Raw genomic sequence first — 268,507 nt, forward strand, 5'->3', positions numbered from 1 at the left:
TGATATATTGAAATGATTCTTTCTCATTCATAAATATAAGTATGATTGGTCCTTAAAAACCTTATATATCTTTGCACAAGGGTTATTTTGTCTCTGTGTTTCGAAACTAATATATTTGCAGTAAAGTTTTTCTGGCAAACAGAGTCCAATAGCCATCAGCTATAGTTTCACACTACAGGGGTATTATTTGTTTTGTCCATCACTGGCAGTGGTTTGATGGGATTGGCACCTAACGAGCTTGAGATTCACGCGGGGGTAGGGCCAAACCTTCAAGAAAAATCCAATTCAGTCCATTTAGACAGTGTCATGTGGTAGTAACTCAGACACATACCATGGATGGACTGCTAAACTGAAAATCTGGCTGGGTTGTTTGGTAAATTGAAGATCATGAAACCCATATTGTACCCCTATTCCAGGTGTGAATGCATACAGAAAGACTGGTTCCCATGATTCTGCTACACTCCAGCCAATGACTCTTTTGATATTTCGAAAAATGATACTCAGAAAACAATTTACATTTTGACAATAATGAATTTTATATATCATATATATATATATATATATATATATATATATATATATATATATATATATATATATATATATATATATATATATATCCTATACTTCACTTTGACAGCTTAGCAACAGAGGGATCTTTGGGTTAGACAAGGATTCCAAGCTTCCAACTCCAAAGTCCTCAATTGTCTCTTCTTTTGCCTTTCCCCAGGTTACAATGTAAAACCCAATGGATATTACTATCGCTCCTATGATGCTGCAAAAAGAAGAAAAATAGGCAAAGTAAATAGATGGCAAAAACAAATAGGTAATCCAAGTAAATCAAATAAATGCTGAAAGGTTCTCCTTGTAGTTGATTCCAAGGGCATGAAGCCCAAACAGAGAATGAGGAAGAAGGGAGAAATTTAGCTACCTTCCAAGATATAAAGTATCGCCAAGGAACATAACCCCCATGGCGGTTGCAATGACAATGGACAATGGATTGAACATTGCAACATAGACAGGGCCCTTCAAGCGCACAACCCATGTGGGTACAACCATTCCAAAAGCAGACCCCCAGAATGCCTAAACAGAAAGAGAAGCAACATTTAGAATTTCCAGATAGCCAACACTATACCCTGATAAATTCTCCGTGATGGTAGTACAATAGTACTTACAGAGAAAACAATAGCAGCCAATGCTATATCAAGTTCAACTCTCCAAACACTCAAGTTTTTTTCTGCAATTAGGCATACTGGTGCAGATATGATGGTCAAGCATAGGTTGCTCAAGAAGACAACAACTAGCTCTTCTGGGTACACCTCCATCACTTGGGCCTGTAAGACACCAGCAAATGCAAATTCAGCTTAATTTTCTTAGTTTCCAGGTTCTCACCAAATTTTTATCCATTTCAAGTTCTAGCAATGGTTTTTATGGTACCGTCAGAGAAATATACCTGAACAATGTACCAGATTGAAACCAAAAGGTCTTCAGCAACAAGTAAAAGGCCACCAATGACCCATTTCATTTGCGGTGAGTTTAGAGGCTGATGAAATGAAATGAATTGCAACGGAGAAGAAGTTGAAGTGAGTTGAAGGCCCTTGTAAAGAACTACTATCAATGCACCTGATATTGATGCTATGGTCCCTGTGATTTTAGCCCAGCTACTCAAGCTTCTCAAAGCTAGCTTTTCCATCCTTTTCGGTGCACCCAATAAGACAAAACAGATACGGAAGTTGCAGATGGTGATCAAGAAGAAAAGGGTTGTATACTGGATTATCATAATCATATAGGAAATTGAATTCATTAATTATCTAAGATTGGATCATCACCATTCTAATGTCACAAAACCCCTGCTATATTTCCATCCTCCTAAGTTCTGCAGTAACTAAATATTGAATTCAATATTTTATACTGGATTATCATAATCATATAGACAAAACTCGACTTCAGAATTAAACTATCCTTTCCATTACATGAAATACCAAACAATGCCTCAGGTAAAACCTTGAAAAGCATGAAAAATTTATAATTCTTGCACCTAATCATAGAATAGACAGTGATGTCCATTTCTGCATTCTTCAATTGAGAAAAATATTTTTCCATCCCATATTTTACTTCAACTTGATTCTCCAAAAGCATGAAAATTTTACAATTCTTGCACCTAATCATGGAATAAACAATGCTGTCCATATCTGTATTCTTCAATTCAGAAGATCTATTTCCATCCCATATTTTACTTCAACTTAATTCTTTAAAAGCACGAAAATATTTACAATTCTTGCACCTAATCATAGAATAAACAATGATGTCCATTTCTGTATTCTTCAATTCAGAAAAATCTATTTCCTTCCCGTATTTTACTTCAACTTAATTCTTTATAATCATACATTCTAACAATCATTACAAGGTCTCTTCACTTGGCTCGCCAGCTAACAGCATACAAAAATTATTTAAATGAAATGCTAGTAACACAGGAGGATGGTTCGCTAATCATTATTATACCGCCCTACAAAATAAAATAAATACAGACACATTAACAAACAAACAAACAAACAAACATAGAGTATTCAATCTCTTATTTACTTTTGTAATGCATAGTATTCTGTATATTTTGCTCATTGTGACAACTAATAATTAAGCAATTCTGCTACTTCTATCTATTCTTCCTTTTTTTGGATTATTTTCTATGATATGGCCATGGATGAAGAGAAAGAGAACAATTGCAATTACATAAACACCCCAAAAAAGAAAAAGATGCAGGGACAAAAAGGGAAAGACAATGGAGGTTTGAAGAAGAAGAAGAAGAAAGGGAGAACCTGAAAAAAATGGCAAGCGTGAAAGTAAGAGCTGGTGTGAGGTTGCCGATAACTGAAGCAAGAGTTGGAGAACTGTAGTCTATACCCTTATATGCGACTATTTCAGCTAAAAACCTAAAACCCCAGAATACATTAAAAGAAAAGTGAGTACATAATTCACAGAAAAATCATAACATATATCCACAGGTTGTTAGTAGAAATTCTGTACCCAATGAATCCAAGGCTGCAGATTTTACAAAGGAGCGAGAACTTGAAAGGGGGAAGAAGCAATCTCTTTCTGCAAAAATTAAAAAAAAAACAAAAAAAGTAGACATAAGTTGTACTGTTAAAGATTGCATGATATGATGATGAAAACTGGGGGATAGAAAAGCAAACCTGTTGAAGATGAAGAGCAAAGGGAAGAGAATAAGAGTGGCAACAGCATAAGAGTAGACAATGAAGACATAGACACTCATCCCTCTAGATGTGGCTGATTTAAACAAGACATTCAAGACTACATTGGTGGCCTCCACTGTGACCATGCCCAGAAATGGCACCATGTCCCTCAGACAGTGCCCATCTGCCATCTCTCTTCCTCTGTAACATCAAAGGCTTTGCCTATGACTTCCACTGTGTGCGCCAAGATGGATTTAATAGACAAAAATTAGGCTGCAAATGGGGTTGGTGTTTTTGGCTTGGCAGTCATGGGGCACTTTGGTAAAGCAGAAATTAGATTCACCTTTTTGGGTTTTGTTGCATTTTCTGGACCTGACATGATAGGATATGCAGAAATAGATGAACCCTATTCAGCTGATTGCAGATGAATTGTGGGGTTTTGGTTCAGTAGGTTCTTACTGAATCAAACAGGTGAGACATTGCAAACTGAGAGCATTGCATTCTTGGAGATGTTGCTTCCAGCAGGTCTGAATTTGGAGGAACCAGTATTTTTGAAGGCTGAAATGCTGACTGTTCAAAAATGGCATGGGTGTTGGGCCCACCTGAAAATATCAAGACCCCCTGTGAGATGAGGCCAGGAACACTATATTTTATGATAAGGTAAGAGGTTTATTTTCTTTTTCCTTTTTTTTTTTTTAATTTTCTAATAAATTATCCACACAAATGTATATAATTAAACAGGTTGTATATAATCATGGGTTATAGTTAAATTTTTATAAAAATATAACAAAACTAATATAAATTATTAACCAGTCTAATTTATTATAACATTAATATAGATTATTAACTCTTTTATCATAAGAGTCAAGTTACAATAATGTATTAAGGTCATGTTACAATGATATAAACAAGGACAATTAAATAGGTTGGATATGATTTTATAAATAATAGCTAGGTTTTATAGGGGATTGGATCCGATCCTTCACAACATTGTACAATCACCAAAGTCTGGATCTATCTTGCAAAAACTTTTAAAACCTGTTTGATTCTCCAAAAATATTAAAAAAATATATTTTTGAAATTTATTTTTTTATATTTGATTTTACTAAAAAAAAATATATAAAAGAAAATCGAATATAATTAAAATTATTAAAAAGTTCATATATTTATATAAAAGAGTTAAATAAGTGAAAAAAGTTTAAAATAAGATATATATATATATATATATATATATATATATATATAATTTATTAATTTTAAATATATTTTTTATTTCCCTTTATTTTTTCTTTTATTGAATTTTTTTCTCTATCTTCTTTCCTCACATTTTCCTTAGAACTTTTCAGGATCCAAACATAACCTAATTACTTTTAATATAGAAATAAAAATTTAATTAATTATATTTCCATTTATTAGAGTGGGTTATGAAACACCCAAAACAGACCAAACCAAATTGACTTCAAGGTAGAAAACTTTTCAATCCTCGTTGACAATATGTGGTAGGTCAAGACAAGTTACCATTAGACTCAAGCACCTATAATTAACAAAACTTTAAGCTTAATACTTACAGGCTCACTGTTTAGTATGATATTTTACTTTTGGGTTATAAATCCCAAATATTATAAATTTATTTAATACATATTATTTGTGAAAAAAATAATAATTGATTTGTGAATGATAGATAATAGTGATTAACAATAATAATAATGGCAACGACAAATGTTGTTGTTATCATTTGATTTGAATAATTGTTATTTTGTAGGAATTGGAGCATTATTTTGAAAGGGACATCAATGATTTCTCTATTTATTTATTAATTTTTACAAAGGGAGGAAAGTTCCACCTCAAACTCCATTCGGGGGACATTAAAATCGCTAGCAATTAGGTCATCCAATTGCTCTAGTCCATTACCAATGGTGGATGGTCCCTGTATAACCAGAGTGGTTAGGCCGTTTCAAAAATTCTCCCTAGCTTCTTTACATACAAAAAAATGGGAGACATCAGAAAACAAACAGCCACTCTCTAAGCTTTCTATATCATTTTGTAAATATCACTACTCAGCGTGGAAGGAAGAAAACATGTATACAACTTCAGAAAACTAGATATTTTTCAACCCAACCTTCTCTTTTTTCTTAAGAAAGGCATAGCACGAAGAGCTTTTACAGTGTTTGTTCCAGTGTCGTCTCCCGTGTTCTCCGGCATAGACAGCCCAATTGTTGCATTTGGACAGTCCAGATTCAGTTCAGTATCAGGTTGACATGTTGGTTCAGATTGAAATCCCTCTGCAGTATTTTGCAGGCTTGAGACTGATTCAGCTGGATCAATACCGAGTTCAGATTCAGGATCAGGATTTTCAGAGATGGTGTCTGCTTTAGCTTGGTCGTATGAGCGAGCATTGTGGTCCTTATCTTTCTCATCTTCTTCCACACAAAATCCACCTCCCATTTTAAGGTAATCTTCAGAAAATTCATCCGCAAAAGTGGGATCATCATCTCTTGAATCTAACTGACCTATTTCATTTTCATCCATGCACATGACACCTTCTGTTTCTGGGTAGTCTCCACACAAGTCTTCTCCAGGTGAAGAATCTTCAGCTTTTTGTTGGTTCTTTCCACTGAAATCAGCAGCAGCATCTCCACATATAATCTGATCTCTAGACGGCTCATGCTCCATTGCCTCCTCATTGGTGCACTTTTGGTTGCCTTGGTCTAATGACTTGCCCTCATCATCAATTTCTACATCATCATTAGCATAATTCACAGCCTTCCGAGGACGTTTTGACTGGAAGATTATAACATGTAAAAATTAAAAATTAAAAAAGAAAAAAAATTGCTTCAGTCACCAACTTAGATTGGTTTGCGCAAGGCACCAATCTAGAATGTACAAACTGTGGACTCTTCACCTCTTTAAACCATAACCAGACAAAGCATGCCTGAAAACTAAACCAACCCAAGGGGATTTAGGTCACTGTTCTATTTCTACCAGAACAACAATATATGCCCGTGCTATAGATTGAGTTACAGGAAAGAGAAAAACTTACCCTTCGCACTTCATTTGACCCGTCCAACTTTTGAGCTGGAACTTCCTCCTCATTGCCACTGTTACAATCACTGGAGCTGGTTCCACTAATTTCAGAGCCAGGATTTTCTTGTATCCTACCTCTTCCTCTTCCCCTTCTGACTCCCCGGCCTTTCTTTCTTCCTTTACCTCTTCCATTCTTCCTTGATCCTGTATCGTTGCATTGCTTCTGTCCTGCCTGCACAGGAGGTTCTGCACTCTCTCCATCAGATGGAACAGGCTTACGGATCCTTCTTCTTCTTGACTGCTTTGGAGTTGTTTTTGCTGTAGCATTGCTCCCATTTCTAGCAGCAGTACTCCCTATTTCATTTATAGGAATTTCTTGTTTGTTGTCAAGTTTACTAAGACTCTCTTTGCTTCTCTTTCCATGTTTAGAACCTTCTTGCACAGCATCATCCAACAACTCTGAGGTTTGACTCCCGGTAATTCCTTTAACAGCCTTTTTTATTCTCTTACTACGAATTTTGGCAAATCTCTCATTGAAAGTGTAAAATGCTTCCAACCGCAATTGAGTCTTCATCAATCAAGCCAATGAAAACAACACAATTTATAAGAAGATATCAGCGTTCAGCTTCCTCTTTCACCAAAACAAGTAGAAGGGAACAAATGAAAAATAAACAATTTTTTGATAGGCACATAAGAGTATTAAAATTGCCACAAATGGAAAACAAAAAACAAAACCTCAAACATGAAAAAGGAGATGATGAAATAAAAAATAATCTACTAATGCTGATGAGTAAATAACTTCTGAGAAAAAAATAAAATATAGCATGATAAAAACATGTGTTCACCATGAACATATGAAAAACAAAGAGTTGCTCTGAGTCAATGCAGACCTCAAATACAAAAAAGAATTTGGAGTACTAAATCAAGTGTTCTTTTCTTCTCTTTCTCTGTAGGCAGAGAAAGTCAACAATATAGGTATTGATTAAGTTCTATGCACCAAATTATTCTTTAAATAGATGATGAACGAGTTGAAAATGCACACTTTAAATAGATGATGAACAAGCTGCAAAGGGTGCATCCCAACATGCATGTGTGGGTGTGTGCATCAGTGAGAGAAAGAGAGACTCCTGACCTCATGTTTGTTGTACTCTTTCAAAACAGGTAGTAGCAACTCATCAGCCTTCTGGTTACCCCAACCAAACTTTTCCCAACACAATCTGTATGCAAACAAAGCTTGTCAGGCACTCAAATATGAATTTCAACACAAAATATGCAAATAAGATCTCTCTATGAGTTCTATATGGACCTCAAGTTGGTTCAGCATAATAACATGGAAACACTGTTGCTAAAGGAGTCAGGATGAACCACTTGCTACAGCATATAACTTAGGTGGAAGCCAGCAATACAGTTCCAAGGCAGCAGACAGGTAGTACCAGAATAACTAGTGACAGATACATTCCCATATGACAAAAACTTTGCTGACAAGGAAATTGGTGGAATCTAGAACATGGTTTCATGGTGACAAGAAGTTAAAAGTGCATCAACAAGAACATAATCCTCTAGCATTTGGTCAGTGAAAACCAAACCTACATATTTGGAATGCTCCAAGAAATGGGAAAAATGTAATGACATGAAACACATATTCCCATGTTCTGCTAAGAAGGAAAATTAATATCCATATAAGTTATTCACCAATCACATAAATCCACTAAAAATTATATAAAATATTATGGCTCTACCCATATTAATTTGCACAGGTGAGATTAATAGGACAAGGACCCATCTCCAACACAAATGGCATTATTTTTATAATTAATTAATAGAATTGATTTAGAATCTTTAACCTTCTAATGGTTTCCTTAATGTCTCTGCATCTACAGACTCTGGTTATTAAAGCTATAAAGGTTGACATATTGGAAGGAAAACAAATCATCAAGGTTTAATCCAACACACCAATCTCTTTCAAAAATTGTTGAAATTTAAAGCCAACTCACTTGCGAAGAACAAAAAGATCTGGTTTTCCCCACGAGAAAGGCTCTGTTGACTGGTCCACTTGGGGAGAGGCATATGCAGAGATAACTGTTTCACTTGGAAAAGAAGAAGGAATGTGCCAGTTCTTGCTCACATTTCTCTAAATAAAACAAAAGAATTCATAATATTCAAAAGCAATGCATAAGCCACAAATGATTTCTTCAATAATACAGCAAAATTAATAAGGTAAAACCTAAGGCAGGTAATATAGTAATTACGTGCTTATCCATGAAGATCTGCTTTCCAGATTGAATGTCATCAACAGACTCATTGTGCTCGTTTTGGGAAACATTTTCATCAAATGCATCCATATTGTTTTTTGAGTGACTCTGGTCGCCACTTCCAACCTTGGATCCTCGTTTCCTCGAACTGGATCCAGTTTCAACATTAACCTTTCCTAGGATGTTTGGATCTGGTGATTCAACCCACTCCCGGAACTTATGAAGACCGTCCTCCTCAGGAAAAGAATTTAAAACTTCAATAGCATTAACAATGCCAATTCCACTACATCATTTGAACCAAAAAATAAAAATAAAAATTAGATATTTACTTAATAAACATGAACTCAACATCTGTGTATACATCCTGTGTATCTACTGATAAATACTGTCAAGTTTCTACCACTTGTTTATGATGATCATGATGCATAAATTTTCCAAAAGAACAGGATTAAAAGAATGACTTTGCATCAATGAGGAAACAGGAGTACTCATGGCAAGGCCCAAATGTAAAAGAACAGAACATGACTAACATTAGTTGCTGATATTTCAGAAAGCCGAACCGAACTTCCAACATGGCAATTTACCTAACACCCTCAGTATAATCACTCCCAAGAAGGAGTGCCATGCGAATTAATTTTTCTCTATTTAATCCAAGCTCGGTCTCAATGTCCTGAAAACCAAAAAAGGGGATGACGGTAAGTCGATTGCGAATGCTGAGCATGATAATCAGAAAAGAAACTTGAGTTTACTTGGGAACTTATTTTTATTGGAAATACTACGATATCCAAGGGGGATTTTACTATACCAATTAATTAGAAGGAATGCTAGTAGCTAAGTTTATAAGTAGTTACTGAAATGGAACTATAGCATGCTACAAATTACTTTAGCATCTTGCCATGTCAGGACTCTCTGAAAAGAAAAAACATGGGGAAAAAAAAGAAGATAAATTTGGAATGGAAAACAACTTGAAGTTGCTAAGAGTTGCTCAGCTTGAACTCCTAGGTACAAGACTGTACCCTTCTCCCTTTAATCTTGTTTTTCTTGCCTTGCCTTCTCTTAAACAATTTGTCTTACTCCTCTCCAAACCATTCCACTAATGTCTACATATCTTACCACCTTTCTTTGCAAGACAACTCAGATAAAGGTTTTGAAGTTCATACAACATTAATGTGGTATCGAATTTCCAATGTATATTACCATGCTTGAAACATATCTATTACCTAGGCTGCTACTAAATTTAAAAAAAAAAAAAAAAACTATGAGAAGAATCAGGAGGGTACTGTTCTATCCTCACCTTCATAAAATAGGTCTCAACATATTTGCGTTCGTCAAATATATTCTTGTAAACACTTCGTGCTCCAAACAAGAATACATCTGAATCATCTGTTACAACTCCATCAACAAGGTTTGCAAGTTCCATATAAGCACATTGAGCTTCAGCTTCCATAGGTGCAATAATATATGGTAAGCCAAACATTTGGAGAAGTTCCTGCAATCAAAAAAGAAAATCAGATGCATTAAATATAGATGGCTTTCTTTTAGAAGAATGAAATTTATCAATAGAAAAGAAGAAATACAGATCAACATTTGAACTCCTCTTTGAAGAAAGGAAAACCAAACCAAAGAGATAAATGACAACTTTCCCATGCCAAAACAAATAATCCACCCAATAACCCAACCCTAACACATGCCCACTCCCCACCACACCCCTGCAAACACCCAAAACCAAAAAAATAAAAATAAAACATGACCAGTAATAATATAAACACTGTAGTAGTAAACATGGTAATAATGACAAATGCTAATAATAGTAACAGTAATAACAGTATAATAACAAAAAATTAAAATTACAAAGAATCCTGTCTAACAAATAGTAAACAGAAATTGATTTTTCATGCAATGAAAATCATAGATTAAAAATTACAAGCTATTACTAGTCAGTCTGTTAGATGTGATAATGCATTCCTTAATTTAATAACCAAGTCTAAACACACACCTGGCACTCTGCAAACATCTCACTGCTGACACAATCAGCATTTCTTTCAAGCTTTCTCTGTTCATCTCCCAAATTTAAGCATTCCTGATCAAGAATCATCATTTCCTCCAAAACATCCTCAGTAACTCCAAACTGAACATTTTTTTTGTCCTCAGTTACGGAATTACCCATGTTCCGCTCTTTTTCCATGAAAAAATTAACATGATTATTTCCTTCAGCCAATTTTTGCTCAACAGCAGTTTTTCCTTTTATACAAGTTTCTCCTGGAGGAATGGCAGGGTCAGTTGTCTCATTTGAATGCCATCTTGGTGCAGCTTCAGAATCATACTTGCTTGAATCAGCAGGAGTAGCGTCAGGCATGTTACCCAACATTGCATCAGAAATATGTGAACCATCTCCCGAACAACTGTTAGCCAAAGTAGATGTATCAACACTCTTCTTTGAGGCATGAGAGAGCTGCTCCCTAATCATATAGACCTCATTTGTTTCTCTTCCCACATTTCCACTTTCACCAACATCTTTCTGGTATTCTTCACACAGTTCATTATTCAGTACTTCCATCTTATGAGGATTGTCTGCCAGCAATGATGTCAACTGTCTCCCTGATGCATCAATGCTCTGTGAGGTGTTCATTCCATCCACACTATCAAGTTTCTCAACTACATCCACAATTTTACAAAATGATCCATTTTGCTCTGGTAAATTTTCCAATGGAAAATCTTGTTCAGCCTTATCATTTTCTTGACGAAATGCATCATCTTTAACTTCATGAACCTTTTCATCATATTCCTTAATATCCGAATCTTTAAATGATTTACCAACAGCTTTCTCACCACCTAAATCTTCAAGACTTCTCCTTATTGCTTCCTGGAGATCAGTTTCTTCTTCCAACCTTCCTTTGGAAGCAGGATTTCCAAACTTAGATGGGCATGCTGACACATTTTTTGAAACATCACAAGGTCCTTCCTCCCATTCCACTTCACTATCATCACTAACTCTTTCTTCCATAACAGATGGTTTAATTTCCACTCCAACATTGTCAATACAGCTACCACCTTTCTCTTCAATGATTCCCTCCTCCCAGTCAGAATCTGAAGCAGAATCAGCTGGTCGTCTGTTTGAGAGAGCAGCATCAGAAGAAGAAATTATCACTGGATTTCCTGCTACCAAACTAGCAAATAATTCCTCATCACCATTTAAACAGTTGTGCTCACCATCATCTTCGAAGGATATCTCTATAGAAGCCCCATTGTCAGGGATAGACTGCTCATTTGTTTTGTTTAATGTAACAATTCCGTTATTATCCTCATTTGTTCTATCCTGCTCAATCTCTTTCATCAAATCCAAATTCCTTTGTAGATCTCGGGTCATACGAATTCCCATAGCTCTTACCCTACTAACTCGGACACGCCCCCGCTCATCCAGGTATGTCTCAACATCATCATTAAAAACACTTGCAGGTTCACCTGCAACCGATTCTGCGGCAGTATTGGACTTACTGGTAGATGCAACATTATTCGGGGAATCTGGAGGACACTCTGTTGGTATCTGATATTGCTTATCTCCATTTTTCTCTACTCCACCATTTGTAAGTGCTCTGGAAAATTTAAACATGTCATTGATATCATATTACTCTTCATCACAATGAAAGATGCCAACAGAACAGCATATTATTATAAAGGCAGACATAAGAAAAGCTGATGTCAAGCAATGCAACCATTACTTGCCACCCATAAGTAACAGACAAAATGTTGAAGATATGATAGTAACAGACAACATATTAAAGATAAGATTACTAACTCTTTATCACCAGTAAATGATGAGGAGAAAATATATTCTCTATTGGCTTCAGAGGCTATCCGTGAAGTCTGCACACCACCTACCCCCCTCCCAGCAGCAGATTTCTGCACTTCATCTATCTCCCGACGGAAAGCAACGGTTTTAAGATAAGCCTGTATTTGTAACTCTGAAAATTCTGCAGGGGCCTAGATATAGATGAAACAATGATCAACATCCCTGAGGAATTACAATTTTGTGAATATCCAAGGGATAAAATAGCAGTGATATAAAGGCATATTTAAGCAGAGTAAAGAAGAATTCATTCATATGGGAAGCAACAAGTGAGTACAGCAGCCTTTTTACAAATCTCAAGTCTGTAAATCTCCAAATACATTACAGAAAACTGGGGCAGTGGTGCTTTAGTGATTGACATTAAGGAGAAATGGGCAGGTGACATAATAGTTCCATTTTTTTTTCCCATTCTTAACTCTTGTAACATATTTTCCTCCCACTTTCAAAGTACAAATAATTGAGAATCCATCTCAAGAGGCATCATGTAGAAAGTGTTAAGGTGGAGGATGTTTTATTCAACTGAGCTCCCTATTCCCAAGGAGAAGCTCCATTTCTTTCTCCACAGAATCCAGCCTCTATTGGATTGTAAAAAATTGGCCAGATCAATGACCGACCTTAATAGAATTTCTATAAGCTATACCTTGGCCTCCTTGAGTCCAAGGAAGCAGGAACCTAAGTTAGTGGATGAGTTATGACCAAATGATCAGAGTGTGATTAACAGTTTAGTGATCTTCAGAGCCTTGAAGGATAAAGGATCATTCTCAGCCAATTTAGCTCAAACTGGGATGATCATTCGGTTGTCCGACAGACTACACCTCAATTTTGACTATCAAAATATAGATTGACCAGGTTGACAAAGCCAAAGGTACTACCACAATCTATACAGAAAATTTCCAAATTGCAAATGATCTCATCGATTTTTTTATTTTAGCATCCCAAATTCCACCACCTGAGCAGAAAATTTAAAATATGATAGGTGTATCTCATCACTCACTGGTACACTGATCCCATCATTCTTAGCCAACTTGGGTAGTCAAGCTTACTGATATGTCTCATTGCTCTCAGTGTACATACAAAAAATTCTTACAATATGCCAAGTCACAACCTTAATTGTGTGCTTTCAGTAATTATTCATTAACTTTCAGTTATCAGTTGCTGTAGTATTGAGCAAGGATTCACACATCTAAGCACCACTATGATAAGTTGAGCATAGCAGATCATATTTATTGGCTACAGTGCACATGCCAAGTTTGCAATCTCATGTTTGAATCACATCAAAGAATCACTCTAACATCCATATTAAGGTTTTCAAGAAACTACCTTTTTCACTTTTTGATATTTTTGTCTGTTTTCTGCCATCAATTTCTCTCTCATCTACAAAACAGAAATTCAGTGTCTTAAATAAGAATAAATGAGTACAAAGCAAAGGGAAAGGGTGCTGAACAAACAGAACTCACGAGAATCCATAATTATGTATATTTATGACTTGCCTGCACAAGAAGATCAAGCTGCATTGATGGAGGCAATGCAGCTAATACAGCTGGGTCGACTTTTCCATTCATAATTGGCTGCAAGATCAATTAAATTAAACTAACCAGAATATAATGAGTAAGAAATTGAAATCAATGAAATGTTGTTGATCCTAGAAAATAACAAGCAATCTTGAATGCATTGATAATCCTATTAGGTTTCTGTACCATCCAGACAGTACAAGAGGGAAATTATGACTATCTCATCAGCAAGATCATATAATTCAACCAAAGGTTTCTATTTTGCAGAAGTCATGAATTCAACGTCAACCCAAATAATGATGAGAACTTTCTTGACATATTTCATTCTGTTTTGCAAATACATCATAAAACTAAATATCAGATACATGCAAAGGATAGTACATTCCCATCCTAGATTCAAACATAATTTCGAAAAGCATACATGTTTTCAATGCACCAAAGAAAGCCTTGGAAAGTGTTCAACATTTTTAGGATTTCACTTGTGGGTCTATAATGCTGCAACAAGTTAACCAATATAATTCCCAAATTAAAATTTTTAAACGCATTCAGGATCAAAAATCGGCTAAAACCAGTCCAGAATCAAGACAACAGGCAAAGTCAATTCAACCTAGTAATCATGATAGTCAAGGTATGCAGGACATACACCAAATGTTGTGACAAATAAGATGAGGAATACTCACAAGCATCATCTCTTCATCTTCATCATCATCATCTTCTTCATTAGAAATCCCTGCATCTCCTACAAAATTCCCATCTTCCTCTGCCGCAAGGGATGCTGCCAACCTAAATCAACTCATCAAAACAGACTATAAAAGATTATCCAAATCCTGTACCAACAAATAATTCCCAGAAATTACAATTACCAACGGGAGCTTACATTTCATCTAGCTTTTCCTGATTGTAAGTCCCGGATACTGAACTATTTCCTTCAGAAACATCTCCAGCCGTTTCCGTTTGATATGATAAAACCTTTTTCCCCTTGTCATTGTTGTTCAGCCGCTGATTCTCCAAATCCTTAGCCAGTTCTTTCAACCTCATTGCCTTAAGCTATTGAAAGGAATCGATCACAAAAAGGTACTCAGTATAACTAAGATACAGCATCAGAAGTAATAAATTCATAAGAAACTGATGAAACTGACGTGATTGAGGAGCAATTTCTCGGCAGTTTTCCGAATCTTGGCCTGAGCATTTTCTCGCTGCCGGCGACGAGCGACAACGGTGCGGCGCTTGAGGGCAGGGGTGCCGCCGTCGAAAACGAAAACGGGCTTAGTGCGTAGGAAGAGGAGCTTGCATATGCGTCGGAAGAACCCTAACAGGTGACCGTTCCTCACCATCTCTCCTTTCTCGTCTCGCATTGCCTTCATGAACTGTATCATCCATATACTCGCATCTGCAGAACAATACGATTAAAATTCGTATCAGAAATTATGTGGGTTTTAGGGCAAGGGTTCAAGCCAGGGTTACGATGAACCTATGGCGAGTCGTTTTCCGGCAAGAGTCTCGACAGACACACGGCGACCGACAGGGGCCAAAAGTTCCCAGAGACCGTGCACTCCCATCTTGCTCCCTACGCTTCCTCTTCTGTTGTTGTCGTTGCCGCCTACGACCAAAATGATGAACTGCTCTCATTTTATAGTGATGTTTGGGTGAATGAATCGGCGTCGTTTCCTACCTGCCTAGCCTGCTGACTTTTGGAGGAAGGGGTATGGGCTCATTTTTCTGGGCCGGATCGGACCCAAAACGAAATTATGTGAAAGTACAGGGCCCCGATGGCAAATGCTAAAGCTATATATATGTAAATTGAAAAAGCAAAATTCAGATACTGTGTCGTCTCCTAGACCACAAAGCGGAAGCGGAGCTGAGTTTTGGGCGTTTGATGGAGAAAATGGGAACTGCTGATTCTGAATTGGATCAACTCTTTGAGCAGAAGAAGCGTGTCAAAAACCCTCTCGTTCCCATCGGTAATTTCAATCGCTTTTCTTTTTCCTACCATTTTTATCTGTTCATGTTGATCCTTTTTTTTTTTTATATGCAATTGTTAGGTCTGATTTAGATGATGCTTTGCTTTTTTGAATTATGTTGGGTTTCTGAAAATGCCCTTCTATCTGTTTGTTGTTTTGGAGAACTTGAATTTGGAAAAGGGTTGATGGTGTTCATTCCTGCTGAGAAAGATTGAAACTTTGGGATGAAATAACATGGAGTTGTATGCTTTATTCATGTTATGCTATGCAAGTACTTTAATTGTATTTCATACCTGCATCGAATTCATAACGTCATTGCGATCAAAGACAGTTACTGAAAGGAACCTACGTACTGGCATATATTCAACTCTTAGATCTTGTGATGTCTAGGGTTTTTGCATAGCTTCAATCACTTGTGTGGTATTGTGCCAAATGAGAATTTCAGGTGAATCTTATGATCAAATTCCTTTTAAGCCCCAATTTTTAGCCGTATGGGGATCAAGTGTGACTGAAAAGATTATGGGTTTAAAAAAACTGATGATTTTAAGAATGTGATGGGAGCTATGAATTGTGTACATGGTTACAAGTTGTTGGTTGGAATGTGACAGTGTTTGTTTGAGGGGAAATCAATTTGGGGTAAGATTTGAATTAGATTTACCTGAATTCTTTTTCATGGAGTTCTTTGAATTAAAGGGTCTAATACACACTTTGTGGGTCAGTATACTTAATGATATGGATTTGGGAGTTCTGGGAGCAGAGGTGGTGCTAGTCGCCGTAAAGAAAAGATAATGTAGGTTGGCTGGGAAGCGGCAGTGATGTGTTGGAAGTGAAGGTAGTATTGGTGGAATTAGCAGTGGTTGTGACCTTGGTTGCTGATTGTTTGGATGTGCAGATCATGATAGGGATAACGGTGTCGACCAAGCTTGTTGGCATTTGTAGGAATCGAAAATGACGAATATGGAAATCATGGGACAGCAGTTGCACTATAATGGTTACTGTGGTGGATGCAGTAGTAGTGCCAATGTCGATATAGATTGGTGGTGTGTCTCAGATACTGTTTCATATTCCTTCTGAACCACGAAAATATGAATAACAGCAGTCAGGGCATTCAAAGAAAGTAGTCAGGGTAGTCAATTCCTTTCCATTCACAGACATCCTTTGTTTCTAAACCTATGTGCCAGTTTAAACAAAACAATGCCTTGTAACCGTTTATCCCAATCTACGGTTTCTCTGTGAGATGACCTTTATGAAAAATAACAAAATGGTCCAAGGGGACTTGATCTTTGAAGCAAAATTTCTATATTTATTCTCCATGACCAACACTAACTTTGATGGGTTTTTCATGGTTCAGGGGCACTTTTAACTGCTGGAGTACTCACAGCTGGGTTGATCAGTTTCAAGAAAGGGAATTCCCATCTAGGTCAGAAACTAATGAGAGCTCGTGTTGTCGTTCAAGGTGCTACCGTGGCACTAATGCTCAGCACTGCCTATTACTACGGGGAGAAATAGTGGCTTGTGATTCTGGAGTTCAACCATGAAAACATCCTCTCTTGTTCCTTTTGTCATTTCCTTCTCTTTAACACGATTGTTCTCAGGAGAAGGATCACAGTTTTCTTGGTTTCTGTCAATGGGCTATTTTATCACCCCAATTCCAATATGATGCTAGGACTTCAATTTTTTTGTCGTTACTTGTGAGAAAAAGGTCGATAGCAACAGGGTGCTTCCTATTTGCAAATTGCAATTGTTGAGTCCTACATTATTATGTTATTTAAGATTTATCTTTTTTATTTGATTCTTTTATATAAAAATTAAATAATTAAAAAATGTATAAATTTTTAATTATATTTTATTTTTTTCATATTTTTTTATAATAAAATCAAATACAGAAAATTAATTTTTTAAATATTTTTCTTTCTTTTTTTTACTACTTTTCAAGAACCAAAAGTAATTACAACAAATAAATGAAATAATTTATGCTTTAGAGGGGAGTCCATGCATAGTACTTAATTTTACCTTAAGACAATCAAATCAGTCCATAATTCCAATTCTTCACCATTTTAAATGCTTCATAGTATGAAAATTAAACTAATTGGGTCACTTTCTACATGTTTTATGAATGGTTATGATTTGGAATGACCAATCTTTCAAACATAAACACCTATGGATTTTCCTAGAGATTTCAGTCAGATGATTGTGAAAAATGAACAATGGAGATAAAGGGATATATGCCAATTTCAGCAATTTCAGTTTTGATTCCATGGGTTTGCCACATGCTTGGACCTTTCTGAACTGAAGCTCCCTTTTTTTATTCCAAACCTGCAGGTGGATCGTAACAATATTCCTCAAGCCCCCTGATTCCCCAACCCATTCTGATAGTCCTCCAGAATCAGGCTTTGAAAGTTACAATGGTTAGATAACTAGGAAAGCCACAAGGGATACCGTGATGTTTTTTTTTTTTATAGTATAAATGCTTTGTCTTCTTACAATTAGCAGCCGAAGCCGAAGTGATGTAACCCTTTATAAAAGTCATGTACCGATCGGGTTCTCACCATACTTAGTTGGATCCTGGATGAAATTTAACCCTACTTGGTAGATGATCAGCTTCATGAATATTGAAAACACGTCATTGAGAAGGACATGACAATGCCCATTCAGCAGTTTCTACTTGCCGGCGCCAAATATTCAAATATAAGTTTGGAGGAGAATGGTTTGTTTGCTAACTCTATAGCGGCAATCAATGGCATAAGAGTACAGTTTTTCATTGGAAAATCAGCCAAATGGCATTACAACTAGTGAAGCAACCATTTTATAGTTGGGGTTTTCTCCTTGTTCCTTCCATTCTTTCCATAATCCCAGCAGCACAAAAGCATCTCATGCCTTCAACTCCCAACTTCCTTACAGAGAGCCACACTGAAAACCTCTGATCATCCAGTAATGGATCAAGTCCCCATCTGGGTTCTCTTCATTTCATTCCTTCTCCTATTCCACACTACTAGTTCCATTGAACCAGATGTTAGGCAGGCCCTCATCAATTTTCTTGGGAGCCTCTCTGGCAGCAATGGCCAAGCTGCTCAAGCTGCTGGTTGGAATTTAGACACTGATCCATGTTTGGATGGGTGGAACGGTGTAACTTGTGATAAAAAGAACCAATCTGTGCAGAAAATCTCTCTCGATGGGCTGAGCCTGGCTGGAATTCTTGATGTGGGTTCCCTCTGTACTAAGCAATCTCTTGCTGCGTCTCTTAATTATCTTAGTGTTGGCAACAACAGTATCAGCGGAGATGTCCAAAAAGAGATTGCAGACTGCAAACAACTGGCTCGCTTGAACATTAGTGGGAACCGATTCTCAGGAAAACTTCCAGATTCCCTCCCCATGTTGAATAATTTGAAAAAACTCGATATTTCAAACAATCACCTCTCTGGGGACCTGCCAGATTTGTCTCGGATTTCTGGTCTAACGACCTTCCTGGCTCAAAACAACCAGCTCACTGGGAAGGTTCCCAAACTGGACTTTTCCAACCTGGAGCAGTTCGATGTCTCCAACAACTTGTTCAGAGGTCCTATTCCAGATGTTGAGGACCGTTTCAATGAAAGCAGCTTCTTGGGCAATCCTGGATTATGTGGTGATCCACTGCCAAATAAATGTCCAAAGAAAGTCTCCAAGGAAGAGTTTCTCATGTACTCGGGCTACGCTTTGATAGTTTTGGTTTTGATCATGTTTGTGGTTTTCAGGCTTTGTAAACGGAGGACAAAAGAAGAGAAAGTCGATGCAACAAACAAGATTGTAGCAGTGGATGATAGTGGCAAGAAGCCTAGTGCTGAATCAAGTGGATACAAAACAGGCCTGAGCAGATCAGACTTTTCGGTTATTTCAGGTGATCAAAGTGCTTTGGTGTCGAGCACATCACTAGTAGTTCTTACTAGTCCAGTGGTAAATGGGTTGAAGTTTGAAGATTTACTCACTGCTCCTGCTGAGTTGCTTGGGAGAGGAAAGCATGGCAGCCTCTATAAGGTCATTTTCGACAAAGGGATGACTCTGGTTGTGAAAAGGATTAAGGACTGGGCAATTTCAAGTGATGAATTTAAGAAGAGAATGCAGAGAATAGACCAAGTGAAGCATCCAAACGTATTGCCTGCCCTTGCCTTCTACTGTTCCAAACTGGAGAAGCTCTTGATCTATGAATATCAGCAGAATGGCAGCCTCTACCAGCTTCTCAGTGGTAATTTCCGTTGCTCTTCTTTTGCAGCCTAAATCTATGGCATAGAGCTGAAAATTGCCCTTCATTGAATAATGATGATGAGTACATGTGAATTACAGGGGACCAACCATTGGGCTGGAGCAGCAGGCTCAATCTTGCAGCTACCATTGCAGAAGCATTAGCCTTCATGCATCAGGAGCTTCATTCAGATGGGATTGCCCATGGTAACCTGAAGTCCTCCAACATTTTACTAAACAGAAACATGGTCCCATGCATTAGCGAATACGGGCTAAGGGAGGCAGACAGTAAAGAACTGCCATCACTTTCCGCTACAAATAGCCGTAGAGCCATTGAGCAAACTGGTGCCACTTCATCCAACAGCACCTTCAATGCAGACATATATGCGTTTGGTGTGATTCTCCTGGAGCTACTAACTGGAAAACTAGTCCAGAACAGTGGATTCGACTTGGCTGGATGGGTTCACTCAGCGGTCCGAGAAGAATGGACAGTAGAGGTTTTTGACAAGAGGCTAATTTCCCATGGTGCAAGTGAAGCAAGGATGGTAGACCTGCTACAGGTAGCCATAAAATGTGTGAACCGTTCCCCTGAGACCAGGCCAACCATGAGCAAAGTTGCTTATATGATCAACGCAATAAAAGAGGAAGAGGAGAGATCCCTGGTTTTTGAGGTCTGAATCATTAGAAAGCAAATGCCCTCATTCATCAAAATCATAGAAAAAAAAATAAAATAAAATAGCTCAGACAGAGGAAAACTTTCATTTTTCCCTAATCTGCATTTCAGCTTTCCTTTCTACTTTAAGAATCTGAAATTGCTGTACTACAAAAATTCCAAGATTTCATTTCAATAATGGCAGCATTAAGTCTTATATGAGTCAAATATATAAATGATCAAGTGTTGGCTCTCCACTTGCTTTTCCTTTTACATGGGAAATTGATGTCTGTCAAGAATAATTGCCTTCTTCTCACTTCTCAGTTGGTTTCTTTGATAGGGCAATCTCATATCAAGAGTCAAGTCATTCAAGAGTCCAGAAGGTTGGTCACTCATTTGGCTCCAAGAGAGGCACTGGGTGTTGGCTCTCCACTTGCTTTTCCTTTTACATGGGAAATTGGTGTCTGTCAAGAATAATTGCCTTCTTCTCACTTCTCAGTTGGTTTCTTTGATAGGGCAATCTCATATCAAGAATCAAGTCATTCAAGAGTCCAGAAGGTTGGTCACTCATTTGGCTCCAAGAGAGACACAGGGTCAACTGGGTTGTCAGAGGTCTCTGACATTAAAACTAAAAAGTAAAAAAACTAAAGAAAAATTGATTTCTTTTTTATTTTACACATGCTAAAGCCAAAGCCATTTTTTTCATCGAGTTGTGCCACCAAACCTACCAAAATAATGGAAAATCATGATCAAATGGCAATGATGATCAAAATGAGATACAACCCCCTCCTCCTTTAAATGGTGGATAAGCATTGGATTACTCCACATTACCTAATGCCTATGTCACTTCCATCTCCATTATACTTTTTCTTTTTTCTCTCTAACAATTCAACTAACATGTGATTGTCATCCAAAAAACTTCACCTAATTGCCTTTGGCCACAAGATAAAGAGGCATTCACATGTTCCAATCTTGAAAGACACCCACAACTACAAGTAATATCTTAATCCAAATCACTCAAGAAATGTAAGCTATACCATCAATTTGAATGTAATAAATACTTGAAAGTGAATGCAAGATACAATTCAAGGAAAGATAAATGAAATGGATTTGGGAGATGTTTGTATGCATTTCTTGTATGGACTAGTTAAGGTTTGATGCATGAGCGGCGATCGATCGAGACCGTGTGATTGTTTGATTAAAGATGATCCATATGTGATGGGCTTGATAAGGGTGCCATGGACCTAATGTTTAACAAAGTGATGAGTATTTCAACCCTTGATTAAGGTGTGAACATGAGGCATCAGGGTCTTGGTGCTGCACCCTATTGCATGGGATCGTTACTCACCAAGCCCACAAGTGGGAAAGCCCAGGCCCACTTTTGAAGAGCCCACATTGGAAGCAGTACCTTGTCGCTTGTGGTTGACTATTTTACCCACTCGCTTTGATTGGCGCGTGGGCCCACTTCAGTTCTTTTTGGCTTCCTTTAGGAAACTGCTGTCACTGCCAGCCTTCTGGGTTCCAAGGTTTCTACCAGAGTAGAGAGAGAGTAGAGAGAGAGAGAGAGAGAGAAAGAAGGGTGGTCTAGAGAGAGAAAGTGAGTAGCCACATTTCACTTTCCTATTCACGTTTGAGATATAAGAGTGAAAATCACCTCAAAAAAGCCTGTGGCTTAGGGTTTTTCATGCTGCAAAGAGCATCCATTTGCAAGAGCTTTTAAGTCTATATTAATGGTGGACTCTTCAGAATCAAGGTAGGTGGTTCTCACCTTAACACTTGTCATGTCATATTCTCTTGTTATTGAACAATCAGTGAGTTGGGTTTCAGCTGGAAGCATAAAAAAATGGTACTTGTTGCACCATACAACCTACTGAACCACCCTTGTTTTCTGTCAAATCTGAGGGAAAAAGTTCAGGGAGTGGGGTTTTGTGCTTCTATATTTAGGGGAAGAAGAAACCGTTTGTGCTAGCTCTAGTGATGAGAAGATGAGTTGGGTTGATCTATGAGGGAAAAGGCATGGTTTTTGAGTGTTCCCAGATGGTCTGTTCAATGTCAGAAAGAGAGCATAGATGGTTTTTTGGGCATACCCATTTGAAGATGTCTTGGATTCAGCATCAAATCAAGCAGAAAGATGGATATCTGACCTACCCACCTCCTCTGACTCCATCATCTTCATCTCCATATACTGCTGCTTTTCACAAAGGATCAACAGCACCTTCATCTTCATCATCCTCTGGTACTAGAATAAGTCCAGCTGTTCTTTTCATTATAGTGATTGTAGCTGTTCTGTTCTTCATCTCTGGCCTTCTCCACTTGCTTGTTAGATTTCTCATAAGGCATCCTTCTTCTTCCACATCCTCACAATCTAATAGATACCCTGAAATTTCTGAATCTGATGCTCTTCAAAGGCAGCTGCAGCAACTCTTTCATCTTCACGACTCTGGTCTGGATCAAGCCTTTATAGACGCCCTCCCAGTGTTCTTGTACAAAGAGATAGTGGGTCTGAAAGAACCATTTGACTGTGCTGTTTGTCTTTGTGAATTTTCTGAGAAGGACAAGCTGAGATTGCTTCCTGTGTGCAGCCATGCATTCCATATCAATTGTATAGATACTTGGCTCCTATCAAATTCAACATGCCCTCTCTGTAGAGGGACCCTCTTTGCTCCTGGCTTCTCAATGGAAAACCCAATTTTTGATTTCGATGATTTGAGGGAAGAAGATGGTTTTCCTGGTCATGGAGAAAATGGGTTCGCCTCTGGTCCAAAGACAGTAGAAATTGAAGAAGTTGTTGGAGAAAAGGGGGTTTTTCCTGTGAGACTTGGTAAATTCAGAAAGGTGGCTGATGGGTCAGGGGAAACAGCAGGAGGAGAGACCAGCAGCAGTAATTTAGATGCAAGAAGATGCTACTCCATGGGTTCATTTCAATATGTTGTTGGTGATTCAATTTTGCGGGTGGCTCTGAACCATGAACAACAACATCCAGATGGGAAGATTGTGAAAGGGATAGAAAATAATGCAAATCCTTCAATTAATGAGGAAACAGAAGGGACAAGGAATAGTTTTGTGACTAAAGGTGACAGCTATTCTGTTTCCAAAATCTGGCTTTGGTCGAAGAAGGGTAAATTTCCAAGCTCCTCAGACAATACCCAGACCGGTATGCCTTCTCTTAATGTGGACCTGCCATGGATGGGGAGAAAACAAGAGATGTGAAAGGTATTTTCTGTTCTGCTTCCATGATTCATTGTTGATCCATTGATCAAAGCTTGTTTTAGTCTTACTGTTTGCCTTTTCTTCCTACAATTTTTGGGATGCTAATTCAAGAATATGATTGATCTCTCACGGTAATTTTACCATTGTACTTGTATCCTTGATTGAAACTCGAAAACCCAAACTCATCTTTTGATCTCTTTTTCCCGAAGTGATGAATTAGAAATGCCTTTTACTCCTATCTTGTAGAAGAAGATGTTCATATGAGTGTATATTGTTTACATTTTGCACATCCTGTCAATTGTACCCCTCCCCCAACAATTGTTGAACCATGTCTTGGTGGGAAAGATCTTAAGAGGGATTACATTATCCTAGGGGCGCTGGTATTGGAAATGTTGCCATTGAACATGTTTTCTATTCAAGGGCGATCGATCTTGTGGAGACCGATGGTAGAGTATCTGTCAATTATAGGATGCAATCTTTAGTCTTTTCTTGTTCTTCTGCAATAAAGTATCAAATACCAAAAAGAAAAAGTTTTTCTTTCCGCGATTCCAACTATTGTGCCATAAGACTATTTTAAAGCAGGGTTTAGTTGGCAGACAAGCACTTATGAACATTTTTTTTTCCTAAGCAGCGTCGTCTCCCCTTCCCGCCTATGTTGTTGTCTAATCATTGCATTTGCATTTAAACCTTGAAAAATTGGAGCATCGACTGTTAATTTGGAGCTTCGACTATGTTTAAACTTTAAACTCAGCTCTTATTCCTCCGGACAACTCCAAAAGTTCAAGTATGCCATGGCCCCATCCATGGGCGAACATTTTGTGACAATTCATTTCCATTTATTGGTCCAACATTCAAATGCATGAGATGTTCTTTCCCTCTCTCTTTTACCCTTTTTTCAGGGTTTGTCTGAACACGATCCAGATCAGAGGGGCCGATTTCTTTTGGCTTTGTTGTCTTTTGAGTCTTTAGTTCAATTTTTTTTTCTTTGTTTTTTCATAAACCTTTTGGGATAAATGCGAGCACGATCTTTTGGGCTTGGGCAGTGGTGGTGGGATCCATGAAAAGCACTGTGAACAGAATCTTTAGTTTTGGCGATGAGACCTTTGATTCATAACATGGGTGTAGCAGTGATGGCCATGGCGTGGGGTCTCTCATGCCTTCAAAACCTCTTGCTCTCTCTCTCTCTCTCTGATCTTCACCAGTCATCATCTTTGGCTGTATAATCAAGTGGGATTCCACCTCCTCATTGGATACCCAAAAAGAATTCCACCCTCGGCATCTGAGATCTTTCCCTCTTACTGTATTTCCCATGTTTGTTTTCCTGCTTTCCTCCATGGCTTTACTGCTTTATAGACGCTTATTTTTTACTTTGGAGGATGAGTGATCCATCCACTAAATGATATGGGCTCTGTAGACTCCAATACAGAAATGAACCCCACGCGGTTGCCAACCAGTTACAGATTTGGATTTGCATCAAACTACTGCCATGAAGTGGGCTCTACAGTCTGGCTACCAACTACTTCGATTAATGTGAAGTATCTCAAAAAGACAACTCAGGTACATTTGTCTCTTGTATGTCCATCAACGTAGAAGCGCGTGGGTCAAATCACAGTATAATAAATGGTAAGAGGCCCCGCTTCCACTCCCGATAAATGGTGGGGAATGGTGGGCTCAAGCTTCCTTTAAAGTGCAGTTTAGCCCAAGAAGAACAGGGTGTGTGGGGCACAGCATGTAGAGGAGAGAAAGGGCTAAAGAGATCATCATACATCTAGTACATGTTTATGCACATTCATGGCCTGATTCATATTCAGAATTAGCAAATCTTGTGGCAAAAAGACCCATGAATAACACATCCAGTGTGAGTTTCAGCGATCATTTGCCCGTGGACATATCAGCACTGAAACAAGAGGATTACTTGCACTCTTTTCTGCTTCAAACCCCATTTTGTCCATCCCTTTTAGGTTCCCCCTCTGCACTTCTTTTACTTCCATGGACAAAGGGATGATGCTTTGCCGCAAAGACAGGTCACAGCAATTGAGTGGTGATGGGAAGAGCGTGGCTCATGTGGTTACTAACAGCAACCAACACCACAGAAGTCAATCAAGAAGCCGTGAGAACTCAAACGCAGCAAGAAAACAAGGATAAGGACAGAGAAAATTGGGGGTGTGGGTGAGGATGAGATAGGCCACGAGGAGGAAAAAGGGGGCATGATGGGATGAGGGAAAGAAATGAGAGGTGCCAAATGGGAAGAAAAAAGGAGAAATAATGACACAAAAGACAGTGGGTCGACAATTGAACCCCTTCAGTGCTAAACCCCTTTTGGATTTCATCACTAAGAAGAAGTGGGTCGACAGTCATCCTCAGTTTCTACACCATTTCCATCCCCACGCCTCAAAACACCACTCAACATCAGCCAAATCTAAATTGGGTAGCATGCCATTTGCTTTTGCTTAAAAAAAAAGTACCATCAAAGCAAAGCAATTACAAAATAATAAGATTAGACTTATACAAACTACTAGGTTCATTGATCTCACTTTTGGAAGTGAACCCATTTTATAGAAGAATCCATCAGCAATTATTTATTTGTTTTCAGACTCAACATATAAATAAACAAATAAAGTATCCACTGGAGTGGGTTAGTGATTCAGCTCTGCAATTACGTGAGGCAGTGGTTGAAGTGCCATCGACTTTTGGAAAAGGTCTGAATTTGTTGGCGTGCAGTCTGAAGAACTTATTTGCACTATCTTATTGAAAAGAAATCCTTTTGCTCCCCCACCATTTAGACCCTGGACATCCTCATAGACGATCAAAACCTTCTATTTTTCTCCTTTTTTATTTTTATTTTTTTATCTGACTCTTTTGAGTTTTGACAATGGGAAATGGAATTATTAAATAATTTTTTATAAAATACTGGAAAAAAATACGACGCTGATTGGCCAGGCAATCAATACCGTCCAAAAAGTCAACCAACTGCTACACTTGACGATGCTCCGGGTCCACGCCGAAGTTCGCGCCAAGTGTCTACCGCTTGCGGTTCTTTCGTCTCTGTCATCGTGTGCCACTCACGTGAATGACGGCCCATCGTTGCCGAGATCCATCGACGACTTTACCGACGGCGGCAATGATGCGTACCGGTAGGAGAAATCAGGGTAGCCGTGGTCCTCATCCAAATGACCGTACTGTCTCGGTCCTTCGTCGAAGTTCATGGCGTAACTCAATGGATCGTAATTGAATTTCCCGGGCCGGCCTCCGCCACCGCCGCGGCTTTTCCCGAACTGCCGGATGAAGGTCTTCCATCTTGGACCAGCGTGGATCTCCGTCCACTCCCTGATCTGTTTCAGCGCGTTCAAGCCTCTTCTCCACCACCCATTTTCCTTCTCGGCCGGGCCTCCTACCCGCTCCCACCACACTGATCCATCCCTGGCAGACCGCTCGGAGCCTAAACACGGCATCCAGAAACAACAACCTCGCTTTGCGAATGCCATATCCGCCATTTCGGATTCGGTTTCAGTGTTTCCTGAAGCCATCTCCTTCTTCGAAATCAGGGTTTCGAAGAGAGAAGACGATCTCCAGAAACCCCCAATTCGCTGTCCTCTCCCCCGCCTGCCTCTCTTAATACGAAAACTGTTATTATTACCGTTACCTGAAATTGCCAGTTGCCAGGTGTTCATGACGGGGATACAATTTAAGCGGTAACAGCTAATCCAAGAATGGGAACGCAGCTGTACCAATAGGTGGAAGCCACGTCATAAAAAATACAGTCACATTGACGTGGAAAGCCTCGATTGGATTTGAAGCTATGAGCTTCTGAGGCTGTTTACAGTGGATACTTGCTCTTAGACGAAACTACTGTTTTAGTAGCGGTTGTCCACCTGTCGTTGCCGGTAGATCCGTGTCTCTGCCTTCTCTGCGGTTATTTAAACGGTTTTTAACGGTCGAGAAGTGGGAAGGCGCGCAGTGGATGGGATCCACTGCGCATCAGGTTCCGTGCAACTTTTTTGATGATTGGTTGTAATAGTGCCACGTCATGGTGGTTATCAATGAAATGACTGAATACTCCCTTATAGAGCCATGTTTTGCACCCTGATTGGTTCCAATCAAATGGTGCCAAAGTTTAGGCATTATAAGATCTAAGACACTAGCGAATCCAACACTTGTTTTGGCATACAAGCATTTTATTAAACTAATTCTTCCTTTTAAATAGACTAAAGATTTGGACAAATACATTATTTTAAGCCCAAAAATAATTCTTCAAAGGTTAATTATTTGATTAGAATTTTCATGTTTGATTCTCAAGAAAATGAATGAAAGAAACCCTTTTACTTATTTTCATTCATGTTCTATGTGATTTGATTGTTGATATAAAAATATAGATATATATTTTCTTATCAAGGAAAAAAAGGGTTGTTCGGTTATTTCAATTTGAAAAAGTTTTAGAATCCAAAGAAGTAAATAGTAGAATAAAATAAGACAATTTTTTAAATTCTATTTAAAAAAAAAAATTGAAGGCTCCTCTAGTCATGCTTTCTAAAATTTGTTTTTAAAAAACCGATAAAAACAATTTATTTATTTTCTAAAAATCGTTCTCTATTTCACTTTATTTTTATATATTATTTATCAAAGACAACAACCAAATAATATTAAAAAAATTAAAAAATAATCTTTTATTTTTAAAAATAAAAAACTATTTTCAAATCACACCATCAATCATGCTTCAACATTTTCCAAGTATAAATGTGTATAAAAATGTAAAATAAAATAAAATAAATCATAATAAATGTTAAAATAAATCTCTCTTCCAAGTTCCCAACTACCCTAAAATTAAAAATATGTGTTTATTCGTACAAATCCAAAGTGGAACATGTGCACCTCTTTGAACTCCAAGGCTGACTGATTCTAGCTGTCTTATTTCTTTAATATTTATAAAGAAATAAAAAAAATATTTTAAAAAATAATATATGCTAAATAACAACTTTTTAATATTATTCTAGTATATTTGTTTTATTTTATTCTTTTCACTTTCCTCTTCCCACGTCCAATTTTGAATGCCAATTTTTTTTTCTTTTCCAAATATGAAAAGAAATTAAATATGCTGTTCAAGTCAAGCTTGATTTCCTTTTGTTGAAAATTTTAATTCTTAAAATATTTTCTTTGAAATTTTGTTAGGCGAATTTGACTTTTTTTTTTTTTTGTCGATCTTTATCTAAGAGATGAGTCAGCAGATCAACGGTCCGACTTGACTGATCAGTCACTCACACATACACGCAAGAAACGTGGCCCCCATGTATTCAAAGGTCTACTGGCACATGTTTTCTTTTTTTCTTTTTTTTTTTTCCAACAATTTATATAATTAATTAATATTTTAAAAAACAAATACCCAATTTCATCTACCATACCTAATATTATTATTATTTAATCTTACTTAACACATAAGGAAATGCTTCGAGTAATTAAGCATACAAAAGATGAAATAACTGTGCTGTTTGACAAAACTTAATACGCTTAATAATTTAAATTAATTTTAAGTTAAATTCTTTTTAAATTATTAACTTAATTATTATTATAAATATTAAGATTGTTTGATAAAATTAACTTAAAAATTATTTTAAATCAAATTGATATATTTATCTTTATAAATTATAATTATGGCAAAGGAGATTGAGTAACAATCAAGATGGTAAAGTAATAAAAGAAATCATTGAGGTAATTAGGGTAAATGAAAATAAAAAAATAAAATAAAAATACAAACTTAAGAATAAATTAATTATTTTTACTTATTATTTAAAATTATTTTTTATTTTAAATCATACATTAAATTATTTTATAAAATATATTTAATTTACTTAATGTCTTAAATTAAGTTATTAAGCCAATTTAAGTTATTAAATTGATTTATCAAATATCCACTTACATATAAAATCTAAATAAATTAAATATTAAAATTCAATCCTCCATAAAAATTAATAATTTTTGTATGTATTTTTTTTAAGAAGGTTGCATTTAGTATTTTAGCCAACATGCCAAGATTTGGGACACAGAAAGCAGAGAAATTCAATGGAAAATGCCATTTAAGAATTCAAAAGACTTGTTGAACACTCAAATTCCGAGTCTCCAAACACCCATTCTTCAACTACCGTGAGTTTCCTCCCCAGCTTCCTAACTTAGAAACCACAGTACTAGTTTGAATGGAGCATTTCTCCTTCATTTGTAGTCAAACACGGCTACGACCTTTTCTTTCCCATAAATATACACAAACCTCATAGCCATCTCTATACAATCCAATCATCTTCCTCATTTTCTTCATTCATTCATGGCCAAGACCCTCCTCTCAGTTCTCTTCTTCATCACCTTCATCCTGCTCTCTTCCTACATACAAGCCCGCCCCATATATGACCACAGCGCCATGATGAAGTCAGTTCCTGGCCTAATGGAGAGGGCCAACCGGTATGTTGAAGTGCTTGGCCTCTGGGGGATCAAGAACTCTGGCCCCAGTCCTGGGGAGGGCCACTCTTTTGTTAATGGTGCACACAATTAATGGGACTCCAGCTTTGCTCTCGGTATGAGATCCATTTAGTTCATGTCAAAAGTCAGAGGAAACTATAGTTACTTGTAAAAAAAAGTATAGAAACCAATGAATGTAAACCATTCTTTTGTTCATCATTGTTCTGTTATTCACATCAACTACAGGGTAGTTCATAAATGAAGATCATAATTTATTGCAGATGTTGTGTCTATTGATACTTTAATTCTTTTCAAACACAGTTGGTTCTTTCAGTCTTTCTGAAATTTATAGAATGATTCTCAATGGTAGATGGAGTTATTTGTATGAATTTTCTCCCATTTGGATGTGAGAATATGAAGCTTATTTTCTATTTTTCCGGCCCCTGTTATGAGGTTCTTTCAATAAGAAAAACATGTTTCTGCAGATGCTTTAGGAATTCAAAGAGGAATCCCCACATGTTGGGATGCTATATGCCATGTGTTGGATCAATGGGGCCCTTGAGTTTCTGGAGTGAGCTCAATAATTTTCTTTCAATGTAAGATAAAAGTCATGCTGCTGCTCCCATAAATACAGAGGTACAATTGTATCTTTCTGTGTAAAATTAGGAATTCAGTTATTAGAATTGAACGAAAAAAATAACAGGTATGACTCAGTCAATTCTTTTCATTGTCATGCTTGTTTGATTCTCAATGGACTGATTCAGAAACCTCCTAGTGCTACAGTTTTATCTGGTCCCCATCAGAATACATGTGATCTTGATTAATTGTGGGGGAGCCGGTTGCCTGCCTTGGTGATTGTGCCACTCACAACAGCCGATTTAACTTCAGTATGCATTATGCAATGGTCCTCAGCTACCCAAGTTCTTTCCCTGATATGAACTTTTCAGAGGTAAAAGATGAGTTGATAAGGTATGTGAGCTGGGTGGTTCATTGGTAAGGTGGATGAGATCAACCTGCCAGACTAGCTTCTGCAGAAGAAGCCTCATGAATTTTCTGGGAATCGATGAATTATAATCCAAAGTTTAATAAGTTTGAATTGTCAAGACTAGTTCTTCCAAATTCTCGGGGCTATATTCCATCCTCCAATTACAAAACTAATGATTATACTGGAACTGCCACATTTCCAGCTTAATTAGAAGGAAAGTGACCAATCTTTGATTCTCTTGATTTCAAAGTCAAAAAGACGATACAGATTCTGCATGGTTTGTGTGTTGCTTTGTCATACATTCATTCACTGAAGGAAACTTGGGAGAACTAACATTCCTTCTTAAAGAAAAAAAAAAGGAAAATCACAGTGCAATCCTACTTTCATTTCAAAAATATCATCTTCCAGTTTCATATATATTCCTAGGACACAAGATCAGTAGGCATGGGAATAACCCATGTAATTGAGACGGGGTCGAATGTTATGGTGATTATAAACAGGATCTCCATAGTCAACAGCCTTTATCACCATAGCTTCACGTCGTCCATCCTGCTCCTGAACTGCTCCAAAAACAATCTCATTTTTTGTCTCACAGCTCTGCTCATAGTAAGTCTGGGGATTCGATGAGTAATGCTTTTGATGGTGCTGCTGGTATTGCTGCTTTTGCTGTATCTGCTTTTGTTGCAGTTGCTGATAATTCCCATCCCAACCATTGCTGTAGAAAGTCCGACTTTGCCTGAAATGGTGGGCCTTCTCCATTTCTGGAGTCATAAATGGATAAGTTTTCTTGGGTGTTGGGGCTCTGGACTCTATTGATGGTGGCTCGTCTTCATCTGGAATCACATAGCTCTCTTGCATGGGCCAGCCATTTGAGTGCACATTCGGTTGCCCGTACTGCTGCTGGATTTGCTGGTGGGGTGGCTTCTTTCTAGAACCTGAAAACAATCCCCCAAATATTTCAGCCAGAGTTGAACCTGTGTTGAGGAAAAGCCTCCCAAGTGAACCGAAGAACCCCTCATCTGCTTTCTCATACTCATCTTCAGCTGGGATTAAGGGGGCCCTGACTGATTTAAGAGGCCTCTGATATGATTCTGGAGGCATACCTTTCTTCATAGGAGTGCTTGAATCCTAGAAAGTATGAACGAGCAAGATGTTTATAAAACATATCAAACAAGTCAAATAAGTTTGAACTTACACTGGACTTATCATGAAAAGAATTGGCAAATGAACTTTGACAAATTTCCATTAGCAGGAATAGTCTGTGACCAGGCTTGATAGGGAAATCTCAGTTCAGATTTGGACCGACCATTAGGAACTTAACATGCATAACTTTGAGGTATTTCCAATGATTTGAGCATTTAAAGAGCAATTAATGATTGATTTTCAAGATTCAGTACATTCATGATAATTCAAGAAATCTGATCCTTAAATGAAGATCCAAAAACGAAGTGTAAAAAATGCTGGATCACTTACATATTGGGAAGAAAACATTGCTGCCACTCTACGTTGCAGCAATGCCAGCATATAACCAAAGAAACCAGCTGCAACAAGGACTGCTATCCCTGCAACAGCAATAAGAGAAAGCCGTCTCATAAATCTCCATAACCATGAAGAAGTGATGGCAATGACAAAGTTTGCCAATCTGAGTTTACCTAAATGAAAACTACCATTGTACTGGTAAGCACAATCTTCATAATGAAGTTGGATCTCCCGAATTGCCTGGTTTCCTCTGTCTATAACCAAAAGAGAGCAACTACTTCCAATGTAAACCACGTCAAAATCATTTGAGAACTTTGCATCTTCACTTGGACCATCGACATGGCCCCCTCCTCGCCCCCACTTTCCTCCTGCTATAGTTGTAACTCCTGCATAAAGTAAATCCTTGGGTTAAATACCAATCTGATGATTTAGCTCATCTATGGCACAAATAGACAGTGCCATATTAATATAGAGAGACAGGGCATGTGAAAAATAGGTAAACTGCTAAATTATGTTATGGAAGTCAACATTATTAGATTTGTAATCAACAATAACAGGTGATGTTTTAATTGAAAAATTAGTATCATGTATGATCGATTGAGAAGATAGTTGTGTTCATTAATTTGAGGGAATTCCTTAAACACCTGAAGTTTACCTGCATCACTGATCTTCCTGATAGCCATATTCATAGTGTCTGCAATGTAAATATTTCCTCTCTCATCCATTGTAAGCCCCTTTGGATGGTTCATCCTTGCTTCTCTTAGCTTCCCATCTACATGCCCAGAGTACCCATCAGGCGAGCCAGCAACCAGTTTGGGTCTGCTATCTGCAGTTCATCATCAACTTTAACATACAAAACAGGTAGAACTGTACCAAAACAACCAAGCTACTAAGGAGGTAGAACCATAAACAACAACATAATCTGACTCAACATTCTTTGCCTGAACCATATAAAACAGAAGCCATGGTAATTAAATGCAGGTGGTGATTAAAGAAAATCTACCCAAATTGTTCTACATAAAAAAAGGCCTTACCAAAAAATTTGAATGGACCCATAAATTTGAAAAAAAAGAAAATTAAAATGGGTGTGGCTTCTTGTAGAAGCTCAAAGAGATTCCCAAACATTAGAGTATACAATCATGAGTTTGCTCTGTAGAAAAGTGCATGAGAATCTTCATTTAGATAACAAAGATAAAGGACCATAGACTGATAGAGAAAAAAGGACAGAAGAACAAGTCTAGAGTGTCAATGAAGAAACTTCGTCACAAAAGTGAAAGATAGCAAATCACTAAAAGATGGAATTGGTTCTCCAGAAACAAAACTAAAAGGTCTAATGTACTTTCAAAAGTGGAGTCTTCTGCTAAACAAAAGCAAATTAAAACCTCATTTTTCATAAGTGAATGAAAACTAAAAGCTGGGATTGGGTGAGAGATCTTTCAAGAAATAACTAATAAGAAATCAGAAAAATAAGTATCCCCAAAGAATGAAGCCAAGTCCTTCCACAAGGCCAAAAACACAAAACAACAAATCTCGAGATGAAACTTTAACTGGGTATTAAGGCATGCCTACTAAAACCAAGTAATGACAACAACTTTATGGGAAGATGGAACTTAGATAATAGAACTCAACTAAACACATTTAATTAAGAGCAATTCCTAACCATTATAGAAAAAAGTAGCTTACATCGAGAGAGTGGGGATGAGATCTTGTAAATGTTACTGTTTTCAGAGTCCAAAACGAGAAGCTCTCCACTTGTGGATACCTCTAGAGAGTATGGTTCGATTCCCAGCTTACTACCATCAAACACTGTTTCCACAGTATATCCATCCTCAAAATTCATCTTGGAATGGCTAGAAATTGCTGAAAAATCAAATCCCATCAACCACAAAATTGCAGAGAGCAATGTCTAGCCTACAGGTATGAATAACGGCAAGAAGCAGAGGTACAGAGCTATATGTGAGATCAGTAAAGGATATGTACCTGTATTGGTGGTAGACTTCAGTGACCACAGCCACTTCACAAGAGTAGAGACCACATTGGACACAATTCCACTAACAATTTCTGCAAAAAGGAGAATATGAAAATGAAGGCAGAGTTGAAAGTTGAAGCAAAACCAAACATTTGAAGCAGAGAGGTGAGTAAATGCAAAAGAAACATAAGGGTTCTGGAGCTTATACTCACTTGCAACAGGTGGGGAGGCTGAGACTGACGAGAACCCACCAAAAACCACGAGAATGAGAAACAAACCAACCCAATTATTCGTCATTGTTGTTGTTTCAGCAGAAAACCAAAGAACATCGGTGCTCAAACATGAAGATTCAAGCTTGGAATCGTCAGAAACACTCTCAAGAAGAATACCCCACCAACAATGTTTGGCTTCTTTTTACATGTTAATCAGCACACCCCTTTTTGAGAGATATATAGAGAGGGAGAGAGGAAAACGATAGAGACAAAGCAAGCAACAGTGATTAAGGCTCAACAGTAAAGATAGAAATTAAATGTAATAAGGTAAAGTCAAAAGAGAGGGCCTCAGTAGAGAGGGTATCATATCCTCTGTTTTTCTCCCATTTTGGACCCAAAAAAAAAAAAAAAATCATATTTTTTATTTCTTATCTTTATGGAATGTTCTTGTAAGGAGACAACATATGCTCACGCAGCCAGATCATATGATAATAAAATATTAATATATTAAAGGGTAGCCATAACCTAAAACCTTCTTTATTTTCTTTGTATTTTCTCTCAGCTTGATGTTCCTTCCTTTTTAACCATATGAAATATCATTTATCTGCAGGTAAAATTACAAAATTATACTTCATAGGGCCAACAATGGATTCTGAATTAGAGGAATGCTCATTGGTAAAAAAATGAGTAGTACCCAAAGAGTATTTAGTATGATTGTTGAAGGCAAAACAAACCCATATGCTAGTACATCACCCAATGAGCTGCACTTTTGGACATGTCAGAGTTTCCCACATTGTGGCCTTGTGGGTTTATGGGTAGGAAGTGGTGCATAGAGCCAATTTCTTTGCAAGAATAAAGGTGAGTGGCTTCACTCATCCCTTTTGATGACTCTCTAATCTTTTACTTATTCTAATTCTGTTTTTGTTTCTCTTTGATGCTTTACTTGGTGTCTGTTTTAGTGCCTCTTTTTGTTTCTTTCCTTATCCATCATGTGCTCTTTGGCAGATATCTTGTGCCAAATGGAGTGAAAGTTGGTGTAATTCTCTCTTTCTTTGACGGATTTGGTCTCTTGATTTCTTTAAAGCATTAAGGTCTGCAGCATACATCATGAAGATCAGTAGCTCCCCCAATCTTGTCATCATTACCACCTTGCTTTTGCATTATTTTTATCACATAACCCTGTGCATTCATGATCTCTTAGGCCAATAACTTTGATCAAATAGTGTTTCTTGTGTTCATTTTAACAACATTTTGACAGATCACTACCAAAACCCACTTGGGAAAAAAATTAAGGAGAAAAAAAAAAAGGCCAGATTCATGAAAAATCAAATTTTGTCTCCAGCTTACCTCCAATGGTAGGGAAACTAGATTCTGTAGCCATTCTTTGCTGCAAGGTGATATAGAGACCATCTTTCTCAAATCAATTACTTTTTTTTGGGCACTGTGCCCCGCATGACATTTGTCCCTTTCCTTGTCATGGCTACACAATCATATGACACTGCCATTTCATTAACTTCTAAACAATCTTAAAGAAAGGAAAGGTGAGAAATGCTTCCAAGTAAATCTAGCCCACATTGAGCTGTTAAAGTTCAAAAGTTGCCGAGGCTCAAAACTGGGGTCTCTGTTGGGTGATGGTTGCTGCAATATGGCAAGTAGTTTCTTCCTCTCATTCCTTCTCTAAGAAAATTTTGTCCAAATTGGAACATCACAAAACTGGTTGAACTTGAACATTGGCACTGGATGACACCCTTCGATTAAATCACATGCATCTGCAGTCACTCATTTGCTCATTACTCACAATGGCTAAGCATTCAGAGAAAGCATTCTTCATTCTGGTAAACTTTTGTATAGGCCTAATAGCCATATTTTTAACAAAATTGGAAGTTCTCAATAAGTAAATCGCTATGATCAGACTGCTTGGGCATGACTATGACGGTGCAGGAGTTACAAGAGTTTCTTTCACTAGTCTTAATATTTTCCAAAGAAATCAAATCTTGGACCAACTGCTTGGAACCCTTATAAGATGGCATTTTGAAAAAAGCTTTTAAACTATCATATACAATGACTCAGAAAATCATTGAATACACTACTATACTCTATAATCAAAATCAAACATGGTAGATCATCCCCACCTCCAGAGTAGATGCATGAGGAATGCTTAGCGCGTAATTTGGGCCTCTAGAGTTCCTCCTCAAGAAATCATATCCGATATCAATTACAATTCTCTTTATCAAACTTGATCCCCTCTTCGCCCTCACATATGCATGCCCCATTATAAACGCCATCCCTGCCTCCCTGGCTTCCATCAGTTCATGCAGCTCCTCCCGTGCGGCTCTATCAATCTGTGGACTATCTGGCAAAACGAATCTCACTCTCTTCCTCGGCCTCTCTGGGGACCTTATTTCCCTCAGCTCTGAAGTGCCCACTGTATCAGACAAGTCTGATTCTTCACGCAGTTTTATACCATCTAATTGTGTTGAAGAAGTTCCAACAACAGTCATTCTTTCATTCTTTTCCAGGCCTTCAATTCCTGTGCCAAATTCTTCTTTTTGGACAAGTGGTGTATCATATTCAGGCCCTTCCGACCGGATGAATTCTGCAATACTACAAACAAGATCTTTTTCAAACTCCACATCATCCTTGTGAACATCACGATAACCATATCTTGCTATGCACCTATAGAGTCGGTATTCCTTTGGCCCAACTCTTCCCACAAGGAACCTCTCCTCAGGTTTCACATGAGGCACTGGAACAGATTTAATGCAAAGGAAGACCAAAACCTGATGGAAAGCTGGGAGGTTTGTGACAAAGTGGGAGAAAATAGCTGGGATCCCAGATACAAGCTCAGTGTGTATGAGACCAATGCCCCTCACCCGCACAATTCCTAGAGTAGGACCCAAGCCAAGCAGCCAGTTAATAGATACCTTACTTTGAACATCAAACTCATATTTCTTGAGTGTGCCATAGTGCCAAACATACATAACCATTAGGAAGATGAACGAGAGGGCAATGGGAACCCAAGCCCCTTCAAGGAACTTGATGAGAGAAGCTGAGAAGTAGAGTGCTTCAATGGAGCCAAAGAAGAATATAAAGCAAATGGCTAGGATGACACTTTTGTGCCAGCAGAGGACTATAACTAGGGACATTAGGCAGGTGGTTACCAGCATCACAGTTATAACTGCCAAACCTGTTCCAGAAGAAAAGGAGAAACTGTAAACCAGTTCACAGAAATGGCAAAGAAGTAACTTAAAAAATAAAAAATAACTTGGACTGTGGATACTACCTGATGCATTGCCCAAGCGTTTTGTGTCTCTAAAACCAACAGTGATGGCCAAACATAATAACATTAGCGTCCAATTGATTTCTGGAATGTAAATCTGGCCATGTATTTTAGATGACGTATGAACTATTTTGACCCTCGGGAAACAACCCAAAGCAGAACATTGTTTGATGATCGAGAACGTCCCTGTGATGATGGCTTGACTTCCTACTACTGCAGCAAGTATCGCTATTCCCAGAACAGGCCATCTTAGTTTCTCTAACACAAGAAAAACAGTACCAATAATTAGCTAAAACCTCAAACTTAATATCATGTTAAAAGTAGCTGTTCTCTATAAAGAAAGTAAAACCCCGTACCAGGCACAGATACATAGAACCCAATATGGTAGTCGCTTTCAATAGTATGATGCTTGGAAAGATAAGCAGCTTGTCCCATATATGCGAGGATCAAGGATGGATAAACCACAAACGTGAAAGCAATCTGCAGAGAATATAGCTTTAGATTAAAAAAGTTGCTTTAATTTTTCCTTTTTTTTTTTTCTCTAGTGGAGAAATCAAATCATTTTACACAGAAATACTAATTATGGTCGACATCAGTGCCCGACCTGATTTCTAAAAATCGGATGCAGTTAACATCCAAAATTGTGCAGTTTGAAACCATCACATGATGAATCTATCTAATCAAAATTTCATGGATCCTATTAGAGTGAAAACAATCAATTGTTGAACTGATAGATAACTTGAGAGGTGACCATGTTACAGATCATATTGGCAAATGCAGGAATCTAATGAGCATTGTGGGATGTGAATTGTCAACTCGAATTTTCCTTGATTTAAAAGAAACACAGGGTTTTATTTCAAAATATAGGAGTATTTTTTCGAAGAAAAAAGAAGGCCTTCAAACTTAGCTTATTAATCCTATTCTATGTATAAACTGACAGAGGCATAAAGTCCCCTTTAGTCATTGAACCAAATTACCAAGCCTATGTACCTGGATTGACAACTGGGAAAAGTGTCCAAGATCTGCAAACATAGCTTCTGAACCTGAAATGCCAAAACAATTTGAATTAGAAAGAAAAATGAGCCGATTGCTTAAATGGCAAGTGTACGGAATATGCACATCTCTTCCACCTGTTATGCATAAGAGAATTCCACCCAATGACATCCAACCTCCCCTTTGGGTCTTCTTCAAAAATTTGTACATGTAGTATGGGGAGAGAGCTTGATAAACACAGGGATTCCAGTGGAAGATGTTGTACAAACCGATTGCACTGATGCATAAAAGCCATGTTATCACAATTGGCGCAAACAGGAAGCCTACTCTGTGAGTCCCATAATGTTGGAGAGCAAACAGAAATACCAGTATTATACAAGCAACTGGAACTTGTACATCTGCATAGATTTCAAAAGAAAGGAAAATCAGTACTGTTTGAAAGGTAACTTATCCCATTTTAAAAGTGGATTTATGCAAACTTAATACAGAATTCATCAAATGATCATCTCTAACTTAACTTGTTAAAGGTGAAAATGTTAATTATTTAGGTTAAACCGGTAGGAAAAGAAAACCAAGTCTTGAGTTGATGGCATCTCCTCAAAACTAGGGTAAGTTAACAAGAATAAATTATGAGTATATGAAGCAGCACACCCACAGCCAGCCTGAACTTCCTGTCTATGTTTACCCCAAGTCATAGTTGAAAAATATCATCAAATGGCCTCTCAAAGGATATGTTTCCCATTAGTAGCAAAGGATGGCAATTAAACATGGACTGCAGATAGACCCCACAAGTGTAAAAAATAAAATAAAATTAACCAAATAAAAATAAAGCATGGAAATCATGACTAGCAAGTAAGTCATATATATGACAGAAACAAAGGAAAAAAGGAATGTGACTAGTGGAGCCTTAGAAAATGAAATATAATGAAAGATCTTCGGAAATTTCCAGTAGCAACCATAAAGGAGATCACTGGACCACCAAATTCGTGTTCACCAATTGATCAAACAATGATGATACAGGCTTCATTCAAGTAGTTCATTCACCACCACAATTTGGTCATAACAGGTCAAAGTGTGGCTGATGCCATAGTCATGATTGTTTTTATCCATAGGGAACTCCAATCATGGTTCTACCTCAATTGACTGCTCTAAAAATGCCTATGCTTCATCACTGCCACTATTCGGATAAGTATGCTGAGAAAACTAGAGTATTATATACATTTTTGCCTCACATCCATTTCCCTACCAAACTACTTTTTGCTTCAGTTTATTATGACTGAACCAACTTTATAAAAAAGCATAACTTTACCTATTTCATCTTATAATTTATGAACTTAAAGTTCTGTTCTTGACCTCCTGTTACATCCTTGATCTATTATAAATATATTGGTTGTCATCAATTTGGCCTTCCACACCATGGAGTCCATCTTTATTTTATTGGCTTGATAGTGATTTGACTTTGATTAAAGCAGGAAAGTTTTGTCTTAGTTATACTTTTAGGGACCCGCAATAATGCATGTTTCTATTACAATTTGGTAACCTCTCTTTGTCCGCTAACCGCAATATCGGTACAAAAAGCTTGTTTTAAATAAAATTCAGGTTCTGAATGGTTGATGATAAAGTCAAGATATCGATACCTAATTATGAACCACCTCGTTTCACAGCATGAATGAGATGAAGATGATCAAACAGTTTTCTAAGGGCACTTCAAACAAACCTAAGAGACGGGCCATAAAAGATAATCGTGTCACTTAGCACCCACATGTTTTGTGCCTTAGTGAACCTGATCTAGGCTTTCTTGATTACCTAACAACCTCAAACATCTGGTTTTCCAACCTACTTGTGATGAGATGGAGTTTAGGACTAGTAGTTTAGCAGCCTAAGAGGGCAACTACATTTGACACCTAGGTAATACATTAGTAACCTTTTCAATTAGAGGATCTACTTGACAGTCATCCACCTTCACCACAAGGAATTCTTATTCTTCAGACATTAAAATGATTGTTGGTGTGGAATAACATATTGGCGAATAATAGAATCAGAACTTACATAGGTGATGCTCTTTTGACATTGAAAGCTCCAAACCCGACACTGCCGAAAAAACTGCAGAAATTATCACAACAAAACAAAATAATCACATATTAGCATCCCAACCTTCCAACTTTAGACCTAAAACCACAAACACATAACATCCAATACCAGAAATTGAAGGTGTGAGGACTCCATCCCCGATAACCATACAAGTCCCAATCAAAGCCAGAACAAGCAATACCCTCTGCAACACTCTATACTTCTCCAATGTCGATTTCAGGCTTGAACCAGAATTTTTATCGAGCAATACAAAACCGTCCCTTGTGTATTCGGACAGTTCCTCATCAGCAAGCTGGCAATTGGGTATTGAGTTCACCCGGGCATGCCGGCAGAGCAATGAATACAAAGCAAAAGTCCCACCTTCACCATTATCATCTGCTCTGAGCACAATAAACACATATTTGAGGAGTGGTATCAATGTTAATGTCCAGAATACGAAAGACAACACCCCATAAATCTCCTCATTTGTCTCTGAATGATGAATATCCTCTGCAAAAGTGCTTTTGTACACATAGAGAGGAGAAGTGCTTAAATCTCCATAAACAACACCCAAGCTCTGATAAGCCAGGGTCAGCACTGTCCTCCATGATTCCCTCTGCAACAAAAAGAGAACAACAATATGAACCAAAAAAAACAACGGCGGAGATTTCAAAGAACCTCTTCACCACACTCGGACACACCCTTCTCACCTTGGTCCGACCGTTTCGGATTACTCGTTCCAGATCCATGATGAGCTCCCTCAAAACCACGAAAAACCCATATTCCAATCAGGTTGCGAGAGAAACAAAGATGAACCAGATGAATTCACACTCTCCCCACTTTCAAAAACTAAAAAAAAAAAAACAAAAAGGAGAAAAGCAACTAAATAAATTCTCAGAAAGGATAAGACACTGTTTTTATGAGAGTGGGGAGGGCAATTCAAGTACCACCAATGGAGACACACGAAGAACAAACACGAAACACCACAAACGGATACAGAGAATGGTATTTGAAACGAGGATGGTGGTTGGAATTGGAGCTGTAGATTAGAATAATATGGGTGTGCCTGGGGAGAGAAAAAGACACTGTTTCCTTGAATTCCTTTCAGAGAAGAAGAAAAAAAAAAAAAGAAGGAATATTTTTTAAATTTTCAGAGAAGGGGTTAACTCCAACAATTGGGTTGTCTGAAGAGAAAAAAATGTAGATTGGGAAGTGCTCTGTAAACCAGCAAGCACTACTCCTACTGATATTCTTTGACATCCAACACTGACCACTGAAAGCTACTTTTCTTGCTGATATGCCCCTTAATCAATATTCTAATATGCCTATTAAACTTCTACTGAAACAAACACCAAGTGAGACACTCAACTCAGCAACTCCAACCAGTTTTGACCCACTTCTCCGGAGCCCACCTGCTAGAAACAAGTCTGAATGATAAGCGAGGATAATAAATGAATAATCATAGAAGGAAATCAAAACAAGAAACCTCTTGTCAATTATTAATAAGCTTTAAGGGCTTGTTGGTTAGTCAAAAAATAAAATTTTTGTTAAAAAAATAAAATAAAATTTCAACTAACTGAACATTTGTTTGGTAGTAAGAGTGTAAGGCATTTATTATCTTAACCACTTGAAAATATCTTTTCAAATTGTAAAAATTTGTGATGGAGGATTTAAGCCTGTTCAAGGACCATCTCTGCGAGGAGACTGCTGATCACACAAGTGTCAGCCGCCACACCTCCTATTTTAAGCTTTTTGGAAAGGCCAAAGTCTCTTGTTTTATTACGAGTTTCTGGTCAAGAACAAGGCTCTTGCTCATCAGTTATCACCTACTGGCTTTCTTACTTATCAACGAAAATGAAGCAGTTGCTTTCTAAGAAGTATTTTTCTAAAACACGTGTTGCAGATGATAATGGAGTTTGACTCACCTAGCACCAAAAGTTTGGTATTCTTTTTTGTATGGCCATTTTCTCTTAGTTATTATAATTGAATGCCTTATTTATCAACTTCAAAGCAGAGAAAACCCACCGTTGGCAAGAGGGCATGGAGGAATTGGCCCACAGTGTTTGATTGTTGCCTTTGAATTTACTAGGGAAAAATGGGTTTGGAGCAATTGGACCGTAGATTCAGGCTGCCTTTGAATTTTCAGAAATGGGTTTGTATTCATTTGTCAAGTTCAAAATGTTCCCATGAGTCTTGTACCAGATAAAAAGCTTAAAGGTAAATGAAAATTGAGAGGGTTTGATTCTTATTCTAATACCTTTCTTCATGGGGAACTGATTTGAAATCAGAAGAATGTTGTGCCTTTTTCTTGTTCACTTGTTTTGGCCTAAATTCTGTCATTGTTTAATACAGTCAAGAAACTGTATGATTAGAAAATTAAGCCATACATGTAAATTTGTAATCACATTTTCTACCACACATGGTGTAGTTCATCTAGAATTTGTCTTCCTAATTAATTAAGATAAATGCTCCTATCAAGAGTCAATTCTATTAGGACAACAAAAAAAACATTTTTTTAAAACACGTAAAGTATTTTGACTTCATTTCGAAAACTTGTTTAAAGAGTACGTATGATTTATTCAGGAGAAAAAGTTTCTAATGCTATTTGCAATAGATTGTACTTAATTACGTAGACACGTTTTAAAATTGTGACGGCATTTGACCAATAACAAAAGGAGAGTTACGATATGATCCTTCAAATGCCGTCTACAATATGGTGGGGTCATCTGTACCCTTTAAACCACTTCCAGTTAAACCCAGGCAATGCCCACCAGAATGCGTGATGTCCTTAACCAGTCAGAAGATGAGCTGCACACGGAATATTTCAATTTTAAAACATGTTCCAAATTGCCTTCAATTATTCACATTTTCTTGGCACATGGGGGTCGCTAATTCTTATCTTTCAACACGATGCTTAATGTTAGAACCCACAAAAAATAAAAATAAAAATAAATGGAGAAATCCTAGGTGACATGGACCCATCACCCCATTTCTCCCGATCTTGGGCATCCTCGGTCCTATAATATGCGAGAACATACAAGGGACCCATGAAATCCTCTTGAAACTCCCTTGAAAAATCCCATAAGTCTCCGCACGTTATGGATGTTTTACCTGAAAAAAAATCACCTACACACCAAACCCATTACCACCTTGTTGGAGTTTTAAACTTTGAAGACCTATTTTTTCATTGTATCAAGTGTTTGAAAATTTAGCATAGAGGGTTGGGTTTTGAGTTAACACCACCGAGATTGGTCCCCTCCAAAATGATATTTATGAGAGATATAAAGAAAATATTGGTGATGGGATTAGAAAGAAGATTAGGAGAAAGTGAAGGATGAGGGGAGACATCACCATCATTCAAATGTGGAGAGGAGTAGAACAAGTGTCCAATAATCCATATACACCCAGAAAGCCCCAAGAAGCTTCGGTCAGTGCCACATTGCCTTTTTTGAGAGTGAGTGGGCTTCCACTTTCCACTACTGGTTTCATGTCCTTTCCTTTGTCCCAACTTCACTTTTCTTTTCTTGTTTCGTTTTGAAGCTTTTGGAATCTGCGGTCGAGAGAATATCTCTGGACTATGGTTTCTAGTTGGATATACTGTTTACATATTCCTCCACCACTGTGTAATAGGGAGGATGCCAGTCAAAATCTCTTGCCGTGATTTTCATTTCTTCTTCCCGTTACTCAAAGAAAAAAAAAAAGTTTCTAACATTATATAAATAAACTTAAATAATATTAGAACAGATCCCGAACCCATACACGAGCCAAGATTAGGTAGAATCGAATGAGATGCTTAGTAATTAATAATATCATTCAGATAAAAAGTTGGTCATTTCATTATGTGGGATCACCATAATATAATTAAAAAACCAGCTATAGGAAAGCCATGACAAATCATACAATATAGTTTGATACTGTTGGTGGCCCGAAGAAGATGGATAGAGCCCATAGAATCCGGGTTTATTCTGCTCCCACAGATGGGCCAGCTGCTGAATTATACATAAACAAACAGAATTAGTCACCCCAATCATATGTATATAAAAAAATATGGGGGCTGAAAGTCCATATGATTGATGAACACCACCCCACCACCCCTCAAGAGATCCGGTCTGCAGAAGACTTTTCCTATTAATTTCACATGATCAAAGATTCAGATTTGTCATGAGGGTCAGATTTGTCAAGATTCAGATTCGAGTTAGAATAATCTAAGTATGAGGGGCATGTGGGCAGCCGCAGGTGCCCAAGAATTAATTCGTGTTTGCAACTTCTAAGATTCACTCACAGAAGAGACAAATCCCTTGATATAGAAGCATTACAAATAGATGGCCGGCTAGTTAGGATGATGAATTGCAGTAGCGATATGAGACAAACTATAATCAAGAATTGAAGGATATGAAAATGGATGGTATTGCGTCAGTTGATTTCTAGACAATCCTTTTGTATGGGAACATTTTTCTTTTTTTTCATTTTTTGGTTGATGGGTTGTTGATTAGCTGCCATTTGTGGCAATTGGGGGGCGTTGGTTAATTAATTGAATACATAATTGGATGTGGTCTATGATAATCTAATTTTAAGATGTTGATCAATGGGTCTAATTCAACTTATATGTAAGTAATCTTTCATAAACAAATGTGGAAATATTAATAAAGTTTTGCCTACTTCCTATTTTAATTGTTGTCAAACATCTGATTTTGGACTTGTTTAGGGATGATGCTTGTGTCACTCATTTTTAAGTGATGCTCTATATTCATAAAAATTATTTTAAAAAAATTATTTACATCTGTATTTTATAAGAAAATTGCTTTTTAAGGGTTGGAATAATTTTTTGAATAAATTATTCCTGAAAAGACATTTGAGTTAATATGAAGTGATTATGATAGAAACATTTTTAATTTATAAGAAGAAGTTTTTTACTATAAATGTAATGGATTTCTTTTGAACACGTAAATACGATTTAACCTTGTGTGGGATTTTGTTTGATTGTGTAATGGATATTTGTTTAAGTGACCTTACAACATGTAAAACACAATGAAAATATGTTTTATATGAGAGGTGAATGTGATGACCCACATCGATTAGAAAAAAATAAAATAAATTTAACACTATATATGTAATGAGTTTTACTTAATTTAAAATCACGAGGATTCATCAAACCTAATACAAACAAACTATACGAGCGGAAACAAGTTAATACAATTCATTTGGGAGTGTTTTTAAAACAAGTACTAAAAAGAACAGACTAATATTTGATTATAAGCTTATCAAATTTGAGCATGTTATCATGGTATGCCAATAATGCACAGACTTAAAGAATTGACTATGGTACATAAGGTGCTAGCTCAGACTTATCTAAACCTAAAGCATACAAATATTGTAAATAACGTTATTAATGGATTGATGTGAGGGGTGACAATTCTTTTACTCAATCTCCAAACTTTTCTTGATAACTCTAAGGTCAAACTTTTGATTAAATGTAGTTTTATAAACAACAATTACTCTTTTTTTTTTTTTTTTTTTTTTTTTCAGTTTTTTGATTGGTCGTTTGAATTATTTCTCATTCTTTTCATGATAAAAGTTGTTCACCCTAAAATTGTGTATGCTCGTGCTAAGATCTTTTTTTTTATTCGAACTAAGATCCTCCTTGAATTGATGTATGAAAGAGAAATTATTCCCTTTTTATCTTTTTTTCATTATTTGTCGTTCTCGTTCTCTATCATGTGTTAATTTTAGACGTCAAACACAAAAGTCAAATAAATGTTAAATGATTCATATATTATATTTTTTTATGAGAAAATAAGATAAAATAAAAAAATCATACCAAATAAGGGATGCAACCTAATTATATAAAGAATATATAAATTTGTCAAATGCTGATAATATTTTATATATATATATATATATATATATAAAAGAATATTTAACTATGTTACCTCATGTTTTTTATAAACTCAATGGTACCTTCTACACCCATACAAATAGTAACTTCAAAAAAGAAAAAGAAAAAAAGATGTTTTATAATTGAAGTTGACCGTCTACCTATTCAAAAAGTCTTTAATTACCCTTTCAATAAATAGTATAAAACCAACTCAATGAAGTCAAACTCTAAATAAAATATCCTTACCTTAATTTTTATTTTTATTTTATTTTTTATGTAGAAACTATTAAAAAATGATGAAAATGTTTTAAAATTAATTTATACATATAAGAAATTTTAAATACTAAATTTCATGTTTTTTTATTAGTTTAAAATTCTCATATTGAAGTTTATCGTTATAATATAATTAATTTATGCAATCCTCAAAAATTAGATTAACACCTTTTTGCTTCAAAAGAAGCTCCCATCAAAGTTCACCATGACCTTTTGTGGTCAAATGTAGTATTTAGAGTTTGCCTCGCTTTGGTATCGCGGCTTGCAACACAATATTGCATTACCCTTAAATGTATAAACAACCATTGTACTTAATACAATTTGAGGAGAACCAACTTACATAGATGATTGGTTGTATTTTCATATGAAAATTATGTTTCACTTGGAGCACGTTTGATATTGATTATAGAAAACGTTTTTTTTTTTTTTTTTTTTTTAAGTAGTTGTCTAGCAAAATTTAAGAATTTTTTTTAAAATTCTGAAAAATTATTTATAATATTGAAAAATGATTTAAAGTGCTCTTCATTCTAAAAACACTTAGAAAAAAATACATTCACTAGAAACGTTTCGATTGAAAATACAATCAAGCAGACTCTTAATACCTTTACATTCATTACAATAACGTTACGTTAATTCTAAAAAAATTGTTGTTATATAAGTTATATTTCTTCCTTTCAATTCATTTAATCTAAATTTTTATCCAAATATCCAATATTCAACTTTAAACTTTACAATCTTATAACAAAACTAAGTGTGGGGTAAAATTTTTCCTTTCAAAATAAATATTTTTATAAACTCCCATTTTATTTGGGTTATTTTTATACAGAAATTTGCTTTAAAATTTGTGAATTTTTCAGTTTAGGAAATATATAAAAAATAAACTAAAATAAGTCATGGTGGGAAAATTAAACCCATTTATTTTATAATTTTGTTCACCATTTTCAGTTTTCTAGGCAACCAAACAAGAGGAAATTGAAGTTGCTCCTTTGCCCTTGACTGTTTGCGAGAAGAAACTGCAATGTTGAGCTCGTTATTGCTTGTTAGGGTTGTAGAGGCCTGTCTGCGTGTCTCCTAAACCCCTAGCCCTCACTCTTGATCAGAAACACATCTCATCTCATTCAGAGGAATGTAAGCCAAAAGATTGAATCTTTTTCATGCAATTTCATTTATTTTAACCAGTCATTATAACCCAAACCAAATTCTTCTTATCAAGGGTAAATGTGAAAAGTAATGTTTTTAAAATCGGATTATCGAAAAATTATCGATTCACAATTTAATGGTCAGATTAATGATTAAATTGTAAAATTGATGATGTCATAAATATATTTTATTATTTAATATATATATAAAAATTAAAATTTAATAATATTTATTTTTTATTTGTGATATTATCAAATATTAGTATTTAAATGTGAATATATTAGGGGAAAAAAGAAGAAAATTTACTTATTTAATTTTAACTAATTTTATAATTCTAGGAAATATTATATATATATATTTTTATATTATAAATCATTTTAGAAATGAATATAGAAATTTTCATTTGCCATGACAAACAACAAAAAGTTCGTAGTCAAGTGGTGCCATGTCCTTTGTCAAGCTTAAGCTGTAGTTAGTTTTTCTTTCACCCTGTCGCAGCCCACTGAGTGAATACATAGGCTGGCCTTTTGCCTAAAATGGAACATGGGCCTTTTGCTTGGATCTGAATGAATAAAAAAGGAAAGGGGCCATTGAACCTGTTCATGGAACATTTGATTTGTGGCCACCAAATGGTTTAAGTGAGGGACCAAACTGAAAAGGCCACAAGTTGGCGATTGGACCGGTCCAGCCCCGTCCAATGAGTTGAACAATGTGGCTCCGATGCAGAATAAAGAGCTTTGAAGGAGAAAAATCCATTATTAGAATCCATCCAAACCACCAAAAGATGTTCTGTTATGGTGTATTAATGACCTATTTGTCTCAATTTGAACTGTGTAGCACAACTTGGATGAACAAACTTACTAAATCAATCTACCTGATGTTGGGTCCATTAGTAAAGCTTGATCTCTACTAGGTTCTATTATTGGATTGATCATGCACTTATGACTTGGTTTTGAGCAGGATTTCATTTGCCAAAGTCACACAAAATACTCACATGATGCTTCCTTTTAATTCTTTTAAGGGCTGAAAGAGAGGCTGGTGGGAGGGTTGTTCACAGCCAGGATTGCTCTTTACACCCTTTCCCTTCAGCTTTCGGTCCTAGCTTCAGGGAATCTTTCACTGTATGGCCCCTGAAGCTTCTGTGAATATATTTCCCTTTTGAGTGATTTTCTCGTAAGGTGTGATCAGACAGGCAAGTCTAGGAAAAAGATTATATAATTCCAATTGCTGATATCATGAAGTTTCATTGACAGGGATCTGCCTCAGACCTGAAGCTGAAGCAGATGATGTTATAATACTAATCAGATCAGGCCAGGAAACAAGGTTCATGTTATGCCTGATGAATCTTTTGCCGCATGACTATCAAAAGACTTGGCTTTTCATATGGGTGACTGACAACTACAATGATGTTTGCTAAAATGGGGTGCTTTAGTTTTGCGTTTCTTGGGAATACTATGTTCTGCTTACTGAATCCTGGAGAACCATATTCCTATTTTACATTACAGTCTAATTGCCATTTCGTGCATCTCTGTCACAATCTTCTTAGCTCATTGACATTGGGATAAGTGGCTTGAGGGATGTCTTAATATTCTCTATCCATGCATTCTTGTTTGAGTTGAGTTGTGGTTCTTGTATGCTTGCTGTGATGAGAATTTAAATTGCATAGGATCATATGTTAACATTTAAGCATGCATTTAATAGCAAAAATTCAGTCCGTTACCTTGGTTCATGCTTTGAGAAGCCATCTCTGCTCCCTTTGATATCCAATAATCTACTTTCCGGGTGCGTGATGGTCCGAGAATGAGCGATCAATGAGCTCTTCCCTTGTCTCCCAAAATTCAGTCCAAAGTGGAGTGTGTGAGTGTGTTTGCCGGGAGTGCTCTCCAAAGAGAAGAAAGGATACTCTTCTAAAAAATGCAAACACATCTCTCTCTCTCTCTATATATATATATATATATATATTGCATATTACACATTTTAGTTGGATGACTTGACTTAATGGGCCAGTCAAGTGAATTAGGGTGAGCCCATAAAAAATCAAGCAACAATATGTGTCCAGTCCCATTATGGACCACAATGCAAAAATAAATTAATACTGATTTATGATATTATCAAATTGATTATGTAAGTCCACATATAAAAATTCCAACATGTTGTTCCTCACTGAGCATGCATATTTTTATGAAATTAGCATTCGTGTTTCCTTTCTTTTCACCATATTCCAGTCAGCTTCCTGTCCTTAAGATGTTCGAATCACATATAAAGAGTACATATTAAAAGTTTTGCCCACATGTGACATTGTCAAGTGTTCATCCTCTTGCAAGAAATCCCTGCTGCTTTGTTCAATTCGGAATGTCTTCTCTACATCTTCCCTCCTCTGTAAAACAGGTGCGAACTATGGAAGCTATTGGGACTCCTTGCGTGTGCACAAGATGCTCTCTTCATGAAGGTTTGGGAGCTCAACAACTTGTTTGTTTTCCATTTTATTATTAATTTTGTTCCTTTGTCTGGTTTGGGGAAGGCACCTTCTGATCCTTCTATTCACTGATAACAGCAAAATAGCTCCCTGTCAGTCTCGGGGTTTCTCCTGTAACTTGGTTTCTCTACATCTCTGCACCACACCTACTAGTCACACCTTCTAACTGACTGGCCTTCTTGCATATGCCAACCGCAATTGCCAAAAATCTTACATTGATGGTGTTCTTACACATGGGATCGTCAGCAAAAAGCCCAGTCTTACAGATCTTCTGTTGTCTGCTTTAAGAAAATGAAGCTGTTTAAAGTTCACATGTTCCCATCTGCTACATTCTACCAATCATTGTTGTTCAGAGAAACCAAAGAAAACAGGTCATATTTCTGTGTTTAGCTTTTCCTTCTATTTTTAGTTGGTTTAGGTTTTTGTTTATGAAAAGAAAATTGACAATTATATTCATAATATTGACTTGGCAGACTAATGTCTCATGCTTTGTTCTGTTTCGTGCTTAAAACAGGAAATCTTCTTCCAGAAAATTCTGATCGAAATGACTACAATTCTAACACGTTATGATTGTCATGATTCTAGTTTTGTGCCATGCTTCTTGCCGCATCATATTTGTTTCCTGGGATCATGCTTTGTTTGAATTCATGGTCCAGTAGGTAGGATCAAAGGATAGAAACGAATTGTTTCTTAAAGATTTCTCTTGTTGGGTCTCGTATATTTGGGTATAGACTGTATAGTCCATCTTCTCGACCTTCTCAACACAATCTTAATAGTGAACTCCGCATCAGTGATCGATACAGGAGGCAAACCCCATGAATCTTAAGGAAACGATTTTGCAGATCCATCAAAGGGTGAGTCTTAATGTGCCTTTGATCGCACCCATTTGACTGTGTTTACTTGGATTGGTTTTCCTTGCATGACATCAAGAGCTATCTTGATCACTGTCTTCTTTGGGCTGCTCTCCATAGCTTGGATAACAAAAATACATGAAGTGGAGTGCTCATGGACATCTAGCACCCCATTCAACATATGTTAGCAGAGGCAGCAGGCAACGCTGGCTTCTCTTGATGTTTGTCCCCTTTGTTTGGAGGCTTTTTGTAAAATTATCATGCTTCTGGGTGAGGAGGTGAAGGTCTGGAGGAGGGAGTAGAATTGGATCCGTCCATGCTTATTTGTGACTGTAAAAGGCGGTTTTTGGTGAAGAAGGTTGATGTGGAGCAAGGAAATGCAGCTGAAGCTTCTGAAAAATGCCAAATGCAACTAGCCAAGCCTCCAGATTAGTTCTGTGATCTCGGTAATAAGATACTCTCATGCAAGTAATTGCCCACAAAATATATTGAGAAACAAGATAACATGTCAAAAACTAGCCTACCAACAAGTGGAGTATTGAGACTACTCATTATATCCCAAATTGCAAATGGATTACTTCTCACATGAAAGGTGAAAGAAGAACCTTCTTGGGGTGAGTGTGCAGTTCAAGGCAGAGACCCAGTAGCATGCCACCACCCACCACTCATTTGCGGTGAGTTTGGGAAGAAAAAACTATTTTGGTTTGATACCCATTTCATTATAATTAAAGCATCCCCCAAGGCCCAGATGGAATAGGTCATGCTCTAACTTCTATATTCAGACACAAGCCTGCAAATCACATGCAGGGACTGTAGCTTAGGTGCCCACCATATCCATTTACTTATTTGAAAGTGTGAACTATAAATGACATTCAAAGTCGCCAAAGTTGTCCTACTTCATTATATTGACTTCCCTAGCCATCACCTTCCTCGAATCTGAGAACACCATCACTGAAGCCCGTCAAATCTTAATTGACGGGCTTGTTTTTTTTTAAGCCCGTCAAATCTGAGAACACCATTTACCTTTTTTTTTTTTTTAAGTTAATGTCATTGTTGAATCCTAGTTCTATGCACTTTGAAAATAATTTCTTGAATGTGATATTCTGCTTCCCTCAACAAGCAACATCAAATACACCCCACAAAGAGTCACGCACCCACAGACAATTATATATTGACATGATTAAAAGTAAAGGATGACCACCTATTTTCCAAATCTTCTGGTGTAAGTTCTTCAGCAAATTGATTTAAATTACGCTAACGTCTCTAATGTGGTAATGACATTCTACAATATGTGAACACTAGTGGGCAAGTCAGCTTTTGTGACTTTTCCACAAGACTTTTCAATCATGTTGACCATTTCCACTCTGTGAATAGGCTTTATTTTCCCTGAAAAACACTCTGCTTAAAGGGAGAACATAGAATAGAGGAAATCAACATAGAAGATGGAGAACAACCAAATTATGATGAAAGAGAAGCTGGGATTATTTGGGATACTCAAAGAAACCTTAACAATCCTTTACAAAAATCCTAGCTTCATCATCCTCACCTTCCTCACTTCTCTCCCATTGTTTTGCTCTTTACTAGCACATGAAATCATCTTCCAGCAAACCCTCATTGAAACGGCCAAATTTCTACCACAAGAAGATTCCTACAAAGAAAGATGTTCCGTTGGTGATAATGGTGTGTCATTTTGCTGGTATCAGGTGATTGATCCCCTAGATACAATCAAAGAAATAATAGAAAATGTCACTGTTAGGTATCTTTTATTGGGTCTCTCATATTTGGGGATTGTTCACCTTCTTGACCTCTTCAGCACAATTGTAATTGTCAATTCAGCATCAGTGATCTATGCAGGAGAGAAGCGCATGAATCTAAAGGAGAGGTGGCACAGATCCATCGAAGGAGTGAGTCTTAAAGGGCCTTTGATCACATCCATTTATGCTCTTCTAATGTCTTCCCTTTCTTTGCTTGGATTGGTTTCTTTGGTAACACAATTCTACATGATATCAGGAGCTATCCTGATCACAATCTTCTTTGGGTTGCTGCTCTCCATAGCTTGGTTGCCAAAACACATGGAGTGGAATGCTATATGGAACATGGGTGTTGTGATGTCAGTCTTGGAAGAGAAGCAAGGGGTTATAGCACTAGGGGTCTCAGCATATGTTAGCAGAGGTTGCAGGCGTCGTGGCCTTTTCTTGATGCTTATTTTCTTTGTTTGGAGGCTCGCTCTAAGACTATCATGCTTGTATGTGGGATGGTCTGAGGGAGGAAGTGGAATTGTAGTAACGGCTGTGCAAGTTAGCTTAGTTTGCTTTGGGAATGTGCTGAAGTGGGTGGCTTTCATGGTTTATTTCTATGACTGTAAAAAGCGGTTTTTGGAGAAGAAGGTTGATGTGGAGCAAGGAAGTACAGCTGAAGCTCTGAAATAAACTGAAAAAGGAGCTTCAAGGTAGAGTACTATGCCTGATTCCAGATTGGTTTTGTGGTCTTGGTAGTAAGATGCTTGTAACAAATTAATTTTTCCACAAGGCGCATATTTGCTGCAAAAACATTTTCTATCAAGTTAGTATGCTTTGAATTTATGGTTCAGAATGCCAACTCATGCAAATTCTTAAGTAGTTGTTGATTTAGAGGGTGGATTAGTGGATCCACAACTGCATTTACTGTAACAGATGGGAAATATGTAAAATGAGATCTAATACTGTTTGATGAGGTTGTATGATTTTGAAGGTCATGAATTCTCTTACAAAAGCGCACAGAAATCATGGAAAAATAAGTCTATAATCTGCTTCCTTGTAGAACCAAACAGATTACAATCTCTGTCTTGCATTCAAGTCTTCTATTATTTATAATTTTCCTCTAAAATTTGTATGCGTCTGCTGTGCTTAGATGTAAATATATCAAGAAACCAGAGAAAATGTTAAAACTAGCCTACCAAGAAGTGGGGTATTGAGACTGTTCATCATATCCTAAATGGCAAGATATTTTGATATGGACATAAGTACATGATTGGCTGTTATATGAAGGGTGACAGAACCTACTCCAGGGTGTGTGTGTGCATTTCAAGGCAGAGACCCAACCCATTGCATCCACCCACCAGACATCTTGGGTGAGAATCAGAAGAAAAATTATTTGATAGATGCTCCTTTTATTATAATCAAATCATACCCAGCAGCCACATGTTATAGGTCATAAACATGGGCCAGAAAATCACATGCAAAGGACCATATCTTGGACCCCCACCACATGCATCCATTTAATTATTTGAGAGTGTGGAATGATATTCAAAGCTGTCTAACCTGACTACATTGACTTCACGAGGCCCCTCCTTCCTTGTATCTCCCTTTGTTTAGCAGCATTCTTCTGCCCTGAATTAATTACCATCTAATTAGAAAACCTTGTTCAGAACAAAATTTTAGTACAAACCACTGCTCCTACAATGCTAGGGGCCAAGTCACTGATGAAAGAAATTCTCTAGTATATTCCTTCAACTGTGTGAATTAATAGGAGAAATGGCAAAAGCTTGAAAGCCAAGTAGGATACAGTTTATATTTCTGTGTCCTATGGGGTGATGGTGTTACTGTTTTGGTAACTAAACCAATCTCAGGGCATTGTGAACCAATCCAATAGCTTGGATTTCCAAGCAGTGGATCTAAAAGCGCATTCAGCGGCACAGATGTTAACTAAGCAGGATGAAAAAACCCCATACTGTCATATGAAAGGTGAAAGACCCTCCCTCGGGTGTGTGTGCAGTTCAAGGCAGAGACCCAGTAGCATGCCACCACCCACCACTCATTTGCAGTGAGTTTTCAGAAGTAAAAACCATTGGATACTCCATTTTATTATGATCAAAGCACCCCCCAGAGCCTCATGTTCTAACTTCTATATTCAACCTCAAATATAACAAATTGTGATTGAAGAAAATAGTTGGAGAAATGGCAAAAGCTTTAGGTTGATGCCTCAACAAGAAACGTCAGATACACCCCACAAAGACTATTGGCATGACTAAAGGTAGAGGATGACCACATATTTTCCAAGTCTTCTGGTCAAGTTCTTCTGCAAATCGATGTAGTCTATGCTAACTTCTCCAGCAAGGTAATGTTGTTTACGGTGTTGGTAACCAGTGACCCGAAAGTCGGTCTTATATTTCTGCCGGGCAATGCGCGCTGTGGCTTCGGTCAAATTGCAGCGTGGGGGGTTCGAACAGGCCCAAAGGTTAGGGTCTTAGTCTGGCCACCACTGGGGCAAGCGGGCTCTTGTTAATAAACATGCATATTAATATATTAAACTTCATTATTAGAAGAAAATTTTAATAAATAAATTAATTCTAATTATTTTAGTTTAAATTTTATTTAACTGATTACTAAAAACATAAAAATCATCATTATAATTTTCTTAACAAATTTTTTACATCATTTATATGATAATTAAATATAAAAAAATTAAATATTAAAAATATATATATATATATACATGTATTATCATTTATCTTGTTAATCATATTTTAAAAAATTACAGTCATTTCACTTTTAATTGTTTTATATTTATCCTTTTAATTTTATTTAATTTTGAATATTTTTATTTTAAACTATTAAAAATACACATTTATTCAAAAATCGCTAAAATATAAAAAATAATAATCATATTATAATATTTTATAAATTAAAATTAATTTGATAAGATAAATTATTGATATAATTTTAATTATTTAAATAAATTAATATCAATAGCAAAAAGTTATCACCACAAGTAATAAAATTTTAGAAATTAAATCTCAAATAAAATATTTTATATAAATCAATTTATTTATTTTTTATATTTAAAATGTACTAAAACATGTTTTAATAAAAGTATTTTAAAATTTTAAAATAAATGAACATGAATATATTAAAGGAATTTAAACTAATTTTTTTATAAAAAATTGATAAATATTATTTTTAATTATACTTATATCAATACTTATGTCAATTAGACTTACAAAATAACTCTAATCCGTATATTCTTCTTTATTTTATTATATTTTGAAAGTTTTTTAAACATTTTTATTTTTATGAATTTGAACAATTTTTGTTTGATCGGCATTTTCGTCAAAATATAGATTGATATTTTCGATACATCCGTAAAATTCAAGTACTGATATATCCATATTTATCGAATTTCAAACCTTATCGGTAACTAAAGCAATCTTACTATCTCATGGCATTGTGAACCAAACCAAGAGCTGGTAATTAAGTGTGATATCAGTTTCATCTACTAGATGTGAACACTGGAGGGAAGTCGGCTTCTGTGAGATTTGCTCTAGACTTTTTTTGAGCATGTTGGCGGTGGCATTTTCACAAGTATCTGTGAATGGGCTTTCTTTTACTGAACGAGACTATACTTAAAAGGGAAAATACGGAATAGAGGAAATCAACAAAAGAGATGGACAACAACCAAATCATCATGCAAGACAAGCTAGGATTGTTTGGGATACTCAAAGAATCCTTATTTCTTAACAATCCCTTACAAAAATCCCAGCTTCATCATTCTCACCTTTCTGATCACTTCTCTCCCTCTGTTTTGCTCCGTACTAGCACATGAAATCATCATTGAGCGAACCCCCATTGAAGCAGCCAAAATTCTACAATAGTCCACTAGATACAATCAAAGAAATGATTGAAAAGGTCCCTGCAAGGTATCTTTTACTGAGCCTCTCATAATTGGGGATTGTTCATCTTCTTGATCTCCTCAGTACAGTCATAATTGTCAATTCGGCATCAATGATCTATGCAGGAGGGAAGCGCATGAATCTAAAGGAGAGGTGGTACAGATCCATCAAAGGAGTGAGTCTTAAAGGGCCTTTGATCACATCCATTTATGCCCTTCTACTGTCTTCCCTTTCTTTGCTTGGATTGGTTTCCTTGGCAGCACACTTCTACATGCATGACATCAGGAGCTGTCCAGATCAGAGTCTTCTTTGGGTTGCTCTCCATAGCTTGGTCGGCAAAACACATGGAGTGGAATGCTATATTGTGATGTCAGTCTTGGAAGAGAAGCAACGGGTTATAGCATTAGGGGTCTCAGCATATGTTAGCAGAGGTTGCAGGCGTCGTGGCCTTTTCTTGATGCTCATGTTCTTTGTTTGGAGGCTTACACGGTATATTTTTAATTGCTTAATATCAGAAAGTTTATTTAAGTTTGAACAGACAAAAATATCTTTGTTGCGGGGAGCTAAGCCCTTTTATTTAGCGGTCATACCGACTTGGAGCACCGAAGCCCATGCGCTTTCCTAGGCTTCCCGCGAAATCCTCAACGGTCAAAAACCACCCCTTAACCACCGACCTTTGCTGAAACACCGCCTTCTTCCTTCTTCCTTCTCCTTCTCGTCTTATTCTTTTTCTTCAATGTTTCTCCTCTGATCCTCTGCTCTCTCTAAGCGGATTCCGAATCACCGGACTCCGCTATGGAAGATGAATACAGCAATTCTCACGCCGGCCTCCAAGTTCCGCCCCTTCCGGCGACGACCCTCCTACGCGCCCATCACCTCCGACCTCAACCCCTACCACATTCTCTGGCGCTACCAAATTCTCGAGCCCGACGGCGACATCGTCACTTATTGGAACCACGTCTTCCTCGTCACCTCTCTCATTGCCCTTTTCCTCGACCCTCTCTACTTCTTCCTCCCCTCCGTTGGCGGTCCTGCCTGCCTCACCAGTGACACCAGCCTCGGTATTGTTGTTACCTTCTTCCGTACTGTTTCTGATCTCTTTTACTTGCTGCATATGGTGATGAAGTTTCGGACTGCTTTCGTGGCTCCCAGTTCGAGAGGCCTTGGTCGCGGTGAGCTGGTTATGGATGCTCACACGATCGCTATGCGTTACTTGAAGTCTGATTTTATTATTGATTTAGCTGCCACTCTACCGCTTCCTCAGGCACGTTGGTAATTGTGTTTTCAATTGAATTGAATTTAATTGGTTTAGGGTTAGGTCTTTGGGTTAGGGTTCAGCTGACTACTTTGTTGATGGGGTTGAGTTAAACAATTCGGAAAGCAAGAGAGCTTGATGATTCCATTGATTTGTGTGCAAGAAATTGAAGTTGAAATCTGAAATTTTAGACAAAAAGCACAATAGGTCAAGTTATCCCTTAAAATTTCATAGGGAACCCTTGGAAATTTCATTTCTCTTTCCCTTGGATTTTCTGTTTAGCCATTCAATCCCGGGAACATGCTGCTCTTTCTAAAACCACATACCATCTTCACTAGGAATGCTATTGTGATTATTAATTTGATTTTCCTTCTAGGGTAACCACGGAAAAACTCTTATTTGCTACTTTGTTTCATCAATAAAAGTTGTTTTCCTTTCTGAAAGGGGGCTTCTGGTAGTTTTCTTTGGTCTTACATAGATAGGTAGCCATTGTTAGTTGACATTTTAAATTTAAGAGAGGCTGCTATCACTAGTCAGCTCTGAAGATGATTGTTCATTCACATGGTAAATACAGAGGTTAGAATCCTATGGCGCAATTAAAAGATGCCAAGAAAAAAGATGAGTGGAGAATGAGCTAGTGATGTGAGATTCAAAATGCAGAGTGAAATAATGTGGATAAGTGTATTGGATTTAGAATCTTTCTTAAAAGTTTTCTAGAAAAGGAAAAGTAATTCATTTTTGCAAGTCTTCCGGTATTTGGATTTTGGCAGCATGTCATGTAATTTTCCTTGCTGAAGGGGAACAGATGTTGGAACATTACCTTTTCTAAATATAAAAATTAATTAATTAAAAAAAAAAAAAACACTTGACACCTATACTTAATTAGGCTAAGATCTGGTTTTATTGTGTCTATGGTTCTCACAATTCTTACAGCACGTCTTTGGGAGTTCAGGTTTTTGTTTCCTTTTATTTTGCAGATTGTCATCTGGTTGGTAATACCTGCAACAAAAAAAGACAGAGCAGATCAGACCAACAACACTCTTGCTCTCATTGTACTCATTCAATATGTTCCTAGACTGTTCCTTATTTTCCCTTTGAATCGTCGGATCATAAAAACTACAGGAGTTGTTGCTAAGACTGCTTGGGCAGGAGCTGCTTACAATCTCCTTCTTTACATGCTAGCCAGTCATGTAAGGATCCAGTCTCCCAATAGACCCTTACTCCACTGTTTTGTTCCCTTTAACTGGGTAAAACTAATTGAAACATCACAACCTCAAAATACAATGCGGTTAAGTAATTGTGACACTTAATCTAGATGGTTCTACCCATTTTCTGTTGGTGCAGGTATTAGGAGCTTCTTGGTATCTATTGTCCATGGGCCGACAGCACGCCTGCTGGAAAGCAGAGTGTGCAAAAGAAAGTGCAGCAGGAATTTCATTTTGTCTCCCTAGTTTTCTGGACTGTAAAAGTTTGGAACTAGAAGAACGGCAGTATTGGATGAATGCTACTCGAGTAGTTGCTAATTGTGATGCTAGAGGGCATGATACAGAATTTAAGTTTGGAATGTTTGCAGATGCTTTTACTAATGATGTTGCTTCATCAAAATTTATTGAGAAATACTTGTATTGCCTCTGGTGGGGATTAAAAAATTTAAGGTATGAACTTGTACATTTTGGATGTTAGATGTTTTCTGTTTCAATATCAGCCTTAGCTGATAGACTTAGTACACGTAGAAGTGTGCAACTACTATATATTTTAATGTAAACTGTTGTTATGAGTGCTACATCGAAATATCTTTAATAGAATTTTTCGGCTAATTAGTTATGCAACATTTAATTGTTCTTCTCTTTGTTGGATGGTTTGCTTATCCATGAGGTTATTTCTATCATATACTACATTAGATTAGTTTTGCCTTCAGGAAATCACCCATTGTAATTTTAGTTGAGTTTTCAGGTTATTTTACTGTTCAATTGATTAAATTAATCTCACGTCGAACACATGTCATGGTTACCACATGTGACTGATTGCATTGGGTACCACTTTTTTGTCTTATCTTTTCATTCCATACTAATGTTTTTCAAGATAATTAATGATTTGATTAAAATGTTTAATTTTGTGTTCATACTAATATAGCCTTTAGTTTTGTTATGCAGTTCATATGGACAGACTTTGGAAACAAGCATTTATATTGGCGAGACAACATTTTGCATTGTTATATGCATTGGGGGTTTAGTTCTATTTTCACAGTTGATTGGAAACATGCAGGTACTATTTTCTGCCTCCTTTTCTAGCTTCTTCTTCTTCTTGTTTCCTGACTAAGAAAATGCAAGAAAATGGAAAAATGGAAAAATGGACCCACCACCTAATTCGTGAGTAAATTAGGAAAAAGGAAGGTGTAATGGATCTTGAGGTGACCATTCGTTGTAAACAACTGATCTTCACCTTGCAGATAAGTTACGAGGCTATCTTATGGGGTTGGAAAGGGTCCTCACCTAGTCAGATACTGTTATCTACTTTAGTCATTAGAGCTCTATCATCTCTTTATGTCTGTCCTGTTTTTTCCTTTTGCTGCATTCATGTTGAAATAGCAAAAATGAAATAACAAAGAATGGATCAACTTGATGGTGGATTGAAGGCATTGGAACATGAGAATTGCTCTTCCACATTCATTTATCCGTATCAATTTTTCTAGCAAATCAAGCCTTGCTCTTCCATATCCATTTCTCCATATCAATTTTTCCAGCAAATCAAGCCTTGAGCTTTCAAGTGAAAAAAGAATTAAACCTTAAAATGCTAGAGTTGTCAATGCCCAGGCAAGGGGGGTTTTAGGTACTGAAAAGAAAAATTGCATCAGTCCCATACAACGTGGAGAAGATTTGAGGATTTCTGATGGGTAAGGTTGGACTTGCAGGCACCATACCCTAATGCAGACTCTTTATGAATGTTAGTAGGCCCAAATACTTTTACTAATGAATTTGTTTTTTTCCCTTCCTCAAGACCTATTTGCAATCTATGACGGTAAGACTTGAAGAATGGAGGGTTAAGCGAAGAGATACAGAGGAGTGGATGAGGCACCGTCAATTGCCTCCAGCTTTGCAAGAACGGGTACATCGGTTTGTGCAGTACAAATGGCTTGCAACAAGAGGAGTTCATGAAGAATCAATTTTGCATTGGTTGCCCCTGGATCTCCGTCGTGAAATACAAAGGCACCTATGTCTTGGCCTTGTCCGCCGTGTATGTCTTCCTTGGTATTTTATTTGTGATTTATCCTTTCTAATCATGCATATAAGATGTTCTTTTGGGTCTATGATTTTTACAACCATTACCTCTGGATAGACCCCCTTCTAATATGGCAAAAGTTTCTTATTGCAAATATATTTTTAAACATTTTGATTCCATGCAAGCTACTTGCTTCTCCACCCTCAAATGTAACAGAGCACGTTGCTTGTCAGAAAACATCATTTTATGTAATATGGCAAATATGTTGTGTTCGTTGTTAGATTCATTACACAGCTAGAGCTTAATTACAAGCATCAGATTGTTCAAATTGATTATAAAAACTATTAGCTTTCTCTCTATGCAGAATTATTCTCTGGTCCATAATTGCCTAGTTTTGTTTTACAGGTGCCTTTCTTTGCACAAATGGATGACCAGCTTCTTGATGCCATTTGCGAACGCCTCACCTCATCCTTGAGTACTGAAGGCACCTATATCTTTCGAGAGGGTGATCCAGTAAATGAGATGCTGTTTATCATTAGAGGACAACTGGAGAGCTCCACAACCAATGGGGGAAAATCAGGATTCTTCAACTCCATCACCCTTAGACCTGGTGATTTCTGTGGCGAGGAATTACTGACATGGGCCTTAATGCCTAACCCGAGCATAAACTTGCCGTCTTCTACTCGAACTGTAAGGTCTCTTTGTGAAGTTGAAGCTTTTGCACTAACAGCTGAAGACCTCAAATTTGTTGCAAGTCAGTTCAGGCGACTTCACAACAAGAAACTCCAGCATGCCTTCAGGTACTATTCTCAACAATGGAGGACATGGGGTACTTGCTATTTACAAGATGCTTGGAGAAGATATAAAAAGAGAAAGCTGGCAAAGGAGTTGGCTAGACAAGAGAGCTACAACTATATGCTGATCCCTGATCAAGAGTATAATATTAGTGATGAGCCATCAGATGGAAATTTTGTGGTTGGAAGAGACGAGAACGCATTAACAGACAATCCAAACAATGTTCAACATCTTGGTGCCACGATTTTAGCTTCAAAATTTGCTGCAAATACGAGAAGAGGGGTTGCTCAGGAGGTTCGGGTGGTAGAGCCTGCTGCTCCTAGCTTGAAGATGCCCCGGCTGCTAAAGCCAGATGAACCTGATTTTTCTGTAGGCCATGAGGATGTTTAGTTAGTACAAGAACCAGTTGATCAGAAAAAGATTGAAGGAGCTAACAAGAGATCAGTTAGGATTTTCTTTACGACTTTTGTGTAAATTTTACCATAGACTAGTAATGTATGTCACACTCCCAATTCTCTTCTCCTTGTACCTTTCTTGTTTCTCCTCCTGATAATTGCAAAACTAATTCTTCCTTCACAGATTGTATACCATTCTCTGACAGATTTAAACTGTTGAATATGAGTACATTCATACTTACAAGGCTAACAAATTCCTCAAAACTTCTGCTTGATCATGGCTTCCTGGGTTCATGTTTGATGACTCTGAACATCTAACTATATTGAATGGAGACGTGAATCAGACAAAGTTTACAGTCGATAAAACATTATTGTTTCAGCCCAAACCTTGACATATCCTTAACCCCACATGAAATACAAGCTGTCTGTTCTGTATTGCGGGCTCCTGAATCTATGGAAAATGATCAAAATTTGAATCGTCATCACTTGTCAGGTACTGTATTCACAGAACCCAAATGCATACAGCTTGGATGACTACCAATTGATGAGAAAACAGCCTACTCTGCTTCCTTCATCTGCTGAAAGTTAGTTTCTGTGTGATGTAAAATTATGCTGTGATAAGCAAGCAATTGGTCTGATTCATCTTAACATTGGTGACATAAGAAATTTTCAACCTTTTTCTATGGCTGTGATGCCATGCTTCCTCTACTCTCTGTCATATGACCTTGTTTGGAAGAAATATCAAATAGTTGTGTGCAGTATCACCTCTATTAGTTACTGGCACTCACAGGCTAGTGGCTACAAGTTTGATGTAAGCAAGTGTTCAAAATGAAAAGGAAAAAATTGTTCCAAATTGTAAAAGAAATGAGCCAATAATTTTCCATTTTAAAATTTATTGAAAAAAGAAGAAGAATAAAAACAAAAGTTAAAAGATTGAAAGTGCACCCATATATCCTTAGCTTTTGTTGGAGTTTTTATTTTAGAAACCAAAACTCCTTTTCAGAAGTTTTCAAAAATAGTTTTTTATTATTCTTTGATGTTTTATAAAATAAAAATTTGTTTTAGAACATGAAAGGTTTTTGAATTTATTTTCTATATTTTTAAAATATTTTTTATATATATTGTTTCATTTTTAATCATTTTTCATATTTATTTAATTATTTTTTAAAACAATTCTTAAAAAATAAGTTAAAATTTAAAATACTATGTTTTCTATTTTTAATAATAGAAAACACTTTCCTTGTTTTTTATTATGAAATGTATTTTTCTATAAACCATTTTAAAAAATAATTGTGAAAAGAAAATATTTACCAAAAATCCTCGAAACCATCTAATATTTACGTCAATCAAACAAAAAGTTAGATCAAATGGATGGGATAAAAGAAAATAACAAGTCCAACCATCAAACCAACATGGTACTTTTTTTTTTTTTTTTCTAAATTTTGTAGAACATAAAAAATTATTTAATTAAGCTTTTTTTTTTTTTTAATGTGATAAATTCATCAAGCATGATTCCATGATATGATGGGGTGTTTATCTTTTGGCAAAAGGACTTGCATCATGGAACAAGTGGTTTCCTTTTTCCCAAAAAAGGACAAGATTTGCAGGGGTGTCTAACCTCTCCCTTTGAACATACGACAAATTCAAAACTTGTATCTCTCCCAAGGAGAGATGCTTCCAGTAAATATGAATCAATCAAATTAGAGAAGCCTCTTGAAAAAGTTCACCCACCTACTAACCTCAATGTGGGGTCACTTTCACATGGTCATCCCATCATGAAATCATGCATGTCATGTCATTTGGCCCACAATTAATCAAACAAACAAAACCCTAATTGCTACATGCATTTTGAAAATTCTCACTTGTTTTGATGTAAATTGTAATACAGGGTTATCAATAATAACTATATAAAATAAGCTTTGGGAGTCATTTCTTTTAAAATGCATTATTATCTTATATCACTTTTATGCATTCTTCTAAAAACACTTTCACATAGAATTAAAGTTTATTTAACGATAATTTTTAGAAATATTATAAATCACTCGTAGTATTAGAAAATCATTAATAATATTTTTCTAAAGAAACACTTAATCAATGATTTTTTTAAAAACACTTTCAATAAAAATATTTCGAATCAAAACACTGTTTAACATATTCTTAAAAATATTTGAAAATAAACAAAAAAAAAAAAGAGTATTTTTTGGTAATATGTCATATGCTTAAATAGTGACTTTTAAAGAGATGTCAATCGTACTAAAGAACTTCTAAATAGTAATAAGTGTTTTTAATTATTTCAAAATCACTTCTAATTGGACGAATAGAAAAAGTATGTTATATTTTGACACATTTTTTTACTACACTTCTTACCTTATTTGGTTGCACAAAAAAAGGAGGGTTGCTTCATGCAATTTAGGCAAGATTGCTAAGAGAATACAGTAAAATAAGCCTCCATTTTTCCACCTTTGGTTTCATGTCCAAACATAAGACACCATCCTTGGTGGAGTCACTCAGAAGTTATTGCAAGTTGCAACACTGTGGTGAACTTAGGACTTTCTTGGAAGACACGAAAATACTAAGATTTGTATGATTGACAACCTTCAGGAGCCAGTATTCACTAGCCATGGCTGCTCCCAGGATATTTTCTCTGCTCTCTGCTTCTTCCACTGCTGCTTCTTTACGTTCTTTTGGTACGCCCATGATGCTCTTTGTTTTTCTCAGTCCACATGCATATTTCTATGTTTCTGATCATGTAGTTCTTTTGCTCATCATGGTTGTATAACTTGAGTTTATGTAACTATTTAGCTGAAGCTCTGTTTCGAAGGAAAAATACCAAGTGTTTTGTTTTTGTTTAATCTTTTAAGGAGTTCTTGAAGCCACAGGCCTTATATGGAAAAGCTATGGGTTTTTTTTTCTTGATTTGGAGTTCTAATGGTTTCTGGACTTTAGGGTAGTGAATTTCTCTCCATGGCCTTTGCCTTGAGTGGAAAATTATTTGTCCTTTCTCTTCCCTACCTGCTACACTCCCTTCCCTTGAATTCTTCCATACTTCCATGTGGTTGATATAAGAATTTGGGTGGGGGAAGAGTGGGCCTTCGTGAATTTCAGTTTAGTGACTGGAAAACAAATTTTCAGGTCGGTATTCTAGATGGGGTAGAGGCAGTAGCCGGTTTAGCACAGCTGTTGCAACTGAGGAGGAACCGATAACTCCACCAGTTCAAATAGATTATACTCAGCTCCTCATCAATGGAAGATTCGTTGATGCGGCATCAGGTGGGTGTTTGATTCCTGGCTAGTGTGTTAGCCTTTTCGCTTGCTGTATATTTGACTATATACCGTTCAACTTCGATCACCTTAATAAGGCATTGCATTCTGTCACATTAGGGAAAACCTTTCCAACTTTTGATCCAAGAACAGGGGATGTGATTGCTCATGTTGCTGAAGGTGAGGCTGAAGATATAAACAGGGCAGTCTCTGCTGCTCGCAAAGCATTTGATGAGGGACCATGGCCAAAGATGACCCCTTATGTAAATACATGCCCTTCTTTATTTCCCTTTTTTTTCATTAGTTCAAATTCTAGAATTGTTGTTGTTTTCTGGGGATTTCCGATATGTAAATATCTTGCCTCACTCTTTGTTGCTAAATATGGCCAGGAAAGATCATGCATACTTTTCCGCTTTGCTGATTTGCTTGAAAAGCACTGTAGTGAAATTGCAGCCCTTGAATCATGGGATAATGGAAAGCCTTATGAACAAGCTGCAAATGTTGAAATACCAATGGTGATTCGCGTATTTCGATATTATGCTGGTAAGGGAAGTGAAAAAAATAGTTGATATGCACCTGTTGCTTGGCCTTCAAATACCTCACACTCTCTATATTCTTCAGGCTGGGCAGATAAGATTCATGGTCTCACAGTTCCTGCTGATGGGCTGCACCATGTCCAAACCCTACATGAACCCATTGGTGTTGCAGGGCAGATTATTCCTTGGAACTTTCCTCTATTATTGTACGGTTGGAAGGTTGGGCCCGCATTAGCATGTGGTAACACTATTGTATTAAAGACTGCAGAGCAGACACCATTATCTGCCCTCTATGCGTCCAAGCTATTATATGAGGTAGCCTCTCTTTCTCTCTCTCTCTCTCTCTCTCTATGAGGTAAAGCTCGCGAATTTCATTTGTCTTGTATTAAAGTCGACAATAATTCACCTCCTATCATATCTAACCAGGACAAGAAACATTTGAATAATTCCTCTCCCTGAGTTTTATTGTACTCCGTCCAAAAATAGGAGTATGTAGAGGCAACCTAGACATAGAAATCCTTAAAGAACCTGGTGTGATTTAAGCACACATTCCACTAATTCCTTATGTTTAAAGGGCCTTTGCAGTCTTGGACTCAAGATTTTAACACATACAAATAATATCTATCTTCTTGTACAGATTCCAAAATGAATTCAGGTGAATTCTACATGCTTAAAGAAGTGAATTACATGTGAACAAAGATGTAAACACCATGGGTTCCTTTAAATTGAGCAAGTATTCTTTTCCTTGGGATGATTTTCAATCTCAATTGTTTTAACTTTGACAGGCTGGACTCCCTCCTGGTGTTTTAAATGTGGTTTCCGGATTTGGTCCTACAGCTGGGGCTGCTCTTTCTAGTCATATGGATGTGGACAAGGTACCTTGCATGCTTCAGATTTTGTTTCTGAATCTGGGACAAAGATCTCTGGATTAATATAAAGGATTATAACATGGATCTCTTTGTCCCTCCAATATCTTTTCTTCGTCACTGATGATCACAAATCAGTGCTTTCAGAAGGGACTAACTGAAAATGATATCCAAGGAGATGGGCAATCTTCATTTTGAATATTGGAGGGATAGTGGAATGGCCTCAATGATGTTCCCAGGAGGCCTGCTCAGGGCTTTAATACCTGTTATGTATATTTTATTCCCCGGTTTGGTGGAGACCAAAGGAAAAATAAGTGAAAGGATTGCTGCAAATATGCAGTGAGGCCTATAAGCTCATTTCTTGTATATTCCACTAGAATATCTAGACACAGATAATTGGGGACAGGTTTCTGTGATCATTGTCTTGGGTCATCACTATTTGATGTCCTTCCATGTGTAGTTCAATGCAGGATTAGAAATTATATCCGATAAGCCTGAAATGCTAGGTTCAGCTTGCCACAATATAAATAGCAATATATGTAGGTCTGGAAGTAGTTTGTCATCGGTTTTGACCTAAAACCATTTATTCCCTTGCAGCTTGCTTTCACAGGGTCAACTGGCACTGGTAAGATTGTACTTGGAATGGCTGCAAAGAGCAATCTTAAGCCAGTGACTTTAGAACTTGGAGGAAAATCTCCCTTCATTGTGTGTGAGGATGCTGATGTTGATAAGGCTGTTGAGCTTTCACACACTGCTCTGTTCTATAATCAGGTTTTGTTCTATCAAATATGTTTCTGAGTAACAAGCTGAAATTGTTTTGACATTTTTTCTTGAACATGATTTTGATACTAAAGGACATGTGATGATTCTCATCTGCAGGGACAGTCTTGCTGTTCTGGGTCACGCACATTTGTACACGAAAGCATATATGATGAGTTTATAGAGAAAGCAAAGGCACGTGCTCTGAAACGTGTAGTTGGTGATCCTTTCAAGAAGGGGGTTGAACAAGGACCTCAGGTAATCCCAACCCTTTTTTTTTCCAAGGGCGGCTCAAACACAAGAAATGATTCAGTTAGAGGAGATTCATTTTTAAAATTTTTTCTAATTGGCTTATTGATTGGAAACATGCTACAAGTAAATCAAGGCTGAGAAAGTGATACCTTGTTTTGGTCCTTTTAAATATTTCAGATTGATTCTCAGCAATTCAACAAGATCCTTGGTTACATAAAATCTGGTATTGAAGCTGGTGCAACTCTTGAAGCTGGAGGTGAAAAATTCAGCTCCAAAGGCTACTATATTCAACCCACTGTCTTCTCAAATGTCCATGTATGAGTACTATAACTCTCTTAACATTAGTATTCAAGAAGGAAGAAATTTTAACATGATTTTAATCCTTATGCCAATCAGGATAATATGTTGATAGCAAAAGAAGAGATCTTTGGCCCAGTGCAGTCCATCTTGAAATTCAAGTGAGCTATGCATCTTCTTAATCATCTTGGTTTTGTTATTCTCAAAAGATTTTCCCTCCTTTTACCTGCTTTTATGCTTTTACCAATAACAGGGATCTTGATGAGGTGATCCGAAGGGCAAACGCTACTCACTATGGGCTGGCTGCTGGAATTTTCACTCAGAATCTAGACACTGCCAATACTTTGACTCGAGCTTTGAGAGTTGGGACAGTATGGATTAACTGCTTTTTTGTCTTTGATGCTGCAATTCCTTTTGGTGGGAGGAAGATGAGTGGGCATGGCAGAGAAAAGGGAATTTATGGCCTTAGTAACTACATGCAAGTTAAGGCTGTTGTTACGCCTTTGAAAAATCCGGCTTGGTTATAAGTTTCTAGCTGTAGTTTTCATGTACCATTTTCAATTATGAGCAGTAAACAGAACCTATCATTGAGTTTAAGAACAGAGATTACTAGTCTCCTAGTATTGGAATTAGCCCACCATCATGAAATAAGTTACTTGCCTTTCCATCCTTTGAGATGCAAGAAAAAGCCCCAAGTTTGAAGCAAAGAAAGGGTTGGAAAAGGGATATTTTAGTTTAGTCATTTATCGTTGACAATAACTTTTTGAAAGATCAAATCTAAAGTGATACAGGCTCCCATTTGCATCTCCAAAAAATCCAGAGGGAGGAAGGAAAAATGCTTGCTTAAAGATGGATTCTCTTCTGAAGCTATTTTCAGAATTTTTCTTTCCTTCCTCCTTTTCAAGGTCCAAAGGGATCATTATGACATCTAATATTGAAACTTGAGCAAAGCAAGTGGAAATTAGACATGTAAATTAGAGGCTATAAAGAAACCAACAAAATATATTCTTGGATCAAATCATTAAGATCTTGGGCTAATTTTCTTCAAAAGAACAAAGATATGGGACTCAGATGGATGTATGGAGAATGCCAGTATCTGGTGTGGTCACAGGATCCTAACTCTTCTGCCTTCTGCTTTCATCATAAAGAGAGGCATTCCTTGTTTCCTAGAAGAAATATAGAAGGTAGCATTGAACGGTGAGATTGTTCTAGGTAGAGATAGGTATATAGATATGTTCTTTTAGTCAAGTTGGGATGTGCAGATAGATGATTAAGTACACTGATAACAGGAATTTGAATAAAGAGTTTACCTAGATAATCTCAGGGAGTCAATTTTCCATGTCTGGAATTGGAAAGGAAAAGCTGTTTAGTAGTGTCAAATGATTCATGGCATTCAGGGAATGCCATTTTGAATGTCTAGTAATTCTCTACCAGAATGTTGTTCCATGGATATCACCATTCCATGGATTTATGATTCATTACACAACTACTGGATCATTAAATTCTAAATCAGCTTCTGATTATGAAACTAGGTACAAATATGCTTTGGTATTCTAATGTTCATGTACTGTCAAACAAGATATTATTGTAACAATGAATCTCGTCGAGAAATTTCTTTTCTCCAGATGATAGACGATTTGGTGTCAGTTGAGGTGTACAAGCCTTTGCCATAGTTGAGATGTCAAGGGCCTTTTCTAACCTCAGAACAACTTGTTCCATAGATGGCCGTTGTTGCTTAAGCGATGTGCATGAGAGAGCAAGCTTAAGTATGAGGTCAAAAGCTTCTGCTGAGTACTCCCCATCAAGTTTAGGATCTACAAATTCTGTTATGCTTCCATCTTTTGTAAGGATTTTGGCCTGGAAAGCAGAAATATAAAAGAATAAAATTGCAGTTCATAGGTCAAGAGAATTTAGAATAGGAATACAAATGCAGGAAGTGATTTTTTTTACCATTTTATCTAAAGACATTGGTTTCTTCAGATTCAGATTTATAACTTTCTTCCCTGAGAGGATTTGAAGAAGCACTATCCCAAAGCTGTATACATCACCAGATGGGTTGACATGGTGGTTGGATTGGTACTCAGGATCCATATAGCCAAAAGTTCCTCTGACTTCTGAGCTAACATGGGATTCACCTTGGTCAATAACCTTGGACAATCCAAAGTCAGACAGCTTGGCTTCAAAGTTTGCTCCAAGAAGAATGTTTGTTGGCTGCAGGAATTAAAAGCCATTTTCATCAGTGGACTGGAGTCTTTCCCTTTTTGTGTCATATATCATATTACTGCTAATTGGGAAACATAAGAATAGCGTCTAGAGAAAACTTAGTCAAGTATAAGGCACAAAATTGTTTTATAGTTTGGAGTTTTTTTGGATTCTGTAATAGTTTAGATCCATCCAACCTATAGTATTAGCAGAGATGTGAACAAAAAACTATCAACAGGCATTGCAAACTATACTAATGGGAAGGACCTTGATATCACGGTGAACGATGCATCCTGCTGGATATGTGTGGAGGAAAAGAAGACCTTGAGCACTGTCAATTGCAATCTCAAGCCTTTGAATCCAAGACAGGACTTTATCCTTCCCTGTCATGCATCAACTTATATTTACTGGCAATGAAGGTATCAAACAGAGAGAATAACTTCATAATAAGAAAAAGGGATACCAAAAAGCCACTCTGAGAGGTTTCCATTGGGACATAGTTCATAAACAAGGAAGCACTCATCTTCTACTTCACAATAACCCAGTAAGGCCACAAGATTTGGATGTTTGATGTGTGATAAGCTTGTGATCTCCCTGACAAAGGTCTCCATATGATTGTCATTGATGATGTGCTTGACTGCAACATGTTGATTGTTTTGTAGTATGCCTCTGTATACCTTTCCTGATATAACATCCAAACGAGATGTCAAAGTTGAAAACCATATGTTATGATCATGTTGGTCACACACTTGCAAACTTAAAAAACATGCATACACAGACACAAATCTATTGTGACTTTTATCATAATTTCATTCTTAGTACTTCTCAAAGACCCATTCTAGACAACATAGATACATTCCTTGATGTTGTTGTTTCAAATACCATGAAAGGATATTAGAAAAAGTGTCAAAGAAAATGGCGAAAAGCGGTATTACAGGAAAGTGGGCAACAAAAAGGAAGATGTTTCTCTTTAGTGTGGCTTGGTAGACCAAGTTCCATGTCTCTTTCACTTGGGTTCTCACCTGCTGTTCCTTCACCAATAATGTTCTTTTCATTTAGATTGTTTGTGGCAGAGTAGACCTCCTTGATTGAGATTTTCATACAACCAGGCCCCTCTGGTGCCACGGCTTTTAATGCTGTCAAATGAATAAACAGAATCAATATATACATATATCATAAGCTATTTGTATGGGAACTTTTGGTTTGTGATATTGAATATGAAATTATGTAATGCTGTACCTGCTCTCTTTGGTATAGCATATGATTTACACCATCTTCTTAACAAGAACCATATACCAATGGCTATTATCAAAGCCATCGCTATGAGACCTCCTATCAGAAACCATAAACCTGTACCCATGTAAAAATTCTCCATAGTTAATTGAAAGGAACAAACCATCTAAGATATGATGTGATGATATGATGGTGGATGCAGACTCACCTGTGCTAATTTTAAACTTTGTATGACTCCTTGATGTTTCATCCTGTCCAGAGGACCGCGTATTTGATTGAAAATGGAAATGACCTAGATTGTTATCAAGTAATAGTACATAGATGGTGTTAGAAGAAGTAAACTTGAACTTGATTAAGCTCAAGAAAGCCAGTACCCTATATACTTTCAAGCTACATACCTTTGTCAATGTCCTGCTCCCTGAGGCATGTGTAAATTTTTCCAAACCATGACTCATCTTCAGTTCTGCTGCTTATTAGTGATACCAGCACTGCAAACCTACAAACATCAGTTTCATCCTTCAAAGTGGAGTGCATTCCTCTTATGTCTTCCCAACTCGTCACACAAGAACTACATGATTGATCCCATTCTCCATCAGGACTCACAAATTTGCAATTTTCCTCCAAACTCCTAAATTCATCTCCCAACTTTTCAGTGACATCAAAGACAGAGAAGTCAGAACAGCCCCCAGTACCACTTGTTAGCTTCTCAATTCCACAACTGACAGCATCTGCCTCAAAACGTTTCATTGAAGTCAAGCAATTCCTCTGTTCAGTGGAATTCAAGTATACTTTCCCTGTTTCATTTGCATGCTTCCCCAGTGAATAGAGATATCCACCAAAAGCTGCTCCACAGCAGCCCTTGTTTAGAAAACTTCCCCAATCACCCTCTTCACAGCTTGAAGATGAGGATGACAAAGACTGAAAATCAAGTATGCAGTCACTTGCAGAAGGATGACAAACTGCAAAATTTACAGCACCGATCACAATAAAAATATATACAACAAAGAGCAATTTCAGACACTTAGTCCTCTGCCATTTATGAGTATGCAAGATGGATTCATCCATGATGTCAAACCCTTACTGAGTAGACACTAAAGAGGCCATAGAACAGGAGGTTTTGGTTCCTTAAGGAAGGTAGAACTTCTTAACAAGTTGCAACTTGCAATATGAACTGGGGTTATTTGTAGCAACTCTATGAAAAGCAAATGGTTGGAAGTAGCAGTGATATTTGATCTTTGCAGGTCCAAGATGTGGGGTTCTCTCCATTGTTTAATATCAATAGATTGGAAAAGGATCGGTGGCATCGTCCTAGAGATTTTACAATCTGCATATGCCACCTTACTTTCTGTTCTTAAAATATCATCGCCGGCCTCTGAAAGATCGAAAAAACAACAGAAAAAGTATGTTTTCTTACAAAAATAATGTAACTTTTAGCTTATTATATGCTTTCTACCTTGCACATAATTCTCTGAGGCATGATACAAACAGACCACTACCAGTTAAGACAGTCTCAGTACATCCTAGACAATGACAGCTCCAATCAGGGTGAATTTTTTTCCTGGAAAAGTAAATGATCCTATTTGACAGTGTAGACTGAATGAATTTTGTTTGGTGATCTTGTACATGGCCATGCTTTTTAGCTGTCACCAGTATACATCTCACAAATCACATTTGGGAATACAGTAGAAGTTAAGGGTTAAATCTGTTTGACAATGGCCTCACTGAACATTTGTCATATTGTATCATCTTTCTTTTGGTTTGTCTTTACTTGCCATTTAGCATATTTCACAAAGATCCTTGGTATCTTTCCAAATGAAGTTTCTATGTGTCCATATGTAGGCAAATAATAGTAGGATTAAAAAAACCTAAATCCGGATGCAATTTGGATGAGTTGGCTAGAAACAATTTGAATCGAGCCTGCTTTATGGAAAGGATTGGACAAACATATTTAATACTTGGGTTGGGCTCGAGTTTAGTTTTCTCAACTTGTACTCAATTCAAGTTGGGTAACTCAAATCCGATTTAATATTTTATATTATTATCTATAATAATATTCAAATTGCATGTTTTTAAATAGTTTTAATAAATAAAATGTTATTTTCTATTTTTTGTTTGTTATTACTTCGAAATGGTGTGTTATTTATTATTTGAATTTTGGTATAAATGTATAAAGGATAAAGTTAAAAAAATAAAAAAATAAAAAAAATCATTGCATACGGGTTTAACCAATTCAACTCAAATTTAGCTTATTCAACATGAACAACCTGCTAAATTAGAGTTACACCCCAAGTTAACCCGAACTTAAAAAAGTAAGGATATATTAAACTTAGATTGAATACCTTGAGTTAGAAGTTGAGTTGAGTGTTTATTAATTTAAATTGGGTTTGGGTTGGATGCAAACCTAACCCAACCAGTAAAGAGATTAAACCCAAATATAAAAAGAACAAATGAAATAAACAAGGGGGAAAGTGTGTCTTGATATGGATATTTGAAAAAAAAAAACTATTTAAATTTTATGTATTCTATCATTAAATGTTGTGCTTGAATAATAAAAGATAGTATATATTTGATTAAATGTTATAATAAAATGATTGAATGTAGTAAGTGTACAAAAATTAGTAAATGTATTAAATTTGGATTTCATAAATTTGGGTTTTTATTTTTTTGTTTATCTTTTAAATTTATGTACCAAAACACACTTTTCCCATAAATACGTTTCATTTGGAAATTAGTCTTGAAAAATGTTTTCTAATTTAGAAAATACATTTGATAAATTTTTAATAAAAACAATTTTTTAAGAATTTGTTTTGAAAACATATTGTTTTTTAAAAACAAATTTGAGTTGTCTTTGGTTATTTTTACTTTGTAAGATGGACAACATATTGAAAGCTTTGATTTTTAGAAAATAAGTTGAAAAAAAGGTTTTTTATATTCTCACAAACTAAATTTAACTAATCAAAAAAATTAACAAGTGTTTTTAAAAACTGTCTTTTGAAAAATGTTTTTAAAAAATGTTTTTTCTCGCACGTGGACACGCACTCTTTCAACCATCCGCGTGTTTGTCATCCATAGGGTCCACCGTATACCCGCGGGTGACTTTAGTCTTAAGCTTCCCGATGCCATATGATCGGGGGCCGGGGCCATCGAATATCAGTAGGTTTGCAAAACACGAAACCTGAAGCACACTTCTCTCTCTCTGAATCGTAAGCCTCTCCCTATATGTATGTGCTTTTGTGTTTTAGGGTTTGGGTTTTGTGAGAAATGGAGAATGCGATCTAGGGTTTTTGGGGTTTAAGTGAGTTTTTGATTTTGAGGCTGATAGGTTGTAATAGGGTGGTGATTGCAGGAGCTGTCAGATTGAAGAATGGAGAAGGAGCCCAAGGTAGCGAATGAAGATCCGAAGGTTGATTTGTTTGAGGATGATGACGAATTTGAGGAATTTGAGATCAATGAAGGTAATTTTGCTCATTGTTGTGTTTAATCTTGCAAATTTTGGCCTTTATTTTTTCATCAATGATTGATTTTCCTTGGTGTATTTTGTTCATTTTTCATTGTAAAGAAATGAAGGTGGTTTATGCTTTCAAAGAATACATGCATGAGGAACCCTCTTCACTGTGATTTGTATCTCTAAAATTACTTGTGTGTTCATTATTTGACAGTGAAAGAATCAGTTGTTGAGTGATTATAGAGTTTTGAGAGAGCTAGTTGATTTTTGTGGCTTCATTTGATTGAGGAATAAGATAATGATATCTTGTTAAATATTCTTTAATGGGGAGTCTAGTGGGTGAAGGAGTTTCTATGTAGGGCTTGAGCTTTAAGAGAGGAGAGGATTTTGAATTATGAGTACTGGTGGAATCCGATGGATCTATGTGCTATAGATTTAAACACTATTTTGTAGGCTATTTTCTTGAGCTGAGTGGATTGAGGTTGTAAATATATTAAAGAATTAAAGTTTGGCCTGATTTATGGAAGTCTTGTGAGTAATTCTCCTTTGATTCGTGCAAAGATTAAGAGTGTTTTTATGCATCAGAAACCCTTGAGATGTGACCATCACATGATATAAGATAGTGATCAGGACTGGATTTTATTGTTTTGCTTTATTCAGTGTTTGGTGAATTGGAGAACATTGATGCTACTTACTTTTACACATTGTGTAGGGTTTGACGTAAGACAATTTTTCTATTGAATTTGGACATGCAACATGATTATGCTATTTTGGTGGTCTACTAAAGATGACTTTAGTTTGGACATGCAACATGATTATGCTATTTTGGTGGTCTACTAAAGATGACTTTAGTTTGGTGTATTTCCATGGTTAATATTCAATAGGACCTGATAAATTGAACAATGGGACTCTTTTTGAAGTTTGTTGACAACAATTCCTATATTCACTTGCCTTTTGCATGGGAATTGTTTCACTTGGGCCCAAGTCATTCTTTAGGGTGGATGGTTTCTTCCATCTACTCCTTTGGTGGCAGTTTCCGTTATTTCAATGTGGGACATTGATGATGTTTTGCTTCTTTTAGAGAACCGCTTCGCAGAGAGTTCGGCTGTTTTGGATCAAAATGTATATTTTTTGAAGATCTATATTTTCTAGGCAATCTAGTAATTGTCAGAATCTAGTTTTGTTTTTTGGGTAAGCCTAGCTACATCTCTTAACATGTTATAAATCGTCAAGTAGGTAATTAAGGTTAGGGAAGAGTGGTAATTGTGAATGACTTTTACAATATAAATGTATCTTGAATCTAAGAGATGAATTGGAAGTTTCGGCTTCATAGGAAAGGAGACACATGCTGGAAGTCAGCTAGGCTTAGATTACCAGTTTGAAGATAAAACTTGAGGATAATAATCATAGAGGGAGAGAAATGTGCTGTGTTCTTTCATTGTATGATGAAAAGTGCTAGGATTAGTTGGCTTCTTTAGCAAAGTAGTTGAGGATGGAGGCATGAGGGAAAACATTAGTGATGCTGTTGTCAAGTTGATGGAATCTTATTTTTGGTATGTCAGCTAATGTGCCCGCAATGGATTGGAAAAACCTTGTGGAAGAGGAAATGATGTGGGCTAGTATTTATTAAATTGGATAAATTTTACTATCTAGACAGTTTTTCTTTGGATTTATACCAAAATAGGGTAAGCTGGGGCATTCTTTCTTGTTTGATGAGGATGATGAATCAATTCTAAACACAGTGGGAGTTTGTTAGTGCTATGGTACCTATCTGATTAGCTTGAGGTTAAGAGAAGGGGTGGCAATAGGATGTGGCAATTGTGTAAGCCATCCAATCCATCATCAGAACAGATATGGTGTCCTCTGTAAATCAGGATAGGGCTGGTGAAGGGGATTTAAACCTGTCTCAGTTCCCAGTTTGGATCATTATTGGGTTTTAGTGTTTTGCCTGTGCTTGGTCGATTTGAATGTGAAGTCGGCTTTCTAAACCAAATTGGAGCAAGACAGGTTCTTTGTATAAGCAGTAGTAACTCATTACATGCACACACATACATATAAATAACCCCAGGAGATGGGTTTGCCCTTTTATTACTTAAATAATAGGGAGGCTGAAACGTGGGACACTGTTCATTGCCAGAGGGCACTGCTTCATCAGGGTTGGAGGGGGGGGGACTAGGAGTAACACATTATGTTGCTGCTCACTTCTTTGCAAACAGTTGACGTGGGTTCAGTGGTTTGGGAAGCTGTGCCAAACAGCTTGTTCTTGTCATTGTTACTGGAAACAGTGTTGCATGAAAAATAATGTCCCCTTTCTTCTAGACAACTTGCCAGTTGCCACCACTACTTTGTCCTGTGTTAGAACATGAAAATAGAGGAGCACAACGACCCTACCTAATGACAAATCTAACACTGCGCACACTTAATGGTACTGGGTGATTGTTTCTACAACAAAGCAAAACACTGTACATGGAATTACCCAGTTGGCCCCAACCTTTTTTTTGTCAACCAACTCTGTAATGTGTCCAGGCACTGCCATCCATTCCCTAAAAGGTTGGGGAAAATTTTCCTTCTGCCAGACGGGTGGTGAGGGAAGTTATCAATCACACAACCCACCCAGAAATATTTGTAGGTAAGTATGTACATATTTAGGATTTGTTTGGTAATGTTTTCAAAAACAGTTTTGAAGAACAATTCTTAAAATAAGTTACTAATTGTTTTCAAGAATAAAATTTTGTTTGGAAACTTAAATATGGAAACAATTTTTGAAACTTAAACATGGAAAACAATGTTCTCAACTCATTCTTAATATGCACTTATAAAGTTTTTAAAGTATTTTTCATATTTTTAGTTGTTTCTTAGAATACTCTATAAAAAACACTTTTCGACTCAAACTTGTTCTAAAAAATAACTTGTTCTTAGAACAAATTCCCTAAAGCTATTTTTACTCAAAGATTCGTTAGACATATTTTTTAAGTTATAAAATTGTTTTTTGTTCTAAAAAACAAAAGACCCTATTTAAGAACAGTTCCCAAAGAGACCCTTAAGTTTTGTGTCTTAACTATCAAAGTCACTGTCAATAGGAGTATGAGAGAAAACTAAATGACTTGAATTCATCAGAATGATTTCCGAAAGTGCTGTCTTATATTGGATTTATTTTTTACCCTTTTTGTTTTAAGAATTTCTTTGGTCATGTTATTGCAATACCTATTGTCAAATTGGCACGAGCACATTTGACATAAACAAGAACGGTTTTGTGTTTACCTGATTCCAGTGTCAAATTAAATGAGGAAGACTCACGTATGCCTTCATCTTGATTTGGTTGCTTTTTGTTACTGACAACTGCAGAGTGGGACGACAAAGAAGAAGGAAAAGATACAACACAACAGTGGGAAGATGATTGGGATGATGATGATGTGAATGATGACTTTTCCCTTCAGTTGAGGAAGGAATTGGAGAATAATGCTGAGAAGAGTTAAGTTCTTATGTGTTCTGATGAAGTTTTCCTTCTTGCTATGGCAATTGATGAACAATATATGGGTAACAGTGTATCAATACCCTAGTATTTGCTCTTCATGCAGTGGGAACTATCTAACTACTTTCTCAGAAACCCTTAGTGATGGAGTTTAGTTGTTGGCATGCAACTTAAAGTTGGATGGATGTTTTTCCTTTCTCTACTTATATTTTCTGGATGAAGGAAGTTTTTGTTGTTTTCAAGTATTGCAAAGTCAAATTTTTTTAAGAGGAGTGGTTGCAAACCATGGTTTTACAATTTCATTTGGGATGGTTTTTATTTTTCTGTTCTTTGAATTGCTTGTATGATAAAAAAAAAAAATTTGGAGGATATTTAAAGTGTTTCCATAGGGATTTATTAGGAAACCTGCAGTTGCACTCATTCCATTCTTTTGACTTCTGTCCAACTCACGTATTTTGATGAGGCGCATTACGAGTACTGGTAGCTTTTGTGGTTAGTTATGAATATTTCTCGTCTGACCGAAGGCAATAGCAGTGAAGGAATTAAGTGTGCTGGCTGTCATAATCATGAAATTTACCTTCCAATTTTTTTGTATTGTACAGGGCTTTGAAGCCCTCTAAACCAGACCTTTTCAACCCTTGTGAGCAGCAGACAAGGCTTACCAACTCTTTACAAGGGAAAAAACCCAACCTTGTATTATAACTCGGAATCAATTGCAAGGAAATGGCTAAGACCTTTTGTGAGCAAGCCTTGTATTATAACTCGTAATCAACCTCCCTTCACTTTTATTGTGAAGTTCATACGGAGGCGGCCTAGTCAGGCAAATTTTATACGGGCATTTCATTTATAGTTATATTCTAGGAATTAGCCCGTCAATGCTTATCATCTATCTTGCGTATGTCACTTGTACCATCCCTCGACATCTCAACATCCCATTCTCTTATGTCACATTTCTAGATCTTGTTGCACCACTGCATGTTATAAGTTTTCATTATTAGGTCCTATTGGATTATTCCTTGTTGGATGTTATTAGTTTCATTATTACAAAGATTTGCTTTTGCTTTTGCTTTTACTCTTGTCATGTGTTATGCAAACGCATCGGTACATCATGTGTCTTATGTCAAATGCCTTGCAAGTTTGCAACATCATTCGAGATGTGTTGTAAACCCTTGCTTGAGTTTTCCATAATACCAAGGTGCCACATCTTTATGCCTCTAGGTATTAGCGCCAAGTGTCCTACCATGTCGAGTCTACATGTGTCATTCAAGACACCTATACATGTATTAGTGGCACATGCGTGTGTGTTATGCTTCCTCTTTGCATTGTATTCTAATGTTAGTCAACCTTATTGATTCCTTCCCTCCCAGGCATGCAAAGAAAGTTTTTGCTTTGTCTAAAGGGTTCATCGTTTCCCTCCATGTAAATATTGCCTACAATGATCTTAAATATGGAAAATTTATAAAAATATTCCACCACTTGAGCACCAATAGCACTCATTCTTTTGCATTGAGATGCTCCTTGCCCTTTAATCTCCCTGGCTTGTCACATTGCCTTCAAGATATCATGCTACAGGCACACATAAGCATAGGGTCCATGATGATGAGTTGATGACCTCCTTCAGCTAGCTGCTCTGATCTCTTTCCTCCCCCACACTCTCATCCTCATCAGGTCATTCCATATATCGATAGATTGATACTCTTCCTTACCATTTTCTCATATCATCATTTATTTGATGTCGATGAGATGTTCTTGTACGAGTTATTTTGCACCACTTAACAAAAAGCCAAAAGGTGATAAGTTTTAAAGTGGAGGGAAGTGGGGTGTCAGGGTAATCGACACAAGAATTGACGGAAGGACCATGCGGTTTAATCGTGTTTCATGTGTTCTCGAACTGTGTGATAAGTTCATCAACTTGTGCCTTCTGTTCTTAAGGTTGAATTCCTTTATGAAATTGCAAAAGTTATTAAGTCATGATTTATTGATCAAATAAAAAAATTAATGATGGTCGAATCATGACCTCACCATAAATATCATTATATTAGCATCATGTATATATATTTTAAATTTTAGTTGGATTTAAAAAAAACAAATTAATCTTTTTCTTTTTTCTTTTTTCTTTTTTCCATGTGTTTTTTTTTATTTTTTTTTATATAAATAATTGAAAATCAATATTATTTTCTATTTTAAATTATAAATAAAAAAACTATGTTCAAAAACTATTTTTAAAAAAATATGGTAATATGATTTTTATCTTTTTATTTTTTATTTTTGAAAAAAAACGTTTAATTAAAAAATAAAAACTATTTTTAAAAATAAAAATTGAAAACCTTGTTTAATGCTAATTTTTAATATGAAAATAATAAAAAGAATTAAATTTCATTTATTGATTATCCATTTTTATTTTTTTCATTAATTATTTTAATAAAAATATATATATAGTATGTTTAAATTTAAATAAAGGAATTGGTCAATTATGTGTTTTTTTTTTGTGTGTGACCATCTTTTACATGAAAAATAATTAAATAACTAAAGTATATTGTGGACCCCGCATTTCGTGCTCATACGTTTCCCACTCGATGGCGAGCTCGATTTTTATTTGAAAAATTGATTTTTATTGATTATTTGAAAATGACTTGGAGTCGCCACTTATTTTTGTTTTATTTTTAAAGGGTAAACAAAATAAGAAAGAAAAACCCTAAGTGTGACTCCTTATTTTGAAAAAGGCGGTCTACAAAAAATCGGATCGGGTTCGGGGGTCAGGTTACTTATCGGGAAGGTACGGTAAAGACCGTAGCACCCCTCTAAGTCCTTAAAGTCGGGTCTCTACTAATAAAATGAAGCTGACATGACAATCAATGAGAAAATCAATGAATACTCAAATCGATCATGCACATATGGGAATAAAAAAAATGCATATAGACTAACCAGAGTAAGATTGAGTGCGTACCTGGGCAACGAACCATCATGCACTATCAAGAGAGGGGTTAGTGTACGATTAAGAGTATAAACATAGCTCACATGTCACTAAATCAAGTACAAAAGTCATCACATGTCACAATTCATTCAAATTGATTTTTATTTTAAAGAAGATTCTTTGATGTAGGGCCCCCACCAAAGCCCGTTTTATTTTGCATGAATTAATTCCATAAATTCCATTATTCGGAATTACGGAATGTAATTCATGCTTATTTCAAAACATTTTTTTAAAATAGAGGAGGAGTGAAAATGGCTTGCCAGAAAGAAAGTGGCAATCAATTTTATTGAAAATGAGATTCTTGGGCGATCCTAAAAATTCTAAGGATGAAAGATGAGAAAATTGGGATTATTAGAAAAATCATAATTAGAGAAGGATATTTACAAAATGAGATTTAGAGAAATTATTTAAAAAAAAAAACGGAGGATGAGAAAAATGACAAGTGACTCAAGGTGGCCATGCAAAAATGCTTGAGTGGGGGTGTTGATTGGAGCATGAATTAGCACTGATGGTGGTGATCTTGACACTTGGACTATCATGCAGAGCTACCATTGCATGTGGTGATTGCCTGTTAGGTACTGAACCCATGACCTGATTGTCATCACTTCTTTGCTGACGTTGCACGGATTGGACATGAATCACTGGGTGGATAGTGTTCCGTGGCTCATTTCATGGCTTGATTTGTTCTCAGGTTCGAAGGCTACCCACACATTGGACTAATTGACCAGAGACCGGAAATGAACCCATAAAGGACCTTGAAAACTGAAGATCTCCTTCTGTGACTCCATTAACCGCATCAAACCCTTCCACACTGAGTGCCATGAAAGAGGTAGCTTGAGAACCAGTGTAAGCGGCTCTAGTGGGCATCAATCTGTATGCTAGACCAAACTTGGTAACTGATCCTGGGCAGGAAGGGCCTGAACAGCAATCGGATTCCTTGTTGCATGTCTTGGTATTGACGCCAATCTTCCATATTCATTGCTTGCAACCAAACTTCCCAATCTAAATTGCTGTAACTGCAAGTTACTAGGATCAAAATGTTGGTTTTGCAGTAAGGGGATTGGCACTTGTTTGCAGGCGAGTGAGTTCTTCCACTTCCAGGTGGCGGGCAAGGTTCAACCACATCTGGATGCAATATTCCTTGGACCAAGTGAATGGGTTTTCTTTGCGTTCCAAGCCTTTTCTAACACCTCAACAGAGGTCGTGCCCAGACTACTAGGTTCTCCTGTCAGAAAGCTTTGGGTTCAGCGCCATTGGGTTGACATCTGGGCATGGAAAATGGGTGCTTGCTCGCAATATTAAGGGTTGGATTGTTCCTTGGACTCCTCAAAGAAGCAAATCCAGCAGTTGGTGGAGTGACAGCAAGGGGGATTATTTGCTAGTCTGCTGCCCATTGTAGGGCTCAAGCTATCCTTTGCAGCTGGTGAGATACCATTCCTCTCTCGGGGTGGCGTCAGAACATGGAGCTTCCCTGAAGGACTTAGCACCAGGGTTTTAGGCATGGATGGTGTCATGGGAATTAATTGCCTAGATTTTTTTGATAGCCAACTCTTCAAGCCTTTGAGTTCCAACAGATAACTGGGGAGTTGCAGTAGCACGTGCCCGAGCAGGGCCCTGAACCAGTATTTCCACCATATTAAGGCCACTTGTGGTGCTTGGAGCCACGGGAACTGAACTTGCAGACACAGATTGCTGAACAGATGAGACACCTGTGGTATTGCTTCCTCAATGACAGTCACTTTCTGAGGAGAATTTGCATATGCATTTGCATTTGCGTTTTCTGCTTCCAGTTTACTTGATATTGGCTTGCTACTGGCTTATTCTTGTCCACAGTTTTGGAGCATTCACATGCAGGATAATCATAAACAAAAGTCAGCATGAGAGCTCTTGAAAGAAAAGACCCCATCATTTTGAATTCTTAAACACGCAGAAATGGAAACGACTTCAGGTGCCTCTCTTTGATCTACATGGTCATTAAGAGATGCAAATCCTGAAAAGATTGCAGTCTGCTTCAGCTCTGACACCAACTTCAGTAGTGAGTCAGCTGCTTGAACCATTCTAGCTGCACTCGTCTCCATCATGAAAGCCTCCTGTGAATTTCTGACTGGCGGTTCATTCACCCGAGCAATGTTAACCAAGAAAGCGAAGTGATCAACCACATTAACGATGCCAGTTGCAACTCTCTGCAACAAAGCTTTTCTGTTTCTGAGCCGCCACCGCTGCCGCTGCTGAACCCGAAAGGATTAGGGTCAAGTCACCCCATATAATGAGTCATGTTCTGACTTGTTCTTCCTGCAATCTCATCATCATGTAGGTTGTCCAGTGCCAACTTGTCCATCCCACCAGCTTATGTACTCTCTGCAACTGTAGTTTCACTAGAGCCCGGAACTGTAACAAAGGCAAACTCCCAGCCTGCAGCTGGGTTGTGTCCTCAATTTGGGAGCTCCTGAGTTTACTTTCTGATCATCAACATCTCTATTTTTCTTTAACTTAAATTTGCATGTTGGTAGGGCATCCATAGACTCTGGAGCAGCTCCTCTCCTTAGAAAAGTTAAACGAACGTGATGAACTGCCAGCTCTTGAATTGGAAGCTCCACTCCAAGGAAAATGATGCATATTTCTTGCCAAGCCAGGAATATATAGTACATGAGACTGGCTCTGGGGAGCAATCTGGGTTGCATTTGCATTGGCTGCTACAGCTACGTTTGGCCTCAAGTCCAAAGAAACACTAAATGTCAGAGGCCTAGATGATGGACTGGTGACGCCTGCTGCCCCAAACAGAGATGTCGAAGATGGACTGCCAGGGTTGTTAGGCTGATCATCGTTACAGTTTGGAATGGGCCTTATACATTTTCTGCTTTCATCTGAATACCCACTTCATAAGATGGATTATTATGGAAGTTAATCCCAATCCCAGCATCAAGACAGTTGAGAGCCTTTCCACAAAACAAATTCTATGAATCTTCGCGTCCTATGATTGCCTACGCCTCCTTGATGCTCCATATTTTGTAGTGCCCAACTCCACATAGATAGGCATTAGAAACAGGGGAAAAACAGTAAGAAAACAGAGTGCAAATGAAGGCATCGAAACAGGTTGACCATGGCCATGTCTCATATTTTAATCGACGAGCCCGGATGGGTGGAGAAGAAAAAGAAAGAAAAAAAAACAATAGATTCAAACAAAGAAAAGATTACCAATATCTCAAAAAAAAAAAAACAAAATGAAGAAGAGATTCACTGAATTTGAATGATAAAAGGGTAATGTAATTTTTACACTTTATTTGGATTTGAGCTTAAATCTGCATGATATAAGTATTTTGTTAATTTTGAAGCTCATCTTATCACAAAAGACAATTATCCCTATTTTCGTCCACTATGTTGGAATGGTTGAATGACAAAGTTGGTTGAAGTTTTCCAAAAGGTCCCCCCCCATTATCTATCTTCTTTTGTTTTCTTATACCGAGGCCAAAATCGAATTCTAATAATTGCACGCACAGTATTGTTTTGGTGCTATTGTTGTCATCCTCGTTATTTATTCCTTGTAAGATAAAAACATCGATTTTTATGTATATATTGATAATTAAGTTTTATAAATATATATATAAAAATATTGACAAAAAATATTAGTAGGATAAAAATTAATAAAAAAAAATCATAGATATTATAAAAATAAAAAAAAATTAGAAAAATAGTAATACATTTATATATATATAATATTTGAATTTAATAACACATAAATATTAAAATAATAATATGTTTAGTTTGAATATATGAAAGGAAAAAATGATAGAGATGATATTTAAATAAATATTTTTTATTTAAAAATATTGATAATTTTATTTTTAAATTTATATTTTGATTTTAATTAATTTATATAAAAAAATTATAATATATATATATATATATATATATATATATATATATATATATATATATATATATATTATATATATATATATATATATATATATATATAATTACATATGAATGTTATCCATAAGTGATAATTTGGTTCAATGGCAAAGGTCATTCATCACAGATTCAAGGTTTAATCTCTTTGAAAATATCCCAACATTTCAAAATTTACTTGTAATTTAAATCGTTTATATTTTAACATTTCAAACCTTACTTGTACCTTGGTATCATTCATTTATAACCTTATTTAACCACTTAAATCTTTTTTCTTTTTTCTTTTTTATAAATCTTCTTTTTATATATATATATATATATATACTATTATGATATCTTAACATTTTCCAAATATTTGTATTATGTTCAATACTTTAATTTAAATACTCGTAATGTAAGGATATTAATATCATAAAAGAAAATACAAGATATTTGATCATTTCCTTCTAAAAATATAATATAGAATTTTGAATATGGGATAAAAAAAAATTAAATAGCTTATTCATTACCTATATATGATCATATAAATATCAATATCAACATACAAGTTTTATTATCTTATATTTTTATATCATATTTATATTAATTTAAAATAAATCAATTGAATATATAATTATCAATGTTTCATATAAAATTATTAGAGAAATATTTTATTTCATTTTTTTTATATTTTAATATTTTCATAAAATTGAAGCATAGACATTTTATGAATTTATGAGATATTTATCTTGATATCAAATACCAGCATGCGCAATGAAACAAACCGGTCACAACCCTCACAAGAAGGAAGACCAAAACGGTGAAAACCAACGATGCCTGAACAAGTAGATGCGAGATATTCAAACGACGTCGTTTCCAACACTGGTTTTCTTGCACGTCTCACCGATAAGAAGGTTTAGCGTTTGCCACGACGACCCGCCCTCTTCCATGGCTGTCTTCGCCGCCTCTGCAACCTCCTTCACCTTCTTCCTCACTTGTTTTCCCATATCTCCTTCCATCAACTCTTTGACCATTTTCTCTAACCCTTCTTTCTTCACAAACCCTCTCACCGACCCATCTGTGGTTTCTACTCTCAGACCCACCTTCATCTCCTCCACCACATTCCTCGCGTTCAGGTGCTGCTCCGCCATCATCGGCCATGCCAGTATCGGAACTGCCGCGCATATGCTCTCCAGCACCGAGTTCCACCCGCAGTGACTCAGAAACCCTTGTACCGATCTGTGACTCAGAATCTGCCTCTGGTCGACCCACTCTTTCACTACGATTCCTCTGTCCTTCACTCTCTCTTCAAATCCATCTCCGATCTCGGACTCTTTTTGTCTCTTTACCCATATAAAGTTTGCCTTTGATTCTTCCAACCCGGTTGCTATCTCTTGGAGTTGTTCTGCTGAGATGTCTGCTTGGGACCCGAATGCCACATACAGAACTGGGTTTCCCTGGGCTAGCTTTAAGTCTAGCCACTCCACCCATGCGGGCTTTTCATGGGGTTGGAGTTCGACCCTGGGTGGCTCAACCAAGCACAGTGGTCCAATGCACCAGCCTTTTGGATCTTTGAACTTCCGATTCCAGTAATCCAAGAATACAGAATCAATCTCACAGAAGCTGTTGATGACCAGACCACTGCTTTCCGATGTTGATTTAGCCGTTTCCATCAAGAAGTCGGTTTGCGCACCACTTGTCTCTCCGAAAGATGGCTCGAAGTCGTTTTTGGTGAGCCTGATCCATGGAAATTCGGGCACGGAGAATGGCTCGTCATCTGATTCAGGTCCGATGAGGAGACCATTCACGGACACACATCTGGACAGAGTCATGGCGTAGCTGCTAAAACCATAGAACACCAACCGCGGAATACCGAATTTCGAAGCGGAATACTGAGTCCACCAAAGGAATCCATCCGATATCATGCAGGTGACTGGTTGGAGATTCTCCAGCTCACGTTCGAAGTGGGGTTGGAGAAGCTTTGTGGCTTGAGCAAATGGGAGAAAGAGGGACATTGACGGCAGCTTATCGGTGCTCTCCACGCCGGTGGGCACTCCTGCAACTTGTTCCGGGAAGGGAAGTTCAACGATGGAGGCTTCGGAGCCAGCGAGATACTGAGAGATGAAGGGACGGTTTGCTGGAGTGGTGAAGAAGGTGACAGGGATGCGGCGGTGGAGGAGGAGGGAAGCGAGGTGGAGCATGGGGATGGTGTGGCCTTTGGACATGAAGGGAAACAGTATCATATGAGGACGATAAGAAGTGGATGAAGAATAGTCCATGATGATGAGTTGATGACCTTCTTCTCCTTCTTCTTCAGCTAGCTGCTCTGATCTTTTCGTGCGAGTTATTTTGCACCACTTAACAAAAGGAGATAAAGTTTTGAAGAGGAGGGATGTGGGTGTCAGGGTAGGCGGTTTAGGAAAGAGACAATTGTGTTTTGCACCACACATTTTAGTAATTTTACCCCATAAAAGTTGTATAATTGATTAAAATAAATTTTACACGATATAAAATAAAATGTGAAGACAATGATATACCTTTTGAGTATTTTCTATGACAAATTTTTTAATTTTAAATTTTTCTTAATAATTATTCTGAAAATTTATTATTTTTAGAAAACTATTTTTTTTAAAAAAATATATTCTAAAAATATATCATTTTTAAAAAATAATTTTGACATATTTTTAGTTATTTTTTACATACATAATTTTAAATATATATATATATATATATATATATTTTCAAGATGTTTGATTTTTAAATAATAATATTAATAATTTATTTTTATTTTTTTGAAAGAGTGTATTTTTTTTCAATCATTAAATTAAATTAAATTTTATTGAGGTTTACAAAATTAATAAAATTTAAATTATTGTTTTTTTTACTTTGTTTCTTTTTTCATAGGTCATTTTTGGAAAGATAAAAAATTCATATCATTTTTCTCAAATTTCACACTTTCTCTAGGTCTTAGGCTTAAATTGTGAATTTATATGAATCAAAACTTAATTTTTGAACCCAACTAGATCCAAAACGAAATTGTCCGGAGGACGTTTTAACTTTTAAGTGGAGCCAGTGCGGTTTCAGGGCAAGTGACATAAAAAGGAGGGAATGGGTAGAGGAAGAAACAATAGAATATCTTTTGGACATAATCGTATTCATTTCCGTATATATACACTCTTCAGGCATCAATTATAGATTTGTCTTAGTTTAATCTTGAGTTGCTTCATTATAGATCGAACCTAATAAGAGTCATAGTTATGAAAATGAAGGAAAAGTAATATCAACGTGATATTTTTAAACTGATTCGTAGATAGTCTGAATCTTAGGTGGTTGTTTGAATTCTCAACTTGTCTAATGAGTTCATCAACTTATGCTTGTTCCTGAGAGTTGAATTTGTTTTTGAAATTAGAAAAGCTATTAAGTCACAATTTATTGATCAAATGATGGTCGAATTGTGATGTCGGTATATGTCACAATATTAACATCTTATTTCTTTTTATTTTAAATTTTAGTTGAAAAAAGAAAAACCTTTTTTTTTTTTTCGGGAAGTTTATGCCTGAGTCTTTTTTTTTTTTTTTACTAAGAATACAATTCATTTCTATTTTCTATCTAAGTAGAATAGCAAAGCAATAGGATTCAAAGGTGTCAAATGGACATCCGACCAACATGCCCACTTAAAAATCGTATTGGATTGAGTCAATCCAAGCAAACCAAATAAATATGGTCCGATATGACCCATAAGTCTGTAAGCCAATCGGTGTCATGCCTTATTGTGCCAATCGTGCCAATTAGGCAATGTAGGCAACCTATAGCCTATGGATCACTCACTTTATTAAAATTTTTAATTTAATTTTTTAAGTTATTTTTTCTTAATTTTTTATTATTAAATGAAATTTATTTTTATTATTTTAAACATTTTTAATAATTACACTTTTTATTTTTTATATTTATATTTATCCAATTTGTAATTATAAAATTTGTCGAAAGGTTAATTTTTTTGTTTAAAAAAAAATCATATTTGAATTTGGTTTTTTTTTTTTTTTTATCAAAATAACAATAAATTTAAAATAATAGAATATAAAAGGGAATGAAATATAAAAAATAATTCTTTTATTAAGGTGAAAAAAAAAAGTGAGAATTACATTTCACATGAAATAAATAGGAAAGGAAAAAGTAAAAAATGATATTTGAAAGAGCCAAATGGGTGGACATGATGAGTCGGCACGATGGATCGATACGATGGCATTATGGGCCCGACACAATGGCATAATGGGTTGTCTCCTTAGGCGTAACACGACCCACTCTTTTGGGCTGTTCCAACCCAACCCACTATTGTAATCGGGCAGTGCTAGCTCAACCTGACCTTTTGGCGTATCGGGCCACAGGTCAAAATGGGCGGCCTGACCCATTAAACACCTATAAGTAGGACACAAAAAAACAATGTGGGCTTTAGTTATAATAGAGTAGTGAAAAGCTATAGGGGATTTATAATGTGTTTAACAGTAATTTTAGAAAGTATTTCTAACATTTTTAATGTTTGAAAAATAAATATTTTCAAATATTAGAAAATCTAAAAACACTTCTAAAAATACCTGCCAAATGCACTCTTAGTTGCTTATGCCCTACTTCACATCACCTAGTAGGTGGCTACCACCATTGATTGTCAATACTTATGGTTTTCAAACTTTTTAATATCTTCGTAACCTTATAATATCCTATGGATAATAAATTTATTTATCTTATTGATTTTTTAATATTTTTTTAAATAAAAAATTTTAATTAAAAATAAATAAACTTTTAGTATGAAAAAGAAAAAAAAAAAAAAAAAGTATTCTAATGATACTGTAGACAACAAAACTTTTAATGAAATAAATTATCACTAAATTAGTCTTCCAAAAAATGTGGCTTCTCAAGGCTTTCCAATTCCACAAAATTTAGGATTGACAAGTGATAGTTCCAATACAAATTTGATACGTGACATACCTTAAAAAGGTGACACATGACAGAATTCAAAAGACTACCAAATTTAGTATTTCAAATAAAATTTTCAATTAAATTAAAAATAATAATAAACATTTTCTTGTTAACAGATTTTTAAAGGAAATAAATATTTCAATTGAAGTCAAAAGAGAATAAAAAATAAATAAATATTCTCTTGCTTGTAAATTTCCTTAATAAAGAAAATAAATTGTTAAAATCAATGAACTAAATTCATTTAATCAAACGATTAAATTTTGAGGAATTCTAAAATTTAATTCTTTAATATCACATATAAAGAAAAGTGACTTCCTTGAAAAGACTTTTTTGGGACAAGAGGAGAGAGAGAAAAAAAAAAAAAGTATTGTCATCTTTCAAAATTGTAATCAAAATGAAAAAATCAAATAGATATATATATTTATTTATTTATTTCTTTTATAAACGAAACATGAATATAACATAATATATTCAATTTGTTCGATATATATAAATCCTATCTTGTGGATCAAATTTAATGGATATAATATGATACAAGATAAGAGAAAAAAATTTCTTGTTAACAAATTTTTAAAGGAAACAAATATTTCAATTGAAGTAAAAAGAGAATAATAAATAAATAAATATTCTCTTGCTTGTAAATTTTCTTAATAAAGAAAATAAATTGTTAAAATCAATGAACCAAATTCATTTAATCAAATAATTAAATTTTAAGGAATTCTAAAATTTAATTCTTTAATTTCAGGTATAAAGAAGAGTGACTTCCTTGAGAAGACTTTTTTGGTACAAGATGAGAGAGAGAAAAAAAAGTATTGTCATCTTTCAAAATTGTGATCAAAGTGAAAAAAAATCAAATGGAGATATGTATATATATATATCCGGATCAAATTTAATGGATATAATATGGTATAAGATAAGAGAAAATAATAACATATTTTACATCGTAATTCGAGATGGTATATGATTGGCTATCTTATTATTTATCTTAACATATATATTTAATCAAATATGGATAAAAATAAATTCAAATAATATTTTATTCATTACCCATAATTCTATAACTCTAGTCTGATATCAATCTCAGTTATAGAATGATATCAATATCAACATGCATTTTATTGTTATATCATATTTATATTAATTTTTAAAAAGGTACAGAAATATTTTCTTTCAATTTTTTTTTGTATTTATAATAATTTATGAATTTATGATATATTTATCTTGATAACAAATACAAGAAAGAAACTGGTCACAAGGCTCGCACAAACACCAACTTCCAAAAGCGAGATGTTCAAACGACGACGTTTTCAGCACTGGTTTTGTTGCACGTTTCATCAATAAGCAGGTTTAGCGTTTGCCACGACGACCCACCCTCTTTCATGGCGGTCTTCGCAGTCTCTGCAACCTCCTTCACCTTCTCCCTCACTTGTTTTCCCATTTCTCCTTCCATCAACTCTTTCACCATTTTCTCTAATCCTTCTTTCTTCACAAACCCTCTCACCGACCCATCTGTGGTTTCTACTCTCAGACCCACCTTCATCTCCTCCACCACATTCCTCGCGTTCAGGTGCTGCTCCGCCATCATCGGCCATGCCAGTATCGGCACTGCCGCGCATATGCTCTCCAGCACCGAGTTCCACCCGCAGTGACTCAGAAACCCTTGTACCGATCTGTGACTCAGAATCTGCCTCTGGTCGACCCACTCTTTCACTACGATTCCTCTGTCCTTCACTCTCTCTTCAAATCCATCCCCGATCTCGGACTCTTTTTGTCTCTTTACCCATAAAAAGTTTGCCTTTGATTCTTCCAACCCGGTTGCTATCTCTTGGAGTTGTTCTGCTGAGATGTCTGCTTGGGACCCGAATGCCACGTACAGAACTGGGTTTCCCAGGGCTAGCTTTAAGTCTAGCCACTCCACCCATGCGGGCTTTTCATGGGGTTGGAGTTCGACCCTGGGTGGCTCAACCAAGCACAGTGGTCCAATGCACCAGCCTTTTGGATCTTTGAACTCCCGATTCCAGTAATCCAAGAATACAGAATCAATCTCATGGAAGCTGTTGATGACCAGACCATTGCTTTCCGATGTTGATTTGGTCATTTCCATCAAGAAGTCGGTTTGCGCACCACTTGTCTCTCGTAAATATGGCTCGAAGTCGTTTTTGGTGAGCCTGATCCATGGAAATTCGGGCACGGAGAATGGCTCGTCATCTGATTCAGGTCCGATGAGGAGACCATTCACGGACACAAATCTGGACAGAGTCATGGCGTAGCTGCTAAAACCATAGAACACCAACCGCGGAATACCGAATTTCGAAGCGGAATACTGAGTCCATCCAAGGAATCCATCCGATATCATGCAGGTGACTGGTTGGAGATTCTCCAGCTCACGTTCGAAGTGGGGTTGGAGAAGCTTTGTGGCTTGAGCAAATGGGAGAAAGAGGGACATTGACGGCAACTTATCGGTGCTCTCCACGCCGGCGGGTACTCCTGCAACTTGTTCCGGGAAGGGAAGTTCAACGATGGAGGCTTCGGAGCCAGCGAGATACTGAGAGATGAAGGGACGGTTAGCCGGCGTGGTGAAGATGGTGACAGCGACGCGACGGTGGAGAAGGAGGGAAGCGAGGTGGAGAATAGGGATGGTGTGGCCTTTGGACATGAAGGGAAACAATACCATATGAGGGCGTGAAGAAGAAGCAGAGTCCATGACCATCTCCCTTACCTTGTCCATCTTCTTGAGCTTGATTCTCACACCCTATCTACCCTCTCCTCGTTCGTATCACCACTTATTAATAGGGCGTTGCCGGTTGTCCTGCTGGTTTTAATTTGCACCATAAGCCGTCCACCACAATACACCTTGTCCCCACCACTTTCTGCCATGTATGAACTTCAGTTTTCAGAGATTTTCAATATTTGTATCTGTATATTGTTGAAGATCAATTGTCATTATTGCAAGATGTGGTACATGGAGCCTGGAGGAGAAGGAATTATGATATTTTGTCCCAAACCCGCATAAATTTTGTGAGAACTTATAGTAATTAAGACCAATATGTATATTCATAATCAGTATGAATGGAGAAAATTTCAAGGAGTCTTGTAAAATATTGGAGTACTATTCACCATGAAAATGATGGAATACACCGCTACATATGTACGTGGGGAGGAAGATTTCCTTTAGGAGTAGGTATTTTTGATAATTATGTAATTAATTTCCTACCTAATATAACAATTAGTACAAATATCATAAGAAATTTTGATTAAGATTTCCTTTAGGAGTAGGTATTTTTTATAATAATGTAATTAATTTCCTACCTAATATAATAATTAAAAGAGAGTTCTTTTTTTTTTGTTAGTATAATATTGAGACTAGGGATTTGAAGGCTTTAGGATTATAATCTCCTTTGGGGATTCTTCATTTTCACCCGTGAATATAGGCTTTATGCCAACCACCTCAATCATTGTATGTTTCATATGTTTTTTTGTTTCCATTTTCTTAGAGGTTATGTTTGAAATTTTTTTTTAAGAACAGTTTTTTGTTTCTAAGAACAAAAAAATTATATATATGAAAATGAATAGATATGTATCGTTTTGTTGTTAATTGTTCTTAAAACAAGTTTTTGAAAATTTTCCAAAAAAGTATACTTGTAAAGAATATCTTAAAAGTTGTTTTCTTTTGTTTTCAACATTCTTTTAAGGAAAAAAAATATGGAGAAAACACTAAGGTGACGTTTGTTTTTTTGGCTTAATTCTAAATAGAACTTATATTTAAATTAATACTAAATAGTGTTTAATAGTATTAAGTATTAAGTTGTTTATTTTTTTAATATTTTATTTCTATTAAGTATTAAACTGTTTGTTTTTTTATATACTAAAAACCAATATCTTAATATTTTAATATATTAAAAAAATATAATTTAACGTATTTCTAAAAAGTTCAAAATAATAAAATTGTTATAATAAATAATTTATCATTATCATTCTTACAAAATATAATTAATATATTTATTTTTTATATAATTAAAATAAAATATTTAAACTTAATAATCTGAAAAATAATAGATTGGGAAAACCTAAATCAAATTAAAGAAAAACCATAACAATTTAAGTACATATTTTCAAATATCCAAAACATCACATTTTATGCTATATCTAAACATTACAATTATGATAATAGTAAAAAGCTAAAAATGACAAGTTAATTAAATACTTGAAAAAGTTCATTTGCGATTTGGTCTTGGAAATGTTACATGAATTTTTTATCAAATGTTGCAAAAAAAACTACTTGTAGTTGAATATCACTTTAGAACAAAATGTTGAGATATTAGGAATGTTTTCCTTATATCATTATTTCCTTATATCATTTAGTGTTGAGATATTAGGAATGTTTAGATATTAGGAAAGTTGAGATATTATGAATATTGAGATATTAGGAATATTGAGATACTAGGAATATTAAGATATTAGGAATATTGAGATATTAGGAAAGTTGAGATATTAGGATATTAGTTGTTATTTCCTTGTATCATTCTTTCCCATTCTTAGAATGGTGATTACCCTTTATATATACTCTGTACATGAACGAATGAAAGTATGAATGAAAAAACTACAATTTATCAATTTGAAGATGGTATCAGAGCCATGGAACTGAAATCCTGGATATTTTGTCGCTATGGTAGTCCGACAGCGATCAACCATCTTAAGACAAGCCCTAATATTGATAAGTCAACCTTCAAATGCACTCACTGCAATAAGACTGGTCCCACCAGTCTGGATATCCCACAATTTCAAAGCAACGACTCTTGGTATGACCAGGAAAACAATAAGGAACCGAGGGTTTGAACCATGGACCTTTAGATCATGTTTAGGCTATCAACACTTTGTTATTAATTATAATAATCGTGATCAACGGAAGAAGGATTCCAAGAAAACCTCGACTGCAATTGTTGCCGAAATAAAAACAGAGGCTAATGTTGCTGAGAAAGCCTCTGCATTGGTAGCCGCTACTGATCATGGTGGTAAGTTTTTAAATACTTTTACACCTGTTATTAATAGTACATGGATAATTGATTCTGGTGCTACAGATCATATGACTTTTGATTCTAGACAGGTTTCACCCCTTAGACCTTCCTCACAAAAAATTGTTTCCACAGCCAATGGTAACACAACCCCAGTTATTGGGGAAGGATCCTTAACTCTTACTGATACTTTGAATTTGGATTCTGTTTTAGTTGTTCCATCTTTAGATTACAATCTTTTGTCAGTTTCTCAAATCACTACAGCCTTATCTTGTATTGTCATTTTTTGGCCTGAATTTTGTGTGATTAAGGACATCCAAACAAGACAGACGATTGGTTGTGGTATTAAACGGGGAAAACTCTATTACTTGGACTTGCAGTCAAAGGATTCAAATAAGTTGCAACAAGCCTTGATGGCAGATGGATCTGAGGGGGAGAAGAAAAAGTCTGAAATTTGATTGTGGCATCGACGTCTGGGACATGCTTCCTTTGGTTATTTAAAAAAATTGTTTCCTAGTTTGTTTGCAAAGAGTGATATTTCTGGTTTCCGTTGTGATATTTGTGAATTGGCTAAAAGTCATCGTGCTTCGTTTCCGTTAATTTTGAATAAAAGTCCGTTTCCTTTTATGGTTATACATTATGATGTTTGGGGCCCATCCAAAGTCCCAACTTTGAGTGGCTCACGTTGGTTTGTTACTTTTATTGATGATTGTACCAGAATGACATGGTTATGCTTGATGAAGACCAAAGATGAAGTGAACTTGTTGTTTCAAAAATTTCATAAAATGATTGAAACTCAATACAATGCAAAGGTTCGGGTTTTGCGTAGTGATAATGGTGGAGAATATCAAAGTTCTGATCTTCAAAAGTATTTGGAAGGACATGGCATCATTCATCAGACTACTTGTTCCAATACACCCCAGCAAAATGGAGTCGCTGAACGAAAAAATCGACACTTGTTAGAGGTTGTTCGTGTTTCCTTGATAGCAGCAAAAACACCAATATCTTATTGGGGAGAAACAATCACATCTGCCGCATACTTGATCAATCGGGTACCTTCTAGCTCAATTAACTTTCAAACACCTCTCCAAGCTCTTACTAATGCCGTAGTTGCCCCAACCGTCCCAAATCTACCTCCTCGTGTTTTTGGTTGCGTGGCATTTGTGCATCTACACAAGCACCAACGCACCAAGTTAACTTCCCATGCATTGCAATGTGTGTTTGTTGGATATGCATTGCACAAAAAGGGATATCGATGTTACCATCCTCCAACTCGACATATGTATATTACAATGGATGTGGTGTTTCATGAAGATTCAATGTATTTTTCATCCGAGTCTGAACTTCAGGGGGAGTACCATAAGGAAATTCAGACTCTCGATTATGATTATCATATTTCTGAGGAAGATGAATCTGGACAATCTGAACTAGTGAACCAGGAAGTGGGTGAGTTGGATATGAGTGGTCAACAATTTGGGTCCGAAGATGTCTTCATTGAAATACCAAACCAATCGTCGTCTGTTGAGGGTGTTCTTAATTTGGAGCCTGATCCATTCATGAAACGGTTACCACATCGTCATAATAGAGGTATTCTTAAACCCACATATGAACCTGAATTGTCTACTAAAGTCAAATATCCCATGAGCAACTATGTGTCTACCCATCGTTTGTCTGAATCAAATAAGTCATTTGTAAATCAATTATCTACTGTAGCTATTCCTAACAGTGTGCAGGAAGCCTTAGCTGATCCAAGGTGGAAAGCAGCCATGAATGAAGAGATGAAATCATTGCAGAAGAATGAAACATGGGAACTCGTAGAATGTCCACCAGGAAAGAAGCCAGTTGAGTGTCGTTGGATCTATACTGTGAAGTACAAGGCAGATGGTAGTATTGAACGATTTAAAGCAAGACTGGTAGCAAAAGGGTACACTCAAACTTATGGAATTGACTACACAGAGACATTTGCACCTGTAGCTAAGATCAACACAATTCGAGTATTACTGTCTTTAGCTGCAAACCTAGATTGGCCATTACAACAATTTGATGTGAAAAATGCCTTTTTGCATGGCGAGTTATCTGAAGAAGTATATATGGATCTTCCACCAGGACGCATGGTGTCAGAAAAGCAATGTCAGAAGGTGTGCAAATTGAAGAAGTCATTGTATGGGTTGAAGCAATCCCCGAGAGCATGGTTTGGAAGGTTCACAAAGTCAATGAGAGCTTTTGGTTATCGTCAAAGTAATTCAGATCACACTTTGTTCCTAAAAAAGCAACATGGTAAGATTACGGCACTCATCGTATATGTGGATGACATGGTAGTTACAGGAAATGATCCTGAAGAAAGAAAAGCTCTACAAAATTATCTATCTAGAGAATTCGAAATGAAAGATCTAGGTCCTCTGAAATACTTTCTTGGGATTGAAGTTTCTCGATCAAGTGAAGGAATGTTTCTGTCTCAAAGAAAGTATGCCTTAGATCTTTTACAGGAGACTGGAATGTCGGGATGTCAACCTATTAATACACCAATAGAAGAAGGTCTGAAATTGTGTGTTGAGCCTAATCAAGTATCAACCGATAAGGGAAGATACCAAAGACTTGTGGGGAGATTAATGTACTTAGCTCATACAAGACCAGATCTTGCTTATGCATTGAGTGTAGTGAGTCAATACATGCATAATCTTGGAGAACAACATATGAATGCAATCATGCGTATTTTGAGGTATTTGAAGAATGCTCCTGGGAAGGGAATTTTATTCGCAAAAAATGTTGATCATCAGAGTATAGAAGTATATACTGATGCTGATTGGGCTGGTGCAGTGGATGATAGGCGATCTACATCTGGTTACTTTACCTTTGTAGGTGGTAATCTTGTGACATGGAAAAGTAAGAAACAGAATGTCGTCGCTCGTTCAAGTGCAGAAGCGGAATTTAGAGGTATGGCTCTAGGACTTTGTGAGGCATTATGGCTAAGACTCCTCTTACAGGATTTAAGTTACCTATCTAGGCAACCAATCCGATTGTTTTGTGACAATAAAGCCGCATGTAATATTGCTCATAATCCAGTACAACATGATCGTACAAAGCATGTCGAGGTGGATAGATTCTTCATTAAGGAAAAGTTGGATGATAAGATTGTGGAATTGCCTAAGATTCGATCAGAAGATCAATTGGCCGATATCCTTACCAAAGCTGTCTCAAGTCAAGTGTTCTCAAAATTTTTAGACAAGTTGGGCATGTGTGACATCTATGCACCAACTTGAGGGGGAGTGTTGAGATATTAGGAATGCTTTCCTTATATCATTATTTCCTTATATCATTTAGTGTTGAGATATTAGGAATGTTTAGATATTAGGAAAGTTGAGATATTATGAATATTGAGATATTAGGAATATTGAGATACTAGGAATATTAAGATATTAGGAATATTGAGATATTAGGAAAGTTGAGATATTAGGATATTAGTTGTTATTTCCTTGTATCATTCTTTCCCATTCTTAGAATGGTGATTACCCTTTATATATACTCTGTACATGAACGAATGAAAGTATGAATGAAAAAACTACAATTTATCAATTTGAAGACAAAAAGTGTCTTGGACAAATTTTGGATAGAAAACAATTTATTAAGAATTTGTTTTATAAATACGTAATTATTTAAAAACAATTAAGGTGTTTTAAAACTTTATTCGAGAGTGTTATTATCAACAATTGAAATAATGAATAATATTGAAAAAATAATAATATTTTTTTTTAACTTTTACCTTCGTGAAGAATAATAACAATAAAAATTTTGTTTATTTGAAAATAATTAAAAACTGTTCTTAAAAATTGTTTTCAAAAACTACTATTTTTTAAAACAATCTCGAATTAAACACCTTTCTATCCTTAACTACTAAACTAGGAATCTCCGATGTCTCTTTATTTTTTTCCCTTTTTTGGAGCCGTAATTATTGTTTTTCATTTTCTTTAGATTGGATTGCCACGGTTACCGTCTTCAATCTCAAATTAATTTAATAACTTCAAATTATTTCATCTTAATGCATCTTAGATTCTTAAACCAAGGCCTTCAAAATTTGGAAGAAACATGACTAGGGCGAGCTATTTTCAGGATTATTTCCTATATGAGCCAAAGTTGGGACTAGCACGGATTTGTAGCCAAACAAGGACCTTAGGGTTTTACAAGGGTTTGACTCACAGAATGCGCCATTGCTACTGCTGGTGACCTCTTCTGCCAAAAATCATGAATTTCAGGTTTCAAAACCTCTCTCCTCATATCTTCCGTTGGCAATCGTATCTCCGTCACCAATCTCCTAAAATCCCAAACCTAAACTCTCTTAAAATCATATACATATTTTGTTCCAAACCCGCATATTTGAGATAAATCCCGAACAGCTACAGTGTCTTCCATTTTACTTCTGAGGGGATTTGAACCCCAAACCAAAAGGTTTGGGTATACTCCGCTTACCATCTGGGAAAACTTGCCCTTACTATACATTGTGCACTAAATTTATATATATTTAAACTCATTATATAAAGAAAATATTAAAAGAATATTTTAAAGAGTAAATTAATTATAATTATTTTATAATTAAATGCAAAATTTTCTTTTAATTGATTACCAAAAATATAAAAATTATATAATTTTCTTTATAATGTTTTTAATATCATTAATAATTAATTAAATATTAAAAAATTATATATATATCATAATTTATTTTATATTGTTTAATACAATTGAATTAAATGAATCATAATTTTAATATTAATATATATTTTAAAATTAGACATATTATAATCAAATATCATAATATTAGATGTAATTTAATAATAAATGTATACTTATAAAATTCATATTTTTATTGATGCTTACGATATTATTATTAAATATGATAAATCATGTTATACATATATCAAATTTTTTAATAAAATAACTTTAAAATGCCTATTATACTTCTAATTATATTATTATGAGGTTTTCCTTACATTTTCATGAGTTTTTAACAATTTTAAATCTACCGATATTTTTTTTCAAAATATCCATCGATATATCTTCGATATATCCATAAAATCGAAGTACCGATATATCCATGATTATCGATATTTTCATCATTGGTTTAGTATAATATTGGAGTACTATTCACCATGAAAATGATGGAATACACCGCTACATATGTAAGTGGGGAGGAAGATTTCCTTTAGGAGTAGGTATTTTTTATAATTATGTAATTAATTTCCTACCTAATATAATAATTAGTACAAATATCATAAGAAATTTTGATTAAGATTTCCTTTAGGAGTAGGTATTTTTTATAATAATGTAATTAATTTCCTACCTAATATAATAATTAATAAAAATATAAGAAAAAATTTTGATTAAAAGAGAGTTTTTTTTTTTTTTTTTTTGTTAGTATAATATTGAGAGTAGGGATTTGAAGGCTTTAGGATTATAATATCCTTTGTGGATTCTTCATTTTCACCCGTGAATATAGGCTTTATGCCAACCACCTCAATCGTTGTATGTTTCATATGTTTTTTTGTTTCCATTTTCTTAGGTTATGTTTGAGAATTTTTTTTAAGAACAGTTTTTTGTTTCTAAGAACAAAAAAATTATATATATGAAAATGAATAGATATGAAAATATCGTTTTGTTGTTAATTGTTCTTAAAACAAGTTTTTGAAAAATTTCCAAAAAAGTATACTTGTAAAGAATATCTTAAAAGTTGTTTTCTTTTGTTTTCAACATTCTTTTAAGGAAAAAAAATATGGAGAAAACACTACCTTGTCTTGTTCTCACTTAAAACTCCTTTAGTTAGAAAACTCATTGTTGATGACTCAAATGGGCTTCTTAATGCAAGTGTATTGTTTTTCCAAAACTGGTAAGATTTTAGTAGTCCTAATATTTGAGCTAGCATTATTCTTTCATTACACCATGATTTTTGTATGGTTTAAACTCCAATTCTTTTATATCTAGTTTATTTATATGAAGTCAAACTAATCTGACCTAGGTTAATCGCCTAAGAAGGAGATGAGGGGTTGAATCGAGTGAGGGTCAATTTTAACAATTTTTGCTTAAATAAATGGAGGTGACAATAATGAGCAACAAAGCAATTAAATCGAGGAAAATAAGTAAAGAGAAAGGAACAGAAAATGCAATTCAATTTGTAGTGGTTCAGTGCAATCTTGGCCAATGACCACTTTGCTCAAGCTCCAAACACAAGTCAAGGGATCTATTGGCTTGCAAGGCTTCAACTAAGTTTTAATCCCTTGTACTTGGATTCTCGATTTTGTGAGACCTTACAATTTTCCTTAAGAAACTCCTCACTCTTTAACACTCTCACATGGTTATAATTGAACCAAATTGATCATACAAAATTCCAATACAAACTTAAGCTCGAGATGATACAAATGAAAACTAGAATTGAGGATGGTACAATAAGGTATGCAAATTTGGCTCAAATGCACTCAAACAAGATATTGAAAGTCACTTTGAACAATGAATAGTTAAAACATAAGTCTTTCTCTTTCACAAATGCTCAAAGGAGGCCTTATATACAAGTTAAAAAGCTAAACTTGTAATCAAGAATAATTTACCTCAATTGATTGACCTCAATAGTCTATCAATATGCCCATCATTGGTGGTGCATAAAGAACAAGTTGTAGTTGGAAAAATATACTCTCAACCATTGACCTAGGTGGTCGAGGGTTGACTTGAGTGATTGACATGTCCCTAAAGTTTGTGAGATTTTAAGAATTTTCAAGTCTTAATTTTTAAGACTCGAGGAATAACCATATATATCCTTCGTTTCAATTTTGAAAAACATTTTTAAAAGTATTTTTGACCATTTTAAGCTTGAATTTTTCTTCAAAAGTATTTTTATCCTACATGAATACATTCAATTTTAACAACTTATGGATGAAAATTAAGCGCTTTAAAAATGAGTGACATGAATTTGAACCCTAGTGCATCAAAATAACCTTATAAAGATGTTTTTAAGGGTTTTCAATGTTACAATATTTTTTCACGATTTTTATTTGTTCTCGACTTGCTTAAATTTCTTAGAAATGAAAACTTTAGGCTAAAAAATGACATTACAATGTTTGCCTTTGTTTGGTTCTCAAGAAAATATGGAAAAATTGTTCCTCTTATGTATGGTAGAATAGCAGAGAGAGAAAAAAAAAGGATAAACGGAGAGATATTCGCTTTCTTGATTTTCCGGCGAACTTCTGTCCACCTTGCCGACCACAATATTGCTGGTGAGTCGAATATCCAATACCTACAGACCCTGCGTCCCCTCACATTCAAGAAGTGAACCCACCACTAATTTGTTTTAAAAATGATGACAAATTATTCAAAGATTCATGTATATAATTTTTAAAATTGACGAAAATTTTTATGTAAATTATTGAAGAAAACAAATTCTAAAAAAAAAGAAAGAAAAAAAAAACAATCCTACGAATTTTTTAAAATTATTTTCTGCTTTTAACATGAACAAACTATTTTTTGATTGCATCTCAAATGAGTTCTTAATTTTCAAACATAATTTTGTTTTTGTATTATGTTTTTGGAAACAACATGAAATGATTTTAAAATTATTCTCAAAAAACATTTTCTTATAGTTGTTTTCGAAAACATTCCTAAACTGATTTTATTTTTTGATTTTGTGTTGTAAAAAATTCATTCAAAAAATTTATTTTTTTTAATATTTGTTTTTAAAAAATAAATTGACAATTTCTTTTTCTATATTTCATATACCTTTTTTTTTATTAAGAAAAGTTTTTATTGAATATTAAATTTTAAGATGGAAAAGAAAAAGTTGATGGGCAATATCAATTTTTTTTTTCTTTTTTTGGTTCATCATTGTTTGATTAAGATTGCATAAATAAATAAATAAAAATTAAGTGAATTATAATTAATAATTATTTTATTTTTATATCTATTCATTTTTTTAAGTTATAAAAATAATTATAAATATGGAAATCTATCACAAGTCAAATGTTTTATTGGAAGTATTGGAAATGATGTCCTTTTCTCTCTGGATTGTTGTTTTATTTTATCTTTCATTTCTATGGAGTCTAGTCTACTTTCCCTATCATGAGGGCTTTCAACACTTTTCCCCTCTCACTTTCAAAATCTAATAATTTGTCCTTTAAATTTACTAAATAAAATCATTTTATATCATACATTTTTCTTTGCAATATGTAATTTTCAATGGTAGAAAATTTGGACTCTATTTGGAAATATTTAAAAAAATAACTCCCTTATATTTCATAAAATAATTAAAATTTATTCAAGAAAATGTTCTTAGTCTATTTTTTGTATTTTTAAATATTTATTAAAAACAATTTTTATCCATAATTATTTATTTTCAACTTTTATATATTTATACAATTATTTTTCAAAAAACTGAAAATAATTAAAAATAATCAAAATTATTTTTAGATTATTAAATTATCAATGTTTCTTGAGCTTAATATGCATATCATGTTCTGACATGCTTCATTGCATGGGCAGTAGCACGCAACACTTGTCTTGGCTTGGGCTGAGGCAGACATCACATGTCTCGGTACAGGTTGCGGCAAGGGCTATGCTGTGATAATGTAGAATGCTATGAAAGACTTAACCTTACCTTCACAGGACACCGACTGGTTTTCATATGAGAGGTCTAACAGTAATCTCTATACCAATTTTGAACATCTTTGTAGTGAGATAAAATCAAAGTGTTTTAGGTATAAACTGTCATGCAATACCTTCATATTTCATGGTTGTTTCAAACAACTTCATGGATAAGCTGTGGTTAATTAAGCTACAAGCGAGTAGATCATGAAACAACTGGGGAAGAAATTGGTGGAGAAAAGACCAAACAGGCAAATCTACCAAATAAGCAGAAGGATGGGATAACCTCTATTGTATGTAAGAAAAATCATATGAATCATATATACAAACTTGAGAATTAAGTAGGGCTTAAGCAATCTCATGCAGCTAGTTCTGCTGCAGGATTATTGGGTGAGTGATTGGAACTCAATTGAATTCCAGATACAGCTCCTGGGTTGTCTCTTGAATCAATCCCAGCATCACCCATATAGCTTCTTTCTGTTGTTTGGCTCTCTCTCAATTCATTTCCAGTGTCACTGAAATGGCTACTTTCTTCCCCTGAAACTAGGGACCCCTTCCTAAAATCAGCGCTTGTTCTGCAAATTGGGCATATGGGTGTTTTGAGAAGCCATGAATCCACACATTGGGCATGGAAGCTGTGGTTGCATAAGGGTAGCAATCTGCACTTATCTCCCATCTTGAAGTTATCCAAGCAAACAGCACAATCCACAGGGCTACTACTGCCCTTCTCTTTGGCTTGGAAATGAAAGCAAGGAAGCTTGTCTAGGTCATCAAGGGACATGCTTGTGCTTCTAGGATTCCCCCTCTCAACCATCCTACCGTTCCCAAACCCTCCTCTAAAGGCTCTCCCAACAATACAAACATGAATTATGACCAAAACCCCAATTCCCAGAAATAACAATATCAAAGATATGACAATTGCCATTACAATAATCTGTGTTGCAGCACCCACAACATCAGTACTCATTACAATCTTTCTCTATAGATCTCTTAATTCTCATCCCAAAAACCCCATCTTATACAGAGTTCATTCCACAGACACTTTCGAAACAAAAACCCAATTTATATCAGTGAATCTTTTCTCCAGATTCCTAGAAATCGTTTTCCCACCTGACTTCATAAAAAGCCAATATCATAGCCAGCTATAGAATTCTCACTCAAGCAACATACTTGAAGAAGAAAAATCAAAATCTTAAAGCTGAGAAATCAAAAAGATTGAGAAACTTACATTTGCTTTGCAGGTTCAGAGACATTTGGTGGAATGTTAATTGCTAGAGGGTGGGTGGTTATGTTTTATAATGGCCAAGAAATTCATGATAGCATAAGTAGATGACCAGTAAAGTAGGACTGACGTTGGGGTTAAATGGAATATTTAATGTTTAGTGGTGGGATAGGGTTAATCTATAAGATGGAGTGGGTGGGAAAAAAACTAAATCTTATAGGTAGAGACAAAAAATCAGATGAAGATTGATTGCTCAAACTTTTTCCCTTTATCTTCTTCCTCTTTTTCTTCTTTATCCCCCTTTCTCCCTTTGTAGGGGAAGGTAGAGAGTGGTTGGTTTAGTAGCTTCAGTGTCCTGTCTCTGACACATGAGGCAGAGACGGCAACTATGCGGTCTACTCTCTGCTGTTGGTTAAAAAAGCATCCCATGAATTCTACCTTTGTGTAGCTTACTTGAAAATCAAAAGTTGGCTGAGTCAATAATCAAATGACTGGTCATTATTTGATTTTTTTTTTACTCTGTACTGATCATTCATGGGGGATCAATATCAATTTAAGACACCTAATGACAAAGTATGGAAACCCAATTTGCAGAGTTCTGGGATGGCTGTGACCACAGACCCATGTGCTGTCCTGGATTTGAATAAAACATCAGGTCATGTGCCTTCCTTCTTGATATGACCCTCACTAGATTATCCTTTTCCCGGAATCTAATTATGGTAAATGGACTATAATTGGCAGTTTGTGTGGCTTAAACCTTAAACAAATGTTGTGCCTATGATGCTAGGATGATGATGACTCATGGTATTTGACCAAAACCTTAACCAATCCCACTCACAAGATAAGTCTCCATGACATTAACTTGTAGCAGGAGTCATGAGGATGGTGAATGTGGGCAGCCTTTGTGTTCTTGTGTGTGTGAGAAGGGCTCTGGTTAGATGAGAGTGCTGGTTTGGGTGGATGAGATGGTCTGTTCTTGTGGGAGTTACAGGGACATCTACCGGAATCCATGTTCATTTAATGTTATTCTAGTTCATGCCCAGGTGAGGATAAAGAAGACCCACAGGGCCACATCCACCATAGTCTCCAGTCATGGTCACTGGTCATGTGATTCATTTACAACATTTGTTAAGTAGGCTCAGCAGAGGAACGAATATTTCAGCCTAGAATCACTATATTAGAATAATTTTCAGCTGACTTACACATAAGACCAGCCTAAACAAGCTCCAAACATCTTGGCCACATGATCTAAAGTCATCAACAAATTTAGGAGCCAGTTATATGAGTTGTGACAAGGCAATCAATGCCCCATGCTAGATTCTTCTAACATGGTGACTTTCAGGAAAGGTATCCATCAGCCAACAGCCAACATTAAAGTCCCTAATCACTCCAAATTAGCTGGCAATACAGAAATAATATAGAGAGAAGAGGTAGATGAGATATTAATTTATGATTAAGATGTGCAAGCTGGAATTAAGCTTTCTGAATCCCACCCACAACTTCCCCACCATAATGTAGTGTGTATGAATCAAAGCTTATTTTAATAAAATTCTTTGCCTGATTGCATCCACAAGGTTAACCGTGGTGGGAGCACCCTATCATGAGTTTGTTTTTGTTCAATAGCTCAGTAAAACCAAGAGTTTCTGGTGGCAGATTTTCTGTCACAGTTACTATGAGATTCACTTGTGAACACAAGCAAGCTAAACAAAAAGTTCTGGCATCAGTCTCTCTTCTTGAAACAGGTTTTTGGATGGGAACGTCAAAACCAAAGTACACTAACAACATAGGAGAATTGCCTCCTAAAAAGAAGGGCAAAGTCTAAACAAAAACACGACAGCCCCATACTATCAATGAAGTCAAGAAAGGAGGACCTGGCTGCAAATAAAACTGGCTAAAGAATCACAACAGGAAAGAAGAGGAGCGAGTTGTTGTTCCATCTTGAACAGGGAATTCCATGTCTGAATTTGGTTTGTTTCCATTTGTGTTCACCAAGAACGTTTTATAATTCCATTAGATTCTAGGCATTCCATAGATTTGGTCCTGGTGTTTCTACCCTTTGCAAGGATAGAAACGGAGTAGGTAATAGCTCAAGTTTGGAGAAGAAAATGCAAATTGGAAATGAATGAAAGCTAACATCAGCACATCGATCATTTGCAAAATGGTTACTACCAGTAAACCATATGAGAAAAAATATTATATGATTTTCAGCTCAACTACATGCTTCAACCGCACTTCCAAGCATCTCATTGTTTCACATTATTTACAAGGAAAATGTAATGGCTCAATCCAATGCAAGATAAAAGGGTAAAAGGAGATGGTAGTCACTGAAGCTCATATATGTTGGTAAAAAAATAGACAAGTACACACTAAAGCTCATGCATGCCGTATATATCTCTTGTCAGGAACCCAATACAAGACCTTCCCGAGCAATATTGGTAACACGAAGTACAGCTTGTGCACTTAGAGGAGAGAGCTTTGATTGACAAAAGTGCTCCCAGGAACCCATCTCCTGTTGCTCAGAAACTGTATTTGGTGCATGCTCGTGAGACTTTTCATATACATTTTGCAGCTCCAGAAGGAGGGTCCGAGCAGCCTCCCTGGACTCAGGAAGCTGGTCGCTCAGCTGAGCCGCAGCTATTTGGATCAATTTGTCAATCCCATATGCTTTTACTCCTTCAACTCCCTGTTGATTGACACAAAATAAACACATGTAACAAAAGTATTATGAACATAAATTGATAATTACCACCAAGTGAAAATAAAAGATACAACTAATAAGTACAATTGACGGTTTACACTGCAATCTCATCCCAAAAGTTGTTCAATCTGCATAATAGTATTATAATCATAATACTGCAAGTAAAAGAAGAATCATCATTGTTGTTGGTGTTATCATTATAAAAAATATCCAAAAACCTTGGTAAACAACTAATATATTGAAATGATTTAAAACCACCCTAAAGTGTCAGTACCTAATGCTGAAAATGATGCATCCTGGGTTTTTTGGATGGAAATTTTTCTTGGGTTTTCCTTGCATAGCAGGATCAGTTTAATTCGTGGTTTATAAGTCACTATATACTAGTACTCATAATTATAAGTGACTATAATTTGAGTTGTTATCATCTTGGTAAAAGATACACGAACCCTGAAAAACCAGGCCCACTGTTAAGTGCTTGCATCCAATGCTGAAAATGTTTAACCCTTAGTTTTTTGGCTGAAATTTTTTTTCCTGGGTTTCTATTTCAGAGCAATTTTCTCATTAAGCTTGCAAAGATTAAGAAGGCAGATAAAAAACAGCAAATAACCTGACAGTTCATATGAAAAAAGGGGTCAATAGACTAAAACAAGATAGATCAAAAAATGTCTTTACTGGAAAAAGTTTCATGACTATCAAAGGGGTAATAATAACAGAGTAAATTGAAAGTATAAGCCTATTGATAAACAGCATAAGGATACTTTATATCAGCTGCCAAAAAATGGATATTCAAAATAAAACTTAAAATAAATAACAGAAATAATAATAAAGTTAATTGGATGTAAGCCAATCACTAAAAAGGGGATAAAATGACCATGCAAGGATAATTTAAACTAGTTGACCATTGAAGGGATGTTCAGGCCAAAACTTAATTTTTTTTTTTAAAAAAAAACCTTGGTATCCAAGATAAAATTCCCAAGTTCACCAAATTAAACAGACAAGTAGTATAAGGCAAGGTAATACCCATGAAGCATAAACACCTTCTGAAGGGACTATAGCAACATCAGAGCACATGCCAGAGATGACACAATTGGATACATGCTGGACGCGATATGGAATATTAAGAAATTTCTTTTAAACACAAACACATCCCATACATGCACCATGCAAGTCTCACTATCGTGGCAAAAATGGACAGGCCTCAGACACAATTAGACAAGCGTCATACATGCTAGTACATGTTGAACACGTCCCAGAGCTTCAAAAAATATTTCTTTTAAATTCAGACACGTCCTAGACATGCGATGGACAAGCCCAAACCTTCTCTCTATATAATCAGGCTAGGGTTTCAAATTCACAATTCACACACAGAGAAGAGAAGGAGAGAGAGATTCAGTCACCATGCCGACGCCCATCTTCACCATGGCGACCATCAATGTCACCAATTTGAAGGTAATCTTTTCTCAATTCTGTTGCCTTTTTAATTTCATATGCAAAATGGTAAAGCTAGGATTTTGGGATCTGGGTTGTTCTGTTTTCTTTTGTAAGAAATCCTAAAGTTCCAATTTTGGTGATTGATTACAAATCAATGATATAATCTTGTACTTTGATATGTTGTGTGATCTGTAGATAATTTTTGAGTTCTATTTTGGTAAATTAGGGTTTCACTGAGATTATGATATCTCAGGATTGTTTTGTATTTAATGCTTAACAGTGTTTCAATTGGGGATTTTGCTGTGAGTACAAGTATTACAAGTTTCTCAATATTTATGTGTTGTTATTTATTGTGCTCATTTGGATTATTTTGTATTGAATGTCACAGTAAAAAGAAAATCACTAATCATAGCAAAGGAGTATATCTAAAGTCTACTTCTTACCAGTCTTGGAACACTTCGACAAAAGCACATTGATGCCTTTGCTCGTATTCGAGGATTCTTGTTCTTGAGATAGGGTTGCAACTTTGGTAACAAAGTTATAGGGGAAATCCAAGTTGTCATTGCTATTAAAGCTCTCTCAGCTGCCTCACATACAAATCTTTTATCCTGCGAAGACTTGAGAAGGAGCTGTACAAGCTGAACCCGCAACATTTGATCACATTGGGAAAATAAAAAAAAGAAAAATCAGTTCAAATGTTAAGGCAAGATACCTTTGCAAAGAGAAAAAGAAAAAAAGAAAAACAGAGGCACACACGAACACTTATGCACAAAGAGGTTAACTAGAAGTCATGGTTCAATATAAAAGAAAAAAACAAAAAAAAAAGTTACCAGAGGGTCCAGTGAATCAATTATATGATCACTATAGGCACTGAAGATGTCTGCAGATGTCATAATTGCAGTTTTACAAACAGCGCTTCTTGGATTCTTCAGGGACTTCACAATAAGTGGGATCACATTCTCTCTGTACATAAAACATTGTGGCGATGAATGGGTCGTCAAATAGATAAAAACTATCAAACACTAAATTAGCCAAAAAAAAAACGAAGAAATTTGAAATCCCTCAGTTCTTTAAATCATATTTATCATATAAGAATTTAAGACTTACAGCATATTGAGCATTGCTTCCTTGTGAAACATGGATAATCTACGTACATTGTTGAGTGCTTCACACACCAAAACCCAGTCTTTAGACTCTAGTCCATCTAGGAGTGTCTAAGAAAGAAGTAAGAAATGCAAGCATCATACAAACAGTTGACCTAAAAATACTGGAGTATCTATGAAAATATCAACAGAAATAAAAGATCTAACATACTTCAGAAGTTTAGTGTAAGCATCATGAGAAAGTGTCATACCTTTAGACTCATATCCACATCATCCAAATCGTTCAAGTTCTCAGATTCAATATATTCTACTTCTGTATTTGCTATCTCTACCTCAGGTTTTATGGTTTCATCACCATTATTTGGTGTTGAAACCAAAGAGGAAGAGTTTTTCCTCTTCCATTCTTCAGAATTTTCATTAGAGTTCTCAACACAAGGCTTGGTAAGACTTCCTTTACTGGAGTTTTCATTCTTCCTTTCCAATCCAGGTAGCATATTGAGATCTCTGAGAGCTTTCCCCGACATCACTGTAGTGCAGTGTTTATAAGTCTGAAATAAAGACAAAGTAAGTGAGCAGACAGTTAAACCTATCAATCTGTAGGTAAAATGATACACAGGAGGGAAGCATGCCACATATGTTTTTGGAATGGCGAAGGAAGATCATAATTTGATTTTTTTTCTTGCCTTCTCATCACTAACTTATGTGACCTTCTTTTTCCTTTTGAGAGAAACGTTTATAGCTGACCCTGAACTAAGAGCAAGAAGTTAGAGCAGCAACTCAGAGCATGGATACCCAAACTTTATTATTGATCTCCATCCAAGCTGCTTACTCTGACAGACATGATAACTATACTAAAACACCATAACAATCAAGAGCCTATCCTTTTCTCACCATTAAAAATGATGTTATTCAGACTCTAACAAGGAATGAAAAGATTTCCTTTTCTTAACATTAAAAACGATGTTATTCAGATTTCAACAAAGAATGAGAGGAAAATTTCGTGCATTTGAAGTTTAGAAACTGGCACTGTATCTCTGATCTCTCTGTAAGTTTTCCACCCTTCTATCAACACTCTTTGAATTATCCTCCACATTAGTGCATATAACATGGTTTGTATCTCTGGTTCCCTCTTATTCTAACTCTTCAGTTTTCTAAGTAATTTCCAAACTCTCTTGTACATTGTCCAATGTATACATCTTCCTATGGCTAAATTTTAACTTCACCCAAGACTTTCTTTAGCTTCTCTTTCCTCGTCCGTACTCCCTTCTCAGATCTTATCATAAAACACCCTCTCTGCTAATGCTCCATTTCACCGCCAATGAAAAGTAACTAAATAAAATCCAAATCTCAGATTATTCTCACTTGGAACCTAAGAAACTAAGAGCCCCAATTCCTTGGAATTCAATACAACTATTCCACCTAGCCACAGCCATAGCAGGTCATCTTCCCAAAGCCAACACCCAAAACCTCACAACCCAAAGTCCTATTGCCTTCCCTTTTCCCCCATTTTCCCAGCAGCAGCAACCATTCCACTCCATTTCTCCTTCTTCCTAAAAACCTAATTCAAAACCCAACCCCAATTCCCTCCAAAGCCAACAACACTAAGCATTCCGCCTTCTCTTTCCACTGCCCCGAGCAATCACAATGAGCACCAACCAAACACTAATCTAAACCAAAATAAAAAAACAAATGACACCAAAAACACTTGACGAACTCAATAAAACAGAACACGGCAAAGATCTACAGCTCCAAACACACAACAAACACAGATGTAGAATGTGAAACTCACACAACAGCGAGATCTTGCCCCAAACTGCACTAGCAGATCACAATCCCACAATTTGAACTACAAACACCAATCCGATTAACACACTCTTTCCACAGATTCGAATTCAAATATAAAACTCAAACAGTAATCAGCTATTCAAACAAATTATATACAACATCGAGAGAAAGCATTAGAGAGATTACCGGAGAAGAGCGAAGAGCAAGTGATCGGCTGAAAACTCCCTCCTCTCTCTAGAGAGCGCAGAATCCAGGGAGAGAATGTTGAGAGAGAGAGAGAAAGAACGAGAGTGTGTGTATTGTATGTAACCGACTAGTCCAGCGGTCAATACGACGTCGCTTTGATGACCTGACCTTGGCCGGCAGGCACGGGATGTTCGCATGTGACCCCGCGGAGAGGTGTGCCTATGAAATAAATTCGAGAGCTTCGGTGGAAGAATACCCCTCGTAATGGACTTAATTTCGAAACCGCCACCAGCTGCCTTTTTCGGCCACTGTTCTTGGCTCTTGCGTTTGATTCTTTGAAACCTAGATTTTGAACCGACTGTTCAACTCTAGAAAGTGAGATTTTGAAATGATGCTTTATCATTTCATAGAGACTACTCAATTAATTTTAAAAAATCGTCAAAAACCAAAATTTCATAATTCTCGTTCGTTGGATGACTACCATTTGTTCATCCGATGGTCAACAATATTTGTCAATATTGCTCCTCAATTAAAATTAATTTAATTTAATTTTTCATAGCCCATCTTTCAGTATAGAGTTAGGGTCCCAGGCCCAGCCGACAGACTGAAGCCCAAGCCTGGCCCAAAAATGATGTAGATATAGGCATAGGCAATTGCATGGTGGGTTTAGAATGATCAAGTATCAAGTAGGGGTCAAAGAAGAGGCGATGGAAGTTTAAGTAGGTATATATCCTTTTCCATACACATTGAATTTCCTTTTGAGAAATAATCATAATGGGTCAACTTTTGGCATTTTTCCTAAACGAGGACCATAACATAGAGGCAATGGTGGTATAATATTAGGGTTAAATGATAGCCTTGTTGTAGTTAGACCTCACACATCATGATGCATGCTTCCAAGCAACACACACAATGGAAACACTTCATCATTGCATTTACCTGTCTTTGGTACGTTATGAATCCGTCCGTGATGCCTATTTAAATAAACCTCCATTTGGTTATAAATCCAACCCATATTTTTTTCCATTTCGGTGGATGGAAAATTTGTAACGTATTGCCATGCCTTACCACGATATGTAGGTGGATAGTGACCATTGGATGGTGAGGGGGGAGTCGGGGTTCGGAGGCGTGGCCATTAGGAAGTCGAGGGGCTTAGGGAGTTTGGGGTTTCGATTGGGTCCGGTTTCGTCACAATTCGGTTTTCGTTTCTTTTGTTTTTTTCTTTTTCCCTCTTTTGCATTTCTCTTTCTATTTTTTTGGTCGAGCGAGTCGGTTTGCTGGGAACCAGACTCAAAACCCCAGCGCCCTTTCGATCCACACATTTCAAGGTTTCTTTATCGGAGCCCTAAAAGATGCATCGGAGAACGGTAGAATTGGACTCCGAATCGCGGCGCGGATGATGGGACTCGGCGATTCGAGCGGCGAGCACCGAGATTCGAAGTCCGAGACCCGCTCCGTACTAGGTATCGATCTCAATGAGATCCCTTCCTCGTCCTTCGTCGAGGCCTCGCACGACGTGCCTGACGCGTACGCCGTCGTGCGGAGCTTCCACGGAGAGCTGTCACCGGCGGCTGGAGCTGCGGCGGGGCTGCCAGGGGAGGGGTGGGGGTCGGTGTGCGCTGTGTGTGGTGCGCCGGAGGTTGGAGCACAGGTTTTGGTCTGCGACGGGTGTGAGCGCGGCTTCCACCTCGTCTGCGTCGGAATGCCAGGCCGACAGGCGGGGATGCTGGAAGAATGGGTGTGCGGCGAGTGTGTGAGGAGTGGAGTTGGGAGTAAGCGATGGCCCTTGGGCCCGAAGAGGCGGCCGGTAGTTAGGCTTTTGGATATCAACGCTTCACCGCCGAGTGAAGGGGAAGGTGAGGAGTTGCCGGATTCGAGGTAGGAGGTTCTGTACGTCATTGGTTTTTCATGATTCTGAGCAGTTGAAGTTATGGTTTACTTTTCATTCCTCAAAAAGAAATCAACGTGTTCAGTGCAGTTCTCATTAATCGTATTGTGAGCCAAATCACTAGATACACGTTAATATCCACATTCATATACTGTTCAGTAGTGCTAATTTTGATTGCTTCGTATATATATGTGTGTGTTGTGTCAATCCATATATATATATATATATATATATATATATATATATATATATTATGTTACATTGTGTTAAATATAGTTTCTGCTTTGTTAGTAGGTGAATGTCCTGTTTAAATTCTGATATGATTCTTGAACCTTAGTTTATGGTATAGCCAATCCAATGAAATCCTGATAATTATCATAGTTGCTTTTCCACTAGTTATGCTGGGTTTGTGATTAAATTTTGGCGAGAAGCTCACATGCACGTTGGCTTCCCCATACACCTTCTGAAAGCATTAGCTGGTTTAATTTTTTTGGAGGTTTATTTAATATAAATGATGAGGAATTAGTTGCACAAGTTGTGCAGCGATATTAGTATCTTCTAGTCCTTATTAATGGTTCTTTAGTTGCTGAAATTCATCTAAAAAACAAGCTTACACTACCACTATCTCCACAGTAGGCAATGCCATTTTTGTGGCGAGGATGATCTTAACATCTAAATATTGTGAGTGTGTTTCTTGAACTTAATTTGATGAAAGATAAATATGGAAGCCAGAAACTTAACAGTAAAGGTAAAAAAAGGATTGCAACCTGCTAAAAAAATATATAGACATACTATTTGCAAGTAGTGCAGTAGAAACTACATTCTTACCCAATCATTAAAAATAGTGTTGACCAAAATTCAATGAAGGTCCCACAATCGGATTCTTTTGGTAACTAAAAATAGTCTTGTCTAGCATTAATATGAATGCTTACCTATGGCACTCATAGTTATTAAATCATATGGTAATATATAATCAATTTCATAAAAGATGGTAGGATTTAAAGCTTCCAACTATTTCATACCATATGAAAATATTGGAGTTTTGAAAAATTCAATTTAACAAAATATGTGTATAATGTATCAATTCATCATAAAATCTGCAAAATAAACTTTTAAAATTTTAACTAGGCATATGTATTTATGTGGTGTTGATATATATGTCTTTATGTGTGACCATCATTTTCAATGTCAACATTCAAATAAAAATTCTTCAATATTCATTGTAAGAATAAATTTATTTAACTTTCAATATGGCTTTTTAACAATAAGAATGTAATTTTTCATATAGGATTATTTTATTTTTCTCATTTTTATGATCAATTTTTGATATTTTTTGTAAATTTTATACAATTAGTATAATAATTCTTTTAAGAAAAAAAAAGTTTGAATTTGAATTTTCCTAAAAATTATCAAAAATAATTGGAGGTGTATGTATCCTATTGTTGTATCACATATCGTATAGGGTATCGTATATGTATCATAAGATACACTTAAGGTGAGATATAGATTACAATATGTATCGATTTCCATAAAAAAATATCATATTGTTGTATTGTATCATTTATTACAAGTTTTTAACAACTATGATGATTTTGAGTTCACCTGAAAAGAGCATAGTCTATTCTGGTTTGATTATTGGAGCATTTTTTCCTATCTTAATCAATTCCCCCCTTTTTTACAACTTTTGATTTCTTAAGTTATGGACATTCCCTTTCTTTGAAACAGTATAAACATAACCATTCCTCCTACATTAACATCTTACCTCAATATATGAAAGAACTGTGCTTATGCTAAGCTTTAAAAAGCCTCCCTGGGTATTTCTCTCTTAATGCCATGTCTCATGGCTTGGTGCTAAATGATTTAGAGTCCATTTGTTAGTTCTTTTAAAAAGCACTTCTAGCATAAAAAGTATTTTTGGAAAAAAAAAAAAAAGTGTTTGGCAAAATTTAGAAAACACTTTTAAAAAGTTGAAAAATCACTTGTAGCGTTTTTTGAGGAAGCACTTAATTGGTAATTCTCCCAAAAAGGATTTTAGAGAAAACACTTTCACTAAACTCACTTCAAATAGATGCATTGTCAAACACAATCTTAATGTTATCCTCTCAATCTAATGCACAATTCCCTTTTTTTTTATAGGTAATTTTTTGTTCCAATGGAGACTTGAACCTAGAACCTCACAAGCCCTCCCCAACCTTTTTATCACTTGAGCTAGGCCTCAAGGGTAATGCACGATTCATGCATTGAAGTGTGGAAAAGTTTGACGACTGATATCATGTGTGGATCCATGTGTATCATCTTCCCTCTTGAAGCTATACTATCACATATTTGTCAGAGTTCTTTGTGAGGATTCTCCTCTGTTCACAAGGTCCTGTTGATTTTTTTCACTAGAATATTGTTCAAACTTCATGCTTCCAGCTCTATCTCTTATGATTTTCACACTGATTCTAAATTGGACTGAATCTCAAAAGCTTATCTTAAAACATATGGTAACGAATTCCCACATTTCTCCTTTCTTCTTTGCCTTCACCCAACACCTAAATGATTCCCATAGAATCCCACATCATAATTCATAAAACCTCCACAGAAATTGCAAAAGGCTTTCTCTGTAGCCTGAGCATCCTACTCCAAGGATCATGTATCGAATAAAAAATGTCTGCCTGATGGACCTCAGTCACCAGCAGAAATCTGAAAGGTGTTAGCCATCTTGGAACATTTACACTGAACCTTGATTGAACATTTGAAATGGAATTTAGACACTCTACTATTCCTTCCAGAGTACCTGCAGAACTAGAAATTCCAACCTCTTGAGAATTGCATCCTTTTGGGAATGATAGACGCACCTCCTCTTCTCTCTAGCCTCACATTCCCTGTCTTACTGTAGCTAATTCGTAGTATTCTAGCAAGTTTTTTGAAATGTTCCTGAATTTCCATAAGTTCTTTGTAAACAAACCAAACACAATTCAGTATTTCAGTTATCCCTGCATTATCTTTTCTTATTTATTTTTAGAGTTTCCCAAATATTCTGAATTATGAAGTGATTGCACGTCTTTCTTATTTTCTAAACTTTCTTGTTTGCATTTTTATTATTCTAGGAATTATTCCTGCAATTCTTAAGCAAGTCCCAAATCCTGAACCATGTTGTTTTTGAATAATTCCCTAATCCAGAAATTGTGACTATGATACAATCACCTTAGGTAAATTCTCTGAGGGTCTCTTAAAGATTTAGAAACCTTCTTCTTCATGATGTGATCACAATATTGAAGTCTGGTTGAGATATTTGGAGATTATATGATAATAATAACAATGATAATTTTTTTTGATAAGTAAGAGAATGTATTAAAGTGCAAAAAATAATAACTATAACAATAATAATAATAATAATTTAGGCTATCATTCATTTCAATATTCAAGTGAGCTACAATTTTATGATTCTAGGACCTTTTTTAAAATATATATATGTATATATATATACAGAAGATGCGTTATAAGGTTAAGCACTTAAGCTGTAGCTTATTTTGATTTCTCATGCTTAAATTTTACCTTTCATTCTACTTTTTTATTTTATATTTTAAAATTTTTGCTTCACTTCATTTAATTTTTTGAATTATTAATACACTTCTTGACATGCAAGTTATCATAAATAGTTACTGGTTACATTTATTTGGTTTTTAGAAAGCACTCTCCGGGTGATAATTCTTTTGGTGGCAATTCATTTGGTGCCCCAGAGACATATTCGAACTTTCGGTGTGCGGGGAATGGATTTGGTTTTCCAAAAGCTTCTGGGATTTTGACACATGCTGTCAAATTGGGTCTTGAAGATATATTGCATCATACTAATAGAAGTTTTGAGGAGGTAGATTCAGGGTTTCCTCTAGGAAGGCTTAGGAGTAGTAATAATACAGCTTGTAGATTACCACCACAGGAACCAAGCGAGATGTTACTTCAGGCCCTTAAAGAGTTCATTTCGGAAAGACATGGAGTATTGGAGGAAGGTTGGCGTGTGGAACTAAAACAATCTGTGAGGGCTGGTGAACTATGTCCAGTTTTCTGTGCTCCAGATGGAAGGATATTTGAGTCAATGTCTGAAGTTGCCGATTATCTTGGGTTAACGTCTAATTGCAATTCTGTGGATACTGAAATAAGAAGTGATGGGTCTGCTTCACTGAAGAAAAGATCGCATTTATCCAAAAGAAGAAAGTCAACAAGGCTTTCAATTGCCAATAGCTCTGCTGAAAATAAAGATGCTTTGCTAACTGATTTTTGTAAGGATATCTCATCTGATGTTCAAAGTATGGAACTTTGTGCTAGTAATCTTGGGAATAGTGTAAAAGTAACTGAAGCTGCGCCAGAAGAAAATGGTGGCACTGGCTTGCAGCAACATAATGTAAGTGTACATGTTGTCTATACTCAATCCTGTGTCCACTTGGTCCTTGTTGTGCCTTTTCATTCCTATGTTGCCCCTTTTTTGGTTGACATGATGATATTTGAGCCACTTATGTTATGTTTTTATTGTAAGTGTTGTATGTTCTTACAGCTGCTCATACTGATGTTTGCAAATTTTCTTTTCAGAATGGACTTCCTGTTCAGTTTGAAGATTTCTTTGTTCTTTCTCTGGGGGAGGTTGATGTGAGACCCTCATATCATGATGTTAATCAGCTCTGGCCTGTAGGCTATAAATCCTGTTGGCATGATAAGCTTACCGGGTCTCTTTTTATGTGTGATGTCTCTGATGGTGGTGATTCTGGACCTATTTTCAAGGTCAAGAGGTGTGCATGCTCTGCAGTTCCCCTTCCAAATGGGTCAACTGTGCTCTGTAGGCCCAACATTGGCCAATCTAACGGTCAAGATAAAGAAAAAAGCAATGATATGATTTCTTTGAGTATGGACTATGACGAGGATGGCAGTTTACAGACACTTCTTGCAGACCCTTCCCCACCAATGGAAAATGACATTTTATCCTGTATAAGGAGTAGTTCTAATGGATCTTGTTGTGTTCAGACATTGAACAGCTTGCTTCTGGAGGATAATTCTCTTCATGAGAGTTCTGGCGAATTTTTATCTGATCATTCTAGATTGAAAGATGAAATTGGTGAGTTTTCATTGCAAGGGCGTTCATCATCTTCAGTATGGAATTTGGTGTCTCAAAAATTCATTGATGCTTGCTGTGAAACCTATAAACGAACTGGCAGCCTCAGGTTCTTCTGTGAGCATGTTAAACTTGGAGCAAGCACACTGCCCTGGGATATCATGGACGAAAGTAGCAAAGGGAGTTATACTTCCTTAGATAAATTTTGCAGTTCACCAGGCTCTGTGTGCATGCCATCTGTAATTCAGGGTGAGAATGAACTTCAGACTCAATGTGAAGTACTGGCAAAGTGGCTAGATCAAGATAGGTTTGGTTTAGATGTGGAATTTGTGCAAGAGATGCTAGAACAGCTTCCTGGTGTCTGTGCCTGTTCACAGTATAAGTTGCTGAACAATAGAAGCTACCATTCTACATTATTAACAGTTGGAAATGGTCTCTTACTGGCTGAAACAGAGAATGGAGTACAAAGTAAGGCAGAGGAAGCATTAGATTGTTTATTTGGAGGATCCAAAAGAGCTAGAAAATATACGGTTGGTGATCCTCTAATGGATGATTTTTGTCCTCCTCCTGGAAATCCTTTGGGTTCAAGGCTTCCTCCTGATCTTGTTGGTGATGTTATTCAGGTATGTGAATTCTACTTGAGAGTATTCAGTTGATTGACACTATAGCTGTACTTTGGATTTTATTTTATTTTATTTTTGGGTCGGCTATAGCAATCATCTGAATTGTAATAACTAGAATATGAAATCTCATCCTTTTTCTGTTCTATGTATGCAGGTATGGGAGTCACTATGGCGTTTTTATGAAATCTTGGGTTTAAAAGAGCCATTTTCAATTGAGGAACTTGAAGAGGAACTTATTTGCCCATGGTCTGATGACTTAAATCTTCTAGAGAAATTTGGAACAGAAACCCAGGAAAATCGAGACATAACTCCAACTAGACCTAGTGGTGCAAGTGGACACATCCCATCCTCAAGCACTGACTCTGGTCCAGAAGTTTCTACAGGCAATCCCCATGCATTCATACAAATGGAAACAGGGCGAAAAAAGGAAGCAGCCCAAGCTAAGCTAGCATCTGTTACTTACAGCAGATGCTCTGGTGTAACTCTGACAAAAGCGCACAACTCGCTGCTAAAAGTTCTAGTAAGTGAACTTCAGTTCAAGGTTGCTGCCCTTGTAGATCCAAATTTTGATTCTGGAGAATCAAAATCAAGACGGGGAAGGAAGAAAGATGCAGATAATGCAATTCCCACCAAAAAAACCAAGCTCAATATGCTCCCTATTAATGAATTGACTTGGCCAGAATTAGCTCGGAGATATATATTATGTGTCTTATCCATGGATGGTAACCTTGACTCTGCTGAGATTACCATTCGTGAAAGTGGCAAAGTGTTTCGCTGCTTACAAGGTGATGGTGGGGTGCTTTGTGACTCACTTACCGGAGTTGCAGGAATGCAAGCAGATGCACTTGTAAGATGAATTCTGAGTCCTTTTTTCTGCCTTGATTTATTGTATTAGTCAAAAAATATTTTCTCCACATACATTATTCGTACTTGAACTTTGTTTATATTCATGGAACATGGCCTCAACCTTTACCTTGTTGTCAGCACATGTCTTAAAATTCTAGTTTTTAAATTTTGATGGCTTGATGTGCTTGAAGTTGCAGGAAAGAAATGTCAAGTGAGCCTGCAAGTTTTGGCTCTATAAGAGTGAAGAGTGCACTTTTTACAAGTTGGACAATCATACTTACCTCTTTTGAGGTTTTTCACCGTCACAGAGCCCCCCTGGGTTTCATGAAATTGCTCTGTTCCTTAAATACAGCATTTCTATCACAGGCCCTGCCTATCAAATCCAGTTATGAAAGATGCTGACTATGCTGAATTTTGTTTCAATATGACTCTTTCACCCTGACCCTTTTGAGTGTTTACATTAGTTCAAAATAGAGGTGCAGAAGGTTTTTTCTTAGTTAACAAATCAAGTAACAATCCCTTTTAAACTTCAAAGTTTTGTGTCATTGGATAATAGAAGGGGGTTTGTGATAGAACCATTGAACTAATGAGTGGTTAATTTAGTTTCAGAAGCATCAGGAAAGTAGTGTAGTTTTCCCTCGCAAAAGTTTTACAAGTGTACTAGTTTCATCTTGTATTTTCCTTAACTTGATTGAAACTGTCAATAATGATTTGATTGAGAGATTTCTTTTTTCTTTTTTATTCCCCTCTTGAAATTTTATGAATTGAAACCATGGAATCTATCTTTGTTGGTGCATTTTCTTTTCTCCTCTTCACACTCAAAAGTTTGAATTGAAATTGATATTGGCCTTGGTAGGCTACTAGATCTAATGTAAAACTAACTTTGTGTCTTTATAACAAGAGATTGTGGATTTTTTGTCTTTCCATAACATTAGATGTCTGTGTGACTGTTAGGCTGTATATGTTTGTGTTGGTATCATGGCATGTGGCTAATGTGACTACAGCATATTGCACATAATTTCCACATTTCGTTCGATGTTTTAATATGATTGCTGATTTAAAATAATAATAACAATAATAACAATAATAATAACAATACTTGGAAAATTCCACTAGGCTACATATTAGAATCAGGTTTGACACTTCAACTCTAGTCTGCCTCGTGTTCCAGATCTGACAGGGCTTTGATAGTAATCTTCTTAGGTTTTTTATGGCCTTATGACTTAATTGAGATTGTATTCCTTTTTATTTGCTGTTTATATTTTGTTTTCACCATAAAAAAATGTCTACACATTCTGAGGGACTGATTTGATTGTTAGAGCATGAATTGCAAAGGTCCATGGACGTCCAAGTCCCAAGCATATCTATGCTACACCAGATCAATGATGGGGACCTATGCGATTTGGTCACTAGCATGTTTAGCATTTTTTTATGCGTCATTTTGGCCGATCTATGGACATGTTGAATATGTTCTGGGCTGTAATTTGTGTCTCACGGTGTCTGCAAGTGTCACAGTAAATGCATCTAGTTTGGTCCATTTGATTTGTAGATTTTGTGACTGCAAGTGTCTTTCTGGATGATTCTTGGTTGCAAAAAATCTGCCCTTTCACTGTGTTCTATATTTTTTTTAATTGTGCATGTACTGATTCATATTCCTGTAATTTCATCTGTCTCTTGATCAGGGTTAAATTACAAAATCTTTTTGTTTTTTTCTGTTGTTTCCCAGTCCTAAGTTAATCTCAATATTTCTTCTGCTTTCCCTGTTTTCTCTGCTAAGTATGTCTACTAATGTGGGAATTTTTTTTTATATGTTTTTCATTCTCAGTTGTTTGCAGAGGCCAGAAAACAGATTTTTGGTTCTTTGAACAGAGAAGATGACATTCTTACTATAGAAGAGAAAGGATCTGATGCTACTGGTGACCATGATAGGATTGTGGTGAATGATGGCAATATCCCAGAGTGGGCACAGGTTCTGGAACCTGTTAGGAAGCTACCTACGAATGTGGGAACCAGAATTAGAAAGTGTATTTATGAGGCTTTGGAGAAGGATCCACCAGAATGGGCAAAGAAAATATTGGCGCATTCAATCAGTAAGGAGGTTTACAAGGGCAATGCATCAGGACCTACAAAGGTGCTATTTCCCTTTACTTAATTTCTTTTGTAAAATTCTTGTGGAATTCCTTTATGGTATTGAAACAAGGAAAGTGTATGCTCTTTAGTTAGGCAATTTTGTCTTTGTACGTGGGCTGACTGATTTATCAGGCACATTTTTCTGTGGACATAATTGCTGTCATTTTAAAATTCATGCACTTTAACATTGTTTGCTTTTAAGCAAAATAAAAAAAATAAAAAATAAAAAATAAATAAATAAATAAATTCAAGATATTGTTTTCATTGTACAAAAAAAATTAGAGATTCCATTTTTTTTATTGGGGAAGGGACAAATTCTTGCTATTGCTAAAGAAAGAAAGAAACAGTTCCATCATCCTAGTGGTACATATTGGGGATCTCTTGATAATTCAATAAATGGTTCTATCCAGCCTGTTTAATTACAGCATGCATACCATGTTACTGAAAATGCAAATCAACATGTTAGCTGAAGTTGCTTTGTACTGTCTTTGCTTGATGCCTTACTTTCCATGACTTATCTTCTGTTTCTCACCTGAAGGGCAACACACTAAGCATTCAAAATTTTGTACAAAATCTTTGTAATGCAAACCAACATGTTAGAAGAATTTGCTTTGTCTGTTATTACTTGATGACTTGCTTTCTGTGTATCTTGTCTTCTATTCTCACTAAACAGCCAACACCCAGTTGGGGAACCTTTCTTATTTAATCTCTGAGCTTAGAGTCATCCCTTGGATTTGTTTGCATTTGTATTGTAATTCAGCTATCAAAATGTAATTTTCCAAACTTGGTTTTCATTCTTGTTTTGAGACATGACTCTACATGCAAGCCTGATATCAGTATCTCTCTTATGTTGATTGAAAACAGAAAGCCGTTCTTTCAGTGCTAGGAATTGTGCATGATGAAGGTCTAAAAAGCAAACCTGATAAGGAGAGAAAGAGGAAACGTGTCATCTCTATTCCTGACATTATCATGAAACAATGCCGAATTATATTACGTCGTGGTGCTGCAGCAGATGATGCCAAAGTTTTCTGCACTCTGTTGGGAAGCAAACTCATTAACTCTATCGATAATGACGATGAGGGACTTCTTGGAACACCAGCCATGGTGTCACGGCCTTTGGACTTTAGAACGATTGATTTGAGACTGGCAGTTGGGGCTTATGGTGGATCATGGGAAACTTTTCTTGAGGATGTCCGAGAGGTCAGTTTATATATATATATATCATGATTTGGTTTGATTGGGCAAGGGCTAGCTAAAATCATGGTTGTCTATTCTTTTAACCCTGGAAGACGTCTTCATTTCATCTCTTTTCTGGTTGATCTGTGAGCTTCTTACATGCATTATGACATACCATTTTCATTGTACAAATCAAAGTAGGCTTTTTGGAGTGGCTTGTGGCCACTTGAGGGTGGGCGAGGTTTATCCCCTCTTTTCTTTCAGCTCTTTGTTTTGGGCTTTGGTGTATACCCCCCTGTATACATGTGGCTTTTTAGCCTTTTCTAATATATTTTGTTGATTATCTATCAAAAAAAAGTGAGCATGTGTTGGAATGGCAACTTGGATATTGTTATGCGAGACTTTGAGCAAACTTCTTCATTAAACAATCTGATCAAATTTATGAACAAAAGATTGATAATATATATTTTATGTTCTGGATATTGATGAACATAGGAGGATTCCCATATTTCTTTCCAGGAGAGGGTAGGATATTTGATTTCTCATCAGTGTGTTTATTCGGTTTTCACCATTTCAATTTCCATTAACTAGAATATTTAGATTACTGGGAAATTTTAGGCTCTAAAATTTTGAGAGTTGACAGACAGTAATATATAATCTGAAGGATGGAAGAAAATCTTTTCCGATACTGCTAAGCCCCTGATAATCCAGAGAAGGCCATTTGTACATTCCATAGAACTTGCAGACACATTGCAGGACTCTTAAGTTTGTCAGTTATCATCTGAAAGCTTTTGTTCCTCCATAAATGTTAAAGTTCATGAAGTCATCAAAAACTAAGACCATGTCTGGCTACTTGAGATTAAGCTTTTCTCATTTACATTAGGAAGTGAAAGAATAATAACTGCTTGTAGAGTTTCTTGGCTTATTGTTCATTAAGTTTTCTGAGGCTGCCCCATGAGTTTAAGACAGTATATCTAGTCCACTGGTTCCAAAATGTACATGTTGCTAACAAGTTCTCAACTCTAAACATAGGGAGCGCCCCCTGTTTTCTGGCGTGTTTTTAATCTAATGGTCCTCTTTGTCTATAAAAAAAAAGTTCTCAACTCTAAAAAAGTTCTGAAATTGCATTATTTCTCTTCCATATTCAGATTTTGTTTATCAATTTGTCCAATCTACTTCTTAATACTTTGAGCTCCAAATTTGTAATTTTTAAATAAACTACAATGTAATTTCTTATTGTCCCATCTATTACATTACTTTCTTCGCCCCCTCTTCATCTTGCCCCACCCCCTCAATATCCTACAACTGACATCTCATATGTGTTTTGAGATTGATGATCACGATCATTGTAGTTCTTAGCATGGATCAATGCACCTGTAAAGTATGCTAACTGTGTTTTTCACATGACAGTTATGGAATAATATACACACTGCTTATGCGGATCAGCCTGATTCAGTTGAGCTGGCTAGGACATTATCCCAAAATTTCGAATCAATGTTTGAAAAGGAGGTTTGTAGCTATTCCCACCTCTCTCTCTCTCTCTCTCTCATGCACACACTCTATCTCTCTCACTCACTTATACACACACACCCACACCAACACCAACGCACACATGCCATGCTGGTTTTCCAAGTCGGTGCATTGCTTTACTGCTCAGATTGAAAGAGGGTTGCTTTATTTTTATCTCCATGTTAGTGGTTATGCAATGATGTACACATACACAAACAATTCTGCTTTTCCAAGTTGGTATATTGCTTCATTTTTCTGATTGAATCATTGAACCAATGTTGCTTTATTTTTCACTTCATGTCAGTGGTTGTGGATGGTGTGGGGGTGGACTTCCTTGGTTACATTTATAAGTGAAATTGTACTTTATATATTGGGTGAATAATCTACTCCTGCTTCCAATAACTTTCTATATTTTCATATGCTATTTTCTACAAGTGTAACCAATTGAGTGATAGGATATCTTTTCTCTTGTAATTAAAGAAAGCTTTTTTTTTTCTTTTTTTTTTTAATGGGTTTCTATTGTAATTAAAGATGTTGTATTCATGTTTGCACATGTTCTTTATTTTGTTAATCTTAGGATTTGGGTAACACTAGTACCTTAATGAAAATGTGTGCTATCAAGATGACTCATCAGGCTGAAGGGGTTTCAAAATCATGCCATTCTGAAATATGCTTCTGTAACAAGAAGGGCAAGGTCAAAGATATAACCATTTTCCAGTTTTATTCTCACTATATTTGTCATATGATTGATTGACCATTAGGTTCTGTTGCCACTGTGTGGTTATGAAACATTAGAAAAGATCATCAGCTTAGCTATCTAGATTGATGAACTGTTATTTTCTGGCAGACAATGCATGTGATTTTGCAACACTATGAAACAGGCCATGCCATTTCCTGGGGAATTGGGAATATTCTAATTTTATCATCCTAAGTTGGAACAATAAATATATGTAATGCATGAATGAGGAGCTATTTACATTATTGACCATTGTAGAATATCTCCTTGAAGACATACGTGTGATCTTGCTGCTTCCCACCTGCCTATCTTCTTGCAGGTTCAATAATCTGATGTGCTCATTTAGGATTCTCAGATGAATATTCAGCATGTGATTCAATTTAGTCAGTCCTTCCAGATTTCATTTGTCCAGTGTAGTATGCTGGGTCATCAAGAACAGCGCTATCAATGTCTTTGCTTGACAAGATAGCAGTCTGGAAATATTATATGATTTATTATTAATTTGTAGTAGAAAGTATTCTGTTGAGAACTGGCTATTACTCTAATCTCTATTAAATCTGTGGTGTAATATGTGACTGAAAATGCTGTCTCTCACCTATTCATGTTGACAGTTCTCATTTTGTTTTGGATTGAGAAATTAAATAGTCTTTTTCATGCAGGTTCTCCCCCTTGTCCAAAAGTTTACGGAGTATGCTAAATCAGAATGCTTAAGTGCAGAAACAGAGAAGGAAATAGATGATTTTCTTGTTTCTGCTAGTGAAATTCCCAAAGCCCCTTGGGATGAGGGGGTCTGCAAAGTATGTGGCATCGATAAAGATGATGACAGTGTTCTGTTGTGTGATATGTGTGATGCAGAGTATCATACTTATTGCTTGAATCCTCCACTTGCAAGAATTCCTGAAGGAAACTGGTACTGTCCTTCCTGCGTTGCTGGTATAAGTATGGTTGATGTTTCGGAACATACTCATGTCATTGCGCAGCGCCAAGGTAAAAATTGTCAGGGAGACTTTACTCATGCTTATTTGGAGTCACTTGCACATCTAGCTGCTGCAATGGAAGAAAAAGAGTATTGGGAGCTCAGTGTAGACCAGGTTTGCCTTTGTGCTCTTTCTAGTCTTGGTGTTAATTTTGGTAGCTGTCTGATCGCAACCAAAATTGTTCTGTTGATGCCATGTTGACTCTGGATTTTCTGCACATTGATTATTATTACAGAATTGGTTTTCATATTATTCTAGTATGCTGTTTATGGTATTGTTCCCACTGATGTCACATGTTGATGAGAATTCAATGTTGATAGGGTTGCCCTAGTCACTCTGCAACTTTGGCAATAATGTTGGTTGCGTGTTGTTCATCCTATATCATTATCTAGCATATAAATTGAATTTGCTGTCACCTTGATTCATGATTTTGTTTCCATGACCTGCAATCCGTCCTCTTCTCTTTGGTTTGGATGTGCTTATTAAACTCTTGCTATGTAGATAACTTGGTTGAACTTTGTTTCACTGTTTGCATTTTGCTAGTTTTGTAGTTTTGTCAATTATTGTTATATGGTATTGTCTTCTGGTGAGAAGAGGTACCTTTGGCATGTGTATGATATATACATGGACCGTAACTTGCCTTTAATCAATTTTGTTGATTGGTTGGGCTCTTGCTAAGGGAGGGAAGGTGTTCTGTGCATCCCCCCGTTTTCAATGTGCCTTAATGGTTCTACCCTAGCCTTTTCTTTTCTTTACCACCCAAGAAAGCTTCTATTTTCATGTTGTAAAAGGAGAAAAAAATGATTGCATCTTCACTCTAGAATGGTGATGCTTCATTGTCACACTTCCACTTATACTTTTTACACTATCATGCCTTCCTATATGACAATGCACATGTGTACACAGAAAATAGATGTCAATGGTACACAAGCAGAGCACAATGTTCATATGGACAATCAATAGGTTTCAAGTTTATGTTGTGTAATGGAATGAGGATGTGGAAATACTACCTTTGTGTTTGTGCACGTGTATGTGTTTCATGTAGGATTTCACCACAGCAGCCAGCATTCTGGTTGACTGCATTACCCTGTAGGTCTCACCATAAATTTTTAATAGAAAAAGAACAAAGGGTTCGAAAGGTGCATGTTTAGCACAAACAATTGGAAGTTTTATTCTCCCATCTTGGATGGAGGATACTGCCCCTTCTTTGCTCTCTTATCTTCTGAAGCTTCAAGCTTTGCCTTCAGGTTGTGCTCTTCCAGGGTGTATTCAGATTGCTGAATTAAATGAACTTTTTAATCCAACCTTGGGCTTTGCTTAATGCCTTATGTGATGTATTACTGAGTTTATGCTTTATCCATTACTGCATAACCTCTGAGCAAGGTTGAAAAAGTCAATAAAAGCAATGAAATGTCAGCCAAAATTTTGGGATTTTGGACATCCCTGAATGAAATTTATGGGGAGAGGGGGCCTTTAAGCAATTTCTGCAGAAAATCAGCTAAAAATTGCTGATTTTTCAGCAAAAAACCAGGTCAGGTGAAATCTAGTGGACATGGGTAGAATCCAACATAATTTTTCCAAGAATTTATTGACACTCGGAATTTGATGTATCAACAGGCATAAGTGAGTTCAAATATCTGATATATGCCAGAATAGTCTTTAATCATCTGGTGGTATCATACAAGAATTTATAGAAACTTGGAATTTGATGTATCAAATTCAAGCTCTTTCTTATTTGATGAGTTCACTCAGAAGTGTTTTTGGCTGATGCTATGGTAGAGCAACATGTGTTTCAATTCTCAGTTAGTTGGATTAAGGCTTAATATTAATGTCGTCATAATTTGTATGCAACAATAATACCAATAACGACAAGATGTGAAAAGAAAAAAGAAAAATCAGAAACTTTCTTTTGGCTGATGGTATGGTAGAGCAACATGTGTTTCAATTCTCAGTTGGATTAGGGCTTAATATTAATGTCATCATAATTTGTATGCAACAATAATACCAATAACAACAAGATGCGACAAGAAGAAGAAAAAGAAAAAACCTTCTCAAAATTGAAACCTTGTATAGGTTTTGATGTTCTTTTGTTGAATTTTCTGTGCTTGTATTGTATTTCCATTTATTATGGTTGCTTAACAAAGTTTCCTTTTATTCTCAATGCAGAGGACCTTTCTGTTTAAATTTCTATGTGATGAGTTGCTGAACACAGCTCTTATACGTCAACACCTTGAGCAGTGTGCTGAATCATCGGTTGAGTTACAGCAGAAATTGCGTTCCATTTCTGTGGAATGGAAAAACCTAAAGCTCAAAGAAGAAAACCTGGCTGCAAGAGCTCCAAAAGTTGACTCTGGTATGATTTATGTGGCTGGAGAAGTGGGTACAGAAGGAGGGCTTGCTAGTGCGCTAACAAATAATGGTAAATGTATTGCAAAACCGCATACCTTGAGTGACAGACCTAAAGATTTTGGTATCTTATCTAATGACCAGCTACAAGTGGAGGGTGGTAGTGAGGGAATCAGGCCCAACGGTCTGGACAAACACCCATCTAGCAATTGTTCAGAGGGAAATTGCACTTTGAAGCCTATTGATAATGAAGGTCAATTAAAAGAGGTCCATGCTGTTGTAGATGAGACTCAAGTATCTGTTGATCATTTCCCCCACATGGTCTACCAAGGAAACGGTAGCTCTTGTAGACCAAATGAACTGCATTTACAAAATCCTTTGCAGCAAGAAATGGATGGCTTGGGTACAGAATTTAATTTACAGGTCAACATGTGTGAAAATATGGAGAAGAATGATCTGCAAGGACTGCATCACCCTTCTGACATAAGGATTGTCCATGTAGCTGAGCATGATTCTGAGCTGAACTCCATCAAGAATGATATTTCAGATCTACAGGACTCAATGGCTAGTATAGAGTCACAGCTTCTGAAGTTATCTGTGCGACGGGAGTTTTTGGGTAGTGATTCTGCTGGTCGATTGTATTGGATCTTAGCCAAGCCTGGTTGGCATCCTTGGGTGCTTGTTGATGGAAGTATGGCACTTCAGAAGAAAGAAAAAATGAGATATCTCAAAAACCCAGGGGACAGTTCAGTTCAGAAGAATTCTACTTCCCTCAGCATGGATATTCTCTCAACTTTGGGGGGCTCAAACGCTTCCTGTCCATTTCTATATAAGCCAAATGCTTCTATTTCCATTTGTTCTCAATGGGTTTCTTATCAATCTGGTGAAGAAATTGATGCACTTATTGGATGGTTAAAAGATGCTGACCCTAGGGAAAAAGAACTCAAAGAGTCCATTTTGCACTTGCATAAACTAAGATTTCGGGACTGGAAACTGACTGGGGACCCTGATCAGGTTGATTCACAAACAACTTTGTCAAGGTTCCCAAATAGCGAAAATGCATTTTCTGATGGTCTTCTTACCAAGGCAGGCATTTTGCTGGGGAAGAAATATGGCCCTTGGTTTGAGCCAGAAATTGCTGACAGCTCGAAGAAGTGGGACCTGAGGTCAAAAGTAACTAATGAAGGCAAAATGTATAGATGTGAATGCTTGGAACCTATTTGGTCTTCAAGGCATCATTGCCCCTCTTGTCACAGAACTTTCTTCACTGATATTCAACTTGAGGAGCATAATGATGGCAGTTGCAGGTCAGGTCCACCAACCTCTGAGAAGAGCAAGGAAAATAGCAGTCATTTAAAAGGTAAGGGGACTATGAAATCCAAAACCTCCCGGGAGGAGAGCACTGGTGACATTGACATGGTTGAAATACCAAAAGGTGGCTGTTCTCAGCCCAGGTCGAGATTGATTAAATTTCAAAATGAAGGATTAGTGTGCCCATATGATTTTGAAGAGATCTGTTCCAAGTTTGTCACCAAAAACTCTAACAAGGAATTGGTGCAGGAAATAGGTCTTATTGGTTCCAAAGGGGTTCCATCATTTGTCTCAAGTAGACCTCCTTATATCAGTGATGCTACACTATTGTTAGTTCCTAGTGGTGAACTTAAAGCCACTGGAGATATGATGCTTGCACAGGGGAACAGGATTCCTGCTGGAGGCAGTGGAAGCTTTTCTGATAATTCTTCCAGAGATTCTGCTGCAAATGAAACCAGTGCAGCATCTAGAACTGACAAACCAGCTTTGGAGCAAAAAGATAAAAAGTACTCTTTAAATAATAATGGTCCAGAAATGGAGGTTGGTCGCTGTTGTGTAATCCCTCAGTCTTCACTAAGACCATTAGTTGGCAAAGTTTACCAGATTTTGAGGCAACTCAAGATCAACTTACTTGATATGGATGCTGCACTCCCTGAAGAGGCTCTGAAACCATCAAGGGCTGACTTAGAAAAGAGATTGGCATGGCGTGCTTTTGTTAAATCTGCAGAGACAATCTTTGAGGTTAGATTCATTTCCTTGGTTCTTTATGTGGGTAGTTAGTGCCTCAGTAGGCACTGTTGAAAGGCATTTTTTTTGCATCTCTCAAATTAGCAGTGATCTCAGCTCCAATGTTTATGGTATTCTGTTTTAGTCCATCTGGACTGTGGCCTTTTTAAAATACCTGATTTAGTTCTGAGGCTATTGAAATAGTATAATAGCATAAGATTGCTTTTGTTTCAATTCAAAGGTAGAAGAACCTGAAAGCTTTATAACATAAGATAAGTGAGCATGGTGGGTCAGACCCACTGTCTAATATGTTTTGGGTGGTCTGCAAGATCAACCATCAATTGAAATGGATTTACAACTGTTTTCATTTTTTTAACCTGTCGTGCTTGCCAATTTCTATTCTTGCTACAAGATTGTGTTATGATGGATTTGATTTTTTGGCTTGAATCCTTGGAATTAATTAGTACCATTTGGACAAAGTTAACCTGGTATAGAAAAGCCCTATTCTTCTGAATTAAGTTGAGTTCAGTGATATTAAATATATAATAATAACACCTTTTGAATAACCTTTTTTTTCATTAAGACTTTTGTTGGTCAGTGAATCCGTCATTCATTTTTGTCATCTGTTTCCCTCTAGATGTTTCATTAGGCTGAATTATTGTCTGCCAGAATGGTTTTCTGCAATTGCTTGTGGTTATGTCCTTTGTCTCCATAGCATAGTTTTAAAAGGCGCACTTATTGCACACCTAGGCTCAACATGTGCTTAAGGCACGCCTAGGCTCAAGGCGCAACTACTCCCTAGCTATAGCACCTTGCTTGCCAAGACGTGCGTTTCGTTGAAGCGGCATACCTTGTCTACTTTACTTTTTATTTTTAAACACTTTTATTCTTGAAATTTCTAATTGTATATTAAAATTTATATGATTTTATTACTTTTTTTGTTGAATGCTTCTTTTAAATGTTTGAAATCTTAAATTTTTTATTGAGGATCGGGTTTTGGATCATATTTTAAAAAATTGATATGCATACTAGATCAGGTTTCACTTCACTCAGGCGCGCACTTTGTGTTGTGCCTTGTACCTTGCGCCTAAGCTATAGTATACTTTTGCATCTTAGATGCACCTTGCGGCTTTTAAAACTATGCTCCATAGAGATTATCATAAGGATAGTCCCACACAAATTCAAAAGTCAGGCATAAAACCCATCCATGGTAGATGCTGCCTCGAACAGCAGTTCTTTTGTCTTTTGCCTTTTTTCTTTTTTCCTCCTAAATAGAAGTAAATAATCTCCATCCACAGTCCACTGGAGAGCTGCATTTTCAAAGTAGTATTTACAAGTTTTGTAGAAGTTGTTCATAAGAACATTGTTTTTCTTCTTATGTTATAATGGATTTCGCACATCTGCATTAGTCTCTTGAAGATTATGCATATTACTTAAAATTAAGTCACCATATAGGTATCCTATTCTTCTGTATGAGACTTATGAATGCTGTGGAAGTGGTTCTTAATTGCATCTATGAACCTTATTTCTAGGAGTATTGTTGAATCATTCATTCCGTTTCTCTGTGTTTGCTCAATGTTCTACAGACTGAGTTATCAACTTCTTTTGATAAATGTGTACCATGGAACAGTAGGGAAGAGTTAATTTCTTTTGAAGTTTAGCTTCACTACTGTCATAAAATGTCCTCCATGGATTTGGTGACTTCTGCAAATAAAATTTTGTGTTCTTTCAGATGGTTCAAGCAACAATCATGCTTGAGGACATGATTAAGACCGAGTACTTGATGAATGGATGGTGGTATTGGTCATCACTCTCTGCTGCTGCCAAGACTTCTACCGTTTCTTCCCTTGCCCTGCGCATATACTCTCTGGATGCTGCCATTGCTTATGAGAAGATCTCATCCAATTTGGATCTGACTGACAGTCCCAAGCCCAGCAGCAAACCTGATCCGAAGCCAGTGCCCAATTTGGATACCATGGAAAAGTCAAAGCTGGGCAGAAAACAAAACAAGAGGAGGAAAGAATCAGAAGGTTGATCTTCAGATTCTCTTTCTTTCACGGGATATTCAATCCAGACATTTTATCCTGGTGGCAGTGGGAGAGGTAGCAGGCATATGTTGTAAAAATATAAGATGATCGTGTAACCACATTGCAGTTTGTATTGGATCATATGGGTATCAAAGACTAAGTTGGAAGTCCAAGGATGTTGCTGCTGCCGCCGCCTCCTTGTGTGTGTGTATGTACATAAAGTGAACAAGGCTGACATGCTAACCTGGATGCTGGATTGAGAAACAAAGTCTGCGAATGATTTGCATGGAAGGCTGGAAACAAAGACAGAATGGTTATCAGAATGCATCCAATTTTGGACTGATTTCTGCTGCAGCTTTTGGATCTCTTGCTTGGAAAGGGAAAGATGGACATACATTTTCTCACAAAGAGCAAGATGTCAACACCATATAAATTACACATCATTGTACAAACCAAAAACAAAAAAAAACAAAAAAAAAAATTGAAAAAAAAAAAAAAAACAGGACTTACCCGAGCAGGTGTAGGCAATATTTCATTCTTTATACGTAGTTCTTTCTTGTCCTTGCTTTTCAGATGTTCGCCTTAAACTTTAAAGAATGAAATTAATGTTTTCTTTTCCTCTCCGTTTATCTTTGGCCTTTGTAATTAGCATCCATGTATGGTAGTCGAAGATAGACACACGATTGAACAGAGGAACCATTCCAGCTAAGAGCTCAATTCATTGGGCTTTTCTCCTCCTAGGAACATAGCTTGACAAAGAGAATGATTGCCTTTTGGAAAGGCGCATATTAAAAAGGAACAGGTGTTTACAAATCATTTGGTGGCCGGGTATTTTTTAATGCTATGTCATTTCTTCCTTTTTAACTTGCTGCTGATGATGTTTGTACGATGGATCCATAAATCTTATTGTAAGTATTTCTTTAAGATAAAAGATTTGTTTTCGACAGCAAGGGATAAAGGCCCCAGAAGTGGGTCGACCATTTCAACTTCATCATCTGCCTCAATGTGAGTTCTTTTTTATCTTTTTTTTCTTGCCCTGCATTTTTCTAGGTACCAAAGAAGTCTCTGGGTGCACAGATGGATGGAGAATAATAATGGTCAAGATGGGGTATATACTACAGAGGCGGATGAAAGGATAGGACAAAGTAGAAAGGTAGAGCATAGTGGGGAAGAACAGATTCTAATGAGAAGTTATTGCAAGTTGGAAGTGGCTCGTGATGTCCTCACTTGGAGGCCTCTTCATTGGCTGCTTACTTCTACCCCCACCAGCCACCTCATCTCTGCTTCCTTTCTGTATACCTAGCAACTACGCAATTGTGAGTACCCCGTCCTCTTGCATGAGCATAGCAATTAGAATCCACTTATAAGTCAAACCTAGCATTGTTATTAAATCAAAAATGGGTGTCCTCTTTTGATTAGAAATGTAGCACATCTCCTCGGATTCTTAATCATCATAACTCCTCTTTTTTATCTATATATGTGTGTGACTATGAATATATTTATTCGGATTTTTATTATGTGGAAGAGCATGTTTGAAGACTCTTTCTTATATTTTCGTCAGGGTGGTTGAAATGATCCGAGAATTGCGTTTATCAATGTTCAGATGATGGTATTTGTTAAGGTTTGGATGGTGATGGTGATGTTACTCGACAATAGAGAATCCACATCTCAACATCAGGAGCAAAGGTAAGTTCTCTTCGCATGCTTTGATTGATCTCCACCAAGTGACCATCTCATTAAACAAATGGGTTAGATGATAAACTATATTTAATTCCAGTATTTGTGAGCCCAAAGGCAATACTTGAGTCCGGAATAGAAAAATAAGGTTGCTTCAAACGTAAAGTTATTGCTAATGACCGTTTCTTTAGGAATATTTTTTTCGGACAGGTGGGTCTCTTATATATATATATATATATATATATATATATATATATATATATATATATATATATTAAGAGATTAGAAAACAAAATAAAATGGATGGAAAATAGAATGGGTCAGAGACCATTGGATATGCTTTTATCCTCTCCAATCAAGAGAGGGTTAGTCATGGGGCTCAAGCTTAATGGCTATATCATAAGATTGGCTGTATGGAAGCTAGCTGTATCAAAGCGACAACCACTTCATGGGTTCCACTGGAGTAGTATATCAATGCTCAAACACTAATTTGATTTAAGTTATTTAATATCTACTTATATACTACCATCTAAGTGATGAAATTTTCATATATTTTTTTTCATCAGTGCCAGTGCCAGTGCCAGGTTAATTTTCGGATTCTATGTTCCTCTTCATCCGAGAAGCATACACAATTAAGTATAGTTGGATTGATAGTGGGGGTTCCTCTTCAGGTATTAGTTTAAAATAAAATTTTATTATTCTACAAAGAGCATGTCATAGAGCTTTGATCGGGTCTTGCCCGGATTCCAGTACAACGATTGGACAATTGGAAAAAGCTAAAATATAATAGAACACAAAGGAAGATTGAAGTACATCCCAATGACCAATTGACCAAAACACATAATTTTATTCATCACCTTAGCCTTTAAATCCATTACTGACCTAAAGGTCACCTTTTTTTGTTTTTCTTCCCCACTTTTTTTCTTTTTTTTTTGTTATTTCATCTCCATTAGGTAGTAGTTTTGTTTCTTCTTCTAAGCAACTACAGCAAAGAGAAATAAAACACCCATCTTAAGAACAATCACTAACACGAGTTTGATGACATTTTAAGGCCAAACCCACAACAAAGCCTCTCCCTCCTCGTGATGGTGCTCGGGCAACACAAGGGCATCAGAGAAATAACTCTGCCCATCATCACTCCCATCATCCTCTTCCGATTGGACACCCAAGCATCCAGGGTATTCAGCATTTTGGAAGTAGGAGTCACCACTGTCCAGGAGCTGTGGACCATCTTCATCGACCACTGCACTTGCGCCACTTCCAGAACTCAGGCGGTCCTCAACCTTTACGCTGCATGGGACAGGTGGCACGTCGGCTGCATCTGCCTGAAGTGGTTCAACTTTCTGAACAGTTAATGTTGGTGTTCCAGTCACCTCTTTAGCTTGCAGCTTCTCAGTTAAGGAAACAACCTGCAGAGCAACCATATTATCATACGACATTCACACTGCGTGGTCCACACAACAAAAGGAACAAATACTCGATGCACGAAAGTTTTGCCCAAACACCCTACACCAAGAATATTTTGAGGAAACTACAAAGGTATATTCCTCTATTGCTACTTGAAACTCTCTTTGGTTTAGAACAGATGCTGTTCTTTCCAACTATCAGTATATAAAAAGAATCAATCAAAATTTTCCTTGTGCTTATATCAAGAATCTAACGGGTGCAAGCTCATACAAAGCAGGTCCCAATCACCTACAGGCTGCCAATATCTCTCGCAGATTAAGCTTGAGTTTGTACCCAGAACGAAACTACATAGCCTAGGAAAAAGAAAACAAATCCTTCTCTAGTTTATCAAAGATTATGGATGATAATTACAATGCTTTCTAATTGATCACGGATTGTGGATGATTGTTACAATAATTTTGAAGATCTAATCACCGGATCTCTACAAATTCGATAAGTGAATATGAATTATGCAGATTAGTATACCTCAGATTTGAGCTTCTCCTTCTCCTTGAGGATGGAGTCATATTCAGACACAAGGGAATCATAAGAAGATTTGAGGAGATCATAGTCCCTCTCCAACTGCTTAGTCTTCCACCGTGCTCGGCGGTTCTGGAACCAGACCGCCACCTGCCTGGGCTGCAATCCCAGCTTCTTGGCCAACTGGGTCTTGCGCTCCGGCTCCAGTTTGTTCTCCGCCTCAAAGCTCTTCTCCAGTAGATGTACCTTAATCAATTTACCCACAAAAAGTTACAAGCCAGTACTAGATACATCACTCCTCAAATCATTCTTTAATGAGATTCCAACTCCCAATTGCTTGCCGAAATATATCAACGAAAAGAAGATTCAAAATTCTAATTTCTTTTCTTCAAATTTCAATAGTAAAAAAAACCCATAAATCACATCCCAAAATTCTTATCTTATTTAATAATTACTGTAATGAAAAAGAAGTCGAGGGAATTCGATGCTTATAAGATTGAGATTAATATGGCATATTTCTAGATACGTATCGAATCTCAGCAATTTACGCACACCTGTTCAGGAGTGAGGCGACGTTTCTTCTCCGGCATCTGTTCGTCGTAATATTCCTCATCGAACATGTCTTCTGGCGAGGTGAAAAATGGCCTCTTTTTCGAGGTTTCCTCGATGTTCATAATTGATCTTGGTCCTGTGTCAACCGATAGCACAAAATCATTGCAGAAAACTAAAAATAAAATAAAATGAAATAAACTTGCTACGTAAATTACAATTCCGTTTGGTTGCGGAGAAAATATAAGAAAATCAAACAAATAAAAATTCAAGAAATCTAAAACAAAACACAGAACACGGTATATGAGATGCGTTTTCATCGGATTTCACGGGAACCAAACAGCAGGAAACAATAAACGAGAAATACCAAGGGTATAATGGGAAGAAAAGAAAGTTGACCTCGAAAAAGAGAATCACCGTTCCCGAGGAAGAGCATGTTCCCGTGGCCAGAGGAAGGATCAAAGAAAAGACGGCAGGAATCCATCTCAGATTTTAGTATACTCAGCTAGATCTCAGGCGATTTCACCGCCGTCGATATTACAATTTCCGGCGAAGCCTTAACAGTAAACTTCGGTTTCTGTATATGTATAGTATATATTACTCCGGCACTCAGAAGATCATGAGCTTGTGGCGAAAGAAGCTAGTGCTCCACAGCAGCCGTGCCGGTGTCTCCAACGGACAGATGCAAAATCCCATCATAGGAACAATCTTACCCAGCTCCGATGAGAATTTCGGTGAGTGAGTCAAACGAAAACACACAAGACAAATTCAGAAATTTGGTTCAGGGAAGAGGAAGTCACACCTTCATCAGAGTTCGTATAATCCTGAATTCTGATGATCGGCGGTGATTCTCCGGCGGCAGCGTCGGTCGGGGTGCGCTCAGGCTCTCAGGCCAGTGCCTCTGCAAAGGTGTACCTCGCAGCTAAAGTTGAGCGAGGTGAGAGCGTTGCGTTTTATAGGCCTGCCTCGGAGGGCGAAATGGCGGAAAAAGCCCTCGGAGGTGGGTTTTTTTTGTAATTTTCGTCTAGGGGAGGCGAATGACTAACTTGCGCCGCGGGTGACGGATGGGAGATGCGATTCGAACCGCTGGATTAAGAGAATCGGAGTCCGTGCCACAATTTTTTTTAAGTCGAACCCATGCTTTCCGGTCGGCTCAGTGTCGGATGGCGTTATGTGGTTAACGGTTTCTCCGTTTTCATTTTCTCATTATCATCTCTAACCACTAACCACGTAACTTTGTATCAAAGTCGGTCGACATCAACTATTGGAATGATATCTTTGATTCCATGTCTTAAAATTTTACTTTCACCATGCATGGATAAGTCCACAACATAGTGGGGTGGGGATACGGAGGAAGCAAACACAATAGACCACGTGGCCTAGTTCTAGTCAAGATTAAGCTACTATTTTGGTATCAATGTGATGCAGTCACGTGCCCAATATGGGGAACCAGAGTGGTCCTCCAAGTAGCCACCACTACCAACGTTTTTCACCCATTTCATAATTCTCACCCACCATTATTACAAGCTATCAAAATATATAATTTTATTATTTATGCACTTATTTTTTGCTTGTTTGGTTCGGTGGTTAGCATGTTGGGTGATTTTTTTTTTCCACGTCAAGGCTATTCGTACACTAGTGCTTTATATTATCAAAATTTTAATGTTGAAAAAGATGGCATTCCTCATTATTTTAAAAGCTAAAAACACCTGTCACCCTTTTCCAAAAATTAAAAAATTTTTAAAAATAATAATTGAAATTGAATTAATACAACTAATTGTGGTTTTCTGAAAGTCAACCTATCAAACTTTGTGCTGGCATCATTAAAATTTTGAAAGAGAGCTCTCAAGTTTGAACACATCATACCTTTCTTTTTAAAGAAAAAAAAGGGAAATTACATAATAGTCCTCCAATGCTGTATGGGAATAGTATTATGCTATTATCATCCATTCACACCCCAATATATAAAGCTCATTTCCCATAATAATAAAACAAATTATTATTTAGTTACTTTTAACAATAATTAGAGATTTTAGCAATGTTGGAAGCACTTTTTATTTTTATTTAATAATTTCTAAACAATGCTTTATAAATGATTTTTTTCAAAATTCTCTTGAAAAATAATATAAGTTAGTAATGTATTTGATAGTGTTTTTATTCAAAATATTTTAGTGTGTTTTTAGAAGAATCATTTATAAGTATTTTTTTTAAAACACAGATTTTCAAATTTTTAAAAATATTTTCTAAAATCTGTCAAACATTTAAGACCTGTTTGACGATTGTTTTTTAAAACAATTTTCTATTTTCAAAAACAAAAAAAAAAATTGAAAAACATGTTTCACAATCAAAAATTTGTTTTCTATTTTTTTGTTCTCAAAAATAAAAAATAGAGTATTTTCAAACAATATTTTTAGTTGTTTTCATTTATTTTTAAAAAATTGTTTTAAAAAATAATTATACAAATATGTATAATAATAAAAAATATATATATATTTTCTCTCATTTTAAAATTTTCCATTTTCACGTATCGATCTGAAATTAAAAAGAAGTTATGCTTGAGGTTATAGGAGATTGCAACAAATATTAGGAAGACGCGTTACAGGTGATTTTTTTTTTTTTTAATCAAATATATCATATGGTGTTCCGTGCCTCTGGAAACTGCACTTACAGGAGAACCACGCAGCAATGGGACCCAAAGAATCAAATCTTTTCTTTTTTGTAGTGGGGAAAAAGGAAAAAGAAAAGCACGAGGCAGGGAAAGATTTTTTTTTTTTTTTTTGGAAAAAAAAAAGACCATTTAAAAATATAGTCAACTATCTTACACTCTATAAAGAATTTAAAGAAAAATTAATTAATTAATTTAAAAAAAAATATTGGTACTGTTTCATGATGCACTAGGATTTCTGTGTCAATCTTTTCTTGTCCACATGATCACAATTAAGATATATTCATCAACCTTTTTTTGTCCGTCTGATCACAATATTTTAAATCAAGATCTCATACCACTGAATTATAAAGGCCGGTGATAAAAATTTAGCTTCATTTAACAGAATTTAACACCAGAAAAATAAAAAATAAAAATTGAAAAGGATTATGATACATATAACCACTTCCCATGTGTTGGCCAGTTGGCCACCAATGACTTATAATGTGGGAATATCTATCATCACCCATTAAAATAAATAAATATATATATATATATGAAGAAATTAAATAATAATTTCCAACAAAGAAGAGAATGGGTTTTCACTCCTCCCCAAAAGATAACAACACCCAAGAATCTCAAGGAAAATAATTTCCATCTCCCTCATCTACCATCATTTTTTACATGAGAAATGGGAATCAAGGAAACAATCACAATATTTTTTTTGTTCTTCCATATGCTTATAACTCTAATCACTGCCCCTCAGGATATTCCAATCGGTTAAAGCTAAGACAGGGAAATGTAAGATCTGTAAATGACACATAGTCTCGAGGTTAAATCCTACCATTTATGATAGTGGGAAGTGTAATATCAGTAAATGACAGAGTCTTGAGGTTAAATCCTATCATTTATGATACCCTGAATTTATCTGATGATTGTTATGAGACAATCAGCATCTCAAAATTTAGATCTAAATGGAAAGCCAGTAGGATTATGAATATTCTATATTAGAATGTGTGGTTTATACAAATTGTCTACCTGATGTGCTACTAGAGGATCATGAGATGGGTGATCCAAGACTTAGCCTTTAAGAAACAAGAATAAATTGAAGTATAATTCAAGTGGGCATTTATTGAATTCAATGGTTTGACATGGTGCCATAAGAGAATCTCATATGAACATGAATTCTAAAACATTTGCTAGATCTATGCATGAGTCTGAGAGAGATGCAATAAAATTTGGCTGGGTGGGTTTGTCATGTAGAAACAATTAATATAAGCCTAAGAAAACAAGGATGGATTAAAAATTAATGTCAATTCAAAAGCAAAGAGGAGTTAGAAAAAGAGGGTTTTAGTATTTGTATGATTAGACTCTTAAGTAGAAAGGTAACTATAAAGTGCAATTGTCAAATATGTCCACAAGAGGTTCTAAAAGAGATCATATATACATGGATATTTAGAACAAGGAGTCGTATTGTTATTTGATTTCCTTCATGCCTAAGGTGAGAGACTAAATGGGGGTATCTTTTGACTGGAAATGGATTGGAGATTACTTCTTTTTTGGGGTCATGCTTGTTTAGCTTTAGAGAAAGGTGGGATGAGAAGGAAGGTTTGAAGAGAGAGAGAGAGCGACCAATGGGAGGGAGGGAGGGGGGGCGGCTATGAAAAGCCATAAAAAAGGAGAAAGGCACCTGAGAAGGAACAATGCTTTTGGGATATGTTGAGTGAATATGTACATGTACATGATGATAAAGATGAAGGTCATAAAGTAAGAGAGCATAAGGTAGTGCTGCTTGCTTTCTTTCTTTTATTTCTTCCTTTCTCTCCTTTCTTCCATGTCTTTTAAACAAATGCTACGAAGAGGGTGACCCTCTGTCAGCTATCCCAATGTCCCTGTCTTGACAACAGCCATTTTACTTGCACTCATCACTATTTTAATGAGACCCCAACTTTGGTTTCTATGTTGATACCTCACCACTCAGGGAAACTTTCACCATGGTGTGTCTTATGTAAAAAGCTAAAATGGCTTTGATCAAAAGGCAGACTTAAGAATTGTAATGGGAATGAAAGATGGTAAGTGCTGAATCAATGTGGTAGTTGGCATGGATGAGATTGGGGGAACATTGTGGGCTTTGGATGTATTCACTTGTGGGGGTTGGCTGGTTGAGGGGGTGCCAAGTAGTTAGCTATGACTATACAAGAAAGCTAGAACAAGGACACAATTATATCAGTTGTAGGATGTCTCTATATATCAAAGTGGGCTCAGTGAGCCCCAGTGGCCATGCCCTATTGATTCCTTATGCTGGATCAAGACACAATTATACGACAGACCGACGTGTCCGTTTAGAAGGAATTCAATTGACATATATTCAGTATCATATTTAACACATGCAATTAGCACAAAGTTTAAAAGAAGATCCATCAAACTTAACAGGGAGAATAAATTTTCAGGTGCAGTTTTTGCTTTGGAATTTGGTGATCCAAGTTCCCATAGAACCTGAGTACCCATATGTGTAGAGCAGCATCTGACATAATTTTGCTAAACTAAAGATCCCTCTACTGCATCTCCACAAGGTAATTGAAAAACAGGCGTTATTCATTTAGAAATGGACTGCAATGAACAGATAACCAAAATTGTGAGAGATCTGCGCAAGGATTATGATAACTCTTTCCAAATTTAAAATGCAAAAGTGAGGTTGAGCAACATAATCAAATTTGTAAAGGGGCTCACCAAAATGTATTTTACTTGGAAAAATGGGCAATTGCAAGGTAATTGGCAACCGTATATCAACTGGAAACGTCTCCCGTTTCTCAAACTGGTATAGATAAATATATGGGAGAGGAAAAATCAATGTGGCACATCACAGAAAAACACACATTTTTGTACTTCCACATCCAAAATTTTCAATGGGATAAAGGGAAGCCCACTAACCTTTAAAAGCCTATAAACATCTTCAGTCATCTACAAATCTATATTTGACTTGCTCCTCTGCGCTCAGTAAAATGTTTTTAACAGTCCACCCTAAACGTAGCATCTCTTCATTAAGCAGATTCAAATCTCTTTTGGCAGATTGCTTGCTATCTTCAACCACTTTAAACCACTCTCGAACAAATGTGTCTGAGGTGTCACAATCTTCTACAATGTTCTTCCACCTGGTCCTGTTTAACAGGAGCTTTTTCCGGACATAGCATGCCTGCACTAAGTTTTAAACATAAGAAATTTAAGATTATCATAAACATCAATCAAGAAGGTCTATAGGCCAACTTTTCTTTTAGTCAGTGTAACCAAACCATGATAGCCTAATGGAAAGATAATGGTCCATGTATCAAAACTTAAATCATCCATATTGTTGATTTGCTTGGTTTCTAAAACAAAATTCCTTCTACCTGCAACAAACCACTGATGACATCTGTAGTGCTTGCTCCTTCCCGTAAACAAAGGAGAATACCGTGCTAGAATTTCAGCAACAGAGAAACAATAAGGTAATGTAATGATAAGTTTGGTATTCTAAGAACTATTGCTAGAATTCAGGACAGAGCATCATTTGTACACTCACCTGCTCAGGCCTTGTCAATCCCCTACAGGCTTCCATGCATATGAAGTAGAAATCCTCACTACGTAATGACTGCATCATCAACATTGATAACTTTGGTAGTCGACCCTTGGGATCCAAGCAACCAATTCTGATAGGCCACAGTTCTCTCCCTGAACCAGACCTCACTGTTAGGCTGTAAGCTCCATCATTGATATCTACTTAATTTGAGAACAGCTTGATATCAAAATGCTGAAGCAGAGTCAAGGAAAAACAAACGGGGTGAGATCTAACCTTTACTCCAAGGAAAACTGATGCCCTCCTCTTTACTCACTTCTGCAGGTGAAGGGACATATCCCAACTGAATCCACATATTTAAGATAATCTCTAGCCTATCCTGGAAAACAAAATTGAATTAGTGAGGTGATGAATTTTCAATAATACCAACACCCCCACCCCCCACAGCCCATGTACAGTGAAAAACTGTGTGCATATATAATAGAGGATCATCCAATTCATCAAATAATTTGTCCTGTGGCAGGGTTAGATTTATTTTTAATTTTTTGGGACCAAGGGTGGTGCTGTTAGAGCAAGCAAGGACTTAATAACTAGTTTGCAGAAAAGTTTTGAACCCATCCTGTGGTATTCACAAGTAAAATGGGCATATGAAATGTACATTAAAAAAGGATAATTGTGAGAAGCAAATCGAATTTGCAGGGTAAAGGTACAAGCAAAAGTGGTAGTTGCTGGTAAATCTCTACCAACAGGAATGTGTGCTCTGAGGATGACTGCTGAAAAAAAAATGGGATGACCAACCTGTCAAAGGACGGCTTTGCTGTCCACACTTCTTTCCTTATTTTAGCCCACAATTCTTTCCTCATTTTAGCCCACAATTGTTTCTTTATTTCTCCATTTATTATTCTGTACAGTTAGCATATATTATTTGACAAATTATAGTTTACATGTATAGGGATAGAATCATGCGGGGATTTATTTACTTTTATTTGCTTTCCATGTATAGCATCTTTGTAAAGTCTATATATAATATACAAAACTCAAGGCTAAGGAATTCGGTCATTCACACAATATTTTGACATGGTATCAGAGCTTGTGTTTTGAACCTAGAGTTTAAACGCTTTCTAGTTTTTCTTTGGGTTTTCTCGGATTTAGCCCTAGGGGCTCTCAGATTTAGCCCTAGCGGCTCTCGGATCTAGCCCTAGCGGCTCTCGGATCTAGCCCTAGCAGCTCTCGGATCTAGCCCTAGGGGCTCTCAGATTTAGCCCTAGGGGCTCTCGGATTTAGCCCTAGTGGCTCTCGGATTTAGCCCTAGTAGCTCTCAGACTCTAGCCCAACTTTTGGGTTCTTTTTTTTTTTTTTTTTTTGGTGGTTGTGACAACACATCTGTGGTGTGATCTTGGAGTTTTCTTTGGGTTTCTTCGCTTCTAGGCTCTTGGAGATCTTCGATTATTTGGAGGTTTGTTATCAGATTTAGGCTCTTTGACGATGTTTTTTTTTGTTTCCTAGGCTATTTCTGTCTTCGTAATGTCTGGAGAATATTCTATTGTTCGTTTCAATGGCAAAAACTATCTTCGTTGGGAGTTTTAGTTTAAGATGTTTGTGAAAAGTAAGAAGCAAGACAGAATCTCTAAGTCATCTATGGAATCTGAGTACCGGACGATGTCTCTTGCTTATTCTAAAATCATTTGGCTTTGAGCTTTGCTTGCGGAGTTAGATTTTTCTGAGACCGATCCTACACCTCTACATGCCAATAATACAAGTGTTATTCAAATCACGGCCAATCCTGTCTATCATGAGCGCACAAAGCATATTGAAGTGGACTGTCACTCTATCCGTGCAGCCTTTGAAGCTCGTGTTATCACTCTTCCACATATTTCCACTGACTTACAAATTGCTGATATCTTCACCAAGGCTCTACCTCATCATCGATATTGCTTGCTAAGTAGCAAATTGATGCTTGTTGATCAACCTGCATCAATTTGAGGGGGCTGTCAAAAGACAGCTTTGCTGTCCACACTTCTTTCCTTATTTTAGCCCACAATTCTTTCCTCATTTTAGCCCACAATTGTTTCCTTATTTCTCCATATATTATTCTGTACAGTTAGCATATATTATTTGACAAATTATAGTTTACATGTATAGGGATAGAATCATGCGGGGATTTATTTACTTTTATTTGCTTTCCATGTATAGCATCTTTGTAAAGTCTATATATAATATACAAAACTCAAGGCTAAGGAATTCGGCCATTCACACAATATTTTGACACAACCATTAAGGGGAATGCATATAAACTCAGAGAAATAGTGAAGAACAACAGAAAAACCAACCTTAGTTAATGTTTGCAAGTGGACATGTTTGAGTCCTTGATAAATCCCAAAAAGGTCAATTGCTGAAAAAATTGGGTATACAACAAAAGGTAAACCTGCTAACAATCTTGCACATCAATAAGAAGTTAGCGGAGTATTGACAAGGTTTTTATCGTAAAAGAATCAAAAACCATTTATACTCCTGCAGGCCAAAAAGGAGGGCTTATTTTTGCCATTAAAGTAAAAACATACATACTGAAAGATCTTAACATTTTCTTCAATCAACTTCGATTTTGAAATTATATTTATTTACCATTTTTGTATTTATATTAATATGAACAAGAACCACATGCAAAAAACACTCAAAATGTCAATATATATTTCTTGCTACTTGTCAATCACACACACGGACACACACACACACACACATATATATATATAGGTCTCATGGGAACAGGTCAAAAGTATTAATTCATAGAATATTCGCAATTTCATAATAGCAATTAATTCAATTCAGGAGACGGTAAAGGCAAACCTTTGGTTATTCTTGCACAGTATATTCAAAACTGCAGCAAGCATGAGACCAAGGTTATCAAAGCACACCATTTGAATCTGAACCAAAACCAAAGATCATATATTTCATTTACGAAAGACATCCAAGACATACAAGAAGTATGCTAGCAAAGTTATAACCAACCTGTGCCTTTGCAGAAACTTCACCAAGATTATCTGCAATCGCAAAACTTCGATGAACAGCAGACTGCTAATACAATGTGATAATATTAAATCGCCACAGAAAAATCTAGTACCAAAATTTATGAATCATTCACAAGAAGAAATTTTTGACAAGTAGGCAGGCATATATGTTCTAATAACCCAAGTGCATTTAAAAATTGATTTTTGGGGTTTAAAAATAACCATGGGCAAAGATCTACTACCATGTGCTCAAGCACGAATATTGAACTACATGTCATGTTTTGATAGGGTCATTGTTCTAATTCACATGGGACTTACAACTGGGCAAGAAGATAACTAATTCTAATGTGACATCAGTTCATCTCTATGGCAAAGAATTTTAAGTCATGACAGCATGTCTCACAGAAAGACCGTAAACAGATAGTTGAGGCCAGAAAGCTTACACCAGTTGCTAGGTAGCATGCGACGGTTACTTGTTTTGCTATGTTAGCAATTGTTGCAAGGAGCAAGAAGTAATTAGGAAATGCAGGAGTCAACAACTCAACTCCAATGCTCAAACTGAACAGGACAGATGTTGAGAACCTAACTCTCTTCAAAAGAGGCAAAAGAAAATTAATTAGTGTATCAACAATTTTTGCAATACATTCTAAAGCACAAATTGCTGCAATTTTCCTTTTTCTTTTCTTTACTCTTTGGTAATTATCAAGAACAGATCTCCACATTATGGCATTTCTTGTTGTTCCAGGTTTTTTTATCGTCTATGAAATGTACAATTATTTTCATCCAATGGTTTGGAATTGCAACATTGCATCAATTAAATACAAATAAATAGAACTAATTGGTGAGAGTCTAAGACTGCAAATTTCAGAGGCATTAGGTGTTATACCTTCAAATTGGTATCAAAAGCAGATGCAAGACTTGCTGTGTAGATGCACCTACATAACCGTCCAAGCCCATCCTTCAAGACCCAGTTCAGGGCAGCAGCTGACGGGAGGGATCTAGAGTATCCAATTCCTATTGCCCGAAACATTGCCTAGCATCAAACAATTCCCACAATAAATAATCATGAAAACCAAATTAACATCTGAAGACCATTTAAATGCATGCATTAACAAATTATTAGATGACTCATATTCCCACATGAATAGACTAACACAACAAAGCTTACTTACAGATATAAGCCATATCTTGTATTTTCTATAGTTCAAAAAGACTTACACCATGAACCTTGATCAGGAATACTCGTTGCACAATTCATATAGATATACTATTATCTATAAACCAGTCTTCAGTCTCTGAAACATCTAAATTGTACCCTAATCCAAAAGTTTTTACAGGAATTCTCTCTGACACACCAATTTCCAATTTTCTTCCTTTTTTCTTAACCAGGGACCTCAGCTTCACATAAAAGAGCATAATTTGATTCCTTCTGGCTCACAAAATCTACAAATAGCTCGACTGGAGCAACTTTCCAGGAAAAGGGTTCCTCCTTCGCTAAGTTTTGCTAAACAAGCATTTCTTTACAAGCCAAATTTATTACTTCGAGCCAAAAGATTACCCTGGAAAACCTTTTCTTTGGAAACAAACACAACCCAAATTTCAATCATTTCTTTCTACGCAAACCCAGAGCAGTGCACAACCCTTACCTGAGTAGCAAGAACCTGGAGCGCGGAACTGAAAACCCGATGCAGAAACTTCCACTTCACATAATCCATATAATTCTTACTCACTCTCTGAGGAATAAAGAAGTCCCTAACAGCAGAGCTACACAATGCAAACAAATTATTCAACCCATCATCAAAATTCAAACACAATGATGAAGCCCCTCCGTCTACACGAACTAACTGTAGGCGACTTTCACTTCCGTTCCAGAAGTACCGAGAAACTCGACCCCACCGCCGAATCACGACCGGGAGGCGTGCCGTGCTGATAGGTCCGTCCACGCCTTCAAATTCATGCTCGCAGGAAGTTTTCAGAGAATTTGAGGAACCTAGGGTCTTGGTGAGGAATTGTGGGCGTCGGAGTTTGAAAGGTGCCTGCCGGGGACATGAAAAGCAGTAAGAGTCTGAAGGGATGTATAAGGTGGATTGCATGAGAATTATAGACGATTTTTGGATATGGGTTTTAGTCAATGGGAGCTCTGTTTGTGTTACGAGGGTTTAGGGTTTAAGACAACAGAGCCAGAGGACAGGAATGGCCCCCTTTTGGCCAAACCAATCGAACGTGGCATGATGTGGGAGGCATTGATTGGTTAATAATTTTTGTTTATTACTTACTGCTTAAAATAGAAACCATTTATGACATGGCAACAATATCTCCACGTATGTACTACTTACGTGTCCCAAGATATTGAACCCCCACTGAATTCTTTCCCAAAAATAGGTATAAATAATTAAATACCCCTTTTTGGTAAAAATTTTAATTCTAATTTTATGTTGATTTAATGTATTACTTACTAAAAATATGTAAATTCTCAAGTTTTAGGATTTCAATGTAAATAAAAGTGAGTTTGACAAGCATTATTATTCAAAAAGTTTTTTTTTAAGTATTTTTAGGAAAATCACTTATCAAATGTTTTTTCAAAATATATTATAAATAAATTTTTAATATTATAAATAATTTTTTTAAAATTTAAAAGTATTTTTTAATTTTATTAAACATCTAAACTTTTTTTTTTTTCTAAAAATACGATGTTTTCATAAAAACATAGTAAAACGAACTCTTAGGAGAGTTTATTTTTAATTAAAACAAATATTTTTCACAATAATTTGTAAGAAGGTGAAAAAAAATATAGAAGTTGTAATTGATGGGTATTTGAAAAAAGTAATTGAAAGTTATAAAAGAGATAGTATATATATATATATATATATATATATATATATATATATATATAAAAGGTATGTTTGGTAATTGTTTTAAAAAAAATTAAAAAATACGTTTAGTAATCAAAAATTGTTTTATATTTTTTTTTCTTTTTTTTCTCATAAAACATAAATATGGTGTTTCCAGATAACTTCTTTTAATTATTTCCAATTATTATTTAAGAGTTGTTTTAAAGAATAATTATATAAAACATCTATAATGATTAAAAATAAAGTTATAGACATAAAATTTATTTTTAAAACATATTTAAAAATATTAAAAACATATTAAAAATAATTTTAGGTTTTAAACAGACTTTTGTTCTATAAAACATTAGAAAACAATTTTCAAAAACTATTCTTAAAAACTATTTTTCATAACTGATTCAAAAAATAGTTACCAAATAAGGTTTTCAAAAAATTAATTTTTGAAAACTGTTTCGTTTTCTCTTCTTAAAAACAGAAAACATAGTGTTTAAAAAAAATATTTTTTATTATTTTTTGTTATTTTCACATGTTTTTTTAGAATTTTTTATAAAACAATTGTACAAGCATATCGAATGATTAAAAATAAAGCATTGAATATAAAATATATATTTTTAAAACATATTTAAAAATATTAAAAATAGTTTTAAAATATTTCAAACTAAAAACAGAATTTTGTTCTACAAAATATCGGTCTCAAAAAATTATTTTTCAAAATTATTTTAAAAAATAGTTAACAAATAAGACCATAATTTTTCTTTTTGGCTTTTCTTCTAAATTTTTGCTCAAAGTTTCAAAGAACTAAATATAGGAAAACAAAATTTAAGAAAGAGATGAAATGCAAATAGTGAAAAAAAAGTAAGATTTGAAATTTGCATTTGATATTTGACATAGAACATAATTCAAATTGAAGAGATTAGCCTATATTAAATGCATTTTATACTAAAATTTATCCTTTTTGAATCAAAATTTCATTATTAAATCAAATAATAAAATTAAAATTATGAAGAAAAAACCTCTTTCCTAATTGATTTATGTGAACTACAATGAATCAACCTCTATTTTAATTTATTAATATTGAAATTCATTTTTTTAAATAATTTTTTTTATTCTTATTAGTTCTTTAATACAATAAAATTATAATTATGAATAATTTTATTTATTTGATTTATAATATTTATTTTTTTTCCTTTAGGATTACTTCTTAAATGGTTTGTTTATCAATTATGAACTATTGATATAATATAAGATTTTTTTCCTTTTTTGTTACAATCTTTTATTCTAAAATTTATTTTTATTAGTTTTTTTATTATGATTAGACTATTTAAAACTATATTTGATTATTATAAAGTTTGAAAAAATATAGAAAAGAAAATTAATAAGCAAAGAAAATAGTGAAAATTTGTTAATCTATGAAAATTTCAAAAGAAAGAAAATTAAATTATTAAAAATAGGTTTTTTTGAAATTTTTCTCACTTTTAAAAAAATATATATATGGAATATATTTATAAAACTCAATTATTGTTTTTATAATATTTATAATTGTTGGCAGATTGAAGGGTTGGTTGTGTCCATCAACTTATCTTGTATTCGAGCGTTGTGGGCTCTTAGGTTAATGCACTATAAAGGTACGATATGTGTCTTATCTAACATGAATTGTTTTTAGGAGAATTGATAGCGTCTGAAGTTCTACAAGTGGTATTAGAGTTAAGGTCATGAGTTTGAACCATAAGGGTCTCGTTGAGGGGAGATTGTTAGCAAATTAGAAGGTTAGTAAGGTTGGTCGCGTCCATTAACTCCCATTGTGTTCAAGCATTGTGAGTGCTTAGATGAATGCACTATAAAGTTATGGTATACGTCTTTCTCGATTGCAATTTCTTTTAATCTGAAACCATATATATATATATATGCACCTTCAGAATTCCAGAACATAATGAATGAAATCTTTAACCAGTCTTCTGATTTCATCATCTTCTATATTGATGATGTGTTAGTGTACTCTGATTTTGTAGAGCAGCATTGGAAACATCTCAATAAGTTTGTTCAGATTGTCAAGAGTAATGGTTTAAGCTTGTCAACCACTAAGATTAACCTGTTTCAGACTAAGATTAGATTCCTAGGTCATCATATTCATCAAGGAACCATTACCCCAATTCAAAGGTCAATAGAGTTTGCTGATAAGTTTCCTGATGAAATTAAGGATAAGAAACAATTACAACGTTTCTTAAGAAGCCTTAATTATGTGTCAGACTTTATTCAAGATTTAAACCAACTTTGTGCTCCTTTGAGACAAAGACTTAAGAAAAATCTTGTTCCATGGAATGAGGATCACACCAAGGTTGTCAAGATAGTTAAATCCAGGGTCAAGACTCTACCATGTCTTGCCCTAGCTGATCCAGAAGCCTTTAAAATTGTTGAGACCGATGCCTCAGACATAGGTTATGGTGGGGTTCTTAAGCAAAGAATGGATAACCAAGAAAAGTTGGTGAGGTATACTTTAGGAACTTGGAATAATGTCGAACTCAACTACAATGCCACTAAAAAAGAGATTTTAAGCATTGTTTTATGCATTTCAAAATTTCAAGATGATCTTTTAAATCAAACGTTTTTATTAAGAGTTGATTGCAAATCTGAAAAATCAGTTTTACGAAAGGATGTTAAGAATATAGCTTCTAAGCATATTTTTGCTAGATGGTAAGCTATTATAAGCAATTTTGATTTTCAAAATGAGTATATTAAAGGAGAAAATAACTCAATCCCTGATTTCTTAACTTGTGAATTTTTGCAGGATTCACAAGATTATGGCCCTCAAAAAAGAAAAACAACCTCTTAGGCCCATTAAGAAATCTCCAGACTCTAAGAAATCTCATCCAGCTCTTTCTGAGAAATTCATGCCACTTTATCATGAACATTTTGAAGTTGCAGGTTCTTGCAGCTTTTCCAAAGATCCAATTCCTTCAGCAATCCCTAAGCAATCCATCCCTAACTGGGATAATGAAACCAGTTTGAGTTCTCTACCTTCTATGGAGGATTCCTTCCCCACAAATCCTTCCTCTATTGACACTAACTCCTTAACTGTTTATAAAAGTCTTTGTGATTTGTAGGAAATGAGCAGGACTTTGGAAAGAAAACTAGAATTAGTTGACTTTCTCAAAAGTCATTCGGATTTGCTTAAGGTCCAAGCCCCATTTTCCCCATTGGGAAATGGTGAGAATAAGCAATTTCCCAGCATTATTTATCAGTTGTATAATGAGTTACTATATAATTCAGAATGCATGGGTTCTTGGTTTCTCTTAAAACATGCTAGGATTTCCCCTATGCGTCAAACCCTTGTGGGGGTGGGGGTGGGGATATCCTTAGTCATAAAGAAGTGCGTTAAAAGTCTAAAATGAGCTTGATATAATAATTTTTCAGATGTGATTTTGATTAAACTTGGTGGAAAACTTTACAACCTGTTTCTATTAGGAATTTAAATCTGATGGTTAAAACTTGAAGTTTCTGGTTCATATTTTGTACACTTGACCCCCATCAAGTGGTGGATTTTAGTCACTGATGGGCTCTATAAAACATGGAGTTCATGTAAATCAAATGATCCCTTGATGCTCCTGAGATGATGGTTCCTTATTTGTGCTGATGGAAAAAGTGTTACGAAAAACTGTATCTTAATATTTAAAACAGAGACATTTTACTGGAATCCTGGTCAGCCTGGGCAAAAACATTTCCCAAGTCTGTGGTCTCTGAGTTTGGAAGTGACAGTGATTACAGTTCTTTGCATTTGGTTCAACCCCAAACAATTAAGAATCAGAAAATTTTGCAATGGATGGAGAAAAGCTTGATTTATTCTAGAGGGCATGTTATTTTCTACATTGTATTAATGGAGATCTGACTGCTGGTAGAAAATAATTGGGGTTCATTTCAAATGTGAAAACATTGGGATGTCAAGTAGCTATCATTGATGTTTTTAGAAATTATTCTTTGTAGTGAAGTCCTCTGCCATGATGAGTCATTTGCTTTAAGCTTCATGATTATCATATGCTGGTGAAACATCATGGATGTGTGCATGATGTCGACTGGCATGTTCTATGAACAACTTGCTCTTTCTCTGCCTATCTTCAAGACCTCCATATTTATTTATAGCCATAGCTGGTCTACATGTCCCAGGCCTAAAACTAGTAAAAGATATGGAGTTTGATGGTTCTAAGATTTGCATATTTCTTGAAGAACCTCTTTTTCACCAGCAAGGCATCAGGAAGTTTGTTTGCAAATGCAATCGAAACTTTACTATCAACAAGGTTTGCCTAGATTTGCAGTACTACCAGTACTATCAGTCAATCAGTCTCTCTTTTAAGAATGAGGAATTAATCGTGACTCCAGAATTACTTCTAGATTATGGACTAGTCCACCAACTGGTTTGCTTAAACCCCAACCAAGCAAATAATTTTGGAAGAAATGTAGCATTAGGGCTAATTCAAGGTTTTAAGATGAATAAGAAGTTTGTTGATGCCATCATCATCAGCAAAGCTCCAAAATGGATCTCAGATGACAGTCTTCTCCCAGCACAACACTATATTTCTTTTTATTATCATAATAGAAGACCAACCCTACTATTTTGCCCTCTTGAACAACCTGATATTTATGCTGAACCACTTATCAACCAGATCAAGCATTGGAGAGCTAGGATTATCAGTAGGGACTTCAAAGTCTATTCAAAGAACATGGGTTATCTTATTGCTGCAGATCCCTTTCATAAGATCTTCTGTTGTAAAAAGATTGATCCTCTACCAACCAAATCTGCTACTGAAGAAATCCAGCTACTTATGGAGCACCAAACAGATTATATTCTCCATTGATGTCTCATTCCACCATATACCATGGACTCCCAGGACAGATTATATATATATAATAATAGTATTTTTTATTTTTTATTTTATGAAAAATATAAAATTTTTATCATAATATATGCTTCTTTATTATTATTTTTAAAAGATATATAAATTTATTTTTATATTTTTATTGTTATCTTAAAATTTTATCTTTTTACTATTTAGATTTTCATATAAATGTATATAGATTTTGAATTATAACACTCTACCAACATAACTCAGGTTGACCTTAAAGAAAAAAGGCTGGATTTAAGTTAAATACCTCAAATTAGAAGTGAATTCCTGGTTGGTTATTTCATAATTCCGATTGAATAGGGTTAATCATCAACCCAACGGTCCGAGCCCCTTCAAAAACCCAAAGCACACCCGTCATGATACCAATGGTAGTAAAGCCCTTTTCCTTTTGCACGAGAGGAGAGAGACTCAAAGGAAGAGAAAGAGCAAGTGGTGAGGCCTGTGCATATATGTTCGTGAGGAAACCCAACTTCTTCAAGCTTATGCAGCATTGACTTCATCACTACTACCAACTCCATCCATTCCACTCCATGGATGATGGGAGGTTCAAGCCATCTATATATATATATATACAATAATACAAATGCTTCGACTGGGTTCACCACCCCCACCGATTTGGTCAATAAGGTTATAAACGCAGCAGCACACCCAGTCCTCGAAATCACACGTGGTATTGAACTGGATTTGCATTGGCGCCGATTTGGTCAATAAGGGTATAAACGCAGCACACCCAGTTGTCAAATCACACGATTGGATTGAATTGCAGTGACCGCCCATGTGGTCAATAAGGCTATAAACGCAGCACACCCACTTCTCCAATTCTCATATCACACGTGGGTTTGGATTGGATTGCAGTGAGCAGTAGTGCTGTCGGCCAGCAACAATGCCTTCATCGGTTTGATACTTTTATCATATCCTAATTACAAAAATGTTGTATATACTATATACTAATTTCAAATATTGAAATTCGAGCAAATAAAATACCAAAATTCCTCAATTTCTTTTTCTTTTTTTATGTAATACCTTAAACTCTTTGGACATGTTTGATGTACGAGAATGAGGAATGAGAATGGGCATCTCATTTACTTTCTCCTTTATTCCCATGTTTGAATAATTTAAGGATGTATTTAGTACATGGAAATGAATGAGAATAGACATCTCAATCATCTTCATTCTCATACTTGAATAACTTAAATAATGATGAGAATGGAACAAAAAGTTATTATAATGGAAAAGAAATCAAACTTTAAGATATTTTGATTTATCAAGGTATTTTTAAAAATAATATTGGCAAATTGGAGGTTAGCCGTATTTATTAACTCCTTTTGTATTCGAATATCATGAGGTATGTATATATATATATATTTTATATAGTAATTGTTTTTAGAAGAGTTGGTAAAACCTAAGATCCTATAAATTATATCAGAATCGAGGTCAACCTCAAGGGTCTCGAGGGGAGATGGTTGGTAGATTCAAGGTTGGTTGCGTCCATCAAACTCCCCTTGTATTTAAATGTTGTCGACAATTCATGTCTTATTAAAAATAAATAGTTTTTAGTAAAAATGAATATTAATAATATAATAAAGTCATAAATTATATATTTTTATAAATATTATAAAAATATAGATATTAACATTAATTGAGTTATTTTGTTAAAAATAAATAATAATAATTCAAAATTAATAATTGTTGATACCATTCTATTTTAAATGAATATAAAAACAAAAAAAAAATATTTTTTTAAAGTAGAAATGAGCCAAAATTTTCATTTTATGCATACATTTATTATTCATTTATCAAGATGACATTCAAAATTATTTTATTTAATCTATAACCAATTAATCAGTTTTTTGAATTTCAAATTATTCTTAAAAATTACAAGATTTATTAAAGAATTTAAAGTATTAATTATGTCTACTATTTTTTATAGTCTATATAAATATAAATATATATATAGTTTGAGTTTTAAACTATTTTCTAAAATTATTAAACTTATTAATAAATTTAATACAAAGTGTCACTTGATTTGAAAATCATTTTCTCTAATTAAAAAAAATAAAAGAATAGTTTTTTATTTTACTTTGTTTTTTAAAATTGTTTATAAAGGATAACAACCATGTAATTGTATAATTCTTTTTTAAAAAAAATTACATGCCCAAATAAGTTTTTTATTATTTAGCAAAAATAAAAATGAAAATTTCAAGGAATTTTTTTAAACGAAATTAAAAAGTTATTTCAAACTATGTACCTTGTGAGATTTAAAAAAAAAATTATTTTAAACCAAATGTACGAATATTATTAATAATTTACTTAATATTGAAATAAAAACAAATTATTACATTCCTATATCATCCAAACACAAGAGTTGGAGTTATCAAATTCATTCCTATTCATTTAACGCGGAATAAAAATGTAAACAAAATATTCATTTTCATTCCCCATTCCTCATTCTCTATAAACACACATTAATAAATGGATAAGAAATAAGTTAAAAGTAATTTCAATAGAAATAAAATCTCGTTTGTAAGTGAGATTTCAATTTTAATTCTTTCGAGGTATTTTGATTACCTAATACAAGTTATTTTAAAAATATTAAAAGATTAAAGACTTTTCTAGACAAGTGGTTTTTAAAAATAATTTTTATTTTATTTTATAAAAAAACAAAAATTGTAAATTTAGTTTATATAATGTAAACTAAATCTAATTCATGTCTTATTAAAAAATAATTTTTTTAATTACAAATAAATAAATAAATAGTTTTTAATAAAATATGAATATTAATAATATAACAATCATAAATTATATAATTTTTTATAAATATTATAAAATATAGATATTAACATTAATTGATTTTATTTTGTTAAAAATAAATAACAATAATATTAAATTAATAATTTCTAATACTATTTATTATAGAGAAATAAAATATGACATATTATTCTCATTTATGATGATGGATATTTATATGCAAATACATTTGAGTTCTACTACAATTCGAACTCTATCTCCTCTTGTAATTCAAACCAATAGTAAACTTGTACTCTAATTCAAATTATATATTCTATTATAATTCAAACTAATATATAATAAATAGATAAATATCAATATGTAAATTGAGGATAATATTAATTTTATCTAATATTTATATGATTTTATAAATATTATAAAAATATGGATATCAATAAAAACTTAATCTAGTTTTACTACTTTTACCAAAATTAAGTTATATATCTTTTATCCATCTTTAGTAGGTGGTGACCAATTTGTACTTGGGTATATCTAACTAAAAAGGACCAAAATAAAAATCTTTTTGAAAAAGGATAAGATGGATAAAGATAAAATTAATTAATAAAAAACCACAAATATAAAGTTTCCTTTGAAAGTAAATTTGACTAATTAATATTTAATTGGAAATATAATCGAAATGTTATCTGGTAGATGGAGAAAAGAGCAAATTAAGTTGAAAAATGAGTAACAGAATGAAGATTTTTGGTTGCATTCGAATTTGGAATGGACTCAAAGATTGAGTCACAATCCAATTCTTTTTTCTCTTTCACCAAGTATAAATATACACAGATATGATATAACTCATCTCCATCTTCTTCTCCTGCCTTTTCTCTTTCACGGTCTGTTTTTCGTTCTTGTTTTGAAAATGACTGCAGCAGACACGGCTCGGACTGTGATTGGTATTATTGGTATGTTCTTTATTTTGAGCCTTTTGCGTTTTGGACGGTATGTTTTTCTCGTTTGGTTAGGGAGAAAATTAAGGTGGGAAAAGAAAACTCAAGATCTTCTGGTGAAGTTCTTGCTGTGAAGTTTTTCTTCTTTCTCATTAATGTTCTAACTTTTTTTTTTTCTCGGTACAGGGAATGTCATCTCCTTCGCACTATTCGCCTCTCCGTCGTACGTCTTTGATCACTATAACGAGGGGCTAACTTTTTCTTGCTATCCAAACAAGATTAGTTAACTGCTCGGAAGAGAATATTTGGATTTTTTTTTTCCTTTTTTATATTGTTTTGTTAATAATTAAATTGAAGCGATTGTATGTGTTTATGGTTGCAGTCCAACATTTTGGAGAATATGGAAGAAGAGATCGGTGGAGGAGTTCAGTCCAGATCCGTACCTAGCCACAGTGATGAACTGCATGTTTTGGATCTTCTATGGACTACCAGTAGTCCATCCAAACAGTACTCTGGTGGTGACCATCAACAGCATTGGGCTTGCAGTCGAGTTGATTTACCTCACCATCTATTTCGTATTTGCTCCCAACAAAGGCCGGGTATGCGTCAAATCATTTCATTCTTCTCTTTAACTTACTTCCCATCTCAACTGAATGAATATGAATACGAATCACAGGTTGTTAGGTTGTTGAAAATTGAAATCCAATATGGGTTATGGGTAACCTCATGAATCATGATTGGATATACCATTACGTCATGAATCATGATAGAATTTTAGATTTTAGAGTTTGTTTGATGTAATAATGTTTGTTATCTATGATGATTACGGCTATAACAATATCTTTTTTATTAATTGTATTTCATATCCTTTTTTGGTCAAAGATGTATCGGTAAATATATGAAATTTAAATTATTTTTAAAGAATTCCTATTTTATATGGGTGCGTAAAAACTTACTTTTTTTTAATTTATTTATTTCTATTTATTTATACTTTTCATGAAACCCGTAGTAGTGATATCAAACACAATTCCCTTTGATTAGGATAAAGATATGGATATGGAGGGTTTCATGGATTCTTACTATTAATTGTTATTAATAGAAAAGAAATCATACACAATTCCCTTTTATTAGGACAAAGATATAGGTATGGAGGGTTTCATGGACTCTTGCTATTAATTGTTATTAATAGAAAAGAAATCATAATATACCATTTTAGATTTTATCTTTGATCGGTGAATGTATAAAATTTAAATTATTTTTAGAGGATTTCGTGATATCAAACACAATCCCCTTTGATTAAAATAAAGATATGGGTATGGAGGGTTTCATGTTGAATTTGGATTTTTTTGGACTCTTGATTGTTATTAATGGAAAAGAAATCATACTGTTATCATTTTGAATCTTCATGGCTGTAAATTGATATCAGATAAGAGTCCAGGAAGGTTTTATTTATAGTAAATAAATCATATTGTTATTGTTTGAATCTTCATGGGATACGGCTTGGTTTGTATGCAGTTGAAGGTAATAGGTGTGCTTTGCCTGGAATTGGCTTTCATGGCTGCTGTCGTTGTGGTGACACTGACAAAACTCCACACCCATGCCTCAAGGTCTAATTTGGTTGGGATTTTCTGTGTTGTCTTCGGAGTTCTCATGTATGCTTCACCCCTCACCGTCATGGTACGTCTCTTAATTTTCAATCCCATATCATATATATACATATACATATATATTAGTATTAATAAAGCGTGTCAATTCCTGAACAGAAAAAGGTGATCACAACAAGGAGTGTGGAATACATGCCATTTTATCTTTCACTAACCAACTTCCTTAACGGACTCATTTGGCTCACTTACGCCCTCATCCAGTTTGATCTCTACATCACGGTACATAATTAATTAATCTCATTAATTTATTTTATTTTATTTTTTCATCACTCTTCTTAAAGTTAAACAAGTTATGGTGCTTTGGGTCTTTACAGATAGGGAATGGTCTGGGAGCAGTGTCAGGGGCAATACAGCTGATCCTATATGCCTGCTACTACAAGTCTACTCCAAAGGACAAAGAGGGCAAAGAGAAGGGGAAGTCTTCTGAAGTGGAGCTGGCTAGCCCTAAGAGACTAAATAAACCAACACCACAAGCTACTGCTGCTTGATCTCACCCTCTTCTTTGGGCTGTGTGCTTTTAGATTTTTCTTTCTGTTAGTATAGTTTTAGGTTTATTATTTTTAATGGGAGTAGTACCAGATACAGACCAATTAGTTTGACACAGTTGCCTCTCATGTTTAGATTGATGTCGAGAAATAAGGCCATTCAGTCATATGCAGATGCAACTTCATAATATCAAGGATTTGGTTTTCTTTTAAATGATTCTTTCTTGGTTTTACACTTCATTATATAAAGACTCCCGTGTTGGGATTGAGTGATATGGGCTCACCATGGTTGGCACTTAGCACCTCTGAAGGGAAGGCAGAGGCCCAGGATCATGACCCCTCAATCACATTAATTGTTTATTTGTTTCTTTAAAGAGACGTCCCTAAGAGGAATTGAAATTATGACTAAACCTTATATTCAATCGGCTCCTAATATCAGTTAACACCTCCAAAAGGAACGCCGAGGCATGAGCCAACAATGGAAAATGACTTATCTTATTCCTCAGGACTCGGACTCTATCAGAGTTCTGTCCTAGGACTCTCTCTTAGGACTCTTTCTCTCTCTGAAGTCTGAACTACCATCCTCTGTTTTAACCAATACCCATTTGTGTATTGCTTATTTCTCAAACGAATGAAGGCCATCGTTTGAGTCGCCACTCACAAGTGGGTAGCTTGCCTCCTTGTGTCTGTGGGCTCATTTTTTAGGGATGATCTTGGCCACCTAGTAAAGCCCAACCTGCTCTCAAGCCCATGTTCAGTTCCTTCAAGTACGCAATCTCAAAATCCAAATAGTTATCTTATCCAAAGCATGAGGATGACCTGGCCGCCGTACCTACTACAATACTATATCCACACTCCTTCCATTCTCTTCCATAGTCTCAGTTTCCTCCCCCAAAAGCTTATCCTTTCTTTCTCTCTCTCAAAACCCTAATGCCATTTTTGTGAAACACCCATGGCAGCCTTTATCTCCTGCCACGCCTGTTCTTTTCTATCTACCTCCAAACCCGTCACCCCAAGAATACCCGCCAACCATTTTCGCTTCCCAGTTGCTCAGAGGAGTGCTTGGACTCGGAAGCTCGGACCCAGATGTTTTTCTCAATACCCACCCCCATTTCAGAATCAAAAGGTTTGAGCTTTGATCTTCATTTTACATGTTCTTTTAATCATTTATCCCTAGTTTTAGTTCTACATTGTGCATTTTCTGAAGTCAAATTTTGACTGATGTGACTACATAAATATTATATTGCCATTTGTATGTGGATTTCTTGATAACAAGGAAAAATGGGATTGAGCAAATTATGAGTCTCGTTTGTTAGATTGAATAATTCAACCGATTTATAGGATATTAAAGACTCTGTTGAGAATATAAGGTTCCAATTGGATTGTTAGAATTCATGGAGTTGAGCTTGTTCTTATTACACTTAGTGTAATATTTGGAGTCATGAAATGGTTAGTCAGGACCGTTTTCTGTTCAGTGAAAACTATACAATTTGGAATTGTGTTCAATTCTAGTGCTTTTGAAGAACATGGTTGAAAATTTGTCAGATTTGGGGATCATTGTGCAGTATTAAATGGAACTTAATGGGAGTTCACTTTTGAGCAGAAAGCGAAGTCCTTTTCCTTGAAGGAATGTGCAATTTCTATAGCTTTGGCGGTTGGATTGGTGACAGGAGTACCTGCAATGGACTGGTGTGCTGATGCCTATGCGGCCACTCCAGCATTGCCTGATTTGTCTGTATTAATTTCTGGACCGCCAATTAAGGACCCAGGAGCATTGTTGAGGAATGCGCTGCCTATTGACAATAAGGCTATTAGAGAGGTTCAAAAGCCACTTGAAGATATCAGTGAGAGTCTGAAGTTAGCTGGAGTCAAGGCACTCGACTCTGTTGAGAGGGTAAGAAATTCGAGCTTTATATTTTTTAACAGTAATTAATAGTCATGGTTTCTAGTGGTTAGCTTTGGCTGTGGAAACCTCGAATTAATAGTAACTGGGGTTTGACTCTAAATGAATTGTAGAATGTGAGGCAAGCGTCTCGAGCTCTCAAGCAGGGTAAGAGTTTAATTATTGCAGGATTAGCAGAATCAAAGAAGGAAAATGGAGTAGAATTGCTTGGCAAGCTGGAAGTTGGAATGGATGAGCTCGAACAAATTGTGGTGGACAGGAATAGAGATGCGATTGCTCCTAAACAAAAAGAGCTGCTTCAATATGTTGGAGAGTGAGTAGCATGATAAACTCATTAACAATGGCATACTAAAGCTTTATTTATTACTTTCTTAAACACACCAGAAAACAGAGGAAGTGAAATGGGTGTTTACTATTGTATAGTTCCAAAATGCAACGTGAAGGTAAGATTGGGAATTTCAGATTTGTGGGGCAAGGCCCTGATATTGAGTCTTTGTATTATGTTTCCTAATTTTTTCTCAATTCAGAATGACAAAAATGTCTATTGGTCCTCCTTGTGGTTGACAATCTAATATATCTTTAACCCGTAAAAAAATGTGTGAGAAGTGTCTGAAAAGAAGCTCCTGAGGTAATTTATATCTAGCCTGAAATATGTTGTGAGAACTCTGGTTTATTGATGATTCCTGTGGCTCAAAGGTACAACAACCTGAAGGCGTTACCAGGCATTTCCTAGGATCTTCTCCTAATATGGGTGTTGGTGTCCAATAAGGAACAAGGTTATATCACTGCAACCTTAGAAAGATTTAAACTTTAAACATTAGTGTTAGACAAGGGAATGTGTCTGATGCAACCTAGAAGGCTAAAACAGGGGGTCATTGTGATGAAGGTTTTCCTTAGACCTATTGGGGAATGATCTTTAATAACCATATCATACTTGTAGTAGGTCCTATTTTTAACACAGTTGGGAAGGACTTGTACAAGCTAATCCTCTTAAAATAATATATTCTCATATATACCCTTGTCATTGACTGCAGCTGAGATCTTCCTGGGGCATTGCATTTCTGCAGTGTTGAAGAGGATATGGTGGATGGCTTCCCATACGAAGTGCCTGAAGAATACCAAAACATGCCTCTCTTGAAGGGGAGGGCAACCGTGGATATGAAGGTCAAGGTCAAGGACAATCCTAACCTGGATGAGTGTGTGCTTCGAATAGTTCTAGATGGTTACAATGCCCCAGTAACCTCTGGGAATTTTTTAGATTTGGTGGAGAGGCACTTTTATGATGGCATGGAAATCCAAAGAGGTAAGATATCTTAAATCTTAAATTGAAACTTATGCAATTGTGTAGACTGGAGCTTTTCTTTACTAGTTCGGACAATAAGCATATCAATTTTGTGGACTGCCCTATGGAAGTAAGATTACATGTTCAATTGCAATGAACCTTGACCCTCTATTTGATATTTTTTTATTCAGTTTGATGTCATTATGCATCATCTAAAAACAGGATAATGACTAACTGATTCAAGTGTTTCTAACTATTGGATGAATGGAGGTCTAGCAACCCCTCCACCACCGACCCCACAAGCCGTCCTCTCCCCCTGCCCCTTCTTCTCCACTCCCCCCTCTTTGCCTTCCAATTACTACTGCCTCCATCATGCTTAGTTGATAATTTCATATTGTATACCATGCTAAGTTGATAGTTTTCTTTCGATAAAACTCAGATTTACTTTTTGTTGCAGCTGATGGATTTGTTGTTCAAACTGGAGATCCTGAGGGTCCTGCAGAGAGCTTTATTGATCCAAGTACAGAAAAGCCCCGGACAGTACCACTTGAAATCATGGTAGAAGGAGAAAAAATACCTTTCTACGGAGCGACTTTGGAAGTAATCTCTCTCTCTCTCTGACTTTTCTCTCTTCAACATAAATTTAATTATTTGTTGAACATTCCTTAAACTTGTAGAGAATAAATAATGTTTCTAGTGAAAGCATATTGGTAGAAATTAATCAATATCAAATTCCTTCCCCCCTTCACCCACAACACATGCATATTCACTTGCTTTCGATAGATAAAACCATGAGGCGGATGACTTAAATTCTATATCCTGCATTTTAAGTGATCAATAGTGCTCCATTCATGAAAATAAATAAATGGACGAGTAAAATTATTTTTTTATTTTTTTATTTTTTTATTTTTTATAATTGAGGAACCTTCCATGGCGAAGCCCTTAGGACTCTCCATGGGGACCCAAACCTTAGGGTGTTGACCGCCTTGCAACAACCAACATCGTATAAATTCAGGGTATCATCAGTAACAGGATTCAAACCTAGGACCATGTGCCACTTAGTGAGACTAGACTTCACAATGTTTGCCTTGACCAATTGGGCTATCTCGGCAGGTTGGACAAGTAAAATGATTAAAATAATTAAATCATGTGTGTGAAAAATAGCTGCCCTAGATGCACTGTAATTTATTGTAAAAGAAAAAGAATATCTCGAGTTTAGTCTAGTAATTACAGTCAATAAGTTTAATAGCTTTATCGAGGAGTTCCTTAAAAAATAGAAGAATTTAAAAAAAAAAAAAAAAAAAAAACTCTAACCAGACTCTTGGATATTTAACATTAACTGTGGAAATTGTATGGTGCCCAATCAGAAGAGTCCAGTATTGACCTGGACACTTTTAACCAGCTTCTTCAAATGGAAGGCATAATACCTTAGCGTTTAGTACTTAATTTTTCCCCTTATGTTAGTTTCTTCGTTCCTCTCTTTTCTGCTAATTGTCTTAATGCTTTTTGATATATTTTTGGTCAAAAGACTTCATAATCTGTCCTAAAATCTCGATGATTGCTTTGATCTGTCAAGGCCTGACATAATTGGTGTTTGAACAGGAGCTTGGTCTGTACAAGGCTCAAACAAAACTTCCATTTAATGCATTTGGAACAATGGCCATGGCAAGAGATGTAAGAACTCTAATTCATACCATGGCTATTTCTACATATGTGTATGGATTTGATGGCTAAATGATATTTGTTCTTTTTTTGTTTTTTCATTTTACTCTGCAGGAATTTGACGATAATTCCGCGTCAAGCCAGATATTTTGGCTACTGAAAGAAAGTGAACTGACTCCTAGTAATGCCAATATATTGGATGGCCGTTATGCAGTGTTTGGATATGTGACAGAAAATGAAATTTTGTTGGCAGATCTCAAAGTTGGTGATGTGATAGAATCAATTCAAGTAGTCTCTGGACTGGATAACCTAGTTAATCCAAGTTACAAGATTGTTGCTGGCTAGCTCTCCCTGTACCATGAAAATCAAATAACATGCATGATTGTGAGCCTGCCATGTCCTACAAATCGGTTTGGCTAATAAGAGAGAGCAGCATGCTTTGTTTTTTAAGTACATTGTTTTGTTCCCTGATTTCAAGTTGACTGTATTCATTTCAGACAATGCTTATCCATATTGATTTATAAGCACTCTGAACTCAGTAAGTGCCTCTAAATGAATGCTTTCATAGTGAAATTGGATATAAATCTGAGTTCCTGAACAGGGAAAAGCTGATGGAAACAATTCTAAAGGGCTTTGACACCTACTGTTACAAAAGAAGGTTGATATATTGTTAACAACAGATATGTTATCCTTCCAGAATGGCAGAAATCAAATGGTCCAAGAACTGGAATCTCATCCTCTTAAAGAAGATGGGATGATATACACAGAATGGGATTTTGCAGATAACTGGCCCAGAGTGGGTCTGCCTTCTGTTGGATCAACCTTGTTCAGTTGTTCATATGAGCAAGCACTGTGCTGCAGTACAGGGGAGCTAAGATGGTCTGAGCTGGGGTCATGGACTATTTCAGTGCTCATGGGGAAAAAATTGTTCCAAATCAATGAAGTGTCAGCGAAAAAGAAATAGTATTAGTAATAAGCCCTCAGTAATGCACATCAGGAAAGGCATTTTTTAGCAATTTACCCTGTTGAATTAACAGTTCAACATGGCAATATCTGACTGTTACATGAAAGCTCATCTTACAGAAACGTTGTTTAGGCCAACAAATCCTGGAATCGGCCACTCTATCAAATACACAATTTCCTTTTTAAGGGAAAACGAAAGAAGAAAAGATTTACAGCATCCAAAAATCCGACAAACAAACAGAAATTGATGAGTTCCTCTTATCCTAAAAGGCTAAAACCAAACCGCATTTCTGTATCCCTTCATCTCTGAAATCCCAAATCTTCCACCTTAAATTAAATACAAGCTGGATTTCCAGAACTCTGTACCATCTCTTTGCTTTAGAGAGCAAGTCTTTCAAGGCCCTCGGTACTTGCCAAAACAGAAACAGCCTTGAGGTTGATCTAGAGGGATCATACCTCCACCCTTGGATGTGTCAATGCCCTCCAGCATCGATACCACCTCGTCCATCTCTGGGCGCTTGTCAGGGTTAGCATCCCAGCATCGCTTCATTACATTCGCAAGAGAGCTCGGGCAACAACGAGGTATCTCAGGCCTCAGATTCTGTACTTATACAAGTTTAATTATTCTTCTAATATACAATGTCTAATACAGTGGCTGTAGCACTCATCAGCAGCAAACATGTTGTATTACATAGCATAAAAATTAAATAAAACATTAATACCAGCTGGTCTAACTGCTATTAACCTTTAATACCATAATATGATATACCAATCATGGTACATTTATATTTTTCCTATTGTGAAATATGATAGTTCAATCAAGCTTGTGTGTTCAGTACCTGGCGGACAACAGCTGAGGTCACTTCTGAGAAGCTGAGATCTGGATATGGCATGTCACAGCAATAAATTTCCCACAAGCAGATACCAAAACTGTACACATCGCATTTCCTATTATACGGGTTGCCATTGAGAACCTGTCCCATTCCAAGCCAATAAACTACTCAGGAGCTGAAAGAAGTCACATATAGCATCAACAACTGCTATGGAAAGCCAAGTCATTGAATTGATTATATAATTTGACGTTTTAAGAGCTGGCTAGAAGCCAAGCAAGTGAAGCCACTTTGGCAGATACAGATACACTCAGGCTCTTGGTTTGTTGCAGAAATCATTTCGAGTAAAGGAGACAAACTGCAGCTTCAAGCAATAACTATAATGATACCTGTGCTTCTCTATATGCAGGACAGAAGAAAAAATTTCCACCAGGTTTTCTAAGACAGGTATACCTCTAGAATACACCAGCAAAGACATAATTTGGCCATGTAGCAAAGATTTAAAAACCATTTGAATTAATCTCGTTGTTTGGTGATGTAGTCAACAGAAACTTGTGTTTTCTATCGGAAAATGATTTCTAATGAAACATAGAAAATCTATAGAAGAATAAAAGTTTATCTATTCTGTCAAAGGGTCTAACAGTGACTTTCAGTTGAAATTGCACATGCACCTTTCTTGGAACAATTAGACCCTTCATATACACCAGTTTCAATAATTACCCAATTGTGTAAGTGGCATATGCAGCCCTCTGATCAGCTGAGAACAAGAGAGAGAGAGAGAGAGAGAGAGAGAGAGAGAGAGAGATTGTTTAGTAACCAAGCGAATACCTCTGGAGCCATGTAACCAAGGGTTCCAGTCTCGCCTGTCATGTCATTAGGATTTGAAGCCTCCATGCGAGCAACCCCAAAGTCAGCAATTTTTAAAGTACGAGTCTTGTCCAGAAGCATGTTCTCTGTTTTCACATCTCTGTGGACAATCTTCTTAGAATGAAGATAGCTCAACCTAAAAAACAGACAGAAGAGTAGCTCAAAGGCTGAGTTCCAAAGCGCAACTTCAATATCTTGCAAGTGAAAGAAAATCTTTGACATGCCAAACCTCCAAAAAATGTCAATGGAAAATAATTCACATTTGAAAGATTTGAAGAATAAAATAAGATACAGATGGGGCGTGAGAGTTTGACCCTCGTGCAAGATCTAGTGCCAGTTGGACAACTACTTTGAAAGCCAGCTTCCTTCTATGGTTCTTTATGAGGTAAGATTTCAGTGCTCCCCCAGGAAGATATTCAACAACAACACAACATACAGTACTTGGCATGCCAATGTGACCATTTTCTGTTTGTATGTTTAGCTCTGATGAGCCGATTGTAGCCCCAATGAACTGCAAAAGGAAATTCACATTTAAAATTACAAAGACAATTTGCAATAACAAAGGATTCCAGACAATTTCTGAGTAGTGATACCCATGCTGCACTACATTTTTTTCCTTGTTCAGTAGATGTAGACAAGGAAATAAGAAGAGGTTATAGATTGACCATATTAAATAGAATCTTTAAGGAAATAATCCAGGGGTATATTACAAGAACATTTTGCAGCAACGAGCACCACCCCAGCACAATAACAATATCATTTCAACCCTCAACATGGAACAAAGTAGAAATCAGCAAAGGTAAAGCATTTACAGAATGTGGCAAATCTTGAACATGCTATTTGACTTAGAAGCAGAATCTAAATGGTGAAACAATAAAAGAAGAAAGCTCATCAAAGTTGGCAGCAGAATTGGTTATTATCATACAAAGCCATGTGGCATTTCTAGTTTTTGTTGATTATAACATTGTTTTAAATTTTTAATACACATGGAAGGCAACAGAATAGTTTATTGATTAGGCATTGATTAATACTGAGGCGGTCACATGGATGCACCTCAGCTGTTATTGCCTAGAAGAAAAATCATGTATTCCACTTCCTGCCCTAAATTATTGGGGATTGGCTACACATTAATCCTGCTAACCCACTAAATCTGGGGCCAAACCTTCAAGCAAGGCAATTCAACAACCGTTTTAGACTACAAATTTCAGCTAGACCTATTGAACCGGCTGTCTGCAGTTATACAGACTTAAAGATGTCGAAATTTGTCTCCTTTTTTTGTAAGAAAAAAAATCTTCTACTAGTGGATAAAAACTCCAGTAAAAATAGCAGTCACAGCATTTCTCCTGAGGGTTCACTTTCATAACAACCACATCTATTTGATACAGCACCTTTGCTGTTGTATCCTTTATTATGACATCTAGCTTATGAGTATCAAAGTGCTAGCAAGCATACACGTTCAACACATAACAAGAAGTATCATGCCAAGTGCCAAAAGTGCAAGCAAGTATAGACCAGACTAGGTTTTGCTAGTGCCCAGTCAGCCATGACTGTTTTAGCCTTTTTCGGTGTTCTAGGAACACTGATCACCATACTATGTAGCTATTACTTGTCTATTGAAGCTTGAGATTGGGATGGGAATAGGTTCAAGCAAAATGGAGGAAGAGGCTAGGCAGGCCATAAGATATAAGTAGATGCTCACTAGACTGAGAGCATGGAGTCATGGACTTCTAAGTTCAAATATTGTCAAGTTCTTCTGATGGCTTGGTTTGCAGCTTGCCTAAATTGCCAGTTTGCAATTTTGCACTCAATTTTGGGGTTAGAAATATTTCTGCAGCAATTGACATCACAGAGAAGCACATACATACAATAATATTGGACAACACAATATTTCTGAGTTATGGGGACTTCTAAGTTTAAATATTGTCAAGTTCTTTTGACCACCCTGGACAACACAATATGTGTCCTTTGATGCTAATATGCAGTACTCCAGCTCCTCTCATCTTGTCAACCTAGGACTTTCCACATTTTGCACATATATGGACAACCTTAAAGATTGGAAAAATAGGCACCCAATAGAGTACATATTGGGCTTAAGCTACAATCTCAATTGGATTTGAGAAAACTACCCCATTCCAGTATTTGAACATAAGAAAATAAAATCATTTTATGCTATTACATTTGTTACAATTAAAAAATCATTGTAATTTCCTTATCATTGACACCAACTGAGACTGTCTGATTGGCATTTGGGAAAGATGACATTATTGCCTAGAAGTAATTTATTTCAAAAGTATCATGAAATTGACAGCCACTGTGATCTTATCCAAACATGATGGTTTGATTAGGCTAAGGAATAAAACGTGGTGATTTCAGGTAAATTATTTTATGACAACATTTCAAAATATCAGAAATATGAACACAGTTACAGAGTTTTATGCTGTTTAGTATCATGAAAGTCCACAATATTGAAATTATCACCAGTCATGAATTAGCCAACAATTCCATTACAAGAACATTAAGGGCTATAGTACTTTGACTTTCTTTTGTGGCTGCAAATATTCATCTCACCACTTGATTGGAAGATTTAATTTATTTCAATTGTGACCAAGGTTGAGGTAAGGAATCACATGCATCTTATTGTTCCCCATCTTGGCAGGATGAAAAATTCAATATCTATCCAACATTTCAATCTCTGGACTTCAAACCATATTAACTCCTCATGTTTTTAGAACTTTGTTTGAAATAATATCAGATAATGATACAACACAGAATGAATTAACGGAAGCAATATGTTACACCATGTAACTTTAATTCACAAAACAAAAAGAAAAACGGAAACAAACAAACATACCTTAGTTACATTAGGATGATCAAGCTTGTGCCATACAACAACTTCTTGTGTAAAAGCTGCTCTAAGTGAAGCTATTTCAGCCTCTGTTCTGTGGCCCTCCTCTCCCCAATCAAGAAGTTTAACTATGCAAGAAGAAAGGGATGAAAAAGGTAAACAAAAATATGAAATGGTGGTCTGGCATTTGAGATCTAAATATGCATAATTTGGAAGAGTAAGAATTCCTCAGCTGAGTTATAGGGTCAGGAGATGTTATACTTGTATAGGCCTTTTGTATAGCCTTCCTTGGTTAGTGGAGGTTTACTTAGTTCTTTTGATCAAGTTTGTAAATCATGGGGAGGATTCCTCATCCTTCTCATGTTTCTTTTTAATTTCCAATATATATGTTTTGCTTCTGATTAAAAAAAAAAAAAAGAATTCCTCGGCTGATAGCTAAAGCAACCACACATCACAGAAGATATTGATCCCAAATCAAATAACATCACATGAAGATGAGAATAAATAAATAAATAAAAGATAAATAAATAACTAAAACTATGAAACAGAACCAAACATGGTTGTAGCTTTTAGTTAGAGACTGTTGTTGATGCCTAGATCAGCCACCAACTCAAGATAGTTGAGACAAAGCTTTTAATGAGTTGCCGAGTTGAGCATTGATATTAGATCTTTATATTATAGACAATAACACCAATTTCAGTTGGTACTTTTCTTTTGAACAACAGATCGCATTTGCCTAGCCCACGGGCAAGGCCCCCCCTTCCTCAAGACAAAAGCAATTGGGCCTTCCACTTGTGGAGAGCCAAGATATAACACAAGGCTACAATGGGCTGATGGTAATTCAGTAGCTTTCATTTGTGTTACTTTATCCCCACAGAAGTGAGATAATAAGTACAAATCAATAATGAGTTGGGACACATGAAAGTTCAGGAAAAAGAAGAAAGACATCAAAATTATGGCAGCTAACTGCCAACTCAACTCCTTCTCGTGAATCACGGGTTTTGCAAGGCTGGTTCTACATGGCTTGATCACAAAGCACTCTGTTATAATCTACAGAGACTGAAAACAGGAAGTACTTTTATGAAAAACAAAAAAAAAAAAAAGAAAACGCTTTTCCTCCTTTCAGTTGCTAAGAAAACTGAGGATGCTCTGTTTTCGAACTTCTAAAATGAATGCTATGTGTAACCAAACCAAGTATTTGTATTAACTTCATTTTAGTGGAGGCAATTATTAGTTCGGGTCCCCAATAATGAATTTTAAAATTTTTCTTCTTCATGCATTTTCCCATCAACCAAACAGAGTTTGAAAGAATATATATGCAGGCATAAATATTTAGGAGCCGGCAACAGTAAAAGCAGCAGCTCCCCTCGCCCACTAAGCCAAAAAAAAAACTAAAAACAGAAAATAACCCTTAAAAATGGCCCCAAAAGCCAAAAGTTCAACCAAGAAAAGTCCCACTTCAAAATTTTAAACTCTTATCAGTCATTAGAAGTCCATCCCTTTTGTCAGCCAAATTATGCCCATTGTACTTTTTTTTTTCTCATAATACAAGGCCCTATTTGGTCCTCTCTTAAGCATTTCCCTTTCCATCCAAACATTTTCTCGACAGCCAAACAGAGAGTAAACTTATATTCATGAAAGGATAAGAAAAGCCAAATGGGTGTCCGAATAATCACCACAAACACACGGAAAACCAACGTAGAACGTCAAATAAATGGGTATTCAAAGAAAAACACAGTGCCCCACACACCTGCAACATCTTGGCCATCGTAAACCCCACGATGAACCGTCCCAAAAGTGCCACGAGCGATGACACTCTTGATGACGAGCTTGGAAGGATCAATCTCCCACTCTTCTCGAGTATTGGGCCTCTCTTCTTGCTGCTCCTTCTTCTGCTCCATAGTCCATGCTCTGCTGAGATGCCTCTGAAGCTGCTCATCCAAGCTCTTCAGATCTATCTGATCTGCCCTCACAAACCCGTCACTCTTCTCCTTCATTTTTCTTCAATAGACTTCCCACACACTCTATAAAACCTATAACCAACTATCTTATATATAAAACATGTGAACACAGAAACAGTAGTGGAAGAATACCAACACCCCAAGATAAGAAAGCAGAAGAAGCAGTCGCAGAGACAAGAGTAACTGCCAATGTTGGAGAGGAAGAGCTAATGAGAGGAGGGGTTGTTGGTGGGTTTTGTTTCTGTGTCCCCACTCTCTTTCATCTCACTCCTCTCACTTTTTTTCCTCTTATTGTTTCTTCTTCCCTTCTTTTTTTCTCTCTCCGTCAAATATATATCATACATGTGGGCACATGGATATTGCCTGAATAGGACATGTGTTTCTGACCCACCTTAGTCTCCCCCTCCCTCTGCCCAACCTCCACTGCCACCACCTCTTCCTCTTTATACTTCCCTGCAACTTCCATATTTCTTCAATTCTACTGTTTCTTTCGTCTCCAAAATTATAATATTTTTCCAAAAGAAACAAGGTCCTTTATTCTCCATTTTTAGAGCTTTCAAGTCTTTTTAATGACTATGAATTTCCTTTAATTCAAAGATGCTACAAATTTCCATTAGGGTTGATGGAATTCCATGTGATTCTAACAAACAAGACCTTCATAAAGCTTCATTTTTTGTCTACTTCCATAAGAGCGATAGTATGTTCCACAAATAACTCTTACCCATGTATCCTCTTAGGAGAAAAAAATAGCCCTACTATTAGAGAGGTGTTTCTCCTATCATTATAGATGTTGTATTATTTGCTTCGCACTCATGAATTTATTATATTATTTCCTTTCTATTTATTAAATTCATGAATGTTGACAACATCTGTCCCATTATTTAATATAACAATTATGAACAAATGGAGATTTGGAACTAAGAATCCTACTACTTTTGTTTCCCTTTTGTTAAGATCCAGAAAGGGTTTGTTTGGAATCTCACATTAAACTAATGTTTCAAAAAAAAAAACCTAAGCAATGGCCATGATTTAATGATCAAGTAAACGTCACTTACAGATTGGATGAGAGGAAAAAGAACAAGGAAAAGAAAAAAGACATAATGGTGGTGGGAATGGTCAGGGGTTCCTCATGGGATTCCCATACTGGGGAAGCTAAATTACATGATAGCATGCTTTAGTATAAAGACAGAGAAGACGAGATGGGGATAAGATTTATATACAAGGCAACAGATGGTTGGTGTGGGGGGAAGATGGGATATTTTCAAGGGTACTTTGAACAAAGCCATCAAAGAAAGCAAGCAGCTTTGCCTCTTTCTTGTACTTCAATGTGCGTTGAGTTGTGGGTGTGGCCCAGAATTATTTTCAGAAATAAAGCTTATGATTAACAGAAGTGGGGTCCCAGGGCTGTTGTGGAAGGAGATGTTGATAAAGGTCCTCAGTCAGATTTTTAGGAAGAATAAAATGAAAGTGGGTTTTTTTATTTTTTTTTCTGGCCAAGCCATTATGTTCTTTATGTGGATACAAGTGAATGAGATGGAATCTGAGTACCAGACAAAACCGACCATTTTAATTGAGCAGTCACAGGACCAAAAATGGAAAAACCACCTTCGGTGGTAATTGTTTGATAAAAGTTAAAAGCTGCAACCATCCCAAAATTTCAAAGGGAACTTACTATGAGAAACAAGTACCTATATTTAAAGACCTGGATATGCATCTGGTTGTAGGACAATCAGTGAGGTATGTTTCTCATCTTAATACATGATTCTTTTGTTGTGCTCTAAACATCTCCCATGTCCGGAGAGAGTAAAATCAGGGGACAATTCCCAGCTCCATGTCTCATAATTCTCCAACATCCACTGCCTATTTTCTGAGAACCATGGATCAAATCCATATGATTTGTGGGAAATTTTTCCAACTTTGCTGCCTGACTAGGCTGAATCCATGATCCAAATGGGGACTGAAGAGTAGGGGAATTGTGAAGTTGGAACAGCAACATTGAAAGGAGATGAAAAACTTCATTACAGATTAAAAGTGACGCAAATACAGCTATGCCTCCTACCCAACCGACACTCTGGCTGGTAAGAATGGACTGATTATTTGGTCAATTGTGTAATCTAGCTAATGTTTACCAGCACTGCCCTTGTGGAAACTTTTTACCTTATTGAGTGTGAGAGATGGAGAGCATCTTTCTCCTGTATTAGAGCACCATTATTGCCTGCCCGTGAAGCCTACTCTTTTTGACTTCAAGGGCCATCAGGAGAAGAGTAGAGTCAGGGACTCAGGTATCACGGGGCCGGAGTGTTACCAGTTTTCTTATGGTGCCATAATAGAGACCCGCCATTGATTCCCGTGATCTGGGTGGCGTCAAAGCTTTATCCTTTCAGAAAGTCTCTCTCACACAGGCAGGGCTTGCAAGTTTGGCAAAATGGTGTCCTTTTCAAACTAACAAATCTGTAAATGTTTATGAGAAATTTTTACAGCTACCCACTTCCCACGTGAAGTGCTTGAGGACATTCTGTCACGTACGTGCCCGCCCCGTGAACAGAATCTATTCTGCTTTTAGAGCTGATCAAGGAAAAATATGCACTTCCTCAGTAGCTCCTATCGGAATATAATTGACACTAGACAATTCTTTATAAGATTATCATTTCCCCAAATAAAACCTTGAGATCGTGAATCTTGATGGATGAATAGAACTCATCAGATAACCCCCGTACCAATCATGTATTAGAGGAATGAAAAATGCCATGGGAAGTAAGAACCCACATTTAGAACAAGCAGTAACTGAAGACAACTTTATAATTTATTGAAATCGGGTATATATTCTCCACATAGCATCATAATATAGCTCAGTCTCATGCAACGCGTCCTGGTTGCAAGCCTGTTGGACAACTACCACAGCCTAAATGTTAGCATTTGTAATGAGAGAGCACCCATTGATCTTTGGTCACATCATAGTAATCCACAAAAGTTACCAGATTAGGGAGTTTCACAAATATTCAATTTACATGTTGAACAAGTTGATCCTATATAAAGTGGCAGTCTCCCAATTTAAGGAATGGCCATCAAGTACATTAAATATGTTCTCACTTTTTGATAGGTTATATAAAAGATGTTTTTACATCAACAATAGCATGGATCAGTTAAGCAAAGCATGACTATACTAGGTGTATGATATTTGAACTACACTGAATTTGGGAGTCTTGTAACTGGAGAATTTTTTTCTTTAAGAAGAAAACAAAGAGACATAATGCCCCTAATGATAATACTACCTTCGCCTTATTTTCTTCTCTGGTGTAGCGTGTACTTGTGCCTTGATTCCATAGGTCTTCACCTGAAAATTTTCAAAAGCCTCGGAAATTGCTCCAACCTGTAACATTGTATTGAAAAAGAAAATGTAAACCAGAATAGAGTGGATGCAAAGAGAAATTGTGATGAAACCAAAATAGCATTTTTTTTTTCCACATACCAGTTCAGGCTTTTTGGAGTACACCCTCACTATCATATCTTGATAAGAAGTTGGCAGCAAGTGACTGATGCGATCATCACTTATCGAGAATTTCTCATCACTCTCATAATCCTGAATAGAATTTTCATCCAAGTAAAAAAGTACCAAAGAAAGATGTCTGCATAATCTTGAATTGAAACAGCAGCTCTTAAAAGCTGCCACTGAAGGAACAAAGCTCAGGAAGGGAAATACCACAATAGAAACTGATTAAGAAAGGCTTCCTTTCATCTACTACCTTTTGCAACTGAATGAATATTCATCTCTCAATACATTAGTATATTATTATATACTGAGATATGTCTCCAGAACTAGTCTTGATGCTAGATTGTATTTTCTTGATTAAGTCTATATATCTCAGCCACATTGGAGTTCTCTCATTTTCAATCATATTTTTTCTCAAATTCTTGGACAAAATAGAAAACACAGATCAGAAGTTTCAGATAAAACTGGATAGTCTTTCCATATGATATCTCTAGCTGAAATATGACAGTTACCTTCACATCTAAGTCAGTAGACTTAGTGAAGTTTTTCTTGGATAAGTTTTTCTCAAACATTCCCATTTTTGAAGTGTAATATCTAGACACACTTTACTAACCAATTCCATCCCAGACAGATGGTTCTTTATTCCAGTTAAAGTACAACCAGCAACCTACTGAAAGTACCAAAGGACCAGATGAAGGTTTTCTACCATAGGCATACATTTTGGAAAGTAATGACAAATTGAAAGTGATAGGACATCTGGCCACTTTTACCAACCCTAAAACCGTTGATGGTCTTAGAATTTGATGCTCTGAAGGAGGCCTGTAAATCAACCAGTAATTTTTTGTGGTATTTCTAGATGTCTCCATCATCAAAACATTTGTACTTTGAACATAAAGCAAAAATGTCAATGGATTTTGGCATTACTATAAACAGGGACAATGTTAATCTCTAGCCTTAATCAAGCACATTTAGAAGCTGACAATATTGAGCATAAACAAAAAATAGAATTCATAAGGATTCTGGCAATAAAAGTGAATCTCTATACCTGAAAAAATCTGACTCTGGAAGAGAACATACATGCACAAAAAGAAATTATTGTTAATAACCAAAATGTGATTGCTGCAAGATCAGGTGGGAAAGGTGATCACTTCTTCAGATTCAGCATAAATTCCTACTCTTTTAAAGTACCTTTCAAGAGGGTTATGCTTTCCCCGAGTCAAATCAATCTTGACATTGTCAACAACAACATCCTCTTCTCTTAGTATGGCTCCATTTTTCTGTATATTGAAATAATAAACATAAGTGATATGTTTTGATGTAGCACCGAATACAACATACCTAAATAAACCTGCAAATATGTATATAACTAAGTTTGTGGAAGGACCTGGGAACAAACAATATCTTGCACTGTGACATCTTTGAAATTTTCTAGTTTGTCCCTTGGAACAGCATACTCATTACAGAACTGCCAAAGAAAAGCAAAACAGCAACTTGAACTTAATGCTTTTCAATGCATTAATTCTTAATAACAAGTGCATTAACAATATTCATGTTATAAAGCAAGGCATCCATGATTACCATGCGTACTTGCAAGAAATTATAACTAAGAGCAAAGGAAAAATCAATAAAGTTTCAATACCTGGTATAAATCCCTTCTTCTGATGCGACGTATCAAATCTCTAGACTCCCTTAGCTCCTGGTCTGGAGCTGTTTCAATAGTTTTGATGATTGTGTCATCTAACTGCAATGCCATGAACAAAGTACAGCACTTTTAATGATGTGGCCTGGAAATTATTTAGATATGAAAATAGAAGTAAACAGCTCTCAAAACCTTCCAGTATTGAGCAGGGTCATCAATGTGAGATGAAATTTCTAGATAATCATTTGCCTTCACCAGGGCATCAAGTACCATAAGATCTATTGCCTACAAACAGTAACCCCGTCAGATTGAACATATTAGAGCTTCAAATAGACAGAAGATAACAAATTGAACAGAAAAGGGTTTAAGGTTGAACATACAAAGGCAGAACTACATGTATTACTGACAAACTACTTGCATTTCACACCTTTACTTTTGCATGTGTATACACCGTTCGATACAGATCAGCACGGGTGGCAAATAACTTGTAGATGGTAAGATCTAGCAAAATTATCAAATCATGAGCAGAAGACAATATAGAGCATTTTTTTAAAAAAAATGATGATTGAATTCACCAAAAATACTAACAATCTTTATAACGGTAGCATATCTCATCACCCAAAACCCGCATGCTCTCCATTATCCTGCAAGTGATGAAGACAATATCTGGAGAAATGGTTTTCATTGTATTTAGTTTCCAATTACTTTTATTGTTTGGACATTTCCTTATACACTTCCTGTGCCCCCTTTTCCGCATTCTTTTTACATGAGTTCTTATTCATCTATCAGAAAAAAAAAAAAAAAAAATCTTTCAATTTTATTATAATGTTTTTCTTGCACTTAGTTCAATAACAGTAGTAATAATATGATATTGTGATATCAGAAGTAAGGATATCTAAAAGGAAATAGTTTTAAGCTTCTAGATGGATAAATATAACAATGCATTCAAAAAAGAAATAGAACACTAGAAAAAATTAAAGACTATCTGAGATTTGAGTCAACTAAGATTCAATGGAAAGAAGAATATGTTGAGCAACAAAAGAATTATTCAAAACAAATCTAAAGAATAAAATAAAATAAACCTCTGAAACTCAACGTTGCATCCCAGGCCACAAGCTCTACAGTCTCGGACTATGTAATCAAATCTGCAAATCAATGAAGTTCTCAAAGAATTACAGTTTTGTATCATAACCACATGTTTAATCATTAAACTAAAGGCTGAAACAAAGGAGGGAAGGGTATGAAATTCCAACGGCTGGATCTAGCCAATAAATTTCACTTACTTGTCCACATCAATTCCATTTCGACCATTTGCAACAATATCATACAAGAAATGCTTCTCTCTTGAGCTCTACAGGTGATAACAAAAATAGAACAAAACTACATCAGCAGGCACAAGATGTGTTCAAAAGGTTCTTCCAAATATGCCTAATGGATCATCCAAAAACTTACTTTTGCCTGTGAAGTTCCACAGCTAGCTACTATCATTTCCTGTCAAAATAGAAATCTAAATCATGTTAAAAGAAAAGTTAAATCCATATATAACTCCTGCTTACAAAAGTATACCATGCTTACAATAGTAATACACTGTTTCATTTTACTAATTATCTATCCATATTTATAGGAGGACCAAAATCAATGCAAGTATCAAGGCAAAGTCAATAATATTAGAATTATGAGATGGAACTCAAAGGATACCAGAAAAAAAAAAACTTTCTCAAACCATCCATTGACAAGAAAAGTCAGCACATCCACAACATAAATCAAGAAAACTCTCTTGTAGTTTAAAATTATCAGATTACCCACTTTCACTCCTAAAAGCCAATGAGGTTTTTCATGTGAAGTCAAAAGGATAAAAGAGTCATGAGGCTATTAGAAATTTAGGTTGAGGGTGCAGTGGATAGAGCGGTTATAAATTTCATTATTTACTAAATTCTCATAGGAGAAAGAAATGAGGGTAGATGAATCAACTGGCTCAGTGGAGGAAGAGGAGAAACTAGTTAAGGAGCAAACACATTGTGAGAGCTAGCTCTCTAACCACCATAAAACAAACATTCTTGTTTGCCTAACATGGTTTAGTATCCAGTCATGCAGTAGCGACCATGACTAGATTAAGGATCTAGCAATTACCCACAAATGGATGACTAAATAAGAGAATCTCTTTTAAGAATATTTAAATGGGGGATACCATAGCCTTAAATTTAAAACTCAAAGAAGAAAAAAATAGAGTGAATAATACAAGATGAGACATTTGCACCTATTCAAGTGCTCTACAACTTTCAGCATGTATGTTCTATTAATCCACATGTTTGAAATCATTATACTGTGGTAATATAAGAATACTAGGCACTATATTCAAGAAAAACAATGTGGGAACAAATTACCCCAATAATATCAACTTACTTTAACTTGTTTAATGGTTTCGGAGTCGATGTCAATATGGTGCTCATCAACAATATAGTCAACCATCTTCACTGACATTTGCTCATGAGACCTGGCACATACAAATGTAACATGAAACAAAGAAAATTATCTTTTGTGGCAGAGGAAAGAAGTAAATCAAAACAAGTGGCATTGTGGGAAAGGAGGAACTTATATCCCAGTTTGCTCTGGCACGTGCTCACTACCTCGTGTTATTTCTTTCCTATCTATTTTTCAGCATCATTGGAGAGATGTTTATCCACTACTATTACTTTCAATTCTAGAAAATTTGAGGAATGGTAGGAGTAGAGGATGAATAGGGGCAATCTGAATTATCTGATTTATTATTTGATCAATGATGTGATAGAAGTAATTTTGAAAAATCATAAGTAGAACAAGGGAAATAGAGGTGTTTTGGCTTTCAATAATAATGTTTTACATATATATTTTCCTTTATTGCCTAGCTGAATTCTGATGTACTTGTACGCTAATGAAGGGGAAAGATGCACTCTATTGAAGGATGTAAAGTTTACCATTTGCGGCCACCATGAACACGAGGAAGAAACTCACGTTCAAACAAGTGACTATAAGGTCCATGTCCAATATCATGCAGGAGTCCTGTAAATTGAATGACCAGAGCCAAAGGAAGGAATTAGTTGAATTCAAATAACAGCACTTAGGGAAAATATATATAATTACCTGCAAGTTTCACTGTTCGTATGTCAAAACAATCAATACCAAGCTCAAATCCCTGCAGAGATGGAGGCTTATAAATAACATATTGAAAATTTTAGGTTATGCAGTGATCGTGCAAATAAAAAACAGTTCCATACTTGGTGAGTTTTAAGTTTGTGAATGGCTTCACCAGCAAGCCAATACACCCCAAGAGAATGTTCAAACCTAGAATGCACCGCCCCAGGATAAACCATGTGTGCCATACCTGAAATACATGCAAAAATATTTCAGCAATATCTTTAAGCCTATGCAAGCAGTTTGACAAAGATAATTCATCGAATGCCACAGAGATAGAAAGCAGTTAAAGTCATCACACAATTGTGATCCTGTGTGTAACACAAGCAATATAAACAACCCAGATCCATAAGTGTAGAACCTTTCTTCAAGAAGGTCATCTAATCAAATGTAAACTTATGGATGAAAACCAAGGTGTGGGTGAGACAAATTTATATAATTGGATCATCATCTTATTTTCCATATAAATTGCTCATAACATGGATATCCAAATATACACATATAAAATAAAAGTAAAAATAAATCCATGTGTTTTATCATATTCTCATTAGTACTCCGAGCAGCAGGTTGCTAATTTTTATATAGTAAACAAGCAGTATCATTAATAAGGTAATAAATAGTACACAGTAACATAGGCAAACAAATCACATGTTGAACGACAAATGTTCCTGAAAGCTTTAAAAGTTAGGATTTTAGCCCCCAATCTACATCATGCTTTCTATCAATCTTAAAGAAAAACATGCATAATTTTCACCTATCGCATGCTTTAATTTAAAAGACCAATCTCAAAAGGAATTTGAAATAATTAATGATTAACCATTTATCTTGGCCAAAGATGACCACTAGAAAAAGCTCTTTTCTCGGTGTTTTAGTAAGAATCAAAATCTACCCTTCATTTGACTTTCATTTTGTCCCTTTTGATTGAAAAAGACTCAATGCAGTTGCATGGTCAATCAATTTTAACTTATATTTTCTAATCAGATTCTAGTTTAAGTAAGTTTTAAGTTATTTATTCCTGATTCTTGGATAACAACTTAGTACACTAGTTGGTTAAAAGTGGATTTGAGAATTTATAAATTAACCTACAGGGTACAGCCAAGGTGGTAATGCCCTTTGCTAAACAAGGTATGCCCTGGCTTCTAAGCCCAATCCGATGTCTGTTTCGGTTGATTGAACAGAATTACACCTAATCAATAAAGCATATATAAGAACTGGCAGATTTTGAGTGGCTGTAACAAAACACAATCTTGATAAATGAAACCATGAATCTCGAAGAGAGCAGGATCATTGAACTTCTCTCTTTGGAGGATGAATCTCCAAATAAACCATAAGGCTTGGAATCATTTTCTGCAATAAAATTCATCATTCAAAGATCTAATGATCACTTGTCTTTGACAAATTAGGTTAAAAGTTAACTAAATCTATGATGTTTGTTTTAACTTCCCTGAATTTCAACAAATCTCTGTATCATTTAAGAGTAATATACTATTTTTTTACTTCATAATAACAATAAAAGCATTGGCAGAAAAAAGAAGTTTATTAACAAATTCTATGCTAATAAACTCAATCTGAGATCATAACTCATGAATTAGAATCAAAATCTGGAAAACTCAGAACGACAGTCATAAAAACATAGGACAAAAGGGAAAAGCTCTTAATGCATTTGTCACAACAATCATGAGGGGTCCTTAACCTATCATATAATATCCTAAACCATCTTATAATTAATTAAGCATTATACACAACCTGATTGAGTCCAATAAGAGCCCCTAACAGCAACCTGATTGAAAAAGTAATGAGAGAACTAACAGAACTCCATTCATTATTTCAAGAATTGCAGTATATAAATTTATTTGCAGATTATCCTTCAAGGTTTATGTGTGTTAGATAGTTAACAGTGAGTTGACCAACAGATGGTTGTTACCAGACGATACACGCTGTTGCTCAGTTGTAACCATTCAACCAACATGTCATCATGTTATAGAATTGGTTATTACCCTTGTATAAATAGCTCCTCTGTTCATAGCTTAAATGATTAATGAGAGATCACCTACAAACTTCTTTTTTTGATTGAATTACTGTTGTTATCAATGTGAAATATAAGACGTCCATTGAAGAAATTCTCGAACCTCGCCAAATGTTATATTTCAAATTGGTTTAATTTGGAGCACCTTTTCATGAGAATGGATCAAGAAATAGACAGGGGATGACTCACCAAGTTGTTTTAGATCACGAAGCCTGTACATTGAAATAAAAATAAAAATATCAAAAAATATACAATTACTTCTAGGAAAAATTACGTCATTCCAAGACAACAAAAAGAAAAAAAATGAAAGAAATATATATATAGATTCCTACGCTAGAAAACCTTACATAATTTCAACTTACCTCTGAAACTGTTCAGTGTCCACAAACTTCAAAAACAGCTGTTATCACAGAGAAAATAGAAATCAAATTCAATTGTGTAACTAATTCAATAGGTTTAGATCCCAAATTTCAGTTCGCGAATTATCAGAATAAGCTTAGATGTCAAATTCAAACAAAAACTCCTGCTAAATTATTGTCTCTACTCGCGAACAACTGGTATATATAAAACAATTCAAAAAATACAAAAAAAAAAAAAAAAAAAAGGCACCGTAATCAGTTGAACCGTTCAGACTGATACAGCACCCTACGCTCCAAGCCGGGGAAAAAACATTGTAAAATGTTTTTCTAATCAAGGCAGAGAAAAATTACACATATGGCTGTTCTTTTTCCATTCCTTTCCTTTTCTTTTCTACCGAAACTTTTCAGAGATCATGCTTTGAAATTCCTAAACTCCAAGATTTCCACAAATTAACTCATGCTATCAAACTCTAATTCCAGAAAATAAAAAAAGTAACCGAAGAAAAGAGAAACAAACAATCACAGAATGAAATCAAAACCGAGAGCAGAGACAGCAAAAGAAGCTCGTACTGGATCAAGGTAAATGTTGCCGTGGACATTGTCGTGAATATGCTTGGAGAATCTGAAATCCTGAGAGCAAGCGAAGCTGTGAATTGAAGGCAAGGAAACGTCGCCGTTGCAGTGAGCTCCCATTACCTTCCCCCCTTAAGAAACCTAATCCAAAAAACTAGGGATTTCTAACCGGAAATGGAGAAAGGCGAATGACTGAATGAGGATGAGTGTATTGCAGGAAATGTGGAGTGGTGGGTGCCGCCAGCAGGTCATATTTATAGTGCTGAAAAGCGGGAACCAATTATGAAATATTCCTTTTTCACTATTTTCCCAATTTTTATATTTTTATTTTTTAGGCTCACTTATTACAGACGCCCTTATGGCCTTATCTTGTTTGTTCCTGTCGGCCCATCGTGTTACACATGCAATAATAGATGATAATTTAAGATTTTGTTTTGGAAGCAATTATTTTATTTCAATGATTTTTCGAAGTAATATTGGGTAGACACTTTTATCAATTAAAAAAAATATTATTAAAAAACATTTTTACATTTAAATATTAACTAATTCTTCGAAACAACATTTAAAAAAACATTAATGAATAAAATAAGATTTCATTTGAAAGTGCTTTTAAAAAACATTCTCAACCTAAAAAGCGTTTTTGAAGAAAAGTAAGATGTTTGGTAAAATTTGAAGAAATATTTTAGGTTAAAAAAATTTTGACACTACATAAGTATAAGTTTCTCTTAATTTTGTATATATGTTTTAAAACCCGTGAGAATCATTTGAGCTCAGAATAACAAGAAAGTTCCTAATATCATATAAGTATGATCTCCTTTTAATAAAATCCACAATATCCACATGAGGGTTGTTATAGAAATACTATCAAATACATATTTTTAAATATTATAAAAATGTGAATATTTCAAGAAAAAGGCTACAAAAAAAATAGATGAAAATTTCTCCGTCTAAATTAGGAATGTTAATAAGTTAAATATATTCTCATCTTTGTTCCAAACTTAAATGGGTTCCAAAAATAACAAAATTGGATTTATTCAAAATGTTAGTTATATCAAAAATTAAAAATAAATTAATTAATTAAATGTTTGTTTGAATACACTAAACACAATCATATGCCTAAACACAATCTAAAGTTTTAAAATTTTTGAATTACTTTAAATTTTAAAATTTTTTAAAATAACTTTTGTTATACTTTATTTTTCAAAGAATTTAATTTTTTATTTTTATGTTACACAAAATTAAAAATTAAAATAAAAGTATGTTAAACTTAAGTTGACTTTTAAGAAATCATAAATAGATTAATAATGCGTTTGTAAAGCATGCATGGGATGGGGGCTTCATAAACTTGAAGATTCAATAGTAGAAGGAAAGTGATGATATGGAGAAGCATTGAGAACCACACCTCCACTAAATCAATAAAGATATTGTCAATGTCACATGCTAACCTTTTGAGCAAGTGATAATCGTGGGAGAAACGACACAAATATATAAAGAAAATAAAAATATATAGCATGTTGTGACATTTAAATTTTTTTTAAGGGATGTGGACGTCACTCTCAAATATGAGTGGACACCTTCAAAGGTGAATTGTCCTTCACTTGAAAAGAAAAATGGGTACATACACATTTCTTCAAACTTCGTGAGAAAGTTTCCTTCATAGCTTTTTCATAGTATAATCAAATTTTAATACGAGGATACTTGACTATGAAGCAACCCATGAAAGTACTCAAAGAGTCGACCATGTAGACTAAAGGCTCCAACTTGGCATATAAGATTGGGCAAGGGTTCGAGTTCTACAAGTAGTTGGTGCAATCACCATACTACTCCCCCCATGGTATGTTACTGTGAAACCAAAGTTTAATTAATCTTGATTTTGATAATAACAAAATAAGGTTTAGAACTAATGATCATATTTTAAGTGTGATTAGACAAGACGATTTCCAAAGTGATAATCACAAAAACAAATCATGTTAAGAAGAAATCATGAAAAAGAAGACCACCTCAAAGAGAAGAGTTTTTCAAGACCCAAGTTTCATAAGATCTCTTTGTAAGGTTGTTGGTGTACTAGGACTTTCATGCATTTCATTCTTTATTTATGCACCAAAATCATACAAGAGTAATATTATTTTAAATATCTTAAGAATTGAATGATTTCATGTTTTCAACTAAAACCTTGTGTTAAATGATTTTCAAACTTGTGTTAAAAGGTTTTAAGTTGAAAAATGTTAGGTGTTGAGCCAAAAAATGGTTCAACCGGTTTAACCGGTCAACCAGTTGTGCTCGTCCGATTGAGGACCGATTGAAGGAGGCCAAAAATTTTCTCTCTCTCCCAGTGACCTTCTCTTCCCGGTCAAGGTTGAACCTCAACCGGTTGAACCCCAAACGGCTAGTTTGACTTTTCTCTTCTATAAAAATGCTTCAATCTTTATTGTTTCAAGAGCTTAACCTTCCCAAATCTTTCTTGATTATATTTGAGCCTTAGAAGAGTATTTTTTAGTGCACCATTATTTCAAAACTTACATATCTTTAGTGCACCATTCAATCCTAATTTTTCTTGTATCATTTGAGCTTAAAGTTCTTGTGCTAGGATTTTTGAGAGATCATTCATTTGTAAATCTTTGAGAGGAAGTTTCTCAAGTGTGGGGTATCACTTGAGGGGTTGTTCAAGAGTGGGATATCTCTTGATAAGTGTAAAAGGTGTTTGGAGCCAAAAGTCCAAGATGGTGAATTGGAACCGTAATCCAATTGTATTGTTTGGTGGTTTGGTTTGGAAACCTTGGATTAGTGGAACCTCAAGCTTGAGATTGAAGCTAGAGGAGAGTGGATGTAGACCGAGTTGCGCCGAACCAATATAAACTTTTGTGTTTGCATTATCTCTTCCCTACTCTTTAATTTATATGCAATTGTCTTTATATTGCTTATCATATACTTGCATATAATTATCTCTTAAATTTACATAGTTTAAACTTGAGAAAAGAGACCATCCTCCTATTCACCCCTCCTCTAGAGTAATTACCATAGGTTGGATTAACCTCAATTTCCTAACAGTTACATTTTTATCATAGTTGAATGACTATTATACTCACAAAGTGTACATGCAAGTTTTCTGCGATGGACTACTAATTAATTATTAGCGTGCATGATATATATATATAAATCCTACAATTTTTTGGGAAATTTGATTGTTCAATATAGTATCAAAGTTTTATTTGATGAAATGTCATATGTTAGTATTTCTTCAAATTATTACGTCAAAAAAATTATACATGAAGAGGATGTTACGTTGCATGATATATTCCGTCCAAAATACATTTGAAATTCAAAATTGCATCAACCTATAAACATTATCCACTTGATGGTCTAATGATTGAATCCTTTAACATTTTTAAATCAAGTACCTTTCCTCTTTAAATCATATTATGCTTCTAGAAAACACAAATTTGATAAAGATGAAATTTTTTTAATCTCTATCATGATTGACAAATGCCTTTTATTTGTCAACTTTGTTTCATCATCCAAGTCCATTAGCAACTTTTAGTCATCAACTTAGCTTAATTTTGAGTATGAAGTCTACCAAAATTTGACTTTTAACACTTGCTTATGCTTGTATTGCACATCAAACTTTCCCAATTTTGATGAACCATCTAACCATCTTCAAAAATAGTCTAGATTATGGAGCACCAAGCGGATTGACTACTTCTTTAATAACATAACAACATGAGCTTGAAAATAGGATCCCGATTTCTTAACTGTCATAATTAATGTTATAATCAAACACTCTAAGGACATGTATTGCAACTTAAAATGGTCACCTGTTGTAATTGTTATAACTCCCTAATACCAATTTACATATTCTTAAAAACCCATGTCAAAACTCCACAATAATATTTCCTTATTCCAATCGAATGACATAACATCTCCATAAACCCTATGTCTAACAAGAAATAATATCTTTTGGTGATAGATTAATGAAATCGTTTTTATTTGGTGTATCCAGTTTTTTACAAGGATCACACTATTAGGTGAGCTAACATAAAAAACTAAGAAATTCACTTTAACGATCATAAGAAGCATTAGTTGATAAATTAACCTCTCACTTAAGACATGAATTGTTGAATCCAACCACTAAACAACTACTTAAAGTTAGCTAAATTATAACAATCCCCATTTTATAAAAGATCGATACAAACAAAACATTACTAAGTTGTCATTACACAAATGAGTTGTTCTCTTATGACAAATTTGTTTAAAAATATGGTCTCCACTTTTAGGTTTTTGGATACTTATTGGACAGACTTTAATTTAGACTTGATTAACCTACTTTATGTTGGTCATTTAACTTGCCAAACTTCCCCTATGAATGGCTAAAATAACCCTTCACTATTCATTGCTTTGCAATTTATCCTCTACTTTATCCGATTTATGAGCTTCTTGAATCATCTCATCATTCTTCACCAAGAACTTCCTCAATTCCTCTCTCCTCAAATATATTTTAACTACATGTTTCAAACCACCATATTCCTCGATGGTATAAGCAATACCTACTTCTATCTACTTAAAAGGATCTCTTTCATGTTGTGAAGATTATTGAAAATCCTAAAGTTTACATCATTCTAGAAGAACATAGGAGTAGGGTGCATTTCATTTTGAAAAAGATGTCTCAAGATTTTTTCCTTGCAAGTCATATTTTCGATAACTAAAGCACACTAGCACCAAGAGATTGCTTATTATTCTTTGTACTAGTGGCAATTATAACTTTAGGCAATGAAACCACCATGTCTTCCTCCCTACCATCGACTTTTTCTTGTGCTAGGAATTATACAGAGTTTATGGCCAAAGTAGTTTATTTGTAAAAAAAAATGATAAGAATAGCATCCATTTGAAAATATTTGTCAAAGTAGTCTTCTTTGTCCACGTAAGCATCCACATGGATTTTAAGTGTATAAAACCACCGTTGGTGACCGTGGTTTTAAAACTTATAGAAATTTCCTTAAAACCACAATTTGTAACTGTGGTTTTACAATTTCTCTTAGAACCACAGTTACTAACTGTGGTTTTAAAAGAACTATCCTTAAAACCACAGTTACAAACTGTGGTTTTGCAATTTCCCTTAAAACCACAGTTAGTAACTGTGGTTTTACAATTATTTTTAATCTTTCCCCGTTTTAATAGTGTTATAATTTTAATATTATTTTTAAAATATTTTTTTATCAAAACAACCATAAAACCACAGTTAGTAACTGTGGTTTTACAATTTCTCTTAGAACCACAGTTAGTAACTGTGGTTTTACAATTTCCCTTAAAACCACAGTTACTAACTGTGGTTTTATGGTTGTTTTGATAAAAAATATTTTAAAAATAATATTAAAATTATAACACTATTAAAACGGGGAAAGATTAAAAATAATTGTAAAACCACAGTTACTAACTGTGGTTTTAAGGGAAATTGCAAAACCACAGTTTGTAACTGTGGTTTTAAGGATAGTTCTTTTAAAACCACAGTTAGTAACTGTGGTTCTAAGAGAAATTGTAAAACCACAGTTACAAACTGTGGTTTTAAGGAAATTTCTATAAGTTTTAAAACCACAGTTACCAACGGTGGTTTTATACACTTAAAATCCATGTGGATGCTTACATGGACAAAGAAGACTACTTTGACAAATATTTTCAAATGGATACTATTCTTATCATTTTTTTTTACAAATAAACTACTTTGGCCATAAACTCAATTATACAAGTCGAAGTTGATGAGACGCGACCCTCATCTCTTTACCTTTCTTCATCAATCATCTTCATATTAAAAAGTGAATCCACGTCCTTCGTTTGTCGACATCTATACAAACCTTGAACATTGTGCAAAGCTCCACAACCATAAAAATAGAGCCACTTGGCAAATTGTAAACCAAAGCAACTTTGGACCCTCGAGACTTGATGGGAATGCCTTACACATGGGCACTATAGGAGTAGCAAAAAGATTCCTTCATGGTAGATGTGTTAAAGGCAACAACATTAACAAAGGATGCAACCACAAAAAGCAAATCTTTATTTAATTAAAATTTTAAAAAATATTAATTTTAATTTTAATAAAAATATATTCAAATTATAATCTCTAAATATAAAATTTAGGTATGGTATGTATTTAATTTATTTTTTAATTTTTAAAATTTTCAATTACCCCTTTACGATATAAATCCAACCACAACTTATTTTATTAATATATTTCCTTCATAACTTTAGGTTTCAATCATATTTCATTCCCCCCTTCTTTTTGGCACATCAAATGTCTTATCTTGGTTGAATGAAATAAATATGAGACAACTTTACCACTATTTGCTCGTACGTCTCATCAATTCATCCTTTTTCTTCACAATAACACATCTCATCAATTAATTTTGTTACTATATACTTTGCACCTTTTATATTATGAGGATGTTTAGGTCTTCTTTTTTTTTTTTTTTTTTTTTGTACATTTTCCAAACCAATTTTTTTTATTAATAGAATTTTTAATTCCAAAAGAAAATTTTTTAAAAAATATGTGTATAATATAATTTAAAGTAATATTACTAGGTACATTATTTAATATAATAATTAATATATACAAAATGTTTCTACATCTTTAATAGCATAACATAATATTCTTTTATTTATAATATTTAAATTAATGTTATTTAGGAGTAATGATACTCATTTTCAGGGTTACAACATGGGTCAATGGGTGTTATTTGAATTAAGAAATAACACATCAAACTTCAATTTAACCCAACATTTAATTCAAGGTAAACTCAACTCAATCTTATTTTTTCTTGAGTTGAGTTTGCATTAGTTAGACTTGAGTTGGTTGTATTGATCAAATTGTATGATTCAATATTCATTTACGATGTTTTTTAAAAACATTTTTTGTATATTTATATCAAAATTTAAATAATAAATAAAACAAAACTTCATGATAATTACAAAAAAACGAAAATAAATTTATAAATTTTTCTAATATATATATGATATAATATAGTTTGATATTTTTTCATAAAAATAAAAAAATTTTATGAAATTCTAATTTAGGTTAGGCTTGAGTTAACCATCAACCCGACCAACTCACTCAAATTGCAATTCTATTTATTTTAAATTAGAGGGGAGATAAGTAAAAAATAGCAAACGAGAAAAGCTTGAAAGGTATTTGATAAAATTTTTAACTAATAGTGGTTAAAATTATTTAGCTAAAACCCTAAGGAAAATAAATAAAAATAACTCTTTAAAAAGTTAAGGTATAAAAAAAGTTTCTACCTTAAATTTTAAAGTTTTTCAAAGTGTATATATATGTACTGAATTCTGAAGGCCCACTAAATTATTTAAACCCATGAATGTATATATACCTACTGAATTCTGAAGACCCACTAAATTATTTGAACCCATGAATGTTCCTTGAGAAGGCTTTAAGGAGTCAATTTTATTAATGAATTTTGTAGACATAAAAAAATTAGTATATTAAATTACCACTAATTTGGTCTTCTAAAAAAAAAAAAAAATTGATGTCGGCAAAGGATGGAATATGCTATGGGATTTGGCTATCCCACCAAAGATAAAATTATTTCTATGGCGTGCTTGCAAATGATGTCTACCTACCAGGTTTGCTCTCTATGCACGAGGTATGCCTGTGACTGATACGTGTGTACTCTGTGGAGGATATGAGGATGATTTAATGCATTTTTTTTCTCTCCTGTCCGTTTGCTCTTTCATGTTGGTCACAAGTTGATTTGATTCCCTTAGTTAATGGTGCCTCTTCTTTTCTTGACTGGATTTTCATGCTCCTCACTAATGTTGATAAAGAAGTGGTGGGGCATGTTGGGTCTATCATTTGGGGTATATGGAGGCAGAGAAACTCCTTGTTATGGAATAATAGTGCCTCATCTCCTACTCAAACAATCTCTACTAGCTTATCGTTCCTAAAATATTGGTTAGATGCAAGATTGGGTTTTGATCAAAAGCTTTCTAATGGAAATGCCAACACTCAGGTCAAATGGAGTAAACCTTCCCCGGGAATGTTGAAATGTAATGTGGATGCAGCGATTTTCTCAGAACATCAAACCATCGGGCTGGGTGTGATTCTACGAAATGAATTCGGCTATGTTGTTGGTTGCTACTCTAAGACTGTTAATGGTGTGAGTTCTCCTAAGGAGGCTGAAGCTTTGGGGTTACATGAAGCTACAAGATGGCTATCGGAGCTGCGTGTTTCAAATGTTATAATAGAATTGGATGTTAAAGGTGTTTATGATGCATTTTACTCTAAAGCTCTTGATAGGTCTGAATTTGGCATGCTTATTCAAGACTGTAAATCTCTATTTCTAGATCAAAGTTTTACTCTATGTCATGTGAAAAGGCAAGCTAATGCTATTGCTGATGCTCTTGCAAAAACAGCAAGCTCTTTTGCTAGTCCAAGTTTTTGGCGGGATGCTCCACCTCTATTAGGAGCTATCTTAGCCTCTGATGTTTCTATTTCTTCTCATTAGTAAGATCTATCATTATTTCAATAAAAAATAAAAAATCATTTTATGGATAAGTCTATCTCATTTCCAACTATAAAAATGATAATAATAAGAATAATAATAATAATAATAATAATAAGAAAATTATTACTAGAAAATTATTACTATTATTATTATCTTGTTGGTAAAACCTCCCGAGAAGAAAATTTTAGGAGAATTCAAAGGTAACTTCGTATGGGAATTCATCAAATCTCCCTGCAAGTTCGATAAGCGGCAAAAGAACTAATACACTCCCTCGATTGACCTTCGAAATCAAGAAAACGTCATCGTTATCTTCCAAAGTGTGATCAAGGCAAAAGAATCAGAGGGAAAATATTCTTTGTTGGAAAGAATATTATTTCTGAGATTGTACCCACTATATTCTTAAATTTAATAAATCATTTGTTCTCGTTATTATTTTTCCCTATTTTATTTTGCGTACAATGTGCCAGAAATTTGTACGCACAAATTTCGTAAAATTTTATCCTGGAAAAATTAACAAAATAAAATAGGGAAAAATAATAACGCGAACAAATGATTTATTAAATTTAAGAATATAGTGGGTACAATCTCAGAAATAATATTATTTCCAATAAAGAATATTTTCCCTCTGATTCTTTTGCCTTGATCACACTTTGGAAGACAACGATGATGTTTTCTTGATTTTGAAGGTCAATCGAGGTCCACAAGCGACTTATTCCGAAGTTACCTTTGAATTTTCTCCTTAGGATTTTCCTTTATAGAGTTTTTCTTTGATTTCTGAATTTTCTCCCCCATTCTCTCTCCTTGGAAGAAATATCTACTTATAGGTGAAGATAGGGAATTTGAATTTCAAATTCCCCAATTTTAGTTGCTGATTTAGTTGGAGATGAGAGAGACTTATCCATAAGATGAGAAGCTTATCCTTTTTATTTTTTTATTTTTTTATTTTTTTAGAAGACCAAATTAATGGTAATTTAATCCACTATTTTTTTTATGTCTAGAAATTCTTTTGGTTAAGGGTATCAGAATTTAAAAGCTAAATCATTATTTAATATGAAGATTTATAATAAACTTTGCAAATTTTATAAAATAAATCCAACACTCATAAATTCATTTCTAACATATGATAAACCTCTTTAAAAAGGACTAAGGTCGTAATGTGAGAGTTAGTCGGGCTAATAACTAATTCAACTTCAACTTGAATTAAGAAAAAAAATCAATCCGAACTCAACCTTGTGTTTAACCTAACCTCATTTTTTTAAGTTTGGATTAAGTTTAAGTTGTTCAAGTTAGACTCGACTTGATCGGATTAGACTTTAGGTTGAGTTCAAATTGACTAGGTTATATAATTTAAAATCTATCTATAATATTTAAAAATAAAATAAAAATTGATGTATTTATACGAATTTTTAAATAGTAAATAAAGACAAAATTTTAAGATAACAAAAAACACACAAATTTATATATTTTTCTAAAAAATGAAAAATATTTGATATAATATAATTTGATATTTTTTAAAATAAATAAAAAAAATAAAATGAATATTATTATATATGATAATATGTATTATAAATATTATAAAAACATTTAATGGAGTTTGGGTTAGGCTTGGCTTGCATAGCCCGAACCGATCCAAGTGGAGTTCAAATCGAAGAAACCTAACCCAATGGGTCGGGTCAACCCGTCCAATTTCCCCTCCAAGATATTACAAAGTATATTTTTCTGAGAGCCTGACAAGTATAAAAAGGAGTGGTCTAAATTTCAAACATCATCACCTTCCACCTCTTACAACATGGTGGTTGTGACTGTTAACTCCACTGCATTATCTTCTTCACACACCCCCCATCTCCACACCACATCCCACAAGCCCTCTTCATTTTCTCTTCTCAATTCCCTCCAAATCTACACCAACCCAACAAAGCCGACCCGGTCCAGACCTCCATACTCCAATGGGGCCTTATCCATCAGGTCGTACATGGAGGATAACAACTCTTTGTCCAGTTTAGCCAACCGGGTCATCGGTTCTCTCCCTATTATCGGCCTGGCAGCCAGAATTTTCAATGACGAAGGTGGCCTGGGCGGCGACATCATCGATTTCGCCGAGTTCCGGAGGCGGGTCGGGAAGAAATGTAGTATAAACGATTCGCGAGCCTTCTATGAGTTCCAAGATCGGCGAGGCAGGGTAATGATTTTTATTTTTACTTAGCATTGTTTTTGTGGGTAATCTTTGATTGTATTGCACTTTGGGGAATCTTGATTTTGGTTTTCCTTATTTGTTTTGATGAGTTAAGAGCTTGAAATTTTGATGGGTTGTGCTTTGATTTACCTTGAATTCTTGATTTTTGTTCATATCACTGCTATGAACTTGGTTTTGATTCATTTACCTACAAATTTTGGAAACAAGCTTGAGCTGGGGTTCTGCTTTAGGTTTTCCCTTTTGGTTATTATAATATTGGGTCATAATAATTTCAGTTACACTCCATGCTTTTTAAAGAGGAATTTTCCTATTGGAATCAAGTTTGAATTGTGCTTTCTTGTTGTATAGGCAGGAGATCCTTTGTATGTCCTACTATGTTGTTGGTTAGCAGCAGTGGGTGCTGGTCTGCTCAAATCTGAGGAAATTTTGGAGGGGGTGGCGAGACTTCGAATCTCAAATGACATTGAGTTCGAGGAACAGAATTTTATTGCCATTATGAATGAGGCCAGAGAGGTTGGTTGGTCTTGTATTTATGCTTTTTTTTTTCCCCTGCATTTTGTTGATTCTATAAGAGTCCACATTCCTTGTTATTATAAGGAGATTCAGGTTATCAAGTGTTTGATGCTATTTCTTGAGGAGCATACGTTAATTGAAAATTGAATCATTTTAGGCCTCACTAAGTAAACTTTGTATTGTATAACTCAAAATACCGATTTATTTGAAGTACTAGAAGATTGAGGCCTTGTCTGAGGACAAACTCTAGAATCTATAATCCTTGAGACAGAGGAAATGACTTTCCTCTTTGTTCAGGGTCTGTTTTTCATGGCATAAACTGGTTGTTGATGTTTCATAATCTAGTCGTAGTGGGTGCACAAGCAGTGTGTAGGCCATGTTTTGGTGGCTGGTGGTTAAGCCCATGTTTTGGTATTGTAATACACTATGCCCAAACATTGTAATCATACGCCTCTTTTGACAGCATAAACCCACCACCCCTCCCTTCTCCGAGGCTTCTATTTTGTTTGGTTACGGGAATTCTTTAGTTCTCTGGTTGGAGGATTGATGTATGAAAATGGTCTTTTTTTTGTGAATGATTTGCGGATCCTTCATTGGTTGTCATGTGCTTTATTTTGTTTATGAGCTCCCATTTTTCCAGGAGAGGGATCAATGTTTTTAATGCAGGAATAGAAGAAATGCCTTGAGCTCATTTCTCTTAATAAGACTCCTTGTCTTTTATGCGTCCTTGATATAACCCTTGATTTATCTTTAACCCACTCTTGGAACACTTCCTTACTGGGAATGCTATTCAACTGCAGAGACGGTCAAAACTAAGGGCTGCTACCCCTACCATCCCCATGGAGATTCGAGCAGAGAAAGCTCTTGAAGCTATTTATGTCTGTTGCTTTGGAAAGGACCCCATAGAGGAAGAAGATGAAAGACTACTGCAAATCATACTACTTGCTGTTTTCCCATCAGTTCAGAAGCCAGAGATAGAAAGGATCGTCAAAGATAAATCAAAGAAAGTAGCAGAGGGTGGTGAAGACAACAATTATCCTGAGCCAAAGGCCTTATCTAAAGAGGCAGTACAACTGCAAATGAAAGACCTTCAATTTCTTAAACAAAATAGTGAGACTTAACAAGGTGATCCCTTTTACATTTTGCCTTGTATAAGTAAATGCTCTGTTCAGAGAGTTGATGGCAATCACCAGTGTCTTGTTTCTTAAGCTGTGAATGGTACCACTAACTGCAACGGTGAAAAAGTACCGAACACTCCCAAGTTTCTGACTAATCACCTACTCAGCAAAATTGATACTTTGCAGGAAACAAATCCCATCCTTCCAGCCACTAATCCTCATTCTGGGTGAAACAGAAAGTTGTCTTTTTCTTTATCTTATTTTGGTTGGAAACCTGTAATGGAATTACTGATATTGGACCGATTTCAGTGTGTCTGCAGCTGCTTTTTTTCAGTAATTTCCCAGGACAAATTACCCACTAGTTTCCATTTTGGTTAACATACAATAATTCTCACCCCACTTTCATTTTGGGGGAGCCTGCTCAACCTTAACAGACTACAAATAAGTAACCTGATCACTTAAACCACTTTGACTGACACATTTTCCACCATTGTAACTTTTGTTTCTAAATTGGAATCATAATTTATGTCTAGATTATTAGTGAGCAACTTAAGCTTTGAATCAAGTTTTTATAATCTGGACTGAATTTTTTATGCAAGTTTCCATCATGTGGAGACCGGCCATTCTGCAACCCTGGCAGACATTAACTTGGTCCTTCTTGTCAGTAATCTCCTAGAGTGGCAAGTGCAATCTTAAAATCTTAATCAGTACACAAATAACAGAATCAATTGTGCTGCATATGTGATGGCTAGCCCATAAGTACAGTCGCCTACAGGCTACAGTTAAACTGGTCTCTAAATGTGCACCAATTAATTGAAATCAAACCAACCAATCTATGCAGATATTAAGAGAACAGTTTGGAATTTAGAAAGGGAATGTTGCTCCAAACAGAAATTATCAGCCTATGAATTCTCTTTGCCAAGCAAGATGAACCATTCTAGTCAGATAAATAGTACAAAACAATCCTTGAAAACACAGTAGAAAAGTATGGTTTCAGCAAGGTCCTAAATAAATTATTTTGAGATGAGAGAAAAGGCAAATAAATGATTTCTTGAAAGATCATCTTGTCAATGTCTCTGGATATATTGAAGAACTTACAGGCCCTGCTATAGTGGAGTGGCAAATCCTGTCATCAAACAAGAAAAATGTCACATTACTTCAACAATAAAATAGGTACCTGTCATCATGCTGCAAGCCTGCAACAACCCATAAATCTCTTGATCATAAACAGTATGTCTCAACAAACAAATCATCATCTCAAGATCATCTTATGAAATATGAATCACTCCCTCTATATTTATTTCTCACTTTTTTTCCTTTCTATTTATTTTTGTCTTTTTGTTTTTTTATATTTTATAAATTGGGTAAAATTTTGATAGGCACCATTTTTTTATAGGTAAAGAAAATTACATTAAAAACATCTAACAAAAGAGCACTTAAAATTATACGGTGTATGTAAAGGCACCAAAAGGCCAATTAAAACTGAGAGATAAACAAGAAACAACTCCCACACCTAACTTAGAGCTCAGTTAATCAATGAAGTCCAACATAGACAAAAAGCTATCACCTATGTACACTCTAACTCACTCCCAAAAAATATACATGAAGGATTGCTTGATAGCTTGGTCCCATATTTTTTAATCTTTTCAAAAGCTCTCATGTTTCTTTCTTTCTAGATGGTCCAAAATAAATACAAAGGAACAGCTTTCCAGGCTTTCATCCTCCTATTCCCGACATAAGATCTATGCCAGCAAATACTAATGTTCTGAGACTCCTATAAAAAAAAGGAAGTAAAGCTACACACTGTCTATGATACTTTGCCAATGGGGCAATTTTAGGAAATGATTAGATAAATGAGGCGATGGACACTAAACCTCTTAAAAGGGTTCCTGAGGCATCTCAAGGACAAAACCCCTGATTAGGTAAAATGCCTTCCTAACTGATTGCAATGACCCTCTTCTCTAGCATCTAGCTCAGCAATGCATTTTCCTGGTTAGAAGGATCTAGGAGCTTTTGAACATGAGATTTCCTCCTCATACAAGGTCCACATCTCAAAATCCTGCAACAAACTCCATGTGCCACACAACTGATTTTGGTTTGATGGTGGTGTTTCTTCAACATGGTCATTTTCCAAAGTCGTTTAGCAGACCCTAGCTACGAATTTTGGCTCTTGTGGCTAGAGAAGATGAATTGAGAAGAGAGAATTAGTGACACAAATAGATTCATCATCACTACCACATAGTGGAAGTAGCAACAGAGCTGAATGGTTCAGAGCTCACATAAGTACATGCCCTGTTAATCTTCCACAATCAAACCATCAGCATTCAAGAGGAAACTGCGTTGCATCATATATACTTCTCATACAAAGGAAAAAGATACTGTGAACTCATGTAGATAGTTTCTACAAAATGGCTTGTAATGAGTGGCTGCACCTACTGTTACATTTACAATGTATAATGAGAAGCAAACTGCTCATGATGAAGCAAAACAATGAATGTTTATCATGTTTGTGAACTATAAATCCTAAACAAATTTGATCACCTTGTTTGAGTGCCATTTACGGGTTTGGCAACTTTTTTAACCCTTCATATATGGAAGCTTGGGAATGTGTATTTAATTATGCGTCCTTGAATAATAGCATCAGTAAACCATAACTAAATTTGGCACTGCAAATTGCAAACTGCACACGCTTAGCTGACATGGTACTAATTTTAGGAAAATAAAATTTATGAAAAAGTTGCCAAGGCAATAAAAGAAAGCAAAGATTGCTATAAAGCTAACCAGAGCCCAAACAACAATAAAATCTAGAAAACAAATTACAAATCCCCAATGACCCCTACAGGTATGATCAACTACCCAGTATGTATAAGGGCAATAAAAGAAAGCAAAAATTGCTACAAAGCCAACCAGAGCCCAAACAACAATAAAATCAAAAAAACAAATTACAAATCCCCAATGACCCCTACCACCCTGCTCATCCGAAACATCAGCCACCCAAACTTACTAGTTCAAAATAATATTGAAAAAAGAGGGACACATATGCCTCAACGCCAAATCACCACACCAAACATCTAGCCTGGATTTTTTCATAATGCCATAACGCACAGGCAAACTAGTCCTGAGATGAACATATCCCAACTTTTTCAACTAGCTTTCCCACAACCTAACCCAAACCCCTGCAACCCCCTCCCTAGAACACCATACTTCAGGCTCTGCCCCCATGATAACTGGCCTCCACAAAACATCCTAAACTATTGCAAATCTCCACAACCATTTTAAGAGCCTCATTAAGAATGGAAAGATTTCCAAAAATTAGCTTCTCAGAAACAACCTAACTAAGCAAACAGAAGGAACTAAGGGAAGTTGTTTGGCGAGGGAGTAAGTAGCATGTCAGTAACTACACTTGCCAATCACAGCAGTTCAAATCCTAATTAACTCCTTTCATACATGCAAGAAGCCATATCAAATGAGACGATCAAAATTAGAATTAGATAATTCATAAAAGCATAAAAACAAAAGCGACATTAGCTAGTAGACAAAAAACACAATATTGGAATTGCAAGGGCTAAGTACCTTCAGAGAGCCAACCCCAGCTGCCGACCTTTGAAGATAACATAGAATTAAGCAAAGCAGAAGCGGTAGCAGAGTGCAGAGGCATCATCGACACTGTACTAGCCAACTCCACAGGAAGCCTATAAACACCCCAACGTCACAAGTTCAACCTTTTTTTCAATAGAGAATCATACAATTCAACCCAAAAAAGGAAATCCCAGAAGGTATAAAGGAAAACACCTGTTTGTTTGGTTGCTTAGAAAATGTAGCTAAGGAAAAATAATAAAATTTTGAATGCCAGCTTTTTTCGTCTAACATTTCTGAAGGAAAAAAGATAAAAGAAAAATAAAAGGACCTCTACTCAACTTACACTTGATTAACACGAGTTTTTAAATTCTTCTGGTTTTTTTTTTTAAATAAAAATTCAAGTTTCCTTGGCTTTCCTATATGTCCTTGGTAACCAAACTGCGGAAAAATGAAAATCTCAGAAAATTTATAAGAATGGTGAACCTGGAAGAACACGAGGGATATTTAAGGCGAGAGAAGCGAGCAGCAGGAGTGGACTGTGAGGACGCGACCCCAGCGAGGCTAGATGGGGCTGAAACCACAGATGGCGAAGTTGGTGGCCGCTGGTTGCGACTCAGGTAGGCCCGAGTCGTCGAACTCGATCTCTGAAGAAATCGTCTAGCGGAGCTTGACGCCATTTTTCTTCAGAGTTCAGACGGGTGGTAAACCCAAACAAAACCCTAGTTTGTTATGGCAGAGAGGGTGATGATCAGACCACCTCCAGCCCAGTGAGCGACGTGATTGGGTCCACACCATCTAGGCCCAGTTTTTCTGGATCTGACTCTTCGTATGGGCTACGCCTCAAGTATTTTCTTATGTTGCTGTAGAGAATTGAGTCAATTGACTACTGATAAATATACGCAAACGAAAAAATACCCAAAAAAAACAAATGATTTTCCTTTTTAATTCTGACATATCGGAAGAAAGAAAAAACTGAAAACTCTTCTTGGCCTTTTCCTTTCTCTTTTTCTTTTACTAGCATCACCTTTTTCTTTTAATCACCGTCTCCAAAACGACGGGTTTAGTTTTAGGGTAGTGAGGAGTTTGTTTTTGCAGCTCAAATCCAGCTATTGAAGTCATCATGTGAGAGTCCACCGCTCTAACCAAGTGATATTTCTTGTGGTTCTACCCTAGCATGGAAAGGCAAAAACCAGCCTAACCCATAAACTAGGCCAATTAATTATCGCACAAATGGTTGGTCATCAGTCATCAGTCATCACAGGTGCTTTTCAACTCACATAAGCCAAGTCACAAAAAGGTCCTCTGATTGATACGAGTAAATTTTGAAAGTATAAAACTTCTTTTCATATGACACCTCAAGCCAGCAAGACTCCAATACCAATTTGACGTATGAGAATTGACTTGCCTCTATATTTGGGGAATGGCTGCGTAAAACATAAGCAGCCACGAAAACAAATGCTTATCGTATAAGCCAAATTCCTGCTCAAGGAAGAGAGTTTTGCTAAAACTTTACATGTCAGGTCACACCACCTTAATACTACAACCAGATCAAGACAGACATGTCCAACTAAATAAATGTAAGTTAGATACAAGAGAGAATTAGGGGCAACTCAACTTGCATAATATTCATTGATAATAATATCTCATAACAGGAGCAATTCACGTCATAACATTAAAAGAAATAACCAAAGCAAGTTCCATTTTTTTTTTTTTGTTATCCAGACTCTAATTACTAGCTGCACCAGAGGCCTAAATGGCTCCTCCAGCTGCCTCAATTGCCTGCAAGGTACAACCAGACTTCCTTTTGTAGTAATAGCTCCTTCCTAAACATGAATTTTCCTCAGGCATCATGCACACAAGATGACCAGGAAATAACATAAAATACCACTTCTCCATTTTCATAAGATCTCTCCCCCTTGATTCAATTTTGTCCCCCTAATGAGAGACTGCCTGCTGTCCCACAGGTCACTCTTCAACAACATTAACTAATTCATATTCTACCAGTGACAGGTTGTTGTCTTCTTTGACGGTGAAGCTGGCTGGTTCAGTCACTTCTACACGACCCCACTTGTCCACAGCAAGCCTCATTGATCCCTTGAACATGTCGATTTTAGCATTGCGCAAGATTACTGTAGTATCAGGCTTCATCAGGTCCACTGTGTATGTGAGACCATAACAAAAAGGCATACATTAGATTCATCATGAAGGGATGAGAGTTATCTATTGTTCCATGGATCCATAAATTCAAACTGTGAAAGTAGGCAAGAGAGTAAAGTGTTATATCACCACAACATTTCAGTGAGCAAGGCTATGAGCAGTTTATATCTAATAGCAAACTATCTCAGTTGGGTACTTAAGTGGAGAAGGAAATAGCAGGCAACACCAGTCACTTAACACATCACCAGATTTTGTATTCAGGTGGATTGGCGTGAGACTATACACTGTCATGTAGATTACATAAGGTCCATTTTTATCAAGGATTGAGGCCCAGGATATTGAAATCCTGCACTGACACTAATCAGATGTTTTAGCTAAAACCATTTTACTTGCCAGAAGTTTTTGTAGTTCTTGAGAAACAAGAACTTAAAAGCTTGGACTTGTGTAGAGATGGAGGACCACTGACAATGTACTTAAACTTAGCTGGAGGGTGACAGTAGAGTGTAATCACATTCAACCATCATCAGCACAAACAGAAGTCAATTAGCAAAAAGAAATACCTTGATCATTCCTGGCTGTAAATACAATCATTCCAGTTTCATCTCCAACCAAGCATTCAGCAATTCGCATTTGGCGTACTTGGGGTCCATCAGGGCGACCTTTCTGCAATACCATCTTTGAACTAACAACCTTCACTGTGAGAGTGTGTCCACTAGTGCCCGGCCGCAGCTGATCAACCTTGGTGAAAACTGGTTTCCTCATTCCTGGTTTTGCCTCAGCCATTTGTATTTAACCCTTAAATAACAAAGGAACAAATGATTTAGCTATTACTAAAATGACGAAAAAAATTGGTTCAGCCATCCTGTCAAGGGTGGAGTAGAAACTTCAGGTCACAAAAACTGTTAAAAATGTGATGGTGTAAAAAATGCATGCGGATGCAAACCCTTACAGTGCCATATGCACCAATCAAACTTTGAGATATACAAAGATATGTGTAGCCCTGTATTAACCTCTCCCGATTCACAAATCAGAACTTTTACCATGGATGGCAACTCAGGCCAATGCACAGCAACACTTAAGAAACATGCAAAGCAATGTCTGACATAACACAGGTACAGTTGTAGATCATAGTCAGAAATTTTTGAAACCTTTACCTCAACCTTAGCTCAAGGTTTACCATAGGCGGTGTAGGTTTTAGAATCTGCTTATATGACATTAGAAGGCAACATAGATTTGAAAGACAAAAGACGCAAAGATCTCTTGGGGCTAGACACAAGACACAACTGAAGTCCCATACAAAAGCAAACTGAGGCCCAACGTAGGGCATATGCTCGTATAACACCAAATATGTTCAGTTTGGCCAAAATGATGCCTTTTTTCCTATGAGCTTAAAATAATAAAAATAAAATTAGATAAGGCTATCTGTGTCACTTCACTGAAAGGGTTAATAGCTGGAACGCTTCTTTGACAACAATGGGGAGCAAAATTTTTGCTACAACAATTTTGAACCATTCTCATTGCAAAAATGCCTGGTCAAGACAATTAAAAAAGCATTCTTCCGGACCAAGATGAAACGACAAAACAAAAACAAAATTTAATGTGTCTTCTTACATTAACCAAATAAATTGCAGCTTCATAAAGGAAAATCAATTAAGATGTATCATGGCATGGAAAATGCTGTATGCAATTGGGCAGATCTCATCAAAGAGAGTCAATGCACAAGAATAATCCACTGATCATCAACGTCTCATTCCAATGATTTAGGTTCAGCATAACAAATCGTGTCCAGCATTACAATCCTCGAGAAACAAACAGACCATTTAATTTAAATCCCAACCATGCATGAAAGAGAAATTTCCCACCACTCAGATTCCTAGAAACCTCATTCACAGAATAAAAATATGATTTGTAGAATAACTGATCAAACTTCACCACTAAACAACGCTATAAATTCCAGAATAATCTCCGGTAGTGTGCCGATCACAAATAGCCAAAAACGGAAATCACAATTTTGAATCTGTAATTCTAAATCTACAAAAATCTCGCGAAACAAACAACCTGGGGAACAAAAAATTTACAAACTTCCTTTTTCTTATATTTTCCCCCATTTTCTCAGCAAACAAACAGACGTCAAAACAAAAAAAATGCTGACAAAATTTTTGCGAAGATCAACAAAATCAAAACCCTAACTTTCAGATCAATTTTAAAAATAAAAGAATATGCGTTCGAATTCATTGTGAGGAATTGGGGTTTGCTGATTACCTTTTTCGCGAGAGCAGGAAGAGAGATGGAGAGATCAGAGAAGAGATCTGGTTTGAGCGGTGATGAGGATCGGCGAGCGTCGAAATCGGCTTTTGAAAGGAGGGATACAGCAATTGTGGCCGTTGATCTTCAACCATTAAGACGTATCTGAACCGTACACGTTTAATTCACTGGACGGCTAGAGGATTATGTTTTGTTGGTTACAACTTCTAACTCGTAAGCCGTGGTCTTTGGCTAGCACATGCATTGGTACTGGTATTTGCTAATCTTAGTAAAGTCTCATCTAATCCCATATCTCTTTTTTTTTTTTTTTTTGGTATTTTTTTTCAATATATTAGCGGTATAATTTAAGAGATTTGGTTCAAAATAGTTACTTAAAAAAAACTGTTGAATAAAATAATTTTTAATCCAATTCCTTTTTTACCCACATAAATATTTTATTTTTCATTTTTTACCTATATGATAAAAACCGAAGCACATATTTATCGGAGTGCTTTTTTTTTTTTACTTTTTGTTAAAAATAATTTGTTTTGAGATTTTAAGTTGTTTGTTTTTTTTATTTTTTCATAACTTATTATAAATTTTTTATTGAATAGAGAAATCAAAATATTTGACTTTTTCTAAATAAAAAAATAATATATTATTTTTTCTTTACTTTTTAATATTTAATTGAAATAAAATATTACAAAAATTAAAAAAAAAACTTAATATTTAATGTTATTAGGCATTATTTAATTTTAAGTTTTATTTAAATTAAATAAAAAAACAAACACCAGTTTTATTTTTTAAAATGAAAAAAAGTAATATATTAGTTTTTCTTTTACTTTTTAATCTTTAATAAAAATAAAATATTACAAAAACAAATAATTTTATATTAACTACTATTTAGTTTTAATTTATATTGAGAATGAAGTAAAACAAACAAACACTACCTAAGTTTTTTGAGCTATTTTAATAGTCAAAGTGTGAGCTATAATTTTTTTTTTTTAATAAATAAATTTTACTATTTTTTTAAAATATTTTTTATAATGCTTGAGATATACACGTTAATAGAAAAATAAAAAATAGATTTAAAATTAATAAATAATTTCATATAACTTTTTTTATATGAAATTTAAATAATCTAATTATAATTATATTTCGACTTTCTTCTATAATAAAATCAATTATTAAAAAATTATATATTTTTTATTTCTTTAATATTTTTAAAAAATAGGGGCAAGGAAAAGGATGGAAGAAACTAAAATTCATGTGTTTGGAACTTCATTTACTTAGGTTTCTATAATGATGAGACATTTTTCACCTAATTACTTCTTACCTTTTTGTCATGTTTAGACCTTCATCTATACCATAGGATATCATTACATGGGTCGAATGTTATAAAGTCGATATCATGGGTGTGGAAATAAAGGTCTCTTCAGTGGTGGGGCAGCTGTTTCCCTTTTATCTTTATTCTTTTTGGATACAGAAGGTCATGGTTTGTGACCAATGTTACATGAGTGGTGGTCCTGTCATTCCCCACTTTCAGTTGCAGCAGTGACTGCAGCCGCAATGGGCATGGCCATGGCCATGCCCATATGCAATTCTGTCCTCTCAAACCTCCTGCTCACTCAAAGCATATATCAATATTTGATCAAGATAGAAAACAACTTGCATCTCATAAAGCATTAGAACAGATTACAACCATCAAAGGTTCACCCCCAAACAGCTCTAAGCATTTCCAACCAAAAGAGAACCAAGGAACCACAAAGCATCTTCCATACGTTTATTTATTCATCCTAATGGAAGGAAATAAACTCAAGTAGAAGACAGTGTCCACAGCACAAACACTGAATTATTACTGGTACTGGCTTGCTAGTTGGCCCTCCTTGACGATGTAATTTTGTGCCGGAAAGTCTTCTCCCTTGAAGTACCTGTCTAGCATGTCCTTCACTCCAGCTGCGTATCGCAACTGTGCACAATATTGCCCCATTTGCCATTTTATGAGTTACAAGCATGAGAAAAGCAAAAATATGGGAAGGGAAGGAGAAGAAAAGTAGAAACTTGGGTACCTGTGCATCAATGGTGGTGCCAGAAATATGAGGGGTCATAGCTTGGTTTGGCATGTACCGCCATGGATGGTCCTTGGGGGCTGGCTGTGGATACCAAACATCCCCACTGTAACCTGAAAATCAGAAAATTAAAATAAAGTCATTGGCTTTCAAAACTGCATAAAAAGAAACATTGAATGAACAACATACTCAAATCCAAGAAACTAAGTGCTGAAACATTACCTGCAATATGCCCACTGGAGCATGCATCGGCAACAGCTTGTGTATCCATGATTGCTCCTCGAGCATTGTTAACAATTAGAACTCCCTTTTTCAACTTTGCAATCCTCTCTTTGTTGAACATTCCTCTGAATTACAAGATCAAAATTCTGATAATTTAGGGTTCAACAACACAAATTTTGTAGAATTGCCAAGCTAGATTCAAGCAAATGGTATATGAAAGGGGCCAACTAGCTTCCTACTAGGGTACTTGTGGATTCAAGAAATGTATGTTTGAATCAGTAGTAGTGAACCAGTCAGCTGCTGCCGCAAACCATACTAAAACAGTCATTGGGCTAAACATGGAATAAGAACATTTGGGTCATTAATGAAGGAGCACTTTGAGAATTAGGAAATTTGAACAATATGGTTAACTTCCCCAAACAGTATGACTGTCAACGTTCATGGTCCTGAACACTTTAATCAACAGCACTCAAACAAATAAAAACACTAATTTTGATAAAAGCTGATGACACAGTTGATGGCCCTCCCTGAGCTTATAATCATTGGGCCATTTCCCCTAGCATAGATTGTAGCCTAGCTTCAACAATATTATACTCTTTTTGTGGTGAATCCAAGAGTTCCCTCAATTTGCTGTCAACATTTGTTGCAGCTACAAAGAGACAACTCCCATATTTCTATGTAAAGAAATTGGAAGATATATCCACAACTCATTAAAATAATTTGCTCCGCATGAACTGATCCTATGTTTGGCTAAAAAGTTAATTTTTAGATGAGAACAAATCAGGATCAAATATGAGATGAAATCCTTACTTTGTTTTTTCAGTAAGAGGCATGTTGATGACAATTATGTCACATTTGGGAAGCATCATATCAACATCCTCTTCAAACTTTGCTCCTATCTGATTCTCCAATTCTGGGTCCATTTTAATCCGATCATGATAGAGGAGATTACAGTTGAAAGGCTTCAATCGCTGGAGCAAAAGCCTACCAATGCGTCCAGCACCAACAGTTCCCACTGTCTTGCCTTCAAGATCATAAGCTCTGTAAGCAATACCTGCAACATTCCACTCCCCACTAATAACCTGATGGTGTCCAGGCAAGAAATTCCGGACAAGAATGAGGATTCTCATGAGCTCATCTTCTGCAACAGACACTACGTTGCTTCCAGTGACCTCAGCAACTGTTAGCCCAGCAGCAGCAGCTGCCTTCAAATCAATATGATCAGATCCGATTCCAGCTGTAAGCAGAAGTTGTAGATTTTTGGCCTTCTTGATCCTCTCTGCTGTTACGTAGGCAGGGTGGAAGGGGGTAGATATGAGAACATGGAGGTCGGGAATGTGCTTTTCAAGTTCTGCAATTATGAAACACAATCAAAAAGAAGGAAAAAAACGAATAAATAAAGATCAGCTTTAAAACAACATGTAAATTTATAAAAGAAAGTATCTCCTTGCAGATTTCTCGTGAACAACACTATAATAAAGAGATTTCCAGTTGGGGAATATATTAAGCAAACCATGATCCCCATGAACTGTCACAAACTCTGAAGATAACCATCAAATACAACATTTGAAACAACCCTGGAAATGTACATAGATAATCACAACTTTAATGTCTGTATTATTTGATGCAGCCAGCAGGTATATAGGAAGCTCTTTGAATCACACAACACAAGACATTCAAAGACTACGTACTAACCACAATCTGGTCCTTCTTTGTCATCAGTAACTATGTACTGGTGCCCTTGTGATTCCAACCAATCTCGAATGCCCAAGGCTCCCTCAACACAGCCCACAAAGTTGGGATTCATGGCAGCATATTCATTGGCCTTGTAAAACACCCCAACAATCTTTTTGCTTCCAGCTGAAGCCTGTTTCCAAGGAGAAACAACAATTAGGACACCAGGCATAGAAGAAAAATTTTGCATGCTTCGAGGAAAGAGACCCATCCTTACAAATGAAGGTAGCAACTCCATTAACTTCACATAGTAACATCACTAAAGGTACTAACTAAGCGGATCTTGTACTACTCAGATCGATAACTAAGCTCATTAGCTTAACCTCTTTTATGGTACCAAGACTCAGTCAAGTGAAGTGTATGTAATGAAAAATTACTCGAAAGGATTTTATGATACACAGATTATTCATACAAATGCTGATCTTTGTAGCAGGAGCCCAAATTTCAAGTGAGAGTTGTGAATTATACAAAAATTCTTCATTAAGCACATATAATCCATAAGAATCCTCTAACAATTAACAATTCATCATCATGTCCCAATACATTTGTTAAATTTCGTAAATCATTTCAACAATTCTAGAATGACAACATGGGCTTCGTCTATTAACATTAACTGTTCACTGACACCCATTCTAGTCCCTGAGAGGGAACGATCAAAGGAGAAAATGTTTTTAAAAACAGCCCCATTTTCAACAAAAGACGAAAATCACAAGAACCCAATCCGGTTCCAGAATCCCTTGCGGGGCTGCAGCGACACATGAACCCAAGTACCCAACACTGAGACCATGAAGCCCTGATGTCTCCCATGGTTGATGATTTTGATGGTGACCCTCACGATCATCATCAAAATAACCCCCCAACACTAAGCTTCAGAACCAGAACCAACACATACCAACCACAACCAAAAACACTGGGAAACAACAACAGATCACAAACAACAAACCAAACAGACAAAAAAAACCATCAATTTCATCAGTCAACCAACCGATCAACCGGGTCTGGAGTAAAAACGCAGAAAAAAAAAATGCTCACATGGAGGTGACTGGTAAGAGCCCCGGAAGTAGAACCCAGAGCAAAAGCCCTAACCGCAGACTCAGCAACTCGCTTCATCATCGCCATCTCTCTCTCTCTCAAAGTCACAACACTGGTTTCTACGCTTACTGGCTGTGTCTGCGACCTGCGAAACCAATCCAACCTCAGAGCTTTTATATAGGAAAATCCTAATCAGCTTTTGCCTTCTCCACTTCTGCTTCCGTAAGACAAAACGCTTTCTACTGTTTCTCCCTCCCCCGTTCCGTTTCTCTGTTCCGTCTTTTTATCCATTTTGGATTTTCCTTCAACTGGTGTGCTGGATAAGCGGCCGTGCTTCTTATCTCCACGACTTCCATCTTCCACCAGATTTGCGACACGTCCCCTGGTTTTCATCCAACGGTGTCTGCATAAATTATTTTACCGTTAAGTTATTAATATTATTAGCCAATAATTGTAAAATATATTTATTTTAAATTACTTCATATATTTTTTATATTTTTAGCAATAAATTATGGTGAGGTATTAATTTTTTTTCCTCATATAAAAAAAATAGATAAAATCAAAAGAAAGACAAAAAAAAAATATTGCAAGAAATAATTATAGCGTTAATAATTCTCTCACATATCTTATCGAACAAAATAAGATATAGAAGATCATTTGAATGACTATTTGATATTTATATAATATTTATATTTGATTTGTAAATATAAAAAAAAATGTATTTGATTAAAAGGTAGTCAAAAATCCAAATTTAGAAATCTAATATTTTATTCTTTTTTTTTTTATCTTATTTTGACAAAAATATTCTTATTTTTTATGATAAAAATAATAATTTTTTAAAAATATACATATAAATACTTGAAATAGTTACGAGTATTTAGGTTAAAAATGAGTTATTTTTCAAATAAAAATATAAAATGGGTTAAATTTATAAATATAAAATTTATTTATCGCTTTTCACCCATTAATTAAAAAAAATGACAAATATATTATTTTTCAATGTTGCATGATTTAAAATTAAATTTTTAAAAAAGCATAAAATATTTTACTGTATTATCTGTCTATTTGACTATTTGATATTTATATAATATTTATATTTGATTTGTAAATAAATAAAAAATTATTTGATTTAAAGAATAATCGAAAATCCAAATTTAGAAATCTAACATTTCTTCTTTTTTTTTTTATCTCATTTTGACAAAAATATCCTTATTTTTTATGGTAAAAATATTTTTTTAATATATATATAATACTTAAAATAGTTAAGAGTATTTATCTCAAAAATGAGTTATTATTCAAATAAAAATATAAAATGGGTTAAATTTATAAATATAAAAATTATTTCATCTCTTTAAACCAATTAATTCAAGAAAAAAAAATGACAAACATGTTATTTTTCAATGTTGCATGGTTTTAAAATTAAATTTTTTAAAAAACATAAAATCTACCATTTATAATTTAATAAGTAATTTATTTATTTATTAATAATATTTTAAATTATTTATGTTGTTAAAAGCATAGAAAAACACTTATATGCAAATAATTATAAAATAAAAACTCTCTAAAAATAATTAAATGTGATACTCATAGTTAAAAATGCATTTTCATATACCTTATATGAAAAAAAATTACAAAATCATAATTTATAAAATGCAAATCTTAAATAATTATCTAAAAATAATTAGCATATCATATATATTTTATTTTATCAAATATAGCATTGCAAATCTTAAATAATTATCTAAAAATAATTAGCATATCATATATATTTTATTTTATCAAATATAGCATTTTATCATTTACATAGTATCTTTTATCAAATTTGAATTATTTTTAGAAAATTATTATTTTATAATTATTTTAACAGAAGTGGATGGAAACTCACTTTTTCCAAAATTTTTAAAATATATTTATTTTTAATTTATATATATATACGTATACATGGTGGGGGTGTTTTGGTCAATTGGAACTCAGATACGGACAAATCATTAGAAGCTTTAAAATTATTTTGTAATGACATATTTACCCTTTACCTAAAGTTCTAGCTAAAAGTAAGAAATAAAAATTTCGTGATCTTGACATTTTGCCCACCAAAGTAGTGAAATACCCTCAGTAGCCCTGTGACTCCGAGGATATCGTTCATTCATTGCACTTGGAAATTTGGAATCGACATGGGCCATATCTTCGTCCAAAGCGCTTTATCTGGTGTGCTGATTAAACGGCGCCGCCTGGTCCACCGACGAAAGATATCAATTTAATAAATTTATATATTTAATATTTTTATAAATTTTAAAATATTTTTTAGTTATAAATATTATATAATTAAAAATTAAATAACTAATTTAAATTTAAAATATTTTATGATTAAAACATTATTAAAATAACAAAATAAGTATAAAAATAAATTTTAATTTATTGACTATATTCTAAACCTATTATAATTAAAATAACTTAAACATATCAATTCATAAATAATTTAAAAGGTCATGATAAATATTTTTGAAAACTATTATGAAAAATAATTTTTGAAATTTATTTTTTTATATTTTGTATACAAAATCTTATTTAAAAACCTAAAATGTTTTTAGTATGTTTTTAATATTTTTAAATATGTTTTAAAATAAATTTTATATGTATTTTACGTATTTATATAATTATTTTTTAAAACAATTATTAGTAAATAAGTAAAAACAAATAAAAAAATATTTTTTTTAAATACTTTATTTTTTGTAAATATGTTCAAATATAAAATTTTGAAAAAAACTAGATAAAATACTAATTGTATTTAAATAATCTATTAAAATTTATATTTTACAAACTTACGTAACTATTTTATGATTTTTTTTTTTTAAATATGAGTGTATATTTTAATTGATTCCATTATTGTGAAGTGACGGAAATAGAAGCCAAAAGGAATTTTGAAATGCATTCTTTTTTGGCCGTTTCCATTCCTCGTCGCCACACACAAATATGGACCCACTAGCTGAAGGACGAAAATGGAAGCAAAAGGACAATTTGAAATTTCCATTTTCAGCTGTTTCCATTTCATATTTCCAAAAGAACATTCGAGTACGTTAACACAAATATGGACATCAAATTCATTTATTTGTTATTTATGCCAATAAATATACTTTTTTGCCAATTAATTTTGTTTCCCTTATAAATATATGGCAAAAAAATTATGATATTTGCTCCACTCATAAGCTAAAAAAAAAAAACCACAATTAAAGATTGAAAAATAAAATAAAAAATGATATTTTCCTAATAAATAATTAAATATTATATATATATTTTTTTCTCAACTCCTATAAATGGGTTGATCAATGGAATGTATATTTTAAACTATTTTTATGATATTGCAGAACTATCGCAAATAAATATATATCCTATTTGAGATTGAGTTTTATGAAAATATATCCTACATCTCCATAATCGATTACGATTTTAATTTCTTTTTAATAATATAAACTCATGTCACTTATTCCATAAAGGTATCATAATTTATGTTTGATCTCATCTCAATGTCTTCTAGTTGAGGAAGAATGGTATCTTGCTAGTAAATTGATAAAGAAGATTATGTTTGTCTAATATAATTTATAAAATAAATTAATGCACCAATTGTACTGAAGTACAATGCTTATGGACAAAATAATATTTTATTTTATTCTTTTAGACAAAACAAATCTTTATTCACTTCGAGGGAACAAACAATCGTGAGGGAATTGAATGGATACGATTTGTCCATATAAAAGTATTTCAAAACTTTCTTTATATATATCGACTAAACGACTAACTCATAATTTGAACAATGTTCAATATGCAAGCTGAGACAATAGTTTGTTTATCTCAAATATTCCATTTTAAATATTTGGTTAAATATTTAGTTGTTTTGTGAGCTCTTTAGGAGTTTCTATAAGATTTAAATCATCCACATATGTTGCTAATGGAAAAATGGTTTCATTCATATTGCCATTTGAGATGCCTAAGAATTTCGATTGGTTGTTTCACTAATCAATTTTTGTATTGTAAGTTATGAATGGAACTACAAATATGGTAACTTTTTTTTTTTTACCAACACAAGAACCCTGACTCTTATTTTCACAAAGAAAACAAAAATATTTTCAAAAGATAACTTCTATTATAGAATGAAGAATTGTTTTCTTTTTGGCTTTCACAAGAAAAAATATAACTTATTGGAGAGAGAAAAACAAATTATTTTATTTTAATACTAATAGTTTTTTTGATAATTTCAAAACTCATATAAACTATTATCCCACTTCTCACTTATTGGGTTGGGTTGAGTCAGCCTGCTTACGCATTCAAGCCCAACTCCAACAACAACAATTACTATAAGCCTTGTTTTTTTATTTCTTAATGAAAACATAAGGGTACAATCACGAAGGATTGTGTCTTATGACACAATATACGAGATATGCATCTACAGTGAGTGTAGTACAATTTATTAAGGCATGAAAAGAATCCATATATCTTTAAATATAAATAAAGAAAATAATTTAGATATTAAATGAACATACGTAAATGTAATAAGTGATATCAATTGTAAAATATGTATATTATAGATAAAGATGATAACATAATAAAAAATACTAGCATAGAACTAAAAGAGAATATAACATTTAATCATAACAAACATTTTTATCACCAATTAGATGATCAGATTTTCTATTAGAATTCTTAAAAGATGTTTGATATATCTATATGGATCGAGTCATTGTGTTATCACCTTCAATGAAATTCATTTCAACCTCCTTTTTTGCTTTTAGTGAGGCTTGATAAAGGTCAACTAAATATTTTAAATTACGATAGGCACACAATCGGTGTCATTTCATACCGCATTTATAATATTCATTTTCATGAGTATGTTTGCTTTGTAGTTTTGTCTCTTTTTTATTTTGTGCCTTTAAATTAGTTCACTTTTGTTAGTTTGAATTGTTTTTTCTATTATGAAAATGACGGTAACCATCGTGACGCCATAAATTGTGTTTACCACGACCATGATCGCATCCTTGACCCTAACATTGTCCATGTCTAAAAGTTTAAACCAATGCGGCATTTACTTTAAGGAATGGCATAGACTTAATAAAATGAGACTGCTGATTTTTCAGTCAAAAGTTCATTATTTTGTTTAACCACAAAAAAAAAAAATTAATTCAAAATATTTGGTGAAACAATGCTCTTAATATTACTATTATAGGAACACATTTGAGGTATCGAAGGTAGTAAATATTTTTTTAAGCATTTTTTTATAACTTTTTCTTCATATAGCTTTAATTGCGAGCTAATTTTGGATATAGTTGAGTTGTAATAATTGACAAATTTGAAATCTTGTAATCTCAAGTGCATTAAATCATAATGTGCTTTTGGAAGGATTACAATATTTTGGTGGTCATATTGTTCATTTAGATTATTCTAATGAGTGAAAGGATCTTCGATCATAAGTATTCACCTTTTTATTAACACCGATAGCTAGGTCCCAAGTCCCTTCCCAATTCACTCATGACTTGTTGAACTGAAAATCTATGATCGGCCAAAGGCTCAGGGATGTTTGTGTGGGCATTCGCATAGACACGCGACTCCACATACACATAGAGGCATCAACTTAACTAAGCCTAACACAACAATTTGGCTTAAGTTTCATTTTATAGAAATTCCTACAATAACTATTTGTTTAGTTTGTTTCATAATTTCCCATGTTTTAGAAACTGCAATAGGTGGAACACGGGGAGAATATGGAGTTGTCATGGGTGGAATAAGTTGGTTTGCGGTGGAGTCCAAATCCTTTGAGATTTTGGTTGAGGATTTAGGAGGGAAGCGAAAAGGTTGCATTTGGGAGAGAAACAGAGGTGGTTCTTCATGGATTAGATTCAGGAAGGTTAGTTTATGATGCTTACTGGAAGGAATAGAAGCCTGTTGTAGAGAGGTTGACAACTGAAGTTGGGTTATTGGCTGGGAGGAGAGGAATATGAAGTATAGGCTGGAGCGTCATTTAAATAAGGCAGAGAGGTTCATTTTTTGTTATGTCCGTGATCTTGAATAAAAAAAATACAACATTATATTTCTAGAAAGGAAGGGACAGTCTATTGGGTGGAATTCTCTGGCCGAGAGATTGAGAAGCCTTTGAGTAGTCTCGGAAGGAGGCTTAAAGGAAACCAGAGTTTCAGAGGTTCCATTGAGGGTGAAAGGGGGCTCAAAGGTTCTGTGGAGAGAAAAAAAAGGATGGAGATGAAGTCATATGCAGATGTTGTTAAGTCGAGCATGGGAAGAGTATGCGAGTCAGTTTGGTTAGAGGCGGAGGAAAAAGAAGTACGAGGAAGATTAGAACAAATGAGACAGTGTCTGGTGGGTTGGTGGGGAATTAATTCAGCTCTATTACCTGAGTTAGAATACGTAAGGAATTAGACGTATTAGCATTGGGCTTTAAAGGGGAACCTAAGGGTTGTTGTGTTAGGCAGATGACTCTTACTATTTGATTTTGAGTTGCCAAATGAGGCTGAGTGTGTTCTAGCCAGAGGCAAAAGAAGTATTAAGGAGAATTTTATTATTTTGGATAGATGAAACCCAGAGATGGGGTGCCTTTGCAAGGACCCCATTGCTAATGAGGCTTGGGTAAGGGTGGTCGAGCTCCCGCTTCATTTGTGGAGTCATGAGGTATTTAAAAGAATCGCTAATGGGTGTGGAGGCTTTGTTGCAGTGGATGAAGATACTATTTCTTTGTTCGAGTTGTAGTGGGCTCAAATTCTGGTGAAGCGTGCGAAAAGGGATTTACTTAACTCTACTCATGTTGTTGTGGGGTCGGAGTGCTATTCTTTTCATATGTGGTGGGAGTCTCCACCTTAGTTCACGCAGGTGTTGCCGGCGGGAAGAATCTACGGGGAAGGCGGTCCAAGGGTAGGAGAAGAAGATAGTGGAATTTCACGTGTTGTTTGCTGTGGGAATCAAATGGAGAAAGTGGAGCAGATGAGTTTGCAGCTGGGGGTATAAGACGTGTCATCTGTTGGAGGTAACCCACCTACCATTCCTGTTGAGGTCTATGGCGTAGAGATTGATGTGAGGGGTAGGATAGGTATTTCTGCTGGACTTGGGAGAGGGGATAAGAAGCCTTCATTAAATAGTCCGAGCGGTTTTGATTTATAGTCGGATGACCTTAGTGGTGGGCCTAATGGATTGGGACTTGGGGAGGCCTAGGGACTATTAAAGGAACTGCAGGTGGGCTTGGGCCGAGTCTTAAGGCCCATCGACCTAATTGGTTTGAAAGGCTGCAGCGAAGGGATGATGGGTGTGGGTTTTGGGCCCGAAGGTGATGATGTAACGGGATGAGGGGTTTTATTTGGGGAAGAGCCTCCAACTCATCTTTTTAGGGCACAAAGTGAGATTTCGATTAGCAAGGTGAGAAGCGTAAGTGGAGACGACAATTCTCTTGTTAGGATGATGAGGGCTGCAATGCCACTAGAGGCCCTTAAGGTGGTGGAAATGGTGTTGATGATTGATGAAGCATTGTGTGAAGAAGCTTCCAGGTACGTCGAAACTTTTTCGTTCTCTATGGGGGGTTAGGAGCTCTTTTCTTCTACTTTTTCTTCTGGGTTCGATCAGGTGGTGTTGAAGAGGGAGGTCTTTTGATGGATTGGCCTTCGTCAATGATGGAGATGAGCAGATTCCTCTGAGTATTATTCTGGCTGAAGGCAGCACTGGGGAGATGGTCTTTGATTACTACTCAAAAACCACACATTTTAGATACTAACTTTCATGAGTTTCACACCTTTTGAGTAGTAATTATGCCTAATATGCCCAAGTAATACATTGCTACCCTTGCAAGAGATACTAATGGTTCTTTGTTGAGTTTTGGAGATATTTTAAGGTGATTTTTGAAGCATGGAGTGACAAATGGAAAATGGAATGGAGGAGGGTACATAATGTGGATGAAGAGGAAGAGGAAATGCACTTGGACCAAGCTTTGGAGCTTAATTGAAGGTGGTGGAGATGGATTAAACATGAAGAAATGAGAGAAATTGCAAAGAGGAAAGCATATTTCTCGATTTCGCATGACCATGCGAAATTTTCGCATAGTCATGCAAAATGAAACAGAATGGGTATTGGCTACAGCACATAAGAGAATTGTGAAAAGTGATTTCGCATGACCATGCGAAATTTTCGCACAGTCATGCGAAACGCTTCAGAAGAACGAAAATGAAGCTGATGGACTTTCCACTTTGCACCATCATGCGAGATTGCTAGGGGCTCATGCGAAAATGCATTTTCTCCAGATTCCTTGATGAAGAAGCATCCGGAAGACCTCTAAAATGTTGCCAAGTGTCTTTTTAACCTTGACCTATAAATAGAAATGAGATTGACTCATTTAGAAACTTTTTGATACATTTTCTAATTGTAGAACTTTTCATACTTCTTCTCTCTATATAATTCTCCATTTTCCTTCAGTTTCTCTTATTTTCTCGGCAGCCAAACATGTCTTGTGAGATCAAATCTCCAAGCATGAGTGACTAAATCTCATTTTTCTCGGAGGAGGGAGGATCTAGAGGCAAGATCTATGGTGAATTAGAGAATTGAGCTTGAATTGCTAAGGTAATTTGATCCAATTGATTGATTAATTGAAATTTGGGGATTTTTCTCTTTAAATTGTCTTGGATGATTACTACAATGCAAGCTAGATAGATTCATCAAATTCTTAATGCTAGATTTGATGAAATTGAATAGTTGCATAGTATGAATCATTGGAAGATAATTTAAGATAAATTGAATATATGATTCAAATTGATCTCTTAGATTAGATTACCTAATTTGAAGAGAAATTAGATCTAGATTTAAAGCTAAATCAAAAATTGGTTTAGATGAAAATTTAGGTTTTCAATCTAACTTGATGAAAATTAGATCTTAACACCTATTCACCATGGAAATTGCTCTTTAGAAAATCCTAACTCCGAGAATCTCACATCTTATTAATTTTCTTCTCTTTTACACTTCATTTTCAATTCAATTTGAATACATTGCTATCTTGAGATTTTATCATGCAATTTCGAGTAAATTTCACTTGATCACCATCATTTCTTATCATCTCGTTCAAGCCTTAATTACCGAGAATAATCCATCCTTGTGGACGATACCTAAATACCACTATACTACAGTAGTTTGTACTAAAACCACATTTTTTATCGGGTACAAATTGCTATAGAATAATGAATTATGTTATAAATTTTGTTTTGATCCAATAAACGACAAAATCTGAGCAATCAGCCTTTGAGGGGGAGAAGACTATGGCTGGAGAATGAGTGAGGGTGAGTTTGAGGAGTTGCTATAGGATTTAGAGGAGAAAGGCCGTCAATGGGACGACAACTATCTGACGAGGTTCAACAAGTTTTTGGGTTTTTCTACTGGAGGATTTGAAAGTGAAATTTTGAATTTGCTTATAAGGACCAACAGAAGAAGAGAGCAAAATAATAAGAAGGAAACCACAAAGTCTACTAAGTTTGATCGTGAACTGAAAAAATAAGAGTGGTCCATTAATTATAATGGTGCGAGAAAGAAAAACTCTTTGGTTAGAAAAAGTGGAGCCAGACTCTTGATCATTAAATGAAGTTAAAGATTTTATCTTGGAATGTTAGAGGATCCAATGACAGAAATAAAATAAAGATAATCAAGGCCCTGATCAGGTCGTAAAGAGTGGATTTGGTATGTTTGCAGGAGACTAAAATTCAAGACATGACCCAGGGGATAATATACAGTCTTGGAGTGGAAAGATTTTTAGGTTGGGTGCAGAGTGTGCAAGGGGGCAGCTGATGGGGTGGTAGTTAATTGGGATAATAGAGTTTTGGAGTTAGTAGGTATGGAGGTGGGTTTCTTCTCAATTTCGTGTCGTTTTAAAAATTATAAGGATGGATTCTTGTGGATATTTACGGGATTTACGGACTTACCTTGAAAAAATACAGAGAACTGTTTTGGGAAGAGTTAGGTGTCGTTCGAGGGTTGTGGACTAATCCTCGGTGTATTGGAGGGGACTTTAATGTGGTCAAATTTCCCAGTGAGCGTAATAGAGAAAGAAGAATGATTATGTCCATGAGAAGGTTTTCAGAGGTGACTAATGAGTTGGCTTTAAGAGATTTGCCTATTCAAGGAAGACCCTTTACGTGGAGTGGAGGGTTGAATGGTCAATCCAGGTCAAAATTGGATCGCTTTTTGATATCGGATGATTGGGAGAATCATTTTGGCAGGGTGACTCAGTGTACTCTCCCAAGGCCGGTGTCTAATCATTTCCCAAATCTATTAGATGGGGATGGTGTAGGGAAATATCCAATTCCGTTTCGTTTTGAGAATATATGGTTGAATGATGAAAGGTTTAAGGAGCTGCTAAAGGGCTGGTGGCAAGGTTTTAACTTTAGTGGGTCATATAGCTTTATCCTAATAGAAAAATTAAAGGCTTTAAAAAACAATTTAAAGATTTGGAACAAGGAAGTGTTTAATAAAGTGGAAGTGAACAAAATGCTAGCTATAGATAGAGTATTTTTTTAGGATGATCAGGAGTGGCTAAGAGTTTTAAACGAGTAGGAGTTATAGGCTAGAAAAGAGGTTATGGAGGATTTCAAGAAGTATGTGCTTATGAAGGAAATTTCTTGGAGACAAAAATCAAGAGAAACGTGGTTGAAAGAAGACGATAAGAACACAAGATTCTTTCATGGGATGGAAAATTCTAATAAAAGGAGGAATTGTTTGAAAAAAATTAAAGTTAATGGTATCTGGCTGTCAGAAGATCAAGAAATTCAAAGGAGTATGGTTAGGGCCTATCAGAATATGTTATCGAATCCTGATGGCTGGCACCCTAGTATGAATAGTTTGGAGTTTGACAAAATTAGGGTTGAGAAGGCAGCCATGTTGGAGGAGATGTTCTTTGTGGAGGAGGTGTATTTGGCCATTTTAGAGCTGAATGAGGACAAGGTGCTTGGACCGGATGGGTTTCCCCTTGCTTTCTAGCAATTTTTGCTGGGATTTTGTTAAAGATTTTTTCAAAGATTTTTTTAGAGGGAAAAATTCGTTAGAAGCCTAAACACTACGTTCCTGGTTTTAGACCCAAAAAAATGTGGGACTGATGATTTGAGTGATTTTAGACCCATCAGTTTGGTGAGAGGTCTATACAAGTTGCTTGCAAAGGTCTTAGCTAATAGGCTAAAGAAGGTAGTGGGAAAGGTGGTGTCATCTACCCAAAATGCATTTGTTGAAATGAGGCAAATTCTCGATGCTGCGTTAATTGCTAATGAGGCCATAGACTCTTTGCTGAAAATGAATGAAAATTGTGTGATGTGTAAATTGGACTTATAGAAGGCTTACGATCATATTAATTTGGATTTTTTGCTGACAGTGATGCAAAAAATGGGTTTTAGGGAGAAATGGGTTGGCTGAATTAGTTAGTGTATATACACTGCTTCGTTTTCAGTTTTGATTAATGGTTCGCCAATGAGTTTTTTTCAAAGCACTAGGGGGTTAAGGCAAGAAGATCCCATTTTGCCTTACTTATTTGTGATAGGGATGGAGGCCTTAAGTTGCCTAATTAACAGAGCAGTAAGGAGGGGGGGATAAGGGGAATGGGTGGCAATGGGATACAAGTTTCCCACCTGCTGTTTGCTGACAATACGTTGGTTTTTTATGAAGTCTCCCAACAGTAAATGGTTTTTTTTAAGTTAGTTGTTAATGTTGTTTGAAGTCATTTCAGAGCTGAGTATCAATTTGAATAAGAGTGAAATTTTGTCGATGGGAAGAGTAGAGAATGTAGAGTTATTGGCTTTTGAGCTTGGCTGCAAAGTGGGAGCTCTTCCTTCCACTTATTTGGGGCTCCCTTTGGGTGCTTCGCATAAGTCGGTGTTGGTTTGGGATGATGTGGAAGAGAGAATGCAGAATAGATTAGCCTTGTGGAAGAGACAATTCATTTCTAAAGGAGGGAGAATTACTTTCATTCGAAGCACTCTAGTTAGCATGCCAATATATCTCATGTCCTTGATGCGTATGCCAAGAGTTGTTAAATTGAGACTAGAGAAAATCTAAAGGGACTTTCTTTAGGGCGGAGGAGCGTTGAAGAAAAGACCCCATCTTGTAAAGTGGGTTGTTGCTTGTTCAGATAAAAAGAATGAAGGATTGGGGATTAGAAATCTTTCTATCCTTAATAGGGCCCTTTTGTGCAAATGGAGTTAGCGTTTTGCGCTTGAAAGGGAGTCCTTATGGAAGCTTGTAATTAGTAGTAAGTCTGGGGAAGAAAGTAGAGGATGGAGTTCCCGTGAAGTTAGGGATGGCTATGGGGTGGGGTTTTGGAAGGAAATTAGAAAGGAAGGTTCCTTGTTGCTTAAAAATATTACTTTCTCTGTGGAGGAAGGTAGAGGGTTGAAATTTTGGAAGGACATTTGGTGCGAGAATAATTCCCTTTGTGAGGTTTTTTCCCTCTTTGTTTGCCTTAGCGGATTCTAAAGATGCAAGGGTAACGGATTGTTGGGATTCTTTAAGGGAAAAGGGGGATGGAATCCCTGTTTCTCTATATCTTTCAATCATTGTGAGGTGGAGGCGGTGGAAAGACTCATTTCGACCCTTCAAAAAAAGAGTCTAGCTACTGGTTTGGAGGACAGTGTGGTGTGGAAAGAGGCGAAGAATGAGATTTTTTTATGTTAAATCCCTTTATAATACTCTTGATCCTAGTCATGCAGTCCCGTTTCCGTGGAACATCATTTGGAGCCCTGGTGTTCCTACAAAGGTGAGTTTTTTTTTGCTTGGGAAGCTTCATGGGGGAAAGTCCTAACCCAATATCAACTCAAGAGGAGGAGCTGGAACTTAGCTAACATATGCTTCATGTGTTGTGCTGAAGAGGATACTATAAATCACATCCTTATTCATTTATCCAAGGCGAGGGTTTTGTGGGATCTCGTGTTTACTTTGTTTGGTGTTAATTGGGTCCTTCCGCTTACAGTTAGAGACACTCTTTTAGGTTGGTTTGTTTCCTTTGTGGATAAGAAGCGTAGAAAGGCTTGGCTAGCAGCTCATCTCTGTTTATTTTGGACAATTTGGAAGGAAAGAAACATGATAGTTTTTTATAATGAGGATTTGTTAATTCAAATAATGAAAAAAATCGTTTGTTTGTAGTGTTTGGTCTTGGACTAAGTCTTGTTTAGATGTAGGACCCTTTTATTTAATTAACTCTGTTGATTGATTGAGTTCTTGTTGAAGGTTGGTGAGTATTGCCTTTATTGTTCGCCTTTTGGTGACTCATATATGCTCCCTGTATGCTTCGGGTTGCCTTTTAAGCTTCCTTTATCTAATATATTTTATGTGGGTTTATCTATATATAAAAAAAAGGTATTCACCTTTTAATCATTTATTAAAGTGGTGATGAAAGAATATTAAAACTTTGATACAATGGATGTGTTATTTTCTTCTTTAATGACTTTTTTTAAGATTCATTGCATCTAAGTGAATTTTAGCATCCATAACCCAAATTAAGTAGTTGATACAAAATATTGAGTGCAACAAATTTAATCTTTGTAAGGTTTGACATTATTTGAAAACTATATATGGAATAATTTAATCAAAAAATAATTTAATTTATTGAAATAAACTACAAATAATCAATAAAATTACTTGACAACATTTTATCAAGTAAACAATACTTGTTGATAAAAATATGATGATTTAAGATTTTATTATATTTTATCGCTATAGTATTATTATAACTATGATAAAAATTACATGAACATTAGGTAATATTAATGAAATAAAAACCGAGAATTGATAGTTTTCATAGCTTCTAGCTATGAATTATTTTGGGGTAATAAAAAAAAAATACAAATTTACACATAGTTTTATGCTATGAAATATTCATTGTATAGTTTTTGGCTATATAATTTTGTTTTATATAACTTTTGATTATATAATATAATTAAAATGAATTATGAATTATATGAATAGCTTTTCATTATATTTTTATAATTTATTTTTCTTATAACTCTTGATTAAGAAATACTTCACTGAAAATCTTGCAAGTTTATTTTATTTTATTTTATTTATTTTATTTTATTATATTAAACAGGGTATCAATAATCTCTAAAATATTTTTTAGCCCATTAGATAATTTTTCTAAAATATTTTTGATTGCTTTAAATTATAATATATAGTTTTCATACTTACATTAAATAAAATGTATTTTATATTTTTTATATTTAAAAACTAATAAAAAAAAAAAACAATTTGTTTGAATTTTGTTAATACCAATTACCAAGCACGATGAAGAGAATAGAATTGAATTCCTTTATGGGATCTTTCTGCCTTTCGCATGCTCATCTGTAAAAGCTACTGAGTGGCAACTGTAGCAGTGTGACGGCAATCCATCATTCATGGACTCATCGGAGACTCGGTTGCCGACGGTGACTCAGCGAGAACAATGGATGGTCGAGAGTCAGGTGTTCCAGATGTACGAGCTCCTCAGCAGCGTTCCCCGCAATGCTCAATCCGTACTGTAAGCTCGCCGCTCCAAATTCCAGGGTTTTCTCTCGTTTCTATTCGTTCGAGTCCTTTTGATGATCTAGGGATCGGATTTTTGGCGATTTTGAGTTTGGATTTGATTTTCAGTTTGGAGCTTCAGCGCGACAAGCACATCGAGTTTCTTACCAATGGTCTCAAGCAACTTGGCCCGTCTTTCTGCGTCTTAGATGCAAAGTATGTTTCTTTTTTCTCTGGTTTGGTGTTTTCATGAGGCTATGTTCACTGTGGAGCTGTGACTAGTGTGGCAAACGTGAACCCTAGGCCGAATTTATGTATTTTTAGGTGTCCCGTGCGAATTCGTTGTTGGGAATTAGGAAATTCTTTTAGTAGTTGGAGTAGGTCTTGGATGTGGCAGTGTGTTCTATTTGAAGAATGAAGATGGATGTAAGAGTGGAATTGGAATTCTAGAAATTTTGGAGGAAAACCTTCTCTTTCCTAGGAGGAATTGCATCATATTTAGAGGATTAAACTAATAAAAAACTTGTTCATATGATTAGAATGTTAATATTTGATGTTTCTCTAAGTTGCCTTTTTATCATTGAAATTGTTTCCAGCCTAGAATTGATTAATTGGAGTTCTTTTACTGCTCATTCCTCACACGGCTGTAAAACTTACAGAAATTTGGGTCAGTTTGTGTTCATGGTCACAATGACAGAAATATGATCCACACGTAAGCAAACTATTACATAATCTTCCCTGCCTCCTTTTACTTCTTTACCGTTTCCCTAGTATTTTTTCTTTCTTTCTTTGCTATTCTTCTTTTTGGTAAACTAAGTTGGGAGTTTACAATGGGAAATACAAAATTGGAAGTTTATATAATATTCATCCATTGCGATACAAGTTACCATGAGTTGGTTCAGTCTTATCTTCACCCATTCTGAAAGTTAAGTTGATGCCATCTGACTGATTCTAGAGTTCTGATTAAAAAAACCTATTATGAAGCAATTGAGTGCACGACCTTGTAGCAATAGCATATCCTTGTACATTTCCATGCATTATTGAGTGTGCAACCTTGTACCAATAGAGGGGTTGTTTAAACTCCCCATTGATATGGGTCATTTGGAATTTCTTTTCATAATGTTTTGAGGGTACAAATCCATCCACCAATCTGCGGTCTGTACAGAAATTGGTTCCATCAATGCATATTGCAGTAAAAGATTGAGTGGACATTGTTTGACGAAATCATGAAAGTTATACTACTCAATAAGTCTATCATTCACCACATTGATTCCATTCTTAAGAAGGTTCCATCCTATTTGTAGCTTCAAATGGAATCTAAAACACAATGGAACTTACTCCATTTATCCGGGATGTGCAGACCTGCCAAGAATTTATGAGCATTCCAAAAATTGCCTTAATTTTCATGTCTTTCTGAATGATTCTGTTTCTTCCAGTCGACCGTGGCTTTGCTATTGGATCCTTCACTCAATTGCATTACTGGGAGATTCTGTTGATGATGAACTGGAAAATAACACCATCGACTTTCTTAGCCGTTGTCAGGTATAGAATTTCAACTAAAAAATGCTAGTAAATTGTATTCTTTTAACTGTTTGTACTCACACTCAGAGTTGATTTGACTCGATGTTAAATTTTTTTGGGGGGTAAATAGATCCTTTACCTCTTTGGCATACTAGAATTCACTTCCATCATTGCAGACTGTAGATGGCTTTCAATTGCTTTTGTCATAAAAAAATCATGTTCCCTCCTGCTCAACAGAAACTTATATAGCTGTTAGTTTGCAAAATGTTTGTAGGTTGTTCACTGCTTCACTAGAAGCGTCTAGCAGCGTCCTTTGTACTGCTTGGACTGATATTCCTCTGTTAATTTTCCTCAATTCCTTGGTTCTTCCCAGTATTGCAAGTCTGCAGTTCTGATTTTTCAACTACTTTAGTGTACAAAAGTGTTGCAGAAAGGACTCATCTATACTAATTAGTTTCTACTCTCTTATCCTTGAATAGCTGGACCTGAGATATCAAATACAAAACTGTAGAATCACAAAAATGCAGAATACAAATTGCTTTCACCATCTGGCCTCCAAAATCTTGTTCTTGGAGGTAGAAAGTTCACTTCATTAGAGTGGGCTCTAAAAGTTCCTGTGCGTGTCTAGGCACAAGTGAGTGTGATTATATGTTCATCCACTTGACTGCATCTGAACATATTGTGGAAGACTAACATTTTGGTGAAAGAGATAGTCTATATATGTTACGTTATTCTCCACCTATGAGATGACATTGAACCTTGATATGCATTAAATAACAAACCATAGAATACTAAATTTAAAATAACCTAAAAAACTCTACATTTTTCTGATTGATTGATTAAGTAATTCAGCTTATTGTAAGCCTTTTTCATTCTGATAAGGGAAAAGCAACCTTCCAAAAGATCCAATCCACTGCTTCATGGCCTTTTTGGGATTTTTTTTGACAGAAGGCCTAAAATATATGTTAAACCTGCAGTGCTAGTTGTCATGTCTCCTATTATAGAATTGGCCAAGTTCATGTCGTTATTGCTTTCTCATTTGGTTTTAGTTTCAGTCTTCTATATCTGACTTATATGATGTTCTTTATCCATCTGATCTATCTGAAAATTCTTTTGTAACTTTATTGATTTCAGTTCTGTTACTTCTGTACTTGCAGGACCCGAATGGTGGATATGGTGGTGGACCTGGGCAGGCAAGTAATGCAATAATGTTCTACTGTTTGGAAAGATGAGTTGTAACTATCATTGTGGACATCATTTCTGTTTAGATTCTACCAGATTTATTTGCAATCCTTTGGCAATGTAATCAAGAGTTTCAGTTCATGAAAAACCTGAATGGATTTGTTCCAATCTTCCAAACATTAATAGTGAAAGCTGTAGTTTTCTTCATTAGACTCTTAATGTCTTTTAGAGCACAATGTATAAGAAAATTTAATGGCCCCATGTAAGCTAACCAAGTGGATATTTTTTTCCTGATTCGTCTATTCTTTATTTAATTGTAATCATTAAATAATTCTTTTGTGGATTTCTGAAATGAGAAGGAACAAAGTTGAAGGAAGCACAACTTGGTTCGAACTGTCTACGATTGTGGCATCTAAGGGGTTGAAATATTTTGTAATGAAATCACCTAAACCAGATGAAACACTATACCATGTTTTCAGTGGTCTCCTAGATAGTTGTACTTTAGTTGCTATTTTGATATCAAGCATTTAGTGAAAGTTTTGAGTTCATGTACTTTAGTTGTCCTTTAATTTGAAGAGGTTACTGGCGGATTTTCTTTTACGTAAAACTATTTGAGTTCATGTTATCTTGTTGTTTTTCCAAATTAATGTTGTGAAAGTTTTGTCTTCCATAATTTTATTTGATATAGTTTTCTTTCTTTAACTACTAACCTATACAAATTTATCCTCAGATGCCTCACCTTGCAACAACCTATGCTGCGATCAATGCACTTATTACGTTGGGTGGTCATAGATCTTTGTCATCAATTAATAGGTGGTCAGTTTTTGCCACATTGAAACAAATGGTGGCAGTACATTCTGTGTCTTTTGAAAATGATTTGATAGTATTTCCCATATGCTTTTCAGAGGTAAAGTATACACGTTTTTGCAGCGAATGAAAGACCCTAGTGGAGCCTTCAGGTGTGACATCGGATCCATTTGTGTTATTTGAATTGATAAACTTACTTTTTATAGATGTCATGGATGTTGCATGTTTACATTTCTAAATGCTTTCAAGAAAATGTTTGCCTGCATTTTTCACATTTATCTGGTGCAATTTAGAGTACTAATACAGGTGCTTTTCTTCTGTGGGATTGGGGGAGGTTGTTTGATAACTCTGCTAATGTCATGTTTATAGCCTCATATTCAAACTGGTTGGGACCTCTTCTTCTTCTACTTTTCTTTTGTGGGCTTGGGGGCTAATGTCATGTTTAGAGCTTCAAATTGAAACTACTTGGAACCTCTTCTTCTTCTTCTTCTTCTGTGGGCATGTTTAGAGCCTCACAGTCAAACTGGTTGGAGCCTCAAGAAAGGAGAGTTCTTCTTCTTCTTCTTTTGTGGGCTTGTGGGGTCTGTTTGATGATACTTCTGCCAATGTCATAGAGCCTCATATTCAAACTGGTTGGAACCTCTTCTTTTGTGGGCTTGGGGGCCAATGTCATGTTTAGAGCCTCAAACTCAAACTGGTTGGAACCTGTTCTTCTTCTTCCTCTTCTTCTTCTTTTTCTGTGGGCATGTTTAGAGCCTCATATTCAAACTGGTTGGAGCCTCAAGAAAGGAGGGTTCTTATTCCTGTATAAACATGAGTTAAAAAAAAATTGCAATCCCATGCTAGGTCATGGTTTAACTGAGATATGCAAAATGATTCTTGCACATTCTCATCGGCTGTACAATTGGAGTCTTGGTACCCTCCTTCATTTAAACCTGTTCACTAATTTCTTCTTCTTGTAAACTTTTACAGCTATGGTTACAGAAACTGGGTGGTAGTTTATGCTAAAATTTAAATTGATTGGTATCTGAAACTGCGCTGCTTACTACAGTGCTACTGATATGTAAGAAGGCCTTGTAACTTTGGTGATCTAAATTGATATTGATTCCTATCCCCCAAATTTCATGCTCCTGAAGAAAGTTATTGAGCTTACTGATTAATTTTATTGTATGCATGCATATAACTTGAGATTCTGTGCATCCCAATATTCTCTTTTTTAATACTATTAGTTGCTTTTCCTTAGGATGCATGATGCAGGAGAAATGGATGTTCGGGCTTGCTACACTGCTATTTCTGTTAGTCTCTCTCTCTCTCTCTTTCTCTCTCTGCAAGTGTATGTGGCATCAAGTTTGGAGTTCAACTTTAAGCCAAGTCAGGAAGAGGACTTCCATAGTGTATATTGTTCATTAGGCATGTACATTGGTTCATGTATAAGGGCACAATAGTTTTTTTTTCCACTATGGTGGTTGTCTCTCTGTCATGGGAGATGTTGGAAGAGGATATCATAAAGTAATGCCAACATCATTTTCGTAGAATCCCCAAAGCATGTGAACTGGCTAGAGCACCTTCACAATAAGAATATGGGACCATTCACACATGCTTTTAGGACTAAACTTGTGCTCGATGATTATTACTATCCTTCCTTGAATTGACCTTGAATCTTTACCTTCTGAACTTGTTGAAGAAAGTTCCTCCCAAATTGATATTTTTACATTGTTTCCGTTTGTGCTTTCCATTATTACTCACATCTGAATTGGAGAAAAGAAACAAAGAAAAAAGTGAAAACAACATACCATTATTGTCAGATGAAGATCATTTGCTGCTTACACATTGGTCATATATATTTTTAATGGCTGTTCTATCTTCTTATATTGCTTCTTTCCAAATGTTAACAGCGACTCTGATCTTCCTTTCTGTCTAGGTTGCTAGTGTTCTGAACATTTTGGATGATGAACTGGTTAAAGGTGTTGGAAATTTCATCTTGAGGTCAGTATCAAGAACCTTTTGCTTCTGATTTTAGCACTGGGGCAAATTGATTCAGCATTCTATGTATGCTTGTTATATTTCTTATTGGTTTGGTTATTTTCTGTTCCTCATTAAAGCTACCTGCTTAGTTTAACTCTCTGATTTCTCATATATAGGTGTAACTTGCCTAAAACAGCTTGGAAGCATTGAACTTATGTTTTGAAATAAATGGATGCGGAATGCTATCACTCATAGATAAAAGTGTTAAATTTGTTGGATAGGAACAGCAAGTGTAATATCACAAAAAATCCGCTTTAATTGTTTTTGTCATTATATTGGTTCTCCTACTCTTCCTCTTGTTTTTTTGAGAGGCAGTTCACAATGGCTAAAGTGGATGGTGTTGAGTAAATTTTTCATCCTGCATACAGATTGGAATATATGGATAGCTTCTTTGTACATTTTCTGAATGTGCATTGCTTGACAAATATAATTAATGACCCTGCAGCTGTCAGACTTATGAAGGTGGTATCTCTGGTGAACCTGGTTCTGAAGCTCATGGTGGGTATGTGTCCCATTATACTTGCTCTTGTTTTTCTATCTCTGTTTATTCTCAAATCTTCATTTCCCCACTCTGCTGTTGTGCGCGCTTGTATAATTGTGTATCTCTAACCTGTGCCTTGATTTCTTGCTCTTATTTTCTCTGTCAAAGCTCTCAATAATCTGAAAATTTTGTTGATTAGGTATACCTTTTGCGGGCTGGCTACAATGGTTCTGATCGGTGAAGTTAATCGTTTGGACTTGACTAGTTTAATTGTAAGACAATGTTGTTTCTTTTTATTGTGGTGATTCTGTGTCAAATATTTTATTACCAGGCTTTAAATGAAAAACAACAATGGCTTGTCCCCATTGTTTTGTTTAGTCAGCGTTTAACTATGAGGATTCTTTCATGGCCTCTAAACATTGATTAATGTTCTTGTCCATCAAATTAAAGTTAGAAACATGTTTACTGATGATGTTGCAAATGAAGGTAGTAACTAGAGAATGCTACTATCTAGAGAATACTTTCATTATGTGATGTATGAATTATACCCTAATGCTTATTGTTAAAGACGAATATGTATGCTAGCACTACTTTGAATATTATATTTTCTCATAAACAATTATCTTTTTGGGAAGAGAGTGAATTCTGTTTGTTCTGGAATAACATGATTTCTGTTGGTTTTGAAATGAATGCATCCAGGTTAGGAATTTTGTCCAAAAAGAGCAATATTATCTAGATGCTATAATTTTTGTTGATACAAATCTACTGTGATGATGATCATGACCATGCTTGGTAATTTGTTTTTGATTTAAACATTGTTTTGCAGGATTGGGTGGTATTTCGACAAGGTGTTGAGGGTGGTTTCCAGGGCAGAACCAATAAATTGGTTGATGGTTGCTATTCCTTTTGGCAGGTGATTTTCATTTTCTTTACCCCATCATATTATTATTGCTTTTGATTAATAGTGGATTAAATAAAAAAATGACCAGGGAGGTGTTTTTGCCTTAATACAAAAACTACATTCAATCATTGAGGAACAATTGAGGCTGTTGGATGCTGGAGGCTCTGCCATAGATAGCCCACAAATTGCTTCAACATCTTGTCATTCTGGGCAGAGAGGTATGCTGACTTGGATAGTATGGGATGGTTTTCTATTCTCTGTTTCCTTTGGGTTGTCAATTTGAGTCACTTGATGCTTCTAATTCCTTCTTACTGCCTTTTTATGGAAGATATCATTTTACATGTTTTCTTCTGCATTTTGTGCTTATTATCTCAGGCCTACATGATACTTCAGGTTCTGCAAAATTTTCCAATATTGGCTTTAATTTTCTCGAAGAACCTGCAGAAATGGAACCTCTTTTTCACAGCATAGCATTGCAGCAGTATATAATTCTGTGCTCTCAGGTATTTTTCTACGATTGAAATTAATTCTACATAATTGTCATAATCTGATTGGCTAATTTTTTTGTAACAATTTTTTAATTGCTAGTTCTCAGAAAAAGTATTCTCAGCTATATCCCATTAATGGAGCACCACTTGAATACCTAATAGCATAAAAACTACATTGTTTGATGAATTCGTGGAGATGGCTTTCTTTCTTTATTCCATTAAATGCCAGGGGTTGATATCTGAATTACTTTATGCAGTTGCAGGAAGGTGGATTCAGAGACAAACCGGGGAAGCATAGAGATTATTATCACACATGTTATTGTCTAAGTGGCCTCTCTGTGGCCCAGTATAGCTACTCAAAGGATGCTGACTCTCCACCTTTGCCCAGGGCGGTATTTGGCCCCTATTCCAATCTCTTAGAACCCATCCACCCCCTCTACAATGTCATTATGGACCTGTATCATGAGGCACATGAGTTCTTCTCAACGTCATGAGCATATATCTTCTATTGGTGTCTCAAGTTTACAGGACAGGGGGCCCTGGAACCGATGATGCTATTATGTGTTTGTTTGTTTTAAGTTTAGAAACATAAGGTAAACACCTAATCGAAATGTGATGTTATTGAATATGGCTCGTGACAATTTTGCTTTGGATCATCTATTAACTATTGCCATTTTGTATTTTGTAACGTGTCTTTCCCTTGGGATCAAATTTAATCACATGCAATATACTTCGAGAGGTCAGTTGGTCATGGAAGGTTCCTTGGTAATAAAAAATACCAAGTGCCCTGTTTTAGACTGATCTGTAATTCACTCTGCATTCTACATCACTGTTCATTTCAAGGGATGGCCCACTCACGGCAGATCACGAGAGGCTGCAGGTTCAAAATTCAATGGGCTCATTTAGTGGCCTTCAAGCAGAGGAGGGCCACCCACAACATGTTAATGGGCCAGGCCCAAACTCTCAAACTTCAAAATCAAGAAAAATGGGATTATTATTTGTGGCCCATCAGGCCCACCAGCAGTCTGCATCACCAGCTAATGATCACATCGTTCCGCATCAAACGGTGTCGATGCCTTGGATGTCTAATGTGCTGCACCCTGATCCAGGCAAGTCTGACCTCTTATATGAATTATTGAGCTGTAGCCTTTAGTGGAAATTATTGAATTTGAAACTTCGAATTCCAATTAAATTGAGTACAGCAAAGAAAAACTGCCAAAATCATCCTTGGCAATATCAAAAGCATTCTTGTAGCTTTTTCTGCTCCGTTTCCTACGCTCCAAACACGCCTTCCCTGCAAAAATCATAACATCATGAACATGGAAAAGCAAGAAGAAGAAAAGCACACCGCCTCCGACAGTCCATCTGTGGATGAACCTCCATCTCCACATCCCCACCAAGAACACAATTCCCTTCCCCCGCCGGAGTCTTCACCGGCCGACTCTCCCGTCTCCTATCGGACCTCTCATGGATTCTCCCCCAAAGAATATAAGACTCCGCCTACCCCGCCGACGGACATGCCTGCGACGTCTCCTTCCCCGGTAGTGGTGGTGAACCGATCGGTACGAGACGAGCCGAGGATAGTAACGAAGGTGGATCTCGGTGCCGTTGACGGCATCGCAAGCATAGGAGTGGAAGAACGCGGCGGTGCTAGTGCTCGGCGAGGGAAGCTGTCGTTGTCGATACTAAGGAGACCGAAGAGGGAAAGGGCAGTGGAGAGAGCTGCTTTAGGGTTTAGAGTTTGTGGATTTTTATTTTGCTTGGTGTCGTTCTCAATTATGGCCTCCGACAAGAACCAAGGCTGGACTCTCGATTCCTTCGATCGCTACAAGGAATTCAGGTGCGTCAGTCGTTTCTTCTATATCCAGTTGTTTGGACGTTGCGGTTGCTTTCACCACACAAAATGATGCATTTTGACAATGAAAATCAATGAACGTGTGATTTGCAGATACTGTCTGGCAGTGAATGTGATCGGGTTTGTGTACTCAGGCCTGCAAGGATGCGACTTAGCCTACCATTTGGGTACCAGACAGCATGCTCTCCGGCAGCACCTCCGGTATCACTTGGATTTCTTCATGGATCAGGCAAGTCGTCTTTTGATTTGACTACATTACCAACCATATCTTAATATATTAATTATTTTAATACCAACCACCGTCCACAGGCTCATGTTGGGTTTAGGGTATAATCCATTATATTTGGGTTTATTAACTTGTTGCTTTCATGGTATTATGACCAAGTGGCCCACTGCTTTCGGCACTAGACTTGCAAGTGGGCCGTGATTGGGATGGGACCCATTTGGAATTGTCGTATTCAAATGACTCAATTATTCTGGACTGTGGGTGGTTGGGCTTCTTTTACCCGCCTTTTCCTTCCCATTTCCCCGGACGTGACGTGGACAGCATGTCTTCACTTTCTGTAGGAGGCAAATGTATTTTTTTTGGTAGATACCGAAAAAGTTTATGCATCCGATGCAATCGTATTCGGTTAACATTGTTCAATAACCCCAATTTCACCAAACAGATTTAATGACCTAGTAGTTATTACCCAACATAAAAAATAAAAAATAAATTTAAAATAAATAAATTACTTTTTAATACTACTTTAAACTTATTTATGTGATGAACCTAAAATTTAAGTTGTAGAATTAATTTTTTCTAAATATTTTGTAATTATTTGAATTTAAAATGATAGGTACTGACTTATCTTCTTATTTCGGCATCATCATCGGCTGCCACCCGGGTTGAGGACTGGCAATCCAACTGGGGCAAAGACAAGTTCCCGGAGATGGCAAGAGCATCTGTATGGATGTCCTTCCTCGCCTTTGTGGCCTTCGCCGCCAGCTCTCTCTTCTCTGGATATTTCCTCTTTACTTTCAGACCCATCTAATAAAATAGTATATACCTCCTCCACCTTTAGTTACAAAGATTAATTATTGAGTGTAAGAAAATTTTATCAGTTCTGTACAAAAAATATAGTTGTTATGCTGCTCTAGGGAATTATTATGTACTATGCCCATATAAAAAAGGTGAAAATTCTCCTGGTCGTTGCTGCCCAATACTTTAGTGTATCAACTCTATTACAAAAGTTGATTCCTAACTTTTATCTCATATCATGACATAAGTAAGTAGTTATTATTATATCAGCCCAAAATCTCGTTAACTGATCTTTACGATGCTTCCCCTATCAATTAGATCTAGATGCTTTATCCATAGAATAAAGTATTTAAGCATATGTATTTCTTCATATTTTGACTTTTATGAAGTTTCTTTCTTTACTACAACTGCTAAAAATCGTTGTTTTGGACGATGCATAATATGTAGAAAGCCCGTTTTGTTTCTAGTATTTACTAGTGGATTTGATCTTTCTTTTTTCTTTCTATAGTAGAGATAATAGCACGTAATGACAGATCACGACCATATTATTAAAAGCTTGTGGTTGAAAATTATAGCACAACAAAGGAAAAACAATTCTCTGTGGAAACATACAATGCTCCGTTGATATTGTTGCTTAAATTTTAAGCAATTTGATGAGAAAAAGGTGTAATATCAACCTTTTAATTTTTTTTTTGGTTGAATATAAAAATTTTAAATATTAAAAAGTAAAATGTTGATTTTTCTTTATTTTAAAAATTAAAAATAAATTAAAATTAAGTAAAAATATATAAACACTATTAGGTAACAAATATTAATGAGGAGACCAGAAGAGGGGGGAATGCAAATATGGCTATTTCGAGGTTTTTAGAACCTTGTCATATACAACTATTCTATCACCGTGACATCCCAATAATATATGCCTAAACATGATTTCATTTCAATAGGAAATATAAAGTTAATTTCATAACATCGTAGTCCTATTGGATTCCACAATTGTGCGACCATAGGGCCAAAAAGATAGTCCCTAGCTAGTTCAAAAAGATAAGAAAACACAAGTTTCGAGAAATGTTTGCATAAGGAATATATCCACCATCAAAAGTTTATTACTTCATTGGTTTCAACAAATTCGATGATCGTCTTTATTAGATTGAGCAACTATTTCAACCAATTGAGTTGATTCTTCACTAACAGATACAATGTAACCTCCGCTTTATGTTCTGGTCATACTCATTATACTTTGAACCGTTTGGATGAATTAAAAAATTTGCTTGTGGGGTAGTATTGCAACACTTTTCAAATCATTAATTCTATCTTCTCATATAAAAATAAATAATATGAAATTAATTAAAAGCTTTTTTATGCTTCAAATATTGGTAAAAATTAAATTTCAATACAAAGTAGATAAATTACTTAGAACAAAAAAATAAAAATAAAATCATTTTATCTTTTAATGCTAGAAGGATTCAAGTTCTTTATAATTTATTTTTTAATTCCTTTGATAAAGCTTGATGAAAACTTTTTTGTATTTTTTTTTCAAATAAGTTTGAAATTAATATATCTAGAGTTACCAGATAGGCTTACTTGAATAAGTTAATTATTCATACTTGTAAGTAAATCATGGCTTTCAAATAAATTTGTTTTATATATATATGAAGCATGTAAGAAGAGAATATTGTAGTATATAAGTAAAAAAGTTGTAAGATTTCTCTGTTTATTTCATAAAATACAAAAAAAACATATTTTATAAGAAAAAATACAAATTACCTAAATGACGGTAATCATTTTATGCATTTGGGCAATCCAAAGATATTATAATGCATTACCTCATAATTGGAGAGATGATTTGCCTTGACCACCCATTTTGAGGGTATTTTGGGTATATAATTCATAAATGTGTATAAATGTGTTTTGATAAAAATACAAGGTTGCACTAGATTTTATAAATTGACTATTTGGATTTGGGTTAATTAATTCATTAGAGTTTGTTAGGGTTAATTAGTTTATTAGGATCTAAGTGGATTGGATTAGGTAACTCAAACCCAATTTGAGTTCAAGTCACTTAAGTCCACAAGGAAGCCTATATAAACCTCCTCAGGGGTTAGGGTTTCAGTCTTGCAATCCAATTTTTTGAAATTCCAAAGAGAGTTTCAATCTTGCAATCCAATTTTTTGAAATTCCAAAGAGAGTAACCCTAGCCACCTTCTAAAGAAAGAGGGAAATGCACCTTTCTCTCATGCTAAGACCCATGGAGAGAGAGGTTAGACGTAAAATTGTCAGGTAGACGAGTTTCACGATGACCACTACAGTTTCAAAGTCTTCATGAGATGGAAATCAATTTAGGAACATCCAGATCACATGTATGAAACTTTAATATCTAGATCTAATCTGTATTATAGTTTTTAAAACCATTATTTTCTGCTGCAATATTAGATTTAGAGAACCTTAGAATAGTATGCATGCATCCTACAAGATCCAAGGTTAGGAAATGGAGCAATCCGAATAAGTGGTGCGAGTTAAGAGATGTGGTGAAGTATTCTAATGGTATAATCTATTTAATTGGAGAAATGAAGTACTATTGAAAAATGCGATACCTATCTAAGAGATGGGTTGCACTACATGCATGAAAACTCACTCAAGTAAATATAGCCTAAATTCTCCCTTTCAATGCTATCATTTAATTTATGTTGTTCATTTAATATTTCGAGTATTGCTTTATTTATTTCTAGTCATTGAATTTTGCCTCCACTATTAATACAACGAAAATAAATTCCTTTCTAAATTATTAATGTATCATACCCTAGTTTTTATTAAAAATAAATGTTAGGGAAGCTACTAAACCTTATAAAAAATGACTAAGACTCAAACCTCATTAAGTACTATAATCGTAGTCTCTTTACTTGGATACCTGACTATTTTTTGTAGGCTAGCACCATTGTTCACAATGATTATAACACAAAGGAAAGAAAAAAAAAATCAAAAGAAAAATTGTACATTCACTAAGGTAGAAGATATCCTTGGCATGTTCTCAATTCCCTAGGCGAAGACATCTTAATACTCATCTAGCAACTTTCTTAGACTTTCTTTCTTGTTTTGAGTCAATTGGCTCCCAATCATTATGGTTTTTTATTCCCCAAGGGTAATGGATTCCAACACCTTTGTGGTCAATGATCGACTCTAATGCCTCTATGGTAGAGATGGACTCTAGCAGCTCCATTGCCATACGACTCCTAGGGTTGTTTCTCTAGTCAACCATTGACTCTAGAGTAGCCTAGTAATTATTATTTAGGGGTCGGTAAAAGGTTTAACTCACCCATCCTCATGATCTTTTTTTCCAATTGCTCCCAGAGATGTTATGTAACAAACCTTTATGGATGCTTAGTCATCTCAATTATATAGGTGCTCATGGAGAATTTAATGTTTTAGATATGGTTCAAGGGGTCGCCTCTATGTCATATAGGGGAAGGGTTTTGTTAGGATAAAACCCCTTAAAAGTATGACATGATATGATAAAGAATGAATTTATTATTTATAATATGATTTCGATTTCCCAATTTATCTATTTTATTCATGCATTATACTTTCTGAGCATTCAAGCCTTACATCTCTTTCATTGTATATGGCTTGAGTGCATCAGGAGTTATATAGAAGATTCAAATTATTTGCTTCTTGTAAGTAGATGAGTTGTTCATAATTGGTTCATGGACTTAGACAATCCATTTGAGGCAATAGTATACGATCTCTTAATTACAGGAATGACTTATTTTAATCATCAGGATGGTTTTCTTATGGTGAGTGTACTAGTATGTATGGTCATGCATTAGACATGACCTATGGTAAGTCATGATATTAGTTATCGGGTAATTATAATCTCACCAATCTATTATACTCTATGGACTCTCAACCTTGAGAGGATACTGAGGTAGTGATAAGATTTTTAATGGTTTTAAAAATTGAATTGGATGTTCATACATACTTGGGTGTTCATGAGTTTGGCATTCAATTGCATCCTTTAAGGGTCGTCTTTCCATTTGTGTCCTAGACATCCATCTTGATCAACTGTACTGTCTTAACTCGACACTAGCCTTTCGGGGACATGTGTTATTTTAATTTTGTGCCCCTGCAAATAAGATGTTTAAATTAATTAGTGTACCAAAATTATAGGAAAAAAAAATCAAGTAATACTATTGGAATCTTATTTTGTAGGATCATTTTTATTACAATTGAAGCAAAATATGCACCATTAGTACATTGATCTTAAAAAAACAATCAGCTGAATGGTGAAGAGATGATCTTTGACACATTCAAGCAGATATATCATCTCCTTTCTCATTAATTTCCATTTTCCTGAACAGTACTGATCATGTTATATATGTTGCTATGATGAACCATGCATATGATACTTGCAGAGAGGCTAGCTCGTAGCACCATGTAATCAATATTATTAAATATTAATTTGGACAGTACTACATAACATTTTATTCATTAAGGAAACCTGCATGTAGTATCACTATGCTAGATGAGTTTTGTTCATGCAGTACAACTTTAAACATCATTCAATGGAAATGGCATATATCATTCCCATGTTTATTTATGATTTGGTAAGGTCATGCATTAAACTACATGGAATTTGACGTCCAACATTAGTACCATACATATGTGTCCAGCTCCTTGGAACAAGTTGGCTGGCCTCAATATTCAGGAGCTTTCCTTCGTGTCTAGGCACCAACAATAGTAATCAGACCTGGAGATTTCCAACATTTCATCTGGGGTCATCCTCTCTAGCTCATTTTGCCTCCCTGATGCAAAGTTGTTTCGGTTCTGCGGGTCAGACGCGAGCGGGTAGTCCTCTATTTTATGACTTTGGGATCGCATTCTCATGTAAAGCCTCATTGTTGCAACACAATCCTCATAAGGATCTTGTATGCCAGTTTGGATGTCATACCTGGAAACCAGAAGTTTCATTCCTTTCCTGAAATATATATTTAAATTTTGGCAGTGAACTCGAAATTGAAATCACGTGATGTACTTACCCGAGGTATGCTTGTGTCAGATACTTCAGTGAGTTGCTGAGCTTGCTTGTTTTCATCAATGGAGGATACTTAGCTGTGTCCCTGCATCCAATATGCATTTCAGATTAATTCAGTATTATATTACATCTGATTTTGCAATTGTTTTTTTTTTTTTTTTTTTGAGGCTCCACCCTTAAGAGTTTTGTTGAGAATAGAGAACTGGACACCAATCACCTGTTCAGAAATACCTTGATTTTCTGTTACATGAGTATAATAGCCATGATGGAATTATGAATGATGCTGGTTGATTCTAGTTTGAGATCCACTGTTATAGTTTCAAAGCTATGGTGCAATTTTGATTTTCTTTAATTTGAAGAGCTTTTTACCTGATCATTAGCGTTGGGTACTCCATTTGTAGACAGTCCAGGTCATGATCCAAACCATGACCCACGAGAATCCTAGCTTTTCCACCTCTAGAACGAATCTTCCATATGGGCTCTCCATTGCAAAGGAAGTCTTGGATTTTTCTTTGGACTTGCTTCACTGGCATTGCATCCCTCAAGAATTCGGGCCTTGTCCCTGTGGTTTCATACCTACAATGTTTTCAAGAATTTATATTTAGAATTGAAATTCAGCCAGGGTGGAAATACAGTTAGCTTTAAAGAGACTCATCAAACCTGTAGTTTGTGACTGGAATTTGGGGCTTGACATAAGTATGGAAGATGATGTTTTCATTTTCATCGATGAGGCAAACCCTTGCGCAAAGATCCAGCGAGCCATCGGTTCCACCCCCTACCATTTTGCAGCCCAGTGCAACCACCTTTGAGCCTCTTGTTCTGCTATTCAGGTCATCCTGAATACCTAGGTTAGCCATGCGAGAAAGCAGCGCTCCCTGGAAAAGAAAAGGGCAGTAACATGTGACATGCTTGAAACTAGACAAAGTCATAATTGTATTGTCATGCAAGCTGAAGATTTATACGGTGTTTCCGCGTGAAAGTTGGCATGTCCCTCGATGAACCCTAAGTGCATTAGGGCTGCCAAGGATATCTAAGCAGAGGTTGCATCCGCGGACACTGAATATTCTTGCGCATTCCACTTTTGGCAACGGCCCTGCACAAGACAAGAAGTACTTCCTTTGAATGATATATCTTCATAAGGGCAATATGGTTCGGGTTTCATATAGTTGTCTTGGATTTTACCTATGAGATGCTCCCTGAGAGATTCAAAAGATCTGCAGTGTTTCTTACAAATTCCACAGGTTGGCTCATGAACCGAGTGATACGAGGTCCTCATGTGATCAACCAGGTGCTCCAACCTGTTGAATTGTCTGTAGCAAGCTGCACACTTGTTCCTGGCCGTGATGATTAGTCATAGAGAAACTTCATTTTTTGGATCATGCATGTACGTAGCACTCCCAAAATTTAAATTATGCCAAGTATTCTTACAATGAATGTAAAATGATTTACAGCTAAGAATAGCGTGCATGTGTTGTGTGGGTGAGAGAGTACCTTTGGGACTCTGAGGACTCCATCCTGCTCTGGAAAACAGTTGCCGATGACAAGTTTTTTTTACTCGAAGAGGGAATAGAGAGAGCTTGAAGAAGATGGTGAGGGTAACAAGGTATTTATATTAGTTTGAGGAAGAGCAAGTATCATTTCCGCCCAAGTTGTGTAAGGAGGTGATGCCTTAAGGCCCTATTCATTTACTTCAATTTTGGAGCCTATCTGTCTCTACAAATCGCTTTGTCCTATAGCCTAACATCGGACATTCGTAGTAATCTGAATTTCCGCTGGCCCACCATCCAACTAGAATTTTTCTCTTGCCAAGATGACCTCTAGTTACACCAAATTAAGTTTTAATGGAGCCCTTGCTACTGCGCTCTCGATCTCCATCAAGAAGAATCCTACGCACTGACTGGTTATAATCATCTCCATTCCTATAAAGGGCCGAATAAAATTAGTGCATCTCATGGGTAGCAAATTGCAGAAGAATTTGTCAACTAAAATCATATAGATATTTGATATTCATAAGCAATAGATCGCTCTTTAAAAGGTATTCGCTATTAGAATCTTCAGGTTCAACTCCTAGGTATGACTAGAAAAACTCAACAACATATATTGTTCATCAAATCACGCATACACACGAGTAGAAAATAAAGAAAATGACAACACACACGAACATAAAATAAAGGAGAACATAAATTTTTTATCATGATTCGATGATTAATGTGATCTTTATTAATCAAAATAAACAAGAAGGGTTATAATGATAAAACTCTCAAATACCTTTCAATTGTGATCACTCTTCAAAAAAATAAAGCCGTAAAATATAAAAGGGTTAAATATATAATTTGAACTTAACTCCTACATCTTGAGTAGAGCAAAATGCAACAAAACTGATTCAACCTTCATAATACTTTTTTTTTACCGTATAGTCCTAGTCCTACTTTAATATTCTTTTTCCATTTTTGTCCTAGACCTTTTTGGTTAGCTATAGACCTAAAATTTAAACCAACTTGTGCTTGATTACGTTGACATTCCTTCAGATAAAAAGGAAACGCAATTGCTACATATGTGACAGAATGGACAGATAATATTACATGTGAGTGGTGGGCAAAGAGATAAAGTTGTTTCAAGTATAAACGGTTCACCAAGGTGGTTTAATCTTCCGTACAAATTAACTTTCGGCAAAGGGAGAATGGAGACTTCGATAAGGCTTTGAAGCTTTGTTCCTCAGGCATTGCATGGTTATGGAGAGAGAGATGCAGAAAGGCAATTGGGGTTTGACTTTTGAAACATGGCAAAGAATGTCAGCAGGACCCGCTTTTGACTGTGACAGGTCCTCCATTGATTCCTGCTTTGAAGATACCCCAAAAGAAAAGCTGAGAACATTTTCTTTCATTCTATTTTTATTGATTCTGGTCCACTACCATTTTCCATCGCTCCATTTCGTGGGTCACTGTTTGGAATCTCAACCCAGAAGGCAAGAGCGTACCACAACCACAAGTCTTTTGAGCCAGAGTGTCGCTCCCCCTTTTTCTTGGGCCTTTCTTCGGAACTCAACCCACTGAAATGCCCTTGCCATTTGGGTGGACGTACGTGACATTGGTGGCCTAGTGGGGATTTTGAGTTGAATTATGAGATGAATATGCAGAGGATCATTACTCCTTTCCTCAGCCCCCGAGGATATGCATAGATCAGTTGGGTATAGTGAAAACAAAGAGATCATATGATTGCACCACACTTTTCCCAACAGAGGCCTGTGCCTCGATCTCTCAAACACACGTCATTAAAATATGCACCTGCACACAAAAATGAAAAGCTTTGATTCTATGAACCTCAAAAAGAGTCCAGGAAGAAGCCATGCCACCTTTTAAAAGTGCACCTGCACACAAAAAGGAAAAGCATTGATTCAATGAATCATGAACCACGTGTCTATGTGTGTGTGGGGTGGGACTTGAATTTTTGGTCTTTGTGTGGGAAATCCAATAATATTTCTTGGCTGTTTTTGAGTAAGTTGGACGATACAATGACGAGGAGATGAATCTTAAAAATTATGGTCCATTTAATTTAATTATATTAAATAATATAAAATAAATGATAATATATGTACAATTTATAAATATTTAATTAATTTATTAATGATATTAAAAATATTATAAAAAATTATGATGATAATTTTTATATTTTTGATAATCAATTAAATGAGTTATAATTAATTATTTTCTAAAATATATTTTTTAATATTTTGTCTATAACACCTTGGTGACAGTGGATGGGGAAAAAAGATGGGAGATGGGAGGCCATAGCTTTTCTCAGTAGAGTCCTTGAGTGGTGAGATTAAAAGAAGAACAGACAAAGAAAAGTAGGGGAAAGACGAAAACCCAGTGTTTGACTTACAGAGATTCTTCCATGGAGTGACGGGAGAAAGTCAAAGTGTTTGAAACTGTGCTTTTTATACTCTACCTGCAGACCATCCAAAAGATCCCAACTGATCTTTAAACCCCGAACAGGAAAGGAAGAGAGCATTAAACTTTACCAAAGAGAGATTCTTTCCTGCCAAAGTTTTCCCTTTTCTCGATGCTCCAATCTACATACGTATTGAAATCACCGAAAAAATACGTAAACGAATAGTACTCGTTACCAACTTTTGATCATCATGTCACCATCTCAAAATTTAATATTATCCCCATTATAAAAACTACAATTTCCCATCTTAAAATTTTAAATATCAATCCTCACTATAAATTTTAGGTGTTTTTTTTTTCACTTTATTAAGAGGTACGGATCTTCTAAGGTTGTAGAGGGCTATCCACCTTTATGTAATCTCAATAATGATGGGAGCGAGAGAGAATAGATTCTGTTCTTATTCAAAAAATGTGATATAAAAGAACAGACACTTAACCTTTATATTTATACTCTCTATGTCTTAGGAACCATATCTTTTGAACTATTGGGCCTCGCGAGTCTTAGGCTCATCATCTAAGGCCCGTTATGACACTGTGCTCTACACATAAGGTGACCCATACTCTAGAAAACCGATACAAAACAAATACGGAAAAGACGAATAGCATAATCATGAAATATGTTGCATATATGTGCGTCCATATTTTAACAATTCAACCATTGAACCCAATTTAAGGAACATTTTCCAATATAATCTCATTTTTTTCAAATTCTGTGTTGATTTGTTTAAACTTGAATTGATCAAATTATACAAGTTATAATCAAGTTGAATTTGATTTAAGTTGCTCACCATGCATGTTTTTCTAAGCTTTTTTTCTTTATTCATATATTTTGACTAAAATTTAAATAATAATGAGATAATTAAAAAAGAGAAAATAAGATAAATATTAATATTGTATAAGATAATATAAATTATAAATTGTATAAAAACATTAGATTGATTTCAAGTTGGATTCAGGTTGATCTCAATCTTAATTTGAGCTTAATTTGAATTAAGTTCGAATTGTGCTTTGTCTTTTGACTGAATAAAAAAAATCAAAATATTTGATTCTTTTCTATTCAACTACAAACAACTTGTTAATATCAACCAATATAATTAAAATGAGCTTCTTATTAATATGTTCAATTTAGCTATATTAGTTAATATCAACATATTACTTTTAACTAAATAGAAAAAGTCAAATATTTCAACTTATTCTATTTAGTTAAAAAACAAACACTAATGACAACCAATTAAAAATCATCTTATAGTTACATAATATACATTTCTTTATACTTAGATATCAATTATTCGTTTTTAAGTTTTAAATTGTTGAAATTTAGTCCAATACATCAATACTTAAATGATATGACACCAAAAAATCATCATAAAGTTTCATATTCATTAATAGTCAATTAAATTTGGAAATTTGTATTGATTATTTTTCTACAACAAATGCTTTATAATTCATTTTTTATAAGCAGACAAGAAGTTTAATTAGATTTTTTTTTCATATTAAGTAATAAAAGTTAAATAAATGATTTTAATATGATATTTCATGAGATAATTCAAATTCAATTTTTCAAAAGTCTTTATTATTGAAAAATAATAAAGACTTCGTTAAATTATTGAAAAATTAATAATAACAAATACCATGTTTAGTTGACCGGATATAATATGAGATAGAATAAAAGATGAAATATTAATCATATTATATCTTATCCTATATTTGATTAGTGATAAGATATGATAAATTATTCCATCGATGAGATACAATTTATTCATCATTTTTTTTATATCCTTTCCAATAATCATCTTCAAAAGATTAATTTTTAGTGCATTTTTAAAATTTGGTCTACAATATCGATGAGATACAATATTAGTCCAATAATCATCTATATCTAGTTTACTTGTAAAATTTACTGGGTACACCTTATATGCAACCTTTGGTCATCCGTTTCAACAACTAAGAGATTCATTTGAGGAACACATCGTAAATAAATGATCTTATCATAAATTCATTATAGTTTTGAAATTTAGCAATCTTAGTCATTATTTTTATATATGGTTTACTTGCAAGTTTGACTGAATACGCCTTACATATAACCTTTTAGGCAATCCTTTCAATAACTAAGACATCCATCTGAGGAACACAAGGACTCAATTGTCAAAGTCAAGAGAATGATAAAGATGCATTTAATATTAATGGTGATGAATAGTTTGATCACATATTATTGGGAATGATATATACCTTAAATAATATGAAATCAAATATTAATTCATATAATATATGAGTATTTTAAGATTTTTATAAGATAAGGTATTAATTGTTAGCTTTTTTCCTATAATTTGTGGTCATATATAATTATATTTATGTAAACGTTATTTAAGAGTATCAATTAATTGGTAGGTGAATCAATTTATTGGGCCTCCAAGAGTCTTATGTATGGAAAACTTAAATTATAAATGGGAAGTTAGAAAATTTAATTTATATGAATGTGGTGTTACAACTTTTGTAACCCCATCATTATGAAATTTAATTTGTACATTATGTTCATGAGTAATGGAGGAAAATGGAAAAGTATAACCTATGCAATTATATAGATGCATTCAAGTTAATAATCTATCATTACCTATTAATTTGTACTTAATGGTTATAAATAATAACTTTCATATAATCTTTGATGGGAAGACTAAGAGATGTACAATTTTTTATAAGTTAAGGTCCTAAGTCACACTCTCATTTTTATGTTCTTTTGTTGTTTTATTTTTAATAACATACACCACACAAGTGACTCATCCACTATATGAGAGTAGTGAATTGAAGACCTTGACAATACCATTACTCAATTTTACTTCAAAAGTGTTATTGGTATCATGGATAAGGTAAGGATATAATCATTATTTTAGTATTTATATTTATTTTGTCTTATGCATCCAAAATTGTTTTTTAAAATAATTATTTTCACATAAATTTTAATTTTTTTTTAAAAATAATTATTTCCATATAAAATTTATAAAAGTTTGGTTAACATTAATAACTTTGAAACTCGATTGTTTCATTACGGTTTTTCACATAGTGAAATTTTCATTTATATAAATACGACATGATTATGTTAAAAAAGATATAGCTCAAAACACTTTAATTTATTTGGACACCATGAGCATTTTATTAAATAACTCACAACTAAAATAATTTTTTTTGACAAAATATTTAAATAAATTTATTTATATTTGTATATTTTTCATATGTTGAAAAATTTTCAATGTTATGGTTATAAGCCTTATATACGAATGAGTTTAAGTTTTTTAAGTGTGTTTTTTGTTTTTAAATACAAACTAATTCAAAAACTTTTGTCATGTCTTTATAAATAGAAATATTTTGTTAAAATGGATAAAATAATTCCCAAAATTATGAATCTAATCCTTGAGGAGGCATCAATGCCCTTTACCATTTCAAGTATTTTTTTATACCTAAATGTAACATTAAAAAAATTATGAATTTTAAAAACATTTACATAAATTCCCAAAATTATGAATTTAATCCTTGAAAAATAACATATTTTTTTTACATAAATGCCCTTTACCATTTCAAGTATTTACATATAAGTTTTCAAAGAAAATGTTATTTTTACATTAAAAAAATAGCAAGTTCTTTTTTGTCAAAATGAGACAAAAAAAAAAGAATTAAATTTAAAAAATTAGATTTTTAGTGAACCTTTTAATCAAAGAACCCTTATAAATAAAGGTAATTGTTTTTAATATAAACTGAAAGGTTTTTATTTATAAAATAATAGGCATTAAGTTCCAAAAAAAAATCTTAAATAATCAAATATTAAAATGAGAATGAACATCGCAAGAATTTCAAATTTCTAATAGTAACCTAAAATGATCATATCTAGTACATTTCAAGGAGTCATTTTCCAAAATGCCAAAATTGACCTCAATGCAATTCCACCCAAACCCTAGACTTATGTTATATTCAAGCTTCAAATTGTTTAAAATGATTTGCCCTCAACCTAAGTTGTAATTGAAAGGAAATATTAAATGGGATCGTTAGCATTTCACATCCCTAGACTTTCCCACGAAGGCATATTCCAATACATGGCTTAGTGATTCATTCATTGGTACATGTAATATATGGCTAAATATCTCAATGTCCCAAGTGGGTGTTGGTCATTGTTGTTGGCGTGAGTGGTGAAGAGGAGACATCACACATTCAAAGCTTATAAGATAATTAAAATTTGTTGGTGGGTTGCTATTTCACTTACACATTCATCCTTATCAATGAAATTGGTGTGGCACCAGCCTTTATATCCTAACCATTTGCTTAATTGAGATCACCTAAATAGGGTAAATAATACTAACTTTCTCTAGGTTAAAGGCAAAAATAATACTAGATAGGGGAAAAATGAGAGACAATTTGCTTAATTGAGATTATCTAAGTAGGACAAATAATACTATATGAGAGAGAGAGAGAGAGAGAGAGAGAGAGCTTTCTCTAGGTTAAAGGAAAAATGATAGAGAAATTAAAATTGATAAATTATTTTTACATACTTCTTCAAGTTTATTTTGAGAGAAAAATGTATTAAAGTTGATAAATTATTTTTACATATTTTTTCAAACTTATTTTACTTATATTTGAAATCATTTTCTTAAATTTTTCTTTATAAGACAAGGTTGCTTTGAAGTGGACAAAGTCTAAATTGAGTTCACCGTCACCTAAACATTCCAAAAAATATGGTCCCTAACCACCAACCAAATGGGCTGCAGCACCAGAATAAATACAAGAGTCCATTTCAAAAGTAGTTGTTGGTAGCATCTTATAAATCACTTTATTTTGTGGGCTTTCATGGATGATGCGTTACTTAATAAAAAAAAATTGGAAAAAAAGAAAAAGACAAAAAAAGGGAGAATGTGCAGATTGGGAAATTTTCTATTTTTGGATTTCTCAATCAAATGATTCTGTTTGCTGTTGAGACGTTGCCAACCTGGCAGTTCATTTCATTGGACTCAAGCCTTCGGATTTGTACATCAGGGGTAACTTTCAGATGGTGGATAAGCCCATTGGGCCGATTGGGTTGGGCCGTCGCTTTTTCACTTTGTTGGGAAATATCGTTTAGCTATGTATAATGTGAACGGCCATTTGGCAAGATGTGCCATGCTGTTGGGCTTGGCCCCCACCTTGAAAGCCACGGCTTTGTTGATAACCACACCATATATTATAGTTAAGATTAATTCTAAAACATTTTCTTTTATTTTAATTAAAAAATAAATAAATTTCTAGAAAAAAAATTTTACTTTAAAAATATGAAACCAAAAAAAAAAAAAAAGAATCAAATCATATATAATCTCAAGATCAAATTATGATTTACAAAGTAATGGCTTCTAATGACCCTGGTTTCTAGCCCATCTTTGGGCTTTCCTAATCGGCCCAAACCAGATATTTTACCTATGACTGAAACTTCCGTTACTCTTCAACTTCAACGGTTGTGTGGGCCATACTGCGGCGGGCTTGGTCCCACATTATGGTCCAACGGCCTTTTCAAAAAATACAAGGCCCAAGGTCAAAACGACACCGCTGTAATACTGCCCCACAAAGGCACCCACTCAATCATTGTACCAACGCCAGCTAAGCCAGAAACACCTCCACGGCCACGTGGCAAAAATTGAACGCAGTTTCAGACACGTCCGGAACCGACATCGTCACGCAAACATTTCCGCCGTCTTTTCCAGTTGAAAAACCGTTAATCGCGCCAAATTTGAATATCATGAAAAAAATAGAACCCCCAAAGAAGTTGATAATTACGAAAATGGGCTAGTCGGTTGCAGAGGGCAGTGGGCAGTGGGAGAAAAGTCGCCTTCCTTTTTGCTTCAACATCCCACCTCTCTGCAACCCCACAATTTTTAAATATTATCTCTACTTTCCTTTATTTATTCCCTAACCCATTTTTGCCCTCACCATTTTCTTACAACCCCCAACCCCTCCTCTGACCTCTCCTCTCACTTCTCATTTGTGTCTGTGCCTGTATATATATAAATAGAAACACTACAGAGAGATGTGGCCACAATTTCCTTCTATGCATCAAACCCAGAGAGCGTAATATCTTGGCCTTGTCTTTCTTGGCAGATTGATAAGGTACACATTTTTTCTTTGTCATTAATTTCTTATAATTCAGTTCCCACTTTCAGTGAACATTCTAGTTGCCCTCTCTTCTGCAAACTCCTACCGAATTTCTGAGGCGTTTTTTGTTAACTTGTTAGTTGTTTGTGATTTCTTTTGGCATTTTAGATCACATTATTGAATGTTGATTTAGATTTTTTTTGTAGAGATCTGTACTGGGTTTTCCTTCTTTCCAGTTTTTCCCCGTGTTTTTTTTTTTTTTTTTGGGTTGGTTGTTCAATAACTGATTTTCCTGGACATGGACAATGTAGAATGGTGATTTTTTCAGCCACAATGGTAAATTATGGCAACAAGTGATTGTAGTTCTGTTGCTTATTTGTGGAACATTTTCTGATTTTGCTATTTATGGATGTGGGGGGACGTTTCCCAATCATTGTATACTTCAGATGTTTGAGTAGGTTTTTCAATGTGATAATTGTGGTCCTTATTTGGGTTTTTTATTTTTATTTTTTTTATTCGTTTTTAGGCAGTCTGATGTGTACATAAGATTCTGTTTAATTTCAGGACTTGTCCTTGATTTGTAGTTGGTGTAAAGATGCCTGGACTTGTAATGGATGGACTGCATAGAGACGGCATGGCAAATTACACTCCTAAAGAAGGTTTCAGTAATTCTCCAGTGAGTGCTTTGAGTCCACAGAGTCATGAGAGTGGGTCTATTGATCTGGTTATTGATGGTGTGATCAATACCTCCATCGAGCAGCTGTATCACAATGTATGTGAGATGCAGAGCTCTGATCAATCACCCTCTAGACGCAGCTTTATATCATATGGCAATGAGTCAAGGATTGATTCAGAATTGTACCATCTTGTGGGAGGACTTTTTGGAGATGCGGAGGTAATGAAAGAGGTTGTAGTGATGAAGAATAAAGGAGAGGATAATGAAGGCAATTTGGTTTCTGAGAAAGAAAATGGTTCTGTTGATAGAAGGACTGGAATAAAGGATAAGACCCAATTTGCAAGTGAAAAGTCTGTTCCTTCACTGCAATGGAAGAGGCCTTCTTCTCATTTGCATTTGGAATCTGAAGGATCCCCTAAATCAAATCCTAATGAGAGGCCTCCAATTGATAAAAGGCGAGAGAGGAATTTGAGAAAACCAAATGGGGTTATTCCCATTAGGAAGCAAAAGAATTTTGCTTCAGGAGTGAAGTTCCACAATGGAACCGAGGATCTCCTTGAGGCGGGACTAGATAACCCAGACTTGGGACCATTCTTACTTAAACAAACAAGGGATTTGATTTCTTCAGGGGAAAATCCCCAGAAAGCTCTTGAACTGGCTCTTCGGGCAGTGAAATCATTTGAGATAACTGGGAATGGGAAACCCAATTTGGAGCTGGTCATGTGTCTGCATGTCATAGCTGCAATATACTGCAGCTTAGGCCAGTATGATGAGGCAATTCCTTCTCTTGAGCGCTCGATTGAAATTCCTGTGATAGAGGAGGGGCAGAATCATGCTCTTGCTAAATTTGTTGGATGCATGCAGTTGGGTGATACTTATGCAATGATAGGGCAGATTGAGAATTCTATACTGTGCTACACAGCAGGTTTGGAGATCCAAAGACAAGTCTTGGGAGAAATGGACTCTCGTTTTGGTGAGACTTGCAGGTACTTAGCTGAGGCTCATGTTCAAGCATTGCAATTTGATGAGGCCAAGAAGCTTTGCCAGATGGCTCTCAACATCCACAAGAAGAATGGCACACCTGCTTCTCTTGAAGAAGCAGCAGACAGGAGACTAATGGCGCTTATCTGCGACTCAAAAGGAGATTATGAAGCTGCTCTTGAGCATTATGTTTTAGCAGGCATGGCAATGGCGGCAAATGGCCAGGAAATAGATGCGGCATCCATCGATTGCAGCATCGGTGACACGTATTTATCTCTGGCTCGATATGATGAGGCTGTTTTTTCCTATCAGAAAGCGCTCACTGTGTTTAAATCAACTAAAGGGGAGAATCATCCAACTGTGGCTTCAGTTTTTGTCCGCTTGGCTGATCTATACAACAAGGTAGGAAAATTAAGGGAGTCCAAATCTTACTGTGAAAATGCCCTTCGGCTTTATGGAAAGCCCAATCCTGGAATCCCCTCAGAAGAGATTGCCAGTGGTTTAATTGATATTTCAGCTATCTTTGAATCCATGAATGAGCTGGAGCAGGCACTCAAGTTACTTCAGAAAGCCTTAAAGATATACGGTAATGCCCCAGGTCAGCAAAGCACAATTGCAGGAATTGAGGCCCAGATGGGGGTCATATATTATATGATGGGAAATTACTCTGCCTCATACAACTCCTTCAGCAGTTCCATTTCAAAGCTTCGAGCAAGTGGAGAGAAGAAATCTGCTTTCCTTGGGATCGCTCTGAATCAAATGGGCCTTGCCTGCGTGCAGCGTTATGCAATAGGCGAGGCTGCTGAGCTGTTTGAAGAAGCAAGGAGTATTTTGGAAAAGGAATATGGACCATGCCACCCTGACACATTAGGGATTTACAGTAATCTTGCTGGCACTTACGATGCAATGGGCAGGTATAAACCCTTTCACTACATGTTTTCAACATCAGCATGAGTTGCCTACTGAGTATCTTCACTAGTGTTATTAACTATAGTCTTCTTTTCAGTGATTGACTTGTTTATACTTCATAGTTTTAAGAAATGCTAGTCATCATAAATTTTTGGTTATGTCTTATGGTTGAAGTATGGCATCATTGCTCTTTTCCCTGTCTATTATAGATATCATTTGTTACAAAATGTTGTGTTTGAGTCCTGTTTTTTTTCTTCTGTCTGTTCTGTCTTGACTTTGAAACGAGCCAAGACAAGGTTGTCCAATGACAAATGTTGTCAATCTTTGATGGCTATATTGAAGTCCAAATTCCCATCAGATAAGGTTCTGTGAGTAGAGTTTTTAAACACCTTTACACCCTGTTTGGTGGTTGAGAAGATACATGAAAGGAAAATTAGTACTTAGAATATTGCAATTATTGGATTAGAGTGGTTGTAGTAGGATTCTAGTTTTTCCTATATTTTTTTCTTAGCCAGCAGAAGGACTTAGATATAAATTTGTCATTGGAACTGGATTATCTTTAACTCTGATTATTAAACATCTCTTGCTTTCAAATCATATTTGCACAGGTTGGAGGATGCCATTGAAATTTTGGAATATGTTGTTGGGGTAAGAGAGGAGAAGCTGGGGACAGCAAATCCTGATGTAGATGATGAGAAGAGAAGGTTGACAGAGTTATTGACAGAAGCAGGCAGGGTTCGGAGTAGGAAAACCAGGTCACTACAAACCTTCCTTGACACCAACCCTCAGGCGACAATAAATGATGCCATCAAGGTATTATAAGCCAATGATTCAACGATGTATTTATTATATTCTTGTAAAATATGCTTCAGAGAAAAGAATACATGTTAGGTGGTTGGTCGGATTTTTAGATTCTTGCTGGAAAAATTGGGGAAACGCAAAGAATGAAGGTGACAAAGGGGATTTGGCACCAAATTCTTGATTATACTACATATGGGGTTCTCATGAAAAGTTGCATTTATATTCAATTGTGCAAGGAATTGTTGAAATTCCTCTGTCAAATTGTTGTTTGTATGTCTCATGTTTTAATAAAGAAATGTTGGGATTTCATTTTCTTTTCTTGGTACACCAAACTGCCTGATGGAAAACTTGAACTGAGAGTTAAGAATAGTGGCAAGTCAGTTTCTGCATCAATAGAGAATTCCATCTAAATGGAAGAACACGTTCCTTGAAAATTCATTGAATTGTACTACAATCCGCCAATATTTTTTATGACCAGTACGCCAGTGGTTGGCTTGTTACACCGTGACTAGGCCTGCTGCTACTGATGGCAAGCCTCTGATACTGGAATTGGTGGGTCGGAGAAGGAGCCATTGAGAATGGCTTTTGCAACCCATTCGTTGGCCGCCTCTGAGTAGTGTGTGCCGTCCCAGCTAATGTGCCTGGATGGATGTTCGCATGGAATACCATAGACTGTTCCATTCACCACTGCTTTCTGCCCACATTCCGCATGGTAACCGTAGTAACTACCACAACAGAAGTTCATCAGATCAACAAAACCTGCCCATCACCATTACCCAAATAATTAGGAACTTGTTGATACATAAACATGGCTTAATTTTAGAAAAAACCTAAGAAATATCACTGCATTGTGATTGGTTTTTCTGGAGTTACCTAGATCTTTTGCTTGGCTAACCAGTGAGTATTTAACCGAATACACATCCACATATGTGAATGCTGCATGAGGAAGCTGTGCCCTTAGCTTGATGACCATGTCCTTAAGCTGCTTGTTGAATTCTTGGGCCACCTTATTATGAGGCTTCACGCAGCCGTAACGGTCCAGATTTCGGGGTTTTTGTTGGTAATATATAACACTGTATGGCAAGCAACCGATTGGGCCTGTGTTATGTATCCAAAATGTTCTTGCACCTTCCTCATATAGTTGCTGAAACATGGAACACCACCATAAGTTTCAAGCTTGAATATAACTGTTTGATCATGCCCAAACTGGAGACAAACTGACTCAAAATACTTACATGTACTACTCCAGACAACACATTGAGGATATCAGGAATGGAAGCAAGCACTTTTTCCTCATTTGTGTGCTGAAAACCATAAGCAAGATCATTCTGCCCTATGTCAATGGTGTATAGTGCCTTTGAGAAGTCCCTGGGCCTTGGGACTTTGCTTTTGAAAGGTGGTGTAGTGCCTAGACATGACAGAAACAAGACCAACCATGCCCTGTTAGTATGATTTCAGTGCCCAAAAAGGCCGCATGCAAGCTAGAGAAAGAGACTGACAGTTATGGTTCAGCTGCTGATACAGAGCTGTAGTTTGAGATTTAAATCGTTTGAACTGAGCGAGTTGGATCTCAAGGTGGAATGGGCTATACCCCCCTGGCCTAATGGATGAACCCCCAGTCGCAAAATTTGCTCCATGCCAGAAATTCGTCCCCATGGAATCCAAATATGCATTCAAATATGGTAAGCCCAGTGTCTCACCTGCGCTGAATAAAACTTAGAAGAAAGACAACGACTTGAAATATTTGTATAAAGAAAATATGGACTTACTTATGAAGTCTAATATTAGGCGACCATCACAAAACCTTCCTGAAGCCTTGCCGAAGAAGGTTTCGCCATTGGGCAGAAAGACCTCACTGATGGCTGCAGACCGTCCTCCAGTGTCTGAATTGGAGTCACCAAAGTTGAAAATAGCCGGAAAGCTGCATCTCCATGGACCATGACCGCCCATCACTCCCATACACTCTCCTGCTGATCCTATAATCAATAGGCCAAACAGCCAAAACAGCTTTACAGACTCCATTTTTTTTCTTTTCCTTCAACACCAGCTAACACAAGAATCCTCACAGCGCTCCACTGAGTTATAGCCACTGACAAGTGAGATGTGATCTGTTGTGTTCAAAATGATGAAGTCATCTGTGTTTGATTGTACCTAAAAAGGTAGTAGGTTGATTTGCAGACAGATAATAAATTTGGTCTTAGTTAGGATAAAATAATAAGAGAAAGATACGATTTGTTTCTTAGTGATCATCCCATATATTCAATTGGGTTGGACCCATTTGAAGAAAATTTTATTATTTTTAGGGAAATGCTACATCAACCATGACCGGGTATTTGATCAAAAGGATAACATAGCCCATATTTTGCAGATAACAAATATTAACCCATCAAATGGACTGCATTGTTTATATGATGAAGGCTGCAAGTCCGTGACTTCACAGGCCACACATGATGATGCCCCCAAGCCCTACATCTCACGTCCTTCCCAAGTCATGATGACCCTTAATGTATATTATCCTTATTTTGAATTTATGGTAAGGGTTGTGACAAAAATTTGACTATAAATTGAATATATTCACATCCAGAAGGTGATGTTTGAGAAATTTTCTCCTAGTGCTTTCAGAGTTTGAGAGTCATTAATGAAATGATTGAAGCTAATAGCTAATGGGGGCGATTATTTGAAATGAGTAATATGTAATAAATGTGAGATAAAAGAGAGAATGGGCTTGTGGTTGATGAAGGGACCCTCGACCGTTTTCCATGAGAAGGAGTAAAGGACAAGACTCAAGGCGTGTCACCTACGACTTATGAGTTTGTGTGGGTTGGCTGTTGGTCCCCTTCCCTCCTCATTTGGTTTAGGACCACGCGCACTTCATTTGGATGCAGTGGGGGACTACATCATAGTTCCAGGACATGGTCCACTCAAATCACATCCAGACATTAATGTTGGATCAGTTTTTTCTGTACTTCTCCCTTTCTATTTTATACTTAGTTCCAGAATTTTCAGTTCCATTATTCAACTATTTCTTTTGAGGACTTCCCATTTTCCTTTTTTCAGATATGTTCTAAACGTGACGTGATAATTGATACATGGGCATATCATAAACCAGGAGGATCATTCGATCTTCGGCTACTGAAGAACAATCTTTTGTGACTGGAATTCGGGCAATTAGACTTCTATTCTTGGATTGTTTAACAGTGAAACCTCGGAAATGCCTGTGCGGATGTGCTCATATTAGACCCAAACCCATTGCAAAAGTACTTGGTCTCACTTTTGGGATCAGGTATTAAGCCTTGTTATTATGTTCCACAAAGATCCCTCAAATCACAACTTGAATTATGTCAAACAGGACATCCCCTATTACAGACTTTATTTACTACTTTTTTTTTCCATGAACATAGCCAAGGCAGATTATCATGACTCTGATGGAATCCATTTATTTTTGTTCAAATTCATACCAGTTCAGCTATGTCTTAAACCAACAATACCTCCACATACTTATAGCTCATGCACCCTTCTGAATTATATGCAATGGACCAAGACAATTGAGTTGTTGGATAGCAAACAATGACCATGTGTTTGGGCTAAGAACAAGCATTTGTAATTGGGACCGGAGGATCAGACAGTGAACGGCTGATAATCTTGGTTGCAACCCATCGATTGGCAGCCTCAGTATAGTGTATGCCATCCCAGCTAATGCGAGCCCAGGGATCATCACAAGGATTACCATACACTGTCTCATTCACTTCCATGGTAGACCCACAGAAGACTGGATAAGGAAATAGACTACCACAACAGTAGTTCAAAGGGTCATCAAAGCCTGCCATCACCACACAGTTTAGACCTGTCATACAGATTATGAGTGAGCCAGAACACCACATTACAGTGGAATATTGTTAACAATGAGACTCACAAACAGGCCTACCTTGATTCTTTGCATCGCTGATTAGTGAAAATTTAGCTGAATAGATGTCAATGTTGGGTTACACTTACACCGTCCTTTAGCTGCTGGTTGAACTGAGCAATGTCGTTTTGGTACTTGATACAACCGTACTGGTCAAGAGAACCGTTCATGGCTTGGTACGGTCGAAGAATCTTGCCCCTTCATCGTAAAGTTGCTACAATGTCAAGGATTACCATAAATGAGATGGTGATTACAGGACCATGAAATGCAACCGAAGAAATGGCAATGAATCAGAGGGAGTGTTGTTAGAATTTGAGAATTTTTTAGATACTTTAAGAAATCTTTTGTATATTTTGTTAACAGTAGAATTAGTTGAAAAGTTGTGAAGACCCGTATTTTGTGGAATTTGTTTTTGAAAAAGCTAGATGTGTTAGTTGGATTTGGTACTGACTTAACAGTAATGTACCTAAAATTGTAATATTTATGTCATCATATGAATGAAATTGTGTGTTCACAAGTGTTTGTTGCTTACCTGTAGTGCTTGAGTGAATTGATTAACTATGTCTGGAATAGTTGCTCGAACCTGCTCTTCTGTCTTGTTTTGGAAAGCATATGCAAGATCGTTCTGGCCAATATCAATTATGTACAAGGCCTTTGAAAATTCACTAGGTTTTGGGGGATTTTTTATAAAAGTACGGCAATTTTTTTAAATAATGTCTAAATTATCATGATAAAAAATAATTTTAAATTTATGTAGTTTTGTCCAACGAGAAAAGAGAACAAATTTATAAGTGAGAAATCGTCTTTTGAAGATACGATAGTGACGATTTCCAAAATAATAATAATAATAATTCTCACTTTAAATTTTTTTTTAAAAAAAAAAACACCTAACACAAAAAAAAAAATTCTCACTTTAAATTTTTTTTTTTTTTAAATCTGAGTGAGAAATTGTCTATTTAAGAGACGATTTCCATAAAAAAAAAAAAAAATTAAATTCTAACTTTAAATTTTAAAAAAAAAAAAAAAAAAAAAAAAACCATGTGGGAAATCTCTCTTAAAGAGGCGATTTCTCACAAAAGTCATTAAAAAAAAAAACACCTAAGTAGGAAATCGAAAAAAAAAAAGATTCTCACTTTAAAATTAAACAAAAAAAATCTAAATGCGAAATTGTCTCTTAAAGAGACGATTTTCACACAAAAAAAATTAATTAATTCTCACTTAAAAAAAAAAAAAAAAGCATGTGGGAAATCGTCTCTTAAAGAGACAATTTCCATACAAAAAAAAAATTAAATTCTCACTTTAAAATTAATAAAAATAAATAAATAAATAAAAACCATGATCGTCATACAATTTCCCACAAAAGTCACTCTCCCCACAACAAAAGCCAAAAGTGAGAAATTCTCACTTAAAAAAATAAAAACAAAATCTTAAAATTTTTTTTTTCATTCTTTATTCTATTTATATAATAATTCGATTATTATAAATATATATTATAAAATTAATTAATTTTATTTACAAAATTTAATTTATAAATAATATACTAAATTTAATATAAGGTAAATAATATTTATTTATTGTTTTTTTCTTTCACTTTGGAATTAAAAAAAACTATTATCAATTTTATGTGAAAATTAAGTTTAAAAAAATTGTTATTAATTTATTAAATAAAAAAATAAAAAAACAAAAATGTCAGAAACGATTTTCAAAAAAAAAAAATTTTAATTCATTTTTCTATTCCATATTATACTTATACAATAATACAATTATTAAAAATATATATTATAAATTAATTAATTGTATTTAATTTAATATAAGATAAATAATATTTCTCTTATATTAAAGTTAGTATACTATTTATAAATTAAATTTAGTATATTATTTATAGTTTTTTTTTAATTCCAAAGTGAAAGAAAAAAACAATATATAAATATTATTTATCTTATATTAAATTTAGTATATTATTTATAAATTAAATTTAGTAAATAAAATTAATTAATTTTATAATATATATCTATAATAATCAAATTATTGTATAAATAGAATAAAAAATGAAAAAAAAAATTTAAGGTTTTTTTTTTTTAAAGTGAAAATTTCTCACTTTTAGCTTTTGTTGAGGGAGGGTGAAAGAGACTATTTCCCACATTGTTTTTTTTTTTTCTTTTAATTTTAAAGTGAGAATTTAATTTTTTATTTTTTTTTTATGGGAAATCGTCTCTTAATTGAGATGTTTTTTTTTTTTTTTTAATTTTAAAGTGAGAATTAATTTTTTAATTTTTTTGTTGGACAAAACTAAATAGATTTGGAATTATTTTTTTTACCATGGTAATTTAGGCATTATTTAAAAAAACCGCCGTACTCTTCTCAAAAATCCGGTTTTGGGAGACAGGCTGCATATGATGAGATCATCCCTGAGCCAAAGATGTCATCTGTTAAACCATGAGAGTTAGCACAACAAATCATTCAAGCTCGGTTTAGTTGCCAAGAAATGAAATATGGCAACAGAAAGCGAATTGGGAACCCCAACAAAGAATAGGAATGCAGTCTTACAATCAAGCATTTTCTAGATGCATTGGATATGAAAAGGAGAGGATTCTTAACTGACCGGAATCACTGAGGTTCTTATAAAGCTCTGTGGTGCGTGATTTTAATTGTATGAACTGGGAGACTTGAACACCGAGATGGAAAGGACTAAAATCACCAGGCTGAATGGATGAGCCTCCTGTTGCAAAATTTGCTCCATGTCTAAAATTGGTTCCTATGGAATCCAAGTATGCGCTCAGGAACGGTAGTCCCAAGTTCTCAGCTGCAAGGGTTTAATACCAACTATTAAATGATATGAATTCTGAAATCAAAATCAGGTAGTTTATATGTAGAAATATATGTTGAAATCCACCAGTTCTGTATAACATTTATGTTGGGACTTTAATGGATGATCTACTATGTAAAAAAGCAACCAAAGCACCAGTTTTGAGTTCCAATTTCATGTTTAGAGGCACTTTTAAGATACCTATGAAATCAATGATAAGACGCCCATCAGATAATCTTCCAGAAGGTTTTCTGAAGAAGATTTGGCCGTAGGGAGGAGGTACCTGAACAAGTGCAGCAGACCACCCTCCTGTGTCTGAATTCGAATCTCCAAAATTATAAACAGCAGGGAATGCATAGCTTGATGAACCACCCATAACCACAACTATTTTCCCCAAAACCAAAAGTGGAAAAATCCAGAACACCCTTTCAGAATCCATGATGTTTGTGCCTTGTGAACAAATACACTTCACCCAAAGAATGAACTCTTCCCTTTTTGCTTGTGTATGCTGCAACCTTCTGAGTGTTATATATATACATACATATCTATATATACATATCACCAAGGTGGCATTAGAGTGGAGGACAGCTGCAGATCCGATTGGAAAAATAGAAGTGGATAGGTAGTGTTATTTCGGCTAACTGGACAATGTAGATTCCACCAGAGTTCTAATAAAGCCAACAAGCATAGCATGGCTTCTGGGCTCCTACCAATATGGATGATATCAAGGTCAAGTGGCAACATAACCAACATTAAAAACAGTAGCTCAAATGGCATCACATCCATTGTCCTGTTACATGTCTTTGTCTCCTTCTTACTACCATATTCAAATCCTGGACTCTCAGAAATACTTTACAATTGCTTTCTTCAATCACAATAGGGAATTCTCTGTCGGGTTCTGCCATTGCTTTGTAGTAGGACAAATAATCCTCCAAAGCTATTTTAACGTTGTGGGTTATAAAATATTGATATATTAGTTTTTTATAATCAGAACAAAAGAATATAATTTGGGATATGGAAAGGGAAGGGGCAGCTTATGACAGAAGATTACTTTGAAAGCCTGATAATCTATCTGATATTGATAATGGCATTATGTTAAAAATTCCAAAGTCAGCATTGGGGTTTAAGAAGAAAAGGATAGGAGGAGATGCTCTGTTTGAGCCTCATGCCTTTGATCCATCTTTAAGATTCTGGAACCTCATTGCTTCTTGGTAACAAATTGGGTTCTCAGCAGATTGAGTGGATATTGTATCAAAAATCACTGCTCATGTAAAACTAAAAATTTCAGATGCCAAATCATTTTAGAATTAGGTTCCTCTGTAATTGGTTTCTGGGCTCACAGGAACTGTAAAGCCATCTTGATCTTTGTGGAAAAAGAAAGGAATGATTTGAATTACCAATTTCTTTCGCAATGGGGGGCATACCATTCTTAAAAATCCAGCTGCTAATGACTTAAGGAAGGGTAAAACAGGGTAACAAGATCTGCTACCATGTTGTGAGTTCAACATTATAAAGATTATTCCTTTCCTAGAAGGGTTAAGAAGAAGAGAAGGCATTTTCTCACTGCAATCATCTACCAGAGGAAGAGATATCTTGCAAGCCTGATACTTTGTGACTGAATTTCAGTCACTGTACATGGAATATGGCCACTTCAACCTTTTGGAAAAATCAAAGACAACCCAAAAGTTGGGATAATGGTTTGCCATGCATGAAACCTGGCTTAGGAAGTAATGGATTTCAAGAACCTGTGCAAAGGAGTGGATGTCATAGACATTCCTAGGATGAAAAATAAAAATGATGTCTTAACTATATGAACACAATTTATAGGAAACATTTTCTCAATGCAGCTAATTGTAGTCATGATAATTTAAATATAACAGATCAATGACTGTAACTTACATGTTCAAACATACTATGCCACATAATCATGAATTTGCAAATTCCTAGTTACTGAGACTAATTTATGTAAGTAGCAGGATGAGAAGACCATTTTGTTACTGGCCTGAACACAATTTCTTTCTTTATTTGAAAAAATGAATCATATATATCTCAAATTGAAAAAAACAAAACAAAACAAAACAAAAAACAAAAAACAAAAATAAAACAAAATGTAAAAAAGGAAGAAAGAAAAAACTAAGAAAGTAATCTGATGGAGGTTCTCGAAATGCTGCCAAACTGCAGTTAGTCACACTTCAGTTCTTGCTGAAGGTGAATTTCCAGACATAAAAAGGTAAATGGTATCCTATAAATACAAGTTTTGGCAGGAAGAGTGGATACAGACCCTGTGCATCTAATGGATATGCTGATTATGCAATTGTCGTGAACTCCAAGTACCATTCATAGGGGAACATGGGAAAATAACTGTTGGCAGCCTCTTGCTTTCCACCAAGTGAGGAAAATCAATGGTGTAGTGAAGTCCCCGACTCTCGTGCCTAGCAAGGGCACTGCTTACTACCAGCTTTGCACAACAGAAGAGGTTCCTCATTTCACAAGCTTCAAGTCCCACCATTGTTGGCTCCCATCCCTGCTGGAATAAGTACTGCTCCCACTTAGCCTCCAACTCAGCAATCCTCTGCTCAGCAGTTTTCAGCCTTCTTGTTGAACGAACAATTCCTACATACTTCCACATGATTGATTGCAGTTCTTTCCTCACTTTTCTTGTCCCACTTAAAACATCGTTCATTATATTGCTCCCAAGTGAAGTTGGCACAACAGGTTCTGCCCACCAATTTGAAGCACTGAGATCCAGAGTGGAATTACTCATGTGATCAATTGAGGGCTGCACAGCTCTTCGTGCAAAAACAAGTGCCTCAAGCAGTGAGTTGCTTGCAAGTCGATTTGCTCCATGCAAACCCGTGCATGCAACTTCACCTGCCACATACAGGCCTCTCACATTTGTCTCCCCTTGGAGTCCAGCACGAACCCCCCCACACATGTAATGAGCAGCTGGAACCACTGGTATTGGTTGGCGGGTAATGTCTAAACCATACTTGAGGCACTCAGCAGCAATGTTAGGGAAGTGGGAGAGAATCTTCTCTTTGGACTTGTGGCTTATATCAAGTAGCACATACTTCTCATTACGCTTTTTGAGCTGGTCATCTATACTTCTTGCTACCACATCCCTGGGAGCAAGCTCTGCTCTCTCATCATACAAGGGCATGAACCTTTCCATGCTTAAATTATAGAGGATGCCTCCATCACCCCTGACAGCTTCAGTGATGAGAAATGCATTTTCTCGTGTTTTGGCTGGTGTTATGGGAAGACCTTCATCAGCTAATGCAGTTGGATGGAATTGCACGAACCTGAAAAGATAAAAATAAATAAATAAATAAATAAAGGAATCCCCCAAAACCAGAATTACTATGTGATCTTCTAATAGAAAACTGGTTGGGCAAGAGGAAAATTATTACACCTATGCCCAAACTATAGCTAATAGAATTCCTTGACCAAAATAGAAGCGTTAATCACATACAAATGATGGTTGTCATCCTAGAGACCTTTTAATCAAGGTGTCAAACCAGCCAACCACTGCAATTCCTAAAATGTTTTGTTTCTAAATATATATGTATATATGTAAATGTGTCTAGTGTGCAAGATGGTGTTGAAAAATACCAAACAGGCCTTTAGTTTTTCACAAGCTTCATTATCATAAAATTATTTTCGGACCTCAAATCATCATAAAATTATTTTTGGATTTCAAAAAATGATTTGATCTCCATATTTTGGAGATTATTAATATTTTTGTAGTTATATCGTTACAGGAGATAAAATTATGCAGTCATATGCTATGACGAAATTGATGAACATCCAGGTCCTCTTACATTATCATAAAATGTCAGCCTGTCTAGCACCATATAGTTGTTTATTTAATAGGACAAGTATGATATGGTGATAGAAAAGAAGAGAGTATATATTCTTCTAACAATAAACTGAAGGTTCTCTACTTACTCCATGTTGGAAATTACAGCCTGGGCACGATGTGCCATAGCTATTCCATCTCCAGTGGCTACCTATAAGCATATAGCAGCAATGAATTCAATAAAGGAGCATTAGACCTACAATCAACCATTGTCGTTCTATCATATATTTGAACAAAACAACATCAATAAAAGGGAAAATCAAACTTTCAATTCCAATAATTATTTATCCTACAAAATACATGTATACTATCCAAGTAGAGTTGGTCATAGTCTACTAAAAGCAGAAGATTAGATGTGTAATACTTTGTTAAAGAAGGAAGGGAATGAATATGAGAAAGAGAGAGAGAGAGAGATTTGAATTCTCTTTTTACATTGAACTTTAGAAGTAAGGAGCCATCCAGGTTCAATTTTGGGTAATTTGATTTTTATTTTTACTAATCAAATACTGATACATTTTGTAAATGTTGAGACATGCAAAGCATTGTAGCAATCTTGAAGCAGCATACTGCAAATTCATCGACAGGAGTTTGCAGCTCTCCAAATAAGCTAGTATCTTGCCAAGATGCAAAAGTGTTTCCAAGGTAGAGGTTATAGTCAATTAATTTTTTTGAAAAAAAAAAAAACAATATGATACCAGAGGATTCGTGGTTGTTGGATAGATGTGTCCAGCTCCACCTGAAGCAAGTAAAATCACTTTTGCAATAAATCGTACCACCTAGAAGAAGTACAGGACAGAATAAAGTTTTGAGTAGAAGGAAAAATGAGGACCATAATAAACAGAAGAAAAAAGGTTTAAGGACCATTGCTTTTACCTCTTGTGTTTCAGTATTCAAAGTGTCAACACCATGACAAACTGTGTCAGAACCATCCTGCAAGCCCAGTATTAAATATGTTAAAGTGTGAACCCTGTAAACTATTAGCACTACCCCTGAATAGTGAATACCAAAACTGACAGCACTAAATCTATACTACAAAGATCTTATGAAGACCTTGGCAATATTCACTTGTCCCTAAACATGTTTATACACTATGTAAAAGCTAAATACCAATGTAGACTATATACTTGGCAGTAGAACTTTATATTTTTGTATGGAATGGGATTAGAACATGAGAAGAAGTGAACCTGAGAAGTCAGCAAATCTATTGCAAAATGATGTTCAAACATGAAGATGTTAGGATCATTGACAACTGCCTCCAACAGAGCCCGTTCAATCTCCCTTCCAGTCATATCAGCGGCATGAACAATTCGGTGATGAGAATGCCCTCCCTCCCTCGCTAGATGCAAATTTCCATCTTCCCCATGATCAAATGATGCACCCATGGCAATCAATTCTCTAATTCGGTCAGGTCCTTCTGTACAAACCACCTAGAGAATAATAACAAACTTGAGGAGAAGCTCGATGACTCATAAGAAAATTGTTAATGATGCTAATTGAATAATATTTATCTGGAATTTCTGACACAATGTAAGAACAGGTATAGGTGCAAAAAAGCGTTCTTATTTCTAATTGCTCAGAACTTAATAGTATAATTAAGTCTCAACATGCCGTGAACAGAACACAAGGAGGGAACTATAAAGAAAAATGAAAAATCCCCAATCCAGAATTGTTGAGAAGTAACTCAAGGAAGACACCCATGATAATGTACTACAGTATTTTTTGCTAGTACATTTATTATAATCAAATCTTATCCTGTACAGAGGATTGAATTTGGAGGTATCATGTATATCAGATATATGCATCTAATATTAACTGTTGCATTTCAGGAAAAGATTCTTCTCTTAACCTTTTTCAAAGCATTTTTGAGTTACATTCCACCATGAAAATTACTAGAATTATAAGAACAAAAATATTTATTCCAGGCTATATTGTTAACCTGATTTCCCGATACCCCATATTTTTCCCCTTTCCTACCAAACTTCCTCCTAAATGGTACCCACGCCTGGAGGAGTGCACATTAAAATTTAATGGGTTTGGCACAGCACACAAAATTTTCAAGTTTGATCAACTAAGCAGGATGTGAAGCCCATGAAAAAAATGAATGGCAATCAATTCTCTTACCAAATAGCAAAGATGATGAATGAATGAATGACAGAGCGAAATTATCAGTCTAGAAGCTTACTCTAACAGTCTCCTCATCACATAGATAAGCTCCTGCTATGATAGTGTCTCGCATATGACTCTCCACAGAATCCAAAGGGCATAATACAGCACTAACACCACCTTGAGCATAGTTTGTGTTGCTTTCATGAGGCTCTGCTTTAGTTATCACTGCAACAGAACCATGCTTTGCAACTTCAAGAGCATAGCGAAGACCAGCAACTCCACTGCCAATTACAGCAAAATCAAAATACTTTACAGAGCCATCGTTCAAGTATGATGCACTGACTGCTCTTAGGGGTTTCCAATTGTCATTAATTGAAGATTGGGGAAAATTACGTCGCTGGATCTGAAGGACTTTGGATAGCCAAGAAGACCTGGGAAATCATACAAAAATAAATAAACAAATAAAGCATTTAGCACAAGGGTAAGAATATACAGAAAAGCTCTATCTTAATGCAGCAAACAGACAAAATTATTTTGAGATGCTACATGATTTGAGCATATGTAAGATATGAAAGCATAAGGAAATTGAGACCAACCAATGGCAAGTTGTAAATCTTCCAGTAATAGAAATGATATATGCTATTTTTTTCTATACAAACCCAGGAAAAAAAATATGAAATTTCAGTACATCTCAAGTATCTCTTGTACTCAAAAGCAAACTTTTAATCGGTGCTCATTTCTTTAAATGATAAGGTACATAGTAGTTGCAGTGGCATCAAATTCATATGAAGACTCGGATAATACTAGGAAAGAGATCCCAAATAGATACCCTGAAAGCCCTTTCTGTGGACATCCTTTGAATGTTACACTGGAAACCCAAGAAGCCTGGCCACAACTTTGTCCCCTGCACACTGTCTCTCTGAAATGCAGTTTGCTGCTTCCTGCAGCTACAGCAGTTGTCATTGCAATCCCTCTACTGAGGGACAAGAGCAAGAGGAGAAAAGAAAAATCAGTAATTCACTTTTTCTTTCCTTTCTGAGAATTGAATAGACATCAAATTACCAACAACTACATGAACTAATATAAGGCGAAAAGGCACTAACAGATAAAAATGGAATACAAATGTTACCCAGTTTCCTAATCAAAGATCTAAACTAAAAGAGCATGAATGAAAATCCCGAATTTCAAAACGTGTATTCATGAGTCATGATTGAACAAAAACTAAACAGACTAAAGGAAAGCTATGTTTGGCTGCTGAGAAAACTTGGGGGGAAAAGAGAATTAAACTAAATCTTGAATCATAAAAATTAGTATTGGGTGACCCACAAAGCAAAAAAGCTTTGAGGGCATGGTTCACAAATACAACAAAAAGGCAAAACTAAAAACAATCATGTCCGCCAGCTCCCTCGTTTGGAATCAAAGACAATAGAATAACACATGATCTCAAAACAAAAAAGGAACTATCTTGCTTCATCGAAACAACCCCATCAATCATGAGTGCCAACATCACAAAAAACAAAGGAACCCTCGAATTATTTTGACAAAAAACTACGAGTCGGGCATTAAACAGAATAGCTGGCTGAGAAAAAAACCAGAACTCACAAAAGGGTTGGGTTTCAGATACTCAATAGTCGAAGCAGAGCTATCTGAACCTGGGTCTCCTCCTTCCTCACTCTATTTAACGGATCCTGAGCGCAAAACTAACCAACCAACCAATGAACCAAATCACAAAGATTCTGAGAATATTATATCAGTCTTTATTAAATTAATAAATAAACGATAAAAAAAATGAAGATGGGTTGAAAAAGAGAGAGGGGCAAAGCAGCTGAGGGGGAGAAAGAGTCCTACGTTTTCGAGGCGCCACACGGCCCACACCCGACTTTCCTCTCAGCCATCCTTCAACTTCGCGCCATCCTTACGAGCGCCGTCCGTTTTTGT

The 268,507-nt window shown here is 35.4% G+C and overlaps 32 protein-coding genes, 2 long non-coding RNA genes, 1 other non-coding gene and 1 pseudogene across 53 annotated transcripts; 15 read left to right on the forward strand and 21 right to left on the reverse strand.

The window, feature by feature from the left end:
- Nucleotides 1–347: 347 nt before the first annotated feature.
- LOC117929606 (WAT1-related protein At5g40230-like) lies at nt 348–3,734 on the reverse strand. Its single transcript, XM_034849940.1, has 8 exons — nt 3,192–3,734; nt 3,025–3,093; nt 2,817–2,930; nt 1,454–1,694; nt 1,176–1,334; nt 932–1,083; nt 621–775; nt 348–560 (listed from the first exon to the last, which is right to left on the reverse strand). The coding sequence occupies exons 1-7, from the start codon at nt 3,380–3,382 to the stop codon at nt 622–624; spliced, it is 1,080 nt and encodes a 359-aa protein (XP_034705831.1). The 5' UTR covers nt 3,383–3,734; the 3' UTR covers nt 348–560; nt 621.
- Nucleotides 3,735–5,008: 1,274 nt separating this feature from the next.
- Nucleotides 5,009–15,442, reverse strand: LOC117930254 (DNA repair protein UVH3). Of its 2 annotated transcripts, XM_034850819.1 has the most exons (15): nt 15,297–15,442; nt 14,965–15,215; nt 14,703–14,872; nt 14,506–14,608; nt 13,805–13,882; nt 13,635–13,688; nt 12,264–12,448; nt 10,464–12,060; nt 9,762–9,956; nt 9,052–9,137; nt 8,465–8,750; nt 8,210–8,346; nt 7,348–7,432; nt 6,232–6,783; nt 5,009–5,972 (listed from the first exon to the last, which is right to left on the reverse strand). In XM_034850819.1, the coding sequence occupies exons 1-15, from the start codon at nt 15,382–15,384 to the stop codon at nt 5,301–5,303; spliced, it is 4,539 nt and encodes a 1,512-aa protein (XP_034706710.1). In that variant the 5' UTR covers nt 15,385–15,442; the 3' UTR covers nt 5,009–5,300. The 2 variants fall into 2 exon arrangements, with proteins under 2 accessions (XP_034706710.1, XP_034706711.1); XM_034850820.1 differs by lacking the exons at nt 14,965–15,215; nt 15,297–15,442 and having other exon boundaries at nt 14,506–14,600; nt 14,703–14,792.
- LOC117931477 lies at nt 12,923–13,125 on the forward strand. The gene has a single exon (XR_004654050.1). It is a non-coding gene; the product is annotated as a small nucleolar RNA U3 (small nucleolar RNA).
- A 2,295-nt stretch (nt 15,443–17,737) lies between the features above and the next one.
- Nucleotides 17,738–21,004, forward strand: LOC117930084 (probable inactive receptor kinase At2g26730). The gene is made up of 2 exons (XM_034850533.1): nt 17,738–20,005; nt 20,104–21,004. The coding sequence occupies exons 1-2, from the start codon at nt 18,721–18,723 to the stop codon at nt 20,676–20,678; spliced, it is 1,860 nt and encodes a 619-aa protein (XP_034706424.1). The 5' UTR covers nt 17,738–18,720; the 3' UTR covers nt 20,679–21,004.
- Nucleotides 21,005–26,366: 5,362 nt separating this feature from the next.
- Nucleotides 26,367–27,474, reverse strand: LOC117930085. Its single transcript, XM_034850534.1, has one exon. It carries the CDS (start codon nt 27,388–27,390, stop codon nt 26,926–26,928), a length of 465 nt encoding a protein of 154 aa, XP_034706425.1. The 5' UTR covers nt 27,391–27,474; the 3' UTR covers nt 26,367–26,925.
- A 2,630-nt stretch (nt 27,475–30,104) lies between these two features.
- Nucleotides 30,105–31,106, forward strand: LOC117930002. Its single transcript, XR_004653831.1, has 2 exons — nt 30,105–30,420; nt 30,790–31,106. It is a non-coding gene; the product is annotated as an uncharacterized LOC117930002 (long non-coding RNA).
- A 402-nt stretch (nt 31,107–31,508) lies between these two features.
- On the reverse strand, nt 31,509–35,322 carry LOC117930001. Of its 2 annotated transcripts, XM_034850452.1 has the most exons (8): nt 34,950–35,173; nt 34,749–34,829; nt 34,452–34,628; nt 33,424–33,594; nt 32,942–33,154; nt 32,763–32,851; nt 32,393–32,417; nt 31,509–32,224 (listed from the first exon to the last, which is right to left on the reverse strand). In XM_034850452.1, exons 1-8 carry the CDS (start codon nt 35,032–35,034, stop codon nt 31,725–31,727), a joined length of 1,341 nt encoding a protein of 446 aa, XP_034706343.1. In that variant the 5' UTR covers nt 35,035–35,173; the 3' UTR covers nt 31,509–31,724. The 2 variants fall into 2 exon arrangements, with proteins under 2 accessions (XP_034706343.1, XP_034706342.1); XM_034850451.1 differs by having other exon boundaries at nt 31,509–32,417; nt 34,950–35,322.
- Nucleotides 35,323–36,347: 1,025 nt separating this feature from the next.
- LOC117930000 (potassium transporter 8-like) lies at nt 36,348–42,741 on the reverse strand. The gene is made up of 8 exons (XM_034850449.1): nt 42,003–42,741; nt 41,422–41,908; nt 41,272–41,325; nt 39,360–39,620; nt 39,220–39,272; nt 38,586–38,709; nt 38,233–38,487; nt 36,348–38,136 (listed from the first exon to the last, which is right to left on the reverse strand). Exons 1-8 carry the CDS (start codon nt 42,039–42,041, stop codon nt 37,058–37,060), a joined length of 2,352 nt encoding a protein of 783 aa, XP_034706340.1. The 5' UTR covers nt 42,042–42,741; the 3' UTR covers nt 36,348–37,057.
- Nucleotides 42,742–50,751: 8,010 nt separating this feature from the next.
- Nucleotides 50,752–51,636, forward strand: LOC117931207. The gene is made up of 3 exons (XR_004654002.1): nt 50,752–51,029; nt 51,135–51,427; nt 51,571–51,636. It is a non-coding gene; the product is annotated as an uncharacterized LOC117931207 (long non-coding RNA).
- A 1,713-nt stretch (nt 51,637–53,349) lies between these two features.
- LOC117929999 lies at nt 53,350–54,336 on the forward strand. Its single transcript, XM_034850448.1, has one exon. The coding sequence runs from the start codon at nt 53,350–53,352 to the stop codon at nt 54,334–54,336; it is 987 nt and encodes a 328-aa protein (XP_034706339.1).
- Nucleotides 54,337–58,067: 3,731 nt separating this feature from the next.
- LOC117931173 (cyclic nucleotide-gated ion channel 18-like) lies at nt 58,068–63,457 on the forward strand. 2 transcript variants are annotated; one of them, XM_034852085.1, is made up of 6 exons: nt 58,068–58,818; nt 59,787–60,056; nt 60,154–60,464; nt 60,963–61,074; nt 61,807–62,043; nt 62,434–63,457. In XM_034852085.1, the coding sequence occupies exons 1-6, from the start codon at nt 58,357–58,359 to the stop codon at nt 63,211–63,213; spliced, it is 2,172 nt and encodes a 723-aa protein (XP_034707976.1). In that variant the 5' UTR covers nt 58,068–58,356; the 3' UTR covers nt 63,214–63,457. The 2 variants fall into 2 exon arrangements, with proteins under 2 accessions (XP_034707976.1, XP_034707977.1); XM_034852086.1 differs by having other exon boundaries at nt 58,070–58,818; nt 59,787–59,999.
- A 2,232-nt stretch (nt 63,458–65,689) lies between these two features.
- On the forward strand, nt 65,690–69,856 carry LOC117931058 (aldehyde dehydrogenase family 2 member B7, mitochondrial-like). The gene is made up of 11 exons (XM_034851913.1): nt 65,690–65,905; nt 66,351–66,488; nt 66,600–66,742; nt 66,869–67,022; nt 67,101–67,330; nt 67,801–67,890; nt 68,479–68,652; nt 68,761–68,898; nt 69,070–69,207; nt 69,289–69,350; nt 69,443–69,856. Exons 1-11 carry the CDS (start codon nt 65,839–65,841, stop codon nt 69,714–69,716), a joined length of 1,608 nt encoding a protein of 535 aa, XP_034707804.1. The 5' UTR covers nt 65,690–65,838; the 3' UTR covers nt 69,717–69,856.
- Nucleotides 69,857–70,684: 828 nt separating this feature from the next.
- LOC117930069 (nodulation receptor kinase-like) lies at nt 70,685–73,784 on the reverse strand. Its single transcript, XM_034850515.1, has 8 exons — nt 73,023–73,784; nt 72,833–72,916; nt 72,631–72,741; nt 72,414–72,527; nt 71,855–72,073; nt 71,659–71,774; nt 71,140–71,400; nt 70,685–71,046 (listed from the first exon to the last, which is right to left on the reverse strand). Exons 1-8 carry the CDS (start codon nt 73,687–73,689, stop codon nt 70,750–70,752), a joined length of 1,869 nt encoding a protein of 622 aa, XP_034706406.1. The 5' UTR covers nt 73,690–73,784; the 3' UTR covers nt 70,685–70,749.
- Nucleotides 73,785–75,722: 1,938 nt separating this feature from the next.
- On the forward strand, nt 75,723–79,843 carry LOC117931389 (protein DSS1 HOMOLOG ON CHROMOSOME V-like). 4 transcript variants are annotated; one of them, XM_034852364.1, is made up of 3 exons: nt 75,723–75,827; nt 75,971–76,079; nt 79,415–79,843. In XM_034852364.1, the coding sequence occupies exons 2-3, from the start codon at nt 75,989–75,991 to the stop codon at nt 79,543–79,545; spliced, it is 222 nt and encodes a 73-aa protein (XP_034708255.1). In that variant the 5' UTR covers nt 75,723–75,827; nt 75,971–75,988; the 3' UTR covers nt 79,546–79,843. The 4 variants fall into 4 exon arrangements, with proteins under 4 accessions (XP_034708255.1, XP_034708254.1, XP_034708256.1 ...); XM_034852363.1 differs by having other exon boundaries at nt 75,726–75,827; nt 75,957–76,079; XM_034852365.1 differs by having other exon boundaries at nt 75,764–75,845; nt 75,957–76,079.
- A 7,266-nt stretch (nt 79,844–87,109) lies between these two features.
- LOC117929836 (UDP-glycosyltransferase 90A1-like) lies at nt 87,110–88,762 on the reverse strand. The gene has a single exon (XM_034850259.1). The coding sequence runs from the start codon at nt 88,680–88,682 to the stop codon at nt 87,264–87,266; it is 1,419 nt and encodes a 472-aa protein (XP_034706150.1). The 5' UTR covers nt 88,683–88,762; the 3' UTR covers nt 87,110–87,263.
- A 3,796-nt stretch (nt 88,763–92,558) lies between these two features.
- Nucleotides 92,559–94,113, reverse strand: LOC117931010 (UDP-glycosyltransferase 90A1-like). The gene has a single exon (XM_034851849.1). It carries the CDS (start codon nt 94,103–94,105, stop codon nt 92,669–92,671), a length of 1,437 nt encoding a protein of 478 aa, XP_034707740.1. The 5' UTR covers nt 94,106–94,113; the 3' UTR covers nt 92,559–92,668.
- An 11,121-nt stretch (nt 94,114–105,234) lies between these two features.
- On the reverse strand, nt 105,235–106,440 carry LOC117930936 (RING-H2 finger protein ATL56-like). The gene is made up of 2 exons (XM_034851743.1): nt 106,231–106,440; nt 105,235–106,112 (listed from the first exon to the last, which is right to left on the reverse strand). The coding sequence occupies exon 2, from the start codon at nt 105,967–105,969 to the stop codon at nt 105,361–105,363; it is 609 nt and encodes a 202-aa protein (XP_034707634.1). The 5' UTR covers nt 105,970–106,112; nt 106,231–106,440; the 3' UTR covers nt 105,235–105,360.
- Nucleotides 106,441–108,374: 1,934 nt separating this feature from the next.
- LOC117931235 (TOG array regulator of axonemal microtubules protein 1-like) lies at nt 108,375–113,595 on the reverse strand. Its single transcript, XM_034852158.1, has 6 exons — nt 113,428–113,595; nt 111,708–112,004; nt 111,461–111,567; nt 111,184–111,316; nt 110,797–110,991; nt 108,375–108,907 (listed from the first exon to the last, which is right to left on the reverse strand). Exons 2-6 carry the CDS (start codon nt 111,978–111,980, stop codon nt 108,623–108,625), a joined length of 993 nt encoding a protein of 330 aa, XP_034708049.1. The 5' UTR covers nt 111,981–112,004; nt 113,428–113,595; the 3' UTR covers nt 108,375–108,622.
- An 852-nt stretch (nt 113,596–114,447) lies between these two features.
- Nucleotides 114,448–135,665, forward strand: LOC117930256 (methyl-CpG-binding domain-containing protein 9). Of its 2 annotated transcripts, none has more exons than XM_034850821.1 (10): nt 114,448–115,305; nt 118,988–119,699; nt 119,885–121,024; nt 121,179–121,871; nt 123,696–124,001; nt 124,865–125,200; nt 126,587–126,685; nt 128,081–128,512; nt 130,565–132,796; nt 134,514–135,665. In XM_034850821.1, the coding sequence occupies exons 1-10, from the start codon at nt 114,824–114,826 to the stop codon at nt 134,814–134,816; spliced, it is 6,735 nt and encodes a 2,244-aa protein (XP_034706712.1). In that variant the 5' UTR covers nt 114,448–114,823; the 3' UTR covers nt 134,817–135,665. The 2 variants fall into 2 exon arrangements, with proteins under 2 accessions (XP_034706712.1, XP_034706713.1); XM_034850822.1 differs by lacking the exon at nt 114,448–115,305 and adding an exon at nt 115,332–115,422 and having other exon boundaries at nt 134,514–135,624.
- A 1,586-nt stretch (nt 135,666–137,251) lies between these two features.
- On the reverse strand, nt 137,252–139,890 carry LOC117930257 (homeobox-leucine zipper protein HAT5). 2 transcript variants are annotated; one of them, XM_034850824.1, is made up of 4 exons: nt 139,378–139,890; nt 138,966–139,099; nt 138,418–138,657; nt 137,252–137,894 (listed from the first exon to the last, which is right to left on the reverse strand). In XM_034850824.1, the coding sequence occupies exons 1-4, from the start codon at nt 139,442–139,444 to the stop codon at nt 137,532–137,534; spliced, it is 804 nt and encodes a 267-aa protein (XP_034706715.1). In that variant the 5' UTR covers nt 139,445–139,890; the 3' UTR covers nt 137,252–137,531. The 2 variants fall into 2 exon arrangements, with proteins under 2 accessions (XP_034706715.1, XP_034706714.1); XM_034850823.1 differs by having other exon boundaries at nt 139,360–139,890.
- A 4,055-nt stretch (nt 139,891–143,945) lies between these two features.
- Nucleotides 143,946–150,354, reverse strand: LOC117931306 (protein root UVB sensitive 4). 6 transcript variants are annotated; one of them, XR_004654018.1, is made up of 12 exons: nt 149,806–150,350; nt 149,046–149,192; nt 148,603–148,749; nt 148,161–148,223; nt 147,999–148,075; nt 147,485–147,590; nt 145,431–145,533; nt 145,161–145,354; nt 144,991–145,056; nt 144,536–144,797; nt 144,335–144,419; nt 143,946–144,214 (listed from the first exon to the last, which is right to left on the reverse strand). XR_004654018.1 is itself a non-coding variant. In XM_034852251.1 (10 exons), exons 1-10 carry the CDS (start codon nt 150,250–150,252, stop codon nt 144,558–144,560), a joined length of 1,590 nt encoding a protein of 529 aa, XP_034708142.1. In that variant the 5' UTR covers nt 150,253–150,349; the 3' UTR covers nt 144,456–144,557. The 6 variants fall into 6 exon arrangements, 2 of the variants coding, with proteins under 2 accessions (XP_034708142.1, XP_034708143.1); XR_004654019.1 differs by having other exon boundaries at nt 145,161–145,309; nt 149,806–150,348; XR_004654020.1 differs by lacking the exon at nt 144,991–145,056 and having other exon boundaries at nt 149,806–150,352.
- A 9,047-nt stretch (nt 150,355–159,401) lies between these two features.
- LOC117930204 (bidirectional sugar transporter SWEET6b-like) lies at nt 159,402–161,946 on the forward strand. Its single transcript, XM_034850719.1, has 6 exons — nt 159,402–159,598; nt 159,770–159,806; nt 159,966–160,182; nt 161,099–161,260; nt 161,347–161,466; nt 161,562–161,946. Exons 1-6 carry the CDS (start codon nt 159,556–159,558, stop codon nt 161,733–161,735), a joined length of 753 nt encoding a protein of 250 aa, XP_034706610.1. The 5' UTR covers nt 159,402–159,555; the 3' UTR covers nt 161,736–161,946.
- Nucleotides 161,947–162,598: 652 nt separating this feature from the next.
- LOC117930202 (peptidyl-prolyl cis-trans isomerase, chloroplastic) lies at nt 162,599–167,177 on the forward strand. Its single transcript, XM_034850717.1, has 7 exons — nt 162,599–162,858; nt 163,336–163,626; nt 163,749–163,948; nt 164,703–164,938; nt 165,375–165,517; nt 166,520–166,591; nt 166,694–167,177. Exons 1-7 carry the CDS (start codon nt 162,685–162,687, stop codon nt 166,922–166,924), a joined length of 1,347 nt encoding a protein of 448 aa, XP_034706608.1. The 5' UTR covers nt 162,599–162,684; the 3' UTR covers nt 166,925–167,177.
- Nucleotides 167,178–167,563: 386 nt separating this feature from the next.
- LOC117930203 (serine/threonine-protein kinase STY13-like) lies at nt 167,564–174,439 on the reverse strand. The gene is made up of 6 exons (XM_034850718.1): nt 173,835–174,439; nt 172,091–172,212; nt 169,554–169,750; nt 169,201–169,375; nt 168,382–168,516; nt 167,564–168,143 (listed from the first exon to the last, which is right to left on the reverse strand). The coding sequence occupies exons 1-6, from the start codon at nt 174,079–174,081 to the stop codon at nt 167,937–167,939; spliced, it is 1,083 nt and encodes a 360-aa protein (XP_034706609.1). The 5' UTR covers nt 174,082–174,439; the 3' UTR covers nt 167,564–167,936.
- Nucleotides 174,440–177,032: 2,593 nt separating this feature from the next.
- On the reverse strand, nt 177,033–185,527 carry LOC117930201 (deoxynucleoside triphosphate triphosphohydrolase SAMHD1 homolog). The gene is made up of 19 exons (XM_034850716.1): nt 185,301–185,527; nt 184,734–184,771; nt 184,561–184,583; nt 182,429–182,535; nt 182,295–182,346; nt 182,129–182,213; nt 181,578–181,668; nt 180,627–180,665; nt 180,458–180,525; nt 180,257–180,319; nt 179,763–179,818; nt 179,602–179,675; nt 179,367–179,459; nt 179,175–179,276; nt 178,920–179,000; nt 178,724–178,812; nt 178,581–178,596; nt 177,515–177,625; nt 177,033–177,415 (listed from the first exon to the last, which is right to left on the reverse strand). The coding sequence occupies exons 1-19, from the start codon at nt 185,421–185,423 to the stop codon at nt 177,314–177,316; spliced, it is 1,413 nt and encodes a 470-aa protein (XP_034706607.1). The 5' UTR covers nt 185,424–185,527; the 3' UTR covers nt 177,033–177,313.
- Nucleotides 185,528–195,557: 10,030 nt separating this feature from the next.
- Nucleotides 195,558–197,986, forward strand: LOC117930136 (photosystem I assembly factor PSA3, chloroplastic). The gene is made up of 3 exons (XM_034850608.1): nt 195,558–195,986; nt 196,350–196,514; nt 197,315–197,986. Exons 1-3 carry the CDS (start codon nt 195,597–195,599, stop codon nt 197,633–197,635), a joined length of 876 nt encoding a protein of 291 aa, XP_034706499.1. The 5' UTR covers nt 195,558–195,596; the 3' UTR covers nt 197,636–197,986.
- A 482-nt stretch (nt 197,987–198,468) lies between these two features.
- LOC117930138 (protein NUCLEAR FUSION DEFECTIVE 6, chloroplastic/mitochondrial-like) lies at nt 198,469–201,994 on the reverse strand. The gene is made up of 3 exons (XM_034850610.1): nt 201,695–201,994; nt 201,206–201,324; nt 198,469–198,758 (listed from the first exon to the last, which is right to left on the reverse strand). Exons 1-3 carry the CDS (start codon nt 201,886–201,888, stop codon nt 198,739–198,741), a joined length of 333 nt encoding a protein of 110 aa, XP_034706501.1. The 5' UTR covers nt 201,889–201,994; the 3' UTR covers nt 198,469–198,738.
- Nucleotides 201,995–202,810: 816 nt separating this feature from the next.
- LOC117930137 (uncharacterized protein At4g28440-like) lies at nt 202,811–205,736 on the reverse strand. Its single transcript, XM_034850609.1, has 3 exons — nt 205,631–205,736; nt 203,929–204,163; nt 202,811–203,367 (listed from the first exon to the last, which is right to left on the reverse strand). The coding sequence occupies exons 2-3, from the start codon at nt 204,149–204,151 to the stop codon at nt 203,177–203,179; spliced, it is 414 nt and encodes a 137-aa protein (XP_034706500.1). The 5' UTR covers nt 204,152–204,163; nt 205,631–205,736; the 3' UTR covers nt 202,811–203,176.
- Nucleotides 205,737–207,258: 1,522 nt separating this feature from the next.
- On the reverse strand, nt 207,259–210,944 carry LOC117930886 (formate dehydrogenase, mitochondrial). The gene is made up of 6 exons (XM_034851656.1): nt 210,670–210,944; nt 209,599–209,770; nt 208,714–209,254; nt 207,904–208,028; nt 207,682–207,794; nt 207,259–207,581 (listed from the first exon to the last, which is right to left on the reverse strand). Exons 1-6 carry the CDS (start codon nt 210,754–210,756, stop codon nt 207,468–207,470), a joined length of 1,152 nt encoding a protein of 383 aa, XP_034707547.1. The 5' UTR covers nt 210,757–210,944; the 3' UTR covers nt 207,259–207,467.
- Nucleotides 210,945–224,967: 14,023 nt separating this feature from the next.
- LOC117930344 (protein farnesyltransferase subunit beta) lies at nt 224,968–233,261 on the forward strand. The gene is made up of 14 exons (XM_034850962.1): nt 224,968–225,184; nt 225,298–225,384; nt 226,605–226,710; nt 227,847–227,882; nt 228,602–228,684; nt 228,777–228,830; nt 229,922–229,973; nt 230,600–230,664; nt 231,149–231,205; nt 231,384–231,456; nt 232,011–232,097; nt 232,174–232,303; nt 232,461–232,588; nt 232,831–233,261. The coding sequence occupies exons 1-14, from the start codon at nt 225,063–225,065 to the stop codon at nt 233,065–233,067; spliced, it is 1,317 nt and encodes a 438-aa protein (XP_034706853.1). The 5' UTR covers nt 224,968–225,062; the 3' UTR covers nt 233,068–233,261.
- Nucleotides 233,262–233,396: 135 nt separating this feature from the next.
- LOC117930345 (CASP-like protein 4A3) lies at nt 233,397–235,856 on the forward strand. The gene is made up of 3 exons (XM_034850963.1): nt 233,397–234,413; nt 234,522–234,657; nt 235,268–235,856. Exons 1-3 carry the CDS (start codon nt 233,887–233,889, stop codon nt 235,460–235,462), a joined length of 858 nt encoding a protein of 285 aa, XP_034706854.1. The 5' UTR covers nt 233,397–233,886; the 3' UTR covers nt 235,463–235,856.
- A 4,057-nt stretch (nt 235,857–239,913) lies between these two features.
- On the reverse strand, nt 239,914–242,036 carry LOC117929867 (RNA exonuclease 4-like). Its single transcript, XM_034850291.1, has 7 exons — nt 241,967–242,036; nt 241,658–241,809; nt 241,438–241,568; nt 241,136–241,350; nt 240,845–241,051; nt 240,480–240,560; nt 239,914–240,391 (listed from the first exon to the last, which is right to left on the reverse strand). Exons 1-7 carry the CDS (start codon nt 241,987–241,989, stop codon nt 240,145–240,147), a joined length of 1,056 nt encoding a protein of 351 aa, XP_034706182.1. The 5' UTR covers nt 241,990–242,036; the 3' UTR covers nt 239,914–240,144.
- An 8,331-nt stretch (nt 242,037–250,367) lies between these two features.
- On the forward strand, nt 250,368–254,208 carry LOC117930194 (protein KINESIN LIGHT CHAIN-RELATED 2-like). 3 transcript variants are annotated; one of them, XM_034850705.1, is made up of 3 exons: nt 250,368–250,542; nt 251,054–253,098; nt 253,702–254,208. In XM_034850705.1, exons 2-3 carry the CDS (start codon nt 251,123–251,125, stop codon nt 253,913–253,915), a joined length of 2,190 nt encoding a protein of 729 aa, XP_034706596.1. In that variant the 5' UTR covers nt 250,368–250,542; nt 251,054–251,122; the 3' UTR covers nt 253,916–254,208. The 3 variants fall into 3 exon arrangements, with proteins under 3 accessions (XP_034706596.1, XP_034706594.1, XP_034706595.1); XM_034850703.1 differs by having other exon boundaries at nt 251,092–253,098; XM_034850704.1 differs by having other exon boundaries at nt 251,112–253,098.
- Nucleotides 254,209–254,292: 84 nt separating this feature from the next.
- On the reverse strand, nt 254,293–256,089 carry LOC117930196 (GDSL esterase/lipase At3g27950-like). The gene is made up of 5 exons (XM_034850710.1): nt 255,664–256,089; nt 255,394–255,594; nt 255,130–255,302; nt 254,768–255,038; nt 254,293–254,653 (listed from the first exon to the last, which is right to left on the reverse strand). The coding sequence occupies exons 1-5, from the start codon at nt 255,914–255,916 to the stop codon at nt 254,415–254,417; spliced, it is 1,137 nt and encodes a 378-aa protein (XP_034706601.1). The 5' UTR covers nt 255,917–256,089; the 3' UTR covers nt 254,293–254,414.
- A 1,187-nt stretch (nt 256,090–257,276) lies between these two features.
- Nucleotides 257,277–261,025, reverse strand: LOC117930197 (annotated as a pseudogene).
- A 1,707-nt stretch (nt 261,026–262,732) lies between these two features.
- On the reverse strand, nt 262,733–268,485 carry LOC117930195 (L-aspartate oxidase, chloroplastic). 4 transcript variants are annotated; one of them, XM_034850707.1, is made up of 9 exons: nt 268,418–268,485; nt 268,172–268,269; nt 267,399–267,545; nt 266,646–267,000; nt 265,648–265,890; nt 265,337–265,393; nt 265,159–265,239; nt 264,553–264,614; nt 262,733–263,906 (listed from the first exon to the last, which is right to left on the reverse strand). In XM_034850707.1, the coding sequence occupies exons 3-9, from the start codon at nt 267,530–267,532 to the stop codon at nt 262,895–262,897; spliced, it is 1,944 nt and encodes a 647-aa protein (XP_034706598.1). In that variant the 5' UTR covers nt 267,533–267,545; nt 268,172–268,269; nt 268,418–268,485; the 3' UTR covers nt 262,733–262,894. The 4 variants fall into 4 exon arrangements, with proteins under 4 accessions (XP_034706598.1, XP_034706599.1, XP_034706597.1 ...); XM_034850708.1 differs by lacking the exon at nt 268,418–268,485 and having other exon boundaries at nt 267,399–267,542; nt 268,172–268,368; XM_034850706.1 differs by lacking the exon at nt 268,418–268,485 and having other exon boundaries at nt 268,172–268,368.
- Between the last annotated feature and the right edge of the window lie 22 nt (nt 268,486–268,507).

This window comes from Vitis riparia, chromosome 14 (genome assembly GCF_004353265.1).
Source record: "Vitis riparia cultivar Riparia Gloire de Montpellier isolate 1030 chromosome 14, EGFV_Vit.rip_1.0, whole genome shotgun sequence".
Taxonomy (NCBI): Eukaryota; Viridiplantae; Streptophyta; class Magnoliopsida; order Vitales; family Vitaceae; genus Vitis; species Vitis riparia.

Excerpts from the sequence above, each read along its gene's own strand:
- LOC117929606 (XM_034849940.1), bottom strand. The coding sequence starts at position 3,382 with ATGGCAGATGGGCACTGTCTGAGGGACATGGTGCCATTTCTGGGCATG. Across the intron at positions 3,094-3,191 it reads TTGCTCTTCATCTTCAACAG|AAAGAGATTGCTTCTTCCCC; the intron begins GTTTGCTTTTCT and ends TAATTTTTGCAG. Across the intron at positions 776-931 it reads GATACTTTATATCTTGGAAG|CATCATAGGAGCGATAGTAA; the intron begins GTAGCTAAATTT and ends TTCTTTTTGCAG.
- LOC117930254 (XM_034850819.1), bottom strand. The coding sequence starts at position 15,384 with ATGGGAGTGCACGGTCTCTGGGAACTTTTGGCCCCTGTCGGTCGCCGT. Across the intron at positions 13,883-14,505 it reads AAGATGAAGAGATGATGCTT|CCAATTATGAATGGAAAAGT; the intron begins GTGAGTATTCCT and ends TTGATCTTGCAG. Across the intron at positions 6,784-7,347 it reads AAGAGTACAACAAACATGAG|ACTCAATTGCGGTTGGAAGC; the intron begins GTCAGGAGTCTC and ends TGATTGATGAAG.
- LOC117930084 (XM_034850533.1), top strand. The coding sequence starts at position 18,721 with ATGGATCAAGTCCCCATCTGGGTTCTCTTCATTTCATTCCTTCTCCTA. Across the intron at positions 20,006-20,103 it reads CCTCTACCAGCTTCTCAGTG|GGGACCAACCATTGGGCTGG; the intron begins GTAATTTCCGTT and ends TGTGAATTACAG.
- LOC117930085 (XM_034850534.1), bottom strand. The coding sequence starts at position 27,390 with ATGGCTTCAGGAAACACTGAAACCGAATCCGAAATGGCGGATATGGCA.
- LOC117930001 (XM_034850451.1), bottom strand. The coding sequence starts at position 35,034 with ATGACGAATAATTGGGTTGGTTTGTTTCTCATTCTCGTGGTTTTTGGT. Across the intron at positions 34,830-34,949 it reads AGCCTCCCCACCTGTTGCAA|AAATTGTTAGTGGAATTGTG; the intron begins GTGAGTATAAGC and ends TCCTTTTTGCAG. Across the intron at positions 34,629-34,748 it reads GAAGTCTACCACCAATACAG|CAATTTCTAGCCATTCCAAG; the intron begins GTACATATCCTT and ends TTGATTTTTCAG.
- LOC117930000 (XM_034850449.1), bottom strand. The coding sequence starts at position 42,041 with ATGGATCTGGAACGAGTAATCCGAAACGGTCGGACCAAG. Across the intron at positions 39,621-41,271 it reads GTCAAAAGAGCATCACCTAT|ATGTACAAGTTCCAGTTGCT; the intron begins GTAAGTTCTGAT and ends AAATCTATGCAG. Across the intron at positions 38,137-38,232 it reads ACGCTTGGGCAATGCATCAG|GTTTGGCAGTTATAACTGTG; the intron begins GTAGTATCCACA and ends CTTCTGGAACAG.
- LOC117929999 (XM_034850448.1), top strand. The coding sequence starts at position 53,350 with ATGGAGAACAACCAAATTATGATGAAAGAGAAGCTGGGATTATTTGGG.
- LOC117931173 (XM_034852085.1), top strand. The coding sequence starts at position 58,357 with ATGAATACAGCAATTCTCACGCCGGCCTCCAAGTTCCGCCCCTTCCGG. Across the intron at positions 58,819-59,786 it reads CCACTCTACCGCTTCCTCAG|ATTGTCATCTGGTTGGTAAT; the intron begins GCACGTTGGTAA and ends TTTATTTTGCAG. Across the intron at positions 60,057-60,153 it reads GTTTTGTTCCCTTTAACTGG|GTATTAGGAGCTTCTTGGTA; the intron begins GTAAAACTAATT and ends CTGTTGGTGCAG.
- LOC117931058 (XM_034851913.1), top strand. The coding sequence starts at position 65,839 with ATGGCTGCTCCCAGGATATTTTCTCTGCTCTCTGCTTCTTCCACTGCT. Across the intron at positions 67,891-68,478 it reads GTCATATGGATGTGGACAAG|CTTGCTTTCACAGGGTCAAC; the intron begins GTACCTTGCATG and ends ATTCCCTTGCAG. Across the intron at positions 69,351-69,442 it reads CAGTCCATCTTGAAATTCAA|GGATCTTGATGAGGTGATCC; the intron begins GTGAGCTATGCA and ends TACCAATAACAG.
- LOC117930069 (XM_034850515.1), bottom strand. The coding sequence starts at position 73,689 with ATGGATGAATCCATCTTGCATACTCATAAATGGCAGAGGACTAAGTGT. Across the intron at positions 72,528-72,630 it reads TGCTATACCAAAGAGAGCAG|CATTAAAAGCCGTGGCACCA; the intron begins GTACAGCATTAC and ends TTCATTTGACAG. Across the intron at positions 71,401-71,658 it reads TCGTTCACCGTGATATCAAG|CCAACAAACATTCTTCTTGG; the intron begins GTCCTTCCCATT and ends TAATTCCTGCAG.
- LOC117931389 (XM_034852364.1), top strand. The coding sequence starts at position 75,989 with ATGGAGAAGGAGCCCAAGGTAGCGAATGAAGATCCGAAGGTTGATTTG. Across the intron at positions 76,080-79,414 it reads GGAATTTGAGATCAATGAAG|AGTGGGACGACAAAGAAGAA; the intron begins GTAATTTTGCTC and ends TGACAACTGCAG.
- LOC117929836 (XM_034850259.1), bottom strand. The coding sequence starts at position 88,682 with ATGGACTATTCTTCATCCACTTCTTATCGTCCTCATATGATACTGTTT.
- LOC117931010 (XM_034851849.1), bottom strand. The coding sequence starts at position 94,105 with ATGGACAAGGTAAGGGAGATGGTCATGGACTCTGCTTCTTCTTCACGC.
- LOC117930936 (XM_034851743.1), bottom strand. The coding sequence starts at position 105,969 with ATGAGTACTGATGTTGTGGGTGCTGCAACACAGATTATTGTAATGGCA.
- LOC117931235 (XM_034852158.1), bottom strand. The coding sequence starts at position 111,980 with ATGTCGGGGAAAGCTCTCAGAGATCTCAATATGCTACCTGGATTGGAA. Across the intron at positions 111,317-111,460 it reads GAAGCAATGCTCAATATGCT|AGAGAATGTGATCCCACTTA; the intron begins GTAAGTCTTAAA and ends TTTTATGTACAG. Across the intron at positions 108,908-110,796 it reads GTCGAAGTGTTCCAAGACTG|GGAGTTGAAGGAGTAAAAGC; the intron begins GTAAGAAGTAGA and ends GTCAATCAACAG.
- LOC117930256 (XM_034850821.1), top strand. The coding sequence starts at position 114,824 with ATGATGGGACTCGGCGATTCGAGCGGCGAGCACCGAGATTCGAAGTCC. Across the intron at positions 121,025-121,178 it reads TTGTTGGTGATGTTATTCAG|GTATGGGAGTCACTATGGCG; the intron begins GTATGTGAATTC and ends CTATGTATGCAG. Across the intron at positions 124,002-124,864 it reads ATGCATCAGGACCTACAAAG|AAAGCCGTTCTTTCAGTGCT; the intron begins GTGCTATTTCCC and ends GATTGAAAACAG.
- LOC117930257 (XM_034850823.1), bottom strand. The coding sequence starts at position 139,444 with ATGGATTCCTGCCGTCTTTTCTTTGATCCTTCCTCTGGCCACGGGAAC. Across the intron at positions 138,658-138,965 it reads GTCGCCTCACTCCTGAACAG|GTACATCTACTGGAGAAGAG; the intron begins GTGTGCGTAAAT and ends AAATTGATTAAG. Across the intron at positions 137,895-138,417 it reads AGGAGAAGCTCAAATCTGAG|GTTGTTTCCTTAACTGAGAA; the intron begins GTATACTAATCT and ends GTTGCTCTGCAG.
- LOC117931306 (XM_034852251.1), bottom strand. The coding sequence starts at position 150,252 with ATGCAATCCACCTTATACATCCCTTCAGACTCTTACTGCTTTTCATGT. Across the intron at positions 148,750-149,045 it reads CTTTTGATACCAATTTGAAG|AGAGTTAGGTTCTCAACATC; the intron begins GTATAACACCTA and ends CCTCTTTTGAAG. Across the intron at positions 144,798-144,990 it reads TCATCAGTGGTTTGTTGCAG|GCATGCTATGTCCGGAAAAA; the intron begins GTAGAAGGAATT and ends AACTTAGTGCAG.
- LOC117930204 (XM_034850719.1), top strand. The coding sequence starts at position 159,556 with ATGACTGCAGCAGACACGGCTCGGACTGTGATTGGTATTATTG. Across the intron at positions 159,807-159,965 it reads GCACTATTCGCCTCTCCGTC|TCCAACATTTTGGAGAATAT; the intron begins GTACGTCTTTGA and ends TTATGGTTGCAG. Across the intron at positions 161,261-161,346 it reads CTTCACCCCTCACCGTCATG|AAAAAGGTGATCACAACAAG; the intron begins GTACGTCTCTTA and ends ATTCCTGAACAG.
- LOC117930202 (XM_034850717.1), top strand. The coding sequence starts at position 162,685 with ATGGCAGCCTTTATCTCCTGCCACGCCTGTTCTTTTCTATCTACCTCC. Across the intron at positions 165,518-166,519 it reads TCTACGGAGCGACTTTGGAA|GAGCTTGGTCTGTACAAGGC; the intron begins GTAATCTCTCTC and ends GTGTTTGAACAG. Across the intron at positions 166,592-166,693 it reads CAATGGCCATGGCAAGAGAT|GAATTTGACGATAATTCCGC; the intron begins GTAAGAACTCTA and ends TTTACTCTGCAG.
- LOC117930203 (XM_034850718.1), bottom strand. The coding sequence starts at position 174,081 with ATGAAGGAGAAGAGTGACGGGTTTGTGAGGGCAGATCAGATAGATCTG. Across the intron at positions 169,751-172,090 it reads ATCATCCTAATGTAACTAAG|TTCATTGGGGCTACAATCGG; the intron begins GTATGTTTGTTT and ends TTCCTTTTGCAG. Across the intron at positions 169,376-169,553 it reads GCACTAGATCTTGCACGAGG|GTTGAGCTATCTTCATTCTA; the intron begins GTCAAACTCTCA and ends TCTGTTTTTTAG.
- LOC117930201 (XM_034850716.1), bottom strand. The coding sequence starts at position 185,423 with ATGGGAGCTCACTGCAACGGCGACGTTTCCTTGCCTTCAATTCACAGC. Across the intron at positions 179,819-180,256 it reads TGCAACGTTGAGTTTCAGAG|GATAATGGAGAGCATGCGGG; the intron begins GTTTATTTTATT and ends CATCACTTGCAG. Across the intron at positions 179,277-179,366 it reads ACCCTGCTCAATACTGGAAG|TTAGATGACACAATCATCAA; the intron begins GTTTTGAGAGCT and ends ATGGCATTGCAG.
- LOC117930136 (XM_034850608.1), top strand. The coding sequence starts at position 195,597 with ATGGTGGTTGTGACTGTTAACTCCACTGCATTATCTTCTTCACACACC. Across the intron at positions 195,987-196,349 it reads TCCAAGATCGGCGAGGCAGG|GCAGGAGATCCTTTGTATGT; the intron begins GTAATGATTTTT and ends CTTGTTGTATAG. Across the intron at positions 196,515-197,314 it reads TTATGAATGAGGCCAGAGAG|AGACGGTCAAAACTAAGGGC; the intron begins GTTGGTTGGTCT and ends ATTCAACTGCAG.
- LOC117930138 (XM_034850610.1), bottom strand. The coding sequence starts at position 201,888 with ATGGCGTCAAGCTCCGCTAGACGATTTCTTCAGAGATCGAGTTCGACG. Across the intron at positions 201,325-201,694 it reads TATCCCTCGTGTTCTTCCAG|GCTTCCTGTGGAGTTGGCTA; the intron begins GTTCACCATTCT and ends GGGTGTTTATAG. Across the intron at positions 198,759-201,205 it reads CTGGGGTTGGCTCTCTGAAG|GATTTGCCACTCCACTATAG; the intron begins GTACTTAGCCCT and ends GTTTGATGACAG.
- LOC117930137 (XM_034850609.1), bottom strand. The coding sequence starts at position 204,151 with ATGGCTGAGGCAAAACCAGGAATGAGGAAACCAGTTTTCACCAAGGTT. Across the intron at positions 203,368-203,928 it reads TACAGCCAGGAATGATCAAG|TGGACCTGATGAAGCCTGAT; the intron begins GTATTTCTTTTT and ends TCACATACACAG.
- LOC117930886 (XM_034851656.1), bottom strand. The coding sequence starts at position 210,756 with ATGGCGATGATGAAGCGAGTTGCTGAGTCTGCGGTTAGGGCTTTTGCT. Across the intron at positions 209,771-210,669 it reads CTCTTACCAGTCACCTCCAT|GCTTCAGCTGGAAGCAAAAA; the intron begins GTGAGCATTTTT and ends CCTTGGAAACAG. Across the intron at positions 207,795-207,903 it reads CTCCAGTGGGCATATTGCAG|GTTACAGTGGGGATGTTTGG; the intron begins GTAATGTTTCAG and ends TCTGATTTTCAG.
- LOC117930344 (XM_034850962.1), top strand. The coding sequence starts at position 225,063 with ATGGACTCATCGGAGACTCGGTTGCCGACGGTGACTCAGCGAGAACAA. Across the intron at positions 228,831-229,921 it reads GACCCTAGTGGAGCCTTCAG|GATGCATGATGCAGGAGAAA; the intron begins GTGTGACATCGG and ends GCTTTTCCTTAG. Across the intron at positions 230,665-231,148 it reads GTTGGAAATTTCATCTTGAG|CTGTCAGACTTATGAAGGTG; the intron begins GTCAGTATCAAG and ends ATGACCCTGCAG.
- LOC117930345 (XM_034850963.1), top strand. The coding sequence starts at position 233,887 with ATGAACATGGAAAAGCAAGAAGAAGAAAAGCACACCGCCTCCGACAGT. Across the intron at positions 234,414-234,521 it reads GATCGCTACAAGGAATTCAG|ATACTGTCTGGCAGTGAATG; the intron begins GTGCGTCAGTCG and ends TGTGATTTGCAG. Across the intron at positions 234,658-235,267 it reads TGGATTTCTTCATGGATCAG|GTACTGACTTATCTTCTTAT; the intron begins GCAAGTCGTCTT and ends TTAAAATGATAG.
- LOC117929867 (XM_034850291.1), bottom strand. The coding sequence starts at position 241,989 with ATGGAGTCCTCAGAGTCCCAAAG. Across the intron at positions 241,569-241,657 it reads TCTCAGGGAGCATCTCATAG|GGCCGTTGCCAAAAGTGGAA; the intron begins GTAAAATCCAAG and ends TGTCTTGTGCAG. Across the intron at positions 241,052-241,135 it reads ATTCCAGTCACAAACTACAG|GTATGAAACCACAGGGACAA; the intron begins GTTTGATGAGTC and ends AAAACATTGTAG.
- LOC117930194 (XM_034850705.1), top strand. The coding sequence starts at position 251,123 with ATGCCTGGACTTGTAATGGATGGACTGCATAGAGACGGCATGGCAAAT. Across the intron at positions 253,099-253,701 it reads ACTTACGATGCAATGGGCAG|GTTGGAGGATGCCATTGAAA; the intron begins GTATAAACCCTT and ends ATATTTGCACAG.
- LOC117930196 (XM_034850710.1), bottom strand. The coding sequence starts at position 255,916 with ATGGAGTCTGTAAAGCTGTTTTGGCTGTTTGGCCTATTGATTATAGGA. Across the intron at positions 255,303-255,393 it reads TCAGCAGCTGAACCATAACT|GCACTACACCACCTTTCAAA; the intron begins GTCAGTCTCTTT and ends TGTCATGTCTAG. Across the intron at positions 255,039-255,129 it reads TGTTGTCTGGAGTAGTACAT|CAACTATATGAGGAAGGTGC; the intron begins GTAAGTATTTTG and ends TCCATGTTTCAG.
- LOC117930195 (XM_034850707.1), bottom strand. The coding sequence starts at position 267,532 with ATGACAACTGCTGTAGCTGCAGGAAGCAGCAAACTGCATTTCAGAGAG. Across the intron at positions 264,615-265,158 it reads CAACAACCACGAATCCTCTG|GTAGCCACTGGAGATGGAAT; the intron begins GTATCATATTGT and ends ATATGCTTATAG. Across the intron at positions 263,907-264,552 it reads GCTGTAATTTCCAACATGGA|GTTCGTGCAATTCCATCCAA; the intron begins GTAAGTAGAGAA and ends TTATCTTTTCAG.